The 288,358-nt window shown below is 44.5% G+C and overlaps 3 protein-coding genes and 1 pseudogene across 5 annotated transcripts in view; 2 read left to right on the plus strand and 2 right to left on the minus strand.

Annotated features, from left to right (window-relative positions):
* HRAS (HRas proto-oncogene, GTPase) overlaps nt 1–26,126 on the minus strand; it is a 91,187-nt gene extending 65,061 nt beyond the window's left edge. The window contains exon 1 of one of the 2 annotated variants that reach the window (XM_040328604.1): nt 25,826–26,126. The gene's annotated coding sequence lies outside the window, so the exon portion shown is untranslated. The remainder of the gene's footprint in view (nt 1–25,825) is intronic. The other variant, XM_040328603.1, reaches the window with a different exon arrangement.
* A 16,033-nt stretch (nt 26,127–42,159) lies between these two features.
* On the plus strand, nt 42,160–169,570 carry LRRC56 (leucine rich repeat containing 56). 2 transcript variants are annotated; one of them, XM_040328605.1, is made up of 14 exons: nt 42,160–42,332; nt 96,786–96,826; nt 105,047–105,197; nt 105,293–105,398; nt 134,169–134,229; nt 139,110–139,206; nt 142,483–142,680; nt 148,201–148,378; nt 150,602–150,814; nt 152,719–152,783; nt 155,769–155,893; nt 157,712–157,896; nt 160,228–160,528; nt 168,825–169,570. In XM_040328605.1, exons 3-14 carry the CDS (start codon nt 105,054–105,056, stop codon nt 169,009–169,011), a joined length of 1,860 nt encoding a protein of 619 aa, XP_040184539.1. In that variant the 5' UTR covers nt 42,160–42,332; nt 96,786–96,826; nt 105,047–105,053; the 3' UTR covers nt 169,012–169,570. The 2 variants fall into 2 exon arrangements, with proteins under 2 accessions (XP_040184539.1, XP_040184540.1); XM_040328606.1 differs by having other exon boundaries at nt 42,161–42,332; nt 105,293–105,380.
* Nucleotides 169,571–192,424: 22,854 nt separating this feature from the next.
* Nucleotides 192,425–229,031, minus strand: LMNTD2 (lamin tail domain containing 2). Its single transcript, XM_040327738.1, has 8 exons — nt 228,997–229,031; nt 228,355–228,541; nt 224,464–224,583; nt 214,357–214,505; nt 212,185–212,291; nt 205,915–205,961; nt 205,478–205,632; nt 192,425–194,744 (listed from the first exon to the last, which is right to left on the minus strand). Exons 1-7 carry the CDS (start codon nt 229,029–229,031, stop codon nt 205,513–205,515), a joined length of 765 nt encoding a protein of 254 aa, XP_040183672.1. The 3' UTR covers nt 192,425–194,744; nt 205,478–205,512.
* Nucleotides 229,032–245,680: 16,649 nt separating this feature from the next.
* LOC120918048 lies at nt 245,681–245,816 on the plus strand (annotated as a pseudogene).
* The last annotated feature ends 42,542 nt before the right edge of the window (nt 245,817–288,358 follow it).

Consider the following 288,358-nt stretch of genomic DNA (forward strand, 5'->3'; position numbering starts at 1 on the left):
AATGAATGCTCAAGCACTTGATGTGCCTAGCGCTAATGCGCGTTTAGATGCGTAGGGCATGTCTAGCGGCAAAACGCTTTTCTACTAAATGTGCTGGATCCGTTTATTTATTTATGCCTATAAAAACGCCTATGTGTGTACGAACACATAAGTTATCATGAAGGGGCATTTAGAGGCAGAGTAAAAAAATAAAGGAAACTATGCAGGTGGGATGTCACTTTAATGCTGGCCATATAGGGATCTCTTTCTTTTTATTGATCAGCCCATCTGATCAAAAAAACAAACAAAAAAAAGAGGAACAAATTTCCCCAGTCTCACAAGTAAGACAGCAGGGAGGATTCCTCCATCTACATTATCACATTCTGAGAGCGGAAATTCTTCCACTGTCAGAATACACTGATTAGCACTGCAGCGCTGATCGCGAAAAGATAAACAAGCTGGTTTAAGAGTCAATCATTAGAACATGAATGGCCATAGTAAGATCAGACCAAGAGCAGGGAGCACTCCATCGTATGCATCAAATACCTGCTCCATCACCTGGCCGTTGTGGTTGCTCAAGTCAACAGAAAGAGCAAGAGGGGGTAAAAATGACAACATAGTGTTCTATCATTGTGGTATGGACTAATATAGTTTCATTAAAAGGGGGCAAACTGTAGTCTTAAAAAACAAACAAACAAACAAACACACACACACACACACACACACACACTACGACCTGCAAGGCAAAATAATGTGCTATTATGCTTCGCATACAAGCACATTACGTGAAACTTACCTCAACACTAAGCCCTCCAGTGGCGCGCTGTCACAACTGACAGGGATTCCATCTTCACCCATGCTTCCTTCCAGGTTGGCATATCCAACCCTTTAATTGGACAAGCTGCAATGACATCACTCCTGCACAGGCGCAGGGATCCACTGTTCACGGCCGTGAAGGAGCAGCATGGGTATGTCATTCCTTCAGAGTGCATGCGTCGGTGACACCACCAGAGGATTCACAAGTAAAGATCTCTTAAACTTTGAAAATGTATGATATACAGCGCATCCGGAAAATATTCACAGCACTTCACTTTTTCCACAATTTGTTATCTTACCACCTTATTCCAATATGGATTAAACTCATTATTTTCCTCAAAATTCTAAACAATACCCCATAATGACAATGTGGGGAAAAAAAAAAAAGCACATCACATGTACAGAAGTATTTACAGCCTTTTCCATGACACTCAAATTTGAGCTCAGGTGCACCCAGTTTCTACGCATCATCCTTGAGATGTTTCTACAACTTGGGGTCCACCTGTGGCAAATTCAGTTGATTGGACATGATTTGGAAAGACACAAATGTCTATATAAGGTCCCACAGTTAACAGTGCATGTCAGAGGACAAACCAAGCCTTAAAGGCCAAGGAATTGTCTGTAGACCCCCGAGGCAGGATTGTATTGAGACACATCTGAGAAAGGGTATTGAAAATTTTCTGCAGCATTCAAGGTGCCAATGAGCACAGTGACCTCCATCCTCCGTAAATGGAAGATGTTTGGAACCACCAGGACTTTCTACAGGCGTCACGTATGACGAAACATGTAGGGTGGTGCTACGACCTGCTGATGCCATTACGCTCCATGTGACCCCCAGTTTTTTTTGCTTTTTAAGCTTGCCGGCTACTTTTTAATGTATTATGCGGTTGTTTCCACTTGCAAAATTTTTAAACGCAATAAAGGCTTTTTACCTACTTTATTACACTATTGGGGTGTCTTTTTACACTCACAGCCTTTTGGCCAGAGAGTGACACCCCGAGATTGGAGTTCCAGCTTCTCTTCCACGGAGTAACACTGAGATCTGAACACTACACACAACAAAGCGTTGACCAAAGGCTGTGGAAACTTATGTACCATATTTATCGGGGTATTGCGCGCTCCGGCGTATATCGCGCACCCCTAAAGTGGGCCCGCATTCCTGTGAAAAAAAGATTTTAGTACTTACAGTTTTGGTGTCTTGCGCGGCGTCCATCGGCGGTGTCCTCCTTGTCGGGTCCGGCGTCCTTTTGCGATCTCCGCTTCCCGCGCTGAGTTTGAACTACTGCGCCGGCATCGTCTCCTCTCGCAGTCACGTCCTGTACGTCCAGGACGTGACTGCGAGAGGAGCCGAGCCTGCCCGACTATACACGAGTGTACTGCGCTCGGTATATCCCGGCGCAGTAGTTCAAACTCGGCGTGGGAAGCGGGTATCGGCGTATATCGCGCACCCACGATTTTGCCCTGAATTTCAGGGCAAAAAAGTGCGCGGTATACGCCAATAAATACGGTATTTTTAATAAATTTTCAAAGATTTCAAACACACTTATTTTAGGTTCTCATTATGGGGTATTGTTTGTAGAATTGCGAGGGAATTTTTTTTTTAATCCATTTTGTAATAAGGCTGCAACATAACAAAATGTGGAAAAACTGAAGCGCTGTGAAAACTTTTCGCATGCACTGTATCTATAGGCAAAAAAACAAACAAGGGATTTTACTACAAAATAAAAATAAAGAAATCATGTTATGCTTGCCATCATCTATGGTAGGGCTCGACAAATCCCGGTCGCCAGGGCGACTAGAAATAGCGTCCTGGCGACTTGGCTTGGAAGGACTTCACAAAAAAAAAAAGCTGGCGCCATCTGGTGGTGGCCGTTGGTATTGCAAGTTAAGCATTACAAGTTAAACAGCAATTCTAATGCCATTTTCACTATTTTCACTGCCATCTTCTTCCCTCTAATTAGAACCCCCAAACATTATATATATTTTTTATTTTAACACCCTAGAGAATAAAATGGCGATCGTTGCAATACTTTCTGTCATGCCGTATTTGCGCAGTGGTCTTACAAGCGCACTTTTTTGGGAAAAAATTACACTTTTTTAAATTAAAAAATAAGACAACAGTAAAGTTATCCCAATTTTTTTTAATATTATGAAAGATAATGTTACGGCGAGTAAATTCATACCCAACATGTCACGCTTCAAAATTGCGTCCGCTCGTGGAATGCCGACAAACTTTTACCCTTTAAAATCTTCATAGGCGACTTTTAAAAAAAAATCTACAGGTTGCATGTTTTGAGGTACAGAGGAGGTCTAGGGCTAGAATTATTGCTCTCGCTCTACCAATCGCGGCGATACCTCACATGTGTGGTTTGAACACCGTTTACAAATACAGGAGCTGCTCACGTATGTGTTCGCTTCTGCGCGCAAGCTCGTCGGGACGGGGTGCGTTTTCTGGCTCCTAACTTTTTTAGCTGGCTCCTAGATTCCAAGCAAATTTGTCAAACCCTGATATGGGATTCATTCAACACTAAAGTGAATAACTCCACACCAAACTCTACTCATTTCGAACTAAACATACACCATGTAGTAGGTCTCCTACTAGATTAAAGTAACTGAAAATGACAGATAAGGAATACATAGAACAACCATTTAACACCTGAAGGTAGAACTTCTATATTTAGTCAGTTGGTAAACATGAGGACAGGCCAAGTGGGAGGCTTTAACTTCCTCTACCGGTTTCCTTTCGTTTGATGTCAAAAGTATTTGGACATGAAACAGGAATAGTAAAGAAATACTTAATTGCCCAACATTTCCCCAGGCAGAAGCTGTAACTGGGGTTTATTAAGACACTGAAAGGTGTAAATGGCTGTACACTATAGGGTTAAAGTATCATAATTAATGTATACATTGCTCCACAGCCAACAATCGCATTTAAACCTACACTAGAATATGGCAAGAAATTTATATTTGCACATTGGCTGCAGTGGGATGTATAGACACTTCTTGTAAAAGATATACAGCCCACCTCCAGGAATCAGAGGAAATCTATCCTAACAGTTGCAGACAGACCCCACTTACAGACCCCAGATGTCTCCATAATAAGCACACGTCTGTTGCTGTCACAAGGGATGTTTACATTCCTCAGGACAGCAATAAAGTGATAACAAATAAAAAAGTGACAGTGTAAAAGGAAAAAAAAAAAACACATTTTTAATTTACCCCTCTCCAATTAAAATGTAAACACATGCGTCGATCCTGCACGCACGCAAACTGTGATCTTCCAATACATACAAGGTATCATTGAATACAGATGGGCTTGGGCATGTTCGAAATCCCACGTGCCCGATCCCACCAGGAAGCCGACACGTTTCACTGCCTGCGTTAAGCAGTGTGCAGGGTCTGCTTCCTGGCAGGATCGGGCACGTGGCATTTCGAACACACCCGAGCCCATCTAACTGTGAACATCAGATCATGGGCAGTAATTCTAAAGTGGTAACATGTAAAGGCTTTTAACAGCGTCACCTATGGATAGTAAAATGTATGTTATTTGTTGCAGTGCGCAATTTTAAAGCACGACATGTTTGGTATCCATTTACTTGGCGCAACTTCATCTTTTATATTTGACCAAAAGCGTGCGCGTGTGTATGTGTATGTGTATGTGTATGTGTGTATATATATATATATATATATATATATATATATATATATATATATATATATATATAGAATCCCACCCTTTGCAGCTATAACAGCTTCAATTATTCTGGGAAGGCTGTCCACAAGGTTTAGGAGTGTATCTATGGGAACGTTTGACCATTCTTCCAGAAGTGCATTTGTGAGGTCAGTCACTAATGAGGATGAGAAGGCCTGGCTCCGAGTCTGCATTTTATTTCATCCCAAAGGTGTTCTATGGGGTTGAGGTCAGGACTCAGGCCAGTTAAGTTCCTCCACCCCAAAAGCATTCATTAATGTCTTTATAGACCTTGCTTTGTGCACTGGTCGTGTTGGAACAGGAAGGGGCCATCCCCAAACTGTTCCCACAAAGCATGAAATTGTCCCAAATGTCTTGGTATACTAACACCTTAAGAGTTTCCTTCACTGCAACTAGGGGGGCCAAGCCCAACCCCCTGAAAAACAACCCCACACCATAATCCCCCCTCCACCAAATGATTTGGACCAGTGCACAAAGGAAGGTCCAGCCTGAGGTCTGGTGCGTTTGTGGTCCAAATTTTTGCGTGAATTCACACCTCAATCTGAACCAAAATAACTAACAGGACCCTTTTGGAAACTGCACTATGGCCGCCCCGGACATGTGTGAACCACCTCCACTCAGAGCCGGTCATACTCACATGTCATGGGAATTGGATGCTGTGAAATGCCCATCCAATTCACACGTTAACCTGGCCCAAGTAGGTTTCTATTTCTGCCTCTAAACACTGCTTAAAGCCTTTGTGTGTATGGACACATTGGCTAAAATGCAGGGTGGTTTAGAGGATAAAAATAAAATAAAAAATAAAATAAAATCAAAGCCAAAACATCCCTAAAAGCAGCTGCAAAAACATCAAAAATATAAAAAAGACAAAGTACAGCCCTTGTGCTTGCCTGTGAGGTCTGCTCAGTGAAGGCCAGGCTTAGACTTTTCGTATTAATCTGATTAAATAAAGACTTTTATTCATGTGGCATTAGGTTGGAGCTCATTTGCACTAATAATAAAATATGTGATACATCTCTTTGCATTGAAGCTGGGTGCTATATAAAGCAAAAGGTAAAATAAAGAGGCTCAGGCCTCAATCTTATCCAAGCAGCTGAGTATCAAATGGCAGAATTAGTAATCAGCCACAGTGCTCCTTACAATCCTACCACAATGTCATGTCTAGGGTTACAAGATTATATATAGCCAACAAATATAAGGAATTATATTTCTTTTAACCTTTATCTAATTGGAATGTCAAAGTAGGCTTCATCCCATAAGCTGTTCAATTAACACTTTTAATTAAAAATGAATCATGCCTACCTGGTATAAGTTAGTAAAGGAGGAAATGGTAAGAAAATCTTTTAACCAAGTAAAATTAGGGGAGCCATGTAAAAAAAGAAGAAGAAAAAAAAAAAAAAAGAAGAAGAAGAAAAAAAAAAAAAAAAAAAAAAAAGTACATATAGCCATTCCATATTGGAAATACTTCTGACAAAGTTAATGATTTAGAAGGCTGAAAAAAAAAAAAAAAAAAAAAAAAAAGGAAGAAGTGCGGTGCAACTCAAAATTCAGAAAATTATAAATGACAACATATACGCTTTGATCCCATTGAATCAATATAATAAGCATATATAAAGAGAGTCCGAAATATATATGCATTCAATAATGCAAAATAAAGGGAAAATATCAAAAATCATGATTAAGCACTAGGTTTTGGTGTGAAACGCGTCAGCTGGTATCCTGTTTGCTGTGACATGTATGCTGTGATTTTATTTTTACAATGAGCCCAGGTTCACACTGGACTGCGGGAGTGAAGCCGTGCGAGTTCAGCTGAACGCACATTTCACTCCCGCTGGCAGTTCCGATTTTGGCCGCGATTATAGAGACATCTGTGCAGGTTTCTGCACAGATGTCAATATTAATCGCGGGCCGAAATTGCAAAAAGTAGTACATAAACTACTTTTTGAAATCAGTGCAGCGCCGCAGATGCGGCGTCGCACCTATTAGGACAATGTCATTGCCGGCAATTTGCGGCAAAGACCGCCGTTTTGACATGCCAAATCGCATGTCAAAACACACCAGTGTGAACCAGGCCTAAAAGCAACATTTTTGGAGTGCGGCTGTCCAGATATTACCATATGCATTGCCAGCCAGACTTCAGATCTGGTGAAGAAGAGGTTCATCACTTTGCCTTGAGCGGCAACTTCCCTTTTCTATCTGCCTTTGGACTTTGCATATATGCATTCAGTGCAATAACTCTCTCTTCCTTGTGAAACCTTCAATGACCACCACCTTAAGGTGGCATTCACACCTAGGCGTAGGCGATTTACTGCTTTTTTTACCGCGATTTGCCACGACAAAACGCAGCGTTTTTCCCCGCGGTTTTGTACAGGTCATTGGCATCAATGTAAAACGCCCAAGCCTCCCGATTCCCGCGTCAAAAAAGGGTCCGGGACTTGTTTGAAATTCAGGCGTTTTGCGTTGGAGATGTGAACCATCTCCATAGAGAATAATGTTATTTTTCCCCTCTAGTGTCTTTGAGCGTTGCGGTTCAGGTGACAAAACGCTCAGGTGTGAATGCAGCCTTAGGGAGTGATTCTAACTGTAGAAGGGGGGGGTGGTCTCACTACAACATGACCGGGAGCAGTAGATCCCTGTCATGTTGCTAGGCAGAACAGAGAAATGTCTTGTTTACATAGGCATATCCACGTTCTGCCTCTCCTCACCGCAATCACAGGCCGCCGGCGAACATCGAGTTTGCAGAACCCGGCAAAACTTAAAGGGAAATACAGTTATGCCTACCCCTGCCATTCTGCCAACTTAAATCGTTGTGTGGCAGTCAGCAAGGTGATAATGCATAGAATGCATTACAATAAAAAAAAAAAAAACTTTACAACCACTTCAAGTGTAGAGCTCCCCAGTGAGTAGAATTCATACCAGTTCTGTTATTTGAGGGCTTGTTTACCCACTTTTATTAAACAGTCCATCAAGGATTCTCACGTAGGGGTTTAAACTTTATACAGAAACTAATTTAAAGTGGATGTAAACCCTCCATACACCCAGTGAAGTGGACAGCCTCAGATGATACACAGGGATGAATCTCCCTACATACGTTTTACATGTCTAGCTGCCGTCTTCACATTTATATACGGTTTTGAAAATTCAGATCGTGTTGGGAGATTTTCTCTTCCTGGTTAACACAGACAGAGTGTGATGTCTAGGCATACAGCCAAGATAGCCAACATTGCTGATTGCTGATTGGAGGAAAGGCACACACCCCCTCTCATCATAGGCAGACTCTCAGGAGGTGTTTTGTAACACAGACAGCTCCCTGCTAATCTATTTTAGCAACCTCCCCTGACAGAAATTTCAGGCTGCTTTTATCTGAGGTGTCAGAATTTGTCAGGCTGATAAAATAGGAACGGGTCAGGAGGGAGCTAGGGGACTTAGCTCTTTGAAGAGAGGTAACAAAACACTGCAGATATATGTGCCCATAATCATTTATCTATCATATCCAAGACTGCTTCAAAACACTTGGATGTATACATACAGGAAACTTTCACAGGTAAATAACATGCCAAAAAAGGTTAAATGCACATATGATTTTATGGAAATACTGTTGCTGCTATAAATGGTCTGGTGACAGGGTCCCACTGTAGAAGCTGTATCTACTACTGGCCCTGGTCAAAAGTTTTGGAGAATGACAAATATTTTCACAAAGTCTGCTGCCTCCGTTTTTATGATTGCAATTTGAATATATGCCAGAATGTTAGCAGATGAATTGCAATTAATTGCAAAGTCCCCCTTTGCCATGAAAATGAACTTAATCCCCCAAAAAAACAAGTTTTCACTGTATTTAAGCCTGTCACACTGTTGACGAGGACAAGGCTGGAAATCACACTGTAATGCAGAGTTAGTGCTTGAAATCATTGTTCTCCCTCTGTTAACCATGCTTACCTGCAAGAAAACACCTGCAGTTATCATTGCTTTGCGCACAAAGGGATTCACAGACCAAGGATATTGCTGTTACTAAGATTGCATCTAAATCAACCATTTATTTTATCGGATCACCAAGAACTTAAAGGAGAGGTTCAATTGTTGTGAAGAAGGCTTCAGGGCGCCCAAGAAGGTCCAGCCAGCGCCAGGACCATCAGGTGTACAGCAGACAGGTGAGAGTGCATCGGCACACACAGTGGGGTGAAGACTTTTGGAGGATGGCCCGGTGTCAAGAAGGGCAACAAAGAAGCCACTAATCTCCATACAAAACAGAGACAGACTGATATTCTGATAAAGGTACAGGGATTGATTGGACTGCCGAGGACCAAGGTGAAGTCATGTTCTGTGATGAATCCTCTTTGCAATTGTTCGGGGCATCCGGAAAAAGTCTTGTCCGGAGAGGAAAAAGGTGAGCCCTACCATCAGTTCTGTGTCATGCCAACAGTAAAGCATCCCGAGACCATTCATGTGTGGGGTTGCCTCTCAGCCAAGGGAGTGGGCTTACTCACAATTTTAAGAACACAGCCATGAAGAATGGTACAAAAACATCCTCCAAGAGAAACTTCTCCCAACCACCCAAGAACAGTTTGGTGAGGAACAATGCCGTTTCCAGCGTGACAGAGCACCTTGTCATAAGGCTAAAGTGATAACCAAGTGGCTTGGGGAACAAAACATGGAAAATTTGGGTCCATGGCCAGGAAACTCCCAGACCTTAATCCCATAGAGAACTTGTGGTGAATCCTCAAGAGGCGGGTAAACAACTAAACCCCAAATTCTGACAAACTCCAAGCATTGATTATGCTGCCAGTCAGGATGTGGCCCAGAATTGATTGACAGAATGCCAAGGCGAGTTGCAGACAGAGGTCTTTAAAAAAGAAGGGTCAACACTGGAAATATTGATTCTTTGCATAAACTTAATTTGTCAACAAAAACCTTTCACACGTATGAAATGCTTGTAATTATACTTCAGTATACCATAGTAACATCTGACATAAAAAAAAGAAAAAGAAGAAGATCTAAAAACACTGAAGCAGCATACTTTGTAGAAATAAATATTTGTCATTCTCAAAACTTTCGGCCAGGGCTGTACAGCGATTTTCAGCTTTCACAGGGGGATCCGCAGGTATGGCACATCAAATGTTAGGTCTCATGCTCATGCATAGCGGACAATATAAAAATGCAAGTTTTTTTTTTTTCATTCAATTTTAAGTTTATTTTCAATAAAAGTACATATATTTGTATTATATCAGCAGTATACAAATCAATATTATACAGAAAAAAGTAAAGCAAGTACATTACTCCACATATTAGACATTCCTGTCATAGTAACTGTCCATCACATCTATCCATTTCTCATGTCCTTCACCATACGGTGAGATTAAGACAGTTCATATAAGCAAAGGAGAAAAATTAGGTGTAACTAATAATTTATAATTAAATAAAATAACAATTTAATATGCTATATGATCCCTTAGGGCTATCGTTACCACACAATAAATTATATATAAGAAAAAAAAATCCCCATGTGTGTACTAGACCTAAGTTCACTGAACAAATAAAGGATAGGATTTCTGGAGAACAATAACCTCTCCGACACCCCCAACGGGAACTGCCTGTGTCCAAGAGATCAAGCAACCCCTTCAATCCCCCCTCCCTCCCTCTAATAGTTTTTATTAAAACCCACCGGTTTCTATAATCATATATTCTCTAAACCCTCCTCAAACCTAATATCCCCAAAAGTTTGGTGTAATCCTTTAAAAACCTAAACATAGGTAAATACAAATGTTTATAATATAGATTTTTTTTTTCTTTCCTAAACATAACACCCTGAGAATGAGAAATAGTGAGGATTCTATCCTCATAGATAAGACAACGAGAAATAATCACAGAAAGATCAAAGAAAGGAAGAGAAAAGAGAAAAAGAAAAAGATATGGCAGCCTGCCTGCCAATGAACACCATCATCTTCAGGATATAAATGTCTTCACAGCCTTCACGGGGTAAAAGATATTCCCATAAATTTCATCCAAGGTTCCCATATTTCATGGAAAAGAGTAGACATATCCAACATGGAACAAACCCTCTTTTCTTGTTCCATGATCCATGTAACCTTTTGTTTCATATACCTGATGGAGACAGTAGTTTTTTTCCACGCAGCTGCGATTGTGATCCTGGCACCCGTCAGAATGTATTGGATGAGTTTTCTAGTAACCTTGGAGGTCTGGGGTAACATTCCGTTAAGTAAAGCAATAGTGGGGGATTGATGCAAGTTACATCCTGTGACTCGTCTTATTATGTTAAACACCTTATTCCAGTATCCCCGTATTTTTGGACATTCCCACCATATATGTACCATAGACCCCAGTCCCTGACAACCTCTAAAGCATAGGGGCGAGGTTGACGGATACATGGAAGCCAGTTTAACAGGAACTAAATACCACCTAGTATAAATTTTTACATTAGCCTCTACAAGGGATATATTCACATATCCTTTAATGGATCTAGTATAGTTATTACACCAGTCAGATAAATCCCAAGTGTTATTAAGTTCCTTTTCCCAGGCCAACATATGAGGTAATTTGGTACAATTATTAGCAAGAGATTGATATATGATTGAAATATTTCCCTTCCTGATCAAACCCTGATCACAATTACTTTCATAAGGTGTCAATAATCCAGAGATCGAGTCACTATCCCATAGGCTTTGTGCATAATCATGTAGTTGGGAAAATCTTAGTTTTTCTGAGACAGGAAGATCTAGCTTGGCTATGAAGTGTTGTTCAGGAAGTGGACCTGAGCGTGAAAAAAAAACGACCTATACGATACAACCCTTTATCATGCCACCATTTGAAAGAATCTATATCAATTTTAGTAACAAAGAGTGGGTCTAGAAAAACGCTTGATAAAGGCCTGCCTTTAGAAATTAGAGAGGGATTGTTTTTAAGTGAATCCCATACAACTAAGGTTTGAGAAAGAGTCAGAGATAATATAGAAGGCCTATTCTTGGTAGGACTCCACATCAACTCCTCTATCTTTAGATTCGGGGTCGCCTGCTCTTCTATATCTAACCAGTCAGGGCGTTCATGTTTAAGAAAGGTTTCCGATAATTGTGCCAATCTCGCTGATTGATAATACCATAATAAGTTGGGTACCCCCAGACCACCCTGTTCAGGTAAGTTATAGAGAGTGCGAGATGGAAGGCGTGGACCCTTGTTGTTCCAAATAAACTTGATAATCTTTCCTTGAAAAGATTTTAGATGACTTTTAATTATCGGTATGGGTAATGATCTAAAAAGATACAAAAGCCTAGGGAGAAGAGTCATCTTTACCGAGTTAATTCTACCAATCCAACCTATATTCTGAGTACCCCAATCTTTCAAATCTTTCTCAAGTTTTCTATACATAGGGGGATAATTGGCCAAATACAAATTTTGGATGTTGGGGGTCAAATAGATACCCAGGTATTTGATATAAGAGGTGTCCCATTTGAATCCATAATCTTTCTTCAGTAAAGAAACCGTGGATTCAGAGAGAGAAACATTGAGGGCCCTAGACTTGGCCACATTCACAGTTAGACCTGAAACCATAGAGAATTTGTCTAAAAGAGAATATATTTCTGGTATGGATGTGTCTGGATCAGTTAAAAACAATAAAAGGTCATCTGCAAATAAGGCACATTTATGCTCCTTTTTGGCACATCTAACTCCCCTGATGTTTGTGTTTTCACGAATAGCTATAGCCAGGGATTCCATAACTATTGCAAACACCAGGGGAGACAGAGGACAACCCTGCCTAGTACCCCTATGAATCTCAATAGGTTCCGAAAAAATACCCTGAAAGCGTATATTAGCTTTAGGGTTAGAGTAAAGTGCAGATAAGACTCCAAGAAATTTCGTGCCAAACCCCCAACGTTTCATCACTTCGAACATGAATGGCCATGATACTGAGTCAAATGCTTTCTGAAGATCTATAGAAAGAAGCATTCCCCTTTGATTAGTATCACCAGTCCAACCCGAGTTCAAAATAGAGATCAGATCCACAGCCCTCCTAACCTGATCAGGACCTTGCCTTCCAGCGATGAAGCCTACTTGATCTTTACTAACATACTGGCCAATGAAAGAGGACATTCTATTGGCCATTATCTTAGTGAGTATCTTAAGATCGTTATTAATGAGAGATATAGGTCTATAGTTTTCCACCAGGCTATGGTCTTTTTCTGGCTTAGGGATAACCGAAATATAAGCCAAATTAAGTTGCCTGTCTATGGGAACTCCACCGGTCATGTGGTTGAAAAATCTAACCATGTAGGGTGTCAAAATGCTCGAATATGATTTATAATATGCACTTGAAAACCCATCAGGGCCCGGGGCTTTATCTAATTTTAGATTTTTAATCACTAACGATATTTCTTCAGCGGATATGGGAGACTCCATTACTTCTCTATGAATTTCAGTCAATCGAGGAAGTTTCAGATTGTCCAGAAAATCATCCATTCCCACTGAAGAAAAATCAGCAGCGGATGCATAAAGCTTAGAAAAGAAGTCCTGAAAGGCCTCCATTATCTTCCTAGGATTCAGGGTGAAAGAACCATCACTCATTCTTATTTTAGGGAGAGTCCGTGATTGAAATCTAGGTGACAATTTATGAGCTAGCATTGGGCCTATTTTATCTTTAAATTTATAGAAATTAGCACCAGTCCATTTCAAGTCTTCCCCTGCTTTAGTTGTAAGTACCAAATTTAATGCAGATCTAGCTGCATCAAGTGCCTGAATTGGAAAGTTAAGAGGATCAGATTTATGTTTTTTACGGAGTTCTAAATAGTTGTTTTCCAGTCTCCTTATGTCCAGGTTCCTTTGTTTCTTGAGGTTAGCGGCCACTTGTATTATTTTGCCCCTGATAAAGGCCTTGTGAGCAGCCCACAAAGTTTCAGGGGATACATCATCTGTATCATTATGCTCAAAATATTCTAAAAGAGATCGCTCAATATCCTTCATTAAGATAGGATCCTTCAAAATAGACCTATTAAGTGTCCAATGAGATATTTTAGGAGAAGTGTCCTCTCTCCTCAGTGACAAATGAACCATCGAGTGATCTGACCATGGAACATCAACTATATGAGACTCAATGGCAGCTGGGATGTGATGGTTAGAGATTAATATATGATCTATACGAGAATATGAATGGTGAGGGTTAGAATAGTGAGTATAATCTTTAGTTTTGGGGTTCAACTCCCTCCAAATGTCAGTCAATCTAGACTGATGTATAATGCGTGCTACTTGCAAACTAATTTTAGTTGGTCTGATGATTCCATTAATAGAAGGTTTGGATTTATCCAATCCTGCATCGAAAGCTAGGTTAGAGTCCCCACCCATAAGAACGATCCCCTCCATATATGGACTAAGGGTATCAAGCATCTGTGAAAAAAACTTTTTCTGACCTCTGTTAGGAGCATAATAAGAAATAAATGTGTACAGTCTTCCATCAAGGGTACCCTGTATCAAAAGAAACCTACCTTCCGGATCTCCAAATTCTTTAATCAGGTTAAAATTACAATACCTAGAAAACAGAATGGCCACACCCTTAGTTTTGTTTTCTGCTTTAGCAAGATAAAATAACGGAAAGTGGGCATGCAAAAAGGAGGGGTTATATCGTTTAGGAAAGTGGGTTTCTTGAAGGAAAACCACATCTACACGGAGAGACTTGTATACTTGAAAGGCTGTGCATTTGCGTTTTTTTAAGCAAAACTATACTCTAGGGCCGAAACAACTAATCGATTATTTGACAACTAATCGATTATGAAATTAATCGATTACAATTTTCATAATCGATTAATCGGCCAGTAACATAATGGGGTTAAAAAAACTAAAATTAGCCTTTTATAGTACAAAAAAGCAAATCGCTACTGTAAATATTACTTTCACTGTCCCACAGTAAAAAAATGAACCCCTTACAGTAGCGATTATTTGCTCTTTTTGTACTTATTTTTGTTTTTTTAACCCCGTTATGTTACTAAACATTTCAGCCCTGGGGTCACACCTCTGTTTTTTGGTGCTTTTTGCAGAAACGCACTACAGTTCATATACATGTTTTCCTATGGGACACGTTCACATCCATGATTTCTTTTCAGCTGCTGCGTATCTGGAAAAGGGCAAGGACTTTTTAAACGCAAAACTGTGCTATTTTGTTTTTTTTGGTTCAATATACTTCAATGGAGAATCTGCAGAAAAGCATGTAATGTGTTTTTGCAGCAATTTGTGTTTTGTAATCTGCCCAACAACAAATTGGCCCCAATGTTTTTTTAAATGCTAATTTTTTTATTTATTTTTAAGACTATTATCCGATTAATCGATTAATCGAAACAATAAATCAGCCAACTAATCGATTATGAAAATAATCGTTAGTTGTAGCCCTACTATACTCCCACAAAAGCTTAGGGATCAAAAACACTCATAAACGCAGAACAGCCACGTTTTTCAGGAGGGTGGGGGCAGGGGCCAGAAAACGGACCTGCTAAAAACTGCTGATAAAATAACATGCTGGGAAGTTTACCGTCTCTATAAAAAAAAAAAAAAAAAAAGCACCTGTAAAAACATCCAGTATGCACTAGGCCCAAAAATACTAAAAACAAGAAGAAAAAAAAGTGTTTAAGTAATTTTATATAAAATATATCAACAAGACATTCACTTTGTAAATATTGTGCAGCTAAGTTCACAAACTATGGGGGAGATTTACAGGCAACAGCACCATCCGAGACTTTGCACCACTGCACCGATTTCCAAAAGTTGTTCCTGCACTACTTTTGGGGCGATTTCAATAGAGAACTGTGCATGAACCTACACAGATGCCTTTCAAATTGCCCCCGAACTCGCAATGAAATGTGGGTTTAAAAATCGTACGATTTTAAAACCGCCTCCAATGTGAACGAGGGCTTATTGTCAAAGTTGAACAAGCTAAGCTAAAGTTAGAAGCCGATTAGTTACTTTGCAGAGCTGCACTAGATTCTGTGTGCACCAGTTTTAGTAGATCTCCTCCAATGCGTCCAGGGCTCGACAAAATCCGGGCGCCAGGTCGCAATTGCGACAAGAAATTGTGACCTCTTGTAGAATGCCGACAAACTTTTACCCTTTAAAATCTCCATTGGCGACGTTTAAAAAATTCTACAGGTTGCATGTTTTGAGTTACAGAGGAGGTCTAGAGCTAGAATTATTGCTCTCGCTCTATCGCGTCGATACCTCACATGTGTGGTTTGAATACCGTTTACATATGCAGGCGCTACTCACGTATGTGTTTGCTTCTACGCGCAAGCTCGTCGGGACGGGGCACGTTTTCTGGCTCCTAACTTTTTTAGCTGGCTCATAGATTCCAAGCAAATTTGTCAAACCCTGAATGCGTCCATAATGATCATTCCTAAATCCAAATAAACAAAAGTCCTGAAAATGGTTGTAAAGGCAGAAGTTTTTTTATCCTAATGCATTCTATGCATTAAGATAGAAAAAATTGTGTGCAGCAGCAGCCCCCCCCCCCCCCATTCTTTCCTGAGCCCTATCTTGATGCAGCGATGTTGCACTAGAGTCTCGGCTGTCCAGGGCTCTCCCTCCTGATTGGCTGAGACACAGCAGTGGAAGCAGTGGATGCCATTGGCCCATTGATGTTAAAGTCAGTGAGACAATGAGGAGAGAGATGGGCGGGGCCAAGCCGTGGCTCTGTCTCAATGGACACACAAAGTATCGGCTTGGGTGCCCCATAGAAAGCTGCTTGCTGCGGGGGCATGCGGCAGGAGGGAGGGGCCAGAGAAGAGGAGGATCTGAGCTGCTCTGTGCAAAAACACTGCCCAGAGCAAGCAAGTATGACATGTTTTTTTTTTTCTTTTTGTTTTAAAAATAACAAACAAAGGACCTAAATATCACTTTAATGCCCACAATCAAGTGCAATATGTGCAAAAAATAAATAAAAAATAAAGTGAAATGTGTACAAAAATTCTCATAAAAGTGTGATGTTAAAGCAATCAGTGTCCTTGGATTTAGGAATAACTATTATGGACACATTGTTTGTGAACTGAGCTGCACAATTGAATACTTTGTTGATACATTTTATGTAGAATTATTTAAACACTTTTTCAGGTTTTAGGGAGTTTATCCAGGGCTGTGGAGTCGGAGTCGGAGTCGGGGGAAATTTTGGGTACCTGGAGTCGGAGTCGGCAAACAATGCACCGACTCCTACTAAATTTAGATTGGAATAAAAAAAAAAAAAAGCAAGTTTAAATGTCCCAATTCACAAAAAGTTATAATTAATGACTTCTCTACTGTAAGAATAAAGACCAATGCATGCAGTGCCTCACGTAACCGCAAAACGAACACGTTAAGTGACCGTGAAGAAGCATGCTTTTCATGTGCTTCACTATATGGCACGCAACGCACAATTAGGAGCTGCAATACTTATACTCTCCATAGTGTTGTGTTCTGCTTTTACAGGGAACGCATGTTAGAGAACCAGTAAGTGTCCAAATAAAAAAATTCCAACAGGAGTTTTATAAAGCACTAAAAGAAGTTGAAAAGTATGATCGCTCATCAAAACTTACTGTTGAAGAAGCCATCCTTGTTTATCCAGAGATCGTTAGTGATGTGGCCAGAATAGTTACTGCAATGCCACCCACCCAAGTCAGTGTCGAAAGATTATTTTCAGCCCTAAAAATAATAAAGTCTGACTTAAGAGCCTCTATGAAAGAGGATCTGGCAGAGGCAATTCTCTTCCTTAGAACTCTACATTGAATTGATTTGCATTTGCTAAGCCTAGAACTACATTTCAAGATTAATATAAACCATTTCTAGGTTTTACAGATTTTGTTTTTGGTTCATTATAGATAAGCTTTGTTTTTGTTCTAAAACAACCAAATAATGTGGTTTGTATTTTTGAACTGGTAAAGATCCTGTTCCTGATGTTTATGCCTGCTGCTACTATCCAGCCACTTGATTGTTTTCATTGTGTTTGTCTTTTGCTTAAACTGTGCAATACAGTAGACTGTTGGCTTCCCAGCCAGTAGTCCTGTGGTTGGTTGCGTTTCTTTCCCTCAAGGAATGTATAAAATACATTCGCATATTAATACAGAGGAGTCGGAGTCGGAAGTACATAAAACTGAGGAGTCGGAGTCGGAACATTTATCTACCGACTCCACAGCCCTGAGTTTATCACACACATATTTGTTTCTTTGCACACGCCACAATGAGTTTAGTGATTGCAGCTGGATATTTATTATATCTTTGGCATTCCGGTCAGGTACGCCCGTCAGTACTCCCTGATCAGAAGGTCCATGGAGCCCCATAGACAGGCAGATATAAACAGACTTGTGTCCATTTACATCCACCTACCTCTGGGTCCTTCCAGATCTGAAAAAGTCCCTGTTTTTAAAGTGGTTGTAAACCCTCTCTTACCTACAGGTAAGCCTAGATTAGGGCTCACCTGTAGGCGTTTGCAATATTTCCTTAACCTACATGGTTTAGAAGATATTTGTTGCAAAGAGTGCGCCGTAGACAACGGCGCAGGCGCACTGAGAATGCTGGTTTTATCAATGGATAAAGCCGGCTTTGATGGCTCCCGCACGCATGCGTGGAGTGAAGTCATCGCCGCTCTGGCCAATCAGAGCGTCGATACCCTGCAGCCGGAGGGGGAAGCGAGCATGGCTTCGATCTAACCTGCAAGACAAAGCTCATTATGGCTTTGTCTTGCAGGTTATTTTTATATATATATATATACAGTGAGGAAAATAAGTATTTGAACACCCTGCTATTTTGCAAGTTCTCCCACTTGGAAATCATGGAGGGGTCTGAAATTGTTATCGTAGGTGCATGTCCACTGTTAGAGACATAATCAAAAAAAAATAATCCAGAAATCACAATGTATGATTTTTTTTACTATTTATTTGTATGATACAGCTGCAAATAAGTATTTGAACACCTGAGAAAATCAATGTTAATATTTGGTACAGTAGCCTTTGTTTGCAATTACAGAGGTCAAACGTTTCTTGTAGTTTTTCACCAGGTTTGCACACACTTCAGGAGGGATTTTGGCCCACTCCTCCACACAGATCTTCTCTAGATCAGTCAGGTTTCTGGGCTGTCGCTGAGAAACACGGAGTTTGAGCTCCCTCCAAAGATTCTCTATTGGGTTTAGGTCTGGAGACTGGCTAGGCCACGCCAGAACCTTGATATGCTTCTTACAGAGCCACTCCTTGGTTATCCTGGCTGTGTGCTTCGGGTCATTGTCATGTTGGAAGACCCAGCCTCGACCCATCTTCAAAGCTCTAACTGAGGGAAGGAGGTTGTTGCCCAAAATCTCGCAATACATGGCCCCGGTCATCCTCTCCTTAATACAGTGCAGTCGCCCTGTCCCATGTGCAGAAAAACACCCCCAAAGCATGATGCTACCACCCCCATGCTTCACAGTAGGGATGGTGTTCTTGGGATGGTACTCATCATTCTTCTTCCTCCAAACATGGTTAGTGGAATTTTGACCAAAAAGTTATATTATGGTCTCATCTGACCACATGACTTTCTCCCATGACTCCTCTGGATCATCCAAATGGTCATTGGCAAACTTAAGACGGGCCTTGACATGTGCTGGTTTAAGCAGGGGAACCTTCCGTGCCATGCATGATTTCAAACCATGACGTCTTAGTGTATTACCAACAGTAACCTTGGAAACGGTGGTCCCAGCTCTTTTCAGGTCATTGACCAGCTCCTCCCGTGTAGTCCTGGGCTGATTTCTCACCTTTCTTAGGATCATTGAGACCCCACGAGGTGAGATTTTGCATGGAGCCCCAGTCCGAGGGAGATTGACAGTCATGTTTAGCTTCTTCCATTTTCTAATGATTGCTCCAACAGTGGACCTTTTTTCACCAAGCTGCTTGGCAATTTCCCCGTAGCCCTTTCCAGCCTTGTGGAGGTGTACAATTTTGTCTCTAGTGTCTTTGGACAGCTCTTTGGTCTTGGCCATGTTAGTAGTTGGATTCTTACTGATTGTATGGGGTGGACAGGTGTCTTTATGCAGCTAATGACCTCAAACGGGTGCATCTAATTTAGGATAATAAATGGAGTGGAGGTGGACATTTTAAAGGCAGACTAACAGGTCTTTGAGGGTCAGAATTCTAGCTGATAGACAGGTGTTCAAATACTTATTTGCAGCTGTATTATACAAATAAATAGTTAAAAAATCATAAATTGTGATTTCTGGAATTTTTTTTTTGGATTATGTCTCTCACAGTGGACATGCACCTACAATGACAATTTCAGACCCCTCCATGATTTCCAAGTGGGAGAACTTGCAAAATAGCAGGGTGTTCAAATACTTATTTTCCTCACTGTGTATATATATATATATATATATATATATATATATATATATATATATATATATATATATATTATATTATATATTTTATGGTTTACAACCGCTTTAAAGACCAGATCAGATGTAAATGTACGTGAAGTCCATTTACACACAGTTGCACAAAGAGCTGAAAGGGCTCTGCCCGTGTCCACTGGGCAGAAACTGAATGGGCACAGATGTGATATCTGTCATATTCGGCTCCAATCAGCAAGGGACCTGCTCACAGATACTCAGCTGATCAGAGTGGATTCTGCCCCCTGTGAAAGGAGTTCAATGTAAAAAAAAAAATGCCATACCTACATTTCTCAGGAAGTATGGCTGGCACCCTAAGGCAGTCCATACATTATTAAAAGAACGATTCCGATTCCCTTATCCACGCAGTCGATGTGGATGGTTGAATGCCTCTCACTATGCTATTGTGTTCTAAAGGCCTGCCATCAGAATACAATGGTCAGTGCTACAGGCTATAGTCAATGGCACTGATTGACAGGCAAAACCCAACAGGCTGGTTGTACAGAAGTCGATCAGTAGATGAACTTCTGTACAGTCCTCTTGCCCATGCATGGATCGAAGCTTAGTCATTAGCAAATACCATTGTGCACTTGACCAGTATCAGCATACCTTTTTTCAGATACCTACAGCAACAGACTAGGACAACAAGGAAAGCAGCAAAAGAGCAGACACCTTGTTCCCACAGATGTAAGCTACTCAACCGATTAGGAAACTCCTGCAAGTTGGTGGGCACTCCAACCACTAACCTGACTAAAGGCCATTTATCTTTCATTGGTCAAATTAGGAGAAAAAGTGCAATGTTAAAGATAAAGCCCAGGAATTATTTTTAAAGGGGTTTTTCACACTTGCCGAGTCCTCTGAAGAGTGATTTTCATTCAAACAGCTTTTCAGAGGGCATTTGACAGGCGGTGTTATATTGTCTACTTGCCACCTGATCTAAATAATTGAATGGGGTTGCGGCGCGGCCTCAATGGGCGAGTATGACAGGTAGTGCCACTTGTCAAAACTCTACAGCCCGAGTTAAAAATACTATTCAAATATACCTTAAAACTGCTTTGCAGGCACGAAATGTGAACAGCCCTGTCAGAATGTAGTAATAACCAAGTGGACGGCCGGGAGGCTGTAAAACCGCAGCCACCTATTTTAACAACCCCCCCAGCCACCTGCATGAAAAAGCCCTTAAATATACATTGGTCCAGCATGGTTACATCTAATTATTCATACACCACATCTGGAAGGCTGCTCTGGGTGCAAAAAAATCACCGTAGAAGCCTGTGTGCCATGTACAGTCAGTACTGGTATCTTTTGGGTGCTGTGTGAGAGACTGCCTGTTTCCAAAACACAGGGGGTTGTTTGCTTGGCACCTTCACCATTCAGAAGGTGCATTTTCTGAATGGACAAGGTGGAGATGACATCATCTGCCCCTCCTCTCCATCTCATCCAATCAGAGAATGCCTAGTATTTATTGAAACAAAATACAAGGGGTAGACCAATGGCAGATTTTAACCACTTCCAATCCGGGCCAATTCTTGTATTTCGCTCCATGTACAAATCATCATTATTTTGCGAAACAATTACTTGGAACACCCCAAGTATATAATCAGAGACCCTAGAGAATAAAACGGCAGTCACTGGGGTCACGTGGTATTTGCGCAGCAATTTTTTAGATGCAATTTAAAATTGAAAAAAAAAACACTTTAATGAATTTAAATAAAACACACACACACACACACACACACACACACACCTGCCAGAGCCAGAAGTGAAATCATGATGTCGCTTCTGGCCTCCCAGGATCATAGCGATGAGTGGCCAGCTTTATGGTAATACACCATCTTTGGATCGGGTCTCTGATGGCACTGGAGAGCCACCATTGGGCAGCTGTAGGGGTGGCAATGTCCCCTCTTGTTGCCTGTAAAAGCAATCCATTGGCTAATCAGCCGCTAGGATGGTATTTACAAAAGAGGAAAATCGACTGCTGAAAACAAAGATATCTGGATGATGCCTTTAATCAATTTAAGCCAATATGTACGCTACTACATATTTTTGGTAAAATAAAATCCCAATAAGCGTATATTGATTAGTTTGCGCGAAAGCTATAGCGTCTACAAACTATGGGAGATATTTATTTTTATTTATTTTTCACTAGTAATGGTGGCGATTAGCAGCTTAAAGCGGGGGTTCACCCTTAGAGGGCACTTTTCCCCCTTAGATTCCTGCTCGTTATTACTAGGGGAATCGGCTATTTATTTTAAAATATGTGCAGTACTTACCCGTTTACGAGACGCATCCTCTCCGTCGCTTCCGGGTATGGGCTTCGGGAATGGGCGTTCCTTCTTGATTGACAGGTTTCCGAGAGGCTTCCGACGGTCGCATCCATCGCGTCACGATTTTCCGAAAGAAGCCGAACGTCGGTGCGCAGGCGCAGTATAGAGCCGCACCGACGTTCGGCTTCTTTCGGCTACGAGTGACGCGACGGATGCGACCGTCGGAAGCCTCTCGGAAGGCTGTCACTCAAGAAGGAACGCCCGCTCCCGAAGACCCATACCCGGAAGCGACGGAAGAAGATGCAGCTCGAAAACGGGTAAGTACTGCTTATATTTTAATATAAATAGCCGATTCCCCTAGACCGAACGAGCAGGAAGCTAAGGGGAGATTTTTTTTTTTTTTTTTAAATGGGTGAACTCCCGCTTTAAAGCAGGACTGCGATAATGCAACAGCCAAATTAGACACCTGACACTTTTTTGGGAACCAGTGACAATAATACAGTGATCAGTGCTAAAAATATGCGCTGTCATTGTACTAATGACACAGGCTGGAAAGGGGTTAACATAAAAGGTAATCAAAGGGCTAACTGTGTGCCTAAAATGTGTTGTCTAACTGTGTGGGGAGGTGCTTTTACTAGTGGAAGGCATGGGTGGGCTTTGCAAGAACACAGGCTCCATGCCTTCTGTACTGACAGAACAGCAATCTGCCTTGTTTACATAGGCAGACTGCCATTCTGCCGGTGTACAGAACGATCAGCCGGTGTCGGTGAACATCAAGTCTGTGGAACCTGCTGATCAGCTCCTGCTGTGTAGAATCATAGCGCGAGTGAGCCGCCATCGGCGCTCGCCCCATACCCGGAAGTGTAGAGCCACGTAATTCTGCGCAGCGCGGCCGCCCTGTCGCAGTAAATGTGTTATGGGGAGGTCGGCAAGTGTTTAATAACAGTTTCTTATAAGCTAAACTTAAAAGGAGTTGTAAAGGAAAACATTTTTTTGCTGAAATGACTGTTTACAGGGTATGGAGACATAATAGTTAACTGTTTCCTTTTAAAATTTATTAAAAATAGATAAAAATCAATCATATAATGTACCTCTAGTTTCGTTTTTGCATGTTACCCTGCCTCTGTGCTAGACAGAGCCATAGAGCAGTGATGGTTTGGAAAATGAAACTAGAATCTCCCAGTACTGTGGTCATCAGGAAACAGACAACCAGGAAGTGTCCAGAACAGAGAAGGATTACAGCAACATCAGAGCAAAAACGAACAATGAGGACATGAAACCAGGACTGCAGTAAGGTAAAGGAAGATATTTATATATATATATCACACACACACACACATACAAAATTGTTGCAGCTCTTTGTTTTATTAATTGCCAGCAGGTAAGTATCTGACTTGGTATCGATCTACATTAAGGCTTACCTGTAGGTGCTTGCAATATCTCCTTAACCTACATGGTTAAGGAGATATTTGCAGAAAAGTGGGTGCCGATGTCTACCGCGCATGCGCGCCGTAGACAACGGCGCAGGCACACTGAGCGCGGCGGCTCTTGAATGGGAGCCTGCCAGAAAGTGACTGAAATGTACGTATGCGTGGGGATCGTGCCGATCCGCGCGCATGTGCAGAAGTGACGTCATCGCCACTTCGACCAGTCACAGAGCTGGAGCGGCGATACCCAGAAGTCACTTAGAGTATCATGGCGGCGACGGAGGACGTGTCCGAGGACCTCTGCGGGGGCTACGATCTCAGGTAAGCAATTGATAATGAGCTAGTATGCTAGCTAGTCATACTAGCTCATTATGCCTTTGCCTTGAAGGTTTTTTTTATTATTATTATTTTTAAGGGTATACAACCGCTTTAAGAATTTAACATGTCAATGTCATTTCAAAAGCAATTTTTAATCTACAGTTTTTATATTGGGACAATGCTCTGTCCCCGTTTCCCAAGTACTCTGCTGTGTGGTCACCTTGTCACACTCATTTGGAGTGAAGATTACAAATGGCCATGATATTGCTCATCAGGTTTTGCTCCCATTGGCAATGATGTCAGGTGCTGTGTGCTGGCAGCCCACTGAGTGGAACCCGGACACCGTACACATTAGCGGGTCCGTGCAGCCGCTGCATCCTAAAAGACTTCAATGGGCGGTCTACACGCAACACCTGGAAGTTGACAAAACAGGCTTTTCACTTGTTATGGGCAAGGGCATCACTGTTTTTGTGAACAAGGCACCATCACAGCAAGTCCACTGACGCCATCAGGAAGCCCGGCCTGACCAATGATGTGTGCTCAGAGCTGGAGTCTATGCATGTAAACAGGAAGTGGCTGCAAAAAGGCTGCTGGAGTCAGCAGGAAGAAGATGCAATAAGGATAAAAAGTAAATATTGTGTATGACACGTGCCATTTTAGCACACTAGATATCATTCATTTGTCTATTCTAGAATCCAAAAACATTCCTATACTGGAGAAATGCTCTGTAATTGACGGGTGGATTGAGATATCCCTTAGATTGAAAGCTCTCATGTGCTGGGCCTTCCTAATTCTCTTGTCTTAAATTGTTTAAAATTGTACAGTTTCCCTTTATTTTAAAAAGCACTTCCTAAACTGTTAGTACTATATAAAAAGTGTATAATGAGAATAATAAAAAAATATTAATAATAAATATTATTATTATTATTTAACTACGATAACAAACCAACTGGAATGAGCCAAAGATACTACAGTATATATTATATAAAGCATCAGCGTGAGGGCAGACAGTACAGTTACAATACAAGAATAATCAGAGGGCCATAATATTATATATATATATATATATATATATATATATATATACACACACACACACACACACACACATATTTAATTCAATATATAGGTCAATTATCTAAATTATCATATATAGAAAACAACATTTTCGCTGGACCACCCAACTACAAAGTGCGATTTTTATATACATACGGCTTCGTTGCTTCCACTGTGATCTCAATATAAAGACACTTGTCACCAATCAGACCTGCAAACGCAATCGGTATATTTTCTGTATGATGTCACTACTTTGGACCACCCAGCTACGAACTAAGATGCTTGATCTTGTCATTCGTATTGCTGTGTTGCCTTGGGTGTGATCCTGAAGTGTGATCAGTTGTCATAAATCAGATCTGGACAGAAAAACGATCAGTATATTCTGTGTATGATGTCACTACTCTGAATATCTGTATAAGATGCTCCTATGCCCAGGTCCTATAAAAAAGGAGACATATCATATGGGGGGGGGGGGGGGGGTGACTTCGGGACATCATCCGCCCATGCCTCTTATAGGGGAAATGTATAGGTACAACACATGAAGGGGGGGGGGGTGGATGACCCCCCCAATGAAATCACACACCAGCCAATCCTCTATGATGATGGGAGACAGCTCTTGGGGGGGTCACACCAGGACTGGATGAGCTCATTCATGCAGATCTCCTGTCTAGGGGGGGCACAGGCTAACCATCCCCATACATAGGATGCCTATGGTGCCATTATGGTAAACAATATGACATGTGCTGATGCTGCATAGGAAATAATAAAACATCTGCAACCCCCACACATCCATGATTGCTAATGTGAAATAAATGCATCAATATGAGGACTGGGGGGGGCACCTACAGTCCAATCAACACCCACAGACAGCAAAGCGACTTACCAGAGGCTTGCAGCAAGCGATCACCCACACTACAGACACATTCAGTCCTTGGCATTGAAGATCTGACAAGTGGATGAGTGAAAAGTTTAAACGATGAGAGAGATCTGCCAAATCGGTGCGGTGTGGAGCCCCCCAGGTTGATCCCATACGATGGGGGTCTGCAGTGTTCAGATGAATGGGCGATCAGGGCGTAGCTGTCTATGCAGCTGCTGCATCGCCTGCTCTCTGCTCTGGAACAATGTGTGCAGCCCACGCCCAGAGAGCTGCTGCCCGCCACGCCCACCAGTGGGCGTCAGTCATCAGGTGCATGAGAGCGGCAAATGGGCAGGGGGGCGTGGACTGCAAGGGAAGACCGCCCCCCATTGGCTTCTTACAGTGAGACTGTGCTGCAGCGTGGGGGGAGCTACAGTGTAATAACAGGGCGATGACAGTGTACAGAGATGGGACGAGATCAGGAGGACTAGTGCCCAGAGAAGTCAGCATCTGAGCCTGGATCATGGAATGACAGCATCCTGTTCCTGCTTCATCCTTCCATTCATCTGCAAAGTATCACATCACACATTTATATCACATCTATATCACGTCACATCACATCACATATATATCACATCACATCTATATAACATATATATCACGTCACATCACATTTATATCACATCACATCTATATCACATCACATCTATATAGTCCAGTCCTCCTGTAAATGATAGAACTGCAATCATGTAATTGGTTGCTAGGACACTGGCAGTCCTAACAACCAATAGTAGAAAAAAATACTGCGCTCCTCCAACAAAATTTAAATTATCAGCAGGCAACTATAGATGTTATATTACACTAAAAAAGAGAAATGGATACAAAAAAGCTGCACTATAACAAGTGACTACATGGAGATTCCTCTCCTATATGAAAAAATTTATATACAAAAACAAAAAGGTGAAAAGATAAACAATGGAATTAACCCAGGTGATGGGTGAAAATACTTTTTAAGTCCAGATATTAAAGTGGAGGTTCCCCCTAAATAAAAATTCTAACAATACATTCAGAAGACTGATTACACTGCGGGTATGCTGTTTTTTTTTTTTCGTACATACCTTGATATCGCCGTTTCATCCCTCGGCTTCCGGGTATGATTCTTGCTGGACCTAGTTGATTGACGTTCCTCCGACCGACGCATACTTGACGTCACGACTTTCCGAAAGAAGCCGAACGTCGATGCGCAGGCGCCGTATAGAGCCGACTCTATACCGCGCCTGCGCAATGACGTTCGGCTTCTGTGGGAAAGTCGTGACGCGCAGTATGCGCCGGTCGGAGGAACGTTAATCAACTAGGTCCAGCAAGAATCATACCCGGAAGCCGAGGGATGAAACGGCGATAACGAGGTATGTACGGGAAAAAAAACAGCATACCCGCAGTGTAATCAGTCTTCTCAATGTATTGTTAGAAATTTTTTTTTAGGGGGAACCTCCACTTTAACAATCCAGATCAGTGAAAACCCCATGAGTGGGTTTAAACGTATTAATAAATGCAGAAGAAAAAACATTCCACCACAAAATAAAAAATATAAAAATAAATATGAAAACACAACAACCCAGTGACTTATGTCTTTATAAAGTCCAAAAATTGAACAATCCACCAAATGGCAGTGGCATCTCAGAACTGAGTGGATTCAGTGCAGGAAAAAATCTCCCAACTTCCAGAAGAACGTGAGGAAAGGAAAGCCACCACCTTAGATAATACTGCCTCTTACCAGATGGAATTGATCTCTGATTAGGAGATCACAAACGCATGAGACAGATAACCTCCCAACAGCTCTCCACCAGGGGACTCCTCGTTGTAAACTTTCACATGTGACGATATACCATGGAAAGAGAGACTCACATAGTATAATATCCAAGGTGACTTTTTAACAATAAATAAAAAATGCGCACTTACAATTATTCAATTGTTTAGAGCATGGAATAAAAATCGAGCCGGCCGGCTCCTCGATGTGCCTGCCTGTGTCTTCCGGGTTCAGCTGGTGTCGCAGTGACGTCAGAACGTCGCCTGCCCAACGTTTCATCGCAACCGTCCATTTCAATGTGAAAGGGTCCATTGAGATGCATTGAGAGCGTTTAAATAGCGCTATTTTTAACGCTAAAACGCTATAAAAACGCCCCAGTGTGAAAGGGGCCTGAACAACGGCTGCTGTTTCTCCAGTGTGAAAGCCTGAGGGCTTTCACACTGGAGCGGTGCGCTAGCAGGACCGCTCCAAAAGTTCTGCTAGCCGCATCTTTGGAGCAGTGTGTTTACCGCTCCTTCCCATTGAAAGCAATGGGAAACCGCGGCTATACGGCGCATTACCGCTAGTGGCCAAATACCGCCACCGCACCTCCCGCCCCAGTGTAAAAGGGGCCTAAAATAGAAGTCAATGGAGCTAAAATCACATTGGAGTTGCAAAAGTAGTACAGGAACCTTTTCCAAAGTCGCACTGTGCTGAGTCGCATTGATTAGGACAGGCACCATTGAAAATAATGTGACTTCCCTTGGGGGAAAAAAATGCACTAAAATGCATCAAAAACGCACCAGAACGCATTAAAAACAGTCATGCAGAAACGCATCTGGAACGTTTGTGGACTGCATTTCTGTGGCGTGAACTGGCCCCTGACTAAACTTCAGTTTTAAACTGAAAAAAAAGCTAAAAGGGAACATCGAAACATTATACAATAAAACCTTGGTTTGAGAGCGTTTGCAAGACAAGCAAAATGTTTTAGTAAATTATGCCTTGATATACAAGCGATGTCTTGGTAGTGTCTCTGAGCCGTCCTCTCTCTCTCTCTGAGCCGTCCTCTCACTCTGAGCCGTCCTCTCTCTCTCTCTTTCTGAGCCGTCCTCTCTCTCTCTGAGCCGTCCTCTCTCTCTCTCTCTGAGCCGTCCTCTCTCTCTCTCTGAGCCGTCCTCTCTCTCTCTCTCTGAGCCGTCCTCTCTCTCTCTCTCTGAGCCGTCTCTCTCAGCCCCCTCTCTCAGCCCCTCTCTCTCAGCCCCTCTCTCTGTCCACTACCCTCCATCTGAGCCCCTCTCTCTCAGCCCCACCTCTCTGTCCACTACCCTCTCTCTCAGCCTCACCTCTCTCTCATGCCGCATACACACCATCACTTTATGTGATGAAAAAAAACGACATTTTCTGTGAAGTAAAAAACGACGTTTTTGAAACTTCAATTTTCAAAGACGAAGTTGCCTACACACCATCGTTTTTCTCACAATGTTCTAGCAAAGCGAGGTTACGTTCCACCACGTTTTTCTATTGAAGCTCGCTTCATGAGTAGCTTCTGGGCATGCGCGGATGAAAAAACGTCGTTTTAAACGACGTTTTTGCTACACACGGTCAATTTCTGTGAAGTAAAAAATGACGTTTTGAAAAACGACACATAAAATTGAAGCATGCTTCAATTTTTTTTGGTCGTTTTTTAGAAGACATAAAACGACGTTTTCCCCCACACACGGTCAATTAAAGTGACGTTTTTAAAAACATCTTTTTTTTTCATCACATAAAACGACAGTGTGTACGCGGCATGAGCCTCACCTCTCTCTCAGCCTCACCTCTCTCAGCCCCCTCTGTCTCAGCTTCACCTCTCAGCCTCATCTCTCTCTCAGCCTTATATATCTCTCTCAGCCTCATATCTCTCTCTCTCAGCCTCATATATCTCTCTCTCTCAGCCTCATATCTGTCTCTCTCTCTCTCTCTCTCTCTCAGCCTCATATCTCTCTCTCAGCCTCATATCTCTCTCTCTCTCTCTCTCTCTCTCTCTCTCAGCCTCGTATCTCTCTCTCAGCCTCATATCTCTCTCTCTCAGCCTCATAGCTCTCTCTCTCTCTCTCTCAGCCTCATCTTTCTCTCTCTCTCAGCCTCATCTTTCTCTCTCTCTCAGCCTCATCTTTCTCTCTCTCTCTCTCTCTCTCTCAGCCTCATCTTGTTCTCTCTCTCAGCCTCATCTTTTTCTCTCTCTCTCAGCCTCACCTTTCTCTCTCTCTCTCTCAGCCTCATCTCTCTCTCTCAGCCTCATCTTTCTCTCTCTCTCTCTTTCTCTCTCTCTCTCTCTCTCTCTCAGCCTCATCTTTCTATCTCAGCCTCATCTTTCTCTCTCTCCCTCTCTCTCTTTCTTAGCCTCATCTCTCTCTCTCTCTCTCTCTCTCTCTCTCTCTCTCTCAGCCTCATCTTTCTCTCTCTCTCTCTCTCTCAGCCTCATTTTTCTCTCTCTCAGCCTCATCTTTCTCTCTCTCTCTCTCTCTCTCTCTCAGCCTCATCTTTCTCTCTCTCTCTCTCTCTCAGCCTCATCTTTCTCTCTCTCTGTCTCTCTCTCAGCCTCATCTCTCTCTCTCTCTCTCTCTCTCTCTCTCTCTCTCAGCCTAATCTTTCTCTCTCTCTCTCTCTCTCTCTCTCTCTCTCTCTCTCAGCCTCATATTTCTCTCTCAGCCTCATCTCTCTCTCTCAGCCTCATCTTTCTCTCTCAGGCTCATCTCTCTCTCTCTCTCTCTCTCTCTCTCTCAGCCCCATCTCTCTCTCAGCCTCATCTCTCTCTCAGCCTCATCTCTCTCTCTCTCTCTCTGCCTCGTCGCTCTCTCTCTCAGCCCCACCTCTCTCTTTCTTTCTCACAGCCCCACCTCTCTCTCTCTCTCTCAGCCCCACCTTTCTCTCAGCCTGACCTCTCTCACTCAACCCCCCTTAGGGGATCATCTCTGTGTTTGAATCTTTGCCATAGAAACATTTGTAAACGGGGAGGAGTTAGTAAGGTGACCACGTCCTTGTAGGGGCGCCAGAAATATTTCTGCACCCAGGCGCATGTGACCCTAGGAGCGGCCCTGCATACCGTGCCTTGAAATAGTATTCATACCCCTTGAAGATTTACAACCAAAAACATAAATATATTTTATTGGGATTTTACGTGATATACCAACACAAAGTGGCACATTATTGTGAAGTGGAAGGAAAATGAAAAATGGTTTTCTAAATATTTTACAAATAAATATGTTAAAAATGTGGCGTACTGTATTCTTCCTTTTTTCCCATGTCAAGATTTAGTCCATTTTGGACAATGTTGAATTATGCTTGAATCTTTTTGCCTCAATAAAGGAACATTCTTTCTTGTTAAAAAAAATGCGGCGTGCATTTATATTCAGCCCTCTTTACTCTGATACCCCTAACGAAAATTTAGTGGAAACAATTGCCTTCAGAAGTCACCTAATTCATAAAGAGTCCCCCTGTGTGTAATTTAATTTCAGTATAAATATAGCTGTTCTGTGAAGCCCTCAGGGGTTTGTTAGATAACCTTCGTGAACAAACAGCACCATGAAGGCCTAGGAACACCCCAGACAGGCCACGGATAAAGTTGTGGAGAAGTTTAAAGCAGGGTTAGGTTATAAAAGCTTTAAGCATCCCACAGAGCACAGTTCAATCCATCCCATGAAAATGGAAAGAGTATGGCAAACTGCAAACCTACCAAGACATGGCCGTCCACCTAAACTGACAGGCCGGGCAAGGAGAGCATTAATCAGAGAAGCAGCCAACCCGAGAAGCCATGTGGGGGACACAGCAAACATGTGGAAGAAGGTGCTCAGGTCAGATGAGACCAAAATTGAGCTTTTGGCCTAAAAGCAAAACGCTATGTGTGGCGGAAAACTAACACTGCACATCACATGGTGGTGGCAGCATCATTGTTGTGGGGATGCTTTTCTTCAGCAGGGACAGGGAAGCTAGTCAGAGTTGTTGGGAAGATAGATGGAGCCAAATACAGGGCAATCTTAAAAGAAAACGGTTAGGCCCCGTACACACGAGGGGACATGTCCGATGCAAATGGTCCGCGGAGATTTCGGTCTGATGGCTGTACACACCATCGGATCTGTCCTCTGAAACTGGTCCACGGAGTCTAAAAAAGACTTGAGACTGGGGCGGAGGTTCACCTTCCAGTAGGACAACAACCCTAAACACACAGCCAGAGCTACAATGGAATGGTTTAGATCAAAGCATAGTCATGTGTTAGAATGGCCCAGTCAAAGTCCAGACCTAAATCCAATTGAGAATCTGTGGCAAGACTTGAAAATTGCTGTTCACAGACGCTCTCCATCCGACAGAGCTTGAGTTAAAGAAGAATTGGCAAAACATTTTGCTCTCTAGATGTGCAAAGCTGGTAGAGACATCCCCAAAAAGACGTGCAGCTGTAATTGCAGTGAAAGCTGGTTCTACAAAGTATTGACTTGGGGGGGGGGGGGGATTGGGGCGCTGAATACACCACACCACACTTTTCACATATTTATTTGTAAAAAAAAATTGAAAACCATTTATCATTTTCCTTCCACTTCACAATTATGTGCCACTTTGTGTTGGTCTATCACATAAAATCCCGATAAAATACATTTAGGTTATTGGTTGTAACATGACAAAATGTGGAAAAAATACTTTTTCAAGGCACTGTAGAACTGTTGTATTTTTTCTCATTAAAAAAAATTCTCTTTCATCTTAGTTGTCACGGGAACAAGTGTCCCAATGGAAGATTTCCCTCTAATACTCATCTGAGGGGAACATTTTGGATTTACCCTGACTTTTATTCCCAGTGAAATTGGTGATCAAGACAATCAGGAATGAATCTCGCTAACGGGCACACAGATATCAATAAGTGGACAGCGGTTCTAACTCCTCACTGCTCTGTGCCAATCTAAATCTAATGAATACAAATGCACGTCACATATTTATTTGTATAAAATGTTGAAAACCATTTATCATTTTCTTCCCACTTCACAATTATGTGCCACTTTGTGTTGGTCTATCACATAAAATCCCAATAAAATACACTTACATTTTTGGTTGTGACAAAATATGGAAAATTTCAAGGGGTATGAATTCATTTTCAAGGCACTGCAAATTTGATCAATATACAATACTATTTAACAAGCGCTGCCAAATGATGAAAAACAATCAATAATATTCAATTTTGGTTGATCGAGTCAGTTTGATTGACGGAATCGAAATCGAAATCGCGTCGCGTGACCGTCGCTTACGTCGTTTGCGTAAGCGGAAGGTTACCCCTGCTATATGAGGGGTAACCTTACGCCAGTCCCACGTATGCCATGTTAAGTATGGCGTCGGGTCCGCGTCGTCTTTTCCCGTCGGGTACGTCGTTTTACTAAGTCGTTCTTGAATACGACTTTACGTCAATGACGCACACGTCGGCGTCATTGATGTTTTCCGTTGAGAACTGGAGAATGCGCACTGGGCTATTTTAAGCCCGGCGCATGCGCAGTTCGAACGGCACGGGGGCGCGCTTAATTTAAATACAAGCCGCCCCCTTGGAATTACGCGGGGATATGCCGGGCCAATTACACTTCGCCGCCCCCAAACTACGGAGCAAGTGTTTGGGGAATACAGCACTTGCTCCTGTAAGTTGGGGCGGCGTAGTGTAAATGGCTTACGCTACGCCCGCCTCAAATCTACGAGAATATGGCCCCCTGACTGGAACTGTGTTTAAATCATAGGGCAATTATGGCGATTGGAAAAAAAAATAAATCAATGCATGCATGGCCACCATTAGAGGATATCTTACCCAAGAATACAAATGTAATATATCTCATCCCCTATACATACCTCACAACGTTTTATGATGGGAAATAAAGAGGGACACCTATTGGCAAAAATTTTGTAGACTAAAAACACACCATTGTCACACCCCTTTACATGAATTCCTTTATACTGGCTATTGAAATTACCAAATGCAACAAGAAATTGGATGAAAGGTATAGAACCGTAAAACACTTTTCCGTAGATATCTGATATACAGATAAAAAATACATTATTTTGCAGATTATAACATAAAATCTAGAGGATTATTTCTGACAATCAATATTTTTTTTTAGACTATCATCTTAATGTCCCTCGGATGTTCCCTCCTGAAATTGAGAATTTCTACTCCAGCAAACTATACAGAAATTAAAATGTTATTCTACTGGGTTTCCTTATGTGGATATTGTTTACATGTGCTCCTGATGAAGATGTTTGAAGCAGTTGAAACACGTTGAGCTAACATAAGAAAGTGGAATTGAAATGAGATCTGCGAGCTCTACTTTGAAAATATTTGATATGGTGCTATTTACAATTTTAATATTTTTACAATAATTTTTATGGTTTTATGAATTGATTTTGTGGTACCATTTACTATATACTCAGGAAAAAATTCATTGCAATGAGAATTCTTTTGTTTTTTGAGTACTGGTTTGTATGAATCTGTTCATCGATACCAGTGGTCTTCAAATTGTAGTCCATGGGCCGAATGTCACCTTTGCTTGCCCTTATCCTGCCCTTGGGGGCACTATCTCTCCTCCTGATACGAGGCACTATTCCTCAAACTGACACTAACAATGCAGCACCATTCCTTTCACTGACACCAACAGTGGGGCATAATTCTTCCCCCCTACTTCAATGATGGGTCACTATTCCTTCCAGTGACACCAACAATATGGCTTATGCCTCGTACACACGACCGGGATTCCCAACAGGGAAAAGATCCGTCGGAAATCCTGGGGGGAAAACTTTTCCCCCATACACAAGAGAGGTGATGAGAGCTTTGGTCGGGAATCCTCCATCGCAGTTTTTCCCATAGAAAAACTGCCAAATACTGCGGGGGAAAAAGTCCGCCTGCAATTACGGCGGGGAAAAAAAGAGCAGGTTTTTTTGTTTTTTTTTCAGCGTTTTTTGGGCAGCTTTCCTGTTGGAAAACTGCAAGGAGCATACACACAGCCGTGTGGCTATACAGTAATTCCTCCCACTGATATAAATGGTGAAGCACTATTCCTCCTGACACCGATGATGCGGCACTATCCTCCTACTAACAATTGGGGCACCATTTATCCCACTAATACCAATTATGCTGCACTATTTTTCCTCCTACTGACCACAGGCATAATCTAATTTTTTTATTCCCTCTGACCACCAAACTTAAAGGGGTTGTAAAGGAAAACATTTTTTTTCATAATAAGCATCGTTTCCGTGCAGACATTCCTCTTTTCACTTCCTCATTGTTCGTTTTTGCTCAGAAGTTGCTCTATTTCTTCTGTGTTCTGTTCACTTCCTGCTCGTCTGATTGTTACTGACCACCGTGAAGGGAGGCTTTACTGTGGTGGTCAGTGACGTGCTCACCCCCTCCTGGGAACTACATCTGTGCGGCAGGACGCTCTCTACGTGTTAGAGACTTCAAAGAGGTGTGAATTACTGGGCGTGCCGCAATGCATACTGGGAAATGTAGCAAACCAGGAAGTGAATGAGAGAACAGGAACTAGAACGCCAGAGGTGATATAGATAAAGGAATTTAATAGGTATTTACTTGATTTTTAACAGAATCATTACACTATTCTGCAGTGGCGTCACTAGGGTTGGTGTCACCTGGTGCGGTAAAATATGGTGTCACCCCCCCCCCCCCCCCCCCCCCCAATAAAAATGTTCAAATATTTTTTACCCTACTGTTTGCTCTCTGTTCTCCTTTCTTCCCCTTTTCTCTCTCTCCCTATCCATCTTTCTTGTGCGTTCTATCCCTTCTTCTTTCTCTCCATTTTTCTTTGTCCCCTCCCCCCACCTCTCTTTCTCCAGGACCGGAATTCACATCTCAGGAGCCTATAGGCCAGGGGCGTACCTAGAGCATTTGGCACCCGGGGCGGATCCAATATCTGGCACCCCCCCCCACACGTTAAAATGTAAAAACACCCCACTGTGCCCCCTGCATACCTCTGCATCCTTCAATATCTTTTTGTTACTACTGTGTACCCCTCTCCACAACTGCACCTCTGGACCACTTTACATTGCACAGTACCCTGCACCCCTTTACATTACACAGCCCCCTGCATCACTGGACCCCTTTACATTACACAGCCCCCTGCATCACTGGACCCCTTTACATTACACAGCCCCCTGCATCACTGGACCGCTTTACATTACACAGCCCCCTGCATCACTGGACCCCTTTACATTACACAGCCCCCTGCATCACTGGACCCCTTTACATTACACAGCCCCCTGCAACACTGGACCCCTTTACATTACACAGCCCCCTGCATCACTGGATCCCTTTAAAATTACACAGTACCCTGCATCACTGGACCCCTTTAAAATTACACAGCACCCTGTATCACTGGACCCCTTTACATCTCACAGCCCCCTTCACCTCTGGACCCTTTTACATTACACAGCCCCCTGCACCACTGGACCCCTTTACATTACACAGCCGCCTGCACCTCTGCACCCCTTTACATCACATAGCCCCCTGCACCTCTGGACCCTTTTACACTACACAGCCCTCTGCACCCCTTTACATTACACAGCACCCTGCACCTCTGCACCCCTTTACATTACACAGCACCCTGCATCACTGCACCCCTTTTACATTACACAGCCGCCTGCACCTCTGCACCCCTTTACATCACATAGCCCCCTGCACCTCTGGACCCTTTTACACTACACAGCCCTCTGCACCCCTTTACATTACACAGCACCCTGCACCTCTGGACCCTTTTACATTACAAAGCCACCTGCACCTCTGGACCCCTTTACATTACACAGCACCCTGCATCACTGCACCCCTTTTACATTACACAGCACCCTGCATCACTGGACCCCTTTACATTACACAGCACCCTGCATCACTGCACCCCTTTTACATTACACAGCACCCTGCATCACTGGACCCCTTTACATTACACAGCACCCTGCATCACTGCACCCCTTTTACATTACACAGCCGCCTGCACCTCTGCACCCCTTTACATCACATAGCCCCCTGCACCTCTGGACCCTTTTACACTACACAGCCCTCTGCCTGTCTGTCTACCTTGCAGACATTATTTTTAGGCAAAACATGTTTTTCCTTTACAACTCCTTTAACCACTTGCTTACTGGGCACATATACCCCCCTCCTGCCCAGGTGAAATTTCAGCTTTCGGCACTGCGTTGCTTTAACTGACAATTGCGCGGTCGTGCGACGTGGCTTCCAAAAAAAATTGACGTCCTTTTTTCCCCACAAATAGAGCTTTCTTTTGGTGGTATTTGATCGCCTGTGCGGTTTTTATTTTTTGCGCTATAAACAAAAAAGAGCGACAATTTTGAAAAAAATACAATATTTTTTACTTGTTGCTATAATAAATATCCCAATTTAAAAAAACAAAAACATTTTTTTTTCTCAGTTTAGGCCGATACGTATTCTTCTGCATATTTTTGGTAAAAAAAAAAAATCGCAATAAGCGACTGGTTTGCGCAAAAGTTATAGCGCCTACAAAATAAGGGACAGAATTATTATTTTTTATTATTTTTTTTTTACTAGAAATGGCGGCGATCTGCGATTTTTATTGGGACTGCGACGTTATGGCGGACACATCGGACACTTTTGACACATTTTTGGCGCCATTCACATTTATACTGCGATCAGTGCTATAAATATGCACTAATTACAGTATAAATGTGACTGGCATTGAAGGGGTTAACACTAGGGGGTGAGGAAGGGGTTAAATGTGTACCCTAATTAGTGTTCTAACTGTGGGGGAAGAGGGGTGACTGGGGGGGGTGACCGATCTGTGTCCCTATGTACAAGGGACACAGATCTGTCTCCTCTCTCCCCTGACAGCACTGCTGTCTCTGTGTAAAACGGCAATGAGAGATGATCTCATATGTTTACATATGAGATCATCTCTCATTGGCCGCACAGATCGCATCGCAAACGGCCCCTCTGATTGGCCGTTCGCGGCGATCTGTGATTGGCTGTGTCCAAGGGACACGGCCAGCACAGCAGTTCCCCGCTGCGCGCTCTGGAGCGCGCGCGGGGAACGCGCAAAGGGGCAGACGTCAATTGACGTCCACTTGGATTTTGGGATCCGCGCTGTAGCCGTCATTTGACTATAGCGCGGGTCCCAAGAGGTTAAGGCACTGTTTAGTCCTACTGATGCTGAAGTATTTTCTACTCCGTCACGTCCGTCATGTCCGTCCTCCCTAAAGTCTGAAGAACAGTAAACTGGCCCTTTGTTGAGAAAGTCTGGAGACCCCTGATCGATACCAGACTTTCTTAACCAGTATTTCTTCAGAGTTTGCTGGGGGTCCCTTGAGCAATGAGCAATGTTTTTTCTCTAAAGCCGGCCATAGACGAGTCATGGCTGGTTCAGCAGGAACCTTGTAAGAGCAGGCTGAATGTAAAAACAGCCTGTCAGATTTTACGTGTGATTATTTCTAGCGGCTGTTATAGACGCTAGCAATAATAACTGTGTTCTCCCAACAGGGGCGGCTTCAAGGGAGGGATTACCCCATCTGTAGGAGGGAGTCTTCCCAATGACCACAAATGTATGTAGCATTTTTCTCATTGACCATCATGCAAATGTACTGTAAACAACCATGTTACAAAGGTTGAGAAAGGCTCATCTATATTGTGTATGAAACAAGTCTGGGCTGAAAATTTCCCTGGTGACTGTGAAAACTGTGAAATATGTAACATAACAGATTGGGATAGCTGAGCTGTGATGAGATCAGTGGTTACAGTATAATACAATTAACAGTCACATGCACCCACAATAGCATAAGCATAGTTTATAAGAATGTGACGGATCTAAAGGATATAAATAGATGCTGATATGAGATCACTTACAGGAATTATTGCAGTTGGGAAGTGTTATGTTTTTTAACCTTTTATCTGCTAAGGGTATCTTGGTTGTTCCTCTCTTAGATGGTCAGTGATATGTAAAATACTATACAGAATTTTCAAGGAAACAAAATAAGTTTAAAACTGTAACCTTATTGTAATTTTCATGCTTGGCCGCTCCATGGAATGTAGAAGTGTTATTGGCTATAATGACAAGCGATCGATTGTTTTTTTGCTATGCACGAACCCAGATGTATAAGTACTTGGTGCCAACTACAGCATATAGGCAGAATTCAGGGCATAAAGAGGCAGGGGCGTATCCAGAGTCTAGTCTCAGAAGGGGTCACTACCATAAAACGTTTTGGGCAATTTGTCAGGGCAATGGCTATTGTTGGCGCTTCAATCATCACGGCGCCATGGTTGATACGGCGTCAGGATGATTGAAGCGCGTTATTACTATTATTACATTATAATATAACATTAGTTTCTGCATAACAGCTCACCATAATGCAGAATCAGTGGGAGCCCTGACCGTGTCACTTGCCTGCCACCAGATGTGGATTGTCACTTGCCACATCCCCTGCCACCACATGTGGATTGTCATTTGCCAATGTCGCCTGCCACAAGATGCGGATTGTCACTTGCCACATCCCCTGCCACCAGATGTGGATTGTCACTTGCCACATTCCCTGCCACCAGATGTGGATTGTCATTTGCCAATGTCACCTGCCACCAGATGCGGATTGTCACTTGCCACATCCCCTGCCACCAGATGTGGATTGTCATTTGCCAATGTCGCCTGCCACAAGATGCGGATTGTCACTTGCCACATCCCCTGCCACCAGATGTGGATTGTCATTTGCCAATGTCGCCTGCCACAAGATGCGGATTGTCACTTGCCACATCCCCTGCCACCAGATGTGGATTGTCATTTGCCAATGTCGCCTGCCACAAGATGCGGATTGTCACTTGCCACATCCCCTGCCACCAGATGTGGATTGTCATTTGCCAATGTCGCCTGCCACAAGATGCGGATTGTCACTTGCCTCATCCCCTGCCACCAGATGTGGATTGTCATTTGCCAATGTCGCCTGCCACATCCCCTGCCACCAGATATGGATTGTCATTTGCCAATGTCGCCTGCCACAAGATGCGGATTGTCACTTGCCTCATCCCCTGCCACCACATGTGGATTGTTATTTGCCAATGTCGCCTGCCACAGGATGCGGATTGTCACTTGCCAGTGGCTGTGTCCCAGAGTGAGGGCGGGCAGGGAGAGATGTCAGAAAGCCACTAACCATCAGAATATGCAACCAAAGTGATGTTGCATTGTGGCCATCTTGGTACACCCGCACTTGTCCATAGTAAGCCTAGGATTAGAAGTCTTTATACACCCACCATTTATACACCAGCAATCATGCCAGGCTACTAGTACGGCTGGTGAGCGGGCTGGCGTGTCACTGGGCGAGCAGGCAGGTGATCTGTCAGGATACCCATCTGAATATGCAACTGAAGTGACGTTGCATCGTGGCCATCTGGGTACATCCGCACTTGCGGACAAGCGGACATTTTTTTACCCCCCCTGGAGTCTTGCTTTTCAAAGTTATTTTTAACAGTAAACTCAACTTATATAGTGAAATATAAGTTAATTTTACTGTTAAAAGTACCTGTGAAAAGCAAGACTCCAGTGGGTATATAAAGATGTCCGCTTGCCGACTTCTAACCCTAGGTTTACTGTGGATAAGTGCGGGTGTACCAAGATGGCCATGATACAACGTCACTTCAGTTGCATACTCAGATGGGTATCGGCGGCTCTGCCTGCTCGCTCAGTGACACGCCAGCCCACTCACCAGACTTACTGCTCGGCATGATTGCTCACTCCAGCCTGCCCATTTTCTCACTCACCCGCCGGCACTCACCCGCTCATTATTTTCTCGGGGGGAGCAATTGCCCTGTTGCCCCCCCTGGATCCGCCCCTGTAAATAGGACCTGTTGCCACCTGTGTATACAGTCCAAGACTGTATAGGGTGACAACCCCCCAGAAGGTAACAATCCTCCAGTTCCATGGTACACAAGGTGACAACTCCCCAGAAGGTAAGAATCATCCAGTTCCATGGTACACAAGGTGACAACCCCCAGAAGGTATCAATCCTCCAGTCCCATGGTACACAAGGTGACAACCCCCTACAAGGTATCAATCCTCCAGTTCCATTGTACACAAGGTGACAACCCCAAGGTATCAATCCTCCAGTTCCATTGTACACAAGGTGACAACCCCCCTACAAGGTATCAATCCTCCAGTTCCATGGTACACAAGGTGACAACCTCCTACAAGGTATCAATCCTCCAGTTCCATGGTACACAAGGTGACAACCCCCTACAAGGTAACAATCCTCCAGTTCCATGGTACACAAGGTGACAACCCCCAGAAGGTATCAATCCTCCAGTTCCATGGTAAACAAGGTGACAACCCCCCTACAAGGTAACAATCCTCCAGTTCCATGGTACACAAGGTGACAACCCCCCTACAAGGTAACAATCCTCCAGTTCCATGGTACACAAGGTGACAACCCCCTACAAGGTAACAATCCTCCAGTTCCATGGTACACAAGGTGACAACCCCCTACAAGGTAACAATCCTCCAGTTCCATGGTACACAAGGTGACAACCTCCTACACGGTAACAATCCTCCAGTTCCATGGTACACAAGGTGACAACCCCCTACAAGGTAACAATCCTCCAGTTCCATGGTACACAAGGTGACAACCCCCTACAAGGTATCAATCCTCCAGTTCCATGGTACACAAGGTGACAACCCCCTACAAGGTAACAATCCTCCAGTTCCATTGTACACAAGGTGACAACCTCCTACAAGGTAACAATCCTCCAGTTCCATGGTACACAAGGTGACAATGCCTACAAGGTATCAATCCTCCAGTTCCATTGTACACAAGGTGACAACCCCCTACAAGGTATCAATCCTCCAGTTCCATGGTACACAAGGTGACAACACCTACAAGGTATCAATCCTCCAGTTCCATTGTACACAAGGTGACAACCCCCTACAAGGTATTAATCCTCCAGTTCCATGGTACACAAGGTGACAACCCCCTACAAGGTATTAATCCTCCAGTTCCATGGTACACAAGGTGACAACCCCCTACAAGGTAACAATCCTCCAGTTCCATGGTACACAAGGTGACAACCCCCTACAAGGTAACAATCCTCCAGTTCCATGGTACACAAGGTGACAACCTCCTACAAGGTAACAATCCTCCAGTTCCATGGTACACAAGGTGACAACCCCCCTACAAGGTAACAATTCTCCAGTTCCATGGTACACAAGGTGACAACCCCCAGAAGGTATTAATCCTCCAGTTCCATTGTACACAAGGTGACAACCCCCTACAAGGTATCAATCCTCCAGTTCCATGGTACACAAGGTGACAACCCCCCAGAATATATGTTTTGATTGTATTCTGCTCACCTGTATACTAGCACATGTGAGGAGGATCGATGTGCCTGTGTATTCTCAGCTTTATACCATAATATAGACACCTGGATGTTTTTTATTCTAATCATTTCATAGAGATGATCTCCCTTACTTGTGGATGAAGCAGATCTCCAGCAGAGCACTGTCCTGTGTAGGAATGCCTAGCCCCGCCCACACAGGTAGTCGGACCGTCCTCTATAGCAGGTATTCATCAGGCGACAATGATTATTTAGTTATGTTAATGAGCTCGCTCTCTCTCTCTCTCCCGGTTGCTATGACACAGGGCTCCTTGGTAACAAGGCCCGGGAATGCAGAAAAGCCTCGGCCGAGTGTGACCGTGTCTGTACACAGTGATTGTCGGGATCTGATAACGGAGGGGAAGGTAGGGATCGGAGCGGGCCGGCCGGGTATGGGATGCATTATGGGCTCAGCTGTAACGTCACCCCAGGTAGATGGATGGTGTCCCTGTGTGTGTGTGTTGTGTGTGTGTGTGTTGTGTGTGTGTGTTGGTTGTGTGTGTGTGTGTGTTGTGTGTGTGTTGTGTTTGTGTGTGTTGTATTGTGTGTTGTATTGTGTGTTGTGTTGTGTGTGTGTGTGTGTGTGTGTGTGTGTGTGTGTGTTGTGTGTGTGTGTGTGGGGGGAAGTCTCCGCAGAGAAGTTTGAGTACTACTACTAATGTATCCATCCATTGTAAGTCAGAGACAGGAGTGAGAAATCTTCCTGGTCACCTACCTGGACCATAGCTGTATAGACAGACCAATACCTACCTGGACAAGGGCTGTATAGACAGACCCTGAGCTATCACTTACCTGGACTATGGCTGTATAGACAGACCCAGAGCTGTCCCCTTACCTGGACCATAGCTGTATAGACAGACCCATACCTACCTGGACCATAGCTGTATAGACAGACCCATACCTACCTGGACCATAGCTGTATAGACAGACCCATACCTACCTGGACAAGGGCTGTATAGACAGACCCTGAGCTGTCACTTACCTGGACCATGGCTGTATAGACAGACCCGGAGCTGTCACTTACCTGGACTATGGCTGTATAGACAGACCTGTACCTACCTGGATCAGGGCTGTATAGACAGACCCGAAGCTGTCACTTACCTGGACCATGGCTGTATTGACAGACCCTGAGCTGTCACCTACCTGGACCATGGCTGTATAGACAGACCCAGAGCTGTCACTTACCTGGACCATGGCTGTATAGACAGATATGTACCTACCTGGACCATGGCTGTATAGCCAGACCTGTACCTACCTGGACCATGGCTGTATAGCCAGACCTGTACCTACCTGGACCATGGCTGTATAGATAGACCCGGAGCTGTCACCTACCTGGACCATGGCTGTATCAACAGACCCAGAGCTGTCCCCTACCTGGACCATGGCTGTATAGACAGACCCGGAGCTGTCACCTACCTGGACCATGGCTGTATAGACAGACCCAGAGCTATCACTTACCTGGGCTATGGCTGTATAGACAGACCTGTACCTACCTGGACAAGGGCTGTATAGACAGACCCTGAGCTGTCACTTACCTGGACTATGGCTGTATAAACAGACCCTGAGCTGTCACTTACCTGGACTATGGCTGTATAGACAGACCCTGAGCTGTCACTTACCTGGACTATGGCTGTATAGACAGACCCTGAGCTGTCCCCTACCTGGACCATGGCTGTATAGACAGACCCAGAGCTGTCACTTACCTAGACCATGGCTGTATAGACAGATATGTACCTACCTGGACCATGGCTGTATAGCCAGACCTGTACCTACCTGGACCATGGCTGTATAGATAGACCCGGAGCTGTCACCTACCTGGACCATGGCTGTATCAACAGACCCTGAGCTGTCCCCTACCTGGACCATGCCTGTATAGACAGACCCGGAGCTGTCACCTACCTGGACCATGCCTGTATAGACAGACCCGCAGCTGCCACTTATCTGGAGCATGGCTGTATAGACAGACCCGGGGGTGCCACTTATCTGGAGCATGGCTGTATAGACAGACCCGGGGGTGCCACTTATCTGGAGCATGGCTGTATAGACAGACCCGGGGGTGCCACTTATCTGGAGCATGGCTGTATAGACAGACCCGGGGGTGCCACTTATCTGGAGCATGGCTGTATAGACAGACCCGGGGGTGCCACTTATCTGTAGCATGGCTGTATAGACAGACCCGGAGATGTCACCTACCTGGACCATGGATGTATAGACAGACCCATACCTACCTGGACCATGGCTGTATAGACAGACCCGGAGCTGCCACTTATCTGGACTAGGGATGAGCTTTGATGAGCTTCGAATTCGAGTCAAACTCATGTTCGTCTCGAACATCGTATGTTCGATCGTTCGTCGAATTACGAATGTTTTGGGCCGTTCGCGCCAAATTCGAGTTGCGTTTCACGGCCCATAATTCACTGCGGCATCGCAGTGCATTGCTGGCTGATGATTGGCCAATCACAGCTTTGGCCAATTATGGCTCAGGGGGTTTAGTACACTCCCCACACTATAAAAGGCCTCCTGCAGGTCGGCCTTGTGTAGTGTGTTGCGGTGGAGAGAAGACAGAGAGAGAGAGTGTGTCATTTTTAGTAGGAAGATAGAGCAGGCAGGCAGGCTAGTCAGTTAAAGATACAGTGTGTAGAGGATATATATACATCCCAGGTGTTGTATACAGTATATATTTATACACTGTATACTTTAGCTAGATCCGCACTTCCTAATTTACTGGCAGGCAGGTGATTGTGCTAGCTGCAGTATTCTCATGTGGTGTACTGCCCGTGTCCTCTGCAGTGTGCACCTAAAGCTACGTGATGTGTACTGCCTGTGTCCTCTGCAGTGTGCACCTAAAGCTACGTGGTGTGTACTGCCCGTGTCCTCTGCAGTGTGCACCTAAAGCTATGTGGTGTGTGTACTACCCATGTCCTTTGCAGTGTGCACCTAAAGCTACGTGGTGTGTGTACTGCCATTGTCCTCTGCAGTGTGTACCTAAAGCTACGTGGTGTGTACTGCCTGTGTCCTCTGCAGTGTGCACCTAAAGCTGAGTGGTGTGTGTACTGTCTGTGTCTGCTATTTCTCTTATCGTCCATGGACGGACACAGCTCCTTAAATCTTGACAAGTGGGTTATGTTCCCTGTTTACAGGAGAGGACTAGGCAGAAACATGTTAAATAGTTAAATACATGTTACATTAACAGAGTTGAACAGCCCCGCCCAGGGGGCGGTCCCTCCAGACATAACCCTCCTCACTGCAGCTTGCAGCCTCAGTTTCGTTCTGCCTAGCAAAGGAGAAGGACGTATGGCTCCCTTTGGGCCCAGCGCCCTGAGGAGAAATTTTATTTTATTTTACTTTACTTTTTCTTGAAGAATCTTCTTTCAACTGTTGGCTGAGAGACAGGCTGGATATTATAGATCCTTGTAGTCTACTCAGTCCGACCAGCAAGCGTGGGCACACCTTTGCAAAGAGGCTTGGTCTGCCACGCCATACCCCATGACTCCTGGGGTGGCCGGTGAGCTTTGCTCCGAGGTCCACATATGACTGAGCTGTGGTGTTGCCTCAATCACAGTGGACCGGGCCGACAGCTACCTCCATTGCGGTTGTAGGTCTGTCAGGAATGCGTCAGCGAGTCCTCGCTCGGACGGGTAAGTACAGTCCCTCCTGCTTCGGTGGGTTGGTACGGCTGGGCATTCCTGGGGTTCGGGGGTCCCTTCCCCTTACTTCCCTGCTCCTTTCCCTTGCTGCATTGCTAACATTGCCGCTGTCAGGGGGGAGGGGGCCTTCCTGAGGGGACTGTGTTATCTGGCCTGTGTTTTTTCTTTTTTGTATTGGGCTTTCCTGTGAGGTAAAAAGCCCTGTGATGAGCACAGATGTTTATGATTATACTTCAGCAGACGCTGACTGATTGGTGACACCTGTAACGGTTTTGCTTTTTATGCTGTATCTGTGTCTTATCCTTAAATAAAACAGCCCTATGAGGCTTTTCCTGTTTAAACACAGGTCCCTGCAAAAGTTACCTCACGGTTCTTTTCCTCACAGGCAGCGCTGGGCAGTCTCCTCCTGAGGGAGTCCCCTGGTTACCCCTGGTCAGCGCAGCAAGTGGGTGAGAGGCCCTGAATAGGGCTCTAGGAGCTTTTGTCTATTTGTATGGACAGGTGTGCATATTATAATACACACTATATGTAAATATTGGAGTCAGTATCTGGGTCCTTCCCCACATGCTGGTGGTGGCAGCAGGTGTTGGCACCTGTGATTCCCACAGAGTTTTTATTGTTAGTCCTGGACACAGTTTGTGCCAGGGTGGGGGTGGACTGCGGGCGGGCGGTAAAAGAGTGCCCCCTTCCCCCGTTATCCCCTGGGGAATGCTCTGTTATGGAGCCATGGACTAGGTACCTAGTTGAAAAAAAAAAAAAAAAAAAAAAAAAAAAAAAAAGGCAGAATAAGGCATTTATGGGTGCGCTTTTTACTGCTGCAAGGGACTCTCCTAAGCTGCATAGTGCAGCTGGGTTTCCGCCAAGGGCTCGGTCTTTTTTGGATCACACAAATCAGACCGCTGTGTAGGTTTTTTCCTTCTGTGCCCTTCTTTGATAATTTCTGAGATGCGGAATGAGAGAAGCCACTGAGGGCTTTTGTAGTCCCTCACCGCCGGGCGGGAACCCCTACTTGTATGGATCTGACTGATAGAAGATCCGAAGTACTGACCCGTTCCATGTTTACCATGCTGGGGTCTGGCTTGCGGCCTATTGTGGCCACTACACTGGGGTCTCAGTGGTCGCTGGCGCTATTTTTTTTTTGGGAGTTTTTTCAATTACATTGAAAACTCCCATTGGCGCCCATTTTGTCGTAGCCACGCTATGGCGCAGCTTACATTGTGCTGGCCTTTTTCCTGTGGCCGCGTTCTGAACGCTCGGCGGCCATCTTGGAGTAGTCCTGACCCCTAGTGCTGTATACAACTCACAGAGTGAGCATTTTGCACCAGACAGTGGAGGAGCACCGACTCTCTCCTGAGGTTATTAGCCTAGCGGACCAGCTGGTCCAGGGCCTCATATAGGTCTGTGATGCTTCATTGAATGCTGCGCCCTTGTTATCCAGGGCGTCTGTTTCAGAATGGTTTTATGCACACGGTGGTGTAGTGCTTAACTCCATTACTTGGCAGCAAAAGAGTCATTGGTTCGAATCTCCAATCTGCCTGGAGCTTGCATTGTCGCTCCCTGTGTCTGTGTGGGTTTCCTCCGGGTACTCCGGTTTCCTCCAAAGACATGTGTGCATACACCTACATAATATACATACACACTATGTGTGTGTATTATTTAGGGGCAACCCTCCCAGGCCGTCAAAGGCCCAGCTGGGGGACTAATCTGTCCCTGGGTGCATAAGCCGATCACGCCGGCACCCAAATCCTGCCAATGTATATAGCCTTCCCTCCCTGTCTCTAGGTGGGAGGGGCGGCTTGCAGGTTCACAATTCAGTGAAACCTCCCTGCTCTCCGACTAGTGGGTCTGCGAGGTGGTCTCTTCGGAGTACTAGATAGGGTTTCCTCCTATCCACAGAACAAAGTTCTGTCCTTGTGTCTTCCCCTCCCGGCACGTCGGTCTGCCTTGGGCAGTGTGGGATTTGCTAAGCTGCAAGGTAATTTTACCTTTCCTGCAGGACGAGAGTTTTGGGGTTTTCTATGGGCCTCAGGCCCTAAATACCTTTGTGAACGTCGGGTAGTTCCGCATGGAATCCATTTGTTCGGTGGTAGCTGCGCTTCATCCGGGGGATGTCCTGACGTCCTCGGACATCAGGGACGCATACATGCATGTCCCGTTTTGCACATGTCACAGTGTTTTTTTCTGTGCTTCGTGATGAGAGAAGGGTCTCTGTCAGCCTGTGGCCCTCCCTTTTGATCTGGCGTCAGCACCATGGGTTTTCAGCTAGGAGCTCGCACTTATTTGAATTTTGTTGGGTCAGCGAGGCTTTGCCTCATTGGCTACTTTGACGACTTTCTTCTGAGAGCAGCTTCTGTCTCCGACCTAGTGGATGGGTTATTCCCATTCAGACCCTCCGAAGATTCGGGTGGATGTTAGACGTTTAGGCCAGAAAGTGTAGCTCAGTGGCAGCAAGCCTGCCCTACATGTGTGCGACCCAGGGTTCAAATTATGGGCATGCTAGGTTCCGACTCAGCGTTGGAGTATCTAGTGTTGATCCAGACTCCTCAGTGGCAAAGGTCCTTCTTCCCCTGGAGAAATTGCAGACTCTTCAGTCTGCGGAGAAGGTATTGGCATCACGCAATCGGTCTTCTCTCCGGGCGCCTGCTGGTTCAGGGTCTGTGGGTAGCCTCCTTCAAGGTGGTACTGTATGCCCAGTTCCACACCCTGGTTTTCCAGTGGAACTACTGTCCAGGTGGTAAAAATCTCTTGTCTCTGAAATCATTAGATTCCTGTGCGCCACCTAGTCAGAGTCTCTCTGAGTTGGTGACAGAGATTCCCGACTCTTCGGTCCGGGAAGTTGTTCCTTCCTTCCAGTGGTCGGTGTTTACGACGAATGCCAGCTCACGGGTTGTGAACCTGGAGGTTCACAAAACTGGGGGGTCCAGTCGGCCCTGAGTCGCTGGACTTGCGTGGACCTATGACCACACCTCCTTGAATGTGTCTGGTCTCGGTAGCTACCCAGGGTCGGGCCTGGCTAGTGCCTGGTGGAAGACCGCCTGGGAATACCAGGTGCTGTCTACTGTTCATTGTCCTACTATTTTAGGCGATCAGGCTATGCTTCTCCTTGTGGTCGACCAATCTGGTTTCAGCCGGACAACGCCACGGCCGTGGCTTCAGTCTACCATCAGGTATGCCGGCAGGCAGACTACTGGAGTCGCCAGATGCTGGACCAGGGCGACTGGTCTTTGTGCTTTGGGGTGTTTCGGCTCCCTTGCAGGAGGTGAGCCTCACATGGCATGGATCTCCTGGCAGCTTGTCTCCGCCGCAAGGGTGTCAGTTAGTGGCCAGGTCTAGTGATCTTGTACAGACGCGTCAGTCGCGCTGGTGGCCCTGTGTTGTCTGTATCGGTGATTTTTTGCCATTCCTCCATGGTAGTTGCTTCCTCGGCCGCTCCACAGAGTGGATGCTGAGGAGATCCCGATGATTCTAATCGCTCCAGATTAATCTCGGCGTCCTTGGTACGCTGATATCGGGCGCCTGGTAGCGGAGGCACCCTGGCGATTGCCAGGGCAGGAGGTTCCTGTCTCAAGGTCCCATACTTCCTCCTGTTGTACAGTCACTGACTTGCTTAACATGGTTATTGGAAGCCAGACTTTAGGTGACCAGGGTCTGTCTGACTCGGTCATCTCAACAGGGCACCGTAGTCTTCTTCCGGAGGATCTACCGTCGCACCTCTCTTGGTGCGAAGGGATGGAGTGACGTCCACGGGCGTACTTTCAATGTCCAGGGTCCTGCTGTTTTTAAAGCTTGGATTGGATCTAAAAATTGCTTAAAGCACCGTTTGGGGGCAGATTTCAGCCTTGGCTGTGTTTTTAGTGGCCTTTTTGCGGCCCGTTCCCTGGTGGGTCCCCTTTTTTTGTGTGCAAGGGGTTTGTCATATACTTTCCCCTCTTGGCCCATCTCTTCCCCCATGAGTTTTGACTCTGGTGCTCTCGGTTCTTCAGGAACCTTCCTTTTGGAAACATCAGAGAGATTTTCTCTTGACACTATCTCAGAAGGTGGCCCCTTTAGTGGCCTTTACCTCTGTTAGAGGGGTTTCTGAGTTGGCGGTCTTGTCTTGCAAGCCGCCATGCTTGATCCCCCATAAGGATTAGGTGATGGTGCGCCCGCGACCTTCCCTTCTTCCGAAGGAGGTTTCGGCCTTTCATACTTTAGGCGTGGTACGCGCTTTGCGGGTATACCAGCCTACTACGGCTCCATTTCGGAGCTTCTGACTCTCTTTTGTGTCGGTGTCTGGTCCACAAAAGGGCCTGGCGGTCTCGTCGACCACCATTTCTCGGTGGATCGGGCAGGCCGTCATACAGGCCTATGCTCCTAAGGGCGGGCCCCCCTTTTCCGGTCACGGCACTTTCGACCAGGGCAATTGGTGCTTCCTGGGTTTTTTTTTTTTTTTTTTTTTTTTTTTTTTTTTTTTTTTTTCCCGACATCATGCGTCGGTCTCACAGGTGTGCGAGGCGGCGATTTGCTCGTCCGTTCACGCTTTTTCCAGAATTTACATGGTTGCTGTGAGTGCATCTTATGATGTTTTTTTCAGCCGCTAGTTTTTGCCGGCGGCTGTTTAAAGTTGCACCTCCTCCGTTGAGGAGCTCTGCTTGTTTTGGGGTGAAGTTAAAATTGTTTTTACTGATATATTTCCCACCCCTCGTTTTTTGACACTGCTTGGGGACGTCCCACTTGTCAAGATTTAAGGAGCTGTGTCCGTCCATGGACGATAAGAGAAAATAGGATTTTTTGTACTCACCGTAAAATCCTTTTCTCTGAAGTCCATGGACGGACACAGCTCCCACCCCTCCTTTTTAGGTTTGTACTGCTTGTTACGAACTGAGGCTGCAAGCTGCAGTGAGGAGGGTTATGTCTGGAGGGACCGCCCCCTGGGCGGGGCTGTTCAACTCTGTTAATGTAACATGTATTTAACTATTTAACATGTTTCTGCCTAGTCCTCTCCTGTAAACAGGGAACATAACCCACTTGTCAAGATTTAAGGAGCTGTGTCCGTCCATGGACTTCAGAGAAAAGGATTTTACGGTGAGTACAAAAAATCCTATTTTTTCTCAATGATTTTCATCCATATTGCAGGGACCAGACATTACATTAAAGCCGCAAGCAGTTTTAAATTACTTTTTTCTTATAGTAATCTTATTTTGTGCAGGGACAGTTCTAAACACGTGCCACTTCACAGGCATACTATAGACACCCAGCAGGTACGATATTTAAAGGAATTTTTCATTTTTTTTTTTTTACTTTAAAGTGGAGGTTCCCCTAAAAATAAACTTTTAACATTGCATTTATGAGATTAATGACAATTAGAATCGGCTGTTTTTTAAAAAAAAATACGTCCGTACATACCGTTTCCTATATTTGTTCTCACCGCCGCTTCCGGGTGTGATGGTCGGGGCTGGGCCTTCCTAATTGATTGACAGGCATCCGACCGACGCATACAGCGTGTCACGAAATGCCGAAAGAAGCCGAACGTCGGTGCGCAGGCACCGTATAGAGCCGCACCGACTGACTGCTCCAGAAACAACGACCGCTTTTAAAAAGTTTTTTCCATTGATACATGTTCCCTGGGGCAAGACCCGGGTTCTCAAAGACGTTTTACGACAATAACTTGTATATTGGGCTTTAAAATGAGCACTTTTGAATTCAAACGTTCTACGTCAATGGGGTTCTAAATGTTCGCACGAACGGTCGGTCTGGTGCGAACCGAACGGGGGGGTGTTCGGCTCATCCCTAATCTGGACCATGGCTGTATAGACAGACCCGGAGCTGTCACCTATCTGGACCATAGCTGTATAGACAGACCCGGAGCTGTCACCTACCTGGACCATAGCTGTATAGACAGACCCGGAGCTGTCACCTACATGGACCATAGCTGTATAGACAGACCCGGAGCTGTCACCTACCTGGACCATAGCTGTATAGACAGACCCGGAGCTGTCACCTACCTGGACCATAGCTGTATAGACAGACCCGGAGCTGTCACCTACCTGGACCATAGCTGTATAGACAGACCCGGAGCTGTCACCTACCTGGACCATAGCTGTATAGACAGACCCGGAGCTGTTACCTACCTGGACCATAGCTGTATAGACAGACCCGGAGCTGTCACCTACCTGGACCATGGCTGTATAGACAGACCCGGAGCTGTCACCTACCTGGACCATAGCTGTATAGACAGACCCGGAGCTGTCACCTACCTGGACCATAGCTGTATAGACAGACCTGGAGCTGTCACCTACCTGGACCATGGCTGTATAGACAGACCCGGAGCTGTCACCTACCTGGACCATAGCTGTATACACAGACCCAGAGCTGTCACCTACCTGGACCATGGCTGTATAGACAGACCCGGAGCTGTCACCTACCTGGACCATAGCTGTATAGACAGACCCAGAGCTGTTACCTACCTGGACCATAGCTGTATAGACAGACCCAGAGCTGCACACATATGCAATGCGGGAACCAGCGTGCTTCCAGTGTGGGTTTCCCGCAATGCATCTCCTTTGCAGGCAGTTCACACTGCCCTCTGCGAACCGCTGCGGGTGTCAATACAAAGTTAATGACACCCCCAGATCGGTTCACAGATTGCAGTGCAAACTGTGAATTTGGACAGGAATTGGATTGCATGGGTGTGAACAACTATACAGACATCGCATTTGATTTGCAAAAGAATGCAGTGCGAATCACATGCAATGTCTGTGTCCGGTGTGAACCCGGGCTCAGTGTACTTCAAGGTTAATCTCTGGGGAAAGGACAAATACTCCCTGTAATGGGTAAATGCCTGTGTATATCTATCATTCTGTACCTCCAACTATCCTGGATTTGGCTGGGCAGCACTGAGATTTAAAAAAAATCCACAAATCTGGGCTGAGTCCTGACACTTGGCTCCACTAATTCGCCTGGCATGGGCACACTAGAATGGGCTCGACATCACGTGAGGGGGTGCTCGTGATACCCAGGCCCCACGATTGTTCCATCTATGGCAGACAGCATCTGTCCCCATCTATTACCAGTTACAGTAATTCACTTCAGAGCCAACGTAAGGGACAAGAGGATATGTGATGTGCTGCAGGGCACTTTGGGGGGGAAGAAGGAGAGAAGTAAAGGTGGGTGGATTTGTACTAGAAGGGGAAGAGGGTTTGTGTTTGAGAGGAGGGGACTTGCGGGAAGGAGGATTTGTGCTGGAAAGGTGGGAGGGAGGGTTGAATTGTGCCAAGGTGGGGGAAATATGCTTGGAGGGGGGGGGGGTTAGGAAGGGGGGAGAGGATTTGTGCTGAAGAGGATTGGGAGAGGAGAGGATCTGTGCCAGGATGTGGGGGTTGTGCTGGAAAAGGGATTTGGGGAAGTGTATTTGTGCTAGAAGTGAGGAGAGGATTCATACTGATTGGGGAGATTAGTGCAGGGAGGGGGGATGAAGGGTAAGGAGAATTTAAACTGGGGGGAGGGAGTGGTGTAAGAAGGGTTTGTGCTAGGGTTGTCCAGATACCGATACCAGTATCGGTATCGGGACCGATACCGAGTATTTGCGGGAGTACTCGTACTCGCGCAAATACCCCCGATACCTAAATAGAATACTTTCCCCCCCCCTTCCCCCCCCCCCCCGCCGCTGCCGCCGCATCGAGGGACATGGCTAGAGGGACATTGCTGCATATGTGAGGGACATGGCTAGAGGGACATTGCTGCATATGTGAGGGACATGGCTAGAGGGACATGGCTGCATATGTGAGGGACATGGCTAGAGGGACATGGCTGCATATGTGGGGGACATGGCTGCATATGGGGGGGACATGGCTGCATTTGGGGACACATTTAAAAAAAGTATCGTAGGGGGGGCGTGGCCGGATGTGATCGAGGCTAGACGTGTCTTTCAGAGCTCCGGCTGCCATCCGTTACATTCATCCTGATTATTGCGGCCGGACCGAGTGAACAACACAGCGGTGAGGAAGCCTGGCTGGGGGAAACACGGGAGATCACGGGGATGTCCTCGTCGGCGGCCAAGAAGAAGGAGAAACAGAGATCTCAGCCTCCAAAGGAGCAGCGGCAGCTCCGTTCTCAGGGCAGCATGGCGACTGGCCCCGCCCACGTCTCCTCGGCCTCCAATTCCTATGCCCAGCGCGCCTCTTTTCTCCCAGGCAAAATGGCGCTGCAGCAAGACGCTCTGATATCGGCACTTGAGGGGTCTCCCCCTGTCTCCCAGGAGGTTGAGGTGGATACAGTGGCGATCACGGGTCCCATCCTGGAGGCCATAGCGGCCTCAAAGACTGAACTGCTGAGTCGCATAGATTGCCTGGCGACCGAATGTAATCTTATCCGCCATGATTTAGATAAGATCAGGGGACCGCTGACCGCAGCGGAGGACCGCATCTCGGGGGTGGAAGATGTCTCCCACACACATGCCTCTCAACTGGCGGAGCTGCATGATATGGTGCAATCCCTGCAACACCGCGCAGACGATGCTGAAGACCGTCAAAGACGCAACAATATCCGCGTAGTAGGCCTGCCTGAAGGGGCAGAGGGGATGTCCATGGCCACCTTTGCGGAAGGTTTCTTTAAGACCCTGCTCGGTCTGGGGGATCTTCCTCCCACCTATGTAGTTGAACGGGCCCATAGAGTACCAACTGCGGCTCGGCCATCAGGTGCTCCGCCCAGACCGTTCCTGGTCCGGTTTCTCAACTATAGAGACCGTGATATGCTACTTGCCGAGGCGAGGAAACACAAGGAGCTGCGGTATGACAACGCCAGGATCATGCTGTTCCCCGACTTCTCGGCGGAGACTCAGAAACGCCGGCGATCCTTCACGGATGTGAAAAGACGACTTAGAGAAAGGGAGCTAAAATACAGCATGCTGTATCCCAGCCGTCTCCGAGTGCAATTCAAGGGGTCAGTGAAATTCTTTGACAACCCGCAAGACGCCTGTGAATGGTTGGATCGGTCGCGGTGAGGCCTGCAGCGTGTTCCTGATAAGTTGCCTTGGATGGTTTCATCGGCGCCCCGAGGGGGTTTGTGTTCCTGATCCTGAAGTTATACCTCGCCGCCGGTGAGATCTCTTCATGCTGGGTTGTTGGCTCCCCCCTTCATGTTTTCCATTTTTGATGTTGATTTTTTACTTTTATTTCTTTTTCTAATAAGAGGGGGGGGGGGGATTCTTATTACCAGACCTCCCTGATCTAAACCTCGATGGGTCATTTTCAGTTGCCGCGGCCTGCTGGATCTCCTGGGGGACTTGGCACCAGGCCCTTGCTATACTCAATTTTTTCATGTGGCCACAATTTAACTGAATTTGATCAGCCACTGTGCTCTGGCGATAGGCACGAGTTTTTCTTTTCTTATATGTGCACGTCTACGCCGAACTATAATCACCTACGGTGGAACTCCGACAGATTTGCTTGTTTCAGGGCTAAAGCTGCATACCGGACAGTTTTTGTTTTTGTTTCTGGTATAATGGCAGGGGGGGAAGGGGGGGAGGAGGGAGGGTTTTTGACCATCACCAAGGGACCTTTTTCATATTTTACACCTTTGATATCCACGAACATTATGACCTGTTGCAGGATGCGTTTGCCCATTTTTCAATGCTCAATGGTCATGTCTCTGAGAATGTACTGTTTTAAACTGCATAATGGATAGTCGAATTAAGATACTTTCATGGAATGTAAGGGGGTTGAATAATAAGTTCAAGAGGGCGGCGGTCTTCCAATACCTGAAACAAGTCAAACCGCACATTATCCTCCTTCAGGAGACCCACTTAGAGGGTAGTAAGATTCTGGCACTGCGCAAGAATTGGATACAGAGGGCGGTTCACTCCACCTACTCCACCTATTCCAGGGGGGTTTCAATTCTAATCAGTAAGGCTGTGCAGTGTGTGGTTCACCAGGTATTTACTGACCCGGGGGGGAGATACGTGGCACTCCTCTTGAACTTATCGGTTCATAAGCTTTTATTGGTAAATGTCTATGTGCCTCCTCCATTTCAAGCTAAGATGTTGTACGACCTGTTGGTGACATTGGGCCCGTATCTGCATGTTCCAATGTTGCTCATGGGAGACTTTAATGCCATCCTCGATCCGACACTGGACTCCTCCAACGCTGGCAGGACAGCCTCGGGGGATCTCAGCTCCTGGGTCTCGGTGGCGGGAGTGACGGAATTGTGGAGGTGGAAGCATCCGGGGGTCACCTCCTACTCTCACTTATCAACTGCACACAGGTCATCAGCTAGGATAGACTTGGCATTTGGCAATGCCCGTATACTACAAAATATTGATAGGATGGAGTATTTAGCGGGGGGCCCCTCAGACCATAACCCACTAATGGCCACCTTGGCCTTCCCAGACAGGGGGACGAGGGGAGGTTGGAGACTGTCACCGGGTTGGTTGGTGGAGGATCAGGTTCTAGAACATCTTAAGATTTCCATGGCGAATTATTGGGAGACCAACGTCGGCTCGGCTGAACCCCCGGTGGTGTGGGATGGTTTCAAGGCAGCGACCAGGGGGAGTGTATCTCGGCCATTAAGGCAGCCAGGAGGGACCATAATCAGGAATGTGAACTCCTGACGGCTAAAGAACGGGAGAGTGCTAAAACACATGCTGACTCTCCCTCGGAGGCCAATTATGTGTCTCTACTGGAGGCTAGGCGTGCAGTGGCCTTGCATTTCTCGGACCTAGCACACACTGAGGTGAAAGGGAAGGCGGAGACTATCTTTGCAGAAGGGGACAAAAACGGCAAGCTGCTGGCTAACCTTGCTGCGGATCCGAAAACGACGGTCAGTGTGCCTGTAGTGAGGGGGAGGGGGGGGGCCCTGATCACGGATTCCGCAGAAGTACTAGGAGAATTTGTGAGCTATTACTCGGCTCTTTACTCGCCCATTTCGGCATATGACTCTGCTGGGTTGGACGAGTTATTGAGGGGAATTGCTATGCCCCGCCTGGCGGTCGAAGATGTTGAGTCCCTGGATAAGCCCATTTCGGTCTTGGAGATAGAGGCAGCAATGCAGGCGTTTCCTCCGCAGAAGGCGCCGGGGCCGGATGGCTTCCCGGCGGACTTCTACAGGACCTACAAGTCCCTGTTGGCTCCTAGACTGAACCTGCTATTTAGACACTGCTGGGAGTCGGGGGCCTTACCAGAGTCCATGATGGAGGCGTACATGGTGCTCCTATTAAAACCAGGCAAAGACCCGCTGGAGTGCTCATCCTATAGGCCTATCGCTCTACTCAACATGGACCTCAAGATCCTTACCAAGGTCTTGGCGTCGAGATTGGCTGGGGTCATTTCGACCCTAGTGGATGTTGACCAAACAGGCTTCATGCCGGGTATGTCAACGGACACAAACTTGAGGAGGCTATTCACGCATCTCCAATTGGATAATGCTGAATGCCCGGCTAAGGTGATTGTTTCCATTGACATAGAAAAAGCCTTTGATTCCGTAGATTGGCAGTACATGCACAAAGTACTTGAGGAAATGGGGTTTGGCCCCGGTTACCGTAAATGGATAAGGATGCTATATGCTAAACCCCGAACGGCTATTCGATTGGGTTTTAATATATCTCCATTCTTTCAGATTGGTAGGGGTACGAGGCAGGGTTGCCCACTCTCCCCTTTCCTTTTTGCGTTGATGATGGAGCCTATAGCCAGGGCACTTAGGAAATCGGGGGAGGGGGGGGGGGGTTCGGATTGGAACAATTGTAGAAAGTGTGGCGCTCTATGCAGACGATCTGCTTCTATTCCTTAGGGATCCGGGGGTGTCGCTAAAGGCAGCCTTACAGATCCTTGACACGTTCGCTTCCTTTTCAGGCCTGCGTGTGAATTGGAGCAAGTCTTCTATATTGCCTCTAGGTCCAGAGGCCCAGCTGCAGCGGGACGATTCGCTGCCGCTGCTGTGGGTCTCCTCTATTACGTATCTGGGGGTGAAAATCACTACTGATATTACCGATTATATGAATTTAAATCTTCTCCCGCTCGTGATTACTCTGAAACAAAGGATTCAGGCCTGGAAGAAATTTCCCCTCTCACTACTCGGAAGAGTTAACCTGCTTAAAATGAAATTCTTACCAGTTCTCCTATACAATCTGCGTCACTCCCCGGTGTGGATTCCTAAATCGTTTTTTACCTCACTGAATGGCATAATAGGGGCTTTTATCTGGTCGCCTCAGTCTCCCCGAATTGGTACTAAGGTCCTCCAAGAGCCTTGGGGTCAGGGGGGGCTGGCGCTCCCGGATTGGCAGAAATACTATCTGGCTGGCCAGATGGTGTTCACCAGGCGCTGGTTGTTGGCAGACGAGGGGGACACGGCCACTATTCTGGAGGCGGCACTGTTGGGGTCATATGAAAGCTTACGGTTGGCTCTGTACAGAGGCCCGAAATCTACCCTACCATTGACCTCTACCATGAGAGCTACCATCAGGGCATGGGAGGTTGCAACCACCATGGTCTCGCCTTCGTATCTGGGGGTGTCGCCCTCGGCTCCTCTATGGCTAAATCCGAATCTGCCAGACTTTTGCTCTCTTCCAGACCCAATGATTTGGGCCTGTGGGGGGGTCAAACTGCTGGAACATATTACTAGGGAGGGTGACCTCATTTCGTTTGACCAACTAAAAGACAGGCATAACCTGCCTAACTCCTTTTTCTTTAGATATTTACAGCTACGTCACGCCTTTCAGGCGCAATTCGGGAGTCGACGGGTGGAATCACTTCCCTCGGCGCTTGAGAATTTACTAACCAATGAAGACTTGCCAAAAACCCTATCCACGGTATATAAAGCCATGTTTACCAAAACGCCAATCGGGGTGTCCAGATGTAGAGAAAGGTGGGAGGGTGAGATTTCTGACATTCAAGGGGAGGACTGGGAAGATATGTGGGATCAACCCTTCAAGCATCTGGTATCCGCCAGGGATCGTCTGATCCAATTTAAATTTCTACACCGCATATACTACACTCCAGCCAGGTTGTCACGTATCTACCCTGCTAGTACTAGTCAGTGCTGGCGGTATACTTTCTCCCCGGCGGGCGCAGAACACATATTTTGGACATGTCCTCATATACAGAACTTTTGGGCAGGGGTGGTTGAATGTTTGTCGGGAGTGCTGAGTATTCCGGTTCCCCTGACGGCTAAGGTCTGCCTTATTGGGCTAGTGGAGGAAGTGGTACCCTCCCTAGCACATCGTACTCTTTTAAATATTGGGTTGTTTTATGGTAGGAAGGCTATTCTACTGAAATGGAAGAACTCCAATGCCCCTACATTATCATTCTGGAAAGGGCTGGTCAACTCTGTGATACACATGTACAAGGCCACATACAGATCGAGAGGTTGTGATAAGAAATTTAAGAAGGTTTGGCAGGCATGGTTGGACTCCTCGGACACTGTGGGTTAGAGCTACAGTTTCATTCTCTGAAGGTCCCAACCAACTATTGGAATCTACGCTGCATAGATATGATATATAAGTGACTTATGTTCCTTTGCTATTCATAGAAGGTCTCTGGTTGTTTTACTGTATTTCTTCTCCATTTGAGTGACCGGAGTGTGTAGACATGACATGACCCTGAACTAGTTGAGCTAATATTACATTTGGGCGTTTTGGTATATGGATATCATATGGTGTTTCTCCAGGGGAATGCTGCGGAGGGTGGATGGTCTGGGAGGGGGTTGGTGTGGGGGGGGGGGGGGGTTACAGTGATAGGTTGTATATACTGTTAGTTGGGAGTCGGCCCTGCGTGGCCAGTGTCAAGGAGGGCATGTTGCCTTCCTTGGGTGTGTAACTGTCTTTTTGTGTTTGAAAAATCAATAAAAAGAATTTTCCCAAAAAAAAGTATCGTATTCGGTATCGGCGACTACTTGAAAAAAAGTATCGGTACTTGTACTCGGTCCTAAAAAAGTGGTATCGGGACAACCCTAGTTTGTGCTGTGAGAGGGGATTTAGGGGGTCGGATTTGAGCCAGAAGTGGGGGTTGGATTTGTGCTTGGAGGGGGGATTTGGAAAAGAGGATTTGTGCCGCGAAGGATTTGGAGGGGGGGGGGGTCGGATTTGTGCCAGGATGGGAATTTGAGCTCGGAGGATTTTTTTGGGGGGTGGAAGAAGATTTGTACTGTGAGGGGGGATTCGTGGTGGAAGAAGATTTGTGCTGGGAAGGGGAGAATTTGTGCTGGAAGGGAGATTAAAGCTGAAGGGGGTGATAATGTTTGCTGGAAGGCATTGCTCACCCCTGCATTCTGCCTTACAGACCCCTAAACTACATACACTATATTGTACATTTCATACTTCTACCAAAGTGTTCATTGTCTCAACAGTTGCTGCTTCATAAGTAGTCCATGACTATTTTAATGAAGTTTTTCTTTAACCTGTACGTGATTCCTTCTTCTGGGTCGGGGCGTGCGCATGCGCCACCAGAGACCCAGCAGGAGCCAGTCAGTGGTTCCAGCTGATACAATGTCTGCCGGGAACCCCCGTGATCATTGGTAGAGGGGCAGAACGGCGGTCTGCCTATGTAAACAAGGCAAATCGTCATTCCGCTAGTAAGAAAGACAGAGATACTGGGCCAGATTCAGAAAGAGATACGCCGGCGTATCTCTTGATACGCCGTCGTATCTCTTGATACGCCGTCGTATCTCTGAGTTCCGACGGTCGTATCTATGCGACTGATTCAGAGAATCAGTTACGCATAGATATCCCTAAGATCCGCCAGGTGTAAGTGTTTTACACCATCGTATCTTAGGCTGCAATTCCAGGCTGGCCGCTAGGTGGCGCTTCCGTATTTTTACGCAAGGAATATGCAAATGAGGATTTACGTCGATTCAGAAACGAACGACCGCCCAGCACTTTTTTTTTTACGTTGTTTGCGTTCGGCTTTTTCCGGCCTATAGTTACCCCTGCTATATAAGCGGTAGCTAATGTTAAGTATGGCCGTCGTTCCTGTGCCGAGTTTTGAAATTTTACGTCTTTTGCTCAAGTCGTTCGCGAATACGGCTGGACGTAATTTACGTTCACGTCGAAAGCAATGATGTCCTTGCGACGTCATTTAGAGCAATGCACACTGGGAGATTTTACGGACGGCGCATGCGCCGTTCAAGTAAAACGTAAAAAACGCGGGGTCAAGGGAAATTTAAATAAAACACGCCCCCTACATCCCCATTTGAATTACGCGGCCTTACGCTGCAACATATACACTACGCCGCTCTATCTAAGGGCGCAAGTTCTTTCTGAATAAAGAACTCGCGCCCAAAGTTAGAGCGGCGTAACGTATTTCAGATACGTTACACCGGGCGGACAGATACGCCTATGTATCTGAATCCAGCCCAGATTCTCATAGAATTACGTTGCTCCTGGGCAGCGTAACGTATGTGATTTACGTTACACCGCCGCAGGTTTACAGCGTTAGTGCCTGATTCTCAGAACACTTACCTGTAAACTTGCGGCGGTGTATCGTAAAAGCGCTCGGCGCAAGCACCATTTAAATTAAGGGCGCAAGCACCATTTAAATTAGGCGCGTTCCCACGCCGAGCGTACTGCGCATGCTCCGTGGGGTAAATTACCCGACGTGCATTGCGCTAAATGACGTCGCACCGACGTCATTTGCTTAGACGTTAACGTAAATGGCGTCCAGCGCCATTCACGGACGTCTTACGCAAACGACGTAGATTTTTTAAATTTCGACGCGGGAACGACGGCCATACTTAACATTGGCTGCGCCTCCATAGACCCAGGGGCAACTTTATGCGTCGCAAAAGCTTACGGAAACGACGTAAATTCTCTGCGTCGAGCGCGCGTACGTTCTTGAATCGTCGTAATTTGCTAATTTACTTAAGCGACTGGGAAAACTACGTCGGCGTCACCTAGCGGCGGGAAAAAAATTGCATTTAAGATCTGACAGCGTAAGAGCCTTACGCCTGTCAGATCTAATGGGTATCTATGCGTAACTGATTCTAAGAATCAGTCGCATAGATACCCGGGGCCAGATTAGGACTTACGACGGCGCAAATGGTGTTGCGCCGTCGTAACGCCTTTGAGAATCTGGGCCCGTGTTTCTGCTAAGAAAATGCACTGCCATTTATACAAGGACATTGCATTTTTTATTAGCAATGATCAATGTATTGGTGTCACTGGTCCCCAAAAAGTGTCAGATTTGTCCATCGCAATGTCGCAGGGCCGCTAAAAAAAAAAAAAATTGCTGATTGCTGCTATTACTAGTAAAAACAATAAAAAAAATGCATTAATGTATCCGATGGTTTGTAGATGCTATAACTTTTGCGCAAACCAATCAATATACGATTTATTGGGATTTGTTTTATACCAAAAATATGTAGCAGAATACATATTGGCCTAAATTGATGAAGAAATTAGATTTTTTACATTTTTTATTGGATGTGTTTTATAGCAGAAACTAAAACAAAAATTATTTCAAAATTGTCTCTATTTTTTGTTTATAGGGCAACAAAAAAACACAGCAGAGGTGATCAAATACCACCAAAAGAAAGCTCTATCTGTGGGAAAAAAAGGACGTCAATTTTATTTGGTTACAGTGTCGCACGATTGTCAGCTAACTCAACGCAGTGCCGTATCGCAAAAAATGGCCTGGTCAGGAAGGGGGTAAAACCTTCCGGGCTGAAGTAGTTAAGGTAGGCTCAGGCGAAGTGTTAGCTCTCTGTCCATTTTCAGTGTGTTCAAAACCAAATGTAATAGAAGTATTTTTTTTATTGATTGTGTCGAGGCTTTTATGTGTCTGTAGGACTCTTGACATCAAGGAGGTCTCACTGCAAGGGAGGATTATTTCCTTTCCGAGAGCCCCCCCAGCGGCGGCCGAGGTACTGCATCCTAAGATCCGACAGTGTAAGTCCATTACACCTGTCGGATCTTCTGCCTATCTATGCGTAACTGATTCTATGAATCAGTCGCATAGATAGAAACAGAGATACGACGGCGTATCAGGAGATACGCCGTCGTATCTCTTTTGTGAATCTGGCCCTTAGTCCGTTCCGCCCCCTTGCTGTGAGTGACAGGTTATTTACATATCTCATGCACTAGCCTGGAGACCGTCATTATTTTTTAATTCCCACCCCCACTCTTTTTTGAAATCATGTGGTTATTTTTCTGGATTTTGACTGGATGTTAGTGATCATAGCAGAATTTTGTGTAAGGAATACATAGGAAAAAATGCATGTTGACAAGGGGAGTATAGAGGAGGGCGGGGAGTCTACTGACATCACAACTTAACCCACCGAGCTCCAGAAAACAGATCCACCCACAGAATCTGCAGTTTTTCAGTTCTTATAACAGACAGAGGGGAAACATTAGACAGGTAAGGATACATGCAGGAGACATCTATATCCGTATAGATCAGCACTATGGCAGTAGTTTAGAACGGATGAGAGTGGCTTTACATCCACTTTAGCTTGAAATGCAATGGCAACATCTTTATTGCAGTTAATTACACACAATGCCAACACTACTCAATTGTCTGTTTGATTGTGAGATGATCTTAGAAGCCCAGACTCTCCACAACTACAATGCATTTGAATTATGAAGTGATTTGTGCAGCTGTCCTTTATGCAGCGTAACTTGTCATCTCGCCTCTTTAAAGAAGATCTATTGTTTTAACTTTTATTTTACAGTTCTGTCACCTATGAGACAAAGTACATGTAATACTTTGTCCCATGTTTCTAAGTACTTTGTAAGCCTGGTTATGTGTACCAACCTGCACCCATCCTACAGATCCTGCACCTCTCTGTGCAGAATAAACATGTCACACTTGCATGCTCTGTGCAGCGGTTTTCCACAGAGCATCTCCGATCCCCCTCTTATCGATTAATGAGAAGGTTTGTGGAAGAGGGTAGACAGGAGTCCAAAGACCCTTGACCAAAATCCCACGAGGGGGTATAACCACCATATGTGTGTTTCATCTAACCACACCCCCCAAAAGTATCTATCACTGTAGGATGGGTTTGACTTGGCAATGCAGGCTGGGATCCAGTACCAGCGTAGGAGGACCTTATAGGCTGCCTCCAATGTGCCTGTGTTAAAGGAGTACTCCAGTCTGCAAGGTCAATGGGGGGCAGGTCTCATTCCCATTTAAGCACGTAAGAAAGGGATTTAGAGGTGCTATTGGCACCCGGACAGTGCAGGCAGGTGTGTTTGAAGGAGCTCGTTTGACACAGGAAGGTGTCATGCCGTCGGACAGAGGTTATCCAGTGTCGCAGCTGAAAATAATGGAAGGATTCGGCTGGAGGAGCTTTGTGGGTCTATTCAATCGGGTACCATGTGGGGAAAGTGCGAGAACCCAGAAAATGTCGAACCTGTGAGAACCCATGGGCATGCCACCACGAGAATACATGTAGTTGATCTAAGCCAGGTGGAAAAATGGGGTTATTCAAGAGAGGGAGTAGCGGTAGAAAGGGAGACATGAGCTAGCCATAGTACTGTACTGAGTCCCATAATTTCAGACTATGTGTCATGAGGGGGCTGACAGAAGGGGGTCGCAGTTTATGGGGTAGCCACAGTAAGGTTAAGATAGGGATCGTTTCGCAGTTAGACACCTCCTGGAGAACCCAGCGGGGATGTCAGACGTCGCATGGAGCACCAACATGGACTGTTCTAAACAATGAGGAAACAAAGGGGTTGTAAAGCTTCATGTTTTTTCACCTTAAAGCGGTGTTTCACCCTAAAAAACAACTTTCTAGCATGTCATTCAGCATAGTAGCGCGAGCTACAGTATGCCTTTATATATTTTTTTGGCGCCGTACTCACTGTTTAATCGCGTAGTAAAGTTTCAGACTCCCCGCGGGGAATGGGCGTTCCTATGCTGAGGGCTCGTGATTGACGGCCGGCTATGGCGCGTCACGCTTCACGAAATTAGCCGGAGTAGGTCTCGGCTCTTCACGGCGCTATACGGCGCTTATGCACAGACATCGGAGCTGACTGCGCAGGCGCCGTGAAGAGCAAACTCCTATTTCGGCTATTTCCGTCAAGCGTGACGCGCCATAGCCGGCCGTCAATCACGAGCCCTCTGCATAGGAACGCCCATTCCCCTGAAACTTTACTACGCGATTAAACAGTGGGTACAGCGACAAAAAAAAATATAAAGGCATACTGTAGCTCACACTACTATGCTGAATGACATGCTAGAAGAAATTTTTTTTTTTTTTTAGGGAGAACCCCCGCTTTAATGCATCCTATACATTAAGGTGAAAAAACACCTTGCACTCTCAGGCCCCCCAGCCCCCATTTTACTTAGCTGAGTCACAAAACTCTGTGGGTGAGATCCTACGATGCTTTCCCCCAGCTTGAGGCGGCTCTTCATTTTGAGATTGATAACAGCGCAGCCATTGCCTCCCGCTGCTGACAATCAAATCAATGACGTGGCGCGCCGGGGGGCAAGGCCGAGTGATACACTTGGCGGCTACGGCTACGCAAGCTAACCACCTTGGGAGAGCGCTTCCTAAAGGGGGGTTAGCCCTTGCGGGGAGGACCTGAGACAGCCACCAAGGGACCCCAGAAGACAAGGATCGGGCCCACTCTGTGCAAAACGAACTGCACATTGGAGGTAAGTATGGTATGTTTGTTATTTAATAAACCTTTACAACCCCTTTAAGCAAACTCCCTGGAGCCCCTCAACCTGCCTGGTTGAGATTCCTGTGTCATCAGCCTGGCGGGGTACAGCACTGCCACAATTCTTAAAGATACAACCGGCCCTTTGAGGGCAACCATAATGCTAATGCGGCCCGCAATGAAAGTGAGTTTGACACCCCTGATCTGTTAGGGGTGGGGGTGGGTAGGAGGAATGGTGGCACTTTCACTTTTGAGGTCCACTTTAACTGAAGACATAACAATGGATTCCAATTCAATTTGTCAGTTTGGGTGCGATTTAGTGTTTCATACTAATTCATAGTAAAGCTCCTATTGGGGTATATACATTAGAGATGTACAGTATTCTGCAAATATGAACAGAATTAATGACTGTAAAGAGTTAACTCCTTAAACAATTGCTTCATGAACAATTAAGTACTTTCTCTAATGAGTTTTTCATCCCACACTTGAAATTTACATTTGTGTTTTAATCCCGGGTAACATAGAGAACTAGACAAGAATAACACATTACCATTTGAAAGCACATATGCAGGATTTATTGTAAGCACTGAAATGAGGGGGACGTAATGTAACTACCAGAGATGTGAAAAACATCTGCGCACATCAGCCCAGCTAGCTAGTGAATTTGCAGGTTTTATAGAGCGCTGGATAGACGTTTCCTGTTCATGTTTCATCTACAAAGTATACTGAGCGTATTCTGGAATCAGTGCATAGTACGGTGTTGGTTGTTGGCAGGATATGGCGCATGTCTAGTGAGGATTTCAGGCTGTCATTTTTACTAGGAAATCGTGTCAAAAATAGAACTTCGTTCTACCGTAAAGCAAGGTATTGTTTTAAAACGAGGATCCATTAAAATCATTAACTGAAATCATTTAATGTTTTTGTATCCTTTCCTTGCAATATGGGAGAAGCAGTACATAGAAAGTGTCTTTAGACCAGCTTTTCTCTACCTTTTACTCCAGAAGAACCCTTGAAATAACCTTTATGTCTCAAGGAAGTCTTTTGAGGGTTATTGGGAAAATGCCCCCTACACTGGTGGTATGTGGGAAGAATGCCCCCCCATTACAGGGGTGGTCGTAATGACACCCTTGCAGTCTTGTCGCGGGCTCTGCCAAGTAATGTTGGACCTGGAACTGTGCAGGCACCATCAAATGGGAGGTCAGTTGGTCACAGCTCAAGGGAACCCCTGGCTATTCTTGGAGGGACCCTTAAGCTTCCATGAAACCTTGGTTGAAAATGGCTACTTTTGAACATTTAGCTTATATTGATATATAGCCCTGAAGAAGGGGGAGTCCCACTCTCCGGTTCTTCTGCCGGGATGCTCCGCTATCTTCTGCCAGCTCTTTTACTAGCGGTATTCTCCGTCGTCTTCTTCCCTCTTCTCTTCTTCCGATGTTGACACAACGCTCTCTCCTGCTGTAATGCCGTGTGCATGGTGTGCAACGACTTATAAAGGCATGGGGCGGAGTCACCGGGTGATGTCATCTGGTGAACCCGCTACCTATGACATCACAGTCCCGGGGCAGTGCCCCCCCTGCCCCAAAGCACCAACCTCCCCCCATGTCGAGGGCATGTGGCTTGGTCGTGTGACAACTTGGCCTAAAAGAAAAAAGTAACATTTTACAGCACTTTTGTAGCACTTTTGCAGCGCTTTTCAGGTGCTTTTAAAGCGCCTTCCCATTCATGGAGAGGGGCATCCAAACATGCTCCAAAGATGCTGCTTGCAGGACTTTTTTTCACCACCCAGCCAATATAGTCACTTGGGAATTCGGCACCAGTCACTTTGGAGAGTCACGTTTATGGACATTGATTGCAGAAGTCACTTTGGACTATTATAGGATATTACATATATATTTTGTGTTGCTTTTTATACACATATATTTCCTTTACTAGCACTTTATTATTCTGTTTATGGATGAAGATTTTGGTACATAGCAATAATTGCATAGTTTTACAAGGTAGTATCTGGATGTGATATAGTGGGTGGACATGTCTGGAAGTTCCCCACTTTGATCACTGGGGGCATGTTCATTCATTTAGGCCCCTTTCACACTGGGGCAGGAGGCGCAGTGGCGGTATAGCAACGCTATACCGTCGGAATTGCCGCGGGATTCAGCCACTAGCGGTGCGGTATTAACCCCCGCTAGCGGCCGATAAAGGGTTAATACCGCCCGCAATGCGCCTCTGCAGAGGCGCATTAATATGACTGATCATGCCAAAAAACTGTCTTTTATTTAGGGATAGCAATCGCACAAAGCCATTTATTATCACATCGTTTTTTGTATCCTTTTTAAATCGTAATGATAACAGAAATTACCCAAATGGCCCTGATAAAAAATTTACTTACCCTGGGATGTTTGGCCTTGGTATAGACACAGAAGGTGGCACACACAGGTTAAACTAGCAATTAAAGGTTAATTTTCCACATTTCTGGCTTTTTAAATCACAATTAGTGTCTGTGTATGAATAGTCAATGGCCCAGATTCAGGTAGAATCGCGCAATATTTGCGTGGGCAAAGAGCAAAAAATTTTCTCTGCACGCAAATATTGCGCTTTGCCCGCGATTCACGGAGCAGTTGCTCCGTAAATTGCGCGGGCGATATGCTAAATAGCCCTGCGTAAGGGCGCCTAATGTAAATGATCCCGCCGGGGGCGGGAATCATTTAAATTAGGCGCGCTCCCGCGCCGAGCTAACAGCGCATGCTCCGTCGGGAAACTTTCCCGACGTGCATTGCGGCAAATGACGTTGCAAGGACGTCATTTGCTTCTAAGTGAACGTGAATGGCGTCCAGCGCCATTCACGGTTCACTTACGTAAACGACGTAAAATTTGAACGTCGCGAGCGGGAAGCGCAGCTATACTTTAGCATTGGTTGCGCCTGCTATTAGCAGGAGCAGCCTTATGCTAAAGTGGCCGTACGGAAACTCCGTACCTTGCGTGCGCAGGGCCCGCGCAACTTTTGTGAATCGGTGGTAGTATGCAATTTGCATACTATACGCCGATCACAAAGGCCGCGCCCCCTAGCGGCCAACGCAAGAATGCAGCCTGGGATGTGAAGGCATAAGGAGGCTTATGTCTGTCACATCCTAGGCTGCAGTCGGTGTAACGAGGTTCCTGAATCAGGAGCACTCGTTACACCGGAGCAAGTAAGCCCTTGCGCCGCGCAACCTATGGTTGCGCGGGCGCAAGTGCTTCTTGAATCTGGCCCAATGAGTTTGTTAGCTCTCACATGGATGCACTAAGCAGGCTAAACACTGAGCCATGAAGAAGTAGAAAAGAACAGTCAAAAGACCTGCATAACAAGGTAATGAAACTTTACAAAGATAGGAAAGGATATAAAAAGATATCCAAATCCTTGAATATGCCAGTCAGTACTGTTTAATCACTTAAGAATGGGAAATTATGGGCTCTTTTGATACCAAGCCAAGGTCAGCTAGACCAAGAAAGATTGCAGCCACAACTGGCGGAAGAATTGCTCACCATCTTTTTCCATAGCAGCCTGTGTTTCTCCTGAGGTTACCTGTGGGTTTTTCTTTGTATCCCGAACAGTTTCTGTGGCAGCTGTGGCTAAAAACTTTCTTGATCTACATGACCTTGGCTTGGTATCAAGAGATCCCCAAATTTTCCACTTCTTATTAACTGATTGAACAGTACTGACTGGCATATTCAAGGCTTTGGATATCTTTTTATATCCTTCTTCATCTTTGTAAAGTTTCATTACCTTGTTACACAGGTCTTGTGACTGTTCTTTTCTACCTCCTCATGGCTCAGTGGCTAGCCTGCTTAGTGCATCCATCTGAGAGCTAACAAACTCTATTTATACAGACACTAATTGTGATTTAAAAAGCCACAAATGTGGGAAATTAACCTTTAATTGCCATTTTAATTGCCATTTTAACCTGTGTGTGCCACCTTCTGTGTCTGTATCAAGGCCAAACATTCCAGGGTATGTAAACTTTTTATCAGGCCCATTTGGGTGATTTCTGTTATCGTTATGATTTTTTTTTTTTTTTTTTACATAACAAACGTGTCATACTTATCTCCACTGTGCTGTTCGTTTTGCACAGAGTGGCCCTGATCCTGGACTTCTGGGGTCCCTCGGCAGCTCTCATGGCTCCTCCTTGCATCGTATAACCCCCTAGGGGAAGCACTCTCTCCCGGGGGGATTACCTTGCGGGCACGCTCCCAAATCCATCATTCGGCATCCATAGGCGCCGAATCTAGGACTTGGCCCCGCCCTCCAGCGCCCGCATCATTTGATTTGGCTGCACTGCTATCAATCTATCCAATCAAGAGCCGAGAACCCTGGGAAGAGGCACAGCGCGTCTCCGCTGTTGGAAATTCCAGGGCTCAGGAAAATAAAGCGGGGGTGCTGGGGGGCCGGTCACTGGCAGGTGTTTTTTCACCTTAATGCAAAGGATTCATTAAGGTGAAAAAACACGAGGGTTTACAACCCCTGCAATCCCTCCCCGCAGGAATGTTGTCCCAAGGGAGGGGAGGGCCACGCTGACTAACCCCCAGCCACAAAGGGGTTGTAAAGGTTTGTTTTTTATTTTCTAAATAGGTTCCTTTAAGCTAGTGCATTGTTGGTTCACTTACCTTTTCCTTCGATTTCCCTTCTAAATGTTTTTTTTCTTTGTCTGAATTTCTCACTTCCTGTTTCTCCTCAGTAAGCTTGCCCTCATCATCCGAACTGTTCTGGCCGGGGGATTAGTCAGCGTGCTCGCCCCCTCCCCACAGGGATGTGGTCTCAAGGGAGGGGGCTAGCACGCTGACTAACTCCCAGCCACAACGGCTCGGATGATGGGGGCAAGCTTACTGAGGAGAAACAGGAAGTGAGAAATTCAGAAAAGAAAAAAAAAACATTTAAAAGGAAAAGGTAAGTGAACCAACAATGCACTGGCTTACCCACTTAACCCCCGGACCATATTGCTGGTCAAAGACCAGAGCAGTTTTTGCGATTCGGCACTGCGTCAATTTAACTGAAAATTGCGCGGTCGTGCGACGTGGCTCCCAAACAAAATTGGTGTTCTTTTTTTCCCACATTGGTGGAGGAAACCTTAACCACTTAAGGACCGGACCAATATGCTGCCTAAAGACCCAAGGTGTTTTTACAGTTCGGGACTGCGTCGCTTTAACAGACAATCGCGCGGTCGTGCGACGTGGCTCCCAAACAAAATTGGTGTCCTTTTTTTCCCCACAAATAGAGCTTTCTTTTGGTGGTATTTGAGCACCTCTACGGTTTTTAGTTTTTGCGCTATAAACAAAAATAGAGTGACAATTTTGAAAAAAATTTTTTTTTACTTTTTGCTATAATAAATATCCCCCAAAAATATATAAAAAAAATTTTTTCCTCAGTTTAGGCCGATACGTATTCTTCTACCTAATTTTGGTAAAAAAAAATCACAATAAGCGTTTATTGATTGGTTTGCGCAAAAGTTATAGCGTTTACAAAATAAGGGGTAGTTTTATGGCTTTTTTATTAATAAAAAACAAACCTTTACAACCCCTTTAAATTGTGGATGTGCATGGATTATTTTTGGAAAATAAGAATATTGTGTAGTGTCACTTTATTTATTGAGCATTCTTTCTTTATTGCTACACCCTGCAGAAACATCTAAGAAATAATTATTTTACTTCGTCATAAGCAGTTCTGCTAATTGGCTGGTAAAAATGGTAATTTACCCCAAGGCCCTTTGCAAAACTATTTTCCTTTATGAATTATATTGGGACACATTTATGGATGTGGGTTCAGGTCATCCAGAATTTAAAATGTGTTTGGTAAATCAATAAGGAGATTTTTGTGTTTGTTAAAAAACACATTTTAATGGAACAAAAAATCTGAAATGGCAACATTTATGTTCAGATGAAACAGATTGTGGTGATGAATTGAGAATTTGTTTGCTGGAGTGGATTAAAAAGTTCCCTTTTAGATGACTTTCTTGGAGAGTTACCCATTATATTTTAGAAGAATATATTTTTTAATATAATAAACAGTTAGTGCTTGCCTTCCTGCTAGAGCATTCTCATTAAACATAATAAGTAGTATCTCTCAATGGGTCCGTGTTTAGATATATTGCATTGATTTCAGCATTGTTTTACTTTAATGTAAGACTTCTATAATGCACTAGTAAATGTCCTGTGGGATTTTTAAGTGTTTTAGATGTGATTTGTGGTTAAGGGTCCTGCAGAGACAACACTTAATGCACAGCCATTTTTGAGGCCATGTCAAGAATCTGTAAGCCATAATTGCATCAGTTGTATCCTCATGAACCAAGCTACGTCATTTGTATTAAGGTGAACCCTTAGGAATTATTTGTTTTTTTTTACATGGATTGCCATATTGTCATTAACCATATGGTTTTATAATATAAACAAGACCAGGGAAAAATCCAAGCTTTACTCACCGGCCAGACCACTGGCAACCGAATCAACCTATCTAACAGTATGCGTTAAAACAGGGGTTTAGTCTACACACATTTGTAAATACAGTGCCTTGCGAAAGTATTCGCCCCCCTTGAACTTTGCGACCTTTTGCCACATTTCAGGCTTCAAACATAAAGATATAACTGTCATTTTTTTTTGAAGAATCAACAACAAGTGGGACACAATCATGAAGTGGAACAAAATTTATTGGATATTTCAAACTTTTTTAACAAATAAAAAACTGAAAAATTGGGCGTGCAAAATTATTCAGCCCCCTTAAGTTAATACTTTGTAGCGCCACCTTTTTCTGCGATTACAGCTGTAAGTCGCTTGGGGTATGTCTCTATCAGTTTTGCACATCGAGAGACTGACATTTTTGCCCATTCCTCCTTGCAAAACAGCTCGAGCTCAGTGAGGTTGGATGGAGAGCGTTTGTGAACAGCAGTTTTCAGTTCTTTCCACAGATTCTCGATTGGATTCAGGTCTGGACTTTGACTTGGCCATTCTAACACCTGGATATGTTTATTTGTGAACCATTCCATTGTAGATTTTGCTTTATGTTTTGGATCATTGTCTTGTTGGAAGACAAATCTCCGTCCCAGTCTCAGGTCTTTTGCAGACTCCATCAGGTTTTCTTCCAGAATGGTCCTGTATTTGGCTCCATCCATCTTCCCATCAATTTTGTGACAGGCTTGCAGGTGAGCATCCCTGAATGCACACTGTCTGCATTCATTACACATGGGTGATGATGTCCGTATAGCATTAACGGTGACATTTGCAGTGTCTCAACTTCTAGATGGTGTGCACAGGCAGCCCATTGATGTCCATTAGGACGCAAAGCCTCCACGGACACAGCCGCTTGTCCTGATGTGATAGACGTGTGGTTGAGCGGCCCCAAAACGCAGACAGTGTGCATTTAGGGATGCTCATCTGTACCTACAAGCCTGTCACCATAGGACCAGTAGCTGTATCTGTGTAGCCGCTACATCCTAATAGACTTTAATGGACCATCTGCACGCAGCACCGGGAAGTTAGAGATGCTGCAAAAACTTAAAAACTTTGGCATCATAGCCCTAGTGAACAAGGCCTTTAGTACAGTAGCAGAGTTTGCTAAATTACTGGTTCACTTATTGTTTTCCCTCACTATTTTGAATTGCTTTATAAGCACCAAGGTCATTGATGTAAAACCAATAGAATGTCCTTAAAGGGGGTGTAATGTTTTTTTTTTTTTTCTAAATAGGTTCCTTTAAGCTGGTGCATTGTTGGTTCACTGGTTCACTTACCCTTTCCTTCGATTTCCCTTCTAAATGCTTTTTTCTTTGTCTGAATTTCTCACTTCCTGTTCCTCTTCAGTAAGCTTGCCCCCATCATCCAAGCCATTCTGGCTGGGAGTTAGTCAGCGTGCTCGCCCCCTCCCTTGGGACTACATTCCTGCGGGGGGGCGAGCACGCTGACTAACCCCCAGGCAGAACAGCTCGGATGATGGGGGCAAGCTTACCAAGGAGGAACAGGAAGTGAGAAATTCAGACAAAGAAAGGGAAATCGAAGGGAAAGGTAACACTAGCTTAAAGGAACCTATTTAGAAAATAAAAAAACTAACCTTTACAACCCCTTTATTATGACCTCAAGCAAACCTTTCCTGTAACTGCTAATCAAACCTGTGAATGCATTTTAGATGGCTGTTAGAATCACCAATTTCTATCCTTCGCTAGTTACTGTAGGACAGACAGATCTTTTTTTTTTTTTTTTTTCAAGTCGATTTCGCCTAAACAGTGGCAAATGGCAAAGTTAGTGGCTAATGTTGACAGAATCCCTAGTTGAAAGCTACAGTCATGACCAAAAATATTGACACCTCTGCATTTCTGTCAAATAATGCTACCACTTCACCCAGAAAATTGTTGCAATTACAAATGTTTAGGCAAGTGGGGATTTGAGAACAAAAATTGTGGAAAAGCATGGACAATCTTAAGGTTACCATCTCCGGAGATCTAAGGGTGCTTTCACACTGGGGAGGGTGAGCGTTGAAAAACTGCGCTAGTTTTAGCTGGGCTTTAGCTTCATTTTAGCGATGCTATTAGAATGCTAGTGGGGCGCTTTTAACCCCCGCTAGCAGCTGAATAAAGTGTTAAAAGTGCCCGTGGAGTGCTGCTGCCAATTTGCTTTGCAGGCGCTTCGGCAGCGGTGCCCATTTATTTCAATGGGCAGGAGCGGTGGAGGAGTGGTCTATACACCGCTCCTCCAACGCCCCAAAGATGTTGCTTGCAGGAATTTTCTTAACGTCCTGCCAGCTCATCGCCCCAGTGTGTAAGCACTCTGGCTTTCACACTGGGACGGCAGAGGAGGCGTTTTTTAGGCGCTTTACAGATGCTATTTTTAGCCCAAAAGCGACCGGAAAGGGGTCTTAATGTTTCTGTTTCCACTGTGTGCAACATTGTCAAGAATTTTACAGCTCATGGCACTGTAACTAATCTACCTGGACGTGGACGAAAGAGAAAAGTTGATCAAAGATTGCAATGTATAATTGTTTGAATGGTGGATAAAGAACCTCTATAAACCTCTAGACAAATTCAAGCGGACCTTCAGGCACTCTGTACAACTGTGTCAGCTTGCGCTATACGTCACCATCTAAATGAAAAGGGGCACTATGGTAGGAGACCCAGGAGGACCCCACTACTGACACAGAAACATAAAAAAGCCAGATTGGACTTTGCCAAACTTACCTGAGGAAGCCAAAATCCTTTGGGAGAATGTGCTGTTAACAGACAAAACCAAATTACAGCTTTTTGGTAACGCCCAACATTCTACTGTTTTCAGAAAAAGAAACGAGGCCTTGGCAGAATAGAATACAGTCCCTACAGTCAAACATGATGGAGGTTCACTGATATTTTGGGGTTGCTTTGCTGATTCAGGCGCTGGATGTCTTGACCATGTGCATGGCAATATTTAATCTGAAGACTACCAAAGAATTCTGGGGCACAGTGTCAGAAAGTTGGGTCTCTGCCACGGGTCATGGGTCTTACAGCAGGACAATGACCCAAAGCACATGTCAAAAAGCACCCAGAAATGATTTCAGACAAAGCGCTGGAGAGTACGGAACTGACCAGCAATGAGTCCAGATCTAAATCCCATAGAGCACCTGTGGAAAGATCTTCGTACAGCAGTTGAGAAAAGAATCCCTTCCAATCTGAGAGACCTGGAGCAGTTGGTGAAAGAAGAGTGGCCCAAAATTCCAGAGAGAGAGAGAGAGAGAGATGTAGGAAAATCATTGATGGTTACAAGAAGCAATTGATTTTAGTTATTTTTTTTCCAAGCAGTGTGCTACTAAATATTAATTTGAGGGTGCCAATAATTTTGTCCAGTCCATTTTTTTCAGTTTTGCATGGAATGTGTAAGATTTGACTTTTTGTTTCTCCTTTTTTTTTTTTTTTTTTTTTGTCATACTAATACAAACATAATAAATAAACATTTGTATGGCAACAATTTTCTGGGCGAAGTGGTGCATTATCTAACAAAAATGCAGGGGTGCCAATATTTTTGCCCATTACTCTATGCATGTGCTGCTTGGGTCTCTTGACCCAGTGAGTTATTTAGGAAGACGGCTTGCTTTATGTGGCCATATTATTCAATCTTTGTATTGGTTTGTTTTATTGCTTTGCATGCATTCGTCTTTTTTTGAGGATTGTTATTTTCAATATAGATTAGTTATAGAGCGAGCACTGCTAAATAATAATGTCCGAATGCATCTGTATCCCTAAATGAGATTATGATTAGACAAGATGCCCGAATCGGATAGGGTATGGGACTTTAAAGATGCAAAAGGGTGTATTTAAAGTATTATACTTATAGATAGCAGTTACTTTTACCAAACCCACAAGACAAAATGGAATGGTCAAATATGTTTTTTAATTTTTTTTTAACATTTATTCATACAAAAATTGTTTAAATTACAGTACAATAGTGTCCAAATCCTAAAAGTAACAAGAAGAATGCTGCTTTTCCAATCGTAAGAAAAATTGCTTGCTCGTGAGACCAGTGTTCTTAGTTTTACATGTTTCGCCGGCTTCTTCAGGAACACACAGGCCACTATGATCTGCATAAACTGCATAAGATAAAAAAAATTATGATAATCAATGTCCAGACAGCCAGACAGCAATAATAGTCAATCAATTATGTCTCATACGTTGATTATTGATACAAACAAAGTTAACTGAGTCTAAAATGGCAGCATCCACTAAGCAGTCCTATTGAGAGAGGCATATAACGGTAAGCTAGACCCCGAATTCATTGTGTAAGGGCATAGCGTGAAATGCTAATAGTGATCAAACATTGTATTGGATTTGTAGATTCGAAACAAGAATATATATATATACAAAAACACATGCATGTAGCGTCCTGCGACCATAATGCATGCCAGAAGTTCCCATATTGTTTGAACCGACCCAGACCAAAGTCAGGACTGTCCAACGGGAATCCCTGAAAGATTGGTCTAATGCAAAAATAAATAATCAATAAATATATGAATAATTTATATTTAGATCCAAAATATATCCCTTACACTCGTGTGGGGTATTGTTTATATATTAAAACCCCAGGGGAAGTTCAATATATGTGCATAAATGGATATAAATATGAGCGCGGCGCACAGATACAAAAGAGCAAGACACTAATAGTTAATGTACTTAATAATAATAGGACAGAAGTCATAGTATTAATATTAAAGATCTATGACATGATTTAAAGTTGAATTATAAATATGTGGAGCCCATAAAATAGGGTAAATGTCGGCTGACAAATACTTAGGCCTCGTCTACGTCACCGCGTTCTCTGTCCGCGGGGATTTCGGTTTGATGGTGTGTACAGTCATCAGACCGAAATCTCCGAGCGGACATGTCCGATGAAAACGGTCCGCGGACCGGTTTCATCGGACATGTCCTGTGGTGTGTACGAGGCCTTAGAGTCCCACTCATTAATCATAATTACCTTAAAGCGGAGGTTCACCCATATAAAATTTTTCTCAGAACAACTTCTTTAGACTTCTAACATGTACAGTCCGCACATTTTTTTTTTTTTACGCTGTACATACCTTATAATCTATCTTTTCATTCTGGCTTCCGGGTACTTCTCCCCGCGGGAGTAGGCATTTCCAAGCTGAGGAGGCATGTCATCTGGGAGGTCACCCAGATGATTGATGTATTTTCAGCAAAAGCTCCCTCTGGCGGATAAGGCCCCGCCCCTCGTATTGCATAGGCGCGTCCGAGTCACGTTGTTTCCGAAAGAAGCCGAACATGCAGATCTGCTAGTCGGCTCTATACGGCCATTAACCATGACTAAGCACTGATCGCAGTGCGAAACGCGTAGGCTGTATTCCACCCTTTGCTGTTATTTGTAGTGCATTTTCCATCCAATTATTAAAAATAAAGACAACCTAAGTTTTTTTTTTTGGAGGTGCGGCTGTCCATCCTTTCAATTTCTACATTTTGCCTCATGCATTGCCGGCACTCCTGGCCTCCTGAGCAGCTACTGATTGTCCAGCAGACCCACCTGGAGCGGTAATTTCTCTTCCCCTCTACTCCTGGCACTTGATAAGTCCAACCCTCCTCCTCAGGGTTACTTTCGTCCCATAGGGACATCAGGTCCTGTAAGGCTTGCATCTCCTGTAGGGAGACGTTGTCAAGGATGGAGTTGCCAGGAGAAACTGTGACATTAGATTGATTATCATGAAGTACTTTATACGTTAAGCGCCTGGCAAATAAATGTAAATCTTTGACCAGTTCAAATTTGTCTGCCTCTCCATCTGGGCAGAACGACAAACCCAGTTGTAACACAGTTTCCTGTTTAGACATTAGGGAATGCGAAGATAGATTTAGAATATTGTTAGTGTCCCGACCTACACATGCGTGGGGGCCGGGACTGGGTCTTTTAATTCTTGTTGTGTGGTGCGTGGGGCTAAAGTAGTCTTTTTATCCATTACAAAGATAGGTGCAGTCCGTAAGTCTGCTGTATTGCTTGAGCCCGAAGGGCCTGGATCATATAGAGGTTGATGTGTCATTGGGGTGCGGGAGTTGATATTATTTCCACTCCCATTGTTGGTGTTGACGGTGTAACCAAGGTATTACTCAGTATGCTTGTCCTGTTTGTGTTCACGGATTGACTTTTCCGTGTTCTCTGTGATCGTGAGCGTTTGTCTTTTAATGGAAATTGGGCCCTAGAGCCCTCTTGTAGACTACTGTCTAGGTCATTCTTGCTTTTTTTATTATCAATATTGCTTCGGCGTCCTACAGGAATATAGGAAGCCGAGGATAGAGAAGATGTGTCCGATTCTCGTCTGGCTGTATTCGTCGTTGGGAGGTCCTTATTCTCAAACGTTTTTTTCGTAGATTGTTATTTTCAGGTTAAACTATTTGGGCCAGATTCTCGTATCCTGGCGTAAAACTATGCGGGCGTAACGTATCTCGTTTACGCTACGCGGCCGCAAGTTTTACGGGCAAGTGCTTGATTCACAAAGCACTTGCCTGTAAAGTTGCGGCGGCGTAGCGTAAATCCTCCGGCGCAAGCCCGCTTAATTCAAATGATCCAGGTAGGGGGCGTGGATCATTTAAATTAGGCGCGTTCCCGCCGATCGTACTGCGCATGCGCCGTCTCTAAAATTTCCCGACGTGCATTGCGCTAAATGACGTCGCAAGGACGTCATTGGTTTCGACGTTAACGTAAATGGTGTCCAGCGCCATTCACGGACGACTTACGCAAACGACGTACATTTTTAAATTTCGACGCGGGAACGACGGCCATACTCAACATTGGTTGCCCCTCATATAGCAGGGGCAACTTTACACGTCGCAAATGCTACGGAAACAGCGTAAATTCACTGCGTCGACCGCGCGTACGTTCGGGAATCTCGCGTAAATAGCTAATTTGCATAGACGACGGGGAAAACGTCGTCGGCGACACCTAGCGGCGGGGAAAAAAAAATTACATCTAAGATCTGACAGCGTAAGAGCCTTACGCCTGTCAGATCTAATGGATATCTATGCGTAACTGATTCTAAGAATCAGTCGCATAGATACGCCGGGCCAGATTAGGACTTACGACGGCGCAAATGGCGTTGCGCCGTCGTAAGCCCTTTGAGAATCTGGCCCTTATTGTTTATATATGGATGTACAAGGCCCCTGCATGTGTGCTTCTTGCATTGTATTTATTTTGATTCTCAATAAAAATGATTGGACCAGAAAGCTATGCATGCGATTATGGTGACTGGAGACAAGGATGAAATACCAATAAGTGTTTCCTACAGTAATGGAACAGTTAGTTGGTTGGATTTCTGTTTCTACAGCCTTGGGCCACGTATAGCCAGCCACATTCCACGTCGTGGCTTTGGCTTCCATCAGGTTTTGTTGATCTTGTCTGATGCATTGTAGATACATTGTCCAATCCCGAGCCATGCTTGTCAGTAATTGAAACTCTACAGACAAGGTTTGGTCTTCCTATTATGCACATTATGTATAGTAAATAAAATGAAGCAAGAAGGTGAATCAGTGTCTCCCTGACTTTCCAGCAGTTCTGAATTCTTCAGCCTGAACTTTTCTTTTTACAACTCCAGACTTGCCTTATTGGCGGAGAAGACGCGTTCCTGCTTTGCTTTGTCTACACTGCCGTATAAAACTTTCCAGATCAAAGACATATTATACCCCATGTTGGTTTCCTAAAGCAAGACATTCCTGACAGTTTTATGCCAGCAAAAAAAAGATCCATGCAGTTCAGTGATTTTTAAGGACATACAGTAAGCTTAACCACCTCAATACATGGCACTTTTAGCCCCCCCCCCCCCCTTCCGCTCAGGCCATTCTTCAGCTTTCAGTGCTGTCGCACTTTGAATGACAATTGCACGGTCATGCAACACTGTACCCAAAATAATTTGTTATCATTTTATTCACACAAACATAGCTTTCTTTTGGTGGTATTTAATCACTGCTGGGTTTTTAACTTTTTAAAAAAAAAAACATTTTTGAAAAAAAATGGAAAAATAAAAAGTTTTTCTTAGGCCCCGTACACACGAAAGGATCGATCCGCTGGAATTGATCCGCGGACCGGCTCCAGCGGATAGATCCCCTGGTGTGTACGATCCAGCGGATCTGTTTCCGCTGATTTTTGTCCCTGGGGATGGATTTCCAGCGGATCAAAATTTCTTGACATGCTAAGAAATCGATCCGCTGGAATCCAGTCCAACGGATTGATCCGCTGGTCTGTACAGACTCACCGGATCAATCCGTCCGAATCCATCCCCCGCATGCGTCGTAATGATTTGACGCATGCGCGGAATTCCTTATATGACAGCGTCGCGCACGTCGCCGCGTCATCATCGCTGCGACGGCGCGACACGTCACCGCAGAAGGAATTCCGCGGGGATTTTGATCTCATGGTTAGTACAACCATGAGATCAAATTCCGCCAGAGGATTTATCCGCGGAAACGGTCCCCCGGACCGTTTCCGCGGATAAATCCTCTCGTGTTTACCCGGCCTTAGTTTCTCTCATTAAATTTTGTAAAAAAGTAATTTTTCTCCTTCACTGATGGGTGCTAAGGTGGCAGCACTGATGGGCACTGATTGGCTGCACTGATAGGCACTGATGAGGTGGCACCTATGGGCACTGATGAGGTGGCACTGATGAGGAGGCACTATTATGCTGCACTGATAGGTGGCACTGATAGGCAGCACTGATAGGCGGCACTGGTAGGCATCACTGATTGGCGGCACTGATGGGCACTAATGGGCGGCACTGATGGGCACTAAAAGTCAGCACTGACTGGCATCGGTAATGGGCACTGGTTTGTATCACTGATGGGCACTGATTGGTGGCAGTCTTGGGCATTGATTGGTAGCACTTATGGGCATTGATTGGTGGCACTTCTGGGGCTTTACTGTAATCAGGGCACTGATGATCACATGCCCTGTTTTCCCCCCTGAGGAGGTTTCCCGCAGATCGGCTCTCTTTGCACACACACTCTGTCAGTGTGAGGCGATGAGAGCCGATTATGGCACTTCCTGTATTTAGATGTGAGCGGATGTGATTGGACACAGCCGATCACATTGTTAGAGAGCTGCGAGAGATCGGGGTCGCTCATTGTCCTAGCAACACATCGTGTGCGCAGGAGCGGCTATTCGGGTGTGACGTCCACCCAGAGCGAGAGCCGCAAGTCCCTCTGTCATTTTGGCGGTGGGCGGGCAGCAAGAGGTTATAGTGGCACTAAAACCACATCATAAAAAAACTATCAATAAATGCTGTATTACATGCTGTTCATATTCACTCAGTCACTATGAGGTTTGTTTTTTGTATTCTGCAAAAAAAAAATATTCTGCTGCTTTTTATCTCCTCCTTCTGTTCATGTCCCCAATTCAGCTTGGGATTTTGCAGTTGCAGTGGCAACTCTGCACATGCTCAGTTTTCAGTGAGCCAAGCATTTCCTCCCTATGACATTTTAACAGCCCATGTGGCTGTCTTATTCTAAAGACACAGGCTGGAAAGGCGTGACACAGTTACAGTCTGTGACTGGCAGAAATCCGCCCACACCATGTTACTGCCAAAAAATAATAAACATTTAATTTCAAATATATATTTCTATGACAATTTAAAACAGTTTATTTATAGTAATTATGTATTTTTACTCTCTATTCCAAAGGCTGTTTTTTATTTTTCATTTTTTTTTATCATGTGACCAGCAGCAGAGGTCTGCCTGCTCCTCCGTCTGACATTCCTTAATTAGCTAAGGGGCGGAGTCACCCGATGATGCCATCTGGTGACCCCACCCCTTGTGACGTCACTGACCCAGCATGGCATGTTTTTCTCCTGAATTTTCTATTGCCAGCATTCTGTTGTTTACATTTCAGCTGATGCGTCATCGATTGTTAAGGACGCATCAGCCAGCTTCCCGGCCCGCTCTTTAACAACCAGCTATTCTTCACAAAGTGAAAGTTCAGTCAAATACTAACTTAAAGCGGGGGTTCACCCTAAAAACGATCTTCTAACATGACATCCAGCTCACTCTCTACATTGACAGTATGTCGTTATTTTTTTGCTGTACATACCTTTGTACAGCTATTTTCTTCCCCGGCTTCCGGGTAGGGCCTCCCGCGGAAGTGGGCGTTCCTATCCAGCAGTTGATTGACATGATGACAAAAACGACCTCCACCCGTCGCGTAAGGAGCATCACGGGTTGCCGAAAGAACCCGAATGGCGAGTCGGCGCTATACGGCGCCTGCGCACCGACGTTCGGCCCTACCCGGAAGCCGGGGAAGAAAATAGCTGTACAAAGGTATGTACAGCAAAAAATAAATAAAATAACGGCATACTGTCAATGTAGAGAGTGAGCTGGATGTCATGTTAGAAAATCGTTTTTAGGGTGAACCCCCGCTTTAAATCTACTCCCACCCCTATTCTAAGCATATTCTATCTACTCTGTGAAAGGAAAGATCTGTATAATTATCTTTTCTGAGGGCACTCTGGTTCAGTCACGTTATCTGCCATAGTAAGCCTATGGGTGACGACATCGCCCAGGATCTACAGCTGTAGTCTACGACTTCTCCTCTTCACTGAAGCCAGCGCTGGGACCTGATCATGTGACTGGACCAGAGATTAGGTAAGTATATAGATCTTTCCTTTCACAGGATAGATAGAATAGACATAGAAGGGGGACGGGAGTAGATTTAAGTATAGTTAGCGTTTGACTTAACTTCCACTTTAAATAACTGTTTTCTTTTTTTTTTTAATGGGTCTGCAACTCATTGGTTGACAAAATATGCCTGTGGTTTTCATAGAAGGGAGACAGTGCTCACGCAGTGTTGGGGGCTGGAAGATAAGTATTGTCACAATAAAAGCACAGTGAAACAGGATCATCAATTATTCAGTACTACAAATCACTTTCAAACCCTTTGGCCAGCCATAGACAGTTCGAATCTCGGCCGGGTTCAGCAGGAACCAGCTGAGACTCGAACCGTGTGGGCAGGCTGAATGTACCTTGGGTCAACTTGGGTACAACCAGCCTGACGGATTTTCTTTCTTGCAGCTGCTATAGCCGCTAGTGATAATCACTGTCTTCTGCTGGAGGGGACAGCTTGTCCCGTTTACCATTATCATTGAAAGCTAAAGTAAAAGAAAATCACAAATTTTGGGTTGTCTCCACAAAAGTAATTGAGGGGAAATGTTCCAATGGGGACACTAGTTCTGGTGGCCTGGGGGTCCCCAAGGAATTCCCATAATTTACAGGGATTTCCTCTCACTTCCTGTTTCTTGTGGGACAGGAAGTGAAGGGAAATCTCTGCAATTGGACACAGATGGCAAAAATAATACTGACAGGAGATCTAACCCTACTCTGTCCAAAAAAAACTAAAAAAACAATATGCCTATAGTTTTACTTAAAAAAAAATTATACCCCCTTGTAAAAGCCAACCTTTATAAATACCGTATTTATCGGGCTATAACGCGCCCCAGCGTATAGAGCGCACCCCCGAACTTGAAGTAAAATTCCTGCAAAAAAAAAAAAATACTCAGGCCTCGTACACACATCCGAGGAACTCGACGGGCAAAACTCATCGTTTTGCTCGTCGAGTTCTGTGTGAAGCCGCCAAGGATCTCGGCGAGCCAACTTTCCTCATTGAACAACGAGGAAATAGAGAACATGTTCTCTATTTGGCTCGACGAGGAACTCGTCGGCTTCCTCGGCCGAAAGTGTACACACGGCCGGGTTTCTCGGCAGAATTCAGCTCCGATCGAGTTTCTGGCTGAATTCTGCCGAGAAACTCGGTCGTGTGTACGGGGCCTCACAGTTTGGATGCCCCTCATCAGTGTCTTACCTGTCGTCCATCGCGTCCTGCCCGTCGTCCATCGGCGGCCTCGTCCGGTCCGGCGTCCTTCTGCGGCCATTGTGGTGTCCTCCCCGCTCGATCCCTGCTTCCCGCGCTGTGTTCGAACCACTGCGCCGACATATACCGAGCGGAGTACACTCGGGTATAGTCGGCGGGCTCGGCTCCTCTCGCGTAAAGGACGTACAGGACGCACAGGACGTGACCGCGAGAGGAGCCGAGCCTGCCCGACTATACCCGAGTGTACTGCGCTCGGTATATGTCGGCGCAGTGGTTTGAACACAGCGCGGGAAACGGGTATCGGCGTATATCGCGCACCGACGCGGTATACGCCTATAAATACGGTAACCCCTCTATTTGTAGCATAAATATATTTAATTCTCAAGACCCCCTAATTTTGTTTTCCAAACTCTTTTTACAATGACTAAGATCTATTTTACTATATCATTTATTATTTACTAGATTTCTAAACTGGGATGAGTTTAAAAGCTGAAGTACCCCATTAACCTTCCAGAAGTATTTATTTTAGGAAACGTTTGTGCTAAAGGGTCCAAACCAAATGAAATGTAATCTTAATTAAAATCGCCTTTATTATGACTAGCGCTAGCGTAATGCATCCAATTGCTTCAAGCGTTTCCATCAAACTAAATGGTACTGTGTAAATAACCTGGACATATATCAATAATGTACCAAATAAAATGTAAGGTGCCTTAGCCAGAATGTCGTCAGAGGCCAACAGAATTAAGTAAGTGCTTAAATTTAGGCATGAGGTCACAAATTGAAAGCAAATATATTAATGAAAGAGTCTGGCACTCTTTTCACATTCTTAGTGTTGACTAAGGACTGCGCCGCTGCATCTCTACCTTTTACCGCTGCATCAATAAATGAAGTCATTACTGGCACTACAGACAGAGGTGCAGTGAATAGCAAGGTGTGGTTAGGAATGGGGAGTACTGAAACATTGCTCTTGTATTTACATAAATTATTGATACATCATTACCAGTATGACCTTGTCATTGTATAATGCTCTTTATTCCAGAGAGCAGATTTCTCTATCGCTAGCCATGGATAACAGGAAGGCCTATACAGATCACTCTATTTGAGTCACTTATATATTAGAGCAACCAGTGGCAAAACAAAATACTAAATATTTAATTGGCCTCTTTTACATTCAGTCCACATGGCTCGATTCTGTGCATAAGAACTACAAGTAGTATTGATTAACCATATTGCTCCATTATGTCCATATAGCCTCTTTAATTATCTACTGTGCCCAGGGGAAATGTTCAAATTTTGCTTGTTGGCATAGAAGTCTTTGAACAGGTGTCTACGGTATATCTCTTTACTTGTTTGCATTAGAGCAGTGGTCTCCAAACTGTGGCCCGGGGGCCAGATGCGGCCCTTTGCTTGCTTTTATTCAGCCCTTGGGGCACTATTTTCATCCAAGATGCCAACAATGGGACATATTTTCACCACTGACACCAATAAAGGGGCAAAATACCTTCCAATGACACCAATGATGGGGCATCGTTTCTCCCAGTGACACCAAAGATAGGCCGGAATTCCTCCCAATGACTCCAACGATGGGGCACAAATCCTCCCACCGACACCAATGATGGGGTGCTATTTCTCCCACCGGCACCAACGCTGGGGTGCTATTCCTCTCACTATTACTATCCGTGGATGATTGTTTTTCCCACTGCCATCGGGATGTTTTCTACTCCTAGTGACCACAGTCTGGCCCCCCTTAAAGCGGTTGTAAACCGCATAAACTTTTTTTTTTTTCCCCAAACCTGCAATACAAAAGGCATAATAGGCTAGTATGCACCGCATACTAGCCTATTATGAAATACTTACCTCGGAACGAGGTGTGTACCACTTACCTGGTCCACGCCGAGCAGGATGTCATCTTGCTCCGGCGTGTCTTCCGGGTATCGCCGCTCCAGCGCTGTGATTGGCTGGAGCGGCGATGACTTCACTCCCGCGCGTGCGCGCGGGAGATTTAAAATCGGCAGGGTCCGGCGGATGCCGGTCCTTCAGCCGTGGATTCCCCCCTGCGCATGCGCCGCCCGCATTGCGGGGGGAATATCTCCTAAACCGTGCAGGTTTAGGAGATATTCTCCTTACCTACAGGTAAGCCTTGTTATAGGCTTACCTGTAGGTAAAAGTCCAAATAGTGGGTTTACAACCACTTTAAGTCCGAAGGACAGTAAACTGGCCCTTTGTTTAGAAGGTTTGGAGACCCTTGCATTAGGCTGTATTCACATTGTAACGCCACGTACGCGGGGTATTTTGCCGCGATTTTTTTACTTTTTTTTACAGATAATTTTCATTGATGTCTATGCCCGAACGCCAATGCCGCCTGAAAAAAAGGGCCCGGGACTTGTTTTCAGGCGGCAGGCGTACGGCGTTCGGCGTGAGATGTGAACCATCTCATAGACATCAATGGAAATTCGCCCCTCCAGTGGCACGAGCGTCGCGCTTCAGGCGTATATACGCCGAGGTGTGAATGCAGCCTTAGAGGCTTGTCTTGGGGCCTCTGCACATTACTGCAGTGTTTGAAGAGGCTTTCAATGATCCCTCTTGTGACAGACACCTTAGTTAATGTTCCTATGTGCAGGAAGGAGATCTTGAGGCACTTTATATGTATAAAAGCTATTTACACCATCTACACACTAAAAATTTTCTAACACCTCAAAGGTACTGGGCTGGTCAGAACCATGGGTTGATCCCAGTGTAATCTTAATTAATTAAGAAGACATAAATTGCTTAAAATTTGCCTTTTTACGGAGCGAAACAAGCTTTAAGGTAGAATTAAAGGCAAAACTTTTTAAAATGTTGGATAGAGTAAGGCAGGGTTATAACCCCTGTCGTGTTTAATTTTTTTTGCCAGAGGGGAGATTTCTCTTTACTTTCTGTCCCTGACAAAATAGGCAGTTGGAAACCCCTGTTTGTCACCAGGGTCACCAGAGTTCCCATTTGAAGACCCACGGTAATACCTTGAATCTTTCTCTCAGGGGCATGGTCACCAAAAAACAACAACTGACAGGTGTTCTAATCCCTCTCCACCCTATCCAAAACTTAGGCCCCATACACACGATAGAATCCATCCGCAGATAAATCCCAGCAAATGGGTTTCTGCGGATAGATCCTATGGTGTGTACACGCCAGCGGATCTGTTTCCGCGGAGAAATCGCATATTTGCTGACATGCACAACAAATCCATCTGCTGGAATCCATTCCAACGGATGGATCCGCTCGTCTGTACAGACTTACCGGATCCATCCGTCCAAAGGGATTCCCCGCACGCGTCGTAATGATTTGACGCATGCGTGGAATTCCTTATATGACAGCGTCGCGCCGTCGCCGCGTCATAATAGCGGCGACGGCGCGACACGTCATCGCCAGAGGATTTCAGCGCGGATTTCAATGCGATGGTGTGTACACGCCATCGCATAGAAATCTTCTGAAATCCTCGAGAGGATTTATCCGCGGATACGGTCCGCTGGACCGTATCTGCGGATAAATCCTCTCGTGTGTATGGGGCCTAACAGTTATACTTTAACCACTTGGGATCCGCCTGCCGTCAATTGACGGCTACAGTGCGGATCCCAATATCCAAACCGCCGTCAATTGACGTCCGCCCCTTAGGGCGGTCCCCGCGCGCGCTCCAGAGCGCGCTGCGGGGAAAATCTGTGTTGGCCGTGTCCCTCGGACACAGCCAATTACAGATCGCCGCGAACGGCCAATCAGAGTGGCCGTTCGCGAGGCGATCTGTGCGGCCAATGAGAGAGGATCTCATATGTAAACATATGAGATCATCTCTCATTGCCGTTTTACACAGAGACAGCGGTGCTGTCTCTGGAGAGGAGACCGATCTGTGTCTCTTGTACATAGAGACACAGATCGGTCACCCCCCCAGTCACCCCCCCTCCACCTACAGTTAGAACACTAAGCAGGGATACATTTAACCCCTTCCTCACCCCCTAGTGTTAACCCCTTCAATGCCAGTCACATTTATACTGTAATTAGTGCATATTTATAGCACTGATCGCAGTATAAATGTGAATGGCGCCAAAAATGTGTCCGATGTGTCCGCCATAACGTCGCAGTCCATTAAAAATCGCAGATCGCCGCCATTTCTAGTAAAAAAAATAATAAAAAAAAAATATTTCTGTCCCCTATTTTGTAAGCGCTATAACTTTTGCGCAAACCAGTCGCTTATTGCGATTTTTTTTTTTTTTTTACCAAAAATATGTAGAAGAATACGTATCGGCCTAATCTGAGGAAAAAAAATGTTTTTTTTTTAAATTGGGATATTTATTATAGCAAGAAGTAAAAAATATTGTATTTTTTTCAAAATTGTCTCACTTTTTTGTTTATAGCGCAAAAAATAAAAACCGCACAGGCGATCAAATACCACCAAAAGAAAGCTCTACTTGTGGGGAAAAAAGGACGTCAATTTTGTTTGGGAGCCACGTCGCACGACCGCGCAATTGTTAGTTAAAGCGATGCAGTGCCGAAAGCTGAAATTTCACCTGGGCAGGAGGGGGGTATATGTGCCCAGTAAGCAAGTGGTTAAATATTAGATATAAAAGCAGATTGTAGTTACCAGGACCTAACCAACACACCATTTCAGGTAGATTCCATAAGCAAACTGAATGGGGTTGATTTACTAAAACTGCAAGAGTGCAAATTCTGGTGCAGCTTTGCATGGTAGCCAATCAGCTTCTAACTTCAGCTTGTTTAATTAAGCTTTGACAAAAAAAAAAAAACTTTGGAAGCTGATTGGTTTCTATGGCATAAACGCTACATTTGGAGAGGAGTCAACAAGGCCTATGATGAAAGGCACAGAGGTGGGTCGCTGATGTTTTGGGAATGTGTGAGCTACAAAGACACAGGAAATTTGGTCAAAATTGCTGGCAAGATGAATGCAGTATGTTATCAAAAAATACTGAAGGAACATTTGCATTCATCAGCCAGGAAGCTGCGCATGGGATGTACTTGGACATTCCAGCATGACAATGATCCAAAACACAAGACCAAGTTGACCTGTCATTGGCTACAGCAGAATAAAGTGAAGGTTATGGAGCTGCCATCTCAGTCTCCTGACCTCAATATCATTGAGCCACTCTGAGGAGATCTCAAATGTGCAGTTCATGCAAGACAGCCGAAGAATTTACAGGAACTGGAGGCTTTTTGCCAAGAAGAATGGGCAGCTTTACCATCTGAGAAGATAAAGAGCCTCATCCACAAATACTTCAAAATACTTCAAACTGTCATTAATGTTAAATGTGGCAATACACGGTATTAAAGGGGTTGTAAAGGTCCGTTTTTTATTTTCTAAATAGGTTCCTTTAAGCTAGTGCATTATTGGTTCACTAACCTTTTCCTTCGATTTCCCTTCTAAATTTTTTTTCTTTGTCTAAATTTCTCAATTCTTGTTTCTCCTCTGTAAGCTTGCCCCCATCATTCAAACCATTCTGGCTGGGGGTTAGTCAGCGTGCTCGCCCCCTCCCTTGGGACTACATACCTGCGGGGAGACGCTGTGTTCACATTCAGAAGGGAAATCGAAGGAAAATGTAAGTGAACCAACAATGCACTAGCTTAAAGGAACCTATTTAGAAAATAAAAAACAAACCTTTACAACCCCTTTAACTACTTGTTGACCAGCCGCCGTCATTCTACGGCGGCAGGTCGGCTCTCCTGGGCGAGAGCCCGTAGCTATACGTCGGCTCTTTGAGCAGCCACTAGGGGCGCGCGCCCCCCGCTCGTCCGTGACTCCCGTGCGGGTGCCCGGCGGGCGCGATTGCCGCCGGGCACTCGCGATTGCTCGTTACAGAGCGGGGACCGGGAGCTGTGTGTGTAAACACACAGCTCTCGGTCCTGTCAGGGGGGGAAATGCTGATCTTCTGTTCATACAATGTATGAACAGAGGATCAGTGTTTCCCCTAGTGAGGCCACCCCCCCCCCCACAGTAAGAACACACCCAGGGACATACTTAACCCCTTCCCCGCCCCCTAGTGTTAACCCCTTCACTGCCAGTGGCATTTTTATAGTAATCCAATGCATTTTTATAGCACTGATCGCTATAAAAATGCCAATGGTCCCAAAAATGTGTCCGAAGTGTCCGCCATAATGTCGCAGTACCGAAAAAAAATCGCTAATCGCCATTACTAGTAAAAAAAAATATTAATAAAAATGCCATAAAAATACCCCCTATTTTGTAAACGCTATAACTTTTGCGCAAACCAATCAATAAACGCTTATTGTGATTTTTTTTACGAAAAATATGTAGAAGAATACGTATCGTCCTAAACTGAAGAAAAAATGTTTTTTTATATATTTTTGGGGGATATTTATTATAGCAAAAAATATTCATTTTTTTCAAAATTGTCGCTCTATTTTTGTTTATAGCGCAAAAAATAAAAACCGCAGAGGTGATCAAATACCACCAAAAGAAAGCTCTATTTGTGGGAAAAAAAGGACGCCAATTTTGTTTGGGAGCCACGTCGCACGACCACGCAATTGTCAGTTAAAGCGGCACAGTCCCGAATCGCAAAAAGTTCTCTGGTCTTTGGGCAGCAATATGGTCCGGGGGTTAAGTGGTTAAGCTTCTATCTCTTTCAGTTGCCTCAGAAAGCCAAATGCTAAGAGGGTACCCATGTGTGGGTGCTCTAAAGCTGGGCTGTCTGGGTCCCTGGACACATACGGCATGGGTGAACCGTGCTCTCGCTCCTTCCTCACGGAAGTTTGACTGACAGCAGCAAGAGCTATGGCTCCATTGCTGTCAGGGTCTCCTGTTAGACCAGGAAGTGAACAGGGCAGGAGCTGGGACAGTGCTGGATAGAGCCAGATAACGGAAAATTGTTATTCTTACCTTCGGTAATTTTCCTTTCCTGGCCTGTCCTCACGTCAGCACATCATGGGTTAATCCCCTCCTCCGGTCCACCAGTACCACCTTCTTTTAGCTAATAAGTAGGGGGCCCCTCCTCCCAGTCCTTGTTCCACTAATTTGGCGGTCGACAGACTATAGGGAGGGAAATGCTGTGCTGACGTGAGGACAGGCCAGGAAAGGAAAATTACCGAAGGTAAGAATAACAATTTTCCGTTTTCCAGTCCTCCCGTCAGCACATCATGGGATTTAATTTAACACCCTAGGGCGGGAAAATGTATATAAGACTCGGACGACAACAATAAATGTTGCTTAAGTGAATCTTTCTTTATTTTGCCTGAAAAGGTGCCGATACCACGGCATTTCCGAAACTAGACGCCTTAGATGACGTCACGTCTAGATTTCCAATGCTTTGCGAAGGTCTTGCAGGAACTCCAACTGGCCGTCTTGCATATTTCTTCAACTGGTATTTTGGCAAATGCTGCCCAGGAGGCTGCCACCCCTCTGGTAGAGTGAGCTCTAGTTGCCTGAGGAGGCGTCAGCCCTTGTTTCTCGTACGTGAGCTTTCTTACTTTGGTGATCCAGGTCGAGATTATTCTTGTTGAAACGGCTTGTCCCTTTTTTTGGCCCAGATGGTAAGATGAAAAGGCAATCAGTTTTGCGCACTTGTTGAGAACGGTGCAGGTAAATTGAGAAAAGGTTGACCATGTCCAGAGGTCCAGTTTTTTTTTTTTTTTTTTCCTGCCTAGGAGGTAATGTAAAGCTAGGTAGCACTGCCTCCCAGTTAAGGTGACATTTTTGAAACTACCTTGGGCGTTGCTATTGGTGAAGGCCTCAGAATTACTTTGTCTGGAAGGATGATACAGTACGGTTCCTTACTGGACAGGGCCGCTAGCTCGGATACCCTTCTTGCCGATGTTACGGCGGTGAGAAAAAAAACAGTTTAAGTGTTAGGAACCAGAATGGACAAGATTCTGCCGGTACAAAAGGATGCAGAAGTAGTGCTCTTAGCACTGTGCCCAAGTCCCAGGCCGGAAATAGAGACTTCCTTGGAGGATTAATTTTCATGGTCGCTTTTAAGAATTGTTTTACCAGTGGTTCGTCTGCCCACCTGTATCCTGTAAAACACAACAAAGCTGAAATTTGTACCTTCAATGTACTATAGGCTAAGCCTTTGTTTAGAGCAGATTGCAAAAAGTCCAGTACTTGTGCCACATTCGGATCCACCGAAGCGAAATTTTTCTGTAACGCAAAAGTTGTAAACTTTGCCCAAATCCTGTTGTAGGTGACATTGATCGAGGCCTTTCTAGACTTTAACAGTGTTGAGATTACTTCCTTTGAAATGCCTTGTGCCTGGAGTCTGGTTGATTCAGCAGCCAGGCCGTCAGTTTTCAACCTGTTCAGGTTGGGGTGAACCCATTGGCACTGCCATAGGAGATCTCTCTTTAGCGGCAGACGTCTTGGGGGAGCCAACGCCATGTGTAGGAGTAGAGGGAACCATGGCCTCTGCGGCCAAAAGGGTAGAATTATTATTGTATGAACCTTTTCCCTCGCAATCTTTAACAAAGTCCTCATTACTAGCGGCACCGGCGGAAAGATGTAAACTAGGGGAAAATACCATGGAATGGAGAAGGCATCTTGGGTCAAGGCTTTGTTGCAACGGAACCTGGACACAAATTGGGGTGTCTTTGTATTGACTCGGGTCGCCATTAGATCCACTGAGGGTGTCCCCCACTCGGAAAAGATTGGTTCTAGGAACTTCTGGTTCAAGGCCCATTCGTTCTTGTCGTGGAACTCCCGACTCAGATGATCCACGATGGAATTCTGGCTGCCCGGAATGTAGGCTCATGTTAGGGCTTCCAGATGTGCTTCGCCCACACAAATATTTTGGTTGCCACCTGCAGAAGTGGCAAGCTCTTGGTTCCGCCCTGTCTGGCTATATATGCTACTGCTGTCTTGTTGTCTAACATTAGTTTAACTCAAGCTCCCTGTACCAGTTTCTCGAAGGCCTGCAGGGCCATGTATGCTGCTTGCAGCTCCAAAAGGTTGGAGTGTCGGGATTCCGTCTTGCTCCAAACTCCATGCACCTGCCTGCTGAGGCAGTGAGCAGCCCAGCCCTGAAGACCGGCACCCGAAGTTATCGGAACCCAGTGCCTGGGGCTGAGGGGCATGCCCCGCGACAGGTTCTCTGATGACTTCCACCAAGCTAGGTTCTGTCGAATCTGGCTTGGTATGAGAATCCTCTGGTGAAGAGAGGTACCGTCCTATTGGTTCAGGAAGGTTGCCTGGAAGGCTCTTGTGTGGAATCTTGCCCAAGGAATGGTTGGGCTTGCTGCAGTAAACATCCCGAGTAGGGTCATACAATCTCTTGCCGTTAGCGATGTTGACTTCATCACGCTGCTGACGCAGGCTACCAGTTCTGCCTTCTTTCGTTCGGGTAGGAGGACAAGGCCTCTGTTTGTATTGAAAAACAGTCCCAGATAATCCATCTGTTGTGAGGGAATCAATTGGCTCTTTTGCCTGTTGATGATCCGGTCAAATTTTGATAGGATTTCTAGAACCATCTCGCGTTGAGACGCCAGTTCTCCGCTCGAATGTGCTACTACCAGGATGTCGTCTAGGTAGTGAAATATTTTTATGCCTTTCAGGCGAATGACGGCAATAACGGCTAGTAAGATTTTGGAAAACACTCGCGGAGCTGTGCTGATGCCGAACGGCAGACACCTGAACTGGAAGTGATCTTCCCCTACCAAGAATCTTAGATATCTTTGGTGGCTCTCGTTGATTGGGACGTGCAAATATGCATCCGTTAGATCGACTGATATCAACCAGTCTCCTGGTTGCAACACAGAGATGATTGTAAATACAGACTCCATCTTGAACGTCTTGGGTTCTATGAAGTGGTTTAGAATTCTCAGGTCCAGAACTGGTCTGAGATCCCCCGATGCTTTGGGAACTAGAAAGATTGGAGAGTATACCCCTTTTCCTTGTTGGGATAGGGGCACTGGCGAAATTGCATTCTTTTGCTGTAAGCCGTCTAAATATTCTTGTAAGCAGTTCCGTTTCCTCTGATCTGTCGGTTATTTTGTGTGGACCACCGTATTGGGTGGTTTCTTCTGAAAGGATATTTTGGAACCGTATCTGACCGTCTTGCGGACCCACTGGTCCTTGACCTCTTCCGCCCATACTTCCCCGAAGGACATTAACCTGGCGCCCACCTGGGGGGGGATGGGCGGTTAACCCGTCAAAAAGATTTTTCGGGTTTTTTCACGGTCTGTGCCGCTCTAGACTTTACCTTCCCCCGAAAAGAATCTTGTGGATTTTTCTAGTAGGGCCTTGTATATTCCCGTCCTGGCCTGTATGACCTGGCGTCATACGCCCTTTTGTAGTCTGGTTGGGCTGGCCGGGTGGCCTGCTGTGTCTTCGTAGGTCTCTGCGGCATTAGACCCGACTTTCCCCCTGTAGCTCGACTAATAGCTTCTTCTAGGGTCTTTCCGAACAGCACCTTGCCATTAAACGGAATATTGCAGAGACTTAGTTTTGAGGTGCTGTCTGCTCCCCAATGTCGCAACCAGAGGGCCCTCTTTGCCATCACTGCAAAAGCCATGATTTTTGCGAGTAACTTTGTCAGGTCCATAGAGGCTTCCGCTATGAAATCGGCGGCAAGATTGAATTCCTCCATTGTCTGTATGACTGATTCTGACCCTGTATCTGCTTTTAGGGCTGCTTGGGTGAGTGCTCTGGAGACTGAGGTTAGGGCAATAGCCGGGCGGCACGCTGCACCTGCAGCTGAGTAGACCTTTTTAAGGTCTGTGTCTGCACGTCTGTCCATTGGGTCTTACAATGGCAATGCGACCTGTCGGGCCAGGCGCTGTAAGGCCACATCTATGCCCAATGGGGAGTCCCAAAGGTCTGCTTCTGGGCTTCTGGGTTTTTATAAGGGTACAACCTTGAGAAACGATTCTGTACGTTTGCCCTCTCTTCCGGCTTTTCCCGTTCCTCCTCGAATCGGATTTCCGGCAAGAGGGAGAAAGTAACCCCTTGCCTTTTCCGGCTAGGAAAAAAAACTTAAATTTTTTTTTTTTTTTCCCCCCTTCAGCTTGGCTGAACATCTTGATCCCAGTCAATGGTGTCCCTCACGGCTGTTACAAATGATTCAACATATTGAAAATCAAATCAATATTCTGAGGGCTCTTCAGAGTCCGATGAGCCTAGTGATAGCGTCTCCCAGGCAGGTGATTCATCGCCCACTGATTGATTGGCACTACTAACTTTAGATCTTCTAGGTGTTTTGGTGGCTGCGGCTGACTGAATACCCTCTGCCACCTGTAGCCACGTCCTTAATGCAGCCGGTGCATAGAAGTTTGCCAGGTTCGGATGGTGCCGAACATGCCCAACAAAGACCATCGTCTGGGCGGGGTCTTGATGCATTTGGCTCTGCTACAGTCGCAGAGTGACTGGATTTGCGTGCTGGACTAGAATGGGACTTATGCGTTGCCCGAGAGCCAGACGCTTGCGGAGATTTTGAACGGTGGCGGGACTTTTTTCTCCGTTCCTGTCTTATCTTAGGGCTTCTGCTCCTAAAAAGACAACCAAGAAACACTACCTTTAGCTCTTGGTATTGCACTCTTTTACGTTGTGGCCCCCGTTGACCCCTCCTACCTGTCCGGTGACTTTGGTGCATCCTGAGGCTGTGGTGAGCTCATGCTGTGTAAAAAAGCAGGATACGCACATCAGGCGGTGTAGCAATTGATACCTAATTTTATTTTTTTTTATTTTTTTATTTATTTATTTATTTATTTATTCTAAAATGACTGTTTACAGGGTATAGAGACATAAAAGTTAACTGATTCCTTTTAAAAATGATTAAGAATAGATTAAATTCAATCATATAATGTACATCTAGTTTCACTTTCGGTTTCAAAGGTACATACATGAAGTTCCGGGTGAGAGGTGAGTCGGGAAGACACACAGAACAAAAACAAACAAATCCAGGGCAGTTTTGTTTCCAAAATGAATCTGATTGGTTCTGAGGAGTTTTAGACACACAGTAATGACAGCTTAGACCATCGTGAAAAGCTACTTCAAAGCAAAAACAAACAATGAGGACCTGAAAGCATAGTGCAGCGCTGACACAATCTCACACAATCTCACACAATCCTCCTCAGCTGGAGGCTTACCTAGTGCTTCCTCTCCCAGACAGTGGCAGACCGCTCTGAGCCTCCTGTCCTGGAGAGTCTTTTAAAGCCGATTTGGGCACGCCCACGGCCCCGCCCCCCCTGTGAGGTCACCGCCGACTAACATAAAGTGAAGGAAGGAGGGGCAGCGCGCTCCAACGGAGCTCAGATCTGAGTAAGGAGAAGGAGCCAGCATGTCCTAGCAGAGGACAGGAGACACACCACAGCCTCTATGATCACAGTAAGCTTCCTATAAGCTAAAAACGCCCGCAGCTCATGCACCTGAGCGTCCAGTGTCATAAAGGGGCATACCTTTATTACTTCTGGACCTTCCAACCCGAGGAGAGGCTGAACCTGGGTGGGGATGGTTCGGTAGGGGGGTTTTTCTTTCTTCCTCTTCATTCATAGCTTGATTGTCTGGAAGAGTCTTAGGTGGTCTGATCGTCCGACCAAAAAAAAGGAACAAGGACTGGGAGGAGGGGCCCCCTACTTATTAGCTAAAAGAAGGTGGTACTGGTGGACCGGAGGAGGGGATTAACCCATGATGTGCTGACGGGAGGACTGGCCAGGAAAAGTGTTTTCAGATGGGGGGGGGGGGGGGGGGGGGGCTGGGGTAGGACAGGTAGGGGGTGTTTTTTTTAAGCTAATGCAGAGAATGAATTAAGGTAAAAACATGAGTGTGAGTGTATGTGTGTGTGTAAGACAATGACTGACAATGCTGCTGTCCAAAAGTGTCTCCATTGCACCCCACATTTAGGCTGCATTCACACCTGAGCGACAAAACGCCCAACGCCGGAAGCTTCTGCCGCTAGAGGGGAGAATTCCCATTGCTGTCTATGGAGATGGTTCACATCTCATAGACGCCGAACGCCTGTCGCCTGAAAAAAGTCCCGGACCCTTTTTTTCAGGCGACATTGGCGTTTGCCCATTGACAGCAATGGGAAGACTTTGAAAAAAATAAAATAAAATTGAAAGTTTCACACTCGCGGCAAAATACGCCGCTACCGCCGAACGCGGCTGTCGCTCAGGTGTGAATGGAGTCTAAAAGTCGAAACACCATAAGACAGGAAGTGTGAAAATAAAGAGACAAAAGCCAAAAAAAGAAAACAAATACAGCCACTATTATTAAGGATTGGTAAACTGCAATGTATTCATTTTTTTTTACATTTTGGATTTAATACGGCTTTAAAATATATGTCCCTTCTTCTGTTACCTAGGCCTGGACACGTTTCCTAGAAATGTAACTGTTGTTCAAGAGGTGAGTATTTTACACTTATTTAAGAACACTTATGCCAAGTACACACGATCAGACCTTTGTCCGACCAAATTCACATCGGAATTCGGGGCATACACACAATCGGAAATTCCTGACACTCTATCACGTGTAACATTCTTCTATTTTACATTATTCCAATTGTATTGTGTATTATATATCAGCATTTTCTATAGTCTAGGAATAGCAACTTAATGTTAACTTTTAAAGGGTATTAAACCCAAAAGCAGATACTGTTTTCATTATATTGCATCTTACCCACTCTAAAGGCCCGTACACACGATCTGACTTTATGACAACAAACCTCCCACGAACCTGTTTTTGCAGACAATCCGACCGTATGTACTCTCTATCGGACAAACTTTTTCGCTTTTTTACCGGACGAATGTTCGCTGTGAGAACAGACAAACTTACTGGCAACAAATGTCCAATGGAGCAAATCCGATCATGTGTACACAAGTCCATCGGACTAAAGTCCAAAGTACAAACACGCATGCTCAGAACCAATGCTAAAGATCAGACAACAATAGCAGAAGTTGCCCAAAGGGCGGTGGTAAAGAGCAGAAAACCCATGTAGTACGTCTAATACGTCACTACGTTCGTGTTTGTTGGCTGAAAAAGTCCTGCCGTGCGTATGCATACCAAGTTTACGGACAACGCCATTCAGAGCAAAATCTACGGAAAAGTCCAATGGAAGTCCGATCGCGTGTATGAGGCTTTAGATGTGATGGCTGCATTTTTTGTTTTTTAAGCTTTCTTTATTTTTACCTGATGATCTGGCCTGTTAGTCTGTTTGTAAAACCTTTATCCCAAAAGGAAAAAAAAAACAGTTTGCTGTAACTGTTTATAAAGTATTAGCTGTGGAGTTCAGCTCCAATTTTTTAGTGTATTTCAATCTGCTAGTCCATGTAAAACTCCCCTCCCCCTGCAGGGGCGAGCTGGGCCGGGATGCAAGGTGGCAATTTCCCCCCAGGCCGTCCCAACTTAAATGCATAACGGCCGCTGCACCTGACCGCATGCTGTGGCTTCTGGGAATTGAAGTCTACTCAAGTGCCCTGTGATTGGCTGACCAGGTTACATTTTCGGCCACACGCTGTGGCATTTTGGGATTTGGAGTTCACATGCGCGGTGCGCCCTGTGATTGGCCGACCAGGGTCATGTTCGGCCACACGCTGTGACATTCTGGGATTTGGAGTTCACGCGAGCGGCGCGCCCTGCGATTGGCTCCGCCGAGCTGGTCATGTGTGGAGAAATGTGGACACAGAAGGTAAGGGACAGTCTAAATCAGTTGTGGGGACCCCTAACGGAAAAATAATTTTCCTATAGTGGTGTGTCGGCATCCAAGGTAAGATAAGTAATTTGCACCCCTAACCCACAGACATTTAGCGCTCCCTGAGTCCATTCCACTCGTACAATATTAAAACCCCTTATAGTACATTTTAGGATGTACCACTCTTTCTCTTTATTTTCCTTTCTTTCCCTTTTTTCTCTCTCTATCCTAATTTCTTGTTTGTTATCCCCATCCCTCTCTATACGTCTTTCTTGTTCTTTCTCTTATTCTTTCTCTCCCTTTTTCTATGTTCCTCCCCCTCTTTTCCTCTCCCTTCCATGTATTCTCTATTTTTATTTCTTCTCTTACTCCCTGGTGGGAAGTATGGAATCAGTGGCAGTGCTGGCGGGGAGTTGGGATCAGTGGCAGTGCTGGCGGGTAGTTGGGATCAGTGGCAGTGCTGGTGGGGAGTTGGGATCAGTGGCAATGCTGGTGGGGAGTTGGGAGCAGCCAACTTAGGTGCTCTTGATCATGGTCATCTGCTGATCTGAGAACTGTAGTGGGGACTTTTAAAGGCAACTCTAATCACAGGTAGTGTTACTCACTATGTCTCCAACTTTGTGGTTTCTCGTAGCAGTGACACCTGCTGAAATCAGCAGATAGGGTCTCCTCCAGCCCCTCCCACTTCACATTCCTCATCAGTCAGCTGACCTCTAGTTCCTGCCTCCCAGCTATGCCGTGAACTCAATGGGCGGCTGTGAAGAGGCTGAGTGGGCAGCCGCAGGCTTCAGGAACAGCCCAGGTTTTGGGGACCCCTGGCAAATCCTCATTTGACCCCCAAGGGGGTCCCGACCCCCAGGTTGAGAACCACTGGTCTAAATGGAGAAGAGATAGACATGGGAGGATACAGAAAATCTGAAAGGAGAAGGAAATTACATAGGAGGTGATGGGCAATCTGAACAGAGAGAAGATAGACACAAGAGATGATGGAAAATATGAAAGGAGAATGGATGGATACATGCCTGTCCCTCTGTCCATCCATCCATCCCTCTCTGTCCGCCTGTCCCTCTGTCCTCCCATCCCTCTCTGTCCCTCTGTCCACCCATCCCTCTCTGTCCGCCTGTCCCTCTGTCAGCCAATCCCTCTCTGTCCGCCTGTCCCTCTGTCAGCCCATCCCTCTCTGTCCCCCTGTCCCTCTGTCAGCCCATCCCTCTCTGTCCACCCGTCCCTCTGTCAGCCCATCCCTCTCTGTCTGCCTGTCCCTCTGTCAGCCAATCCCTCTGTTAGCCAATCCCTCTCTGTCCGCCTGTCCCTCTGTCAGCCCATCCCTCTCTGTCCCCCTGTCCCTCTGTCAGCCCATCCCTCTCTGTCCACCCGTCCCTTTGTCAGCCCATCCCTCTCTGTCCGCCTGTCCCTCTGTCAGCCCATCCCTCTCTGTCTGCCTGTCCCTCTGTCGGCCCATCCCTCTCTTTCCACCCGTCCCTGTCAGCCTGTCCCTCTCTGTCCGCCTGTCCCTCTATCAGCCCATCCCTCTCTATCTGCCTGTCCCACTGTCAGCCCATCCCTCTCTGCTCACCCATCCCTCTCTGTCCGCCTGTCCCTCTATCCATCCATCCCTCGCTATCCACCCATCCCTCGCTATCCACCCATCCCTCGCTGTCCACCCATCCCTCGCTGTCCACCCATCCCCCTGTCAGCCCATCTCTCTCTGTCCACCCATCCCTCTGTCAGCCCATCCCTCTGTGTCCGCCTGTCCCTCTGTCAGCCCATCCCTCTCTGTCCACCCATCCCTCTCTATCCACCCATCCCTCTCTGTCCACCCATCCCTCTCTGTCAGCCCATCCCTGCACCGTGAGCTGGGGCAGTGGGAGGGCGCCCAGGGCCGGCCCTACAATGGGTCCCGATGTGCCCATTGGGCTGCCTCAGAGGGGAAGTGCCGCCAGTTTACACAGAGCCAGGATCTCTCACTTACCTGGCAGCCACTGTCATACAAAGTTCTGCCTCCTGGACTGGCTCCTATGATAGACAGCACACTGATGACGTCCATCATAGGAGCTGGTCCAAGAGGCGGGACTTCATATCACATCGGCCACGCTGGGTAAGCGGGAGATCTCTGCTCTGTGTAATGCGGCTGCTCTCCTCTCTAATCCCCATGCACTGGTGAGGCTGCGCTGATGGGCACTGGTGAGGTTGCGCTTATTCGGTGGTTCAGTGGGCCACTTGACTGGACTTGCCCCCCAGGCCTAAGGCTGCCAGCCCTCCCTGCGCCCCAGACTGACAGTGCTGCTGTCCAAAGGTGTCCCCATGCCTGTTCAATCAGAGTGGGGGCTCTCTTATACCAGAGGTGTGTTACTGGCCAGATCCCCAAGTGAAAACAGAGGGGAAAAAACTAAAAAAATTTAATTTATGCAGCGATCTAATGATTGGTAAGCTGCAATGTATTACATTTTTGGTTTTGGGTTTAAAACTGCATTATGGCTTCATACAGACAGGGAGTTTACTTTTCTTATACACTACTCCGAATGGCAGAGATCCTGGCGGGAGGAAAGCTGATTAAAAAATACACCTAAAGCCACATATCGCACATACACTTAGACACGTTTAGACCCATCAAGCATTTTGGCTTAATTGGATTCCATTGGCTAGAATATTAATTTATTTTGGCCATTGAAGTGCCCTAATGCTCAAAATGCTAGCATTTAGACTTGTCAAGCATATAGTCATGGTTTTATTTTTTCAGCCTGTAAACACTTTTCTACCAATACGCCTTGAACACATAGTCCAGTATAGAGGTGCTTTTACTGGATACCAAAAGCCTATAAAAGCCGTATTCTTTAATCCCAGTGCACACCAGGCCTAAAATAGATGTAAGTAATAAAAAAAAAAATTGTAAATACATTTGTAATAAATAAAATGTGTAATTTTTTTTTTTTACTTTTTATTTAATTTATAACTATATTCATTCATTCATTCATTGACATTCTTATGTACTCATTACAATTACAGACTCTTAGCTAGATTCAGATACACTGGCTTAATTTTGAGGCGGCGTAGCGTATCGCATATACGCTACGCCGCCGTAAGTCAGAGAGGCAAGTGCTGTATTCACAAAGCACTTGCCTCCTAAGTTACGGCGGCGTAGCGTAAATGGGCCGGCCTAAGCGCGCCTAATTCAAATGAGGAACAGGGGGAAATGTTTTATGTAAATGACTCGTGACCCGACGTGATTGACGTTTTTAACGAACATCGCATGCGCCGTTCGTGGACATGTCCCAGTGTGCATTGCTCCGAAGTACGCCGCAAGGACGTATTGGTTTCGACGTGAACGTAAATTACGTCCAGCCCCATTCACGGACGACTTACGCAAACGACGTAATTTTTTTAAATTTCGACGCGGGAACGACGGCCATACTTAACATATTTGTTCGACTAACTTTACGCCGGAAAAAGCCTTACGTAAACGACGTAAAAAAATGCGCCAGGGCGCACGTACGTTTCTGAATCGGCGTATCTAGCTCATTTGCATATTCTACACCGAACTCAACGGAAGCGCCACCTAGCGGCCAGCGTAAATATGCACCCTAAGATACGACGGCGTAGGAAACTTACGCCGATCGTATCTTAGCCTAATTTAAGCGTATCTGGTTTCCAGAATACGCTTAAATTTACGCCGGCGTAGATTCAGAGTTACGACGGCGTATCTACTGATACGCCGGCGTAAACGTCTCTGAATCCAGCTATCTGTTTCCAGCTTTATACAATGGTTGGGCTTAAGGGCCGGTTCACGCTGGTGTGCTGAGCGAGATCGCATGTAATTTGCACCACACTGCAGTGCAAATCACAAGCGATGTCCGTGGAGTGCGATTTCAGCCATACAGATAGTATGGCTGAGATCGCACTGCATTCGGACCAAACACGCACAGGACCCTTTTTTTGGTCCGCACCAGAATTGGATCGCATGGGTGTTCACAGTCAGTTCGCTGTGTGATATGCAAGCTGAAATGGGGGTGTCGTTAGCATTCTATGACACTCCCTAGCAGTTCACATATGGCAGTGTGAACTGCCGTGCGAGTGGGGTGCGATGCGGGAACCTGCAGTGGAATCGCAGGGTTCCCGCATCGCACCAGCATGAACCCAGCCTTACTACTCCTTCATATAATGCCAATCTATAGCCAGCCACGTCTTTCAATACAATGCAGTATGTGACTAATAAACTGTCATCAAAAATACAAGGTCTGCTTATTATTATTATTACTATTATTATAATACAGTATTTATATAGTGCCAACAGTTTCCATAGCGCTTTACAATGTAAAGGGAGACAGTCTATACACCAGGGGTCTCAAACTCAAATTACCTGAGGGCCACAAGACAAGTTTTCATATGCCATGGGGGGCCGCATGCAAACTTTCAAACTTCAAAAACAACAGTACTGGTGTCAGCGAACGCATTATTAAGCCCCAGCACTGGTGTCAGCGAGCGCATTATTACCACCAGCACTGGTGTCAGCGAGCGCATTATTACCACCAGCACTGGTGTAAGGCAGGGTTTGACAAATTTGCTTGGAATCTAGGAGCCAGCAAACGCACCCCGTCCCGACGGGCTTGCGCGCAGAAGCGAACACATACGCGAGCAGCACCCGCATATGTAAACAGTGTTCAAACCACACATGTGAGGTTTCGCTGCGATTGGTAGAGCGAGAGCAATAATTCTAGCACTAGACCTCCTCTGTAACTCAAAACGTGCAACCTGTAGATTTTTTTAAACGTCACCTATGAAGATTTTAAAGGGTAAAAAAGTTTGTCGGCATTCCACAAGCGGACGCAATTTTGAAGCGTGACATGTTGGGTATGAATTTACTCGGCGTAACATTATCTTTCATAATATAAAAAAAAAATGGGGATAACTGTACTGTTGTCTTATTTTTTAATTAAAAAAAGTGTAATTTTTTCCCAAAAAAGTGCGCTTGTAAGACCGCTGCGCAAATACGGCGTAACAGAAAGTATTGCAACGATCGCCATTTTATTCTCTAGGGTGTTAGGATAAAAAATATATATAATGTTTGGGGGTTCTAATTAGAGGGAAGAATATGGCAGTGAAAATAGTGAAAAATTACATTAGAATTGCTGTTTAACTTGTAATGCTTAACTTGTAATACCAACAGCTCACCACCAGATAGCACCAGCTCAAAAAAAAAAAAAAAAAGTTTTTTTTTTTTTTTTTTTTTACTCTTTGCTCCCCCCACTTCCACCCTGCCTGCGGGCCATTTATAACTGGTCCGCGGGCCGCAAATGGCCCGCGGGCCGGTACTTTGAGACCACTGCTATACACCAACAGTACAATTCAAAACAAGAGGGTTAGATCCTAGAGTTGCCTTCATGCCCTGTACACACGATCGGTTTGTCTGATGAAAACAAACCGATGGATTTTTTCATCAGATATCCGATGAAGCTGACTTTCATCAGTCTTGCCTACACACCATCGGTTAAAAATCCGATCGTCTCCAACGCGGTGACGTAAAACACAACGGTGTGCAGAGAAAAATGAAGTTCAATGCTTCCGAGCATGCGTCGACTTGATTCTGAGCATGCGTGGATTTCTGACCTTCCTGTCCCCTAGGCGTAATAGTCCAGTTAAAGGGACACCAGAGCTGGGCAGTAGGGAAATGTGACCAGCACTTTAGCACAAAAATAAATAAATGCGGACAGGCACCTAGAGGGGAACATCGGTTTTCAGTTCCCCAAGATTGTATGCTCTGCATTACACATTCCATTATGTTCAGCACTGCTTTTTATCTATTCTTTTTAAAAAGGTTATGAGGTTAAATTGCTATTTATGTGGCCAACATCTCTAAAATAGTATTGTCCCCCCCCCCCCCCCCCCCAGCGATTGGACTTTAAAGGCACAAGAGCGTAACTCATATGTAAAATTCCAAAGTTTAATTTCATTTAAAAAAGCAAGTAGAAAAAATATGGAAAAAGTGTACAATATAGAGATAAAAGCATGGGGTACAAATTACTGCATCGTTTTTATTTTAAAAAAAAACACCCGAATAGTGTATATAGAGGGATTACACCAAACATTGCATAAACTTTACCGACGCGTTTCGGAGTAATCTTGGCTCCTTCCTCAGGGAAAGTTTTTTTGCAATCAGTATAGATATAGTCTATTAGCTGGATTCATAAAGAGTGCCGCATCTTTAAGGCGGCGTAGCGCATCGTATTTACGCTACGCCGCCGTAAGTTAGATAGGCAAGTACTGTATTCACAAAGTACTTGCCTCCTAACTTACGGCGGCGGTGATTGACGTTTTTTACGAAGGGCGCATGCGCCGTCCGTGTACATATCCCAGTGTGCATTGCTCCAAAGTACGCCGCAATTACGTCCAGCCCTATTCACGGACGACTTACGCAAACAACGTAAAATTTTCAAATTTCGACGCGGGAATGCCGGCCATACTTAACATTGACTACGCTTCCTAGGGGGCAGCTTTATCTTTACGCGGCATATCTCTTACGGAAACAGCGTATCTTTACAGCCAAACTCAACGGAAGCGCCACCTAGCGGCCAGCCTAAAAATTACACTTTAAGATACGACGGCGTGGGAGACTTACTAATTTAAGCGTATCTGGTTTCCAGAATACGCTTAAATTAACACTGGCGTAGATTCAGAGTTACGTCGGCGTATCTACTGATACGCCTGCGTACATCTTTCTGAATCCAGCTATATGAAAATGAGAGGACATGTTAAAAGACATTCATCACATTGTACATACAATGGCTGCTGCAATAGCAGTAACTGGGGCATGTATCTATTGTTTTTTTTCTGTCTTTTAGTCAATATACAGTACTGTGTATATATACAGTGATATCGTTAAGATACCTATTAAATATTTTATATAATTAATTTTAGCCCCCACTTTGGCTTTTTGTCAGGTGTACTATGGATAAGACACTAGAGATGCGCCCTAGTACTCCAAGCGTCAGGGTAATAGATTTGGGCTGGCAAGGATCACTAAACCCAAGCCCTTTGGACGACAATGAAGACGAAGGCCTGGTAGATGAGTACCTGTCCCCGGCCAGACTGGTAAGACTTATCATAAGTATACATACAAAAGAAGTGTGTTTGATTGAACATTTTTCACTAAACATGAACCTGTCAATTCATTTTCTTCTTTACAGAAAACACTTACCGGAGCTGATGACCTGAAGGACGTTACAAGCCTCCAGATGTGTGTGGACACTAGGGATCACACCTTGGGGAATTTTGGTGAGGGATGCTTTCTAGGTGAGGGGTTAAGGAGAGGGCCTTATCAGGAAACGATATGCAGTATGCCACACTTTCCAAATGATCACCATAGAAAATTACTACCTGAACCTCACATGAGTCTCGGCCTGATAGCTGCAGATCCATCACTGTTCCTTGTGTCATAACACATTGGAACTTCTGTATAAATAAGCACATTAATCATCCGGTATTGTGGCTTGTACACCGTATTCATCTACCTTGCAGATACAAATGCTTTTGAAATTTGTTTACCAAATTGGCGCTGCAAACTGAATCCTGATGAGGGAATGCTGGCAAAACAAACCCATATTACTGTTTCCTTTAGAGCCGGTTCACACTACCTGGGGGCGACTTGTATCGCCCAAAGTCGCGCGACATGACAAATTACATGCAAGTGAATGAGAGCCGTCTTAATGCACACTACTGAAGTCGCTCCGACTTCAGAAAAGGTTCTTGTACTACTTCTAGGCAAGTTGTACCCATTGATTTCAATGGAAGTCGCCTCCAAGTTGGATAAAAATAGTTTTCTCAGGCAAACCCCTCCCTCCCACAGAGCTGATTACTGTTTGATTGGCCACTGGGCGTCGCCTGTCCTAGAGGCGATTTGAAGTCGCCTTGTAAGTGGCCCCAAGTCGCGCTGAAGTCGCCTCACAAAATCGCGCCCAGAGTCGTGTTACCCCTGTGTGAACCAGCTCTAATGCCGCATACACACGATCATTTTTCGGCATGAAAAAAGCATAGTTTTTCAAAAACATCATATAAAATGATCGTGTGTGGGCTACACATCATTTTTCAGGTTCAGAAAAACGACAAAAAAAATTCAAACATGCTGCATTTTTTAACGTCGTTTTAAACAATGTCTTTTTTTCGGGTTGTAAAAAATGATCGTGTGTGGGCTAAAACGATGTGAAAAAACCCGCGCATGCTCAGAAGCAAGTTATGAGACGGGAGCGCTCGTTCTGGTAAAACTACCGTTTATAATGGAGTGAGCACATTCATCACGCTGTAACAGACGGAAAAGCGCAAATCGTCTTTTACTAACACGGAATCAGCTAAAGCAGCACAAAGGCGAATGGAACTTCCCCTTTATAGTGCCGTCGTACGTGTTGTACGTCACCGCGCTTTGCTAGATAATTTTTATAAAACGATGGTGTGTGGGCAACATCGTTTTAATGATGAAGTTGGGAAAACTTCGTTTTTTGGGCATACTGAAAAATTAAGTTTTTTTTCATGCTGAAAAATGATCGTGTGTACGCGGCATTAGTGTTGAATATGTTTTACTGGTTCAGCCTCCTAATGCTTCTTGCATACTGGTGTCTAAAAACCCAATGGGCCAGATTCAGGTACATTTGCGTAGGCGTAGCGTATCGCATTTACGTTACACCGCCGCAAGTTTTACGGGCAAGTGCTTGATTCACAAAGCACTTGCCTGTAAAGTTGCGGCGGTGTAGCGTAAATCCCTCCAGGGCAAGCCCGCCTAATTCAAATGATACGGGTAGGGGGTGTGGATCATTTAAATTAGGCGCGTTCCCGCGCCGAACGTGCTGCGCTTTAAAAATTTCCCGCCGTGCTTTGCGCGAAATGACGTCGCACCAACGTAATTTTTTGAACTTCGACGTGCGTTACGTCCTTTCCTATTCACGGACGACTTACGGAAAAAAAAAAATTTAAATTCGACGCGGGAACGACGGCCATACTTTAACATGGCACGTCTATCTATACGCCACAGAATAGCAGCTTTAACTATACGCCGGGAAAAGCCGACTAGCGGCGACGTAAGAGAATGCGACGGCCGCGCGTACCTTCGTGGATTGACGGAAAATGCTAATTAGCATACCAGACGCGGAAAACGACGCAAACTCCACCCAGCGGGCGCCGAAGTATTGCACCTACGATCCGAAGGTGTACGAAGCCGTACGCCTGTCGGATCGAAGCCAGAAGCCGTCGTATCTTGGTTTGAGGATTCGAACTAAAGATACGACGCGGCAAATTTGAAAGTACGCCGGAGTATCAGTAGATACTCCGGCGTACTTCTGTGAATCTGGCCCCATGTTTTTAGGTATACAGGTGGTGTTGTTTTATTTCTGATATAAATGCAGACCATTGTTTATAACTACTTGACCTCCAAAAGATTTTACCACTTCATGATTCATGATCGCTACTTTAGCCAGTAATTGCTGTCCTGTAATGCTGTACTCCAATGGATTTTTTATTTTTTTATTATAAAAACCAAAGGAAACGTCAATTATGAAAAAAAACAATATTTTTTTACTTTCTGCTATGAAACATAAAAAAATCGAATTTCTTCATTAATTTAGGCAAAAGAATTCAGCTTAAAATGTTTTGGTAAAAAATTTCAATAAGCCTATATTGGTTTGTGTGAAAGTTATAGCAGCTACAAACTATGGAATATATATTGGAATTTGTATTTCTTTATACAAGTAATGGCAGTGATCAAGCATTTGATAGTACAAAGAGCAATCTGACACTAACTGACACTTTGTGGGAACTAACTGCCACTGACACTAAGCCGAGGTTCACACAGGGCTGCGGGAGTGAAGCCGTGCGAGTTCAGCTGAACTCACACGATTTTACTCCCGCTTGTCAGTCCCGATTTCGGCCGCGATTACAGAAAAATCTGTGCTGAAATCGCAAAAAGTAGTACAGAAACTATTTTTGAAATCAGTGCAGTGCTGCACATGCGGGGTTGCATCAATTAGGATGGTGCCATTGCCGGGAAATGCCCCGGATTTGACATGCGATTTTGCCTGTACACATAAACATGAGCTGCTTAGAAATGAGTAGATACAAAATACAGAAATCTGCATTTACACATGTAGGCACTTTGGAAGGGTAAGGGAAAATAGCTGTAAAAGTTATATACAGTGTTTTTAACCACTTAACCCCCGGACCATATTGCTGGTCAAAGACCAGAGCACTTTTTGCGATTCGGCACTGCGTCGCTTTAATTGACATTTGCGTGGTACTGCGACATTATGGCGGACACTTCGGCCACTTTTGACACATTTTTGGGACCATTGGCATTTTTATAGCGATCAGTGCTATAAAAATGCATTGTATTACTATAAAAATGCCACTGGCAGTGAAGGAGTTAACACTAGGGGGCAGGGAAGGGGTTAAGTATGTTCCAGGGGCGGACTGACCATTGAGTCACTCGGGCCCGAGGGCCCCATGCCACTAGGGGGTCCCATCAGGGTTGCCAGGCTCAGTAAAACCAGGGACAGTATGTAAAAATCTTTGTTTTTTTTACATCTGTCCCTGATATGTCCGAAACCCACATGCTTTTGATGTGGGGGTGTGTTCTAACTGTAGGGGGGGGTGCCCTCACTAGGGGAAATTACTGATCTTCTGTTCATACAATGTATGAACAGAAGATCAGCATTTCTCCCCCTGACAGGACGACGTAGAGCTACGAGCTCTTGCGCAGGGGAGCCGACCTGCCGCCGTAAAACGACGGCGGCTGGTCGGCAAGTAGTTAAAACGTATTTATGGAATGTTCCACATTTTGTCATGTTACAACGAAAAATGTAAATGTATTTTATTGGGATTTTATGTGATAGACCAACACAAAGTGGCACATAATTGTGAAGTGGAAGGAAAATGATAAAACAATTTTTTTTTTTTTACAAATATCTGAAGTGTGGCATGCATTTGTATTCAGCCCCCTTTTCTCTGATACCCCCAACTAAAATCTAGTGGAACCAATTGCATTAGGAAGTCATCCAATTAGTAAATAGTGTCCACCTGTGTGTAATTTAATTTCAGTATAAATACAGCTGTTCTGTGATGCCCTCAGAGGTTTGTTAGAGAACCTTAGTGAACAAACAGCATCATGAAGGCCAATAAACACACCAGACAGGTCAGGGATAAAGTTGTGGAGAAGTTTAAAGCAGGGTTAGGTAGTAAAAAAATATCACATGGAAAACTGTTCAATCCATCATCTGAAAATAGAAAGAGTATGGCACAACTTGCAAACCTACCAAGACAGGTGGGAGAATCTGTCCACAGGACAACTCGATCGGAAATTCCGACAAGAAAACTGTGGATTTTTTTTGACGGAATGTTGGCTCAAACTTGTGTTGCATACACACGGTCACACAAATCTTGTCGGAAATTCCAACCGTCAAGAACACGGTGACGTACAAGATGTACGACGAGCCGAGATCAATGAAGTTCAATAGGCAGTTTGGCTCTTCTGCTTGATTCTGAACATGCGTGGTATTTTGCGCGCCGGAATTGCATACAGACGAGCAGATTTTCTGATAGGAACTTTTTCTGTCGGAAAAATAGAGAACCTGCTCTCAATCTTTTGTTGTCGAAAATTCCGACAGCAAAAGTCCGATGGAGCTTACACACGGTCGGAATTTCCGACCAAAAGCTCACATCGGACTTTTCTTATTGGAATTTCTGATCGTTTGTACGAGGCATAAGTCGTGCACTCCCTAGATCTGGCCTTTATGGAAGAGTGGCAAGAAGGAATTGTTGTTGAAAGAAAGCCATAAGAAATTCTGTTTGCAGTTTGCGAGAAGACGTGGGAGACACAGCAAACATGTGGAAGAAGGTGCTTTGGTCAGATGAGACCAACATTGAACTTTTTGGCCTAAAAGCAAAACGCTATGTGTGGTGGAAAACGAACACTGCACATTACTCTGAACACACCATCCCCATCTTGAAACATAGTGGTGTCAGCATCATGTTGTGGGGATGCTTCTCTTTAACAGGGACAGTGAAGCTGGTCAGAGTTGGTGGGAAGATGGATGGAGCCAAATACAGGGCAATGTTAGAAGAAAACCTGTTGAGACTATTTCAGAGGTTCACCTTCCTACAGGATAACAACCCTAAACATACAGCCAGAGCTACAATGGAATGGTTTGGATCAAAGCATATTCATGTGTTAGAATGGCCAAGTCAAAGTCCAGACCTAAATCCAATTGAGAATCTGTGGAAAGACTTGAAAATTGCTCTCCATCCAATCTGACAGAACCTGAGTTATTTTGCAAAGAAGAATGGGCAAAAATGTCACTATCTAGATGTGCACAGCTGGTAAAGACATCCCCAAAAGACTTGCAGCTGTAATTGCAGCAAAAGGTGGTTCTACAAAGTATTGACTCCGGGTGGCTAAATACAAATGCACGCCACACTTTTCACATATTTATTTGTAAAACATTTTAAAAACCATTTGTCACAGGAACAAGTGTCCCATTGGAAGATTTCCCTCTAATACTCGTCTTAGGGTAACATTTTGGATTTACCCTGACCTTATAGTCAAACCAATCATGTTAGTCTATTGCATTTGAACTCATATAAAATATTATAGAATATTGTGATATAAATGGAACTGGATATAATTATGATATGAACTATAGCTATGGAGCAATTGTAATTTTAGCAATGAATCGGTTCAAAAACTGGCCGAAATAGGGGGGAGAAGGATCTTATTCATGTTAAATATTAAAACAATAGGAGCAAAATTAGATATCGTATTTACATATTTACATTTACCATTTTATATAATGAGATAGCTTGAGCTATATTTTTGAAGAAGTGAGAGATAAAAGAAAGAAAAAGGACAGAATGTGGAGTATGAAAAGTGGAAAGTGATGAAAACAATAGGATAGGAAAGGCAGTACAGGATAGAGGAAAGGCTCCGGGATCGTTACATAATAGAGATAGTAATAATATAGAGGGACTGTATCCAGAATGTTACTGGCTTACAATATCCTACCAAGGTCTCAATAGAGAATCATCTGGGTTAGATGAGATAGTATAGGTCACCCATGGGTTCCATATTGTTTCATATATGTCTATGGAATCATTGGTTATGGCTTCTGATTTTGAGTGGAGCATGGCTTGATGTACTCTATTTCTGGTTTCAGAAACTAGAAGCGTAGCTGTTTTCCAAGCTTTGGAGATGGTTTGCTTTGCGGCTGTGGTGATTTGTAGGAACAGTTTAAATTGAGCATAGGAAATACAATCCGGTTTTAAATTTAGGAGTGCGGTAGTCGGATCAGGAGTAATGGATTTCTTGAAAACTGCTGAAATCATGAGGAATATTTCTTTCCAGTAATTTTTTGTAACAGGGCACTCCCAGAAAATATGTAAACGTGTTCCCGGATCACCACAGCCGCGAAAACAAAGCGGGGAATAATGGGGAGCAAATGTTGCTATTCTAACAGGAACCAAATACCAGTACATGAGAACTTTATAATTTCTTTCCATAGCAAGTATATTTTGGGAGGACGTTTTAGTATTTGACCATACTTTATTCCAGGTAGATATATCTATATTGAAACCAAGGTCGTTCATCCATTTTTCAGCATATGAAGGTAATTTTGCGCTAAGCTTAGTACTTAGTTGGCTATATAGTATTGAAATGAGTCCTCTTGAATGAGGATCTCGTTTACATATTCGTTCAAACTGCGTCATGTCACTCAATTTATTTATACCTTGTAAAAACGGTTCAAAAAATTTTTTAAATAGCGAAAAATTTCTGATGCCGGAAGTTTATGACTTTCACGTATTTCTGGAAATGTTTTAAATGAGGCAGGTTTTAAAAAGTCACAACATTGTGTTAGACCCGCTGAAATCCATCTTGTGAAGGTTCTAGGAAATGTGAGGGCTGGGTAAAACTTTGAGTTTCTCATAAAACATATAAGGGGTACATGTGGGGATTGTAAACCCTGGGTCATTTTAAATCTTTCCCAAATAGTGATTGTATGTTTTGTAATCTTATTGTCGATTATTTTGTGGTTAGAGGAGGTGGACCATATGAGATTTGGTATAGAGATTGGGTCGCTATCAATGGTTTCAATTACTACCCATAGTGGAATTTCGTGGCTTACATGGTATTTGGGAATGTTTGCTATTTGCGCAGCATGAAAATAAGTGGCAAAGTTTGGGAAACCTAAACCTCCTTTAAGTTTAGGGAGGTATAGGGTGTGTGGAGAGATTCGAGATTTTAAAGTGCTCCATATAAATGATTGTGTTTTTCGTTGTAGGTTTCTGAGGAAGTAGGCTGGAATAGGAATGGGTAAAACTCTAAAGAGATATAACATTTTGGGTAATATAGTCATTTTTATAACATTTATTTTCCCTAACCAAGATAAGGGGAGAGTGGACCATTGCTTTAAATAATTTGAAATTTTCCGTAACAGTGGGGGGTAGTTGGCGGAGAAAATATCTTTTAGATCAGGGGTAAGTACAATACCTAGATATGAGAGATGTGTCACGGACCATGTAAAAGGGAGGGATATCTTCGCTTGTTGAAGTATATCTGGGGGCAAAGAAACGTTTAAAGCTATAGATTTTTGCATGTTTATTTTTAATCCAGATATATGGGCAAAATGGTCAAGTTTGTTTATAACGTTGGGAGCTGTAATATGGGGGGAGGACATGAAAATTAAAATATCATCAGCAAATAAGCAGAGTTTATGATGGTGGCCAGCCAGTTCTATACCTTTAATTGATGGATTTTTTCTAATAGCTTGAGCTAGGGGTTCGATGAGTAAGGCAAATAACAGTGGGGAGAGGGGGCACCCCTGGTGAGTGCCTCTGTTAATATTGAACATAGCTGATTTATACCCTGCATACTTGATGTATGCCTTTGGGTTATTATATAAAGATGTGACCCAACTAAGGAAATGTGGGCCAAAGCCCCATCTTTGTAAAGTGAAATGTAGGTAGGGCCACGTTACAGTGTCAAAGGCTTTTTTGATGTCTAGTGACAGTAGACACATAGGGATTCTTCTTTTTTTGGCTGCTTGGATCAGCAACAAGGCCCTACGAACATTATCAGTTGCTTGGCGCATTGGGATAAAACCAACCTGGTCGTTACTTATTAAGGTACCTATTATGCTTTTCAATCGGGTTGCAATCACTTTTGCTAATAATTTTATATCTAGATTTAAGAGCGATATAGGTCTAAAATTAGCACAGGAAGAGTCATCAGATTGTGGCTTAGGAATCATAGATATAATTGCTGTTAGAGTTTCAGATCTGAATGATTGGTTATTAATGATGGAGTTGAATGCTTCTAACATCATGGGAGTTAATATATGTGAGAATTTTTTATAGTAAAGGGCTGAAAACCCATCTGGTCCCGGACGCTTATTAGGTTTGAGGCATTTGATTGCTTGTTCAATTTCAATGGGAGTGATGGGGCTTTCAAGGCTTTCATAATGGCTTTGGGATAGAGTAGGGAGTTTTATTTGAGAAAAAAAAGTTTCTGCTGAGGATTGTTAGAAAGAGCCTTCTTTTTTATACAAGGAGGTGAGATGTTTGTGGAAGGTATGAAGGATATTGACTGGATTACTTGTATATTTATCATGGGAGATTTTCAGTCGGATTGGTTTGGATGGGTTGTTTAGTTTTTTAAGTGCACGTGCAAGGAGAGTGCCAGGTTTATTGGCTTGGAAGTAGTATTTTTGTTTGGATTTACGAAGAGTTTTATCTACAGATTCGGATAAAAATAGGTCTAGATTTAAGCTAGCTTTCTCGAGTTGTGTTTTATTCTGCGGTGTAGGGCTAGATTGGAATTTATTATGACAATTGTTAAATTCAGTTTCAAGTTTTTGTTGCAGTTTTTTCTTTTCTTTCTTTTGATGTGATGCTTGACGTAAGCAATACCCTCTAAGGACAGGCTTATGCGCTTCCCATAGTGTTAGTGGGGATATATCTGAGGATTTATTATTTTTTAAGTATTCTTTTAGGGCATTTTCTAGGTCTTGAGAGAGTGAAGGGTGTGATAAGAGAGAGTTGTTTATTTGCCACGTTGAGTCTTGTGCTTTTGGAAGTAATGAGTTAAAGGTGGAAATTATAGCGCAATGATCGGTCCATGTATAGGGTTTGATATATGAGGTGAGCAATTCAGGGGACATACAAATAGAAATTAAAATGTGATCAATACGGGAAAAGGATTTGTGAGGGTGAGAATAGAAGGAGTATTGACGTTTGGATGGGTTAATTTCACGCCAAGAATCTGTTAATGAATGTTGTTGAAGGAGTATCTGAAACGATCTAGATTGAGAATTAGATGTAGGGGGTAATGGTGATTTATCTAAATAGGGATAAATTGTTTGATTGGAATCTCCACAAATCAGGAGTGTGCCTACTTTATGTGTATCAATAACTTGAAGAAGGTGGGATAAAAATGATGTTGGTCTTTTGTTGGGTGCGTAATATGAGACTACTGTTATTGGGATATCGCATAGGTTGCCTATAAGTATGAGGTAGCGACCTTCTGGATCCTTGATTTCGGATTCTAGGGAAAAGGGTGTAGTTCGGTGAAATGCTATTAACACTCCTCTGTGTTTGGACTTGGCTGAGGCTGTATAAACCTGGGGGTAGCTTGCACCAAAATATTTAGGGGTGGAGGATTCAGTGAAATGAGTCTCCTGGAGGCAGACTATGTGTGCTTTTGATGCTGAAAGTGACCTGAAAACTTTAGTACGTTTATGAGGTATGTTTAGACCTTGTGTATTTAGGGTAAGTACATTCAATGGAGCCATATAAGAGTTTTTAGAAAAATATAACAGTACATATCAAATGTAAATTGTGGTATTAGACAAAACCCGGAGTAAGGGAGGAAAATGGAGAAAGAATAAGAAAAATAGGATAGAAGAAAAAAAAAGGAGATGATAGACAGTAATCTAATTAGATTGAGATGGTTGAAATCCATAGCAAGAAATAAAAAGTAGGCTTTCTGAGCTCAAAAATGACAGGAGCTCAGAGGCACAAAGTCTGTCTGAGGAGGCCCCCTACACTGTAACTACAGTGAGGGAGAGTCCTAGGACAGAAAAATGAGAGGAGCAGTGACCTCTTCTCGGCTTCTCAACGGTTAAAATGTATTCAAGAATAAGGAAAAAAAAACATATTAAACTAAGACAACCAAACTTGGCAAGGTAACCAGCTACAAACATGTATTTAACTAGTGACTAGTTATTCCACAATTAAGAACATAAGATAAACAATTAACCTTATACATTTTAAAACTAGAAAAGGCATATTTCAATTCTATTATGATCATAGGATTGATACACCTCAGGGCTGCTGTGGAAAATAATTAAGCATTCACTCTGTAGGAAAGAAATAGGGTTAATAACAAGAATATTAGTATAAATACACAAAGCCTTGGAGATACAACTTCTGTCTCTGCATAGTGTATGAAGGGGAGGAAAGGAAAGGGGGAAGGAAGGGGGTGGGGGAGGGGGTAGAGGTAGTTATAGGAGAAGGGGGAGAGACAGGATGTTACAATGAAGAGAGACTTATGAGGGTATAACAAGGCGATTTGGCAGAATGATTTTAAGTGTACTGATACTTATCTTCTTATGGGTAGGAAAAATGTGAATGAATTAAGGCATGGCTAAATTAACCATGGAGTTTGGAGGAGACACAAAGTGAGTTACTCAGTCAAGTCAGTCCATTGTGTCCTGCTGGTCAGAAACTGGAGGATTGAAACGGCCTCTCTTTGGGGTAGCCTGTCTGTTTCCATCAGGTTCAGGGATTGATGAATGTGGAGGAGAGTCAGAAAGGGCACGGCGTCGCGTATTTGCAGATGACTTATTATAAAGCTGAAGTTTTTGCAGCGTGTTCTTTAGTTCTGTAGTGGTTTTGCTGGAGTATTTGGCTCCTTGATAAGTGAACCTAATTGAAAATGAAAACCCCCATTGATATGGGATGTGGTGGAGTTGGAGATTTAGGAGCAAAGGTTTCATCTCACAACGTTTAGCTACTGTTATGGGAGATAAATCAGCATAAATTTGGTAAGTATGTCCTTGGAAAGTAAGAGATTCTTTCAGTCTAGCTGCAGCCATAATTTGATCTTTGGTGCGGAAAAAGTGGAACTTAGCAATTATATCGCGAGGGGGGCCATCAGCTTTGCGTGGCCCTAAAGCTCTGTGGATTCTATCCATTTCCAATCTTTCTATAGGAATTGATGGTGTTAGTTCTTGAAAGAGGGCTGTCAGATGATTGGAGGTCAATGATTGACTCCGGTATACCTCTTATACGAAGATTTGAGCGGCGAGCTCGGTTCTCAAAATCCTCCAAACGGGCTTGCATTGCTGCATTTTCTTCTTTTAGCATTTCAAATTCATTGTCATGGGTTGCTATGCTTGTTTCAATATCATCCATCCTGTATTCAACGTCAGCAGTGCGCTGACCTATGTCTCTGATTTCTTTAGTCAGAGTCTCAGTAATTTGTTCAGAGGACACTTTCAAAGCTTTTTGAAACATTTTCTCTATTTGTTTCAATATTTTGGGTTGTAATGTATCAGTTTGTTTTGACTGGCTTGTGGCACTGTGTTCATCATCAGTATCAAAGGAATCCTGTGATAAGTGCTGTTGTTTCTTGTCAGAGCAGGGTTTGACTGCCTGAGGAGAATTTGACAGTGCCATTTTCATATTCCCTTTGAGTGGCTTTTCTTTGAGGGTTTTAACTGCGGTTTTTCCACGGGTTACTCCAAAAACCATATTGTTTTGATCCCTGGGCTCTAGGGAGTGATATGGTGTATATTATTTTGTAGTTACCCTGCCATTCTAGCGTCTGTGAGAGCCGTTAAGAGCCGAGAAGGACAGAGCTTCAGCAGGACACATCCATCACTGGCCACTCCCCTCAGCTGACTACCCTGACTTTTATTCCCAGTGAAATTGGTGATCAGGACAATTAGAATGAATCTCGCTAACGGGCACACAGACAGTGGGGGCTGGTGCTCCAAATCTTTGGGGGGGGGGGCGCAAACGAAAAAAAAAAAAAAGAAAAAAATTGCAGCCTCACTGTGCCCATCAAATGCAGCCACTGTGCCATCAATTGTCACCACTGTGCCATGCCATCAAATGCAGTCACTGTGCCATGCCATCAAACGCAGCCACTGTGCCATCAATTCGCACCACTGTGCCATGCCATCAAACGCAGCCACTGTGACATGCCATCAAACGCAGCCACTGTGCCATACCATCAAACGCAGCCACTGTGCCATGCCATCAAACGCAGCCACTGTGACATCAATTGTCACCACTGTTCCATGTCATCAAATGCAGTCACTATGCCATGCCATCAAATGCAGCCACTGTGCCATCAATTCGCACCACTGTGCCATGCCAACAAACGCAGTCACTGTGCCATGCAATCAAACACAGCCACTGTGCCATGCCATCAAACGCAGCCACTGTGCCATCAATTGTCACCACTGTGCCATGCCAGCAAACGCAGTCACTGTGCCATGCCATCAAACACAGCCACTGTGCCATCAATTGTCACCACTGTGCCGTTCCATCAAACGCAGCCACTGTGCCCATCAATTGTCGCCACTGTGCCAATTGTCACCACTGTGCCCTTTAATTGTCGCCACTGTGCCCATTGATGTCACTGTGCCCTTTAATTGTTGCCACTGTGCCCATTGATGCCACTATGCCAATTGTCCCCACTGTGCCCTTTAATTGTCACCACTGTACCCATTGTCGCCACTGTGCCCATTGATGTCACTGTGCCCTTTAATTGTTGCCACTGTGCCCATTGATGCCACTATGCCAATTGTCCCCACTGTGCCCTTTAATTGTCACCACTGTGCCCATTGTCGCCACTGTGCCCATTGATGTCACTGTGCCCTTTAATTGTCGCCACTGTGTCAATTGTCGCCACTGCGCCCATTGTCGCCGCTGTGCCCTGTAAAATTCCCCTCCCCCCCCCCCCCCCGCCCGGCACTTACCTTTCTGGGAGTCAGCCATCCTCCTTCCACGTCCCTCGATGTCTTCTCCCGCCCTCGATGACGCTTCAGCCAATCAGGTTACCGGTAACCGGAATCGGTGAACCTGATTGGCTGAGGCGCCTGTCAGTCTTATCCAAGGAATGCACTCCCTGTACGTCCCCTGGAAAAGCATCCGGAAGGCTGAGGGCTGTACTCGGAAAGCCTATCAGAGCCGCTGGCTCTGATAGGCACTTCCGCACAGCCAACCAGCTGCCGTTATTCAGGTGGCCGGCGCTCAAGGTCCGGCCATCTGAATACACCAGCGGCCGGCAACAATAACATAGATTCATGCAATGCATGAATCTATGTTAGTGTAATCAGTGGCGGTGCGAGAGCCAGAGGGGGAGGCGCTCCAGCGCCCTCTATAGACGCACTGCCACTGCACACAGATATCAATAAAAATCTGACAGTGGTTCTAACTCCTCTCTGCTCTGTGCCAATCTAAATCTAAATCCAATCTGTGCCTTTAGTTATATATAATATTTCATCTAGTTCACAATGAATTTGATCAGGGGTCAAGTCCTGGGGAAAAAAGTGTGGGAACTCACCCAAGATTCCCCACCCACCTCAAAAATAAAAAAATAAAAAAAGTGTGTGTATATATATATATATATATATATATATATATATATATATATATATATATATAAAATACGTCCTCCATGTGCGGACATGATACAGGAGATGGTCAGAGAGTGTGCAGACATGATAGAGGAGATCGTCAGAAAGTGTGCAGACATGATAGAGATGGTCAGAGAGTGTGCACACATAATACAGGAGACTGCAGACCTACTACAAGAGATGGGGTCAGAGAGTAAGGACACAGCTGATAGCACAGAGTAATGAGTGGTTCAGTGCTCTATGGGGTGGGGGCAGGGTGCAAAATGAGGGGTGCAGCAACACGCGATTGCGGGACCTGAGGACCAGGACACACAAGGGGGGATCCAGGGACACAGACACAGCCAGCTGCGCACTGCACTTGCGCCCCCCCCCATTCACTCTATGTCAGTCACCGAGAGCCAAGCAGCAGGTAGAACTGGGGGAGCCAGGCAGGAGCAGTGAAAATTGTCCCTCTATCACCCACTCCCGTCTCCCGGCCAGTACTCAGCTGCTAATGGGAACGGCGTTCCTGCTGTGGGAAAAGTACAGGAACGCCGTTCCCATGCATTCCTGCAGGACTCAAGCCCTGAATTTGATGCGTTGTGCAGTTTGGGCTCATCAATGAGTGAGTGGAGTTCAAATAAAATAAGCCATAGGCTAAAGAAGAACGTCTTGTGTACTGACACCTTTAGGTAACATATATTAAAGGGATTATCATGCTTGTTTAGACAAGCTTTAAGGAAGTTGCAAAATCTTGTGCTACGTTAAGGCCTCATGCACACTGGCCATTTTTACAGCTGCTGTTTTTGGCTTTAGACTTTTTAGGCTCCATGTACACAGGACGTTTTTACAACTGCTCCTAAGTGACTTAACTTGACAGATAGTAACCCACGTTTAAAACATCAGTTTTGCCACGTTTAGCAGCGTTTTGCATTTAGAAGCGTTTAAAAAAAAAGTTTGGCATCTGAAACGTGGAAATTTTCTGCGTCTGAACCCATTTTTTTGTTTTCAAAGAAACGCTGTTAAATGCAACTGCCTAAAAAGGGCAATAAACGAGACTGTGTACATGGTCACATAGGATAACATTGAAAAAAGCGTCCAACTGCCTCTGAACGTACGTTTAGCAGCATCCCGTGTGCATGGGGCCTTATTCTTCAGGAAATAAACTCCCCAGCATGTTATCATATAAAGGCCTCATAACTAGGGCTGCGCATCTTCACTCGTCTCACGATTCGATGCGATTACGATTATCAAGTCCACGATTCGATTCGATCCGATTCGGCGATGCATCACGATGCATCAAGATTATTACCCAAGTCCCCTTGTTTTTCAATTTTACATCAAAAAATTAATTCAATCAGTCAGAAATTGCACAAAAATATTTATTTGTATCTGCTATTTAAACAAATCATACCAAGTTCCCTGCATATCATATAGCAAAGTCTGAATGAACAAAACAGTGCAGCAGACAACAGTATTTATTTAAAACAGTACTGTCAGTGTCTCTGAAACATTAAACTGTTGTGCTGGCCTGGCTGGTGCAGTTAGTTTATAAGTTTTGCAATAGTTTTACCATATAATATATATTATATATTATATAATATTAAACAGTACCTACAAAAAAAGGAGCACTTCAGTTCCTGACTGTAAAACATCACAGTGAGTCAGTGAACCTATAACACAGTCAGTGACTGTGTTATAGGTTCACTCACTGTGATGTTTGCCAGTCAGGAACTGTCTGTCACACAGTGTGTTCAAGTTGTCTGTGTTGCAGAACTTCCTGGTTCACCGTGATTGTTTTGGCAGCAGCACCACCACCAGCACCACCACCACCAGCACCAGCACCACCACCAGCACCACCACCACCACCAGCACCACCACCACCACCAGCACCACCAGCACCACCACCAGCACCAGATGGGTAGTACGTCTAGATCAGTGCTATAAGCTCTCAGAGTTGTCACTTTACAGAAAACGTTACCTGCACTGAGCACTCAGCGAGCAAAGCACTCTACCACGATACATCAACTGAAGCCAAGCCATGCCACCATTAGAGGAAGCTGGAAAATCCTTGACAGAATAAATTTTCAACTGAATCTGAAAACCTTGGACAAATCTTTATGGGATCACAAACACACACCACAGAATACCAGAAAAAAAATAAACACACATCCTCCTCACTGAATCATAATGGTAAAGGGCAGGCCACAGGACGGGCAATGTGGCACAGCCACCATAGTCAGACATGATGTCAGAAGGTCGGTGTGTGTTTTTTTGGTTTGTGTGAATGTGTATTTGTGTGATCCAATAAAGATTTACTCCAGGTTTTAAGTTTCAATTTATTCTTTCAATGATTTGCCTTCCTCTGGTGGCTTGGCGGGCGTCAGTTGTCTTTAATCAAATAAATACACTTTTAGAATATTTGGCTGAGGTTTTAAGTTGAGCCCCCCTAAAAATTGACATTCAAAAGATAGACAGTACATCAAGTTAGAAAATTCAATGGAATGGACACATTTTTGAAGATTGTGTCCGACACAATCTTAAAAAATAATACCATTCTCCCCAGTGCTAGAAATTGAAAAGCTTGTCGTCACACAGTGACTTAACAGAAAATTTTACCTGCACTCTACCACGCATAGTCGCATACACCAACTGAAGCCAAGCCACGCCACCATTAGAGGAAGCTGGAAAATCCTTGACCGAAAAAATTGGCAACTGAATATGAAAACCTTGGACAAATCTTTATGGGATCACAAACAGTCACCACAGAATACCAAAAATAAAAAGAAAACACACACATGACACTGAATAATGATTGGTAAAGGGCAGGCCACAGCAGGTCAGACAGACAAGCGGGCAATGTGGCACAGCCACAGACAACATGAGGTCAGGTAGGTGTGTTTTTTTTTTGGTTCGTGTGATCCAATAAAGATTTACTCCAGGTTTTAAGTTTCAATTTATTCTTTCAAGGATTTGCCTTCCTCTGGTGGCTTGGCGGGCGTCAGTTGTCTGGAATTAAATACAGAATTCTTTTGGTTGAAGGTTAAACCCCTAAACAGAGTCAGAAATTCACAGAGCATGACAGACACATTGGGAAAACACCAAAAAACACGTCAGTGTAAAAATACAAAATGGATCGGACTGACAGTCGCATAATAGAAAACCATTCTCCATCTCCTCTCCACTCCAGTGCTGCTAAAAGCTAGAATAATATCATATATTCTGATTAATCATCACAGTGAACTTAGAATATATGATATTATACAATTACAAATATACATATTATAACAAAATGTTACATTCATTGATCGTTTGCAATTGCCACGACCTGTCGACCACTGCCAGTCACCTGCAGGCGGTCACTGCCAGTCTGACTGCCAGTGCCACGACGGCACCCCACCAGTCAGTCAGTCACAGTGACTGAGTGCGTTCCGTTGAGGACGAGAGTGGCATAACTGGCGTTAACCGTTAAGTAACTGGTCTTGTTGACAATGACAGGGATGGAGTTGGAGTAACTCGTCGTGAGGGAGGGGTGGGGAGGAAAAAGGGAAAGGGGAGGAGAAAGGGAAAGGGGGGGAGGGAAAGGGGAAAGGGGGGGAGGGAAAGGGGAAGGGGGGGGAGGGGGAGGGGAAGGGGGGGGGGGGGGAAGGGAAAGGGGAAGGGGGGGAGGAAAGAGGGAAAGGGGGAGGGAAAGGGGAAGGGAAAGGGGGGGAGAAAGAAAGACACAGAGACAGACAGACACAGAGACAGACACTCACAGACACAGAGACAGACACAGAGACAGACACTCACAGACACAGAGACAGACACTCACAGACACAGAGACAGACACAGAGACAGACACAGAGACAGACACAGAGACAGACACAGAGACAGAGACAGACACTCACAGACAGACACAGAGACAGACAGTCAGACACAGACAGTCAGACACAGACAGAGACACAGACAGACAGACACAGACAGAGACACAGACAGACAGACACAGAGACACAGACAGACAGACACAGAGACACAGACAGACAGACACAGAGACACAGACAGACAGACACAGAGACACAGACAGACAGACAGACACAGACAGAGACACAGACATACACACAGACACAGAGACAGACACAGAGAGCGGTAAACGTAAAAAGAGAGAGAGAGACTGAGAGGGAGACAGAACGAGAGATAGGGAGACGGAAAGAGAGATAGAGAAAGACAGAAAAAAGGAGAGAAAGAAAGAAAAGAAAGAGAAAGGAGAGAAAGAATGAGGTAAAATTGAGGAAAGGACTAGTAGGACTAGGAGCCGGAGGAGAGGAAAAGTTCTCCTCCTTTCCTCCTTTAGTCTCTCCCCTTTCCTTCTCTCTCTCTCTCCCCTTCTTTCCTTCTCTTGGAGAAGGAAAGAGGGAGAGGGAGGAAGGAAAGAATGAGGGAGAGGGAGAGGGAGGAAGGAAAGAATGAGGAGAGAGGGAGGAAGGAAAGAAAGAAAGAATGAGGAGAGAGGGAGGAAGGAAAGAAAGAAAGAATGAGGAGAGAGGGAGGAAGGAAAGAAAGAAAGAAAGAAAGAAAGAAAGAAAGAAAGAAAGAAAGAATGAATGAGGAGAGAGGGAGGAAGGAAAGAATGAGGAGAGAGGGAGGAAAGAAGGAGGAGAGAGGGAAAAAAAGGAAAGGAGGAGAGAGAGGGAAAAAGGGGAGGGAGAGGGAAAGGGAAAAGGGGAGGGAAAGGGGAAAGGGAAAAGGGGAGGGAAAGGGAAAAGGGGAGGGAAAGGGGAGGGAAAGGGAAGGGAAAGGGAAGGGGAAGGGAAAAGGGAAGGGGAAGGGGGAAAAGGGGAGGGGAAGGGAAAAGGGGAGGGGAAGGGAAAAGGGGAGTCTGGCAGGGGAGACAGAGAAATAAAAAATTTCAGTGGCAGAGACAATGCTATAAACAAAATCTATAAAATTAAAAACACTGCTCAGCATTTGGGAACATGTAGATTTTTCTGTAAGAACACCAATTGATCTACATGGTCTGGTTTGAGGGCGCTTCTTTTTGCAGTTACCACATCTCCTGCAGTGGAGAAAACCCGCTCTGCAGACACGCTTGTACCTGGGATACACAAGTATTGCTTTGACAGCCGAGAAAGGAGGGGAAATATGACCTCATGCTCACGCCACCAGTTCAAAGGGTCCTCAGTGAGAGGCAGAGGTGGGGCTTTACAATAGTTTTCCATTTCCTCTTCAGCCTTGGCATAGGGGGTCTTTTTGGGTTCTATTGTACCTTCAGTGTCAGTGAAAGACTGTCCCAGCAAACTCACGAGCAGCGATCTGGCCTTTTTGGGAGGAGATGGTGGAGATGGAGAATGGTTGTCTTCGATGGGTGAACTGTCCTCTTCTTCCAGAGTTCGTTTTCTTCTAGGCACTTGATGATCCTCTTGTGTCCTCTCACTCTCATCTGATGTAATCTGTGTTTGAACAAAAAAGAAACGGAAAAAAAACAATAAGTAAAAACACAAATGTCAATGCCTTTGATTCTGATGGGGTGATGAAAAAGCACAGGAAACGGACAGTACAGTTCCCGCACCGCATCAGATTCAGAAGCGTGGTAGTGCTACTGTCGTTTCAAGAAGAAACATGATGGAATTCTTCAAATTAATTTAATTACCTCCAAGGATGCAGCTTCCTCAGTGACTCCTTTAAATATCTCCAATCTTTCTTCATCTGTGAGGATGAAAGGCAGTCCCTTAAAGCGAGGATCCAGTGCAGAGGCTGTATGAAGGATCTTCTTCTCGGCCTCACTGCTGTACCTCTTCTGGAGATCTGTTCTAATAGAATTCTTGATCTCATGGATCATGGGTGTGTCTCCCATCGTGTGTCATGCTCTGGAGAAGTTGTGCATTTATAGGGGCAATGAGAGAAACTGTTGGATTGCGCTCTTCTGACATCAGCATGGTTGCATCCTTCATTGGCTTTAATGCACTCACGGCGTCCTCTGCATTTGACACATCTGTTTCGTTTAGAGTGCAGAGATCGGACTCTCCTCTTCTGACTTCTGGAGACAGCAAGGTGGCACAGACTGCAGGTTGTTGTTCCAAGAACCTCTCGACCATGTCGTATGCACTGTTCCATCTTGTTGCCACATCAGTTATCAGCTTATGATTCTTCAAGCCAAGACATTTCTGTTTCTCTTTTAGACAGTGGCTTGCTCTAGTGCTGCGGTGAAAGAATGTGGATATCCGACGTACTCTGCCAAGAAGCCTAGAGAGAGTGGCCACTTTCAACGCTCGCTGGGATGCAAGATTCAGTGTATGGGCGAAGCATTTCACATGGGGGAATTTTCCAACTTGAGCTGCAACTATCATGTTTGACGCGTTGTCGGTCACAAGCACTACAGATTTATCGGACAGCTGCCATTCTTCCACAACATGAGAAAGTAGCTCTGCCAGATGAGCACCCGTGTGAGACTCATAAATGGCTCTCGTTTGCAGTACATGCGACAAAATCTGCCAGTCCTTACTAACGTAATGTGCTGTTATTGTAACATAAGACTCTGTCGTGACTGAAGTCCAGGAATCACACGTTATTGCGACTCGACTTGCTTGGCTCATTGATGCAATTATCTTAGCTTTGGTTTCGTGGTAGAGTGCAGGTATGACGTTTTCTGTAAAGTGACTTCGTGACGGGATCTTGTAACGCGGCTCTATCGTCTTCAAAAGGTAGCGAAACCCACTGTTTTCCACAACAGAGTAAGGGCGCAGGTCCTTCGCTATGAAAGCTGCCACAGCTTTTGTTATTCTCTTTACCTTTTCAGAGTTGGGCGGCAAAGTTGACTGTAACATTGCATCAATTCTTGGCTGATCTGGGTTCATTTCCTTGGTGGTGGTGGTAGGTTTTAGCATTTCTGGGTGAAAACGGCTGACGTGGTTTCTCAGATTAGTAGTATTCCCTAGATATTTAATTTTTGTGTGACAGATTTTACACACAGCGTATGACTTGTCCAATTCGTGCTTCCCACTTTTTTCATAAAAGCCAAAATGTTCCCAGATGTTTGCTTTTAAAAAGCTAGGTGCATTTTTTATCTCTCGTTCCTTTTGTTCTACTTCTGCCATTTTTATTTACTAGCAAATGCAATGCATGCCAGGCATCTATGTGAATTTGTGAGTAGGGATGACACAAGTCTTGACGTGACGATGATGTTGTCAAACTCTGTCAGTTTAAAAAAAAAAAAAAAAAATTTGAGTGACTAAGCCTAAAGCCTGCCACGAGATCAACAGAAAAAGTAACACGTTTCTTTCTAGTATGTATGTAATTGTATGATATGTAAAATCCTCATTTATTATTCTACCCCCCCCCCCACACACACGCAGTTAGTCGCAGTCGCTGTCAACTTGTCAAGTGTCAACTATCATTATTCATCATGTGTAAAAGAAAAAATGCGCCCTGGCCCCTCATCTCGTCTGCCGCCGGTGGTTGGTCAACTCAACTGGTGGTGGTCATGGTCATTGGTCAATGCATTGGCATTGCAATGGTCACAGTCTCAGAGAGTCAGCGACAGCCGGTCACGTTATATCGCACTCTCTCTCCTTCTCCAATCTGGTACACTGGCATTATTTGAGATCACAAACTGGCTGCTATAACACAACAACAACATGTCCCGCCAACATCCCCCCCCCCCCCAATGACATAATGCCAGTGCCACCCATTTCATTAATTCTGGTTTTATGCATCATTTGAATGTCTTGTCTTGGTGATTGATTCACAATTCACAAGTTCATACTTACCTTGTTTGTATTGTAATATGATGCTTTTTGGTTTTGCTCATCATTACTGCCCCACACACAATGCACTTGCCTTGCAGTGCAGCTGCAGCATGTGTGGGGCTGGGGCAGTGATGAGCAAAACCATAAATGCTCTCAAAAAGTATCAATAAAGTTGTGATCAAACAATCATCATTCATCACTAAGACAAGACAGTCACACTGGACAAGTGGACAAATGGTCAGGACAGAACATTCAATGGATTAGAGATAGAGATATATAGACCTAGACCAGCACCAGCACTGCAGACCTACAGTCATAAACGTAACCATAATTAATTAAATGGCAATGGTATGGTCTGGTGATTGTCACTTAAACTCATTAAACCTTTCATGACATAGTTATTTAATATAATGTGAAAGATGATGTTTATTAGTTTTCCTACCTGATTAATGATGATACGATGATAACGACGACGGTGGTGGTGGTGGTGGTGGTGGTGGTGGCACTGCTGGCTGCTGGTGGTGGAGCGATTCTCCTCCTGCCTGTGGTGGACTGGACTGAGCCTGAGGAGTGAGGAAAAATGGACAGGTGAGGTGACACAAGTGACAATTTTTTTTTTTAGGTACGGTAACAGGCAGTGAGCAGCTGCAGTCTCTGTGAGTGGTGTATCTGTGTGATGGTCACCACACCTAGTCACCTACCTGTCACAACAAGGTGGCAGAGTCTGGCTGGCACGTGGCACCTGCGGGTCTCCTCTCCTGCTGCCTGTGATGATGAAGGGACTCGGAGTGTGTGGCACTGGCAGCTGCGGCCTAGCTCCCTGTCCTGCGAGCCGGGTAACGGATGGGCTGGTCTCCCTCTCCTAAAAAAAAAGATAGCAATTGATTGATTGATTGCATCACGAAACTGGAAAGTGAAAAGGGGGGTAAAATTAAAAATTGTAAAATACCCAGTTCAAGATGTATGGGACAGAACAGTCAAAATGTTTTATTTTTTAAGTAACCAAACAGGCAGGCAGGCATGTTATATTGTTAAATAGTTGTGCTTTAAACCACATGACAATCCCAAGAACAGCAGTATTGAACAGTTGCAAACAGTGTTGTCTGGCATATCTTTGTAAATGATGTGATCAGTGATCACTCACTAAGACCTCTAACTTTACAGCATTGCAAAAGGCTGCCACTGACTGTAGTGTATTCAATACACATAGTGTATTTGACTTGCAGCTTTTTGCAATGCTGTAAACTAAGTTAGAGGTCTTAGTGAGTGATCACTGATCACATGCATCACAGTAATACAAAGATATGCCAGACAGTCAGACAGTGTGCAATTGTGCAGAAGCAGATCATCATCTCCCCCCCAAAAATAATAAAAATCCCCCAAAAAAATGCAGAAGGGTAACTTACTAACCAGTTTGTGCTCCCATGTGGCATGTGCTGCCTGCCACTGCTGCTCACGGTGTCTGAGTGTGCGGCACTGTGTCAGGCGGTGGCTGCGGCCTAGCTCGGGTCTCACTCGTCTCCTTCACTCCAGTCCTGCGGTCTCCTCCTCCTCTGTCCCCCTGCAAGACACTGTCAGCCTGTTTTTTTTCTTTTGTACACTCTGAGCGCTCTTGGGGGTACGAGGACGGGTCCGCTGTGCTCAGTGCTGCTCCTCTCCGTCCGTCTCCTCTCCAGTCCTCCTCACGAGTCGACTCACACGTGCGACACAGGGGGAGGGGGGTGTCACTGTCGTCACGTCAGCGGGAGGCGGGAGGCGGGAAAGAAGGCGCCAAAAAACTTTTTTTTCCGACTCGGCTCTGCAAGGCGGACGCGACGCTGACGTCATCAACATGCATCGATTATTTAAAGCAACCGCATCGATGCAGAATCGCCGGGGGTCGAATCGCGATGCATCGCTGCATCGATTATATTCGACAGCCCTACTCATAACGTTATAAAAACACCAGTAACTTTGCAGTGAGTTTTTCAAAGTTTTTTATCGTTAGCGCTTTTAAGCTTTTTTTTTTCTTTATATCAATGGGATAAAAAAAAATTTAAACGCCAGTGAGCCGCGCTTTTAAGGTTCTATCTGCGTTTTTAGAGCTGAAAAACTCCTCTCAGAACCCAGTAGTTTGGGGTTTTTTTTACAGCCAAAAATGCCCCAGCCAAAAACAGTTGATAACAGCCTATGTGTGCATGGACACATAGAATAACATGTTGGAGAGTTTATTGACTGTAGAAAAAAACACCTAATGCCGTGTACACACCATTTTTCGGGTTCTAAAAAATGACGTTTTTAAGGGTCTAGAAAAAACAAAGTTTTTTTCTACCCGATCATTAAAACGGCCTTGCCTACACACGATCGTGAAAAAAAAAATGCTCTAGCAAAGCGCGGTGACATACAACACGTACGACGGCACTATAAAGGGGAAGTTCCATTCAGATGGCGCCACCCTTGGGGCTGCTTTTGCTGATTTCGTGTTAGTAAAAGACGATTCGCGTTTTCAGTCTGTTACAGTGTGATGAATATGCTTAGGTAGTTTTACCAGAACGAGCGCTCCCATCTCATAACTTGCTTCTGAGCATGCGTGTTTTTCACATCGTTAAAGCCCACACACGACCATTTTTTACAACCTTAAAAAGTTAAAATCGTAGTGAAAAAATAGAGCATGTTCGAAATTTTTAATGCCCATTTTTTAGATCGTGAAAAATGCTCTGGAGCCCACACACGATCGTTTTTAATGACATAAAAAAAAAAAAAATTTAGAACCCGAAAAACGGTCGTGTGTACGCGGCATGAGACCAAAAAGAGCAGCTGTAAAAATATCCAAAAAACATCCAGTGTGCATGAGGCCTATGTGTCCATGCACACATAGGCTGTTATCAGCAGTTTGTGGCAGGGGTGTTTTCTAGCTGGAACCCCCCCCCCCCCCAGAACTAGTGGGTTTTGAGAAGAGTTTTTCAGCTAAAAAAAACGCTCTAACATTGGAAAAAGCAGAAAACAGTTTAAGCGCTAGCCGACCACCCCCCGCAGTTATACATGTCCTGTCAGGGTAGTAGAGACAGTATATAGGAACACTATGTGAAAAATAAAGGGGGTGCTAGTAAGTGATTGAATAACAACAAGGGTTAATAAGTTCAAACTACTTGAACAACTACTCCTTAATAGGTAAACCAATATATACAATCAAAAATGAAAAACATACATTATTAACCAATAAAAGTGAAAAAACAAAATTCAAATAAGTTATCAGTCCCAATATCAAAAATGATAAACATCCATTTCATGTTGCTGTGATTAACTTCTATAGACGCGATCCTTCACCAGACTGTGATAAGACCCCCAAAGTGACTGGATATGTAGTCTGCTTACCAGAAAGCATTGACTTCTTTACCCAAAAAGAAAGTCAATATAGGCTTGTGCAGGATAGTGCCTGCTCACATAAACTGTGTTTAGAGATAATGCACACCTTCCTCATCATAGGTATCGGCCGGATATAGAATAATAATGAAAAACATCCATAGCATAATTCTGTTTATTTAAAAGAGCAATAAAAAAGATAGCCAAATGGCTACTTACATTTAAAAGTGCCTATCCCGGCACTGGGGATGCATAAACTAGTGCTGCAGGGATCCGCCGTGTTCCCACCGCCTCCGTAGATGGCGTGCGTTCCACCTACAGGTTTACACTATTTACCACTATATAGGAACACTAATCGGTCTCCTCCCCTAGTCAGTGCCATCCCCCTCACAGTTAGAACACACCTAGGGAACACAGTTAACCCCTTGATCGCGACCTAGTGTTAACCCATTCTTTGCCAGTGACATTTATACAGTAATCAGTGGCTATCATTATGTCAGTGGTCCCAAAAAGTGTCAAAAGTGTCCAATCGCAGATCGCCTCCATTACTAGTAAAAAAATAATAATAATAAAAATCCCATAAATCTATCCCCTATTTTGCACTATAACTTTTGGGCAAACCAATCAATATACGCTTATTGCATGTTCTTTTTTTTTTTTTTTACAAAAAATTTGTAGAAGAATACATATCGGCCTAAACTGAATTTTTTTTTTTTTTTGGGGGATATTTATTATAGCAAAAAGTACAAAATATTGGGGGTTACTTACTAAAGGCTGTAGATCGGAGGGGGACATGCAAGGAAAATAAAAAACAGCATTTTAGCTTAGCTGGATGCCGCGTACACACGGTCGTTTTTTTGGGATGAAATAAAACAACGTTTTTCTAACTTCATCATAAAAAATAAAGTTGCCCACACACCATCTGAAAATGCTCTAGCAAAGCGCGGTTACGTACAACACGTACGACGGCACTCTGTTCCATTCAAGCTCCCATCTCATAACTTGCTTCTGAGCATGCGCGGGTTTAAAACACAAAAAACGACATTTAGAAAACCGACATAAAAAATTGAAGCATGTTCGAATTTTTTTTGGTCGTTTTTTTAAGACAAAAAACGATGTGAAGCCCACACACGATCATTTTAAATGACGTTTTTAAAAACATTGTTTTATTTCATCACAAAAAACGACCGTGTGTACGCGGCATTAGATTGGATGATAAAATCAGCAGAGCTTCCCCTCATTTTTCAGAGAGACTGCACTTCCTGTGCCAAGTGGATTTGCCTTTCGTAGATAACCCCTACTGTGTTTTTTTCTAAATTGTCGCTCTTTTTTAGTTTATAGCACAAAAAATAAAAACTGCAAAGGTGATCAAATACCACCAAAAGAAAGCTCTATTTGTGGGAAAAAAAAGGACGTAAATTTTGTTTGGGTACAAAGTAGCACGAGCGCGCAATTGTCAGTTAAATCGACGCAGTGCCGTATCGGAAAAAATGGCCTGGTCAGGAAGGGGGGAAATGCTTCCGGGCTGAAGTGGTTAAAAATGCCCAAAAACACTAAAAAACGTGGTTATTCTGCGTTTGTAAGTATACCCATATGTACTGCTGGCTGCAATCAAGACAAACGTTGTTGCCACTGTATATTTAGTTACAAATATCAAAACAAAGCATTATGGCCTGTATTTAATCATGGCGCAGCAGGTGATGATACGTAATAAAACAGCAACTGATGATGTTTTAGCTTTCAGTTGTAGTTTTATTACAGTTTCAGTGTACCAGTGAAAGAATACATCTGGCCGAGGCTCAGCATCCTGTGTGACTAGTGATGATTTCATATTACATGAGTAACATGCACACTCAGCACCAACATAAGTCACCAGTCCTAAGTCATTAATTAGGCACACACCTCATAAATCATCAGGGGTCAGCATTACTAAATCACGCCTTTTTTTAATAAAGACATACCTCAGGGGTCTCCAACCCATGCGACGGCTGTGAATGCGGCCCAACACAAAATCGTAAACTCACTTAAAAATGTTGTTTTTTTTTGGATTTTTTTGTAAAAGGCAGAGAACATGTGCGACCGGAAAAATTTTTTAAAAGTGTCTCTTTAATCTTCTTTTATCTTCCCAAATAAAAATATCTTACTCTTCACAATTACGCCTTATTTATGTCATCAGTTTTCGGCAGCACCTATATTTGTGAGCAACTAGTTTCAAGGATGAAAGTGATATTAACCACTTAAGGACCGGACCAATATGCTGCTAAATGACCCAAGGGGTTTTTTACAATTCGGCACTGCGTCGCTTTAACAGACAATTGCGCGGTCGTGCGACATGGCTCCCAAACAAAATTGGCGTCCTTTTTTTCCCCCACAAATAGAGCTTTCTTTTGGTGGTATTTGATCACCTCTACGGTTTTTATTTTTTGCGCTATAAACAAAAATAGAGCGACAATTTTGAAAAAAATGCAATATTTTTTACTTTTTGCTATAATAAATATCCCCCAAAAACATATATAAAAAAAATGTTCCTCAGTTTAGGCCGATACGTATTCTTCTACCTATTTTTGGTAAAAAAAAATCGCAATAAGCGTTTATCGATTGGTTTGCGCAAAATTTATAGCGTTTACAAAATAGGGGATAGTTTTTTTTTTTTTTTTACTACTAATGGCGGCGATCAGCGTTTTTTTTCGTGACTGCGACATTATGGCGGACACTTCGGACAATTTTGACACATTTTTTGGGACCATTGTCATTTTCACAGCAAAAAATGCATTTAAATTGCATTCTTTATTGTGAAAATGACAGTTGCCATTTGGGAGTTAACCACAGGGGGCGCTGTAGGAGTTAGGGTTCACCTAGTGTGTGTTTACAACTGTAGGGGGGTGTGGCTGTAGGTCTGACATCATCGATCAAGTCTCCCTATAAAAGGGATGACAGGATCGATGCACCCGCCACAGTGAAGCACAGGGAAGCCATGTTTACATACGGCTCTCCCCGTTCTTCAGCTCCGGGAGCGATCGGGGGGGGGGGTCCCGATCGGACCCCCGACCCACGTCTAGGCAGGGACGTACAGGTACGCCAATGTGCCTGTACGTGCCATTCTGCCGACGTACATATACATGCGGCGGTCCGGAAGTGGTTAAAGCAAATATGTCATACTTAGGTGCTCCCTGCAGTGGTTTTTCACAGAGCAGTCCTGATTCTCCTCTTCTCAGGTCCCACGCTGGCGCTCTTGGCTCCTCCCTCCTGCCCCCAGCGCAAGCAGCTTGCATTGGGGGCACCCGAGCTGCAGCTCTGCATGTCCATTCACACACAGAGCTATGGCTTAGGCCTGCCCCCTACCTCTGCTGTGATTGACATTGATTTCAGCCAATGAGGAGGGATAGTCCCCAGAAACTAGGCTCTCGTGCACATCGCTGGATCGAAATGGGGCTCAGGTAAATATTAAGGGGGGGGGGGGGGCTGGAGGACAACTACACAAAGAAGGATTTTAACCTTCATGCATAGAGTGCACAAAGGTAAAAAAACCTTGAGCCTTTACAATCATTTAAATCACAAAAAGGTTAAACTAAAATATCTGATGAGCACCTATAGAATTAATTTAGAATTGCTGCTACATCCATTGAACCAGATATTGATGCGTTAGGCTACTTTCACACTGGGGCGTCACGAGCGTTTGCGGTAAAGCGCCAATATTTTTAGCTGCGCTTTACCACAGTTTTTGCGGTGCTTTTCAGCCGCTAGCAGCCTAAAAAAACTCCTGCAAGCAGCATCTTTGGAGGGGTGAAGGAGCGGCATATACACAGCTCCTCCACCGCTCCTAAAGCTCCTTGACACTAGCAGTGGTTAAAAGCGCCCCACTAGCGGGCGAAAACCTCCACAAAAATTACGGTAAAGCTCTCCCAAAAATAAAAATAGCAGCGCTTTACCGCTTAGGTGTGAACGCACCCTCACTAACTCCTGAGCACTATAGACCAGGGCAGCATCAGATTCAAGTCAAATGTAACCCTCCCTTCTCTCCTACACATCTGACCTTCATACTCAGTTTTTATGCCATGTGCTGGCATTTTTATTTTAAGTTTAACGGAAATTGCTTTTTTTTTTTGTCAAAAAAACTCTAAAAAACAAAGTGGTTATTAAATACTGTACCACCAAGAGAAAGCGAAGTATAACTAAAAACAAAACTAGAATTTTGAAAATGAGAAATCAGCAGCCTCCATATTTCTGTTAGGAATGGTTTTCCTTATTGTACTTTCCACAACTGATTGTGTATTGGCTTTTATTTTCATGGTGTTACATATTTAGCCAAAAAGTAAATTGCTTTTTTTTTTTTTTTTTAGGTACATACATGCCAAACCTTAGACAACTAAAACTGAATAATAGTGTCATATTGTCAATAAGGTAAGGGGAATGTTGTTTGTTGTATAATCTTTGCATAAAAACCTCTTGCCCACCATGTAACACAGGGGTAGGCAACCCGTGGCAATCAAAGCCTCTTTTGCTGGCACTCAACTCCCTCCCCATCTGCAGAGCAGCGCAGGAAAGTGTCAGTGACACACTAATAATGGGGAAGAGATTGGGTGCAGTTCTGCTGGGGCGGTCCCTGTTTCCAGGAGGAGGACTGTGATTGGCTTTAGTAGTGGCCCCGTCCACCATCTGGAGGAAGATGACTCGCTTGATTGTGACTACCAATCTCAGGAAGGAAGGATTTTACTGTGATTGAGAAAAAACACAATCAGGTGACAGTTTGTGGAATTACTGTTGAGCTTCTAGGAACTTTGTTGAAATTATTCCTGAACGTTTGCGTCACTTACTACTGAACCCCTCTGTGTCCCTTTAAGCCAGAGCCACTCTTCAGCGCAATGAAAATCACACCCAAATTTTGCGGGAGCCCAACTTATGATCCTGCATACATGCCCACTGCTTCCAGAAAATGCCCCTGACCTGAGCTCATCATTGCGCATCCATTCCATATGCTGGTATGTGACATCACATACAAGCACATGGGCTGGCTGCTAAAGGGGGATCAGCAGGATAAGTGTGCCAGGACAGGTAGATGTGTCTCATCTCAGCTTCTTTTCACCACTCTGCATATCATGCATATCATAGATGCAAAGAGGGTACAGCGATGGGGCAGATGAGCAGGAGGGTACAGAGGTGGGGCAGATGTGCAGGGGGGGTTGCTGGGGTGGAAGAGATGAGAACAGAGTTCAGCAGTGAGACAGAAGAGACGGGGTGTACAGCAATGGGGCAGATGAGAAGGGGGTTACAGTGGTGGGACAGATGAGCAGGGGGGGCAAAGCAGTGGGGCAGATGTGAAAGGAGGTGTATTGGTGGGACAGATGAGCAGGGGGTACAGTGGTAGGACAGAAGAGCAGGGTGGTACAGTGGTGGGGCAGATGTAAATGGAGTTAAAGTGGTGGGACAGATGTGCAGGAGGTACAGTGGTGGGAGGGATGAGAAGGGGGTTCAGCGGTGAGACAGAAAAGCAGGGAGGTATAGTGGTGGGGCAGATCAGAAAGGGGGTTACAGGGGTGGGGCAGATGAGCAGATAAGTTCAGTGTTAGGACAGATGAGAAGATGGTTGAGTGGTGAGACAGAAGAGCACGGGGGTCGCTGCACATACGTGTCCATTACGGCCAAGGTTTCTGTGCTCACTGGGCGCTCCCAGCACACTTACTGAGCTGCCACTGACTGCTGTCGGTCTTTGTTTATGGTCAGGAGCCGATGGGACAGGCTCCCAATCGTGTGACAGTGGATCACAGTGATCATGTATCAGGACACGTACTTACCGAGACCGAGATGCTGCGGACGGCTCACCTTTGCGGACTGGCGCTAACCTTCCTCTGAGGGTGGAAACAGAGAGAGGGAAGCACCAGAAGGCACCGGAGGGTAGCTGGGTAGTAGCCGAGGTGAAGATCACAAGTGTGGGATCCGGAATCCACAGGATACGTTAGAAGCCGGAAGCCAATGCGAAGTCAATCAGGAGCAGGAATAAGGAAGTCCAAGAAGCAAGCCAGGTTCAGGGAATGGAGACAGCAGCAAGTCTGAGATTCAAGCCGGGATCAAGGTTCACAGAGAGAAGCGAGTCCAAAGTCCAGAGCCGGGGTCAGGGGTAAGAGAAGGCAGCAATCCGATAAACAAGCCGAGGTCAGGTATGTAGTCAAGCAATCAGGTAATCCAGGTCAAGAGGTTAGTTCAAGGGATAAAGCACATACAGGAACTGATGACAAACCAGCAACCAGCAAAGGGGAAGGGGCTGGCTTAAATAGGCCGCACTGGCCACTGATTGGTCCACAGGAGTACAGCCACTGATTGGTCCACAGGAGTACAGGTTCAGGACCAGGTTCCAACGGACAGCACACAGAATAGTACTGAGCAGTGGCTCAGAGACAAAAGAGCTGGACCTTCAATGGAGAGATCCTGGGTTCGATTCCACCCAGGACCAACTGGGGAAAGAGACCGTGGAAGGTCTGCGCCCTGACATCATGTTGGAAAGTCTTCTCCACCTCCTGCCATTAAAGCAGAACTAAATAGATTCCTTTCTAACAGTCCCGCCAGCACCCGCATCTTCTCTTGCGTGACGATTTCGGGTTTCTTCATTAGGGTGACATCGCTCCTGCGCACATGCAAGAGCTAGTCATCCTGGCACACATGATCAGGCTGGCCGCTGTAAGCTGGGCTGCGCATGCACAGCTCAGCTTACATTCCAGGGATCACTGTGAGCAGGTAGGTAGGTGTAGTTTATTGCAGAAGATACATTGCATGTCACTTCAGCAATAAAAAGCTTTCCTGCTCACAGTGGGATTTTAGTTCCGCTTTAAGACTCAGTTAAAGATAGGTAGATATTATCGTATTGGAATATTGATTGAAAGGCAAAAATCAACTCCTACAGGACTTCGAGACATGTTTTAAGGTTTTCCTTTACTTTGCACAGCGGCTTTAAATCAATGATATGGTACTGGGCGCTAGTTGTGCTAAATAATCAAGTGAAAATATTCTTCATGAAAATATTATTCATAAATAATGAAAAGGTGAAATCAACAATACCAATTGCCAATAACATAAAGTGATCATCAAAAAAGGAAGTCCATGCATAAATCCAACATAGGATGAAAAATGCAAATGTGCAAATAAATGTTTCCAGTGATCTTCCTGATGACGTAATCTACGAAACGTACGTCGAGGTGCATACTGGTCACGCATAGTCACGTTTCTTCTGGGTCAGCTGGTCGTTGGTGGTGGAACGCATGCCAGACTTCACAGCGACGGAGACCATTTCTCTTACTGAACCTCAGTGCCGGGACTTGGGCACCATACTTAGTAAGGAGCCATTTGGCAGCTTTTTGTTTTAATCGTTTTTAATAAATCAGTATTGCACTATTGCGGTCCTTTCTTTTATATCCCGTAGTTTCACTGTTGGAACATGATTGTTTGATTGGCAATCTCTGGTCCTGCAAGGAGCATTACACTTTGTGTAAAACAAGCGTTATTGATTTCTTTTTAATTAAAGGGTCAACTACTGTTGGTAAGGTGCCATACTTTACTTGATCACGTCGGGTGAAATGCTAGCTTTATGGTGAAGGTGGATTCTTTACTTTGATGACCTGCTCTCATCACGCAATTTTATTCAATTATTTATTACTCAACACTGAGGACTTTTTATTGAACAAATCACTGGAAAAATGTATTTGCACATTTGCATTTTTCATCTTATGTTGGATTTATACATGGACTTCCTTTTTTGATGATCACTTTATGTTATTGGTATTGTTGATTTCACCTTTTCATTATTTATGATTTTCACTTGATTATTTAGCACAAGTAGCGCCCCCTACCCTCCAATTCCAATATACTCTTCAGGCTACTGAATTTAGGGGAGCTGCTCTGATTTATTTATTCACATTTATACATACACTGTGATTATTTATTATTTTTTCTGTGGCGCGAGATATACACCCTTCCAATGATATGGTATTGATAAGCACCATTTTATCTGAGGGAAGTTCCCAAAACATGGCCCGTCGGGGGTACTTGAGGACTGAGGTTGCAAATCACTGCTTTAAAGTAAAGGTGACATAAAGCTGAAGTAAACCCATCTATTTGATAGTTTAAACAGTTAACATTCCCGGCATGCCGGAAATGCTAGATGTCACATTTGCTTGTGCTCTCAACCAAACTGTCAAACCATCCAATGGCTGGTTTCATAACTGATCAAATGTGCAGCATTGTGGCAGTTACATATTAAACAGAGGCCAAGATGGCAGCTTCCTTGGCTGAAAACAATAGGAGGGTTTACTTCCACTTTAAGTGAAATTTTAGGATTCCAGTACTGACCTCTCTTAGAAAGTCGCTTAGCTTCTGTGCTGAGCAACTGTCTTTAATGCAATTGAAGTCACTAACCCAGGAAAAGTATGTGGATCAGGAAGGTTGAATAAAAGTTTGAAGTTCTTTTGTCTTTGGACAGCTCAAATCACAGGCGTAATGTACAATTAGTACAGCCAATTCGAGTGGCCCTGTACCTTGTGATCACTGTGATCACTAAACTGTACTGTTTACGTTTGAGAGCCCACCCCTTCAGAGGAAGAAGAGGAAGGAGAAAATCATGAAGACTAGCAGACTAGAAGCATAAACTGATTCAAGTTAAAGAATTTTATGGGATCTCTTTTAAACCCTTTATCCACAACCTTTCTCTTCTGTAAAGTGTGATTTGTACATCTGATCCCCATCCTGTCTCTGTATATTAGTCTCTGTATGAGGGGCAGCCCCCCTCTCCCCATCCATGCATTCGGTCACTTTCAGCATGCTGGATGCATGAATTTCAATGCGGGGGCGGGGGGTCAGAGGCTCTAATAGGCTTCAAAATAGGGTGGGCTTCCGGCACAGAGAATGGGCTCAGAGCCCACCCAGGTGAACATTGAATGAATATTTTCTATTGTAACATTGACTCCCCTCCCGGCTAATCAGGAAGCGGGATTTGAGACCCATCACCCGATTAACTAAAAGGACAGGCGATCCTATCCTACTGCACGCTGCCTGCCACCCGCTACCCGCCTAGATAGGGTAAGTGCCAGACTGACCGGCAAACAGCGGGGGGGGTTGTTTCCCCCCCAAAATAAAAAACGACCAGCCGCCACTGTATATTAAAGCCTTAACCACTCTTATTCTGTACATCTGCACATTGAAAATTGATTAAATAAAGACCTGCTATGTAAAGACCCCAGCAATAAACATGCCTGTATACAAGTTATGTTATGAACTGTTCATTTTTCATTTCATAGAGATCTCGGCACCTCTCTGTCAAATCTGCAAGTGCTTTGGTTGGCACGCTGCTGTCTCACAGACCTTGATGGCATAGCCTCCTTCTTTTCCCTTAAGGTAAATCTATTACTGTTGGTTTTTCCAATGATCACCCATATGTTTCAAAGGAAAATCTTGCACGCGGCTTGAATTGTCTCAACAATTGAATGACAAATATCCAAACAGCTCCACAAAAGCAAAGCAGTTTATCTAATGCATTTCAACAATAAAGGCCTCTTTTAGTTCACACTAGTGCGATTTCAGATGTGAGTCACACTGCTCAATTTTGGAAAAGGTTCCTGTACTATTGAGGTGCAATGCCAACACAATTGTGATCCCATGTATTAGAACATACAAACCACATCCATGGAACAATATCAGATCGGTCTCATTCCTAACTAACTGATTAGTGAACGTACATTATTATTGTACCCCCCGAATACAAGAAGTTGGGGTAACAACCATTAAAGTGTTACTTAACCCACAACAGTAAAATCATACTGTATATGCAATAAAGCATGATTTTTATGCTGTTATACTCACTGTATAACCTAATGCCGCGTACACACGGTCGTTTCTCGGCATGTAAAAAAACTTTGTTTTTCCAACTTCATCATTAAAAACGATGTTGCCCACACACCATTGTTTTTGAAAAATGATGAACAAAGCACGGTGACGTACAACACATACGACGGCACTCTGAAGCGGAAGTTCTATTCACCTTTGGGCTGCTTTGATTCCTTGTTAGTAAAAGACGATTTGCGCTTTTTTGTCTGTTACAGCGTGATGAATGTGCTTACTCTATTATGAATGGTAGTTTTACCAGAACGAGCGCTCCCGTCTCATAACTCGCTTCTGGGCATGCGCGGGTTTAAAACGTCGTTTTAGCCCACACACGATCATTTTTTACAACCCGAAAAACTACATTTTAAAACACGACGTTAAAAAATGTTCGAATTTTTTTTTTGTCGTTTTTCAGAAGCCGAAAAACGATGTGAAGCCCACACATGATGATTTTAAATTACGTTTTTAAAAACGTTGTTTTTTTTCATGCTGAAAAACGACCGTGTGTACGCGGCATAAGGTGTTAATCCTGTAGATCCTGTCTTCTCTGATCTTCCCCTTCTTCCACTGTCCCTAATCTATCTCCCAATAAGACAGGTTTTTAGTCACTCTGCACATGCTCAGTTTGGTGTGTATTGCTAGGTTGTTGTTTTGTCTTGGGAGGGTGCATGTGTTCAGTACAGGGCCAATCAGCACTGTCCTGACAGAGGGTCCGGGGTCCTGCAGCCTCATAGGACAGTAAGAGTAAAATGAAAACTCCTCCTACAAGCTTTAACCAGAGACTGATAGAAGTCACAAGACTGTTTTTTACTGCTGATGAGAAAAGTTTTTTAGCAGTTTATATTTTCTAAAATAATTGCATTTCCATATTCTGTGTACTGTGGGAGACCCGATATAGTGAATGCAGGGTGCTGAGTTCAGTAACACTTTAATTGACATGTGAGCGTTTAAAAATGCATATCTCAACAATAAAAACAATATACAGCAACAACAGAAGAGCATATGGACAAGTATGTCAAATACTCAGTAGTCTTTTAAAATCTTAGTAATATTGAAGTGTCCCTGTCCTCCATTTCACCATCCAGAGTGAGGCTTAAAGGTGGTCATCACAAGTGGCTTTCTATTATCTGTCTTGCCTATAGACGCTTCCCCTCTGCTCCATCTGGGATTTATATTTCTTTGATTTGGAGGCCTCAAAATTTTAACTTCGTGTATCAGCCCCACCTACCAGCAATGAGAATACCCTATTGGCAAGTCACTCTCATTAGACCAGAAGGTAGTGAGTTTGAGGTGAGAAGGCCTTCAAAGCAAAGTGAACATTCTGCTAGGTGGACCACAATGGAGGCTATTGGTGTCATAGCCGGAAGTTTGTGGTCATTGCTCTAATGCCGCGTACACACGATCGGAATTTCCGACACAAAGAGTTTGATGTGAGCTTTCGGTCGGAAATTCTGACCGTGTGTAGGCCCCATCGGACGTTTTCTGTCTGGTTCTCAAATTTTCATACGGGAAAAGTTCTTGTCAGAAATTCTGATCGTCTGTATGCAATTCCGATGCGCAAAAAAAACATGCATGCTCGGAATTAAAATTGACGCATGCGCGGAAGCATTGAACTTAATTTTTCTCAGCTCGTTGTAGTATTGTACGTCACCGCGTTCTTGACGATTGGAATTTTGTGTGACCGTGTGTATGCAACTCAAGTTTGAGCCGAAATTACGTCGGAAAAAAAATCCACGGTTTTCTTGTCGGAATTTCCAGTCTTGTGTACACAGCATTAGACAGCAGTTTAGAGTTTACTGGCCAGCACTGGTAGCAGTAGTCTTTACACTAACATGATCTGCCACACAGCAGAATGTAGGGTATAGCAGGTTGTCTGTTCAGGGCCATCTAGTAAAGAGGTAAACACAACATTCTCACCCTCTATACAAACTTTATGGTAGTATTTCTAAGCAGTTATGCAGATAAGGGCTTGTGAGCTGGTCTTGGTAGTCCAATCAGATGCCCAGTGTTTTTGCCATGAAGGCCATGTTTTTGATCCAAAAGTTTCAGGTACCGTATTTATCGGCGTATACCGCGCACTTTTTTTCCCTTAAAATCAGGGAAAAATCGTGGGTGTGCGATATATGCCGATACTGTTGCAGCGGTGTTTTTTTTTTTAATTAGGCGCGGAGCGCCGCAGCCTAGAGCCTAGCCGAGCCGAGTGTATTGCACACTCGGGTAGGCTAGGCTACGCCCGCAGCGACGCGAGAGGGCCCGAGAGGAGCCGAACAAACAGGAAATCCGGCTCCTCTCGGCTCGGGACCTAATTCAAAAACGAACCCTGCCGCAACCCCGGGCCCGGGCAACATGCGGATGGAGGACTGGACGGATCCCGCAGACGGACACCTGGACAAACCCTGCGAGGAAGCCACAGATGGATACCTGGATGGACGCCGCGAGGGAGACGCAGACGGACACTTGGACGGACCCAGTGCACGGCCGCAAACGGACCGAACAAGGCCGATAAATACGGTATATTGCCACTGCATTACTTGTAGTGCCTATGCCAATTCCACAGCTGCCCAGATCTATGAGATAAGTTTCCCACACTCTTGCTTGTTTTGAGGCACACCTAACGTATGGGATTCCTCCAGATTTTCTTTTGCAGAACAATATTTTATCATAAAGGTAAACCAAAGTCAATCAGGTTGCCTAAAATGCTTTATTGCTTGGGATATCTTTGGTGTTGTGGGGGGTGACGATTTCTTTTTGACCAGTGATTAATGTCTGACCGTGTATTGTTCAATGCAGGAACTTTATCTGGCTTACAATGATCTCAGAGACCTCAGTCAAGTGAGCATGCTGGAAAATCTGGAGGTCCTTGACCTTGAAGGTAACAACATCGACCAGATAAGTGAATTGCAGTACCTAGCACTGTGCAGCAATCTAACAACCCTCACCATAGAAGGCAATCCTGTGTGTGGGCGACCTAGTCCTGAAGGCACCACGGTAAGTGGACCCGACACAAAACATTGATACCTCTTCAATGCCTACTGAAAATTGAGAAATCGCTGACATGTGGTCTTCAATTATTGTTAAACATTTCAATAAAGTGACTCTCTCATGGGTAAGGGGGTTGCTATCAGCATTAGAGCCAAGTGACAAACATTTTTAAAGGAAGAGGGCAGCAATGGCAGCCTTTATGATTTTCTCATGATATAGGCCCATAGTCAATTGGTCAGAATCAGGTAGGGCAGCGTAACTTTGTGCGGGCATAGCGTATGGTATTTGTGCTACGCCGCCGCAAGTTAGAGAGGCAAGTGCTGTATTCACAAAGCACTTGCGTCCTAAGTTACGGCGGCGTAGCGTAAATGGGCCGGCGTAAGCGCGCCTAATTCAAATGAGGAAGAGGTGGGCGTGTTTTAGGGAAATTAAGCATGACCCCACGTAAATGACGTTATCAACGAACGGCGCATGCGCCGTCCGTGGACGTATCCCAGTGCGCATGCGTCGGATAGAATGCCTGAGATACGTCGAACACTGCCTACGACGTGAACGTAACTTACGCACAGCCCTATTCGCATACGACTTACGCAAACGACGTAAAAAGATAGGCTTGTTCCGACGTCCATACCTTGCATGGGCTGCGCCACCTAAGAAGCAGCTTTATCTTTACGCCGGCGTATCTCTTACGTGAACGGCGTAACTAATTGCGACAGGCGCACGTACGTTTGTGAACAACGGAAGCGCCACCTAGCGGCCAGCGTAAATATGCACCCTAAGATACGACGGCGTAGGAGACTTACGCCGCTCGTATCTTAGCCTAATTTAAGCGTTTCTGGTTTCCAGAATACGCTTAAATTTACGACGGCGTAGATTCAGAGTTACGACGGCGTATCTACTGATACGCCGCCGTAACTCTCTCTGAATCTAGCTATATGTCTAGAAACACATGCATATTTTCACATAATTTGCCTTTTTAAAGCGGAGGTTCCGCCGATTTTTTTTTTTTTTAAATCAGCAGCTACAAATACGGCAGCTGTTGACTTTTAAAAAATGGACACTTACCTGTCTAGCGCTCCCACGATGTCAGCAGCTGAGGCTGAGCAATCTCTCGGTCCTCAGCTGCTTCCGCCGCCATCCTCGGTGAGGGAATCAGGAAGTGAAGCCTAACGGCTTCACTGCTCGATTCCCTACTGCGCATGCGCGAGTATCGCGGCACGCCGTCACTGGTTCCCGCTCTCTCCTGGGAACAGTGTTTTCCAGAAGACAGAGGGGGGAGTGACGTCACAGGCTGGATTCCCTGCGGGGATCAGACCCGGTAGTGGTGCAAATACCTGTCTCAGCCAAGTATCTGCACCCCCCTCCCCCCTGAAAGGTGCCAAATGTGTCACCGGAGGGGAGGAGGGATCCAAAAAACGGAGGTTCACTTTTTGTGTGAACCTCCGCTTTAAAAACACTGAAAATACAGAAAAATACCCGTTCATACTGCCAGAAATTCAGTGAGCTCCTAAAGCCTCATACACATCATCGGACAAATCCGTGGATTTTTGTCCGAAGGGCGTTGTCCGTGAACTTGTTCTGCATACAGATGGCAGAACATTTTCAGCCAACATGCACCAAACTACGTGTTTTTTCTGCTCTTTAGCGCCACCCTTTGGGCAACTTCTGCTAATGTTGTCTTATGGTTAGCATTTGTTCAGAGCATGCGTGTTTGTACTTCGGATTTTAGTCTGTACACACGATCGGATAATCCAACGGAACACATTTGTTGTCGGACAATTTGAGAGCATGCACAGCCAACAGTTGTCCGATGGAGCATACAGATGGTCGGATTATCCAACAAAACACGTCTATCGGACAATTGAAATTATCTGAAGTCTTCCCTTTTGGACTACAGAACACTTCCCCCCTTTTCATCTTCATAACCTAACTCTTGCAGCATTTTCAAAAAATTAAGACATCAGGAAATGTGTACATATTGCAGATATATACTGCATATATTTACTTTATAATTTTTCCCAGACATATATTTTTAGTCCCAGAAAAGCTGATCTGCAAGATTTTTCATAGCCAGTGACTTGCTAAATAGGTAAGCATGGATAAAGATGACAGCCACGGAGCGTGCACTTATATATCAGCAATGGCATCTTTCATATATATAGGCAGACAGGTTCCCTTTAAGTTTCAAGATTACAACTGTATAATAGTAATAAGGATTTTTGCTTAGCATGGCGTCTATTCTTCTTGTGTTAAGTTCCATCTGTCCCCAGACAGAGCCTCTAACAAGGTTATAAAGCCATGTCTGCATCTGGTGCAAGAGCCTGATCTGATTTCACCTGGGGTGAAATCATCTCCTCTGGTGATCTCATGTCTGACATGCAGGGAGCCCGAGCTACTGGTTACATCAAGTAGGGCCTCAGCTCAGATGTGCGGACTAAGCTGGAAAAATATAGCAGGAAATAAATATCATTTAACCATCTTTATATCTGATATATGTTACTGTAGAAAAAATATACTTACAATGAATATGTTACTTATTGTTAAAGGAAATATATATCGTTTAATTGTTGTTTCTGTGCTGCCTATGTGACTGTGATTAGCTTAACCACTTAAGCTCCGGACCATTTTGCAGCTAAAAGACCAGGCCCCTTTTTACGATTCGGCACTGCGTCGCTTTAACTGACAATTGCGCGGTCGTGCGACGTGTCTCCCAAACAAAATTGGCGTCCTTTTTTTCCCACAAATAGAGCTTTCTTTTGGTGGTATTTGATCACCTCTGCCGTTTTTATTTTGTGCACTATAAACAAAAATTTAGCGACAATTTTGAAAAAAAAACAATATTTTTTTACTTTTTGCTATAATAAAATATCCCCCAAAAATATATATAAAAAAATGTTTTCCTCAGTTTAGGCCGATACGTATTCTTCTACATATTTTTGGCGGCACGCACGCGAGCTGGGCTCTTAACCACTTAAGGACCCCTTCACGCCGATATACGTCGGCAGAATGGCACAGCTGGGCACAATCCACGTACCTGTACATGGCCCTTTAAGCCCAGCCGTGGGGTCGCGTGCACGCGACCCGGTCCGAAGCTCCGTGACCGCGCCCGCGGGTCCCGCGGACCCGATCTCCGCTGGTGTCCGGCGGTCGGTCCTCTGAAAACACACCTTCCCTGTTCTTCGTTGTGGCAGTGTCATTGATCGTGTGTTCCCTGATATCGTGTGTTTTTACCAAAAATAGGTAGAAGAATACGTATCGGTCTAAACTGAGAAAAAAAATGTTTTTTTTATATTTTTTGGGGGAATATTTATTATAGCAAAAAGTAAAAAATATAGATTTTTTTTCAAAATTGTCGCTCTATTTTTGTTTATAGCGCAAAAAATAAAAACCGCAGAAAGAAAGCTCTATTTGTGGGAAAAAAGGGACGCCAATTTTGTTTGGGAGCCACATCGCACGACCGCGCAATTGTCAGTTAAAGTGACGCAGTGACGAATCGCAAAAACTGGCCAGGTCCTTTACCTGCATAAAGGTCCGGGTCTTAAGTGGTTAAAGGGCAATGTACCTGTACGCGCTTATGCCCAGCCGTGCCGCTCTGCCAATGTATATCGGTGTGAGCAGAGCGATCCTTAAGCAGTGAGGCAGTCCTTAAGCGGTTAAGTGAACCCCCAGTTTGCCCATGCTGGACAAAGTAATACATTCACTTTAATGTCAGCTGACTAGCTGCACACACACACTTCTCATCCCGTAAAAGAGAATTATGGGAATTGTTTTCATACTTACCTAGGTGGATGCTGCATCTGTCCCCCGCCGCCTCTTCAGGGAGCGGACTTCAGATGTGAAAACGGTCACCGGAGTGCAGAACGAATTGCACCCTTAGGAGAAGCCCAGCCGAATGAGCTCAGGCTGGACTTCTCCTTTAACTCCCCCTCTGCTCCAATTATCTGGTGAGAGAGGAGAGTTAAGCCTAGTACACATGGGACGAATGTCGGGCGACATCAACCGGTTCAATAAAAACTGTCTGACATTCGGCCTGTGTGTATGGCAGCTTCTGTCGGACAAGCATTCTGGAAAACCAGCAGATTGGATCCCGATCAGCACTGGGAGCCAATGCCTGAGAGTGTTCTGGCGGGGGGGGGGGGGGCACACCCTGTCAGTACACAATAGCGCAGCAGGGGAGATTGCTGTACTAACATTGGATGATTAGTACAGCGGCTTCGGACCGGAGCTGTCCATTTTTTTCCCTTCAACCCACTGGTGTGTACTAGGCTGTGGGCTACATTCACACAACAGTTTAGCAGCAGATAGTTTTCTGTGTTCAGAGACTGCTAAACGCCATCTTCTGATACAGCAACTCATTCCTGATACAGCAACATAGCATTGTATGTGCTATGGCCGCATACAAACTGGATGATTAGCTGTGGCCAGTTGGTGTGCGGCCAAAATCCTGCAGAAATGCCGACCTAGGCCGCTTACTTGGAAAATTAGTGGTTACATGTGAACAGCAGCAGCGCCGGCCATTGATTTGTAAGAGAATAAATCTGACAGCTGCCGCTATTCGTACACAGTGTGTGAGAGCAATACAGTATTTACAACCGCCAGGAAGGACGTACAGATTCTGCTTGGCAGCCACCCCTCACGGCTGCTAAACTACTGTGTAAATGTAGCCTTAAAGGGCTTGTAAAGTCTTAAGGTCTTTCACCTTAAAGCGGATGTGCCACGGGAAAAATATATTAAAAGCCAGCAGCTACAAATACTGCAGCTGCTGACTTTTAATATAAGGACACTTACCTGTCCTGGAGTCCAGCGGTGATCGCAGCAGATGACGAGCCGATCGCTCGTCACCCTGCTGCTCCCCCCTCCATCCTCGGTGAGGGAACCAGGAAGTGAAGCGCTCCGGCTTCACTGCCCGGTTCCCTACGGCGCATGCGCGAGTCGCGCTGCGCCCGCCGATTGGCTCCCGCTGTGTGCTGGGAGCCGAGTGTTCCCAGCATACAACGGGGGGACGGACGGGAAGGAAGGAAAAAACCCGTCCTTTGCCCGTATCGTAGGGCCGGAAGTGGGTGCAGATACCTGTCTGTAGACAGGTATCTGCACCCCCCTCCCCCCTGAAAGGTGTCAAATGTGACACCGGAGGGGGGGAGGGTTCCGATCAGCGGGACTCCACTTTAGAGTGGAGATCCGCTTTAAAGCATTCTATGCATTAAGGTGAAAAACCTTCTGTGCTGCAGCTGCCCCCAGCCACCCCCCTTTTTCGTACCTAGCCAACGACGAGCACAAGCCCAGCAGCTCCAGCCGCTGTCTCCATCCTCATTGGATAGATTGATAGCAGCGGGAGCCAATGACTGTCCATCAAATCCAGTGATTTGGTGTCAGTGGACGCCACTGACGTAACCACAGCAACAGATAAAAAGTGAACACTGCAATAATGATTAAAAATCTCACTATAGATTGACTTTAAAGTATTAGAATTAAAACTCGTGCATTGAGATCAAGTGTTTTAAAATGTGTTTTTGTTCTGAATTTTAGCCTGCAGACTACAATTATCGGGTCGTGATAAAAAAGATAATCCCTCAAATACAATATTTAGATGATGCGCCAGCAGACCAAATAAACCCAACTACACCTCACACTCCATCAGAAGACTGGTTGATGGTAAAGGACCTAATCAAGGAAAGTGTCGGGAGCCAGGCGGATACATCTTTGGGTAAGGAGAGTGGAAAAAGAAATACAAATAGGGGGCACACACTGCACAATTCTACTACAAATGTGCATTGTTTTTAAAAGATAGATACAGTGGAGCCTCGGATTGCGAGTAACGCGATTAACGAGCGTTTCACAATACGAGCAATATTTTTTTTAAATCCTGACTCTGTTTGCAAGTGTTGTCTCGCAAAGCCAGCAGGATTCAAGCCTCTGCAGTGTGCAGTACAGCATTATGCAGTATGGGTGACACTCGGAGCCGTTCAGAGCCACTCAGAAATACTCCAAAATACTCTGTTTCAGAGTGTTTCCGAGCCTTTCTGGGGGTTTCTGAATGTATCCAAGTGGTCTCTGAGTATTTCCGAGTCTCTCTGGCACCCCCCCACATATGGCCACATGCAGTATTGCATGCAATAGAAATCAATGTGGAACTAATTATCTTTGTTTCCATTGACTTCTATGGGGAAACTCGCTTTGATATGCGAGTGCTTTGGGTTACAAGCATTCTCCTGAAATGGATTATGCTCGTAATCCAAGGTTCCACTGTAAAATTAGACAATATCCTTAACAAAGTAGCATCTATCGGTATGGCAATCATTTTATTTCCTATAATCATTCCGAGACACATGTATAGTTTTGGTCCAAAATAATATCTTAATTTTAATTCTAATTTGACCACCATAACTTGTTTTGTAAATTGTCAAAATTTTAATATTTGGAACCGTATGAGCCCTATCATTATGAAACTCTACATTATTTGATATAAAGCCCCACTCCAGGAAAGGCTATTTTATCCCAGAACTCTCTAAACCAATATTGACTATTTTTAATAATTAGTAAATAGATAGGAAAATATATCACATTTCCTTGTCTTAAACTCTTTTATATTTCTTCAGTTAAACTTTCTGGTTTTGAGGCCTAGGAAATTGATGTCATACATCACATTCGGGAGGAGAGGAGGGGTTTTCTCAGCTAAGCACACTCCCCCCGCATGCATGCCTGAGCTAAGGGCAGATGGATTCCAGGAAGTGCTACATAAATCATCTGCCCTTACTCAAGATGGCCTTGGACTGAAATGTTGGGGGGATGTTTTGTAAAGTGATTTCTCCACAAAATAAAGAATGGAAACATGGATGGATGGGTGACTTTAAATATTAGAAATTAATTAAATAGCGTTTTTGGTTTGTGGTTCTCAGATACAGTGTTGTTCCACTTTAAGTAGTATTGCTTATAATTTGTTGACCTTTCATTAGTCTAAAGAAGTGCAAGTCCCCTAGCACCTAGACTTCAGGGCCCAGATTCACAAAGGACTTACGACGGTGTATTTCCACGTATGCCGTCGTAAGTCCGAATGTGCGCTGTCGTATCTACGCACCTGATTCTTAGAATCATTTGCGCTTGAATTCGGCCAAGATACAAGCGGCGTAAGTCTCCTACGCCGTCGTATCTTGGGGTGCATATTTACGCTGGCCGCTAGGGTCGCTTCCGTATATTTTCGCATCGAATATGCAAATGAGCTAGATACGCCGATTCACGAACGTACTTGCGCCCGGCATATTTAAATACGCTGTTTTCGTAAGGCGTAGGACCGGTGTAACTTTACCCCTCATAAAGCAGGGGTAAGACATGTTAAGGTCAGCATCGTATTTCACGTAGTTTGCGTAAGTCGTACGTGAATGGGGATGGGCGTAGGTTACGTTCACGTCGACTAAGCATTGAGCCGGCGTAACTTAGGGAGAAAATTTGACGTGATACTGAGCATGCGCTCGCATGCGCCGATCGTTAGGCGCGTCATTTACGTGGGGTCACGATTCATTTCCATACAACACGCCCCCTACCAGCTTACTTTGAATTACGCGGGCTTACGCCGGCCCATTTACGCTACGCCGCCGTAACTTAGGGCGCAAGTTCTTTGTGAATACGGTACTCGCCTCTCTAAGTTACGGCGGCGTAGCGTATATGAGATACGCTACGCCCGCCTAAACTCAAGTCATTCTTTCTGAATCTGGCCCCAGGTTACTATAGTCAGATTATTGAAAAATGGTTTCCGATTGGTTGCTGCGTTCGCTCCATGATGAAGATGTACATTGCTCATCAGCATTCCTTTTTTTTTCACTGCCTTACTGAATAAAAATATTATAATGAATACTTACGGAATAAGTCTTTGTATACTGTATACATTGTATAGTAACATTACTTAATAATTACCAGCATGTATTTTTTATAGATGGTTCACTTCAAGACTTGGGAAGGGCCCTACGAAAGGAAAACATTAGACCCAGTACTGCCCAGCCAGGGGTCACCAGAAGACCACAATCTGCACTGAGGCCTTCAAGTGCAGGGAGGGCGATTTCCAGCTCACATGGCAGAAGAGCAAGTCTTCTATCTGAATCCCCGGCGAATGACCCAGCAGATGATGAAGCCAGTGACCTCACTCATGGTGACCTAAGCATAAGACTCTTGTCATAAACACGACATCTTTCTGCCTCTTAAACCTCTTTAGTCATTTCCCTTTCACTTTAAAGCGGAAGTAAACCCTTCTATTTTATAGTTTAAAAAAACAGTTAACATTCCCGGCATGCCGGAAATGCTAGCTGTCACATTGGTTGTGCTCTCAACCAAACTGTCAAACCATCCAATGACCGGTGTTATAATGGATCACATGTGCAGCAATATGGCAGTTGCAGATTAAACAGAGACCAAGGTGGCAGCTTCCTTGGCTGAAAACAATAGAAGGGTTTACTTACACTTTAAGTAGCATGGGGAGTTATGGCTTCACTTTTACAATCTTTATTCCAAGCTAAATTCAAATTTTGCGGCTTCTTCTGGCCTTCAAGGCTTTTTTCAAACACGCGGTACTGCTTACCGCCCTCTGTATCTGTGGTGGATCGCTTTTTCAGCATAACAGTGACTGATAAGCGACCAGGAGATGTCACTACACCTCCTGAACACCTGTTTTTTTGTTTAGTTTTTTTACTTTTATTTTTAAATTGATCTACGTCAATTTTCCATTGTGGGACTGCGTCGCAACTTTAATGTTGCAGTGTGGCCCCCATTAAACTCAAGGTGCGAGTTTGTCAAGCAGTGCTGCCTGTCAAATTCTGCCCCTGGAGTTAAAAATACTGCAGCTGCCAAGCACAGTATCTCGGTTGTGGCATGTGTACAGTCATGTCCAGCTGTAGTGCTACAATTCAGGTGGGCAGCCAGGGGATGGTAAAACAATGGCTCAGTCTCCTAACTTTACTGCTGCCCAGCCGCTCTTCTGAAAGAGCCCTAAGGCCTAGTACACACGAGAGGATTTATCGTTTCCGCGGATAAATCCTCTGGCGGATTTTGATCTCATGGTTGTACTAACCATGAGATCAAAATCCCCGCGGAATTCCGTCCGCGGTGACGTGTCGCGCCGTCGCCGCGATGATGACGCGGCGACGTGCGCGACGCTGTGATATAAGGACCTCTACGCATGCGTTGAATCATTACGACGCATGCAGGGGAAGGATTCGGACGGATTGATCCGGTGAGTCTGTACAGACCAGCGGATCAATCCGTTGGACTGGATTCCAGCGGATCGATTTCTTAGCATGTCAAGAAATTTTGATCCGCTGGAAATCCATCCCCGGGGACAAAAATCCGCTGGATCGTACACACCAGGGGATCTATCCGCTGGAACCGGTCCGCGGATCAATTCCAGCGGATCAAACCTCTCGTGTGTAAGGGGCCTTAGGCTTAATTCACACCTCTGCAGGTTGCAGTTTGCAGACTGCAGGTACGTTTTGCGTTTTTCAATACACGCTTTTTTTTATCTATTGAAGTCTATTGAACCAAAAATCGGAAAAAAGACCCTGGCCCTTTCCATAAAATGCACAGATGTATAGGAAACCATGTTAAAGTGGTTGTATAGTGAATGTTTAACTTTTACTTACAGGTAAGCTTATAATAAGGCTTACCTGTAGGTAAAAAAAAATCTCCTAAACCTTTACGGTTTAGGTGATATTCCCCTCGCAATGAGCCGCTGACTGCAGCGGTGCATGCGCACAGGGGATTCTCGGCTGAAGGCCCGGCGGACGCCGGACCTTGCTGTAAGAAGTCTCCCACGTGCTTGCGCGGGAGTGACGAAATCGCGGCTCCAGCCACGAATGCGGAATTAGATCTTTCTTTTGTGCTTTCCAGGAAATATTTCTTTCTTGTATAGATCTAAACCTACAATATGTTATTTTTTGTACATTTCATTCCTTCACTGATGCTGTTTTTGTCCATATTCTACTATATGCTGTACACAACCGTTGTATTAAATATACCTTAGCATGTTGGTGAATTTCTCTTTCTTGATTTGTCATCCTGCAGGCATTGGTAAAGTCATCTGTGGGAATCCAATAAAGGCTCTTCGGACAAGAAAGGAAAAAATGGGGGTAAATGTCAGTAAAGGAAATAGACATTTGGTTAGGTAGATATTGTACAGTATATAACATATTTAAACAAAGTTAAAAATTTACCAATAATATTATTATTATTATACGTTTTCACCGTTTCCCCCACTAAGTTTCCAGCACCTAATATAAAATTAAAATGAACAAACAAATGGAATAGTGTCCCACACCACAACAATACAAAATAAATGCTAGCTGTATGAACCAACTCTATGCAATAATGGTATAGGCTAATGGCAGAGATAGTGACAATATAATACATAACATATATAGTAAATAAAAAATCTTCTAAAGCTCATGCAAACTTTTTTTTTTAAGTACTGTACTGTAATCCAGAGCTTATAAAAGCTACTTTATGTACATCACACAATTGTGTAAATAAAGTCTCTCTTCACAGCGCAAAAAAAATTTGCACTGCGCCAAAGTGTGCCAAAATATAATATAAAAACTGCGCTTTAGTGCTTTGAGGAATGTGTCACCAGATTGCATTTAGTACTCCATCATCATCTTGGCATCTCAAAAACAAATACAAAAGGCCATACTGCTTTCCATTTAAAAAACATTTAACACACGCAAGGAAAAATCACTTAGAAAATCGGTGCTCTATGACCGTGTACCAAGTCAAAATCGCTCAGCATATGTTAGCAGCAATGTGAGCAACACTGTGCCTCACCCAGCCAGGGACTCGAAGTGAAGAGGAAAACTACTCTTCTAGAAGAAGTGCTTTAAAGCATTCAGGGCAAAGCAATATGTTTGTTTCAATCCTTCCCTCCAGTAGCATATACTTTTATACCTTTCTTCACTTCGCTAAGATCCAATCATCACTGTTAACCGAGGGAAATACCCAGTATTCCTTGATGTAGGAGTACATAGCTCACTGTGGGTAAAAGCACTGGGCTAAGCCGCACAGATATATGGAAAGTCCATAGCCCTGTGTAAGCCAGGACACCAGAAACTCAAAGCTGACATGGAACTTTCTGTCACTCCTGGTGGCTGAAAGGAGTACTGGGGGAGAGAAAGTAAGGTAAGTAATTATGCCCAGGGAGGGCTATGCATGTGGGCAAATTGCAGGTTCACTTTAAGGCACCAATAGACAGGCAGGCAGGCACAATCTTCCTGTCTATTGGCCTGGGCAGGGCTGGTGTTACCACTAGGGTAGGCACTGCTGCCTAGGGTGCCCGGCGACTGGTGTTCCTGCTCTCTTCTCTCTGCAGTAAGCAACTAAGTCTCAGCATCAGCAGGCAGCCGCCGCTCTGTTCGCACATAGTGATAGAGGCGCAGCGGCGGCAGAGGACTGTGTCTGTGTCCTGACTCCCGAATTAATGAAAGCAAGCAAACATTCATTGATGGGCGCTGGTGAGGCTTCATTTAATGGTCAGTGCTGAATCTGCATTCATGGGCGCTGGTAGGCTGCATTCATGGGCGCTGGTGTGCTGCATTTGATGGGTGATTCATTAAAAAGGTGGGGTATACATGGGCACGGCTAACGGGGTTGAGTCAGGGGTGGAGCCAGGTGGTGGCTTAGGTTTTCGCCTAGGGCAGGGGTGTCAAACCCAATTTCATCGTGAGCCTCATCAGCATTATGATTGTTCTCAAAAGGGCCAGTTGTATCTGTAAGATTTAATGTCCAGCGCATCCCCCTCCCCTTACATTAGATGTCAAGAGCCACCCCACAATCAGAAGTTGAGTCCCCCACCCTCCCTTACATCACAGTGCATCCCCTTTCCTTATGCTGCTGCTGAGAAGAAGCTGAATGCATTGCTTGAAAGCAGAAAGTAGGGGTCTGGAGGAGGAACAGAGGAGGGCTGGTTCTCTCCTGCAGCTGCAGGAGAGGTGTGAGGGCCACATGAACACCTGTTACCTTCAAGTGTCAAACATCCTTGCACCAGCCCTGGGCCTGGGTTACCATTGGTGCTTTATGTAAAGTGTCCGGAACCAAGGCTTGGACCTTAACGCAGCCATCCATAGGGTGTCCTTCAGGGGGGAGGCATTGTAAGTAAGTGTGTGCAGTATTGAAACCAGTGGAAAGCAAGGAAAACTCAACTGACATGGAAATATACAGTGTGTTATTCAGAAAAATACACACTGTCACCCTTGTTGGTTGGAGGGTACTTGGTAGAGGCTTTAAAGACTTTCCCAGTTTCTAAATAGTGACTGTATTTAAAGGCATGACTGAAAATGGTCAAGTCTGTTTGTTTATCTGGTCTTCCTGTAGGCAGCCCTGTATTTGCCTTTGGTCGAAGCAAGTTATGAGACGGGAGCGCTCGTTCTGGTAAAACTACCGTTTGTAATGGAGTAAGCACATTCATCACGCTGTAACAGACAGAAAAGCGCGAATTGTCTTTTACAAACCTGAAATCAGCTAAAGCAGCCCAAAGGGTGGCGTCATCCAAATGGAACTTCCCCTTTATAGTGCCGTCGTACGTGTTGTATGTCACCACGCTTTGCTAGAGCATTTTTTTTAAACGATCGTGTGTAGTCAAGGCCGTTTTAATGATGAAGTTGAAAAAAACGTTGTTTTTTCTAGAGCCTGAAAAACGTTGTTTTTTACAACCCGAAAAATGCTTGTGTGTATGCGGCAGGAGTCTCATGCATAGGTCATGGAAGAGATCATTCTGTAACTTTTCCAAAATGATAGCGGAAACCTGATTGGCTGCAAGGCCTATGGACACTTTCATATTTTCTCAGCTAGGATTCGGGCATAGCAAGTTCTCCAATAGGTTTGCCACACACATGTATGGCTAAATTTTATAGATCTAATTGTTGCAGAAAGGAATTCTGCTCCATGACTATATAAACAAGCAGGAATGGTTATTATATGTCTGATACTATTCAACATATGCGTAGATACTGATCTCCGGCAGAGAACATTTGCAGTCTTCCCATGTCATGTGACATATCATTCATGTTGGTATGGCCGCCTTAAAAGTTTTCATTTTGTCAGTCTGATCAACCTTTCCCTTTCAGTTAATGCCTCTGGACAATCTCCAGTCACAGGGACACAAACCTGAGCCGGATGCAGTGGTGTCTACCCACAAAGATCGTGATGATTTGTTTGCAGAGTTGAAAGCCTGGAGAGCAAATCACAATGAGTAAGAACTTTTCAGAGACATTCAGCTATCTATAACGTTCTAGAATCTAGAATTGTTGTTGAGAATAGCATATAGTCAGATAGCTTTTCATTAACACACACACAGCCAACACACATGGCTTGATAAGTATAAAAATGAAGCCCTTGCAAGACAAGTATATCAATTAAAATTTTCAACCATTTTCCATATTTATAGTTGTGAGACTACTAGTACCTCATACCAAGGGTTGTCTCTGGTAAGGAGGGATCTCTTTCTAGATTTCTCAAGAAACTAAGAAACGAATGGTTGATTCAACCCCACTATATTCACTGAATTCTGTCCCTGTGGGGGAAGATCCCTTTACTGAACTGCACGACAGACGTAATGATTCTGGGGCCAATTCACCTCAAAATGTTCATCCATACCGTGTTTCCCCAAAAGTAAAACCTAACCTGAAAATAAGACCTACTGTGATATTCGAGGAGGGCTGCCATATAGGCCCTCCCCCGAAAATAAGCCCTAGATTAAAGTGGTTGTAAAATGCTAAAATCCTCTCTATTACAGTAGTATATAATGTAAAAGGTGTGTGTTTCTGTAATCGAATTGAGTCAAATACCTTCGGTACAGCACCGCTCAGCTGATCTCCTGCTGCTCTCCTCTTCTCCCAGCTGTCAGTGGGGGATCTCGGGCCCCCTACCTCTGCAGTGCTAGGAGCGGGCGATGGAAGTGCAGAGCGGTGCTCAACTGATCTCCCGCTGCTCTCCTCTTCTCCACTTCTCCCAGCTGTCAGCAGGGGATCTCGGGCCCCCCTCCCTCTGTAGTGCTCGGAGTGGGTAAGACAGTTCAGGCTGGTCACGCTATAAGAAGGTAGTTGACACAATTAGATTACAGAAATACACAACGTTTACATTATATTACTGTAATAGAGAGAATTCTAGCATTTTACAACCACTTTTACTATGTTCACACTGGGGATTCCTGACAGGCAGGAAGGGAGAGGGGGGGAGAAAACAGCACATTAAATGTGGTTGCCAAAATTAATATAAGACTCTGCCTTATTTTCGTGGGAAACACGGTAGCTGTCTCTAGGGGGGAGACGCTCTGTATTAAACTTTTTAAAGAGGAAGTAAACCCTGATGGGTTTTACTTCCTCTTTATTTCCCTGCAAAGGTAAAGCATAATGGGCTACTATGCATCGCATAGTAGCCCATTATGTGTCACTTACCTGAAACCGAAGCCTGCAATGTCACCGCTGTCCCCCTTGCAGGAAGCGTCCATTCTTCACCCATCATCCTTCCGGGGCCACAAACTCCGGCTCTGTGACTGTCCGGAGTCGTGTGACGTCACTCCCGCGCATGCACGCGGAAGCCGACAGTCATGGCATGACCTCCTTTAGAAACGGCACAATTGCCGTTTCCAAAGTGTGCCTGTGCCGTTGTCTACAGCGCATGTCTCTATTGTAAATATCTCCTAAACCGTTGAGGTTTAGGAGATATTTCCAGCACCTACAGGTAACCCGTAATCTAGGCTTACATGTAGGTAAAAGTGGTTGTACAGGGTGTACAACCACTTTAACAGACCTAAGAAATCAGTAGTAGATTTAAACCAATAATATTTGACCAATGTTGCCTCAGGTAAAGAGATCTACTTGCTCTAGTATTCAACACACAGTGTATTTTGAAAAAAATTACACATTATATTAGCCATTTGAGTATAGATCAGCACATCTTTGCTGTTAGCCTCTTTAGAACTCAGCCAGGTTGTCATCTCAGGTTTTATTTAATCTGCTTTGTTGCATGAACCAAGGCCAAACCAACATTGTGAACTGATGTCTTTCAGGCAATTGAAGCGGATTCAGGATCAACGTGCTCCTCAGGTTCTCGTTATAACACATAGTGATGAAGAGGAAGAGGACAGCTTGTCTTCTAGCAGTGAAGATGTAGACCTAGAAGACTCCTGGGATTCACAGTGTCCTGTAAGAGTCACTCCAGATACTTCAAGCCCATCACCTCGGTCACCTGCAAGTAAGAAATATTGCCAACTTTTTTTTCATTGACAAATGCAAATAAAAATTGTTTATATATATTTTTTTTTTTTTTTACTGTCTATAGTCATTGTGATTAGATGTAGGTAGTCTGGTCATATTGTTCTTTATAGGTAAAATAAATATGAGACCTGCATCTTTTCCTTGCAGACATAACAGACACCAGCAACTGAACTGCTCCAAAATCTGACAAAACTGCCCCAGTTCTGAGCTGCACATGTTTTTGCCCAATTCCTAAAGAAAGGGGTCTTTAAAACACCTGAAACCATTCTACTTTACAATAACACAAATTTCTTTATACTCATTCATCCTTTGGCTCGCTACATCCTCTTCAGTCACAGATTGTTCCCAAGTGGTTTAGTACCTATGACTTGAACATAGTCTTTCTGCTTGTTAGGAACCACAAAAAAGAAAGAAAGGGGCGCACCAACCTAATGCATTATCCTAAAACCATAGCTTTATTGTTATAATAAGTGGTGAGTATTATACTCACAAAGTGACAATTGCATCAAAGCTCATCACATAGCACAGCATCGTCCAGTCCAGTCCACAGTACATCATACCATGTGGCAGGAGGTGAAGATCCAATAGGCTAATGGTTTCGAGGACTAGCCTCTTCCTTCCTAGCCTCTTCCCCTGATGGCTCTGCACAGAGGAATTCAAATCTCTGGACTGCTGAACCGACCAAGTGGGCATCCCCAGAGGTAAGTACAGTAGGGACTTGGGGGGTTGGGAGGGTGTACAGTGTTAGTTCACTGTTACATGTTTTCTGTAAAGGTCAACTAACACATTAAAGAGGAGGTCCAGCCTGGGTGAAAATACTGTAGATGTTGACTTTTAATATTAGAGCACTTACCTGTCAAAGAAAGCCCACGATTTCGGCACCCCAGCCGATCTCCGGATGCAGCCACCGCCATTCCTGGTAAGGAAACCAGGCAGTGAAGCCTTTTGGCTTCACTGCTGGTTCCCTACTGAGCTAGCACGAAGCGTGCTGCACTTTCTAATTGGCCCAATGGCGTGGGAAGGAGGAGGGGGCGGAACTTCCAGGAAAACGGGCCGCGGCCCGTCTCCAGAAGTGGGGAAGGGGACCTGGCAAAAACAGGTTTCCACTCCCCCTTCCCTCCTGAAAGGTGGCAAATGTGGCACCAGAGGGGGGGGGGGGGGAACTCTGCTTTAAGGATGTATTAATGAATGTAGAGCTGCATTAATTTGTGTCTTGTATGTCTGCCTGATGTTCAGCCTTTGCGTCAGGATGACTGCACTCCTGTGCATGCAGAAGTGGCGTCATCCCACATCGGCCAATTAAAAATGGCCAAAGACTGGCTTCCAAAAGAAACCAGGGAGAACATTCCAGCGCCAAGGACTTCAAGGGTGTTGGACTGTTGGAACTAAGGTAAGTATTTTTACCTTTAGTTCCGCTATAACGCAAAACGAAATCAATCATTTTAAGGGGTTTCCCAAACATTTACTTTCAAAGCATGCAGTGAATGATAACTGTCAGGCCCCGTACACACGACCGGGTTTCTCGGCAGAATTCAGCAAGAAACTCGATGGGAGACGTATTCTGCCGAGAAAACCGGTCGTGTGTACACTTTTCGCCGAGAAACCCGTTGAGGAACTCGTCGAGCCAAATAGAGAGCATGTTCTCTATTTCCTCGTTGGGCAATGGGAAAATTTGGCTCGCCGAGATCCTCGGCGGCTTCACAAGGAACGCAACGAGCAAAACGATGTGTTTTGCCCGTCGAGTTTCTCGGACGTGTGTACGGGGCCTCACAGATGCTTGTTCTTTCTACAGAACTATGAAGTCATCAAATTGCTGATGTCATAACTAATCACATGTTTGTGTAGTACCATGGCAACCGCAGAACAAACAGAGACTAAGATGGCAGCTTCCTTAACTGTAAAGGATAGGACAGTCTAGTTCTGTTTTAAAAAAAGAAAACATAATTTGAAACTGATCAAAAGCTGCACACCCACTGTTAGTTTTCCTGCATTAGATCAGAATGCTGAAACAATACTATTGTGTAATTAAATGAAAAAGTGTGCAGCAACACTAGACCCATTCTGAGGACTCATTTCCATTTTCACATTAAGTCCTACATTACCCGATAATTGTTAGAGGTGCTTGGATCATCTTTTTGGAACAATGCAAAAAAAAAAAAAACTGACAGTCCCGTCCAAAGCCTTTAAACATATTTTTGCTGTAATTTTCTCTTGCAGATTAGCAAATACAATCTGATTGTGTTGTAGTGGCAGTAAATGTCACATTGCAAAAGAAGGGGCTAACGCTGTTTGTTTCTTGTCTGATCAGGCCAGCTTGGAGAGATGAATTTGCAGGATGTTCCACTTCAGCCATCCCCTCCTATTACGCCATGTCCACCTTCTTCCGCCACTGGAAATTCGCGCCTAAACAAAGGAGCAGATATACGAGCCAGACGTTTACTCCAAAGTAACAGTCAGATTAAAAGCCTTACCCCAAGGGCAGTGGAAGCAAATACATACTTGGCAGATGAAGCATTCTTGCTTACTGATGACAGAAGCATTAGGACTCTGGTCATGGAAGGTGGAAGGCCAGGTTCTGGATACTCATCAGCAGCTTATATATCCTCCAGGTTAGTGTTCAAATGCTTGAGTGACCATTTGTTTTTTAAAGTATAGAATATATAGCCAAAATATTTTTTTTAGTGTTTAATAGAGTACTGAAGGGATAAAATCTTCAGTGCTCTATCCAAATACTTCCTGTCCTGGAGACACAACAAAAATACATCAGGAGCTACAGAGTATAAAAGAGAAGAGAGGTGTAGCAATATGGTTACATTTAATGAAGGTACAACATTTAGCAACTCACATGGTTGATGATTAAGAGGCACATCTAAGTATGCAGGCATCCAGGGTAAAGCTGTCCACATAGACCATCCTCCTCACCGCCGGCTTTCACCGATGACTGGGAAGACTACCCTGCAATAGAGCGATATGAAAGCGAGGCTTAAACTGCTCATGGAGCGCAGCGTGGAAGGGATGGCGTTGATGGTGGCGAAGAGGATGGTCTATGTGGACATCTTTTCTCTGGATGCCTGCATACTTAGATGTGCCTGTATTAATCATCAAGCATGTGAGTTGTTAAATGTTGTACATTCATTCAATATAACGTAATTTTTTAGCAAAAAAAGTAGATTTTTACATGTAGGAGCGAAGTGTTAACCACTTGCTTACTGGGCACATATACCCCCTTCCTGCCCAGACGAATTTTCAGTTTTTAGCACTGTCGCGCTTTGATTGACAATTGCACGGTCTTGCGACGTGGCTCCCAAACAAAATTGATGTCCTTTTTTCCCCACAAATAGAGCTTTCTTTTAGTGGTATTTGATCACCTCTGCGGTTTTTTGGGCTATAAACAAAAATAGAGCGACAATTGTGAAAAAAAAATAATTTATTTACTTTTTGCTATAATAAATATCCAATTAACTGCTTGCCGACCAGCCGCCGCAGTTATACGGCAGCAGATTGGCTCTGCTGGGCAAGATCACGTAGCTATACGTCATCTCGCCGAGCAGCCAATAGGGACGCGCCCCCCGGCTCGCCCCTGACGCGCGTGCCCGGCGGGCACCCGCGATCGCTCATTACAGAGCGAAAACCCGGGAGCTGTGTGTGTAAACTTTTGCGAAAACCAATCAATAAACACTTATTGCAATTTTTTTTACGAAAAATATGTAGAAGAATACGTATCGGCCTAAACTGAGGAAAACATTTTTTTTTTTTAAGATATTTTTGGGGGATAGCAAAATGTAAAAAATATAATTTTTTTTCAAAATTGCCGCTCTATTTTTGTTTATAGCGCAAAAATTAAAAACCGCAGAGGTGATCAAATACCACCAATAGAAAGCTCGATTTGTGGGAAAAAAAGGATGGCAATTTTGTTTGGGAGCCACGTCGTACGACCGCGCAATTGTCAGTTAAAGCGACGCAGTGCCGAATAGCAAAAAGTGGCCAGTAATATGGTCTGGGGCTGAAGTGGTTAAAAAAAATAATAATTTTTTTCTCAGTTTAGGCCGATTTTTGGCAAAAAAAAAATAAAAAATCACAATAAGCGTATAGTGATTGGTTTGCGCAAAAGTTATAGTGCCTAAGAAATAGGGGATAGAATTATGACTTTTTTTTTTTTTTACTAGTAATAGTAGCGATCTGCGATTTTTGTCACGACTGTAATATTACGGAGGACACATCGGACACTTTTGCCACATTTTTGGGACCATTCACATTTATATGGCGACCAGTGCTATAAATATGCACTGATTACTGTATAAATGTGACTGGCAGGGAGGGGGGGGGGGGGGAGTGACTAGGGAAGGTGACCGATGGTTATCCCTATATACAAGGGACACACCATCGGTCTCCTCTCCCTGACAGGACATGGATCTCTGTGTTTACACACAGAGGTCCATGTCTCTGTGACTGCCGATCGCGGGTGCCTGGCGGACATCGCGCGCGCCCCCCAGTGGCCGGAGGCCGTATATAGACAGCCTCCCAGCAATTAAGCTCCACATTGCGGCCGCATATAGTCATCTGGCCGGTGGGAAGTGGCCAGACTGCACCCTGCACGCTCTCAGCACAGTTACCAGCGGGTAACAAAGCTTTTCAATCATGTGACTGCTGTGACAGCCAATCAAGGTGGTCACATGACATTAATGCCCGTCTCCTAGTGCCTAAAACCTCCAAAAGGGCCGTGTTCTGTTTCAAGCATCGGTTGTACCTGTGACAAGCTTCTTGTAGACCCAGTCTGTAAGGATGTATGCAGCAGGTTGAATGATAACTTTAACAGACAGCTTACTCAATGAATAAAGACTCCAGAGGTGTTTTCCAATGCTTCTTTATGCTTCAAGGTAACAAGGATATAAACATAGAGGCTTTTCCATAGGTAAATTTCCAATGAAGATACACAGCTCCCACACTCTGCACTTTTCAAGCAACTAAGCAAAGATGGGGTTTAGAGCAGGAAATGGTGGGTGGGAGCAACCAAACTAGTCAGAACAGCAGGGGGGTAAGGATCATACCAAATAACATAATAACATAACATGTAATAACTGCTAGACAGTAAAAGCTGCGTTACAGCACACTCCCCGCCTGGTATCGTGAGATACCACTATACTCTGTTTTCTTTTACATATTATTAACATTGCATACAGTAACATGCTATCTAGCCTTCTCAAGTCTATAAGCTAGCTTTATTAAATGTCTTAAGTGGCTCCTTCACATAACACTGAATCAGAATTTTTGGAAGCAGGCATTATTAGGACTGTCTCTGTGACTGGTCTCAGGAAGGTTTTTGAAGCCCCATCCTTAACGATCCTGACTTCCACACTGCGGACTCTTCCATCATCACTGGTGATGGCCTTTGTAATAAGTCCAACTGGCCACTGGATCCGGTGAGCTCGCTGGTCATTTAGCAGGTTTGACTTATTTAGTCGTCCACCGACTCGAAGCATGCCTTCATCGTCGATTATTGGGTTCAGTTTGAGTAGTAGGCTACTCTTTGAGACTGGTCTATTGCCTCTCAAGCATTTAATCTCTTCTGCAAAGACTTCTTTTTGCACAAGACGTATGATTAATAATTCTGCGTTCTCATACTCTAATGCATTGGGTGACTCCTTGCAAGTGTGCCATCCATGACAAGACGATGTCTGATTTGGCTTGCGGAAAGTCTGGGCAATATGACTCAATCTTGCTATAGTCTTCACCAATCTTTTCCAAGAAGAGAAACGTTCAAAGCGTCTTGCTTCCAAGTTTCTTCTTGAGCAGATGTTGGAACTCAATGTTATCACTTCAGGGCGGATTTCTGGATCGGTATCTGGATCCACCAGGTGGAAATCGATATCTTCTTTTGAGTTTGTAGAAGACTGGTCCGATAAAAACTTGGGTCCTGAAAACCAAATGGTTTGCGTGAGGACAACTGCTGACACTGACCTCGTTGCAATGTCTGCGGGATTCAAACCAGTTGGGACATAGTTCCATTGTTCAGGTCTACTGACTTTTCTTATTCGTTCTACCCTGTTAGCCACGTACACATAGAACCTCCTTACTCTGTTGCATATGTAGCCAAGTACGACCTTGCTGTCGGTGTAGTACTTAACCTGATCAATTTCAGCGTCCATTTGATTTTGCAGGAACTCTGCGACTTCGACGGCAAGAGATGCGCCACACGATTCTAATCTTGGAATAGTGTGAGCAGGTTTTGGAGCTAACTTGGCTCTTCCTAGTAGAAAACCGACATAGGATCTCCCGGAGGGATCTATGATCTTGAGATAAGCCACAGCCGCTATAGCCTCGGTAGATGCATCGCAAAAGACGTGAATCTCTTTTCTCAGACTTCTTGAAGTTGAAGTGGGTGAATAGCAGCGCGGGATATTAAGTTCTTTCAGTACTTTCATGGAGCTTCTCCATTTCTCCCATTTAGGCAATAGGTCTGGTGCTGGTTCAGCGTGAAGGTTATCTAAAATCTTCTGCACAAAGGCTAGAAAATGCTCTTGCATCTCAGGTTTGTTACAGAGAGTTTTCTTAAGTGCAGCAAATCTGGTTAAAGCTTGTCCTCGATTGTTAGGGAGAGTAAGCCTTGGTACTCGGAAGGGTAATGGAGCTACCCAACTGTTGGAATTGTCCTTGAAGAACTCTTCATCCATAATCTTGATGAACTCCTTGTCTTCGACTGAAGGGGCAATCTTGTTGTCATCCCAAGTAGTCTGGTACACTGAATCACCAAGGTCCTTCTGAGAAGTGAGCTTGCAGTTTATAACTTGGAGTGCTTGATTTGGAACTTCATTTTTAAAATCAAGTCTTTCCTTCACATAATGATGCAATGGACATTTCATCGACCGATAGGCAACATTGGTTTTGTAGGAAGCTACATCCAAGAGCTTGTGAGGTTGATCTAAACAGACTTCTCCTATTATCACCCATCCAAGATCAAGTTTCTGGGCCTGAGGAGCATCGTCTGGACCGTTACATAACTCTCTTATTTTATGGACTCTAGGAACGTCTCTCCCTAGTAGAATCAAGATCTTAACATCCTTGTTAAGTGGTGGAATGTAGTCAGCAATGTGGCTTAAATGGGGGTGATGATGTGCAGCCTCTGGTGTGGGGATTTCTTCTCTGTTGTTCGGTAGCTGATCACATTCAATTCATGTCCTCATATTCTGATGCCACTATGAAGCCATGGGCTCTTCTTCCAGAAGTATTGATCTTTCCTGCACATGTCTGCAAGGTATAGGACCAGGCCTCTCCATGAATGTTGAATAGGTTAAAGAATTCTGGACTGGCCAATGAGCGATTGCTCTGATCGTCGAGTATGGCATACATTTTTATGGAATTTTGTGGGCATCCTTCAGGAAAAACCCTTACAAGACATATCTTGCTACAAGACTTGCTATGAAGCCCTTCTCCACATACCTCTGTACACCTTGTGGTTACGGGGTTGGCGTGTTGCTCAGTTCTCTCCCCGCCATCATCTGATGTAGGCTTGGGGTTGCTGCCGGGTGAAGGTTTCCTTTTGAACAGGTCTGAATGAAGAGCGTCCACATGTTTGGCGCTGTTGCAAAGAGAACATCTAATGGTGATCTTACAGTCTCTTGCTAAATGATCGGAGGATGCACAACACTTGAAACAGATATTATGCTCTTTGAAAAATGACTTGCGTTCTTCAATAGGCTTGTCCTTAAATGCACAGCATTTGGAGAGAGAATGTGGCGCATTATGGATAGGACACTGTTGATTGAGATTGCTTGCCTTAATGCCTGTAGCCAAGACGTTGGATGCTACCTCTGTCTTCCTCACGGCAATAGGATACTTTAAATCCTTGAACTTACTGTTGGTGGCAATACCCCTTGAGGTGGTTAAAGGAGTGGTGGTTGTATCTGGATAGAAGAAGCTTGGGTCATTCTTGGATTTTGCAACCTTCCGCACGAACTCTGCAAAATAAGAAAAGGGAGGGAAGGAAACATGATGTTCATACTTATATTTTGATCCTACACTAGTCCACTTTCCCTGAAGATAACTAGGCAACCTTGCTACAATAGGATTCACGCCCTGAGCAGTGTCTAAATAGCTAAGACCTGGTAAACTAGGATCTAGCTTAGCAATTTCAAGTTCATGAAGGAGGTCACCTAACTCTCTAAGCTTATGATTGTCCTTAACAGAGATCTTAGGAAAGTCGTTTAGTCTCTGGAATAAGGCAGATTCAATGACTTCGGGACTCCCATAGTCTTGATCTAGACGTTCCCAGGCAGCATCAAGGCCTGCCTTAAAGTTATAGATGTAAACAGATTTAAGTCTCTTTACTTGTTCTGAAGATTGTCGCCCCGAATACCTTATTAGTAAATCGAGTTCTGCTTGAGGTTCAACGAGCAAGCTCTTGATTACCGCCTTAAATGTAGATCTCCAACTCCTGTAGTTCTCTGGGCGGTCATCAAATTTATACAGTCCAGTTGTGATCAATTCTTGTAAAGCCATACTCTTGCTGAGCTCCGTAGCGTTGATGCTTTCAGTTTTTATAGCCACCGGGGATACTGATGGTGCGCCGACTTGAGCCATGGTTGGTATCTGAAGTTGGCTGGTTGGTGGAGCGAAAGGTGTTGCAGATGGGTTCAATCTAGGTAAGGGTCTGACGTCTGAAGGTCTCTGAGCATTTGAAGTTGAAGAGAACTGTATCACAGGGGTCATAGAGTTCATCCTGTAGTCTTTAGCTGTACCCTTGTAATCTCTATTCGCATAGCGTTGCGGTGGCACGTGAGCCGAGTAGGTTGACTCACTTGATTTTGTGACATGCGGTAGTTGCGGAGTGTCTCTGTTAGCAGGTGTGTCTAGTTGACCAGCTTGATTTTGTGACACGTTGCCTTCTGGTCCACATGCTGGATGATTATGAGAAAAATCTCCAACTGTAGGTGGGACTGTGATGTCATGGTTCTGGCTTAAGACAAACTGTAGGGTCCTTTCAATGGGGTCTTGACAAGCAGCCAAGCTGGGACAAGCTGCTCCTTCTTCTTCCAATAGGGCTTGTTCCAAGACAGATAATTCCGCCAATGCTACTTCCTTTTCTTTACTCTTCTGAAGGATTTTTAGCTGAGCCTCTGTTTCTGCTTGAATGCGTTTAGCTTCTGCTTTGATGGCTGCTTCTCTTTCAGAGCAGGCGGCTTGAACCTGGGCTGCTGCGACCTTCTGGCGAGCTTTGACTATTTGTTCGCTCAGCGTTGACCTTACAGAGCAGGACCGCAGTGACTTAGAAGAGGATTTATGATAGGAGCGGGCAGATCTAGAAGATTTTCCTGAGTGTCTGGAAGAAGCAGATTTACAGGATGTAGTTTCATGTAGCTGTGCTAATCTACCTTCTATCTGTGCCTTTGCTTCAAGATATGTGTTATGCCTCTGCTGGTCAGTAGAAGTAAAGTCCTTTAATTCCACTGTGGCTTCCTCTATGCTGTAATGTGACAATAGGGAATAGAACTTTTCAGAAAGTCTTTTATAATTCTCAAATGCCTTCTTAACCCTTGAGAGAGCAGTGTTCAATTGCTCAGGATTGTTGCTAGTTTCATTAGCGGTTTTTATACAACTTAAAGTCTTATGCCATAATGCAGTCAGGTTACTAGATGTTTCTTCCTTACTTGCTTCATAAACCTCTCTTGCCTTCAAGGATGGATGAGGGCCTCTAGCGGGACGAGCAGAATAAAGTAAGGAGTCTGCTTTATCTTGATTAAATGCAGGTGACTGTGGGATCTCTGTCAGACATAATGACAAGTGCTGTAGTTTTGGTGTCTTGTAACAAATCTGCCAGAGCTGAGCTCTGTAGTGACTTCTGATATTAGGCAGATTGAACTGAGGAGCTGGATATTTGTGACATCTGCTGCAACTGGTTCAGACTGGATGGCTCAGCTCACTATCACTTTATACAGGCAGGAATACACAGTTATTTCAGTAGATTCAGGTATTGGATTCACAACCAAAACAGCTTGACAATGATAAATCCTTGGGACTTGATGAAGCTATGATACAGTCTTTGAGCAGTTCAAAAGTTACTTATTGCTCCCCAATAAAGGCAAAAGTCCCTGGCAGTGAACAGTTATGGAGCATTCAGTAGAAGGCTGCAGCAGTCACACTCAGGCCTAACTCTCAGTGCACAGCCTGCAGATGGTATCCTGTGTTAGGATGTTTGTTCTTCACACACACATGTGGTTACTCACGTTTCTGAAGCTGCAGAGATAGCTGTGTGATGGATTCTTCTGGAAATTTACTGTTCTGTTTCAAGCATCGGTTGTACCTGTGACAAGCTTCTTGTAGACCCAGTCTGTAAGGATGTATGCAGCAGGTTGAATGATGACTTTAACAGACAGCTTACTCAATGAATAAAGACTCCAGAGGTGTTTTCCAATGCTTCTTTATGCTTCAAGGTAACAAGGATATAAACATAGAGGCTTTTCCATAGGTAAATTTCCAATGAAGATACACAGCTCCCACACTCTGCACTTTTCAAGCAACTAAGCAAAGATGGGGTTTAGAGCAGGAAATGGTGGGTGGGAGCAACCAAACTAGTCAGAACAGCAGGGGGGTAAGGATCATACCAAATAACATAATAACATAACATGTAATAACTGCTAGACAGTAAAAGCTGCGTTACAGCACAGGCCGGGAGACACTTGCACTAAGGGGTTAAATTTTTTTAGCCATAAATACATTTTAACTGAGGTCACCTAATCATATTTGGCTCATACTTTGGGAGAAGTATAAAAGGTGCATTATCGAAGGGATCTGAAAACTGTGGAGTTCAGGATTCCATAGTCTCATGTCTTAATCACTTCAGTATATACATAAGTCTTCTTTTGTATCGTATAATTGTTGTGTTTTTTTTAATATGTTCTTGTTGTTTAGGTCTATGTTAGAAAGAAATAGTCCTACATTCAATACCTCCCATCAACCAGTCATCCGTTCCATTAGTAAAATGCCAGAGAGACCTTCGCCACCACATACTATTCGACCTGTTACATCAAAGGGCATCCTGCAAAGATTGCCGAATAGACCAACCCTTCTAACAGCCAGCAAGACTTCAAACACATAGGATAGCATATGAGGATGGGGAAAGGTGGTAACTTCCCTTTGCTGGCCACAGAATCTCGCTGTTGTATTGGCATATTTATCATGATATGGGAATGTGTATAAAAACAAGAAGAGGAAGAATCCACAATAGAGGAACTTTGTTTCTTCCAAATGAATGCAATAACAATATTAAGTGATGATTAGTAATGATCTTCCAAGAAAAATGCTCTTAGGTTGGCTTATTTGTTTCACCTGTTGCACTAAAAGACATTATTAGCCTTCGTATGGGAAACTGCAATACCACAATAAGAAATATTAATGCTTTATGGAATGTTAACTATGTGGAATTTTGTACATATTGAATTGTTGATCATGCACGGGCACCGCCTCCCCTATCCATGCATCCGTCCCCCTGATCTACATATCAGGACACCGGACCATGGATTCCAATGCGGGGTGGGTGTTTTTTGAAAGCACCTGAGTAAAGCCAGAGGCTCTTATAAGCTTAAAAAAAAGGGTGGGCTCAAACCACAGAGCATTGCGCTCCAAGCCCACCCAGTTGTGTGACGATAGCGATTGAATTTTCGCTATTTTCACACTAAAGTTCCTCCCCGCCAATCAAAGTTCCTCCACGCCAATCAGGAGGCAGGTCGTGACACCTGTTTCCCGATTGGCCAAATCGTCAAGCCATCCTATTGGATACAGAACGAAGAGGAGACACGCGGTGGAGTAAGCCGCCGGAGCAGTGGACACTGGAGCCGCTTCCCGCACCACGCCACCCAAAAGGACTGTGCTGGAGGACACCACAGCCCACCACATAGATCGGGTAAGTGCTGGATTTGGGGGGGTAGTAGTGCCGCCCCGCCAGCCGTCCGCGGGGTGGTTGTTTGCTGCCCCCCCAAAAGCAAAACCCACCAGCTGCCACTGATCATGCAGTTAATCTATTATTGTCACATATTCTTTCTTATGTGTGACTAACAGATATTCAGACAGCAAGTGACAAAGTGGTAGTGAGGAGATTACTATATTGTTATCAGTGGATGACTTAATCTTCTTCCCAGAGACTGCTAACTGAAATATATTTATTTCACTGATTTGTATATAGTTGAAACTTTTCCCGTAGCCCTTTTTTAGGGGGGGCGGCCGTTCCCCTTTACAGGTGTAATGCTTGTACCCCCCTGATGGCGGCTCTGGTCATACGCAAACTGTAGACTCACTTTAGCCCATCAGTAGGAAAGAAAAACCTGCAAGCCTGCAAAGAAAATACAGACTCCACAAAATGACAGCATCCTTGGTGGGATACAAACCTGGAACCCTGACTCAATCAAAAGGGTATTATTAACAATAATATAGTCTTATCATGTCATTGAGTTTTACAGTATGAGCGATTAGCATATTTAGGAAAATTTATATATTTCAGAAGGGCTTTACCATCCGAAATTTTGGGTCTTCCAACTCTATAAGAGGCTGAACATGGATGGGGTGGGGGTGCGGTAGGGGGGATATCCTTACAGCAACCAAGTACTTACCACTGCAATCCACAGGTGGCCTAGAGCATGACCAAAAAAAATAACGCTTCAGTTGGGGGAGGGGCTGTCTTTTATTTAGCTGGGAACAGGTAGTCCTGTGAGCTCCAGAGGAAGTGTTAACCCATTGTGTGCTCATGTGAGGTAAGGCCAGGAAAGAAAATAATTACCCCCTATAAAATAATCAGATTTTGTCTCTTTGCAGCCTGAAATGAAGACAGACACGTTTTTTGTTTTATCCACCTGTATTTACTAAGTCCAACTTATAACATCCAAGTGAAAGATATAACAACAACATGCCAGAATAAAAAAAAATATATAAATCAAAAACAGAATCAACTGAGTTGGGAAATGGATCACCCAGGTGTAGCTAATTACCTTCTTAATGGCACAAAAAGCCATTTTACTTCAGTAGTGATCAGCTGTGGTCAGTTTAATTAGCACAACATGAAAAGAGCTTTCCTGGAGCATTTCAGTCCCTGGTAGTGCAAATGAAGCAAGCGATCAACAATGGGTGGCAAGGCACTGTCAAAAGTTGTGGACAGGCACATGTCAGGAGATGGGTACAAAAACCATCACCCTCAAAACTCCCTCTGTCCTAATTTCAGGCTGCAAAGCAACAAAATGTGATTATTTTAAAGGGGGGTGATTCTTTCCTATACCCACTGTATATCTAAATACCAGTTCAAGTGGATTGAAACTTTAAACCTAAAATAAATGCCTCTAGATTGTTTTCTTATTTGCGTAAACCTATTTTCATATCTGTATATTGAGATTAGAAATGTCATTTTGCTAAGTTTGGATGTACATTGATGAAATAACATTCAGACGTGATGTGAAAAAAAAAGACAATCATATTTTTCTACTCTTTTTGTTTGTATGAATAAATGTACAAAATTGTTTGTATGAATAAAGCTATTTTTTAAATAATTTGTAAGAATCTCATGAAATTCTATTTGTTAAAATGTCTGACAGCTTAGCACAACATCAGCGTAAATACAGATTTTCATTTGATTAAAACAAAGTAGTAGGTGTGGGGTATACGTGCAACAATGGGTCCTCTGGGTCCACTCCAAGTTCAGAGCCCAGTGACCTACAATAGTGCTACTACATTATCCCTCTATTTCAGCTCACCCATGCCTGAAAATATTTTCCCATGTTGCTTAGATCTGTACCATCATAACTCTGCATACCCTCTGCAGAACAGTTTGAGACCATGCCCAAGAAAGGAATAAAGTGTTATTAAACCCAAGCATTATATTGCAGCTTACCAATTCTTAGATGTGGTGGCTGCATTTGTTTTCTTTCTTTTCTATTGATTTACGCGTCGAATATGTAAATGATCGAGATACGCCGTACATCCGGCGTAAAGATAAACCACCAAATAGCTGGTCTAAGTCGTGTAGGGTATGGACGTCGGAACTGCCGTTGGATTTTACGTCGTTTGCGTAAGTCGTACGTGAATGGGGCTGGGCGTAGGTTACGTTCACGTCGTTGCCATTGAGCCGTCGTATCTTAGGGCGTAAATTCGTAAATTCGCCGTTCGTTCGGGAATTCATTTACATGGGGTCACGGTTAATTTTAATACAACACGCCCACTACCTTCCAAATTTGAATTAGGCGTGCTTACGCCGGCACATTTATGCTACGCCGCCGTAACTCAGAGTTACGTCGGCGTAGCGCATATGAGATGCGCTACGCCCACTCAACAATACGCCGAGCTAAATGTGTCAAATAAAATACTTGCGCTGTAAAATATGAGAGACAGATAATGAAATAGGGTGGTATACTACAAAATAACTAGTGAAGATGATATTATCTAACATATAAAATAACAATAAATCACAAAACGACGGTCCTCAATAAAGTCCGGCACTCTGAAAAAAGTCCAGATCTGGCACAATTCTGCCGTGTATGGGTGTGTTTCATCAAAAATCAATCCAATCTCCAACAGTGCAAGTGTTGTATAAATAATAATACACAAAATACACACACTTTTAAGGAAAAACGCACGGAAGGTAGTTCTAGAGAAAGTACATATAAGACCCTTGAATCCGGAGTGTGAGTGGGATAGAGTAGTTGAGCCAACACCAAGATTACATGTATACACCTCTGGTGGACCCAGCTGCTCACCTCAAATTGATCGCAATATGTCCAGATCAACCTGGTCTGGATGTTTATGGTCCAAAAATAGAGAGATCTCCGTCCAATGTGTCATATGAGAAAACAAAGTAAAAAGACAACAAAAAGCTGATGGTGAAATAACGTCACAAAGGGGGCTGTTAATTGGGGTCTTGACGAGTGGGAGTGCACTCACATGTAGGTGAGAGATCTCAGGCTCGTATCCACGAGCACCGAACTCGTAGGTCCCTCTATATTTCCTCTATTTTTTCCCCGCTAGGTCTTGGAAATCGTGGGCTAACTGTTTGGTCTCCCCGAGGGTTCAGCGTGTGTGGAGATGTCTCAGCTGGTATGGGCTAATGGTGACTCCTATTCCTCTTTCAGTGCCTTAGATGGAGCGCTCACATGGCATGATGGTGGGGAAGAGGTGAAAAGAAATATCCATAGTGTAACCCAGTCAGCGGTACAAACAGTTTTATTAAAAACGGATTAAAAACTCACATAAAAAGCTCAGGAACTCAGCAACAATCCTACGAGTGGCGAACTCGTATGCCTGTTCGTCGGATGCTGGGGTGTGTCCTGCCTGCCAATCCCGACGCGTATCGTCACGGTCACGTGACTTCATCAGGGGATACGCCGAGCTACCTGAATCTGGCCCATAGAATTCAAAGGCTGATAAAGTGATAATCAAGCAGCCAGGGCTGAATTTGATTCCAAAGATTTAGATTGATTCCACAAGAAAGCAAACGGCTGCAAATGCATTTTGGAGATGTCAGAATTATTATGAAGAAATAGACATATTTCATAAATATTATATGGAGGTTTATGGTTGGATAAGCCTGAAAACAGAGGTAAAGCTTGGAGTCGGGACATTCACATTAGTCTTCAAACAGAACATCCTGCGTTGTTTATCACCCTGTTAGAGATCTGCAAACAGGTTGTTTGATAAACTGGGTATATAAAGCCAAGGATAAATATATTTTATGGTCTAAACAGAATTTATTTGAGAAGCCTTGGATTAGTAATAAAACTTTGGAAACACAGCAAACTCAATTGTTTTTCCCCAGGTGAGATATGCCATTTTCAAACAGTCTTACAAGAAAACCATGGGGGGGAATGTTTACCAAGCTGGATACTTCCAAAGCCTCGTACACACGATCGGATTACCATCGCACAAAGCGAACTTGTTCTGCATACAAACGGCAAAACGTCCGCCAACAAATGCGAAACTCCGTGGTTTTTCATCTATTTAGTGCCACCCTTTGGGCAACTTCTGCTAATGTTGTGCTATGGTTAGCATTGCTTCTGAGAATGCTTGTTTGTAATTTGGATTTTTTTCTGACTGAATTTGTTGTCGGAAAATTTTAAAGCATGCTATCCGACATTTGTTGTTGGAAAATCCAACAATTGTCCGATGGAGCATACAAACGGTCAGATTTTACCCTGCCATCACACAATTCCCATTAGAAAATCCGATCTCGTGTACAGGCCTTAACCTCCCTGGCGGTATGATTCTTTCAGAAAAAACATGCTGAAAGCGGTACCATTATTTGCAAGGAAATTTGGCGTTTTATACTGTAGGCCTGTAATTTTTAGAAATAACTCACTTAAATCTGACCAAACAAGATTCTAATAGGCATCCCGGGTATGACATTTTTTTTAAAAACAAAATGATAAATTATAATATAATAAATAATTATAACAATAATATAATTATAATAAAAATTATTCAATAATGTAATCAAATCAAAATCACTGAAATTTGCTCAGTTGCAGAATTGTCGCTGTCATTACTTTTATTTTTTTATGACGAATTTCCCCACAAATCGCTATCGCACAATTCTGCAAGTGATTATAATTTATTATCGCTGTTTTTTAGCTGATCTAAAACTATTTTTGACATAAAGGGACACTTTTGGTTGCTATGGACAATCTACAGTTTGCAGGGAGAAAGAAACGTTTTTATTATATAAAATAACATGCAGGACACTGGGCAGACCACTAGGGACAAGGGGGGGTGTGTTTTTTTTACATACAGTACTGTAATCTATAAGATTACAGTATACTGTATGTAATGTGTTTGTTTACTTTTTTGAATTTGGCGCCGTTCTACGTCCCCGTGCGTCGTAACGTCGCAGGGAACGGAGATCGGCGGCACAGGAGGACGCTGTGTGAATCGAGCGAGGTCCCGCTCGCTCACACAGCGCGGTGGCATCGCTGGATCCAGGGACAAGGTAAGTAAACAGTGCCTGTGGATCTAGCGAGGCAAGCCCGAGTCTGACTCGGGGTTACCGCTCGCAGCATGAAAATCTAACCCCAAGTCAGACTCGGGAATACCGCCAGGCAGGTTAAAAGGCGTTGGTAAACAGACAGGCTATGGTTGATGGAGACAAGGGCCTCTTCCCGACAACCCTGGGCTGTGCTTGTTGGGGTCTGCGGGCGGGGGGCTTATTGGAATCTGAAAGCCCCCTTTAACAAGGGGGCCTCCAGATCCTGCACCTCCATGTCAATGAGTATGGGGTACATTGTACCCCTACCCATTCACCCCAAAAAAATGCAGTGTAGTGTAAATAAAAACAAGAGAAAGTTTTGAGTCCATGCCCAAATCAATGGTCTAAAAGTGTGGCTTAACGCTGAATGTTTCACACATGTTTCCAAGCAGTTCCAAGCATTTGGTGTTTGAAATGCTGGTAAACTACAGTCCTGAATGTGATTTATCTGCTTTCAAAAAAATTCTTTAAACTCAACCGCCTCTAAACCACTATAAACGACTCTGTGTACATGTACACATAAGATAACATAGAGGAGAGTTCAGGGGCTGCTGAAAAAAATTCCCAACTGCTCCTAAACGTGAGATCTATGTCCATTCCAGATTGATAGAAGTCGATCTAACAATCAACTTTTGTGGAATGTTGGAAAAAAATTGTCGATCAACAACTGCTACTGATCTGTATAATAAAACAGTGGAGGTGTTCTGCTGTAGGAATACAATGGCACAACAAGGATGATTCCTCCGTCCACCTCGCTTTTGTGGATGGGGGAATAATCAATTTGTTTTTTTCATTCTGCTTGCTGGCCGATTTAAAAAAAAATAAGTCATTTATGGCCAGCCTTATTACAGAACTGAATTTTTGGCATCTAATGCCACGTACACGTTTTTCATGACGAGAAAAATGCCATTTTTTTAATTGGTCATTAAAAACGATCGTGTGTGGGCTCCAGAGCATTTTTCACGACGTGAAAAATGGGCATTAAAAATTTAGAACATGCTCTATTTTTTATCAACGTTTTTCACGTTGTGAAAAATGGTCGTGTGTAGGCTTTAACGATGGGGGAAAAAACGTGCATGCTCAGAAGCAAGTTATGAGAAGGAAAATTTGCATAATCAAGCCCAAAAAGTGGTGCCATTCGAATGGAACTTCTCCTTTAACCACTTCCCGAAAGTCGTATGGCCACAGGGTGGCTCTAAATCTCCGGGTTGCCGTCTTTTTACGGCCTCCGCTCCTCCTGGCCACTGGGGGGCGCGCGCGCGTGCCGGCCGCATCACTGAGATGCCGATGCGCGTGCCTGGCGGCCACGATGTCCGCCAGGCACCCGCGATCAGCGGTTACAGAGACAAGGACGTGGATCCAGGGCCGGCGCTACCACTAGGCAGATTAGGCAGTTGCCTAGAGCGCACTGCCGCCTAGAGCGCAGCCACGGCCGCTGGCTTAACTCCACTGCACTGGGAGGAGAGGGTGCCTGGAGCATGTCAATGTGCCTCGTCCTCTACCCAGCTGTCAAGCACCATGTGTGTGGCTGCGCGGCAATCAGTAGCACCCTTGGGGAGGCGTGGGCGGCTGGGCATCCATCGCTATAATGGCAGTGAACAGCGAGGGGCCAGCCGACTCAAACGCAGATAAACTCGGGATTCGGGAGAAGAGCTCCACCGTGACACCGCCTCCTCCTTGACCTCGTCCTCTGACCCCGCCTCCCCAGGAGACAAGCGGGCACAGCGTACCCCATGCTGCCTTCCAGAGCATGGACTGCTCCAAGTTCCTCCGCATGCTCTGATGTGAGGACTGGAGCTGACAGGCTCGCTGCTCACTGGGGGCACAGAGGACGGGCAGGACTCAGGCTGCTGAGCCTGCGGGAGCCACTGGAATTGGACGGATTGTGCAGGAGACTGACATCATTGCATGGAAGGTACTGTCTGTCGTCAAACACACCTGCAGACAGAGACTGGGACAGAGGTGGGACTGCAGGGACAAGGCTAGGAGTCTCTTATCTCCCCACAACTCCCCCTCCCCTCTTTCTAAGCCCCCCTCTCAGTCCTTCTCTCTCGATCAGCCCCCTCCCTATACCCTCAGCCATCTCTATACCCTCAGCCATCTCTATACTCTCAGCCATCCCTATACCCTCAGCCGCCCTATACCCTCAGCCCTCCCTATACCCTCAGCCCTCCCTATACCCTCAGCCATCCCTATACCCTCAGCCATCCCTATACCCTCAGCCATCCCTATACCCTCAGCCATCCCTATACCCTCAGCCCTCCCTATACCCTCAGCCCTCCCTATACCCTCAGCCATCCCTATAAACTCAGCCACCCCTATAAACTCAGCCATCCCTATACTCTCAGCCATCCCTATACTCTCAGCCACCCCCCTCCTTTCTCTCTCAGCCCCCTGTCTTTCAGCCATCCCCCCCTCTCTCAGCCCTCCCTATTTTCTCAACCCCCGTCTCTCTCTAAGCCCCTCCCTTTTCTCCTAGCCCTCCCTATTCTCTCAGCCCCCCCTTAGCCCACCTGTCTATCAACCCACCCATCTCTATCAGCCCCCCTCTCTTAGCCCTCCCTCCATTCTTAGCACTCCCTCTCTCAGCCCCCACTCTCCTAACACCCCCCTCTCTCTCAGCCCCCCTTCTCCCTCTCTCTCAGCCCCCCTTCTCCCTCTCTCTCAGCCCCCCTTCTCCCTCTCTCTCAGCCCCCCTCTCCCTCTCTCTCAGCCCCCCTCTTCCTCTCTCTCAGCCCCCCTCTCCCTCTCTCTCAGCCCCCCTCTTCCTCTCTCTCAGCCCCCTCTCCCTCAGCTCCCCTCTCCCTCACTCTCAGCCCCCCTCTCCCTCCTACCTCTCTCTCAGCCCTCCCTCCTACCTACCTCTCTCTCAGCCCTCCCTCCTACCTACCTCTCTCTCTCTCTCTCAGCCCTCCCTCCTACCTACCTCTCTCTCAGCCCTCCCTCCCTCCTACCTACCCACCTCTCTCTCTCAGCCCTCCCTCCCTCCTACCTACCTCCCTCCTACCTACCTCTCTCTCTCTCAGCCTTCCCTCCCTCCTACCTACCTCTCTCTCTCTCAGCCCTCCCTCCTACCTACCTCTCTCTCAGCCCTCCCTCCTACCTACCTCTCTCATGCCCCATCTCTCTCAGCCCCCTCTCTTAGCTCTCCCTCCTCTCTTAGCCTTCCCTTCATTCCTAGCCAGCCCTCCCTCTCTAAGCCCCCACTCTCTCAACCCCTCTTCTCTTAAAGCCTCCCTCTCTTACAGCCGCCCTCTCAGTCCCCCTCTCTCTTAGCCCCCCTCTTCCCTCCTCCCCAATTAGCTGGTCGTGCCTAGGGCACAAAATTGGCTAGCACTGGCCCTTTTCAGGTAGGTCAGTGTATGTGTCAAGTCACATGTGTTACAAGGGCAAAGGGGGTGGAGTCAGGGGCAGAGCCAAAGTGGGGGGCGGCAAAATGAGGTTTCGCCTAGGGTGTCAAAAATCCTTGCACCAGCCCTGCGTGGATCTGTGTGTGTAAACACAGAGCTCCACGTCCTGTCAGGGAGAGAGGAGACCGATCTGTGTCCCTTGTACATAGGGACACAGATCGGTCACCTCCCCCAGTCAGTCCCCTTCCCCCACAGTTAGAAACACAATGCAGGGTACACATTTAACCCCTCCCTAACCCCCTAGTGTTAACCCCTTCCCTGCCAGTCACATTTATTCATATATATTTATACATTTATAGCACTGATCGCAGTATAAATGTGAATGGTGCCAAAAATGTGTCAAAAGTGTCCGATGTGTCCGCCATAATGTCGCAGTCCAAATAAAAATCGCAGATAGCCGCTATTACTAGTAAAAATAAAAATAATAAAAAAAATAATAATTCTGTCCCCTATTTTGTAGGCGCTCTTTTGTGCAAACCAGTCGCTTATTACGATTTTTTTTTTTACCAAAAATATGTAGAATACGTATCGGCCTAGACTGAGAAAAAAAAAAAAAAAAAAAAAATTGGGCTATTTATTATAGCAACAAGTAAAAAATATATTTTTTTTCAAAATTGTCGCTCTTTTTTTGTTTATAGCGCAAAAAATAAAAACCGCAGAGGTGATCAAATACCACCAAAAGAAAGCTCTATTTGTGGGAAAAAAAGGACGCCAATTTTGTTTGTGAGCCACATCGCACGACCGTGCAATTGTCAGTTAAATCGACGCAGTGCATGAAGCTGAAATTTCACCTGGGCAGGAAGGGGGTATATGTGCCCAGTAAGCAAGTGGTTAAACAAAATGCATCCAAAACAATACAAAATATGTGCAATGACCAATGTGAGTTCTTAGCAATAACAAAAGTAGTAAATTATAATATTAAATAATTCATCTTCATGTAACATAAAAAAGAAAGCCAAATGGCAAAAAATGTTTGCTATAGCACAGTATCTCTGAAAGTCACTAGATGGCAGCAGCACTGCTGCAAAAAAGTAATAACATACTCTATAGTACAGCCCAGACAATCATATTTTATCAATATTTTCAGAAAATTATATCCATGCCAATATCCATGATGAAAGGGCAAAAGTTTTTAAACATAGTTAATCATTTCTTAATCCAGTCCTAAACTGACCGGGGAAAGTCCAAATAGGCTAGATAAGAAAGAAGAAAAAGGCGCGTGATCTAATGCATGAATCAAAATAGTAGAGTTTATTCTAGACAAATAAATGAGTAAAAAGGAAGATACTACGTCTTCATAAAAAGTTAGGTTACAATATTCTCATTTAAAAATTGTTTGCCCATGCAAGTGTAAAGGCTGTATAATTGGCTAACGTGTTTTGATGGTTTTCCTCTTCATCAGAGCCTTGGAAGACGAAAAATAGTCTGTATATTGTGGTAGGTATGTATAGAGAGGAGTGACTGAATGGGAGATGTATCACATGATAGATGATGTATTTCTAAGAGTGGATTCTCCTTTGCTCTAGTGATACTCCTATCCACATTGCAGCGCACTAAGCACCATAAAGTATATATAGAGAGAGGTTGTGGTTAATTTATTGTTGCTCATCTGGACCTGTGTTCTGTCTGGTTAGAGAGCTACAGCCCATAGCCAGTGGCTGCAACATTGAGTCGATCGTTTGGTGGGCTCATAATCCTGCTGCAAAAGTGTTATGCTGCACCGCTTGGAATCCTGCAGCAGACTTTATGCTTTATTATATGCTTTTTTTTTTTATAATATGCATGATTTATCTAGAGTGAGTTACAAAAGGGATAAACCCTGATGAAGCGGATTCCCATACCAAGAAACATGTTGGAAATCTTGATGTAACACCATACTATACGTTGGGAAGGTTTTGTGTTTTGTATAAACCCCCTCATGTCTTTTAATGCACATATGTGAATAATATTTTTTTCCTATATATTCAACTAATAAAATTGTTTTGATACTATATCTTATAAAAAAAGTCTGAGATGTACCATTTGACACCCATTTCAATTACTCCTACACTTTTTTCATTTTTATACACAGGGTTGGTACACCCAGCTATTTAGTCCTCACTATAGGATGGGAATATATATATATGTATATACCAGATAGTATTGAATACATCACCATTTTCCTAGGTATAGATTTTTATAAAGGTGCCATTGACATGAAATTGTCACCACATGTCGGTAACAACCCATGCAATCTATACATACAAAAAAACCAAAACAATTTCAGAAATGAAGTTATATGTAATAAAATGGAATTACACAAGAAAAACGTATTGAACACGCTAACTGAAATGTATTTAATACTTCATACAAAATCCGTTGTTGGTAATTAGAGCTTCAAGGCGCCTCCGGTATGAAGAAACTAGTTGCATGCTTTGCTCAGGTGTGATTTTGGCCCATTCTTCCACGCAAACAGTCTTCAAATCTTGAAGGTTCATTGGGCCAGTACTATGAACTCTGATCTTTAGTTCTTTCCATAGATTTTCTATTAGATGAAGTCAGGTGATTGGCTGGATCATTCTAGCAGCTTTATTTTCTGTCTTTAAAACCAATTAAGAGTTTCCTTGGCTATGTGTTTGGGATCATTGTCTTGCTGAAATGACCACCCTTGTTTCATCTTCATCATCCTGGTAGATGGCAGCAGATTTTTCATCAAGAATGTCTTGGTACATTTTTCCTTTCATCCTTCCTTCAAAGATATGAAGTTTGCCAGTACTGTATGCTGAAAAACAGCCCCACACCATGATGTTCCCATCTCCAAACTTTACTGTTGTTATGGTGTTTTTGGGGTGATCTCCAAACATGGTATGTATTATGGCAACCAAAACTTTCAACTTTGGTCTCATCTGACCAGACAATATTCTCCCAGTATTTCACAGGCTTGTCTAAATGTTGCACAGCAAACTTTAAACAAGCTTCAACATGCTTCTCCTTCAGCAATGGAGTCTTGCGTAGTGAGTGTGCATCTTTGAAACAATTCTACCTGCTAATTACAGGTCTTTCTGAAGCTCTCCACAAGTGGTCATTGGCTCTTGGGCGACTCTTCTGATAATTCTTTTCTCTCCTCTGTCAGAAATTTTGTGAGGAGCACCTGATCGTGGACCATGTATGGTGAAATTATGTTCTTTCCACTTCTGGCTTATGGCCCCAACAGTGCTCACTGGAACCTTCAGAAGTTTAGAAATCCTTTACTGATTACTGATAGATTTCAGCTGGAGTCTTGCCTGTCCATGCCTTTTTGCGCCTCTTTTTCTTCAGGTGCTCAATACTTTTTCCCTGTGTCATTCCATTTTATTACAGATAACTTAATTTCTGAACTTATTTGTTTTGGCTCATTTGTATGTATGGATTACCGACATGTGGTGAAAATGTCAATTCAAAAGTAGCTTTAGAAATATTTTTAACCTAGAAAAATTGTGACATGTTCAATACTTATTTTACCCACTGTATATATATATGTAAAGTGAGAGTTATTAACAGTGAAACAAAAGCTAATCACACACCAGCATGCAAAAAACATGAGCATCAAAACTAAATATCAAGTCAGGTATGTCCTTGCACTGCATAGTAGATGGTAGATCTAAAGGAGATTGTACAATCAAATTGTATAGTGTATAGCAGGGGTGCCCAACTCTTTTGAAGAGCGAGGGGCACTTAAGCGACTTGATAACCAGTCATGGGCCACAATGAGTGAAGCGGGCAGGTGACAGGTCCATGTCCAGTCTGCATATTTAGAGCAGACATGAACACGGACCCAGCACACTCTACTCTACGGGCCCTTCTATCCAATCCACCCTGATGGAACAGGACATACCCCCTTATGTTTTTTAAGTGGATTGGAGGTAGGTGGGTGGGTGTAAACAGACACAAGTCTGTTTATATCTGCAGCTCTATAGAGGTGAACCTTCCAATTGGGTCGGACCGATCGTGTGAAAGAGGCCTTTTACACTGATGCGCTATGGTTTACCCAAAACTTGAGTGCAGCGCAGTGCACCTGTGGCTTTCCTGTGGGTTAGCTGTACTTTGCCATAGATTTATATTATATCCTGCTGGTGTGGTGCACTTTCTGAAAGTGCACCAAACCCACAGGTAATAACAGAAGTCTTTGGCTCAGTGCCGGTAAATGTGCTGCACTGGCGGATCCATTTGGAAGCAACCCAGTAACCACTGCAGAACAGATATGCCCATTTATACACTGTGGGCCGGATTTAGATACGAGATACGACGGTGTATCTCCATATACGCCGTCGTATCTCTGAGTGCGGGCCGTCGTATCTATGCGCCTGATTCAGAGAATCAGTTACGCATAGATTTCCCTAAGATCCGACCGGCGTAAGTGTCTTGTATCTTAGGCTGCATATTTACGCTGGCCGCTAGGTGGCGCTTCCGTATAGTTACGCAAGGAATATGCTAATTAGGTATTTACGCCAATTCAGAAATGTACGTCCGGCCGGTGCATTTTTTTACGTCTTTTACGTTAGACTTTTTCCGGCGTAAAGTTACCCCTGCTATATGAGGCGTAGCTAATGTTAAGTATGGACGACGTTCCTGCGCCGAGTTTTGAAAATTTTACGTCGTTTGCGTAAATCGTACGTGAATAGGGCTTTGCATAAGTTACGTTCACGTCGAAACCAATGAGGCTTTGCGGCGTAATTTCGAGCATGCGCACTGGGATTCTTTCACGAACGGCGCCTGTGCCGTTCACAAAAAACGTAGAATACGTGGGGTCATCTTAAATTTGAATAAAACACGCCCACAACATCCCCATTTGAATTAGGCGGGCTTACGCCACCACACATGCGTTACGCCGCCATAACTAAGGGCGCAAGTTCTTTCTGCATACGGAACTTGCGCCCAAAGTTACGGCGGCGTACCGTATCGCAGATACGTTACGCCAGCAGATAGATAGAGAAATCTATTTGAATCCGGCCCTGTGATTTTAATAATAAGCTTACCTTTAACAACAGTCTTCCATTCAAGTATCGCCAGCTGTTGCTGTCCCAGACAGAGTGCATTTGGTATCAGCAGATGACAGAAGATGGCACTATACAAGAAACATTGGCTTATGTGGCTCCGCTCCACAGCTGCTTGCTTCTTCTACCATCAACTTCATTCACAACACTGATGCTCTAGAATGACGGGTCAGCAACCCGTGATCTTGACTTGCCAACCTGCCATTCCAGAGCACAAGGTCACGGGCCACATCAGACCTAAGGGCAGTCCTGGAAGTAATGGAGACGTTTTTTATACAACAAACTGGAGGTAATTACTGATCTATGACATATAGAAAGCTTTTTCTTTTCTCCAAAAGAGGTGCATTAATGCTATATTGGTACATAGGGAAGCTGGAATTTAGAATAAAAAAAGTGAACTTAGCCTTTAAGATTTGGATAGGCAGTTGTATAAAGATTAAGGTGTATGTATAGCCGCCAAACACAGTCCGCATCTGGTGTGAACAGGCCCTAAGGAAGGATTCGAACCTCTGCCAGGTTATTGTTGTAGTGTTCCTGCAAGGTAGAATTACTTTCTTTAATTGTCGTGGTGCCCATTGTGACTGGGACAAAAAGTAATAGGATATCTAATATTTTACAGTTGGCACCAGAACAAGAGATGATGGGACTGGGACATCTTCTAATCGGACACTATCGAAAAGATTTCATAAACCGGAGGCAGTGAATGTGATATTTACTAAATATTCAGTGCAGACCATATTTCGTGGTACATGTGTTTTCAGTTGTTTTACTGCTTTATAAATCTGCTCCTAAGTCTTAGGGCTTGATAAATCTGCTTTTTTGGGCTTGATAAATTATATTTTTGGGTGATAAATGTGAACATAAATATCACTTGAGGTTAAAGTGACAGATCTAAATCATTCCTGCAGGAGTAAAAAAAAAAAACTCTTCAGCATTTTCTTAGTACAGAAATTAATTTTGAAAAATATTGAGAGTAACCAAAAAGAACCATGCCGGTTTTCACAAGCTCCAAAACAATGAACCACTCCTAAACTATAAAACATCACGGTTTTAATTAAAATGCCTGGAACATTATATACCTAGGAGTAAAAACACTTGTAAACTCTTTTTATGAGTGCAATTACACTTCTCTGACTGAGCAACTGATAACAGACTTATCTGTTAAGTGACATTCACCATTACTTGATCTCATAGTATACATTCTTTAGATGTTTATCAAGTCTGTATCTTTTATTTTTAACCACTTACCATCCTGCGTATATTAATATGATGGCCGCAAGGTGGCTCTGCCATCCTGGGCAGCCGTCATATGCCATTCTCGGGCCTCCCGGCCGCTAGGGGGCGCGCGCGTGCCTGGCGGCCACGATGTAGACACACAGATCCACGACCTGTCAGGGAGAGGAGACCGATGATGTCTTCCTTGTACATAGGGACACCGATCGGTCACCTCCCCCAGTCAGTCCCCTCCCCCCACAGTTAGAAGCACTCCCTAGGATACACATTTAACCCCTTGATCGCCCCCTAGTGTTAACCACTTCCCTGTCAGTCACATTTACACAGTAATCAGTGCATTTTTTTTACCAAAAATATGTAGAAGAATACATATTGGCCTAAACTGAGGAAATTTTTTTTTATTTTTTTCCAAAAAATTGTGAGGCCCCGTACACACGACCGAGTTTCTCGGCAGAATTCAGCCAGAAACTCGATCGGAGCCGTATTCTGCTGAGAAACCCGGTCGTGTGTACACTTTTTGCCGAGGAAACCGACGAGGAACTCGTCGAGCCAAATAGAGAACATGTTCTCTATTTCCTCGTTAGTCAATGGGGAAACTTGGCTCGCCGAGATCCTCGGCGGCTTCACAAGGAACTCGACGAGCAAAAGGATATGTTTTGCCCGTCGAGTTTCTCGGACGTGTGTACGGGCCCTCATATTTATTATAGTAAAAAGTAATAAATATTGTGTTTTTTTCAAAATTTCCGCTCTTCATTTGTTTATAGCGTAAAAAATAAAAACCGCAGAGATGATCAAATACCACCAAACAAAAGCTCTATTTGTGGGGAAAAAAACATAAAAATGTATTTGGGTTCAGTTTTGCATGACAGCGCAATTGTCATTCAAAGTGTGACAGCGCTGAAAACTAAAATTGGTCTGGGCAGGAAGGGGGTGAAAATGCCCCGTATTGAAGTGGTTAAAGTCCCTCAGCGGGCGGAAGTATATAGACTGGAAAGTTTCCAGATATGGAGACTGGCTGGTATTTGTAATATTTTCCAATTATATAACCAAAATGTATTAAAATCCTTCATAGACCTGCAAACAGAATTTAACCAATTGAGACATGCTCTCCAGGCCCAGGGCCGTATATCCTCACTCTCACTTACAAGTTATTCCCTGATAAGGGACATTTTTTATGGACAGGAGAAAAAGGGCCTGATATCTATACAAGCTTACTATCACCCATACAAGACCCTACTGAGTAGGAGGGACTGGACAACGGACCTAGGGGAGATAAATGATGAAACCTGGGAATTATGCTTGCAATCTGGGCCAATCACATCAGTTTCACAGTCGCACAAGTTATCTAATTTATTCCTATTACTCAGGGCTTACCGCACACCCATCCAATTACATCGTTGGGAAAGGAGAGATTCCTCTCTATGCCCCAAATGTAGTAGGGAGGAGGGTTCGCTAATTCATTAAATCTGGCGCTGTCCCAAATTACACCGTTATTGGGGTGAAATAACCAAAGCTATTTCCACAGTCTATCGGGTTGGGGTCCCGTTGGATCTCCTAATCTGTGTATTAGGTGCTGTTGATGAAAAAAGATATCCCCCCCCCCCCACCAATATAGCAGTGACCAGGCTATTATACCTAGCTAGAAAGTTAGTGGCCAGGTTCTGGCTCTCCCCACGTATTTCCAACAAAAGAAAATGGGTAGAACAGGTTAATTACATTCTTGTCAGGGAGCACTTAACAAATCAGCATAGAAATACAACTCGTAAATTTTATTCCATATAGCAGGCCTGGTTGGAAACCCCAGGGCTGGCACCCCGGAAACTGGTTATACATCGGTTGCTACAAGCATAAAAGGTTAATTGGAAGGCTGGTTATGACTTCTAGGATGGGAGTAAGGACATGCTCTACTATTGTTGTACTTGACCAGGTAAATTCAACCTCTGCGCACACCCTCTGACCATAGAGGGGGAGTTTCCCCAAGAGCAGGTAGAATATGGGTGACTTTGTTTACTCTTTGGCCCATTGGCCCTCTGTTCTGCTGTGTTGGGTCAACGGGTTAGACCCTGCCCACTCGACACAGATCCCATTTATTTTAAAGACATGGCATTGTACTTCATATTGTGCCATGGTTTTATTTTCTCTAGTTGCATTTTGCATAACCTTTGGATGTAAAAACTGCTTTCTATTTCTTTTTCTTTTTGTTATGTAACCTGTGATTTATTACAAATGGCACAATAAAACTTCCTCCCAACCTCCTTAACCTTAGGATCTTGGTTTGATCACTCTCCACTCTCTCGACTGCATATCTAAGACTCCAACTGCAAGGAATTGCACTTTCCTCTAAAACGATTCTATCTTTTTAAGACAAAGATGAAGCAATTCATGCTTCCCTCTTTGCCTACTTCAATGAAAATGCTGACTCTGCTTCACCTCACTATTTTCCCACTTAACACAATTAGAAACACAATTTAAAGCCACATAATCTGCATCCTTACAGAACAATAAAATCTGACATGAACTAAATGTAATCTTCTCCTTAATGACAGAGCTGAAAAACAACTGCGATGGTCCAGGAGGAAATTCTATGCCTGTGCTAACAAACCAGGGCCCATTTTAGCAAATTTACTCAATGCCTGTATATGAGAAACTAGACCCAATAAATGATGCTTACCAAACAATGTAATTACAGCTAACCCATCCACAGTTTTGGACAAATTCACATCTACCCTATGTATGGTATACAAGCCCTCAAACTTTTTCTGTCAAGTTTTGTCAGAAACCCCTTTAAAAATGTTACTCTCCCCACTTTTTTTTATCATTATTAACATTGCTATTATTATCATTATTCGGGATTTATATAGCACCAACAGTTTTCGCAGTGCTTTACAATATAAATGGAGACAATAAAGCAACGATACAATTCAATACAAGAGGTTTAGGAGGGCCCTGCTTCTGGGAGTTTACATTCTAATAGGGTGGGGCTGGTGGAACAAAAGGGAATAACTGTAAGGCCCCGTACACACGTCCGAGGAACTCGACGGGCAAAACACATCGTTTTGCCCGTCAAGTTCCTTGTGAAGCCGCCGAGGATCTCGGCGAGCCGAAATTTCCCATTGAACGAGGAAATAGAGAACATGTTCTCTATTTCCTCGCCGAAAGTGTACACACGGCCGGGTTTCTCGTCAGAATTCAGCTCTGACCGAGTTTCTGGCTGAATTCTGCCGAGAAACTCGGTCGTGTGTACGGGGCCTGAGGGATGAACTGATGGGAAGAATAGAAGATTCAGTTATTAGCTGAAGGCATGATAGGCTATCTACGATGGAGGCTGAAATCACTACCGTAGAGGTCCTCAAGGCAATCAAACACAATTAATGCCAGGCCATTATGGCTTCTTGGCCTCATATTCTAAAACGTTTTTTGATCTCCTCATCCCTCATCTGACCAATCTGTTAAACAACTTGCGTACACATTTGGACCCTTCTTCATTGTCAGCACATACAGCGATGCTCCCAAAATCAGACAAAGACTTCTTTGATCCTGACAACTTCACTATTGAACATGGTCATCAACAACTTTTTATGTATTTTAACCACTTCCCTACCGGCCCATAGTAAAATGACGTCCACAAAGAACCTCTGCCGTTCAGAGTGGACGTCATATGACGTTCTGGGCTTTGTGGGGGGATATCTGAATGATGCCTGCAGCTAGAGGCATCATTCAGATATCCTTCTAAACTGCCGGCGATTCTGCACAACGTAAGAATGATCATAGCGGCGGTTCCACCGCTAGATCGTTCTTACAGGCGGCGGGAGGGGACATCCCCCCCTCCCGCCGCCATCCGGTGCTTCTCCGGGCTCTCCCGTGCCATCGGGGCCCGGAGAACGAATCGTCCGGCGCGCGCAGGAAGCATAGAGATGACTGGTGACCAGATGGTCACCAGTCATCTCTATGACCGTCGGAGGACCCGGGCGCGATGTGATGACGTCACCCCCGGGTCCCCGTAAGTAAACAAAGCCGCGATTGCGGCTGCTAAGCAACAGCAAGCATGAGATCGGTGAATTTTTTTCACCGATTTCATGCTTTCCAGCCTGGAGGAGAGATGTGGGGTCTTATTGACCCCGCATCTCTCCATAAAGAGTACCTGTCACACACATTCCTATTACAAGGGATGTTTACATTCCTTGTAATAGGAATAAAAGTGATCAAAAAAAAAAAAAATTAAAAAAAAAAGTGTAAAAAAAGAAATAAATATATATATAAAAAAAAAAGAAATAAAATTTATTTTTTTAACGCCCCTGTCCCCGGTAGCTTGCGCGCAGAAGCGAACGCACACGCAAGTCCCGCCGACATATGTAAACGCCGTTTAAACCACACATGTGAGGTATCGCCGCGTGCGTTAGAGTGCCAGCAACAATTCTAGCACTAGATCTCCTCTGTAAATCTAAACGGGTAACCTGTAAAAATTTTCAAATCGTTGCCTATGGAGATTTTTAAGTACCGAAGTTTGGCGCCATTCCATGAGTGTGCGCAATTTTAAAGCGTGACATGTTAGGTATCTATTTACTCGGTGTAACATCATCTTTCCTATTTTACAAAAAAATTGGGCTAACTTTACTGTTTTTAAATTTTTTTAATTCATGAAACAATTTTTTTCCAAAAAAAAGGCGTTTGAAAAATTATTGCGCAAATACCGTGCAAGATAAAAGGTTTCAATGACCGTCGTTTTATTCCCTAGGGTGTCTGCTAAAAAAACATATATAATGTTTGGGGGTTCTGCGTAATTTTCTACCAAAAAAATTATGATTTGTACATGTAGGAGAGAAGTGCCAGAATAGGCCTGGTATGGATGGGTGTATAACTGCCCTGTATGGAAGAGGTTAATTCACAAATATTTGCTGGGTTTTGTCTCATTTAGGCCAACACCCTCAAAGTTATCCATTTAATTCACCTGATTCCTTGTATGGTGCTTGGTCTTGATATTGATGGAATTATACAGTATGCACTATTTATTGGGTAAATTGGGCTTCCAAGCTAAGTTTTTTATCCTGGTTGAAAGCATTGCATCACCAACCCTCAGCCTCAGTATTCTATCTCTCTCACCAATCTGCATCTTTTTTAAATCCATAAAGGCACACGTCACGGGTGCCCTATATCCCCTATTCTATTTATCTTAGCTCTGGAACCTTTGGTGTGTCTCATTAGCTCTAACATGGACATTTTAGTGATTGACCTTGGCCCTAACTCATTCAAAATAAGCTTGTTTGCTGGTGGCTTACTCTTCACTTTAACTCAACCTCATAAAACTCTACCTAACTATTCTCCATACTGAAACAATTCTTGAAAAATGTTATCAATGAAAATAAATCTTAGGCCTCAACATCTCACTCCCTGATGCTACCATGTCCTCTTTGAAACAAGAGTTCTGTTTAACTTGGTCCACTTTTAACCTTGATTACTTAGGTATTCACCTTTCTCCACCTGTACCATACTCTTTATGCAGCCAACTACACTCCAACCTTTCAAAAATTGAAAACACTTATCTTTACCTAGTCCCACCACCCATGTATCATCATGGATAGGGAAAATCAATGCCATCAAAATGACAGTCTTACCAAAACATCTTTGTCTATTTGGCACTATTACTGTTCCAATTCCATCTTACATCCTAAAATCTTTTCAGAGCGGAGTCTTGCACCACACACAATGTTCTCTCACAAAATGCAGGATGGTCTTGGAGTTCCCAACTCTTTCAAGTATTTCATGGCCCATATCACCATAAAAACAGCCCCAAATGTTTTGTCCGGCCTTGCACCAATTGGTGATGGACAGAATTCTGCAGGGTTAGTCCCTGCACAGATCGGTCTCTACCCCTTGTGAGTCCCCTCCCCCTACAGTTAGAATCACTCCCTAGGGAACATATTTAACCTCTTCAGTGCCTCTTCAGTGCCCCATAGTATTAACCCCTTTGCTGGCAGTCACATTTACACAGTAATCAGTGCAGTTTTATAGCACTAATCGCTGTATAGATGTGAATGGTCCCAAAAATTTGTCAAAAGTGTCCGATATGTTCGTTGCAATGTCACGACCACAATAAAAAATCGCAGATTGCTGCCATTACTAGTACAAAAAAAATGCCATAAATCTATCCCCTATTTTGTAGACGCTATAACTTTTGTGCAAACCAATCAATATACGCTTATTGCGTTTTTTTTTACCAAAAATATGTAGAAGAATACATATCGGCCTAAACTGAGGAGACATTTTTTTTTTTTGTGATATTTATTAAATCAAAAAGTAAAAAATATTGGCCCAGATTCAGGAAGCAATTGCGCCCGTGTAACCATAAGTTACACGGCGCAATTGCTTACTTGCTCCGGTGTAACGAGTGCTCCTCATTCAGGAACCTCGTTACACCGACTGCAGCCTAAAATCTGCGCGGCATAAGGCACTTATGCCTCGCAGATTTTAGGCTGCATTCTTGTGCTTGCCGCTAGGGGGCGCTCCCATTGTGATCAGCGTGTAGTATGCAAATTGCATACTACCACTGATTCACAAGCTTGCGCGGGCCCCGCGCAAGCCAGGTACGGAGTTTCCGTACGGCAACTTTAGCGCAAGGTTGCCCCTTCTAATAGTAGGGGCAGCCAATGCTAAAGTATAGCAGGCCTTCCCGCGCCGTGAAATTTGAATTTCACGGCGTTTGCGTAAGTGATTCGTGAATGGCGCTGGACGCTATTCACGTTCACTTTGAAGCAAATGACGTCCTTGCGACGTCATTTGCCGCAATGCACGTCGGGAAAGTTTCCCGACGGAGCATGCGCTGTACGCTCAGCGCGGGAGCGCGCCTAATTTAAATGTTTCCCGCCCTCGGCGGGATCATTTAACTTGCGCGCGCTTACGCCGGGCAAATTTGCCGGCGCGCCCGCGCAGTTCACGGAGCTACTGCTCTGTGAATCGAGGGCAGCGCAAAATATTTGCGGGGGCGCAGGGCAAAATCGTTGCCCTGCTCCCCCGCAAATATAGCGCAAGCTATGCTGAATCTGGGCCATTTTTTGTGTTTTTTTCAAAATTGTCGCTCTTCTTTTGATTATAGCGCAAAAAAGAAAAAACGCAGAGGTAATCAAATACCACCAAACGAAAGCTCTATTTGTGGGAAAATGTCAACCAATCAGTTGACAAAAATATTGTGTGTTGTTAGTCCATAAGAGAATAGCATTTCTGGCAGGTGAACAGGTATTGTTCAGACTCCTTTCACACTGAGCCATGGCTATGTTAGCACTAAAGCGCCGCTCATTTTAGCAGCGTTTTAACGTTGTTTAAGCTTTTCGGCAGCTAGTGGCCGATTTTAATCCCCGCTAGTGGCTGAAGAAGGGGTTAAAAATGCCTGTGTTGCAGCACTGCCCATTAATTTCAATGGGCAGGGCGTTTTCGATCCCAAACTGCCCCAAAGATGCTGCTTGCAGGACTTTTCCTAACATCCCGCGAGTGCAATGAAATGAATGGAAGGTGGTTTTCAGTTGTTATTTAGAGGCTATTTCTAGTGCTAAAACACCTGAAAACCACCTCAGTGTGAAGGGGCTCTTATACTTGCAGGGTCTTTAAAGGCATAAACAATGGGGAAATGTGGATGTATTGAATATGTGTGTTTTATTTTGCCCTATATGCACTTTATAGAACAGCAGTGAGTTAAAATCTTGCAAACAGATGCAAATATGCCAAATGAATACAGTGCTAGTGCTAAAATACAATGAATTATATGCATTTTAAGAAAAGTGTAACATGAAGATCAGACTTAATGGCAGTCAAGATTCATTGGGTGCACAGTAAGAAATATAATTAAAAATGTGTACAAATGAGACACCAAACTGTGTTGTAACATATTTATTTTAAACTCATTTGATACTGTTCAATAAATACTGTTGATAACCATGTCCTCCGTTCCTATTCATCTTAACCATATAACTGTCCTTTGCCCGCGGTTTAGGGTTTGAAATACCAGTAGAACTACATTTCCTATTGTTGGAGTTGTCCCTTAAATTAGAACTAAAAGGTAAAACTTTTTTTCCATAAAATAAGCGATGGTTATAAGCCTTGCCGATTGGTTTTTTGATTATTTTTTTTCCCATTGGGGAGATTTCCCTTCACTTCCTGTCCCCTAGCCAAAACAGGAAGTGATGGCAAATATCTTAAACCCCTTGGCACTGGCGCCTCCCGGCCCTTTAAGGGGTTTCAGATGGCAGGAGGCAGGGCAGCGTTTAGGACCATGTGACCACCGTGATTGCCTGTCACAGCGGTCACTTGATCGGAAAGCTCACGATCACAAGTAGCTTTTCGTTAGTAAGTGTGCCAGGAGAGCGCAGGGTGCATACTCTCGGCACAGTTGTATTTACGTTCTGGTGCGCAAATATGTGGCCACTCTACGTTAAGGCCCACCTGCCGAGAGGCCACATATTTGTGTACTGTCTGCGCCAAGAGGTTAAAGTGAGGGAATCCCTGGATGTCACCAGAATGAGTGCCCTCCTTGAAAGTTTTGTCCTCTTTTACTTTTCTGGGAACAAGACAAAATGTAGGATTTTCTCTGATTTTCACCTGCAATGATAACGGTACATGGGACAAATAGAGAAGGTGAATTTCCCTAACGGGAGTACAGATGGCAATAAAAACGCATAGGTGCTCTAATCATTCTCCATTCTATCCAAAACAAAAAAAGCCTTTAGTTATACTTCAATTTCACAATTTAAAATATTTTCTGATATGTTCTCATTGTTTTGCCCAGTCCTTTAGGTTTATTCCTACCTTATATTATATTATATTGTTTTTAATATCTACAGACTTCTACCTCATACCCTGCTCCTGAAGAGTGGCATTAGCCACGAAACGCGTTGATCCAATAGATGCCCCCTTCATACTTGTTGCTACTTTACTATCTACCAGTCTATACATCGATCCTATATTTCTTCATCATTTTATCATGGCTATAACTACTACGGGGGAGCTACTCGATGCCCCCTGTATATTTGCTGCTACTGTATTATTTATTATTGTATATATATATTAATTATATCTATGTATCATGTAATCATGATTTACAATTATTATGGAGATATTTCTATCAATTGATTTTGCACAATGTCTATACCCTTGACCAATTATACATTACTACGAGCCATTAGATGACCTATTGGTCAAAATATATGACAAGGTATTATCAATGTTTTCCCTTCCATACCAGTGGACTGTACCTACGTACACAATTTTATTTTTATACCATGGAGATACGCTTTAATGAATTGGCCTCCTGTACTATTTTCAGTATGAACCAATTAGAATTATCTTGATCATTGTTACCATGAACTGTTGGAATCTATGCAATGTCCTTTGATTATTGTACCAGGTTTATTATGTTACTATTGTATCTGTTTTATTTCTATTTTTACGCTATTAAATAACTGACTGCCTATTGTTGTTATGCAATGCTTTCATGTTATGCGTTTGGTTCTACTGATTCTTTTACTTGCCCTTTTTCAACTGTCATTGCCAATCTCCTGGGGTGCATGCCTCAAATAAAGTCCCACCCTCTTCTCTCGCCCTTTAGGTTTATTACCCAGCAATAATTAATAATAATGATTAGAATTGAATCTAGGGATTTGGCCAGGTTTGTATTTCACTTCTAGCCACTCTAGGTGTACCTACGATGTATCATTTCTTTAAAAAGTTTTGTAGATGAATATATAGTTAAAATATTTCACATTCTGTAGAGCCGTGATATCTGTTTGCTAGACTTGACACTCCCTATTTAGCTCTGAGGGGAATTGAGAGGTATTTACTAAGTGTTCTGCTACCGAAACCTCCAAAAAGCTTTTGAAACAAATTTTGTGAAAAGAGCAACATTCAACAAGACAACCATTTGGCGTATCCTCCCATTAGTTAAAATGCTGAAAGATGATCTCTCTTACTTCTTTTTATACTATATGAGCATTGTTTGGGTCTTAAAAAAGGCATTTCTATTGTTGCCACTAGAAACCACATCCTCCCTTTTATTCTCCCATTAGAATGTACCATGAGAATGTACAAGAATAGAACCAAGGATTTCACTGATTGATGTGGGAAATGGACATTTCGATAAATTGGTATTGTTGTGTACACAATTATCTTCTCATACTGTATAGCTTGTTCTTGATTCTACCTGTAAAAGATGATTAACATATTATTAAAATGACTGAATTTTAGGTCACAGAATATCATTGTTATTGAGATAAACAGAGGTACATAATGTGCTATAAAGCTGTCACAGACATTAAAATAGTTCTAGATTGCAGTGTGCAAATACTTACATAATAATTTTCCCTACAGATCAGGCCATATACATCTGCATAGCATGATTGTGCATGTCTATTGTTAGGGGGGCATTCAATCTATCTTCCAATGGTATTTGCATTGGTAAACTTTGCACAAGCAGGGACACCCAGAAACAGTCCATGAAGGTTTATCCTACACTGCATAAAATTAACAAAATATCTGCTCATCTGGGCTACTAACTAATCCTGGTCAGTTCACAACTAACAGAATGCCTCCTAATGGGTTCTCCAAAACCAGCGGCAGCATTTGTACCTTTTTTAGAGTTCTGTCTGCATTCTGCCTTTTCACTCAGCAGCAGGATCCTGCATCAGAGGGAGCAATAGAGAGTCCTGAATATCATTCATATTGCACACTGTATATAAAGGCTTGTGCACAGCTCAGACTAACAATGAGGTCTGGCTGCTAAGTAAGATGCAGACCTAGAAATTGAGGCTAAATTTCACCCAAAGCTCTACAAAGTCTTTGTGCTCCAGGACCTAGAAAAGAACTTCTTAAGACTCTAAGAAAACAAAACATTTGTTTTCTCCACATTAGCCGCAAACCCTGGAACACCTTGCAATATGTTTGTGCGAAACCTAAGTGACACACACATACCATCTACATTCCTGCCAGCCAGTGCTTCACATGATACACTCAGCAGTGACCTCCTAGTACCGTCGAAACTCTTAGGCCCCGTACACACGACCGAGTTTCTCGGCAGAATTCAGCCAGAAACTCGGTTCAGAGCTGAATTCTGCCGAGAAACCCGGCCGTGTGTACACTTTCGGCCGAGGAAGCCGACGAGGACCTCGGCGAGGAAATAGAGAACATGTTCTCTATTTCCTCGTTGTTCAATGGGAAATTTCAGCTCGCCGAGGTCCTCGGCGGCTTCACAAGGAACTCGACGGACAAAACGATGTGTTTTGCCCGTCGAGTTCCTCGGTCGTGTGTACGCGGCCTTAGCATAATAGGAGCCTATGTTCATCTGAAGATGAACTGGCAAAAGGTGCCTGATAAACAAAAAAACACAGGATTTCTCAAATCTCAAAAAAATTTAAATCCTGTTTGCATTCATCAGTAGGATGGGCCGAAAATAAACTCATGCCACTCTATAATACTAAGAGACATTAGAAGAACTTGAGCCCTGATGAACAAGGAAGGAGAAAGGGCCCTTCCACCAGGTAAAGGATGCCACTGTGAAACATTAGTGGGGGCTCTTAATCTACTATGCATCCAAAGACAGAAGCCACATCCTCTGTCAGAGAACAGTTCTCAGAAGAAATGGCAAATCTGCTAATGCCCAACGGAATCGTAGATTGGCACATAGGAATTTACCAATGCAAATTAGCATGCACGTATGGGCGTTGTAACGGAATGACCCGGGACATCCAGAGACTTTGTGAGGATGGGGGATACTCCTGTGTCAGTGTCACTGATAACTCTTGGGTCTGAGTCCACCCTGTGCCTTTTGGGCATGGGGTGGCAAGTGAATCATAATTCATGTATAACATGAAATAGGACATCACGGATAGTTCGTATTGCAGGATTTTGAGATACTGCAAGATGTTGGATTGTTTTGGCGTGGATAGTGATTTACAGTATATTCCTTAATGCCTGCAAAGAATATTCTATGACTCATTTCTAGTGACATGCTAATTGAATCAGGGCTTGGAAGACATTCCATTGTCCTTGTGTAAAGGTGTTGTAACGGACAGGTGTTAATCCCAGGTCTGCTCCCAGAACTCTAATCATGCATGCTAAGTACTGTTTATGTGTGATAACACTGTCTAAAACCTATTGATGCTCAGAGGTGTGAATAGGTGTCAAGCTGTATGCGGAGACGAAACGTCTGCCTAGGGAACTGAGTGGGTGAAGGTGTTTTGTTGTTATGCTGTTGATTAAGGAATGTTAGGCACGCGGGCCTGGGGGAGAATATGTTAAGATGGATTGGGAGTGTTTATACAGACCCGCGTGCCTCGGTCCGAGTTAACAGGAGGAACTCCAAGACTTTCCATGTCACGAACGGAACATGCCAGGGATGCCCCCTGTCACCATTGTTATTTGTGCTATACCTGGAGCCTCTATTAAATAAAATACGTCAAAATCCAGATGTGCAGGGTATACAGATAGGGGGATGCAGGCACAAAGTAACCGCATTTGCAGACGATCTGCTATTTACTATATCAAACCCGCATGTATCCCTTCCCAATCTTGTTAAGGAAATCGCTAAATTTGGAGAGCTTTCCAACTTAAAAATAAACCAGGCAAAATCCGAAGCAATGTGTGTGTCACTGCCATCCCAGAAACAGGCGAATATACAACAAAATTTTCGATTTAAGTGGAAGACTGCGCTAAAGTTCTTGGGTGCCCTGATTCCAGCAAACATAAAAGAAACTTTCAAAATAAATTTCCCGCCACTTCTTACCTCAATAAGAAGGTTGGATGAAGAACTATTAATTGGGCTTTAAGGGCACACAGTACAATTTGGTATAGAAAACTAGAAATTTATTAAATATGAAATATCATAAAATCAAACAGACGTAAAAACAAATTTAGGTCAGTGATTAATACTACAAGGGTAGTGACAACGATATACAATCTTATTATATACAAGCTTATCTGACAAGCACAGTTACAAGTATAATGTAGAGTTGTGTATCCCATGTGGTATTTCCGGAGGTTTAATGGAGGCCTTGCTCTACATGTTACGCGCGTTAGCGCTTCCTCAGGAGCATAAGATATTGCATCTATTAAGACATATATACAGGAAAACAATTAAGTTCACAAGTATGCATACATTGTTGTAAAAAACATAGAAAATAACAAGCATAACAAATTATATGAAGAAAAACAATATATAGACACACAAAAAATGTAAAATATTTGCATTTGTCAGTGCCGGTGCGGTAGAGCAGAGGGGTAGCGTATCACCAAGACCCATCGAGATAGATAGACGGAAAAAGCATCACAGGAATTGGACGCCAAGAGAGAAGAGAATAAAGTGAAAAGAAAGGAAAAAGGAAAAAGAGAGAAAAAAAAAAAAATGGGGGGGGGGACATGAAGGGAATGGAGAAAAAAGGGGGCGAAAGAGAGGAAACAGGGGGGGGGGGGAAAGAGAGTGTGAGGGGGTGAAAATGAGGGAAGGGGGAAGAGGGGGGGAAAAAGGAGGGAGTGCAGAAATAAGGGATAGAGGAATAAAGGGGAAGGGAACTGGGAAGAAAGGGGGAAAGGGAAGGGAAGGGGACGGGGTACAGAGGTGAAAAGGAGAGGGGAAAGGGAAATAATTGAGGTTGGTATATAAAAGACATGAATAACTTACAAAGTAAGTCGCATTGGGGGTAGACAAGCGGGGGTAGACAAGCGACAGTGGTGTCCTAACCCCACAGTGGCTGAGCGGACAGAGTCTGTCAAACCAGCCTAACGTGGGGATAATATCTGTAGACAATATGGAGTTAAATTTTTTTGAGTTAGACAGGTATTAGTATGGTACTTTCATATGACAAAAATGAGAGGGGGGGGGGGGAGAAAAAGGGGGGGAGAGAGGGGGATTTTTTTGAGGGGGGGGTTTTATTATTGGATCTAATGTATCTGTATATCTACTCACCAAAAAACACATAAAGAAATGTAAAAGAGGGTGATCAAACAGTCAGGTGCTGGTAAGCACTTAAAATCGGATATGGGGATCTGCACGTGCGGTATTTGAGTGCTCAATGTGCTAGGCTAAATAGGGTAGATGAAAACATCCAATAAGGCAGTCTTTGGATCCTAGGTATAAGTGCCAGAGGATATTATATGATGCTGCCAGAACAGAATCCTAAAATTAAAACAAATATATGAAAGAGTGAGTCTACAATATAAATGACAGAAAGTCATTAATGGCATTAAGGCCCTATATTTAGACCTATATAATAGAGTGATAATCTATGTACCTGTAGCCTAGACCGCACCTAAATCCACGCGTGTCCCCCGTAATTATTTTTTTTTTTTTTTTTTCTCTCTTTTTCCTTTTTCCTTTCTTTTCACTTTATTCTCTTCTCTCTTGGCGTCCAATTCCTGTGATGCTTTTTCCGTCTATCTATCTCGATGGGTCTTGGTGATACGCTACCCCTCTGCTCTACCGCACCGGCACTGACAAATGCAAATATTTTACATTTTTTGTGTGTCTATATATTGTTTTTCTTCATATAATTTGTTATGCTTGTTATTTTCTATGTTTTTTACAACAATGTATGCATACTTGTGAACTTAATTGTTTTCCTGTATATATGTCTTAATAGATGCAATATCTTATGCTCCTGAGGAAGCGCTAACGCGCGTAACATGTAGAGCAAGGCCTCCATTAAACCTCCGGAAATACCACATGGGATACACAACTCTACATTATACTTGTAACTGTGCTTGTCAGATAAGCTTGTATATAATAAGATTGTATATCGTTGTCACTACCCTTGTAGTATTAATCACTGACCTAAATTTGTTTTTACGTCTGTTTGATTTTATGATATTTCATATTTAATAAATTTCTAGTTTTCTATACCAAATTGTACTGTGTGCCCTTAAAGCCCAATTAATAGTTCTTCATCCAAATTCTCGATATATCGGGGCGTTGGCACATTTTATACAAGTGCATTCGCGCTATCACCACGCGACATATGCACACTAAAATAGGCTTTTTCCTTTTTGCTCAATAAGAAGGTTACTTGAGAAATGGCAACATGGATTACATTCATGGTTTGGAAGAAACAATATAGTTAAGATGAGCATTTTGCCAAAAATTACGTATTTATTTCAAACACTTCCAATAATGATACCATCGGTATTTATTCGGCAAATGAATACTCTCCTGATGGAATTCATTTGGGCAGGGAAGAAGGCGAGGATTAAAAAAGAAGTGTTGAGGTTACCCAAGTGCTTTGGGGGGATGGCAGTCCCGGACATTGCCAAATATCACCAAGCGGCACACTTAACGAGGTTGATTGATTGGTGTAGGAACGGGCAATATAAAAAATGGGTGGTGGTAGAACAGCAGTTCTGCTCAGTAGCACTAAGGAGGGCACCTTGGTGTTATAAGTTACTGCCAATCGAGATGAAGAAACATCCCATAATTGGCACAACGCTGTTAACCACTTAAGCCCCGGACCAATATGCAGCCTAAAGACCCAAGGTGTTTTTACAGTTCGGGACTGCGTCGCTTTAACAGACAATTGCGCGGTCGTGCGACGTGGCTCCCAAACAAAATTGGCGTCCTTTTTTCCCCACAAATAGAGCTTTCTTTTGGTGGTATTTGATCACATCTGCGGTTTTTAGTTTTTGCGCTATAAACAAAAATAGAGCGACAATTTTGAAAAAAAAGCAATATTTTTTACTTTTTGCTGTAATAAATATCCCCCAAAAACATATATAAAAACATTTTTTTTCCTCAGTTTAGGCCGATACGTATTCTTCTACCTATTTTTAGTAAAAAAAATCGCAATAAGCGTTTATCGATTGGTTTGCGCAAAATTTATAGTGTTTACAAAATAGGGGATAGTTTTATTGCATTTTTATTTTTTATTTTTTTTTTACTACTAATGGCGGCGATCAGCAATTTTTTTCGTGACTGCGACATTATGGCGGACACTTCGGACAATTTTGACACATTTTTGGGACCATTGTCATTTTCACAGCAAAAAATGCATTTAAATTGCATTCTTTATTGTGAAAATGACAGTTGCAGTTTGGGAGTTAACCACAGGTGGCGCTGTAGGAGTTAGGGTGCACCTAGTATGTGTTTACAACTGTTTGGGGGTGTGGCTGTAGGAATGACGTCATCGATCGTGTCTTCCCTATAAAGGGAATGACGCGATCGATGCGCCGCCATAGTGAAGGACGGGGAAGCCGTGTTTACACACGGCTCTCCTCGTTCTTCAGCTCCGGGGAGCGATCGCGACGGAGCGGCTATAAACAAATAGCCGCGCCGTGGTCCCGGATCGCTCCCCGAGCGGACCCGACCTCCGCATGTAGCGGGGGGGGTCCCGATCGGACCCCCCACCCGCTAATAGGCGAGGACGTACGTGTACGCCCATGTGCCTGTACGTGCCATATTGTGGACGTATATGTACATGCGGGGGTCGGGAAGTGGTTAATTGCGGCTAAAATCTGTAAAAATCCAAAATTTTCATCAGAACAATCCCCTTTATTTACTATATTAGGGAACCCAGGTTTTATTCCAGGTTTAGAAGGAGCAATTTTTAATAAACTGAAAGAAAGGGGTAAGTTACAGGTATCCCACTTCCTGCAAAAGGATGGGTGGCCACCAATTGAGGCTTTAACAAAGAGAAGAGGGAACTTTGAGCTATCCCCTTGGCAAGCACTACAAATAAGTCACTTCTTAAGATCCCTGGGACAAGCATCTAACTTTAGGCGACAATTAACAAAATTCGAACAATACTGTGATGAGGAGGAACCGATACAAAGAGTGAGCTCAAAAATGTATAGTTTATTGAATGCCCCTCAAGAGGATTTCGAGTTGCCGGGATTGAGGAAATGGGAGAGTGATTTGGGGAGAAAATTCTCACAGTCTCAACGTAAACATATAATTTACTTGGCATTAAATTCCTCAATATCCACGCGAATACAGGAATCCAATTATAAATTACTGTCCCAATGGTATTATACACCGGAAAAATTACAAAAATTTTCTAAAGGTTACTCAGAGTACTGTTGGAGATGTGGCTTGGAGCAGGGAACTTTTCTGCATATATTTTGGTCATGTGTAAAAGTAAGAGAATACTGGAAGGAGGTCCAGAGGATTGCGGAAAAATTTACGAAATTTCAGATTCCGGAGGACCCAGCACTGTTTCTGCTCCATAGCTCACAAATCCCAGTACAAGAGTATAAAAAGTCGGTGATATGTCATATGATAAATACAGCTAGACAGGGAATAACACTACAATGGAGAGTCAGTAGACCACCATCCATTGCGAGGTGGCTTAATAGGGTGAGAGAGACTGGAGCAATTGAGGACTTGATCCTCTCAGCCCGGAATAAAAGGGAACAATATGTAGAAACATGGACTGGTTGGAACCAATTTGTAAATACTGAAGAAGGGAAGAGTTTACTGGAGGAGGAGAGTGAGTAGTACTGAACCCAATCGGGTAGAAGGTGGGATAAGACAAGGGGTTTAAGCAGGGGGGGTCCTCTGTCTCAGGCTCGGAAGGGGGGGGGTAGGGGAGGGGGTTCTTCTGTTTTTTTTTTGGGTTGGGTGGGATTAAGTAACACATGTATGACAGAGTAAGGGAATTGTGGGGAGGTGGGAGTGGGGAGGCTGATACAGTGGTATTAAGAAAGGGAAAAGAAGCTAATGGTAAAAAGTGGAAGCGGTTTGAGAATAGGGTTAGGGGACGAAGGAGGTAATTAGCCTTAGTGTGTGATTAGGGGGGTGGAGATCTCATTGTTGCTTTAATGCCTTGTACTGTATAAAAAGCTGAGAAGAAACCATTAAAGTATCATTACATTTGGAACAAGCACAGAGCTGTGTCTCGTCTTGATTCTGGGCAAATGAAATGGGATCGGGTCCTGTTGGTTGGAGTGTCGATAAGCTGTATTGGATGGGATGGAAGGTCGTGGTGACCGTTACAGGCGTGAACTGCTGCGAAGATCAATGTGCAACTGCACACCTTCGTGCACCAAGGCACACGAAATGCGTGACAGATTCTGGTGCCCAGTGGCCTATTTAAAGCCAGCAGCATGAGCCACTAGTTGCTGGATGATCTTCAGCTGCCTGTGTGTTCATAAGTTCATGTTCCTGCTATTATTGGATTTCATGTTACCAACCCTGCTTCCCTTTGACCTGTCTTGTCTCCATTCCTGGCTTTGACCCTTGGCTTGTTTTATTGACTCCGCTCCTGTCTGCTGACCTGTGTATGACCTCTGGCTGGCTCTGCTGGACTCCACTGCTGCCTGATTGCCAGTGTATGACTCCGGCTTACTCCTGACCTTGCTTGCTGCCTTACCCCTGGCTGATATTCCATGTATGACTGTTGGCCAGACTCCTGACCCTGCTCCTGGCTCTCCCTTTTGCCAAGTTTCATCCTATCTCCTGAGGGACTCCTGCCCAGCAGTGCATCCTGCTTGTCCAGCCGCCATCCAGCAGACATCTCAAAACTCAGCATGACGCAGTTGGCAATCCTTGCTTCTTTGGGTATAGCACTCCCTGCCACCACCTTCATGAGTGCCCTGCACTCAGCCGAAAGGGAAGCGCTTTTTAAAGGAATAGTAGCTAAAGTAAAGTACTTAACCATTTTTAACAGGCAATAAAGGGGCTTTAAAACAAGCCAACACTGATCTATCTAGCTGCATTAACTGTGAGGTAAATCATTCTCAAAGATCCTCAAAGTTTAAAACAAAGAGTTGATCTCTGCGAAGTTCACACAGGTGTTGAATTTTAACCGCTTCCTACCTGGCCACTGTACATAAACGGTCGGGTGGGACAAGCGCCGTTCTGACTGGACGTACCTGTACATCCTGTCAAAACATGTGCTTGTGCATGGCCTTGTGGCCATGCAGTAGCATGATCCCATGATGGCTGTGTCCCTCGGTCATAGCACATCACAAATCGGGATTTGGGCTCTCTGATTGGCCCTCCCGATCATGTGATGGCTCTGTCCAATCTGTGTTTTAATGTATTATGCGGGTTGGAATACAGGAGCTTTTGTGCCCTTTCAGAAAGCATACTAAACCCTCAGGATATAATAGAATTCTGTGGCAAATCGCAGGTAACCCCAAGGAAAGCCACAGGTGCACTGCGCTGCACCCATGGCGTGGGTAAACCACAGTGCATCAGCCTTAAAGGGGGCTCAGGAAAGTAATAGCTTGTTTACATTTGCAGTTTGGGGGCGGTAAAACCCCATAGTCAAGCTGTGTTTCACCACACCCTCTTTAGCTGCAGTGGCCGGGGGGGGGGGGGGTGGGGGTACACATGTTGCGTCTGCAGCAGGAGTAATATATCCTGTCACGCTTAGTGGGTGTAACATTCACCAAGCATGACCCATGGTGAATGAGGCTGCTCTGCAAGCACCCTGCATCCTTGTGTAGTACAGCGACCATGGGGTTAAAGCAGGAGATGAGGAGGCATTATATTGCCTCCTTACCACCTTCTTTAACCCCTTGGACCCCGCAGAAGCACACAGTTGCAAAGTGGCCCCATTTACATGAATGACTCGGGATTGGTGGATGGAAGCAGTGATCTTTGCTTTCTCTTATGTTATTCAGGTAGATCTCCACCTCTCTAAGGTTGCCTACCCTTGGTGTAGAGGGATTGTTTTAAAGTGCTTTTATAGCTTGCTCAGAATATGTAAATACTTTATTGCAGCGGCGGTCCGTCCATAGAGGGCGCTGGAGCGCTGCCCCCTCTGGCTCCGCACCGCCACTGAAAATAACATACATTCATGCATTGCATGAATGTATGTTATTATTGCCAGCTGCCGCTGGTCTGTTCAAGGTGGCCGGACATTGAGCGCCGACCACCTGAATAACGGCAGCTGGCTGGCTGTGTGGAACTGATAGGCTTTCCGTGTACAACCCTAGTCTCCCGGATGTCTTATCCAGGGAACGTACGGTGTGCGTTCCTTGGATAAGACTGACGGCCGTCTCAGTAAATCAGGTTCGCCGATTCTGGTTATCGGTAACCTGATTGGCTGAAGCGTCACTAAGGCGGGAGAAGAAGACATCGAGGGACGTCTGAGGATTAAGGTAAGTGCATTTTACAGGGCACAGCGGCAACAATGGGCACAGAGGTGACAAAGGGCACAGTGGCATCAATGGGCACAGTAGTGACAATGGGCACAGTGGCATAATTAAAGGGCACAGTGACATGCACAGTGGCAACAATTGGCACAGTGGCATCAATGGGCACAGTGGCATCAATGGGCACAGTAGTGACAATGGGCACAGTGGTGACAATTAAAGGGCACAGTGGTGACAATTGGCACAGTGGCGACAATTGAGGGGCATAGTGGTGACAATTGGCACAGTGGCAACAATTGAGGGGCACAGTGGCTGCGTTTGATGGCATGGCACAGTGGTGACAATTGATGGCACAGCGGCTGCGTTTGATGGCATGGCACAGTGACTGCGTTTGATGGCATGGCACAGTGGCTGCGTTTGATGGCATGGCACAGTGACTGCGTTTGATGGCATGGCACAGTGACTGCGTTTGATGGCATGGCACAGTGGTGCGAATTGATGGCATAGTGACTGCATTTGATGGCATGGCACAGTGGTGATAATTGATGGAACAGTGGCTGCGTTTGATGGCATGGCACAGTGACTGCATTTGATGGAATGGCACAGTGGTGCGAATTGATGGCATAGTGACTGCATTTGATGGCATGGCACAGTGGTGATAATTGATGGCACAGTGGCTGCGTTTGATGGCATGGCACAGTGGTGACAATTGATGGCACAGTGGCTGCATTTGATGGCATGGCACAGTGGTGACAATTGATGCCACAGTGGCTGCATTTGATGGGCACAGTGAGGCTGCAATTTTTTTTTTACGTTTGCGCCCCCCAAAAATTTTGAGCACCAACTTTGACTTACCCTCTGCAAACTATGACAAGACATACAGTATTCTTCTACACTCGCATAACATCAAAGGTAAAGGGAATGTGACTGAGGAATTTAAATCCACGTCTGGAACGGGCAGTCTTCTGGGCCACAAGCCTCACGAGAGGGCTATCCGTATTCAACCTGCTCTGTAAACAGGAAAGATTAGATTACTGAATTTGTGCACTTGTTTTTGATCTGTGAAAATTTGTGAAATTATACACAACTATAAATGTGTTAGTAAGTAGTTAATTAGTAAAATACTGAGTAAATAAATGTGTCTATCCTAATAATCATTTGTATTAGCTCTCAAAAGCCGGTGTGATTCAACAGTGGAAACTGAATGTGGTTTCTGTATAGACATGTAGACGATTGTTATGTAAGCCATTTGATAAGTTGGGTGGAATGTTGGTAATTAATTTATTACTTACTGGATGCCAAGTAACGTACATAGATGCAGGCCTAGAATTGGTTAATGCTGTAAAAAGAAAAAGGAATCAGTAATATAGGGCACACAGTAAATCAAGACACAAGGAGAGGGCTGGAAAAATGACTGCACAGAGGATATATTTGGAGAATATAAGAAAGCTTTCCTTAAACTTTTTATTTCACATTTTCTAAGTATTAGTGGGTTGCATTTGGCTCTAGACAATAGATAATCAGACTTGCAAGCACGGTCTTACCACTTTCAGGCATCTGTAGATGGGGTCCTAAACACAAACAGTCAGGCCTCGTACACACGACCGTTTTCCTCTGCAGAATCCATCAAGAATCTTGCTGGGAGATATTTTTTTGCAGAGGAAACCGGTCGTGTGTACATTTTCGTCAAGGAAACTGTTGAGAAACTCGACGAGCCAAAAAGAGAGCAAGTTCTCTATTTCCTCGACGGGAATGGAGAAACTTGCCTTGTCGAGTTCCTCGACAGCTTAACAAGGAACTCGACGAGGAAAACTATGTGTTTCGCCCGTCGAGTTCCTCGGTCGTGTGTACGAGGCTTCACAAATGGGAAGCAGGCTGAAGCACCTTCTGTACAGCACACAGCAGATACCTCCATTACTTACCATGTCTTACAATCACAATAACTGAGTTGTTTTTTACCACTCTTGTAGCTATTTGCCTCAGCTAGCATATTTGGGCAAAGATCATAGACATTAGGAAGCCAAATCAAAATGGTTGTCATCTAATACACAGTGCATGGGCCCTTTACCGGAAAGGCTTTTTAAAAACACATTATCTATAGTTTTTATCTGTCAAAGATCTGGTGAAGAGGGCATAACATGGATGGAACTCTGTCCCTTGATAAATTGTTCATTATGGGAAATCCTTTGGGGTGTATAATAGAAAAAATTGGAAATGGGAATTGTGATGGGATTATGTCTTTACTGCAATCCATAAGAGATAAAAGATTAGAGCACGTGATTCAGTTTGCAAGCCACGGCACAAATGTTTTGGATGAAATTGCCCACTAAGGTGCTTCTGGTCAGTCATTACAGTAATGAGGAGGTTGGATAGGATGGGCATATCAAATGTTTAGTTTCTGTACATAATGCCTGCATTGCTGTGCAATTAAAATTCTACTACATTTACTACATAGATTTTACTACATTTACTACATTTGTTTAGGGGGCTAAACACCCATAGTAATACCTAACCTACAGATGAATAGAGCTACTGAGCTGTTGTAGCCATTTATATCTTTACCCTTTTCTATAACAGGATATAATGATGCCAATGGCCATGAAAAGCCTGATGCTAAGTTCAGAAATGTTCACCGGGATCGCAGATCACTTATATTAAAGCAATTTTTTACCTCCTTGGGAATAATAATAAGCAGGATACATGATCTCTTTATCAGACACAGAGAATGATGAAAGTCCTTCGCTCACACATTAGGGAAGACCTGTTGGGGGTCTGGGCGGTTTTGTGGGCAGATATTGCTTTCACTGTCATTTTAAGAGTGGTATCAAGTATCTATGGCCAACTGAGCTGTAGACATGTATGTCGGTCTGTTTTAGTTCTGATTTTCCTCTTGAGTAAGAATAACTAGCTATGCTGCTGTTAGGTAAGAAAAAAATCTGAGAGTCTCTTTAAATTAAAGTGTTAATAGTAATAAGAAAAGTTTTAAAGTTACTAATACAGTGTCATGGATATGCAATAAAGTCTGGCAGCTTACTTGTCTCCATGTGTTCATTAGAGGCCTGACTCTGTTCTGGCTTCCTTTTTATCATCTCTCCTTCCTGTATGGCCCCACCCCAGGCCATCCCAGGAAGTCTATATTAACTATTGCACTGCAGGTCTGCAGTGCTGTTCAACTTTGTTTGTAGCTTGAGTTCCTGTCTGCCATGTGCTAAGTTAACCTTTATGTGTACCGATTTTGGCTTGTCTCTGACGACACCTCTCCGCTTGTTTCCCTGAATTTTGGCCTGTCCCTTTGTTACCCTTGTCTGCCTGTTGCCCTGACCTCTGCTTACCCATCACTATCGCTTGTGTCCTGTGTGCTACTTCCCCTCTCTCCCTACGGAGCGTGACCTAGGGGACCCCAGGGGCCGCGACCTGGATCCAGCTGCAGCGAAGGCCATCCTCACCACCAGAGGCTCTGGTGAACACAAAGCTGGGTCTTAGACTCCGCGCCCTGGGGAATCTTGGGCTCACCCTTCCTCTCTGTTCGCAGCAGTCGGCTATAGGGTTCACTACCCCCAAGGGGTTGCAGTTGTCACCTGGCCACAGGTGACCTGACATACAGTGCCTTGAAAAAGTGTTTATACCCCTTGAAATTTTGCAAATTTTGTCATGTTACAACCAAAAATACCAATGTATTTTATCGGTATTTTAGGTGATAGACCAACACAAAGTGACACAAAATTGTCAAGAGAAAGGGAAATGATAAATGGTTTTCATTTTTTTTTTATAAATTAATATCTGAAAAGTGTGGCGTGCATTTGTATTCAGCCCCCTTTTCTGATACCCCTAACTAAAATCTAGTTGAACCAATTGCCTTCAGAAGTCACCTAATTAGTAAATAGAGTCCACGTGTGTGTGATTTAATCTCAGTATAAATACCGCTGTTCTGTGAAGCCCTCAGAATTTTGTAAATAACCTTAGTGAAGAAACAGCACCGTGAAGGCCAAGGAACACACCAGACAGGTTATGGATAAAGTTGTGGAGAAGCTTATAACAGGGTTAGGTTATGAAAATATATCCTAAGCTTTGAACATCTCACAGAGCACTGTTCAAACATTCATCCAACAATGGAAAGAGTATGGCACACCTGCAAACCTACCAAGACATGGCCATCCACCTAAACTGACAGGCCAGGCAAGGAGAGCATTAATGAGAGAAGCAGCCAAGAGGTCCATGGCAACTCTGGAGGAGCTGCAGAGATCCACAGCTCAGGTGGGAGAATCTGTCCACAGGACAACTATTAGCGGTGCACTCCACAAATCTGGTCCTTATGGAAGAATGGCAAGAAAAAAAAAAGCCGATGTTGAAAGAAAGCCATAAGAAGTCCCGTTTACAGTTTGTGAGAAGCCATGTGGGAACACAGCAAACATGTGGAAGAAGGTGCTCTGGTCAGATGAGACCAAAACTTTTTGAACTTTTGAACTTTTTGGCCTAAAAGCAAAAAGCTGTGTGTGGCAGAAAACTAACACTGCACATCACCCTGAACACACCGTCCCCACCTTGAAACATGGTGGTGGCAGCTTCATGTTGTGGGGATGCTTTTCTTCAACAGGGACTGAGAAGCTGCTCAGAGTTGATGGAAGATGGACGGAGCCAAATACAGAGCAATCTTAGAAGAAAACCTGTTAGAGTCTGCAAAAGACTTGAGACTGGGGTGGAGGTTCACCTTCCAGCAGGACAACGACCCTAAGCATAAAGTCAAAGCTACAATGGAATGGTTTAGATCAAAGCATATTCATGTGTTAGATTGATCCAGTCAAAGTCCAGACCTAAAGCTGATTGAGAATCTGTGGGAAGACTTTAACATTGCTGTTTACAGACGCTCTCCATCCACTCTGACAGAGCTTGAGCTAGTTTGCAAAGAAGAATGGGAAAAAATGACACTCTCTAAATGTGCAAAGCTGGTAGAGACATCCCCAAAAAGACTTGCAGCAGTAATTGCAGAGAAAGGTGGTTCTACAAAGTATTGACTCGGGGGGCGGTATGTCCAAATACAAATGCACGCTGCACTTTTGACATATTTATTTGTAAAAAAAAAATGAAAACTATTTATCATTTTCCTTCCACTTCACAATTATGTGCCACTTTGTGTTGGCCTTTCACATAAAATCCCAATAAAATACATTCACGTTTTTGATTGTAACATGACAAAATGTGGAAAATTTCATGTAAATGTAAACATTTATTAGGAACTTTCCTCTAAAAAGTCTTCAAAGTGGCATTAGGTAATTTTATTTATGGAACAAAGAAGTAGTCAGCTGGGTGTATAGAAATGTATTTGCCAACTTCTTTGCCTATATCTTAACCTCTGTGCTGAGAAACTCCCTACATGTTACATATTTATATACGGACATAAGTAAATGCTTTATTTGTAACTGATTTGTAAAAGTGAGATTTGTTAAAGTGACACAAAACTCTGGTTTAAAGAAATCTATTACTCTTAAAGCGGTGGTTCACCCTCAATAACAACATTCTAGCATTAAATTAAGCATAGTAGCGCGAGCTACAGTATGCCTTTATTTATTTTTTTTGCCCTGTACTCACTGTTTAATCCTATAGTGAAGATTCAGACTCCCCGCGTGGAATGGGCGTTGCTATCCAGAGGGAAGATGATTGATGGCTGGCTATGGCACGTCACGCTCCCCGAAGATAGCCGGAGTAGGTCTCGGCTCTTCACGACGCTATACGGTGCCTGCGCACAGACTAGGCGCAGGCACCATAAAGAGCCAAGTCCTATTTCGGCTATTTCCGGAGAAGCGTGACGCGCCAGAGCCGACCGTCAATCATCTTCCCTCTGGATAGGAACGCCCATTCCCCACGGGGAGTCTGAATCTTCACTATAGGATTAAACAGTGAGTACGGGGCAAAAAAATAAAAATAAAGGCATACTGTAGCTCGCGCTACTATGCTTAATTTAATGCTAGAAAATTTTATAGGGTGAACCCCCTCTTTGACTCAGAAGAGTCCCTTCTATTGCTCTTAACTTTTTTTTTTTTTTTGCTGCTGTGATCTGACTTCCAATAAAGCGTGGCTACGTTCATTCTCCATGGTTCCATTGTATGTAGGAACATAGCCACCCTCTCTTGTTCACTTCCAAGATGGACCAGGGCCTATAGAATGTGTAGCGTGCATAGAGCAGTGTACATTATCACAACTAATATGCACTGCTCATTCCAAACAAACAGAAGTGAGAGGTTCAGGAGCTCATGGAGGACAGTATGAGACAGAAAAACACAGTGAGAAAATACCGGTAGATTATAAGTGCAATATGTTGTGGATGTGGATGAATTATTTTGGGAAAATAAGGATACTGTTAAGTGCTACTTTAAATTTACTATGCAATTAAACAGTAAAGAACAAAGACATTGGTATTCGTTCTTGGATGAATCCTATGTTATTCAGTCTTGCATAACTTTACACACATCCCTACAGACAGCAAATAACTTGTTTTATGGCATAGTTGCTGTATGGTATTGTATTATACTTTTTAACCCATTTGAGCTAATTTATAGTCAATTTATATGGCTGACAAGTTTGCAAGCACATCTAAATACTGCAAGTAATGCCCCTGATCCCACACACACTGTTCACATATTCTCTACCTCTTAAACTTGATGGTAAAGTTTGACATTGAAAGATCTAAGACCACCTCTTACCTTTCAACACTCCAGCCCCATATATTCTATTGGCCAGTGAGTTTCTGGCATTACATTTTTGAATAGTAAAAGTTGAAGATCTGGTAGGAAAGGGGCTTAGTACTGAGTTAAAAAAAAGTCAAGATAGATTGGCCGGTTTGACCTCCGGTCCTTGCCCCCCCCCCCCCTTCAGCGAGTACCCATTTTTTCAACTGATGAGAGGCTTGAGATGTGTTGCCCCCACGCTTTAATTTCCAGTTTTATGTGTTTTATGCGTTGGGGAGGTCTCCAATTTTGTCTCGCTGCCCGGCCCTTGGACCTCTGTGATACTATTTAGAGTACTGGGTCCCGATGTGTTTATATGCATCTTTTTTTTTTTTTTTCAATGTCTCTTGCTTTTATGTTATGTTGAAAAATTAATGGCTTATTGTTTGCTGCAATATGCTTCTGACAACATGTGTTGTGATGTACTATTATGCCGTTAAAATAAAGATTAACAAATAAAGATTTTACAAACAAAAAAAAAAAGTCAAGAAATACATAAAACTGGAATCAAGGAATCAAGGGAGTTAAAGGACCTTTGGTGTAAATTGTTAGTTTGTATACCTAATGCAGGTGACAATTAACTTTAATAAGAAGTATAGTGATATTCAAAATAAATCAACTCATGGCTACTAAACAAATTTAATTTCATCATAATCAAATCAAGGAAATAATATTTTTGAGGGTTAGGCCAATTTCTGAATGACCCTGTTTGTATCTTATACTTGGTAATAATCTCATATTTGATGCCCTAAACAGGTGTCTTGTTTTTAACCAGTCTGTAAAATTAGTATGTCTATCTGAACCAGTACATATTACACCTTCATTCTGCTGGTCCCATACCTGGATTTCTGAAGGTGGGAGAAAGCTGCTGTACAGCATTAGCTGGGTTAGACATATTCTGAGGTGCCCTACTGTCCCGGTACAGCATAGCCGAGACACTGTGTCTTCTATAAAAAAAGAAAAAAAAAAAAAGAAATGAGATTGACCACCAATAAAAAATAGAACACGTTAAAAAATGTCAATAAAAACAACCCTTATTTTAGCATTGTTTAACCGCTTAAGGACCGCCTCCTGCACATACATATCGGCAGAATGGCACGGCTGGGCACAAGCATGTACAGGTACGTCCTCTTTAAGTGCCCAGCCGTGGGCGTGCACCCGCGACCTGGTCCGAAGCTCCGTGACCGAGGGACCCGCGGACCCAATCGCCGCTGGAGTCCCGCGATCGGTCCCCGGAGCTGAAGAACGGGGAGAGCTGTGTGTAAACACAGCTTCCCCGTTCTTCACTGTGGCGCCGTCATCCATCGTGTGTTCCCTTTTATAGGGTAACACCAGGGGTCAAGTCCTGGGGAAAAAAGTGTGGGAACTCCCAACCAAGATTCACTCCCCCACCAAAAAAAAAAAAAATGATACGGTCATATGCATAATTACTAAACCGCATGTTTTTTTTTTTCGATCCACTGTACCTTAGTAATACTTTATGTAACTGGCCGCTTCCTGTAGAAAGCATGTTCTTTCTAAATCCCGCAATAACTCGCGGCAGACCTCCGCAATTTCTCCTGGGAACAATGACAAAAGCTCCCAGGAGACATTGCGGCATCGAGGAAGTGACGGAATACCCGCACACTACCCGATGAATCCATATACAGGAAGCGACCAGTAACATAAAGGATTACTAAGGTTCGCCTGCCCCTGACAGTGACTCGAGCTGGTCATCGCCGCTTAGTGAAGTATTGGCTCGGGCGGCTCGGCTGCTCTAGTCCTGCAAAGGGAACTGAGTTCCTGCTGTGAAAAAAGTGCAGGAACTCCGTTCCCACACGTTCCCGCAGGACTTGAGCCCTGGGTAACACAATCAATGACGTCACACCTACAGCCACACCCCCCTACAGTTATAAACACAAATGAGGTCGCACTTAACCCCTTCAGCGCCCCTTGTGGTTAACTCCCAAACTGCAATTGTCATTTTCACAGTAAACAATGCATTTTTAATGCATTTTTTGCTGTGAAAATGACAATGGTCCCAAAAATGTGTCAAAATTGGCCGAAGTGTCCGCCATAATGTCGCCGCCATTAGTAGTAAAACATATTTTTTTTATAAAAATGCAATACAACTAAGTGGTTTAAGTGGTTAAAGTGTATCTCTAGTGAAAAACTTTTTTTGTTTTTGTTTTTAATTTTGTAAAGAGTGGCGAAGGGTTGGACCCTCTGTCATGTTTGCATTGCTGTCTGTGTACCCATTGGGGAGATTAACCATGTACTAGTGATCAGGGATGAGCTCAGGAGTGTTTGGATCCTAGTCCGAACCCACCTGAGATTTCCTGCCAGGAAACTGTTACTGCACACCACCAATCATAAGCAGCCAAGGCATTCCCTGATCCTTAGCCACAGTCATACATGCCTCTTGTATATGTGTAGGGACTTTTACTGGTGATCACTATCACCTTGCCACCAGACAAAAAGTGAGGGGAAAATCCAAAATACTTGAGTTATCAGAAGAACAAGAGGTAAGGGGAAATCTTCCAATGGGGACATCTGTTTCGGAGACAGCTGTCTAAGAGGCAATTCCCCTCACTTTAGGAGATTTTCTCTGACATCCTGTTTTGTCACTGGGACAAGAACTGAAAGAAAATGTTCCCAATGTTTCAAATGCAGGAAAAATAATCTGCATGGGGTTTTAACCACCCGCTACTCTATCTAAAACAAAAGCGTTTTGACTATAAATTCAACTTTGCCCTGGTTCACACTGGGTACGATTTGGAACGATTTGAGATGCGATTTGACATGTCAAATCGCATCTCAAATCGGTGGCAATTGTCGGCAATGGCACTGTCCTAATCACTGCGATTTCAAAAAGTAGTTCCTGTACTACTTTTTGCGATTTCGGGCCGCGATTTACATTAAATTGCGGCCGAAATCGCGGCAAAATCACAGCCGCGAAATCGCGGTAAAATCGCGCATTTTACCGCGATTTTGAATTCGCAGCAGTGTGAACCTAGGCTCAATCAAATTTACCTGGGGAGATTAGCAGGTGATGGTAGGTTGCAGCTATGTTGGTGCTGGTCTAAAACAGGCCACCTTCTGATTTTCTGATCCTGTGATGCACTCTTTCTTACGCTGGTATACATAGAAGGCGACTCTTCAGTCTGATGGGATGCTACAGGCTGCAGACAGAGACAATATGTACAGTACATAAAATGAACATGTTTTGGAAATAAGCAGTAAAGCTAAGCAAAAGATTGTGTATCAAACTTTACAGCAAACGCGGATTGAATGTAGATTTATAATAGTAAACATATTAAAGTTAACAAATACATTATAAATATATTTGTCTTAAAAGGGGAGAGCGAGAAATGGGACTTTAAATGAAGCACACAGCAGTACAATGGGAAGTCAAGCGACTGGGAAAAATATGTTAAATTAGTATTATACATTCATATATGACATATATTAGGCATAGGGGCTATAAATAATAAACATTGAATATATTTGTTTGACACAAAGTGCATGGTAGTCCACAATCTGATGTGCATTTGCATATTGAATACAGAAATAAAAAACAATGAAAAAGAAAAAAAGGTAACATGGTTAAACTGGTAAACAGTTAAAAACATGAATTTTGATCATACAGATGTTCGATCGTATAAAGTATAATGGGGTGGCTCGACGCATTTCGCAGCCTTATTGCCGCTCATCAGGAGCATAAACCATGGAGTTTTAATCTAAAATAAAAAAATATGCGTATTTAAATAATGTTGGGTAATTATAGTTATAAAAAAGAAAAAGGGGGAGTAGGGGAAAAGAAAAATTGTAAAATGATAATAATTAAGTACAAGTACGCATTTCGCAGCCTTATTGCCGCTCATCAGGAGCATAAACCATGGAGTTTTAATCTAAAATAAAAAAATATGCGTATTTAAATAATGTTGGGTAATTATAGTTATAAAAAAGAAAAAGGGGGAGTAGGGGAAAAGAAAAATTGTAAAATGATAATAATTAAGTACAAACTAAATTTGGGGGAGAAAATCTGTTTTTTGTTATAGAAAAACTTACGTTTGCAAACAGCGCAGCCGTGGCGTGCCACCGAATGCCAGTGCATATCAGAGCCCCATCTCTGGGCGCTGTGGAGGTCTGAAGGGGCAGCAGCAACCAATAGAGACAGATCTCAGGCAGGTAAGTGTTAGTGGATACCCTCACGTTTTTTGTTTTATATAACATTTCCATATAAACTAATTATATTACACCATTTATTCTCACTTCATATAGGTCCCCCATAGGAGCTACCTTTTTCACCCTTGTTTAGGGTATCCACTAACACTTACCTGCCTGGGATCTGTCTCTGTTGGTTGCTGCTGCCCCTTCAAACCTCCACAGTGCCCGGAGATGGGGCTCTGATATGCACTGGCATTCAATGGCGCACCACGGCTGCGCTGTTTGCAAACGTAAGTTTTTTCTATAACAAAAACCCCCTTTTTTCCCCCAAATTTAGTTTGTACTCTATTATTATTTAAAAAATATATATTTTCCCCTACTCCCCCTTTTTCTTTTTTATAACTCCCAGTTTAAATACGCATGTTTTTTAATTTCAGATTATAACTCTATGGTTTATGCTCCTGATGAGCGGCTACAAGGCCGCGAAACGTGTCGAGCCACCCATTATCACCATCATTTTTTACCATGGACCCCATTATACTTTATACGATTGAAAATCTGTATGATCGAAATTCATGTTTTTAACTGTTTACCGGTTTAACCATGTTATCCTTTTTTCTTTTTCATTATTTTTTTATTTCTGTATTCAATATGCAAATGTACATCAGATTGTGGACTACCATGCACTTTGTGTCAAACAAATATATTCAATGTTTATTATTTATAGCCCTTTTGCCTAATATATGTCATATATAAAAGTATAATACTAATTAAACATAATTTTCCCAGTCACTTCCCAATGTACTGCTGTGTGCTTCATTTAAAGTCCTATTTCTCCTTCTTTTTAAACAAATTATGATAGGGATGGAGGCAGTTACCCCTTTGGTTCCTGCCTCATCTAAAGTCCCAAAAAACTATTTTCTTATTTCTTATTTTCCTATTATAAATATATCTGCGCATACGCACTATGGAAAGGGCATGATCGTGCCGTTTCTATAGGGCCCATGCCGCGAACGTCGGCTCCCACATGCATGTGCGGGAGTGACGTCACATGACTCCAGACAGTCACAGAGCCATATAGTTCGGGCTGTGTGTAACAAGATGTCCGCTGCTTCTTACTGCGGCCTAGTGCAATGTGTACCAAGATGGGCATCACAGCATATAGCATTGCAAAATCCGACCTTTCCTCCCATCATCCATTACATTTATTATGCCAGGCCAGCAATTGCCAATCAGTGCTGCATTTCAGTGCCCATCAGTGCTCATAAGTGCCGCCTATCAGTGCCCATAAGTGCCACCTATCAGTGCCCATAAGTGCCACCTATCAGTGCCCATAAGTGCCACCTATCAGTGCCCCTCAGTGCCACCCATCAGTGCTCATCAGTACTGCATAATCAGTGCCACCGATCAGTGCTCATCGGTGCTGAATATCAGTTCCCATCAGTGCCACTTAATCCTATCAGTTCTCATCAGTGCTGCATAATTAGTGCCACCTATCAGTTCTCATCAGTGCCACCTAATCAGTGCTGCATATTAGGGCCTCCTCATCAGTGCTACCCCATCAGTGTCCTTCAGTGCTGTCTCATCAGTGCCACCTAATCCTATCAGTGCTTATCAGTGCTGCATATTAGTGCTTTCTCATAAGTACCCCCCACCAGTGCCCATCAGTGCCCCCTTAGTGCAGCCTATCAGTGCCCCATCAGTGAAGCCTCGTAAGCGCACATCAGTGAAGGCGAAAAAGTACCATTTTACAACATTTTATGACAGAAACTAAGAAAGACATTAAAAAAGTATCGGTATTCGGTATCGGCGAGTACTTGAAAAAAGAATTGGTACTACGTCTTAAAAAAGTGGTAGAGGTGCAGCCCTACTTTTTACCACTACTATTCCTTTATATTGACTTTTGGTATTTACAAATGCAGCCATTTAGAAATTGAATGAAAGGTTTAGCACCGGGAAACACTTTTTGAAAGATAAATAGTGCATTTTATACACAACTATATAGATCAGACCAAAATGAGGGACAAATGAGGAGGAATGAGGGACATTTTTTCATAGCAAGGACAGTTGGGAGCTATGGGCTCTAGCCCTAGATCTTTTGTAGACCTAGCAACGCCCCTGCATCCCAATACTTTTGGAAATATAGTGGGTTATTTACAAATGGCAAATCCACTTGCACTACAAGTGCAAACTACTGAAAGTACACTTGGAAGTGCAGTCGCTGTAAATCTGAGGGGTAGATCTGAAATGAAGGAAAGCTCTGCTGATTTTATTATCCAATCATGTGCAAGCTAAAATGCTGTTTTTGGCAGAATTTATTTTCCTTGCATTTCCCCCTCGGAACTACACCGACTGCTCTTTCAAGTGCAATTTCAAGTGAAATTTGCACTTGTAGTTTGCACTTGTAGTGCAAAGTGGATTTGCCTTTCATAAATAACCTCCATAGTGTAGAAACAATACTATGTATGAATGCAATGTTCTGTTTTGTCCACATGGTGGCAGAGCACACCAATTCTGCCAAATGGGATTATGATCACAGCAGCCTTTCTCATCCAGAATTCTAGATTGTGCAGCTAGGGGATGCTTATGTGTAACCAGTGACATCAATTATCTTTTTATCCATGTGTAAAAAGTTATATTTCTCACTGACCTTCCATGTAATCAGCATTCTTCCCATTAACCACCAATGTAAGGGGATGCTTCTCCCACTGACCACTAATCTAAGGGGACCCTTCACCACTGACCACCAGTATAAGGTAGCATTTTTCTGACCACGAATGTACAGTAAGGCCTTGTACACACGAGCAGACATGTCCGATGAAAACGGTCCGCGGACCGTTTTCATCGGACATGTCTGCTTGGATCTTTTGGTCTGATGTGTGTACACACCATCAGACCAAAATCCCTGCGGACAGAGAACGCGGTGACGTAGAAGACACCGACGTTCTCTGACACAGGAGTTCAATGCTTCCACGCATGCGTCGAAGCAATTCGACGCATGCGCGGGATTTCGGACCAGCGGACATGTCCGATGAGTCGTACTAACCATCGGACATGTCCGACGGACAGGCTTCCAGCGGACAAGTTTCTTAGCATGCTAAGAAACTTTTGTCCGCTGGAAACCTGTCCGCTAGGCCGGAAAACTGTCCGGTAGGCCCTACACACGGTCGGACAGTTTCAGCGGACATGTTCGGTCGTGTGTACAAGGCCTCAGAAGGACACTATACTAGTCATTAGTGTGAGGAGGAGGAGGTACTACATTGACTGCCAATATAGGTGAGCACTTTTTCACCATCAATATAAATTAATGTTTCTCCACCACTGACCACCAGTGTGAGGGAACACTACCGATTTTAATGCCTGGATTTCATTACTATTTTTTTGAATAATTTAGTAGTATAGAGCAGCCTTAGGTCTCAAATTTGCTAAGTACGCCACATTTTAGACAAGTTTCCAGTACTGACATATAGTAAATGTGTTCAAATTTTTTATCTAATTCTGTAATATGTTACTTTTAATGGTTTTGGTTTTTGGAACATTATGAATTCACAAACATTTACATAGGTGATCAATTTATTATTATTATTATTATACAGGATTTATATAGCACCAACAGTTTTCACAGTGCGTTACAATGTAGAGGGGGGGGGGGGGCAGTTCAATTACAATACAGTTCATTACAAAAGGGACAGGAGGCTCTACTTGTTCAGCTTACAATCTAAAGGGAGGGGGAGGTGGTACAATAGGTAATATATGCATGGGATGATCTGATGGAGGTAGCCCGGGTGCAGTCCTTAGATGGAGGTGGGTAGGCTTCCCTGAGCAGGTGGGATTTCAGGGATCGCCTAAAAGTGGACAGGGTAGAGGCTGACTGGACATACTGAGGGCTTTCACACTGGAGCGGTGCGCTAGCAGGACAGTAAAAAAAGCCCTGCTAGCAGCAACTTTGAAGCGGTGAAGGAGTGGTGTGTTTACCGCTTCTCCACCGCCCCTGGCCATTGAAATCAATGGGCACCGCAAGCTATACCGCTGGCAAAGCGCCACTGCAGCGGTGCTTTGCGATGGTTTTAACCCTTTCTCGGCCGCAAGCGGGGGGTAAATGTGCCCCGCTATCGGTCAAGTAGTGCAGCGAAATTGATGGTAAAGCGCCGCTAAAAATAGCGGCGCTTTACTGCCGACGCACCCACCACCCCAGTGTGAAAGGGGCCTAAGTGGTGTGACATCCATACTGATATGTCACTCAGTAAGTTTGTGATACATGAGAAGATTGAGGGGGTGAGTTGAAGAGTGGAGAGATAGATCTGGTTGTCGTCAGCATTGAGGTGGTATGGGAAGCAATGGGAGGTTATCAACTCGCCCAGGGAAGAGGTATAGAGAGAGAACAGAAGGGGTTCAAGGACAGAGCCTTGGGTACTCCAACAAAAAGAGGAAGAGGAGCAGAGAAGATGGTGTTTGTGACGGTATCGGTATGATATCCCCGTCAAAGATTCCCTTCTTCCATAAGAACATCACCCAATATTCCACTATGAGAAATATTCCTGAGATCGCCCATTAAGCCACACATTAGTCCAGGCTTACTGCTAGAACAAGACAGAGTTTAATGTTATAACACACACAGCTTATATGTCATTTCCAAAACTGTTACAATGACAAATCTCCGCCCCCCCCTTACACAGTGGGGGGTCTGCAATACAGCTCCCTTGAAATAAAGATATTTCTTTGAACTAATCAGTATCTAGCCGGTTCGGCTCCGCATATAGAGAGATAATTACCACAATGAAGCAATCAGCATAATTAACATGAGCCACTTATCTAATCACAGTAACCAGTAAACACAGGGCTAGAACAATTAACATTTGAAACAGGGCTGGCTGCAGAAGGGTAAATACAATTAACAGCCTTAAACAAGCAGGGAGGATTAACCTGAAGCATATAGGTAAAAAGTCCTTCACAATGGCCCCCCTTCTTCTCCCTGCTCCGGAAAACCCGGTTGGACCTTTCCTGGTCCAGTAGGGTTGACGGGTTCAGAGCTTTTAGTCCGAGGTTAACTCCGTTTGGCGTGACTGACCTCCCTGCTTCAGACTCAGGTATGCCACCGGGTCGTCAGATCACACGCCGGTCAGTCCCCAAGTCTTTGTGCGATCTGCAAAGTCACCAGAAGTCAGTGTGAAGACGGCGAATGGGTCTGTGCGCCGCCATCTAGGTGTCCCGCTATGGGAGGGGCAGGTTATGGCTCTGAAGTGACAGTCACAGGAGATTCATAAAAAGAAAAAGTTATATTTGTTGAAATGCTGTAGCACTGGTGCTCAGAGTCTGGGGGGGGGGAGGGGACTCAGAGCCCCATAAGGTCAGCCACCCCCTGCTCCTTCCGCAGCCCCCGGTTCTCCTCTTTGAGCTTCTCCAGCTCCATCTCCAGTTCATGGAGCCTGGGGGGGTCAGCCCGCTGTGACCTCAGGTGGTTGTTCTCCTCCTCCATGCGGCTTATGCACTCCTCCAGCTCTATGTACTCACGGATCAGATCCTGCTTGTTCATGTCCTGCAGGCTTTCCACGTGGTCCTTCATCATCAGGAACTGGGTGGTGGTGTAAGGGGCCACCGGTGGGCCCTTGGCGAACATCTCGGCCCGCATCTGGGGCGCCCGCTGCGATTCCATCTCCTCCAGTCGCTTCTTCTCCTCCCAGGTCCGCTGGTTATATGACTTCCAGGACCTCTTCTTCTTGGAGGGTAGCTGGCGGTGCCTCTTTCTGCCCAGCTCCCTCCAAGGCCCCTCCGGCTCATGGCTGACGCCCATGACCAGCTGACAATGGTGTTCCCTGTTGTCCGTAATAACAGATTGTACCATGAGGGCTTCGTAAGGGGTGCCCAATGGTTCTTCCTGACCCAGCTCCTGGGGATCCCAAGCCGAGTCTACACAATGGGCTGCTGCTGGTGGGCGGTACCCAGGTTGAGACCAATTTGACCTGGTGTTGTCATTCATGGGGCAATTCTGCTTGAAGTGACCCAACTGTTTGCACCGGAAGCAGCGTTGTTCGTTGTCCACCTGGCGTGGGTAGCGAGGGCTAGATGTCATCGGTCTGTTAGGCGGTTGGTATCTAGTGGCTGGTGGGTGTGAGGGCGCCGTTGGTTGTGGAGGTTGTACCCGTGGTGTGACCTGGTTTGTCTTGCGAGTATCCGCATATTCATCCGCCAACTTCGGGGCCTCTGGTAGAGTCATGGGCCTGCGATCTCTCACCCAATCCTTGACGTCCGTCTGGATGTGATTGTAAAATTGCTCCAGGAGCATTAGTTGCAAAATGTCCTCTGCGGTGGTGGCCTGGCTGCTGTTAACCCAGTTAGAGGCCGACAGGGACAACTGGCATGCCCATTCCGCGTAAGAGTCTTTCGTGGTTTTGCGTGAGTCCCTGAACTTCTGTCGGTGGGACTCTGGGGTTACTGCATAACGAGCCAGGAGCACTTCTTTAACCCTGGCGTAGCTATGGATATCCTGATCTGGCACGGTCCGGAAAGCATCAGAAGCTTTGCCTGACAGTTTGCCCGACAATATTGCAACCCACTCTCTTCTAGCTATTCGGTGCAGGTTACATTGTCGCTCAAAATCCGCCAGGTAGTTATCAATTTCACTGTCCTTTTCATCAAAAGCTTTAAAAGCGCTAAACGGAATCTTCCTTGTGTCTGCTGTGCTGTACTCACTGTTTGGAGGATGTGCGGCTGCTTGTTGGACTGCTGCCAGTTTTAACTGTAGCTCTGCGTCTCTTATTTATTTATCCTTCTGTAGTTCTGCGTCTCTTATTTGTTTAGCCTTCTGTAGTTCTGTGTCTCTTATTTGTTTATTTTCCTCCGCTAACAGGTCCATCACTTTCAGCACCACATCCGGCGTTGGGTTCGGGCCGAACCACGCTAGTTTCTCTCTCATTAGCTTGTTGGCTGGCGATTCCTCCTCCTGAATCACTGGTGTCTCCATCTCTTGTACTGCTGGCGTTGCTGCAATCCCGTCCTCCTGGTCTATCTCCATTGATTCTGCTATGATGACCCGCTTGGTTTTGTTGCTAGCAATCCTTCCACGAACTTCCAGTAGTTCTTCCAGTGTCTGCTTGGAATCCGGGTGTGAAGGGGAATAGAAGGGAAAATCCCACTGCTACCAACCAATTGTGACGGTATCGGTATGATATCCCCGTCAAAGATTCCCTTCTTCCATGAGAACATCACCCAATATTCCACTATGAGAAATATTCCTGAGATCGCCCATTAAGCCACACATTAGTCCAGGCTTACTGCTAGAACAAGACAGAGTTTAATGTTATAACACACACAGCTTATATGTCATTTCCAAAACTGTTACAATGACAAATCTCCGCCCCCCTTACACAGTGGGGGGTCTGCAATACAGCTCCCTTGAAATAAAGATATTTCTTTGAACTAATCAGTATCTAGCCGGTTCGGCTCAGCATATAGAGAGATAATTACCACAATGAAGCAATCAGCATAATTAACATGAGCCACTTATCTAATCACAGTAACCAGTAAACACAGGGCTAGAACAATTAACATTTGAAACAGGGCTGGCTGCAGAAGGGTAAATACAATTAACAGCCTTAAACAAGCAGGGAGGATTAACCTGAAGCATATAGGTAAAAAGTCCTTCACAGTGTTGTATCTGAGAGTGCGCTGAGATAGGTAGGAGGAGACTCAAAGAGCAGAATCACGGAGGCCAAGGGTGTCAAATTCAGTATAGTAGGACATGGTTTATTTGTGTCAACAGCAGGCAAACTAAAATGTCTACGCTGCGCCCAGTAGGTACGAGAGGATCACAGCATGGAAAAGATTGGTAGAAACCAAAGCATACACTGCTCAGTCAGGAGAAGGACCACTAAGCAGATCACTGTGATCTGGGGAGCCCAGTGCCTCATGTAGTTGCGTGACGCCGAACACCAGTGGCCAGGAGTGACGTCAGCATCTGAGGCAAAGCCTTTGTAAAAACACTACGGGAGGCACCAGGCTCCCCGGAACACAATAATCTGTCTAGCTGTCCTTCCCCTAATTTGGGCAGAGCCATAGAGAATTTGTCTAGACACAGTCACTGGATGAATGCTCAAAGCCTGCTTTGATTGATAAGAGGTAACTTTTTAATACCATTGTTCCTTTGTGTTGTGACCAGTGGCGTCCCGTCCATTAGAGGCGCAGGGGCGCTGCCCCCCCCCCCCAATCCATCCCTTCGGCCCCTAATCTCTTTTGAAGCACGTAATTAGAGCCAGAGGCTCTAATTGGCTTGAAAAGGGGTGGGCTTGAGGCGCAGAGCACTACGACCCGAGTCCACCCACTTGTAAGACATTAGTGAATTCAAATTTACTAATGTTTTCCTGCTTCTCCTCCTGGCTAATCAGACCCGATTGGCCGGGAGTCTTAGGACGTGCTTCAGGACCCGCCTCCTGTTTGGCCTGGGAGGAGAAGCATCGGCCCCAGAAGCAGCAGTCTCCTATAGGAGCCCCACCCCGGCGTCAGCAGTGCACCACCACCTCGTCCTCCTCCCCACCATTACGGCAGCATGAGGTTAGGCCATGGATCGTGCGGCGGGGTGTGTGTAGAGCAAGTACCGCTGTGATCGAATGAAAGCCGCACGGGGGGGGTGTGGTGGTGTGCTGGTGCGAGTGAGGTCTGTTTGCCACCTCACTCATGTCAGGAATATACAATAAACAATATACTGTATATCTAGTGAAGTTATTAATAATTCTGTGTTCCATTTATAGTTCTGATAACTTAGCTCAAAAATTCTGAACAACACCTTGCAGTGCAATATACATTATTATATTTATGCCCTTTTTATAATTATTATATTCATAAATGTAAAAGTCACACCTGTTTTATAGGTTTCTGTGTGCAAGTATGAATTTATTAATTAATCTATACAACCTTTTTAATAAAAATATAACAATAATAAAATGTCAGTTTCCTGAAATGTTCTTTTTATAATACCTGACCATTTGGCCGTGACAGGACAGTGATGCATTGTGGGTTGCTTCTGAAGTACACACGTCCTTTCCATAATAGATCTGTAGGTGGGTTATGAGAAACTTTTGGTGCAGATGCCCAAACCTAAAGTACATAAAAAGGTTATAAAGTGCAAAATAATAGGAAAAAAGCTAAACACTTAGTTTAAAAAAATATGTTTGAACTGTTTTGCATGCTAAGTCTTTTTAATAAGTCCAAAGATTCACTTACCTTGCTAGATAACATAGCCAGATGCTTGTGATTGAATAGTGGAAGAGCAAAAGCTCAATGATGAGCTCTTCACTGTGTGCTTTCCTTCTATCAGCATGTTCTGTACTAGATTGACAGCACTGTGCAATGCAGCAGAGCCTAGTAGGCTTAAGCCCTGTACACGCGATCGGTTTGTCCGATGAAAACAGAGCGATGGACTGCTTTCATCGGACAAACCGATCCTGTGTGGGCCCCATCGGTTTGATTTCCATCAGTGAAAAAAAATAGGACATGTTTTAAATTTTTTTTATGGATAAAAAAACGATAGAAAAATACAATCGTCTGTATGGAACTCCATCGGTCAAAAATCCATGCATGCTCAGAATCAAGTCGACGCATACTCGGAAGCATTGAACTTCATTTTTTTCAGCTCGTCGTAATGTTGTACGTCACCGCGTTTGGACACGATCGGAATTTGTGTAGGCAAGACTTGCCCATCCGCACAAGTGAGGTAGATAGAGGAATCTTCCCTGCTGCACTATTGTATTGACAGTGGGGACTCCTATGTTGTCAGAATACACTGATCAGTGCTGCATCCAATTGGCAATCAACCGAAAATTTACCTGGATGAATTTTGGTCCATCTATGGCCAGCTTCACTCTTTCAGTCCTTCTGTGTAAAGGTTTACCAGAGGCTGACATATCAAGCCAGACTGAAGTACCACAAAAAATACATTTATTATTTTGAAAAATTCAAAATTTAGATGAGTGATGGCTCATGGCCATGGAGAGCCAGCTCCTGCTTCCAGAAGATAATGAAAGAGTAGTAGAACCTGTAGCAGAGAACATTTCGTTTATATCATATTTATTTTGTATTAGATATGGATATTAGATATGGAGATTTGTGGATTAGCACCCAGGAGCTCAGTGCAGTGAAAAATTAAAACATGCTACAGTTATAATATTCATTAGAAGCCACATGCATCAAATACCTCGATATAAGATATCATACTTAAACCTGAAAAATTGCTGCGCTATACCTTTACAACCACCTGTGCAAATACTACTACACAGCTCAAACATGTGCATACATATCATACAGAATTCATAAACTTATACAGATTCACAAAATCATCATACAGTGATGTATTGCAATGACTCTATACAAAATGTCACAAAAACCTTGGATTGCGAGCATAATTCGTTCCAGAAACATGCTTGTAATCCAAAGCACTTGTATATCAAAGCATTTTTTTTACAGGGTATAAAAGAGAAAAGAGGCACCTCTAAGTGTAGCAATAAGTTGCTAAATGTTGTACCGTCATTAAATGTAATAACCATATTGCTACACTGATGCCGCGTACACACGATTTGTTCGTCTGATGAACCGATCGTGTGGGGGCCCCATAGTTTTTTTCCCATCGGTGAAAAAACTTAGAACCTGTTTTAAAATCATCTGATGGTTGAAAAACCGATAGAAAAAAAATGATCATCTGTGGGGAAATCCATCGGTTAAAAATCCACGCATGCTCAGAATCAAGTCGACGCATGCTCGGAAGCATTTAACTTCATTTTTCTCAGTACGTCGTTGTGTTTTACGTCACCGCGTTCTGAAACAAACGTTATTTTAACTGATGGTGTGTAGGCAAGACTGATGAAAATCAGCTTCATCAGATATCTGATGAAAAAATCCATCGGTCCGTTTTCATCGGATGAACCGATCGTGTGTACAGGGCTTTAGAGGCTCCTCTCTTCTTTTTTATACTCGGTTGTGACATGACGCTACTCTTAAATCAAGACATCGCTTGAATATCAAGGCAAAATTTATTAAAACATTTTGCTTGTCTTGCAAAACACTCTCAAACCAAGGTACTCTCAAACCAATGTTTTACTGTATAAGGCAGGCGTCTCAAACTGGTGGCCCTCCAGCTGTTGCAAAACTACAAGTCCAATGAGGCATTGCAAGAATGACAGTTACCAGCATGACTCCCACAGGCAGAGGCATGATGGGACTTGTAGTTTTACAACAGCTGGAGGGCCACCAGTTTGAGACCCTTGGTATAAGGGAACAACTTATTTCATAATAAAAATCTCATCCAGTGACCTTTTCCATTAAACCACCAGGAAACAAACACTCTTACCAGAAAGAGTAGACCCCAAAGATTTTTTTTTTAATCGGATAAGTCATCACAAGGATAGTAGAGGGCATCAGCCTACTACACAAAGCATGTATTGCCATCATAGGTGTGCGCAGCCTATTGCATTAGGGTGTGCACCCCAAAGGAATAGGGCAATGAACAGTGTTGGTAGAGCAGTGGACGGTGTCAAAAGGGCAGAGACTGGTGTCAGTTTTTTTTTATTATGACCTTTTTACAATTTTATTATTTTTTACAATATATTCAATTTTTTTACAATATTATTTTATTTAAAAAAAAAAAAAAAATTCGGGACCCCCATGGGGGCCTAGGTGAAATGTAAGGGGTCTAAACCGACCCCTGATGTATCACTTTTGAGACAGAGAAAGGGACTGAGGACAGAGATTCCATAGTTACTTTCTCTGCAGCCAAGTAGCAGAGGGAATTTTCCCAGCACAGGGTCATTAGGGTGTGCCCAGGCACACCTGGCACACCCTGTGCGCACACCTATGATTGCCATATAACATGTAAAGAGAAAACCGATCCACATAGTACAGGTAAATCAAGCAAATATTTCTTAAAAACCGAGTACCAAACCCACCAGAGTAATGGATAACAATGAAAAGACTAGCAATTACCTTGTAGAAAACCATAATATAATAAATGACAGTGTAGCTTGTTTTACTGCTCCCCCCCCCCCCCCACACAATAGTGTGATCCACTGACTAGCTATCAGACAAGTGTGTTGGACGATCAATCTGTGTAGAATGCTGAGGGCGGCATTGTAACCTAATAAACATTGTGCAATAGTGCCAAATGAGAAGTACTGTAGACCTGTAGACATGCAACGTGTAGACCACAGAAACGTGGCTCATTAAAAGGTTCTGTACTGCTTTTGTTTTATTATGGCCAACCTCAAAGTTCTCATGCTACGTCTTTCAAAAGATATGGATTAGGATCCTTCATTAGATTGAAGCGTGAGCGTAACTTGCGTCCATCGGTTTTGTGAATCGACGTACGCAAACGACGTAAAAAAAAAAAATTGACGCGGGAACGACGCCCATACTTAACATTGGCTTCGCCTCATAGAAGCAGGGGTAACTATGCGCCGGGAAAACCCTTAGGTAAACATCATAAAAACACTGCGTCGGGCCTGCGTATGTTCGTGAATTGGCGTATCTCGCTGATTTACATATTCTCACCGTAAATCAGCGAGAACGCCCCCAGCGGCCATTTTTAAATTGCAGTTAAGATCCGACGGTGTAACACAGTTACACCTGTCGGATCTTAGGCATATCTATGCGTAACTGATTCTATGAATCAGTCGCATAGATACGACCGGCCTAACTCAGAGATATGACGGAGTATCAGGAGATACACCGTCGTATCTCTATGTGAATCTGGCCCCAAGTACCTTTATTCAACATTTAAATCAAATTTATCAGGAATTCTCCGATAAAATTCATTCAAATAAACCAAATTTTAGATTTCACTGATAACTCTATGGGACTGAATTGGGGTCTTCTCCTTACCGTAACATGCTGGTGAGCCGGAAGGATCAAGTTCTGTGGAAAGCGATACATAGACACAGCATGTCCTCCTTCCAACTGCCACAGGATGTAGCCACTTATATCAACAGCTTGGTGTGGAGAAGAGTTCACTATCCGTACAAAGTGGCCCAAGGAATTGACTTCAGAAATCTTCAAAGGACAAGGAAAGCTAAAAGTGAAGACATTTATGTAATTAATGTAAAGGCAAATTTGGCCTTAGACACACAGGGGGAGATTTACTAAAACTGGAGCCCTCATAATCTGGCACAGCTGTGCATGGTACCCAATCAGCTTCTAACTTCAGCTTGTCCATTTAAACTTTGGCAATACAATCTGGAAGCTGATTGGTTTCTGTGTAGAGCTGTACCAAACTTCCCATGCTCCAGTTTTAGTAAATCCCCCCTCAAAAAAGAAAATCTCTGAATAAGGCTTATTTTAAAATAGGAAAAATCTCTCCAAGGGTGGCACAGACAATGATAAACTATTTATTTAAAGTGAAGTGGTCAAGGACAGGGCTGGTACAAGGCAGGGGCGGAAGGGACGGATGCCCCGGGTGATACAATTTGCGGGTGGGAGGGGGCACAGGTGAAGTGCCGGGCTGGCAGTGTGCTTCACAGTACATACTAGCCGGCTCCGCGCTCCTCCTCCTGCGGCTGCATCGCTCCCCTCTCCCCCTCTCTCTCTCCCCGCTCGGCGCTGGCTGTGTTTGTTTTTGGCGAGCGCCCTCCTAGACCGGCTCACGTAATAGCAGTGTTCCACCTATCACACGAGCCAGTCTACAGGAGCGGTACGTTGTTACAGCGCGCCTGCCGAAGTCTGAACACAGACCCAGCCAACTCCGTGATACACAGCGGGAGATGGCCGCTGTGTATGCATTACTAACCAGACGACAGTGACAGTGAGTGTGAATTCGTCGGTACAGTGAGACTAATGGGCAAGTCGAGGCTGCATTTGATGGGCACTTGATGGGCACAGTGTGAGACTGTAATGGGCACAGTGTGAGACTGTAATGGTGGGCACAGTGATGTTGCATTCATGGGCACAGTGATACTGCATTTAAGGGCACAGTAAGGCTGTAATGGCGGGCACAGTGAGACTAATGATTGGGAAAGTTGAGGCCGCATTTGATGGGCACAGTGAGACTGTAATGGTGGGCACAGTGTCAGACTGTAATGGTGGGCACAGTGATGTTGCATTCATGGGCACAATGAGGCTGTAATGGTGGGCACAGTACGGCTGAAATGACGAGCACAGTGAGGCTGTAATGGCGGGCACAGTGAGGCTGTAATGGTGGGCACAGTGAGGCTGCATTCACGGGCACAGTGAGGCTGTAATGGCGGACACGGTGAGGCTGCATTCATGGGCACAGTGAGGATGTAATGGCGGCCACAGTGAGACTATAATGGCGGGCACAGTGAGGCTGCTTTCACGGGCACAGTGAGGCTGTAATGATGGGCACAGTGAGGCTGTAATGGCGGGCACACTGAGACTATAATGGTGGGCACACTGAGGCTGTAGTGGCGGGCACACTGAGGCTGCATTCAAGGGCAAGAATACCTGTGGAAATCCCCAGACAGGCACAAATAGTCACAACGGTGACAATGAACAGTGACAATAATTGGGGGGGGGGGCGCAGTTTGCCATCTTCGCCCTGGGCACCAAATGACCTTATCCCAGCACTGGTCAAGGATGAGGACTTCTATAAGGGTTTTAATGCTGCCTGTGGCCCCATTGGGAATATGTCTTCCTTTGTTTGATCTCCTCTATGGAGAACATTAAGATTATATCCCTGCCCCATGGTAACTAAAAGCAAAACATATGCACTGGCTAAAGTTTAAGGATTGTCATTTGCTGTACTGTTCTTTGTTTTCAGAACTGAATGTTGAAAATGCGAACAGTCACGAAAAATAACACATGGCTTGTAATAACGAATTGCGCCCAATGTCTATTTTGTGGTCGGTGCATGGCTATTGGCTAGTACGTAATTACAGAGGATGGTGAAGGAGCAGTTACTCCTGGCTCTAAAATCTTTGGGGTCCAAGCTTTGACTGGTGCTTCTCTATTTACAAGCAATATGTTTCCTTTAGGCTATACAAAAAAAATGGAATTTAATGTCTTTTGCCTTTATATGTTGAGCTGTCCACTGCGTAAACCTTCAGTAGACTTTTAGAAAAAGTTAAATAGCCTGAAAAAGGTAAAATACTATATTTTAACAAAGAGCAGCACACTTATTGGAAACCAGGCTGTCACAGGGCAGTGCATTTCAAACTGAACACATTATTAAATATGCAATATTAGGGGTTACTTCATATTTAAATGATGTGTTAAAATGATGGAGCCCCATAAAGTAAAAGCAACATCTGAAACTCTCTAGGCTTTTCCTGTCATAGTTCAATCTCATACTGATCAGTAAAGTTGGCCATCACAATAAATAATCAATAGAAACAATCTAGGGACAAGCTTTACTTTTGTAGAAAACTTATGAGCTCTGGTGTGTTTGCACACTCCACGTGCAGGCAGAGTCCGCCCGGAAGTCGGCACGGCGCTAATCACAGGCAGTGAGACATTTCCCGATCTCAGCAGCTGCGTATTGGGACAATGTCTCCCTGCCTGTAATTAGCGCCGTGCCGACTTCCTGGCGGGCTCTGCACGTGGAGTGTGCGAACACGCCGGAGCTCATCCCTACCCATGAGATTTGATTATATCTTTGGATCTTCTGATGCTTTTGACATTTGGTTTTCACTGAAGATAATTCTCACCACTTCCACTCTCCAAGTTTGTCACCGATTTACATATTCCTGATTGGTAACGTTTTGCGATCCTTTTCAAAATGTTTAGAAACAAGAAGACTTTTCTGTCTGTCTGGAATAATTCTGCCCCTTAAATTCTATCTCGGGTAGCCTTCTAAAAAAGAACATGCACACTGTTTAAATATATAACTAAACTATTCTTGTTTTTCTTTTAAAAATTCAATAAAAATCTTAAAAAAAAAGAAAATCCTAAACTTCCCCTACTAAACACATTTGCGTTTAGACTGTTTGCTTGGCAAGTGAGGTTGTACTTTCCCCCAGAGCTTACTGAATGATGTAAAGCTGACTTCCATCTTGCATGTCATTGGGTATTCTTTGCAAGATGAAACTTCATCACATTCACTAAGCTCTGCCACAAATTTCCCATGCAAAGTACAACTTCCCTTGAAAAGTGAACAGCCCATTTGCCTTTAGTAAATCAACCCCATTGAGTCTGTACTTTTATTTTCATGCCAATACTGTTTTCCAGGAATTGCCTAATCAGAACTAACCATTAAAGAATTAGATACAAAGAAAAAAAATTCTTTTAAAAATAGAAGCCATTAGATTACATATAACAAACAGTCCACTCTGTTCCACATGCAGGTGCTGGAAATGTAATCATTGGTGAATTGGTGTCAGTAGTGGCCCAGATTCAAGAAGCACTTGCGCCCGCGCAACCATAGGTTGCGCGGCGCAAGTGCTTACTTGCTCCGGTGTAACGAGTGCTCCTGATTCAGGAACCTCGTTACACCGAATGCAGCCTAGGATCTGACAGACATAAGCCTCCTTATGCCTTCACATCCCAGGCTGCATTCTTGCGTTGGCCGCTAGGGGGCGCGGCCATTGTGATCGGCGTATAGTATGCAAATTGCATACTACCACCGATTCACAAAAGTTGCGCGGGCCCTGCGCACGCAAGGTACGGAGTTTCCGTACAGCGACTTTAGCGCAAGGTTACTCCTGCTATAGCAGGGGCAACCTATGCTAAAGTATAGCTGCTTCCCCGCCCGTGAAATTTAAATTTCACGTCGTTTACGTAAGTGATTCGTGAATGGCGCTGGACGCCATTCACGTTCACTTAGAAGCAAATGACGTCCTTGCGACGTCATTTGCCGCAATGCACGTCGGGAAAGTTTCCCGACGGAGCATGCGCTGTTCGCTCGGCGCGGGAGCACGCCTAATTTAAATGATTCCCGCCCCCGGCGGGATCATTTACATTAGGCAGCCTTACGCCCGGCTGTTTAGCATATCGCCCGCGCAATTTACGGAGCTTCTGCTCCGTGAATCGCTGGGCAAATCGAAATATTTGCGTGGGCGCAGAGAAAAATCTTTGCTCTTTGCCCACGCAAATATTGCTCCATTCTACCTGAATCTGGGTCAGTGTGTTTTCAGTTGGTTTGAATTGGCCTGCATTATGGTCTTTTTGGAATCTTGAGACCTCCATTTCTTTCATAATGAATTAAACTTTATTTCTATAATCAAGAATTTATGTTCTGCTAGCTTCGATGGATAATTTTTATGAGAGATGAAAATTAAAGTGGTTGTAAACCCTAACATATACACAGTGAAGTGAATAGCCTGATGTCGCGTACACACAGTCGTTTTTTGTGATGAAATAAAATGACGTTTTTCATCATGAAAAAAAACTAAGTTTTTCTAACTTCATCATAAAAAACAACATTGCCCACACACCATTGTTTTCTGAAAATGCTCTAGCAAAGCGCAGTTACGTACAACACGTACGATGGCACTCTGTTCCATTCAAGCCCCCGTCTCATAACATTTTTTATGACACAAAAAAACGACATTTTGAAAAACGACATAAAAAATTGAAGCATGTTCGAATATATTAAAAAACGATGTGAAGCACACACACAATCATTTTAAATTACGTTTTTAAAAACGTCCTTTTATTTCATCACAAAAAACGACCGTGCGTTAGATGATACACAGAGATGAAACAAATCCTCCTACATAAGTTTTATTTGTATATCTGCAGTCTTCCATTTTCTACACTTTGAAAAATGTTTTCTTCCCCATACAGCAGGATGGGGAGTCTGGGCTTACATTGTGTGGGAGCTGATTCAAGGAAAGGCACCCCCCCCCCTCCACATAGGCAGAGGAAATAAGGAACATACAGAGCTGTAGTCTGAATAGACCAGCTCCCTGCTAATCTCCCTCTAGGCTCCCTCACGACACAAAATTTCAGCTGCTGTTCTCATGTGTCTGAAAACTTGTCAGGAGTTATTCATGCTGATAACAGAAGAACAGAGCACCAGAGACAAACATCACACAGAGCTTTGGAGAGAGATAAGTAAACACTACAGATTCACTGCAGTTCCTCTTTATCTACTTTGATTTATGCTGACAGTTTTTCACTCCACCCAAGGGGTACAAGAATAAAATCATTGAGATTAAAGCAGTTCATGTCTCTGCCCTCCTAGGCTAGTACTGGGAAGCCTACAATAGTAACACACTGGGGTTGTAGGAGTTTATAAAACCTGTCTCTTTGTGTCTCTGAGCAGTGGGAAGTGGGAAGCATACAGTAGTAACTCTACTAGGTCTGCAGTGGTTCATTTGGGTGTTGTCTTTGAAATCCCATATACCCAATCGTATACCCACAGTTGATCCAGCAGAAGGCGAAAAACCCCAGCAAAGCATGATCCAATTATCTACAGCCCCAAGAGGCATAGGATATTGCCTGGATCAACTTTACCTATAAATGTTAGTACCCAGCTATATTATCTACACCTAGGAAAGAATTCAGGCCTTTTTTAAAGCAATCTACTGAGCTGGACAGAGCCAGCTCTTGAGGGAGTCTATCGCAAATTTTCACAGCTCTTACTGTGGAGAAGCCTTTCTGTATTTGGAGATTAAATCTATTTTCCTATAGACGTAAAGGGTGACCCCTTGTTCTCCGTGTTGACCTCACACTGGGGCATTTTTTGAGCGTTTTTCGAGCGTTATTCAACCAATTTTCGAGCGTTATTCGAGCGAAGCCTTATATGCAATCCCAATGTGCTGGTAAAGCACCGCTAAGACCCTAAAGTTTTAGGGCATTTTTGCAGTGCCTCAGTGTGAAAGGGTAAGGCGTTTTTACAGCACTTTCAATTCATTTTAACCCCTTCCCGACCGCCGCATGTACATATACGTCGGCAGAATGGCACGTACAGGCACATTGGCGTACCTGTACGTCCCTGCCTAGACGTGGGTCGGGGGTCCGATCGGGACCCCCCCCCGCGACTTGCGGCGGTCGGGTCCCCTCGGGGAGCTATCCGGGACGACGGCGCGGCTATTTGTTTCTAGCCGCTCCGTCGCGATCGCTCCCCGGAGCTGAAGAACGGGGAGAGCCGTGTGTAAACACGGCTTCCCCGTGCTTCACTATGGCGCTGCATCGATCGAGTGCTCCCTTATATAGGGAGACTCGATCGATGACGTCATTCCTACAGCCACACCCCCCTACAGTTGTAAACACACACACAGTGTACACCAAATCCTACAGCGCCCCCTGTGGTTAACTCCCAAACTGCAACTGTCATTTTCACAATAAAGAATGCAATTTAAATGCATTTTTTGCTGTGAAAATGACCAAAATCCCAAAAATGTGTCAAAATTGTCCGAAGTGTCCGCCATAATGTCGCAGTCACAAAAAAAAATCGCTGATCGCCGCCATTAGTAGTAAAAAAAAAAATAATATATATAAAAATGCAATAAAACTATCCCCTATTTTGTAAAAGCTATAAATTTTGCGCAAACCAATCGATAAACGCTTATTGCGATTTTTTTTACCAAAAATAGGTACAAGAATACGTATCGGCCTAAACTGAGGGGAAAAAAAATTTATATATGTTTTTGGGGGAAATTTATTATAGCAAAAAGTAAAAAATATTGCATTTTTTTCAAAATTGTCGCTCTATTTTTGTTTATAGCGCAAAAAATTAAAACCGCCGAGGTGATCAAATACCACCAAAATAAAACTCTATTTGTGGGGAAAAAAGGACGCCAATTTTGTTTGGGAGCCACGTCGCACGACCGCGCAATTGTCTGTTAAAGCGACGCAGTCCCAAACTGTAAAAACACCTTGGGTCTTTAGGCAGCAATATGGTCCGGGGCTTAAGTGGTTAATGGAGAGGGGCATTTTTTGGAGCGTTTTTTTCATCGCCCAAAAGCTGCTCCAAAGATGCTGCTTGCAGGACTTTTCTCAACGCCCTGCCAGTGCAACGCCTCAGTGTAAAAGGGTAAGGCATTTTTACAGTGCTTTCAATTAATTTCAATGGAGAGGGGCGTTTTTGGAGCGTTTTTTTCAGCGCCCTAAAGCTGCTCCAAAGATGCTGCTTGCAGGACTCAGTGTGAAAGGGTCCATTGAGATGCATGGAGAGCGTTTTATAAGTGGTTTAATAGCGCTATTTTAATGCTAAAACGCTGTAAAAACGCTTCAGTATGAAAGGGGTCTAAAGTGAATAACTCAAGTAGTAAAGGCGGTCAGCAGAGCTTCACCACATTCTCTTTCTTGCAATGTTAATAGTCTATTTGCCTTTAGTAAATCAACCACAATGGAAGCAAGATCCCTAGCTCACTGTACCACTTATTCACCCAGATACATCAGATCATCCCCTCCCCTGAGGAGTTTACAAGCAATTATGCCTAACACAGCCACTTAATGAGCTCAGTTTAGTTTGATACGCAAACACCTGTGCACAATGACTCAGAAAATACAACTATGCATTACAGTTTGCTGATATTGTCTTTAAAAAGCAATTCAATCCAGAGAGAAAAAAGATACTTGTGCATTGGCATCTGATTTTTAACTGCTACTTCCAAAGTGTTAAAAGGTAAAAAAATAGGATCATGCTGAAGATACAATGGAGGACACATTACAATTTCAAAGGTCAGGTTTTATTTTAATGTTGAAACCAGTTGTGGCATTCCAGCAATGCTGCCAACAGAAACCAAGATAAGCGACAGTGTTAGCTAATATTTCATTATTGTTTATGCCACATGAGTTTTCCCACATGTAGCAGGATGTGTGACTATGCTGCTGTTTGTAATCCCACCAGGTTTTGTTAATTTGTTTTTGATGAGGTTTGCAATTTTTGATTCCCAGTTTGAAGACTCTTTCGACCAATTCAGCTGAAATTAATAATCAAAAACTAAAATAAAATAATCAAAAAATCTATTGTCCATCCAGACCAGGCAGGCTTTATGCCTTGTAAATCCACTGCTACTAACCTTTCGAAGGCTCTTTCTAAATATGCAGACACCAGCCGATAACATTGGACATAGAGCCCTGCTATCCCTTGACCCCAATAGGGCATTATCTAAATTTGGATTTGGCACCAGCTTTATCGCTTGGACACACTTATTATACAGCTCCCTGCAAGCGGCCATATGAGTGTCTGATAGGATGTCTTCTGTCTTTGCACTGGGCAGCAGGGCTAGACAGGGATGCCCCCTCCCCCCCTGCTCTTTACTCTTGCCATTGATCCCCTTACTGCCCCGGTGCGTAGTTGCCTGCATGTAACCAGATTTAGATATGGCAAATTGCATAAGAAGATCATGCTTTATGCTGATGATGTGCTACTTTTCCTGGGTTAAATAACTATTTCTCTAACTCTAACTAAGGTTATGTCCATTATCTCAGATTTTGGCCACTACTCAGGCCTTACTTTTATTGGACCATCTGCTTTGATGCTCCTGGACGATACACCTGGGTGATCGGCCATGCTCCCTTGCCCTATTCCAATAGCCTCCTCCTTGAGATACTTGGGCATCCAAAACCTCCCTCGCTTACTGATTACTATAGCTTAAATGTCTACCCATTACTGACCCGATTCGGAGATAAGTTACATATATGGAAATAAATTAAAAAGTCCATGACAGGAAAAACTAACCTCATCAAGTTGATTCTCATTCCTATATGTGCTTCATAACACACCAGTAGTGAACACTCTTTTCAGATTGCTACTATATAATAAACTGGTGCAGCTGCAGTATCCTAAAGATGGGGGTGGCCTGGCGCTCCCCAACCCCTGGCTTATATTACCTGGCTGCACAATTGCAACAATTGATTGGAGCCATGTCCTTCAATCCTTATGGTCCCCTGGCCCGGCTCACAGGTAAAAAGCAGAATCTATTCCAGAGCGCTTGGAGGCTCAGCTGTTCCAGAAACCTAATAAACAAATGCCCACTTATGCGCTCCTTCAGAAGTTGTGGAATAAGTCTAAACAATTGCAGAATGTAAAGGAGTTCAGCCCTATCTGGGAAAATAAAACGTATGATGAACTGGCTAAACTCCAACAGGGGCCTAGATGGCACTCTTAAGGGGTAACTCACCTGTCACATATATTTCACAATGGGAAATTACTTTCCTTCGCAGACTTACAAAGTAAATTTGCAGTGCCCTCCAATATGTTATTCTATTACCTGCAATTACAGCATGCTGTTAGGGCACAGGGTGAGGCAGTAGAGTGGGTACAATCCCCTTCCCCTATTTTCCATCTGCTTCAAACCGCTACAGAGACCAAAGGCTTTATCTCACAATGCTATCTTATGCTCTTAATGGACTTTCTAGGTGACCACCCGATAAAAGCATTGTCTCAGTGGGAGGGTAACTTGGGCCCCATATCAGGCGATCAATGGGAGGAAGCCCTTCAGTCTGTCACTACCTGCTCCCTAACTTTCACAAAAAGTATCCCAATTATATATACTGCTCAGAGCGCATTATACTCCTGTAAAACTTCAGCCCTCAAATTTTCCACCCGCCTACTAGCATTTTGCGAGTAAAAAATGAGGGCTTGCGAGCTTGGGCTGCCTGGGAGAGGGTGCCAGCACCGCTGGCAGGGAGCCGTTCTCCCAGCGATCACCCCGGGCAAAGCTGTTACAGCGGGCTATATCCTACAGCGGGCTATATCCGCGCTCTGTTATTTGCCAGCTCTTCTCTTCCTCCACGCTCTCTTCCTCTGTGATGATCCAGCCGCCCTCCAGCTTCCTCTGCACAGGTCACATTGCAATGTTGGGCACAAGTGAGGCTGCAATGATGGGCAAAGGTCACGCTGCAATGATGGGCACTGGTCACATTGCAATGGATGTCAAAGGTCACGCTGCAATGATGGGCCCAGGTGAGGCTGCAATGGTGGGCACAGGTGAGGCTGCAATGGTGGGCACGGGTCACACTGTAATGATGGGCACAGGTCATGCTGCAATGGTTGTCACAGGTCACACTGCAATGATGGGCATAGGTCACGCTGCAATGGTTCTTCAAACTATGGCCCTTTAGTTGTTTAGAAACTACAATTCCCATCATGCCTAGTCAGGTATGTGAATGTCAGCGTTTTACAATGCCTCGTGGGATATTTAGTTCCACAACAGCTATAGGGCTGTAGTTTGAAGATCCCTGAAATACACATTCTGGGTTAGACACCATTTATCTACTAAAGCCCATCAGTGGTTCCTATTTAAAAATACCAGGTGTAATAAAAATACAGTCATAAAAAGTGGTTATAACAATCACTTAGACATTAATCTCAGCCATGTTACAAGGTGCAGAAGGCAACACATTACATCTTTTTAGGAAAATATGCATAAGATCCATATCATATTTGGGGTCTATGAAATTGTAATTTCATTCTGTCTAATAATATGTCGGTTGTCAGACTGTAAAACATGGTCAGATGGAAACAAAGATATAGTTAGCATAACTGACATTAGGAAAGTATCTGCAGGAGCATCATAAACACTTCAACACCCCTTGGACACTTTGGTTATGTTAATTCTGTAAATACCCCCTTCAGGGACCTGAAAATATCTCTGAAATTTGAAGCTCGGAGTTCTTGACAACAAAAGGAACTATGAAGGAATGTTAAGAGTCATTTATGAGAGCTGAAGACTTTATAATTCTCAACAAGGGTAAAGGTAAGAGTGTTAAATATGCAAAAAAAATCAGTAATAAATTGCACATATCACAAGCAGGACTGTAGGCTTGTTGCTGTTCGAGGTACACCGCTGCAGATTTAAGTGGAGCAGCACTGAGACTGGTATGTAGCAGGAGCAGGTCAGAGCAGGCCAAGTGAGTCTGCACAGAAGGGTCAAGCAGAAGTGTAGTCTAGACAAACCAGGTCACACATGAGTAGATCAGAGTCCAAATGGTACAGAATCACAGCAAGAAAAGAGCAGAGTCAGAGCAAGCTGGAGTAATACACAGAGCAGATACAACCTGGGTCAATCAAGAACACACAAAGTAGCATCTACTTGCATGAGCAGTGGAGAAGTATGAAACAGATGTTTTAAACATAAAAAGCTGGCCAATCACCGTCATTTCTAGGTAAAAGCTGTCTCAAGTGAGTTTTACTATTTTTACTCTTATAACAGAGATGATGGTATTACTAGGAGTGGACAGAGCTGACAGGCAGAGAGGGGAGGGGGAAGGAGGACACAGGAGAGGACAGAGCATGGCTGCGAATGACAGGCACGTAAACTGACCACAGTGTCAGGGCTCAGCAACCTTGATAAACCCTGGTCAGTTTACAGGGGGGAGGGTATAGCCAGGCAGGATAATCCAGGTATTTTAGGTGTTACAGGAGGCCAAATTACACAGCACAAGTACTGTGCTGTATAACATGCTTTAAGAGAAAAGGATTCTTTATTTTTGATTTTTAGGTTAACAAACACTTTAAGTGTTTTACCACTTTAAGGGCTTGTTCACACCATATGTGCATGAAATCTGATGGGAACTGATCGGAAAACTGCACAGAATTCACTTACAGAGACATCAGTTTCACATCATTTTTCATGCACGCTGACATCAGATTTTATGCACGTCAGTTATGTGTCCTATTCACACCAAGATTGATGTCAGATCTGTTTTATTCTGTGCAGAAAACTGCATACATGTTGCAGATTCCTGTGCAGAAAAAATCTACACATGATACCAGTGTTGTGGAGTAACCAGGGCACATAGAGAACAATTGTTTTGCGTTCCGAAAAACTGACATCACTGCACCATGGTGCGAATGAGGTCTTAATCCCATTTAGCTTTGTTGTTATTATGGGTTTCGTAAAAACTAATAAGACTAGGTTGGATTTATATAGATAATTTGCTTTTCCTTTGTAAAATTCCTCTTGTGGATAAAGCATTTACTATCCTTTAAGCAGACCCCCATAAGGATTCCTAGTGCCCTTTGTACACCCCAAGCTATGGGGGCTACCGGTGATGTATGGACACATTTTATTGGTTGGCTTATTAGTGTTGATGTTATATCAGCTTTTATGTGCCTGTGCTATAGACGTTACATACTATATGTACTGTATATGTTATGATTTTACTATGTTTTTTGATGTGTACATTCATATTTCAGATTAAACCCTGATGACGATTTCCCCTGATGAAGATTTGCTGAAATTGAAACATGTTGGGGTCTATATTATTATTATATTTTTTAATCTGATGCTTAAGAAAAATGCTTTTGTCATTTTATTAAAAAATTGTTTGTTTTTAATTGGTGACTTAAAACGTTTCATTCTCTTTAAACGTTGTTAGGGATGTGTCACCCTGGCAATGATCAGACCATCTTTTGGAATTAAAAAAAATATGTTAAACAATTTTCTAGAAAAATATGCAGATTTTTATCATGTGTGCCAAAAATAAAAAAATTGCCCTGGTAAAAAAGCAAACTCTCTAGCATTGTGCTAAGGTAAGGTGGTAAGATCTCTGCTCTTCAATTTTTGACTTTGTAAACCTGTTGTGTTCATTTTAAGATTCCCACTCCCTGTTGAATTTCCTATTAGAGGAGAATGTAACAAAGGGAGCTGGGAACAACAAGTCAAAAGAAAGAGTCAGGCATAATGGCAGGGAGCTCTTGCTGTTTGAGTATTCAGGTATGTAGAAGAAGCCAGGGGTAGAGACATGGGTCCATTTATAGCTGTGGTCTCTGATACACTGGATGCTATTAGATTGATACTAAAGAAAACTTTCCTATCAAAAATATATATATATATCTTACTTGCAATGTTCTGGTATTGTTGCTCTCGCCATGGATCCTCTGTCTACCCAATCATCTTTGGTTACCTATAGCAATATATAAATGTCAAACATAACTATACATTTGTGAGCATCTTCCACATATACAGAAAGTGTATACAGATGGTCCCCGGGTTACAAACAAGATGGGCTCTGTAGGTTTGTTCTTAAGTTGAATTTGTATGTATGTAGGAACAGGTACATTTTTAGTTCCAATAATTGTTATTGAAAAAGTTTTTCGAAACATACATGCATCCAAAAAATAAGCAATAAGCAAGGCAATTTTTATCTGAAGAATATCTCCAGTTGATTCATATACTAACAATAGTACAAGGTGCCGTTGTGAGGCCTGGGACATGAACAGTGCAACCTGTCCCCCCCTCGCGATCCCACTCATTGGTCACTTCAGGGAGCACAGGCAGTAGACGTATTGCCTCTTGTTTGGAGATAAGCTCCTGTTTGTGGTGAAAATACTTATAACATTGATACCCCAATCCGTAAAAAGTATATTCAGTAAACAGATGCTAGTTGAACAAAGAAAACTAAAATAAATGAATACCTATGTAAGGAATAAAACCAACAAAACAAAACAAAATTCTCCTGCAATCAGATCTATGGGTAGTGAGTGCTGAGTGTTAATAGCAGTATTTAATTTAACATCAATATTCTCACCCGTCCTATATATATATATATTCTCACCCGAAGGAGAATCTTGTCTCCTGGTTCTGCTGGACCTAAGCGCAGCCTTTGACACGGTAGACCACAAACTGTTACTGATGCGACTAGCCAAGGTAGCAGAAGTCGCAGAAGGTGATTTACCATGGTTTTCTTCCTTTCTTGAAAACCGATCACAAACAGTTAAATTGGGTTCTTTCACGTCGGAAAAGCGCACGGTGTCATGTGGAGTCCCCCAAGGATCCCCCCTGTCACCGGTGCTTTTCAACATCTATCTTCGCCCTCTCTTTGATATTATCAGTAGCCAAGAACTACTCTATCACTCTTATGCAGACGATACGCAACTGTATTTTCGCATCTGCAACAAAAAGGATCATCATCCCAGTTTAGAGAAATGTCTCTCTTTGATAGAAAACTGGATGACTAAGGCCGGGTACTCACGACCAAACATGTATGGTGAAAGCGGTCCGTCGGACCGTTTTCACCATACATGTCTGCCAGAGGGCTTCTGTACGATGGTTGTACACACCATCGTACAGAAGTCCGCGCGTAAACAATACGCGGGGCGTGTCCGCGGTGTCGCCGCGTCGATGACGCGGTGTCGCCGCGACAATGACGCGGCGACGTGGGCGGCCCGCCTTTAAAATGCTTCCACGCATGCGTCGAAGTCATTCGACGCATGCGAGGGACGGCGGGCGCCTGGACATGTACGGTAGGTCTGTACTGACGACCGTACATGTCCGAGCGGGCAGAATTCCAGCGGACTGTTTTAAAACAAGTCCAGGAATATTTGTCTGCTGGGAAAAGGCCCGGCGGGCAAATGTTTGCTGGAATTCGGCCCGCTCGCGCCCACACACGACCAAACATGTCTGCTGAAACTGGCCTGCGGGCCAGTTTCAGCAGACATGTTTGCTCGTGAGTATGGGGCCTAAGAGTTATCTTAAACTCAACAGTTCAAAAACAGAACTCCTTATGTTTCACGCCAGCCGAAAGAGTCAACTGGCAACAACCTGGACACCCCCGCCCATTCTGGGCCAAATCATCACCCCTAGCTCCAAAGTCAAAAGTCTCGGGGTCATCTTCGACACCTTCATGACAATGGACGCACAAATAGGGTCAGTAGTCAGCGGAGCGCACCATCTGTTGCGCCTACTACGCAGACTTATTCCATTTATCCCCAAAGAAGACATAGCAGTCGTGGTGGGAACAATCGTGAATTCCAGACTGGACTATGCTAACGCCCTGTACCTCGGACTCCCAAAGTACCAAATCTCCCGTCTGCAAGTCGTTCAGAATACGGCCGCCAGACTGGTGACTGGGAAAAAAAATGGGAATCAATCTCACCTTCGTTGAGAACCCTTCACTGGCTGCCAGTAAAAGACAGAATTGCATTTAAAGCACTCTGCCTGACACATAAGTGCATCCATGGGAAGGCTCCGCAATATCTTTGCGACAAGATAGAACCTCACAATTCGAATCGCGTTCTGCGATCCACCGACCAAAATCTGGTCAGGGTACCAAAAACCAAATACAAGTCCAAAGGAGAAAGAAGGTTTGCTTTTCAGGGTCCTAGACTGTGGAATGCTTTACCAACCAGCATTCGGCTGAAGGAAAACCACCTGACTTTCAGAAGACGGATCAAAACTCTGCTCTTTTGATGTCATGAGACACGAACAACTAGCGCCCAGAAGCGATTCAGTTCGCATGCGCCGCGCTTTATAAGTTTTTCATTCATTCATTCATTCATATCCACAACAGTGTTCAGTTATCCATTACATTCTTGCCCCTCCCTTATACCATTCCATCCAAGTACTCCAGTCTTGAGAGGTCTTATCATAATTCCCCATGGCTGAGGAATGAAGCACTTTATACGTGCCATGTGTGTGTATGATGTGTATGATCTCTGTAATCGTGGGTATTTCTACGGATTTCCAGTGTCTCAAAATAGCCAGACGGGCAGCCATAATAATATGCGATACAATGGTCCTATATGATGCTGGAATACTATGGAGATCCAATGAGAGTATCGCCATCCCCGGTGATAACACGTGGTGAGCACTCGTCACCACAGCCATCAACCTTTCAATCTGCTTCCAAAGTTGGTGCAATTTAGGGCATGACCATAGGATGTGGCACAGTGAACCCTTTTCACCGCAGACTCTCCAGCAGAGTGGGGAAGTCCCCGGGAAAATCCTCGATAATCTATATGGGGTGAGGTACCATCTTAGTGTGATTTTTTGTTGCATCTCCCGTAAATTGGTACTCTTCATAGAGGCATATGTGAGTCTAAACGATCTTTCCCATTCCCAGGCCGAATACTCTACCCCCACAGGTACATTTTTTAAGTGTAGTTCCAGTTCTTGGATAGCATAGGGAAGGGTAACCCCCCCTGTAACATTTGTTTTGCTGTCTATGTCCCTGTTCAGAAAATGTCACCTCACTTTCTGTCCCTATGACAATTGGACTTGTTGTGGAAACAATGATTGGTGATAAAGCTTCAGTGGAGACACCTTTTTCCCATGATAAGTCTGAGGCCTCATACACACGACCGAGAATCTCGTCGTTCAAGAAACATTGTTTTCCTTGACGAGTTTCTTGTCAGGCTTGTCGGGAATCTTGTCAAGCATTCTTTGCATACACACTGTCAAGACAAAATCTCGTCGTTCTCAAACGCGGCGACGTACAACACATGAGCTACTTTTACCGAAGGTGCGCTCCCGTCTCATACTTTATTCTGAGCATGCGAGCGTTTCTAAGCATACACACAAACGTGTTTCTCGTCATAAACCAGCCCGACGAGAAACACGACGAGGAAATTGAGACTCCCGACGAGAAAAAAGAGAACATGTTCTCTTTTTTTCTCGTCGAGATCCACAACAGTTTTCTCGACGAAAAGCATACATACGACCGTTTTCCTTGGCAAAAAAGCTCTGCCAGCATTTTTCTTGATGGATTTTGTCGAGGAAAACGATTGTGTGTACGAGGCCTGACAGGAGTGAATTTTCCTTCCTATAGGTAGATTTCCTCTCACTTCCTGTTGTCTCCCTCTGTTTCTAAGTAGGAGTCGTTTGTAAGTCGGATTTTTGTAACCTGGGGACCACCTGTAATCTAATAAAGTTATCCTTTAGGAATAAAATATTGTAAATTGTTACTGAGATCATCCACAACTTCCTGTTTTCGCACTGACTTGTGGTCCTTACCAGGGGTCAAGTCCTGGGGAAAAAAGTGTAGGAACTCCCACCCAAGATCCACTCCCCCACCAAAAAAAAATTCCTCGATGCCGCAATGTCTCCTGGGAGCTTTGTCATTGTTCCCAGGAGACATTGCGGAGGTCTGCCGCGAGTTAATCGCGGGATTTAGAAAGAAGCAATGTCTCCTGGGAACAATGACAAAAACTCCCAGGAGACATTGCGGCATCGAGGAAGTGACGGAATACCCGCACACTACCCGATGAATCCATATACAGGAAGCGGACAGTAACATAAAGGATTACTAAGGTTCGCCTGCCCCTGACAGTGACTTGAGCTGGACATCGCCGCTTAGTGAAGGATTGGCTTGGGTGGCTCGACTGCTCTAGTCCTACAAAGGGAACTGAGTTCCTGCTGTGAAAAAAAGTGCAGGAACTCCGTTCCCACGCGTTCCCGCAGGACTTGAGCCCTGGTCCTTACATAGATTATCTATGGCTAAGAAAAAGCAACTTCTTAGGGACAGATATGATAGCGCTGTCCCTTATTTCTACCTGGTTCACTACAGATGCTGCAGCTATCAGAGGTAAGAACCTCAGTCTGACCAGCCTATACACACATACCGTATATTTTTCTATTTATTTCTTTACTTCTTTTTTTTAGCTCTGACATGCTAAAGAAAGGAAATATAATCTTTCGCCTTTTACTAAAGATTTCCATGGAGAGGAACAACCATGAGTTTCGGTGAATTTTTTGATGCCTGGCTAATGCTGGGCTTAAAAAAAAAAAAAAAGAAAGGAAATATGTGCAAAATCATTAGTGCTGACCTAAATCTTCAGTCTGGAAGTTGTGCACCCAGTATCAGAAAGCCTCTTTGCTTCCCTTTACTGGAAATGCTTGGACAGTCCAGAATCAGAATGTATATTCCAACATAGGGCATTGTTGAGTGCATAGTTGAGTGCAGTGCTCCCTAAACAAAGGTGCATACTTTGAGAACAAGGAGGAAACCATTCCTGTGAGGAGAGCAACCCATGTGCTTTACAATGGGGACAATAAGATTGATTTTCCAAAGGAGTAGAGTATGTTCACTTTGCAAGAGAATATGCACTTAGCTTATTGGAGGTGAAGCTCTGTTGCAATCAATCATTCAATCACGTGCTTACCAAAATAACATTCTACGAAGGTCCTGCTTTACACTCCCAACCATAATTATATACCAGGGGTCTCCAAACTTTCTAAACAAAAGGGCCAGTTTACTGCCCTTCAGACTTAAGGGGGACCGGACTGTGGGAATTGGGAGTAGAAAAGGTCCCAACATCAGTGGGCATAAACAAAGCCCCAATCGTTGGTGTCAGTGGAAAGAATAGCACCCCATAATTGGTGTCATTGGAAGGAATTGTGCCCCATTGTTGGGTGTCATTGGGAGGAATTGTGCCCCATCTACGGTGTCACTGGGAGGAATTCTGCCCCTTCATTGGTGTCAGTGGAGGGGGGGGGATTATGCCCCATTGTTGGAATCAGTGGATGAAAATAGTTCCCCAAGGGCCAGATAAAAGCAAGCAGAGAGCCACATCTGGCCCCCGGGCTGCAGTTTGGAGACCACTGTTATATATTATTAGGTCTTGCCTTACATGCCTAACCAATAATATATGCTACAAGGTCCTGCCTTACGCGTCTATCCATAATTGCATAATAGAAGGTCCTGCCTTACACATTAAGCTATAATGATATACTACCAGATCCTGCCATACACCTCTATCCCTAATACCATACTAACAGGTTCTGTTTTATGTGCTTAACCAAAATGACATTCTATCACATTCTGACTTTGATGCATAACTATAATTATATACTACCAGATCCTGCATTACTCACCTAAACCATAATTACTGTATATACTTTCTGGTAGTATCTTACATGCCTAAACTACAATTAAATACTTTCAGGTCCATCCTTGCACATCTAAGCCATAATTTTATACCACCATGTCCTGCCTTACATGCCGTAACCATAATTATATATCAGACAGGAGGCTTCATATCTTGCATTAATCTTTCTTTTTAATGCCCATAGCAGAAAAACATAACATTTGTTTCTTTAAAATTAGAAAAAAACTTCATAGAACTACAATACCCAGCTGCCCCATGGACCCCTCCCCCATGTCCTAGTCTCTATATAAGGGGCTGTCTGGGTCTCCTCCTCCTCTTTCTTTCTGCTCATGGCAAGAAGATAAGTATATGCTGTTATGATATTTTATGAATTTTGACTTATATTTAATAATTGTAATAATACTGTACTTAATTGTAATAATACTGTACTGTATGTTTATTTTGTTATGTAAATCGGTTTGCAGGTACCGGAATGATGCGGTAATACCGCTATTCCGATCGGTGTACTAACCTGACTGTCCCACAGGCTTAGTCAGGCTCCATTGGTACACAGCTCCCTTCCCCCTCGCTTCTCCCTCACTCACACCGCGCTTCGCGGGCTTTCTCCTGCACGGGGGCGTGGCCGAGCGACGCGCGTCGTAGCGGCACGCCTCTGCACCGTCAGGCGTCCTATCAGAATACTCCCGGCCGTAATCTCGCGAGATTACGGCCGAGGAGCTGCTATCAGCGCGCCGTCAGTCCTGACTCTCACTGTACGGTCGGAGAGCACAGGAGCGCGCTGGTGGACAGGACAGACTGCAGTTTTCTCCCCAAATCCCTCGGTCAGGTACCTTAGTGATAACTTAGGGGGAATACAACTCGCTCACTGCTCCCTGGCTAGACCTAACCAGGACTAGAGTGAACTCACCCCCTCCCTGCCTATTTACCAATTAGCCTAGAGAAGGGTCAGTGATTTATCCCTGACAATTCCATATACAAATAAAATATATACATATAATACACAGGCTAATTCAGAATGGCACATACTGAGGGATTGCTTAATGAGGTGGTGGATGTGGATGCTTCGCATCTGCTATCCACAGCCCAAATACAGGAATTGATTTCAAAATCAATTCAAGCAGCGCTGACTGCTAATGCAAATCTCCAAATACCGGTGCCATCTACCTCGGGCTGCCCCCCTATAAAGGGTAAGGCGTCCCAAAAACTAAAGCACTTGTCAGTGCACCTCGACTCCCCGGCAGGGGAAGTTTATAATGTGCCCCAAGCAGGATCCGACCAGACCTGCCAGGCCTCACACAGGCCAGACCATATACGACCCTTGGGCCCCAAGGAGATTTTAAAAGGGCAAAGATCCGCCAGACGCATCAAACCTAATTCATTTGACACGTCTGAGGACGAATCTGACATGTCTGGCAACGCCGAATCCTCTGATTCTGACATGAGTAATGATGATGAGGAGGCGGGGTTTACAGTGGAAACCAACACTGAGATGACGCAAAATGCCGTCTTAGATGCCCAGGGTCAATCCCTGTTTAACCCGGACGAGATCTCACACCCTCGTTCGGGGGACTGGACCCCACTACCTCATGTGGCCCAGTATCTAGAATTATGGACCAGACGGTCTTTGGATAGGGTAAACCGCAATAAATTGCGGGCAGAATGCCCCAGGCCTCATGTGGCAAGCAAGGTGGCTATCACCCCAGAGATTGACCCGGTATTGCTCAAGTATCTCACGAGATCCGGGAAGTACGCTAAAAAAGGCATCGAGCGGTCATTTAAAGTTATCCAAGACCGCATATTGGACCTCCTTGGTCCACTCACAAAAATTCTAAACTTATCAGAACAGGCAGCGGCAGCTGCCCAACCTGTTGACCTGACACAGCTTAGAGGCTGGGCTCAGCGTGCTATATGCCTACTGGGCACCGCCAACACGACGTGCTCAGTGGAGCGCCGCCGCTCCATACTGATGAAGTTGGATCCCCAACTCAGCCATCTCGCTGAGAACGAACCGGGACCATCCGCCGATGGCCTTCTGTTCGGAGATGACCTAATAAAGAACATAAATAAATTTGTCAGCTTATTCTCAAGCCTAGACAAGGCACAGACCTCGCTACGGAAATCACAACCTGGCAAGGTTTTTGGCAAGGCCGGTAGAGGCAGAGGGCGATCTACCGGCCGCACTGCTCCGTACAGGCCCTACTCAAGACCAAACCAGCAGTATGCTCCTGCTCCACAACCGTACGCCATGCCTATGGCTCAACCACCACCCTTCTTCCCTCCCCGCGGACGCCCCTGGAGGGGGCGCGGAGGCCGTGGATTCCCCAGATCAAGACCACCGACCGGTGAGTTTATTTCTACATACGATTCCACACACTCAGGTGGGGGGAAGGCTAATGTATTTTTCCCACGTCTGGTCCACGATCTCGGCGGACGCATGGATACTCTCGACGGTAACGGGTTACCGAATAGAGTTTGTGTCTCTCCCGACCATGAATGTCATACCCCCCCCTATTCATTTTTCTACTCAAAACGTAGGACTAATAGACGAGGAACTCAGGGACCTTCTGTCCAAAGGGGCGGTTCAGGAGGTAGATCCCCTCTCACCTGGCTTTGTCAGCAACATCTTTCTAGTAAAAAAGAAAGACGGCGGCTATCGCCCCGTCATAAACCTGAGAGAACTCAACCAACATGTGACCTACCGCCATTTCAAGATGGAAGGTATTCACCTGTTACGAGACCTCCTGTGGCCAGGAGACTGGCTAATAAAAATTGATCTAAAAGACGCATACCTTACGGTCCCTATGCACAAGGAATCTCAGTCTTTCCTAAGATTTCTGTGGCGGGACCGAATGTGGCAGTTCACCTGCCTTCCATTCGGATTGTCATCAGCCCCCTGGTGCTTCACCAAACTACTCAAGCCAGTAGTAGCCGCTCTGAGGAGCAGGGGTGTACGCCTTATCATCTACCTGGACGACATGCTGATCATGGCACGTTCCAGAACACAAGCGGCCCTACACAGCCAATGGGCGGTGTCCTTGTTGAGGGAACTCGGGTTCCTTATCAACTACAAGAAGTCTGTCCTAGAACCATCTCAGGAGATGGAATTCTTGGGGTTTCTGGTAGACACCAAACAGGCTTTGCTTCTGTTACCGAAGGCGAAACTGGCTCTGATCCGCAAGGAAATCAGAGCCACGTTGCGCAAAGGGCAGGTATCCCTGCAGTTGATTGCTCGCATAGTAGGCCTTCTATCGGCCTCTATCCAGGCAATCTTCCCAGCACCCTTACACTATCGCGCTCTACAGCGACTAAAAGCACTCCATCTGCGCCAGGGGCTGCGATACGCAGACGAAGTCTCGTTAGACTCGGACGCAGTGGAGGAATTGCTGTGGTGGCTCCGCCACGCAGTGGAGTGGAACGACAGAACAATTTTCAATTCCTACCCAGATGTGATCATAGAATCCGATGCGAGTCGCCAAGGTTGGGGCGCTCGATGCGGACAAATTACCACCGGGGGGAAATGGTCAGTGGAGGAAACTCGTCTCCACATAAATGCCTTGGAACTTTTACAGCTGGAGGCCGGATCCGGAAGCATTGGCAGTCGATGCATTCCGGCAAATCTGGACGCGAGGGACGCAGTATGCGTTCCCTCCGTTCAATATGATCACCAGAACCCTTCTACAAGTAGTGACCCAAGGGGCGACGGTGGTGTTGGTCACCCCCTGGTGGCCAACGCAACCGTGGTTTCCCCTTCTGCTGGGGATGTCAATCGATTACCCCCGATTGCTCCCCTTCTCACCTCATCTCCTATCAAACGCGTCCATGGGTTGCCACCCATTACTGCTGGAGGGCAACCTCCCACTGTTAGCATGGTTGGTATCGGGTTCGGAACCACTGACATCAACTTTTCACAATCGGCTAGAGATCTCCTCGCCCTGGCCTGGGCCCCCGGGACTAGGTCGGCGTACAGATCTGCCTGGACCCTATGGGTTCGTTGGTGTGATCAACGGCAAAGTGATGCCGTTCATGCACCTGTATCAGCGGTCGTGAACTACTTAGCAGACGCGTATGAGACGGGTAGATCCTACAGCTCTCTGAATGTCTACAGGTCCGCCATATCGGCCTATCACTGTCATTTAGACGCGGCACCGGTGGGTAAACACCCTCTGGTCTGTAGACTTCTACGGGGGGTGAGATTCAAACGACCTCCCCGACCGAGATATCAATCCACATGGGATGTCTCTCGGGTTCTACAGCTCTTCACTTCGTGGGGGGACAATGACGTCCTCTCTCTGAAGAAACTCTCTGTCAAACTTTCTACCCTTTTATGCCTTATTTCCATTAAGAGAGTCTCAGATGTTAGAGCTCTGGACATATCCCGGCGCCAATTCTCGTCAGAAGGAGTTAGATTCTCTGTGGTTCGTCGGACGAAAACAGGAATCCAGACAGTGTTCTACCCCTTTTTCACTGATCATCCACACATCTGCGTGGTTCGCTGTTTACAGCAATATGAACATTGGACCGCAACCCTGAGATCGCCCACTCTTACCCAATTACTGGTTTCTTATGTGAAACCCCACCTTCCAGTGTCTTCAGCATCATTGGCCAGATGGGTGAGAACGGCCATGGAAATGGCCGGGATCGACATCTCGCTCTTCGGAGCTCATTCCACCAGAGGGGCCATGGCTGCTAAGGTGGTCACATCGGGCGGTTCTCTCTCAGACCTCCTACTAGCAGCGGACTGGTCTTCAGAAACGACTTTTCGACGGTATTATTTCCGACCTCAAAGTCATGTCTCCTCTTCAGTACTTTAACATTGTTGCATGTATCATACTACGTCTGTTAGCTTTAAACATGCAAGATATGAAGCCTCCTGTCTGATATATAATTCGGGATTTTCCTAGCTATCATGACGGAAAATCTGAGTTATATGATGACAGGAGGCGAATATCTTCCCACCCTACCCACCCTATCACGATATCGTTTCTCGTTTCAGGTTATTGATGGGTGGAGTCTACGTCTATTCGGACGATAAGAAAATGTTCTGGAGTTCCAGTATGACGGTTATTCTGCTTTTGTTCCAGTTGAACACAATTCTGACCGTAGGAACATCCTCCAGGTGTTACTGTCGACAGGGCCCGGTTGGCCTACTTCCAGCGTCGGAGGAAAATCCCCCGATCTCAGTGGAACGCGTTGTCTACTACGGCAAGGTTACGTGAAGTTTCGGATTTGCCAGCATCGCACGAAGAAAGAGGAGGAGGAGACCCAGACAGCCCCTTATATAGAGACTAGGACATGGGGGAGGGGTCCATGGGGCAGCTGGGTATTGTAGTTCTATGAAGTTTTTTTCTAATTTTAAAGAAACAAATGTTATGTTTTTCTGCTATGGGCATTAAAAAGAAAGATTAATGCAAGATATTCGCCTCCTGTCATCATATAACTCAGATTTTCCGTCATGATAGCTAGGAAAATCCCGAATTATATGCAGTCATGACCTCCAGTCTTTAGATGTGGTTGCTGCTTTAGTTTCCCTTTTTCTGGCTATTTTTAATTTTCACCAGGTAATCTGTCTAATAACACACTTCCTGTCCTAGGGTGGCTGAACTCACTCCACCGTTTCCATAGTTGTCACCCTAGGCTCTTATGCTGCTCCTATGATTTGGACTTGAAGTAGAAATAATGAAGCATTGGACCAGAGTACAAAGGTGTTTTACTCTGTTCCTCTCTCTTTAATTTTAAGGGGGGGGGGGGGCGGATTTGTAGTTCACAGAAGAATAGCTTTGTTTGTGATTTGTTTCTGTATTGCAAAATTGTTTTTAGCCTAAAGAATGCATTTTAACCCCTCTCCACCTGCGGTTTAGCCAAAAGACGGGCACTTACCACGTTATCAGCTGTAAGCCAATGACAGCTGATCACATGATGTAAACCGAGCGAGGAATTGGCTTTTTTCCCACTCACACTGACAGTGTGAGGAGAAAAAAAATAAACCTGATTACCTTCTGGAGTAAACGGGAAATCGGTCTGCACACTCCAGTCCCACTGTTGCTAAGCAATGCTCACCAGTACCACATCCCAGTGGCCACCAGTGCCATCCAATTATTAATGCCCACCAGTGCCATCTATCATTGCCCATCAGTTCTGCCAGTCAGTGCCTCATCATCAGTGCCACCTATCAGTGCCCATCAGAGAACCATGACCAGAAAATTAGACTCCCGACGAGAAAAAAGAGAGCATGTTCTCTTTTTTTCTCGTCGAGGTCCACGACAGTTTTCTCGACGAAAAACATACACACAACCGTTTTTCTCGGCAAAAAAGCTCTGGCAGCAGGTTTCTTGATGTTTTTTGCAGAGGAAAACGGTCGTGTGTATGAGGCATTAGGCAGCTCAGTTCTGCCTGATCTGGTTTATCACGTGACTCAATCAAAAATGGGCTTTATAGGAATACCCCTGGAGCAAACGTGATTGATTCTGATGTGGAAAGTGCTTGATATTACTTAGGAGCTCCAGACTCCCTCAGAAAAAATTGAAAAGTCAGCAGCTACAAATATTTTAGCTGCTGACCTTTAATATAAGGACACTTACCTGTTCAGGGATCCCACAATGTCCTCTCTCTCGAGCCTGTTCTTCAATCGGCTTTGGATGCAAGCACCAGCATCTCCAGTAAGGCCTCGTACGTTTCTCGGCAAAAACCAGCAAGAAACTTGTTGTGATTTTTTTTTTGCAGAGGAAACCGGTCGTGTGTACATTTTTCGACGAGGAAACTGTTGAGGATCCCGTCGAGCCAAAAAGAGAGCATGTCTTCTTTTTCCTCGACGGGAATGGAGAAACTTGCCTTGTGGAGTTCCTCGACAGCCTAACAAGGAAAACGATGTGTTTCGCCCGTCGAGTTCATCGGTCGTGTGTACGAGGCTTAAAGCAGAGTTCCGGCCACAATTTCACTTTTTAAATATAAATACCCCTGTAATACACAAGCTTAATGTATTCTAGTAAAGTTAGTCTGTAAACTAAGGTCCGTTTTGTTAGGTTGTTGCAGCATTTAGACACTTTATAAAATAGAAATTGACTGGGGCCATCTTAAGCGTGGGCATCATGAAGCCAGACTGTATGACTTCCTGGATTTCAGCCTTGCAGATCTAGCACATGCTCAGTGCTGCACAAGCAGTGTAATAGGTTTCAGCACCTGTACTGTCCAAGTCACATGATTCTTCGAGACTGGGGAAAAAAAAAAATGTTTTTCTTAAAGGACTAATGACATTTTTTTAAAACTACTGATGTAATGTTATATTTATGGGTGGAACTCCACTTTAAGGGAAACAGCCAGTGAAGCCTTGCGAGTTTCCTACTGCGCATGTGAATGGTCCCGTAGTCTTCTGGGGCCTGTGATGTGACTGCGGTGGAAGGAGGGGGGGGGCAAACTTCCGGCTCCGTTCGCTGTGGTGATCTGAGCTGGACGTGGGAGCGGGCACTTGTCCAAACCAGGTACCCACTCCCCCCAAAAAAAGTGACAAATGTGGCAGTGGAGGGTGCAAAGAAGCAGAGCTTCCCTCTTTGGGTGGAGCTTTGCCTTATAGAGGTCTAAAGTGTTGGAATGTTCCAGTGTTACCTGGTAAATCAGGAAGGTATTATTTTTGCATGCACTACTTTATTTCATTGCATGTTGCACGATGGTCAGCAGCGGGTCCCGCATTAAAAATGACAGGTAGATGTCTTCCCACTCATCATCTGGCAATCTATGCCTTAGGATAATTTAAATCTCAGTACATGTTTAAATAATATCAATACCTACATCCAACATACACAATACTTCAGGCTAATTGACATTTTTAATGCCACCCCTTAGACTTCTAGGAGCCATGCAGCCTCCACTCCTGTGCCAGCAAACAGTAGAAGTTACACAAGAGGAATTCCTTGTACTGCAGGTGTGTTCTGTGCATTGCCGAGGGCTGGGAAACCCAGAACATCTTACACATCAGATATGCAATGTGCCCTGGGGTCTTCTCATTATGATACAATCTAGGCCACAAACCAAGCAATCATTTCTATGTACAGTAAATAATGTAAAATAATATTACAACTTGTGTTATAAGAGGTTTGTTTAGTTACGGCGGTAACATGGCTAAAAACAACATTCAGAATCATAAACCCCCTTTTTCTGTGTTAGTGAAGACCGTCATCAAGTATGTAGGATATATAGGTATAAAGTTTGATTTATGTCCTTCAGCTGTACAGGTTAGCATCCATAATTCTTCCAAATAAACAAAAAATACCCCTCTGACAAGGCTTTGGGGTCAATTCACAAAACGATTTGGCATTCAATAAGCAGGTCTCGTGACTCACTTTTGGGAATGTTCGCACATGAAGGTAAAAAAATCTTCTGTGTGCAGCAGCCCCCCCCCCCATAATACTTACCTGAGCCTGATCTTGATCCAATGATGTGCATGAGAGCAGCGGTTCTACCGGGTCTCTCCCTCCTGATGGGCTGAGACACAGCAGCGGGAGCCTTGACCCCCACTGCTGTCAATCACAGCCAGTGACGAGGGAGTGGGGGGCCGGGGTCATGTCATGCTCTGTGTGTCTTATGGACAGAAGCACACAGAGGCGGCTCGGCGCAAGCACACACGAGTGCCACTATGGGGGCACTCTGCAAGTGGGGGGGAGGGGCCAGGAGCCTTGACCCCCACTGCTGTCAATCACAGCCAGTGACGAGGGAGTGGGGGTGGGGTCATGTCATGCTCTGTGTGTCTTAAGGACAGAGGCACACAGAGGCGGCTCGGCGCAAGCACACACGAGTGCCACTATGGGGGCACTCGGCAAGTGGGGGGGAGGGGCCAGGAACATCGGCGGAGGACCCAAGAAGAGGAGGATCGCGGCTGTTCTGTGCAAAACAATTACACAGAGCAGGTAAGCAAAACATATTTATTACTTTTAAAATCAAAAACATGAGCCTTAAATATCCCTTTTAAAACAGTGGTCAGCGCGATTTCAAAGCTCCACACGAGTGTGATTTGAAGTGACAATATTAATGGCAGCTTGCCACTTCATTTAACAGAAGTCTTTGTAAGTCGCAATAAAATTGGTAAAAAGTAGTGCAGGAACCTTTTTTCATAACCGCTGCGACATGAGTCTCGCCAATATAAACAGTTCCAATACCACCAATGGGGTGCAACTTGTCATGCGATTTGGAGCTGTCAAATTGCATGACTAGTCGCAACGATGTGAACAGGGGCTAAAGCTGCTGTATTTACACAGCAACTCCCAGCTGTCATTTTGACTGCTGGAAACTGCCAACAAATGCAAAGGGGAGAGCAGCAGTGGGGCAGAAGGGAAGGGTATGCTATATACGCCCTGTGTACTTCACTGTTTTTTTTTCTGAGGGTGAAAGGGATTTAAATCCTATTCCTGTGTGCTGATCCCATAAAAATTTGGGCCCAGATTCTCGTATATGGGCGTAAAACTATGCGGGCGTAATGTATCTGATTTACGTTACACCGCCGCAAGTTTTACAGGCAAGTGCTTTATTCACAAATAACTTGCAAGTAAAGTTGCGGCGGCGTAGCGTAAATCACCCGGCGCAAGCCCACCTAATTCCAATTAGCCGGGTAGGGGGCGTGGAGCATTTAAATTAAGCGCGTTCCCACGCCGAACGTACTGCGCATGCGCCGTCCGTAAAATATCCCAGGGTGCATTGCTCCAAATGACGTCGCAAGGACGTCATTGGTTTTGACGTGAACGTAAATTGCGTCCAGCCCCATTCACGGATGACTTACGCAAACAACGTAAATTTTAAAATTTCTATGCGGAAACGACGGCCATACTTAACATTGGTTGCCCCTCATTTAGCAGGGTCAACTTTACACTGCGCAAAACTAACGTAAACGTCGTAACTTCACTGCGTCGACCGCGCGTACGTTTGGGAATTCGCGTATTTAGCTCATTTGCATACTCGACGGGGAAAATGACAGAGGCGACACCTAGCGGCAAAAAAAAAAAAAAATGCATTTAAGATCCGGATCCGGATCTAATGGATATCTATGCGTAACTGATTGTAAGGATCAGTCGCATAGATACGACGGCCCAGATTAGGACTTACGACGGCGTACATTGTGTTGCGCCGTCGTAAGCCCTTTGAGAATCTGGGCCTTGGATTCCTATTATTTTTTGTCCCAAAGTCAATGATCACCAGGACAAATGGTGAAATGAATCTTCCCGGGACCAGCCACACAGCAATAAAAACTTGGTAGGGGTCATAACACTCCCCTCTCTATCAAAAACAAAAACTTTAGTTATGGTTTTGTTATAATTGAAACTTATAATACAATTGGAATAATAGTCAGTACTTTTAATGTCAAATATGTTTTAGGCTTTTAGATTGATATTTTTGACGTGTTTTTAAAAGCAATGTATCATTTTATCAGCCTTGTAATGCATTATTAATCTGTTACTTTACAATACAAATAAGTAATGTGTAAGTCATAGCTGTTGAGTCACACTGTTTTGCAGTTGTTACATACTGTATGCCTATTGTAGATAAATTAATGTGGGATGAGTTATACCTGTAAAACTCACAGCTCAGTGAATTAGAATTTTTCATTGGGCAGAAACTAAACCGTGTGTGTGGTTGGGGTGGGGGGTACTGAAAAAAAACACTGACAGCTTCGGTCAGAGCAGCTGTACTAACAATCTGATGATAGTACAGCGATCTCCAGGGCCGATCCTTGGCAGGGTGCACAGGGTGCATTGCACCCAGGCGCCTGCAGAGGTGGGGGCGCCGAACATCTAACAGACTCTCTATCAGAAGCCCTCTCTGTGTCAATAAAGCCAGAAGCCCCCTCCAGGTCCCAATAAAGTACTCTGCTTCTCTTCCTGTATTTTGTTCATTGTTAAGAGATCATGTAAGGATCCCAGGTTAATGAAGACTTCGTGGGGGAACATCTCTGTGGTTGAGTCATTGCCATAGAAACATTTGTAAAGGGGAGGAGTTAGTAAAATGACGACTCCCATGTGGGGGCGCCAGAAATATTTCTGCACCCAGGCGCCTGTGACCCTAGGATCGGCCCTGGCGATCTCCCCTGCTGTTCTATTGTTTTCTGGTAGGGGGCGGCCCCCCTGCCAGAACACTCAAGTCGGCGCTCTCCGCGATTGGCGGAGATCGCTGATCGGGAGCCAGTCAGCTGCTGGTTTTCCAGCATGCTTGTCCGACAGAAACCAACCAAATGGACAGCTTCTTTCGGACAGGCTGTCATACACACGGGCCAAAATGGCAGTTGCTTTTTATTGAATTGGCCAATGTCGCCGACATTTGGCCCATGTGTACTAGGCTTTACTCTTGCATGTGCGTACATTTTACCTTCAACCTACCTTCCCTGGCCCCTTTACTGTGCACACAAAACTAGTAGAAAGGGGTAGGTGTTGTTGGCAGAAGAGACATACCACGCAAGGATTCTTTTGCACATAGGTATTTTCTACCACAACTTCATGTTGCTGTTACTAAACTCAAGATAATATTTGTGGGCTTGCAAAAAAATATAAGCACCACCGAAGAAAAAGTGCTGCCAAAGGGAAATTTGCACAGATATGTCAGTTTAGGACAAGTTCATTATATGTGTAATGCACATTTATTATTAGGGATGAGCCGAACATACCCGGGTTCGGTTCGCATCAGAACGTTCGAACAGACCGCGGGTTCGCGCGAACATTTAGAACCCCATTGAAGTCTATGGGACTCGAACGTTCGAATTCAAAAACGATCATTTTAAAGACCAATATTCAATTTAATGTTGGTAAACGTCTTTCAGAACCCGGGTCTTGCCCCAGGGAACATGTATCAATCGAAAAAAATATTTTAAAAACGGACGTTTTTGCGGAGCAGCGATTTTAATGATGTTTAAAGTGAAAAAAAAAAAATGAAAAATTCCTTCAAATATCACACCTGCTGTGTGTCTCTAGTAGTGGCACATGTTTAGAAATGTCCCTGCACAACATTAAATTATTATAAGAACAAAGTAATTTAATACTGGTTGCGCACGTGCTGTGTGGGAACAATATCTCGATTATTTTAGGGGTGGTGGGGGGGTGGCATTATCTTTTTGGGAAAGCAAAATTGTAGAAAAAAGGGCACCCCTCAAACATACTGTAATTGTAGCGCAACAAGGAGCCACGTGCAAAGTATTGCATCAAAAATTGTTATTAGGTGCCCCTGTTACACAGGGGCATAAAAATGTGTCCGTAGGCGCAACATAACACTGCAACCCCTCCCAATATCTGTAATTGGAGCGCAACAAGGAGCCACGTGCAAAGTATTGCATCAAAAATTGTTATTAGGCGCCCTTGTTACACAGGGGCATAAAAATGTGTCCATAGGCGCAACATAACACTGCAACCCCTCCCAATATCTGTAATTGGAGCGCAACAAGGAGCCACGTGCAAAGTATTGCATCAAAAATTGTTATTAGGCGCCCTTGTTACACAGGGGCATAAAAATGTGTCCATAGGCGCAACATAACACTGCAACCCCTCCCAATATCTGTAATTGGAGCGCAACAAGGAGCCACGTGCAAAGTATTGCATCAAAAATTGTTATTAGGTGCCCCTGTTACACAGGGGCATAAAAATGTGTCCGTAGGCGCAACATAACACTGCAACCCCTCCCAATATCTGTAATTGGAGCGCAACAAGGAGCCACGTGCAAAGTATTGCATCAAAAATTGTTATTAGGTGCCCCTGTTACACAGGGGCATAAAAATGTGTCCGTAGGCGCAACATAACACTGCAACCCCTCCCAATATCTGTAATTGGAGCGCAACAAGGAGCCACGTGCAAAGTATTGCATCAAAAATTGTTATTAGGTGCCCCTGTTACACAGGGGCATAAAAATGTGTCCGTAGGCGCAACATAACACTGCAACCCCTCCCAATATCTGTAATTGGAGCGCAACAAGGAGCCACGTGCAAAGTATTGCATCAAAAATTGTTATTAGGTGCCCTTGTTACACAGGGGCATAAAAATGTGTCCGTAGGCGCAACATAACACTGCAACCCCTCCCAATATCTGTAATTGGAGCGCAACAAGGAGCCACGTGCAAAGTATTGCATCAAAAATTGTTATTAGGCGCCCTTGTTACACAGGGGCACAAAAATTAGGCCTTAGGCCACGTGCAAAGTATTGCATAAAAAATTGTTATTAGGCGCCCCTGTTAAACAGGGGCAGAAAAATTAGGCCTTAGGCACTGGTGGCGGAGCACAGAAAAACAAAATTTCTTACTAGCTAACAGCATGAAAAGTGAGGAGGAGAAGGATATTCCATCAGCAGCACAACAGGACAGTCACTCAGCATCAGCAGTCTCAAAGGGATCTGATATTTCAACACAAAATTCTTATTCAGTAACATCAGCATCAGGTGCTTGGTAGCCGGTGTTGATCCAAGCCTGATTCATTTTGATGAAGGTCAGTCGATCAACAGAGTCGGTGGAGAGGCGTACCCTGTGATCGGTCACAAAGCCTCCAGCAGCACTGAATGTGCGTTCTGAAAGAACACTGGATGCAGGGCAAGCCAGTAGCTCAATTGCGTACTGTGCAAGCTCTGGCCAGTGATCCATCCTCAAGACCCAGTAAGCCAGAGGATTTTTCGTGGGGAAGGTGTCCAAGTCGGATCTTGCCGCTAGGTATTCCCGGACCATGTAAACCAGACGCTGGCGATGGTTGCTGGAACCGGTCAGACCTTGGGGCTGCGGACTAAAAAATTGTCTGAACGCATCGGTCAGACGGCCACCTTCTCCACCGCTCCTTCTCTGACTCACCGAAGCCTCAGCAAGACGTTGTCCAGGGCCAGGTTTTGGTAATCCCCCCGGTTCTGGGAACGCATTGCACAGACCCTTCTGCAAGGCCTCCCGCAGTAGTTTCATCTTCTGCTCCCTCTGCGATGGCAACATAAGATCCGTTACCTTACTCTTGTAACGTGGATCAAGGAGAGTTGCCAGCCAGTAATGATCCCTCTCCTTGATAGCACGTACACGAGGATCCTTACGCAGGCTTTGCAGGATCAGGGAGGCCATGCAGCGTAGGTTTGCAGAGGCATTCGGGGCACAGTCCTCTGGGTCACTGAGGACGACAGGATCCTCAGCCACCTCATCCCAGCCACGTAAAAGTCCACGTGTTCCTTGGGACTGTAAATGATCCCTTGAAGACTGCTGCTGTTGATGCTGAGTGCTAGGCTCCACCTCCATGCTGCTGATACAATCCTCCTCCTCCTCCTCTTCCTCATCCTCCTCCTCCTCTTCCTGTGTTCCAGGTGGGCAAGCAGGAACAGTGTCTGGATAAAGGGGGCCTTGAGAGGTAAGGAAGTCCTCCTCTTTCTCCCTCTGTTCTGCCTCAAGGGCCCTGTCCATTATTCCACGTAGGGTGTGCTCCAACATGTGAATAAGCGGGACAGTCTCACTGATGCATGCACTGTCACTGCTCACCATCCTCGTGGCCTCCTCAAATGGTGACAGGACAGTGCATGCATCCCTGATCAAGGCCCACTGGCGTGGTGAAAAAAACCCAAGCTCCCCTGAGCCAGTTCTGCTGCCATATTGGCACAGGTACTCATTGATGGCCCTCTGCTGCGTGTGCAGCCGCTGCAGCATGGCCAACGTAGAGTTCCATCTGGTGGGCATGTCACAGATTAGGCGGTTCTTGGGCAGGTTGTATTCCCTCTGGAGGTCTGTCAGCCGAGCAGTGGCATTATATGACCTCCGGAAATGCACACAGACTTTCCTGGCCTGCCTCAGGACATCCTGTAAACCAGGGTACCTGCCCAAGAACCGCTGCACCACCAAATTGAGAACATGCGCAAAACAGGGCACATGGGTGAGTTTTCCACGTCGCAGGGCAGAGAGGAGGTTGGTGCCATTATCGCTGACCACCATTCCAGGCTTCAGCTGGCGTGGCGTCAACCACCTCTGAGCCTGCCCCTGCAGAGCTGAAAGAACCTCTTCCCCAGTGTGGCTCCTGTCTCCCAAGCACACCAGCTCTAGGACCGCATGGCATCTCTTGGCCTGCATTCCTGCGTAGCCCGTCGTACGCCTACGGAGCACGGCTGGTTCTGAGCCAACATCACCACAGGAAGAGGCCACAGAGGAAGAAGAAGAGGAGGGGGTGGAGGAGAGAGGTGTGTCACAAGCAGTTGTAGTGTTTTGGAGGCGTGGTGGTGGAACTACCTCCAAAACTACTGTACCTTGACCTGCGTCCTTCCCAGCTGCCAGCAGAGTCACCCAAATGGGCCGTAAAAGACAGGTAACGTCCCTGTCCATGCCTGCTGGACCATGAGTCAGCGGTAAGATGCACCTTACCACTGACCGCCCTGTCCAGCGAGGTATGGACATTGCCTTCCACATGCCGGTAGAGAGCCGGAATCGCCTTCCGTGAAAAAAAGTGGCGTTTGGGTACTTGCCACTGAGGTACTGCACATTCCACAAACTCACGGAAGGGGGCAGAATCTACCAACTGAAAAGGTAGCAGTTGAAGTGCTAGCAATTTTGCTAAGCTAGCATTCAACCGCTGGGCATGTGGATGGCTGGGAGCGTACTTCTTTCGGCGCTGCAGCAGCTGGGGCAGGGAAATTTGTCTGGTAATATCAGTAGATTGGCCGGATGTACTACCACTACTACGTTGTGACACACCTATTTCTACACCTTCGGTGCAGGCTGCAGAGAGGACTGGGGGTCTAGTGGGGTTTGAGGTCACAGAAGGGCAAGGGGAGGACCGCTTTGGTCTTTGGTGTGGGTCTTTCTGGTATGCCTGCCAACGAGCTGCATGGCAGGTCGACATATGTCTGGACAAGCATGTGGTGCCCAAGCGGGTGATGTTTTGGCCACGCGAGATACGCTTGAGACATATGTTGCAAACAGCAAAGGTAGGATCTGATGAACAGGTTTCAAAAAAGGCCCACACCAAAGAACTTTTGCTGTACCGTTGAGACACAGCAGCGCCACGTAATGCAGTTGGTGTACTGCCCTTAAGCTGACCCCTGGAGGGCTTCCTGCCTCTTTGAAGATGTGCCTGTGCCTCGTCCTCTTCCTCCTCCTCCTCTCTCCTACCAGGCACCCAGGTAGAGTCAATGACCTCATCATCCCCTCCCTCCTCATCATCACTGGCGACAACCTGGCAGTATGCTCCAGCTGGGGGAACATTACTCCCAGATTGTTGTCCCTCTCGGCCACCCCCTCTCCCTGGGCTCACATCAATGCCTTCCTCTATCAGTGTTCCGTCATCGGAGTCTTCAAAACGCTGCGCATCTTCAGCTAGCATGTACCCAACACTGTGTTGAAACAGTTCGGGGGACTCCTCAGGAGGACACGGTGGGACTAGGGAAGGATTGTGTGATCCCATTGTGCAGAGGGTAGAGGACGCCTTGGCAGCTGCTTTGCCAGACAAACTATAATCAGTCTGTGTGAGAGAGGATGAGGAGGATGAGGACGGCTTGGTCATCCACTCAACTAATTTCTCAGCATGTTGAGGCTCAACACGGCCAGCTCCCGAAAAGAAGGACGAGCGGCCACGGCCACGTGCTGAAGAGGATGCACCACATCCATCACCAGCGTTACCTCTAGATGCAGAGCCTGCTTGCCCTCGTGACTCTCTGCCTCTCTTTGTCCTTCCAGCCATAGTTATGCGTTCAGGTGTTATGTAACAAAATAGTCGCTGTCACACCAACTGCTTTCAGATGGTATTAAACAGCAACCACACAGTAAGAGCGACTTGGCTCAAGTGTAAAGTAACAAAATAGTCGCTGTCACACCAACTGCGTTCAGATGGTATTAAACAGCAACCACACAGTAAGAGCGACTTGGCTCAAGTGTAAAGTAACAAAATAGTCGCTGTCACACCGACTGCGTTCAGATGGTATTAAACAGCAACCACACAGTAAGAGCGACTTGGTTCAAGTGTAAAGTAACAAAATAGTCGCTGTCACACCAACTGCGTTCAGATGGTATTAAACAGCAACCACACAGTAAGAGCGACTTGGCTCAAGTGTAAAGTAACAAAATAGTCACTGTCACACCGACTGCAGTCAGATGGTATTAAACAGCAATCACACAGTAAGAGCGACTTGGTTCAAGTGTAAAGTAACAAAATAGTCGCTGTCACACCAACTGCATTCAGATGGTATTAAACAGCAACCACACAGTAAGAGCGACTTGGCTCAAGTGTAAAGTAACAAAATAGTCGCTGTCACACCAACTGCGTTCAGATGGTATTAAACAGCAACCACACAGTAAGAGCGACTTGGCTCAAGTGTAAAGTAACAAAATAGTCGCTGTCACACCAACTGCGTTCAGATGGTATTAAACAGCAACCACACAGTAAGAGCGACTTGGCTCAAGTGTAAAGTAACAAAATAGTCGCTGTCACACCAACTGCGTTCAGATGGTATTAAACAGCAACCACACAGTAAGAGCGACTTGGCTCAAGTGTAAAGTAACAAAATAGTCGCTGTCACACCAACTGCGTTCAGATGGTATTAAACAGCAACCACACAGTAAGAGCGACTTGGCTCAAGTGTAAAGTAACAAAATAGTCGCTGTCACACCGACTGCGTTCAGATGGTATTAAACAGCAACCACACAGTAAGAGCGACTTGGCTCAAGTGTAAAGTAACAAAATAGTCGCTGTCACACCAACTGCGTTCAGATGGTATTAAACAGCAACCACACAGTAAGAGCGACTTGGCTCAAGTGTAAAGTAACAAAATAGTCGCTGTCACACCAACTGCGTTCAGATGGTATTAAACAGCAACCACACAGTAAGAGCGACTTGGCTCAAGTGTAAAGTAACAAAATAGTCGCTGTCACACCGACTGCGTTCAGATGGTATTAAACAGCAACCACACAGTAAGAGCGACTTGGTTCAAGTGTAAAGTAACAAAATAGTCGCTGTCACACCAACTGCGTTCAGATGGTATTAAACAGCAACCACACAGTAAGAGCGACTTGGCTCAAGTGTAAAGTAACAAAATAGTCGCTGTCACACCAACTGCTTTCAGATGGTATTAAACAGCAACCACACAGTAAGAGCGACTTGGCTCAAGTGTGAAGTAACAAAATAGTCGCTGTCACACCAACTGCGTTCAGATGGTATTAAACAGCAACCACACAGTAAGAGCGACTTGGCTCAAGTGTAAAGTAACAAAATAGTCGCTGTCACACCAACTGCTTTCAGATGGTATTAAACAGCAACCACACAGTAAGAGCGACTTGGCTCAAGTGTAAAGTAACAAAATCGCCGCAGTGACACCAACTGCCTTTAGTTGCTATTAAACAGCACGCACGCAGTAATAGCGACTGCGGTCAAATGCGATTTAACAGCACGCACGCAGTGACACCAACTGCCTTTAGTTGCTATTAAACAGCACGCACGCAGTAATAGCGACTGCGGTCAAATGCGATTTAACAGCACGCACGCAGTGACACCAACTGCCTTTAGTTGCTATTAAACAGCACGCATGCCGTAATAGCGACTGCGGTCAAATGCGATTTAACAGCACGCACGCAGTGACACCAACTGCCTTTAGTTGCTATTAAACAGCACGCACGCAGTAATAGCGACTGCGGTCAAATGCGATTTAACAGCATGCACGCAGTGACACCAACTGCCTTTAGTTGCTATTAAACAGCACGCACGCAGTAATAGCGACTGCGGTCAAATGCGATTTAACAGCACGCACGCAGTGACACCAACTGCCTTTAGTTGCTATTAAACAGCACGCACGCAGTAATAGCGACTGCGGTCAAATGCGATTTAACAGCACGCACGCAGTGACACCAACTGCCTTTAGTTGCTATTAAACAGCACGCACGCAGTAATAGCGACTGCGGTCAAATGCGATTTAACAGCACGCACGCAGTGACACCAACTGCCTTTAGTTGCTATTAAACAGCACGCACGCAGTAATAGCGACTGCGGTCAAATGCGATTTAACAGCACGCACGCAGTGACACCAACTGCCTTTAGTTGCTATTAAACAGCACGCACGCAGTAATAGCGACTGCGTTTCTGTGCAATTCAATAGCCCAGTTGCATTAACAGCGACTGCGCTTCTGTGCAAATAAATTGCACACGTGCAGTAACAGGTAATGCGTCTGTGTGTGCAATTAACTAGCACACGTTAAATAACACAGAATAATTATATTTAAAGTAAATCCCTAATGCAGGCAATACAACACGTTAGAGCGCTGCATGTAGAACAATCTCCTGCCTGATAGATAAACTAGCTGAGCTGTACAGTTTATAAATATATTGACAACGCCTAAGGATGTGAATATATTCTCTACAAACTGTACTTTTAACTATACTGACTACACTTCCTACTCTATCTATCTTTCTATCTATCTATCTATCTATCTATCTATCTATCTATCTATCTAGTTAAGACACTGTGGGCCAGATCCACAAAAACCTGGCGTAACTTAAAAAATCCCATTTAAGTTACACTGCCTTAAAGTTTCTACCTAAGTGCCTGATCCACAAAGCACTTATCTAGAAATTTCAGGCTGTGTAACTAAAATTCCGCCGGCGCAAGGCGTTCCTATTCAAATGGGGCGAGTCCCATTTAAATGAGGCGCGCTCCCGCGCCGGCCGTACTGCGCATGCGCGAAGTTACGTTACGCCGAGTTTTGAGGATCGCGACGGCTTAAAAAAGTTGCGTCGGAAAAAAAAAAAAATGACAGCGGCATGCATTCCTGAGGGAGAACTCCATGCCAATTTTCAAAGAAAAAAACGGCATGGGTTCCCCCCCCAGGAGCATACCAGGCCCTTAGGTCTGGCATGGGTTGTAAGGAGACCCCCCCACGCCGAAAAATTGACGTAGGGGGTCCCCCTACAATCCATACCAGACCCGTATCCAAAGCACGCTACCCGGCCGGCCAGGAAAGGAGTGGGGACGAGCGAGTGCCCCCCCCCTCCTGAGCCGTGCCAGGCCGCGTGCCCTCAACATGGGGGGGTTGGGTGCTCTGGGGCAGGGGGGCGCACTGCGGGCCCCCCCACCCCAGAGCACCCTGTCCCCATGTTGATGAGGACAGGACCTCTTCCCGACAACCCTTGCCATTGGTTGTCGGGGTCTGCGGGCGGAGGCTTATCGGAATCTGGGAGTCCCCTCAAATAAGGGGGCCCCCAGATACCGGCCCCCCACCCTAAGTGAATGGATATGGGGTACATCGTACCCCTATCCATTCACCTGTAGGCAAAAAGTTAGTTAGTAAACACACAACACAAGGCTTTTTAAAATATTTTATTATTCTGCTCCGGATGCCCCCCCTGTCTTCGTTATTAGCTCAATTAGCAGGGGGGGCTTCTTCTTCCGCTCTCCGGGGGTCTTCCACTCTCCGGGGGTCTTCCGCTCTCCGGGGGTCTTCTCCGCTTTCCGGGGGGGGCTTCTCCGGACTCCGGGGGGCTTCTTCCATCTTCTCCCCTCTTCCGCTGTTGACTCGGCGAACCCCGGTTCTTCTGCAGCTCTCCGGTGCCTTCTTCTTCAGCGCTGGCTGCCTGCTATGTTTGTGTGTTAGCTCGATTTCAAACAGGCAGCCAGCGCGGTCTTCTGTGACGTCAGGGTCTTGTCTTCTGTTCTTCCGATGTTGCCTCGTCGCCTGTTGTCGCTGTAATGATGGAAGCGCGCCTTGCATCCCATTTATATAGGCATCACCGTCCCATCATGCTCCGGTAGGTACCCACGTGGTGGGTGCACGTGGGTAGGCACCCACCACGTGGGTACCTGCCGGAGCATGATGGGACGGTGATGCCTATATAAATGGGATGCAAGGCGCGCTTCCATCATTACAGCGACAACAGGCGATGAGGCAACATCGGAAGAAAGGAAGAGAAGACCCTGACGCCACAGAAGACCGCCCTGGCTGCCTGTTTGAAATCGAGCTAACACACAAACATAGCAGGCAGCCAGCGCTGAAGAAGAAGGCACCGGAGAGCTGCAGAAGAACCGGGGTTCGCCGAGTCAAGAGCGGAAGAGGGGAGAAGATGGAAGAAGCCCCCCGGAGTCCGGAGAAGCCCCCCCCGGAGAGCGGAGAAGACCCCCGGAGAGCGGAAGACCCCCGGAGAGTGGAAGACCCCCGGAGAGCGGAAGAAGAAGCCCCCCCTGCTAATTGAGCTAATAACGAAGACAGGGGGGGCATCCGGAGCAGAATAATAAAATATTTTAAAAAGCCTTGTGTTGTGTGTTTACTAACTAACTTTTTGCCTACAGGTGAATGGATAGGGGTACGATGTACCCCATATCCATTCACTTAGGGTGGGGGGGCCGGTATCTGGGGGCCCCCTTATTTGAGGGGACTCCCAGATTCCGATAAGCCTCCGCCCGCAGACCCCGACAACCAATGGCAAGGGTTGTCGGGAAGAGGTCCTGTCCTCATCGACATGGGGACAGGGTGCTCTGGGGTGGGGGGGCCCGCAGTGCGCCCCCCTGCCCCAGAGCACCCAACCCCCCCATGTTGAGGGCATGCGGCCTGGCACGGCTCAGGAGGGGGGGGGCGCTCGCTCGTCCCCACTCCTTTCCTGGCCGGCCGGGTAGCGTGCTTTGGATACGGGTCTGGTATGGATTGTAGGGGGACCCCCTACGTCGATTTTTCGGCGTAGGGGGGGTCCCCTTACAACCCATACCAGACCTAAGGGCCTGGTATGCTCCTGGGGGGGAACCCATGCCGGTTTTGTTTTTACAAATTGCCGTGGAGTTCTCCCTCGGGAAAGCATACCAAATGCCGTCGCTGGAATGGGCTTTTACATGGTGTGACTAGTTTACACTTTGTAGAACCAGCCCTAATTTTACACTTGCAAAATAACACTTACGGCGCAAAAAGGAAGCTGGAAAGCTTTGTGGATCGCCTTAAGTGCTAATTTGCATACTAGAAACGGCATTTCGACTCGAAATGCCCCCAGCGGCGGATGCGGTACTGCATCCTAAGATTCGGCAGTGTAATTCAATTACACATGCCGGATCTTCTGCCTAACTTTGGAAAAAGCCTTTTGAGGATCGTTTCCAAAGTTACACACAGACTGAACAGCAGTTAAGTCGGAGTATCTCTTTTGTGGATCTGGCCCTGTGTCTCTATCTCTCTATCTCTCTCTGTCTGACTGACGGATCTTCTCTAGAACCGCCAACACACTACACTAGGCAGCCGTGCAGGCTGCCTTTTATAGTGTGGGGCGTGTACTAATCCCCCTGAGCCATAGTTGGCCAAAGCCACCCTGGCTTTGGCCAATTATGGCTCTTCGTTTTTTGAGCGCTGTGATTGGGCAAGCATGCGGGACATACAGCATGCTTGGCCAATCATCAGCGCTCAACGCCCCAGTGAATTATGGGACGTTTAGTGTCATTCGAATTTGGCGCGAACGACCCGTTTTGTTCGATTTTCGACGAACGATCGAACGACCGATGTTCGATTCGAACATACGTTCGAATCGAACACGGAGCTCATCCCTATTTATTATGTCTCTATTATGAGATTTATTATACGTAGCAAAGGAATAGTGCACTTTTAATTATTGTTTGGTTGGTTCATGTTGCTGTTACCTCTGCCATTTTTTAGTCTGGGTCAGGTTCACTTTAACTCTTCACAGCACCCAATTCCAAGGTATTCTAAAGGCCCGTACATTTTCCGATAACAAATGTGTGATGGCAGGGTTTTGTCGGATAATCCGATCGTTTGTACGCTCCATCGGACAATTGTTATCGGATTTTCCGACAACAAATGTTTTATAGCATGCTTTCAAATTTTCCAACAACAAATGTGTGCCGTCGGATTATCCGATCACCTGTACAAAAGTCCGTCACACAAAAATCCAAAGTACAAACACGCATGCTCAGAAGCAATGCTAACCATAGTGCCGCATACACATGGTCGAACATATCCGCTGAAACTGGTCCGCGGACCAGTTTCCGCGGACATGTCCGACCATGTGTACGGCCTAGCAGGCAGGTTTCCAGCGGACAAAAGTTTCTTAGCAAGCTAAAAAACTTGTCCACTGGAAACATGTCCGTTGGACATGTCCGATGGTTAGTACACCTAATTGGACATGTCCGCTGGTTATGACGTGTAACCAGCGTCCCGAAATCCCGCGCATGCGTCGAATTGATTCGACGCATGCGTGGAAGCATTGCACTTCCGTGTTTGAGAACGTTGGTGTCTTCTACGTCACTGCGTTCTCTGTCCGCTGGGATTTTGGTCTGATGTGTGTACACACCATCAGACCAAAATCCCAGCGGACAGAGACATGTCCGATGAAAACGGTCCACGGACCGTTTTCATCGGACATGTCTCCTCGTGTGTACGGGGCCTCAGACAACATTAGAAGAAGTTGACCAAAGGATGGCGCCAAAGAGCTGAAAAACCATGTAGTACGTCTAGTACGTCACTACGTTCGTGTTTGTTGGCTGAAAAAGTTCTGCCTTCTGTATGCATACCAAATTCACGGCCAATTCCCTTTGCACAAAATTCCATGGATTTGTCCGTTGGAAATCCGATCGTGTGTACAAGGCTTTAGGCTAGTGTTAGGAGGAAATTCCACTGGTGTGACTGTCTCCACTTGGGTTGCCTGGATTTCCTCTGAGGCCGCGTACACACGGTCAGTCCAAACCGATGAAAATGGACTGAAGTTCAGTTTCATCGGTCCAAACCGATCGTGTGTACGGCCTATCGGTCAGTTATCCTTCGGACAAAAGTTAGAGAACTTGCTTTAAAATCGAACCGATGGACCGCTGACCGATAGGTCCAAACCGATGGTTAGTACACAAAAGCATTGGTTCAAAACCCGCGCATGCTCAGAATCAAGTCGACGCATGCTTGGAAGCATTGAACTTCGGTTTTTTCAGCACGTCGTGTGTTTTACGTCACCGCGTTCTGACCCGATCGGTTTTTGGAACGATGGTGTGTACGCACATCAGACCATCAGGCCGCTTCAGCGGTGAACCGATGAAAACGGTCCGTCGGACCATTCTCATCGGATGGATCGATCGTGTGTACGCGGCCTAAGAGGCCCATCCAGGAAGCTCCAATTAAAGAAGCCCAAATGACCCCAGACTCATTCTCTAATGCCTTGCACACACGATCGGAATTTCCGTCGGGATAAACTCCCATTGATTTTTCTGACGGAATTTTGTTCAAGCTGTCAAAACGCAGTGCCGTACAACACTATGACGAGCTGAGAAAAAATGAAGTTCAATGCTTCCGAGCATGCGTCGGCTTGATTCTGAGCATGCGTGTTTTTTTCTCCGTCGGAGTTCCATACAGTCAAACAGAATTTCCGCTAGAATTTTTTTTTTATCGGAAAAAAAGAGAACATGTTCTCTTTCTAAGTCCGTTGGAAAAACTCAGATGGGGCATACACACGGTTGGAATATCCGATGAAAAAATTCTGTCTGACTTTTTACATCAGAAATTCCGATCGTGTGTACAAGGCATTACAGAACTACATTTCCCAGTATGAATTGCGGCACACGCAGTAATTCACACCTCCTTGAAGTCTCTAACATGTAGAGAGCGTCCTGCCACACAGATGTAGGGCCAGATTCACAAAAGGGATACGACGGCGTTTCTCCTGATACGCCGTCGTATCTCTGTTTCTATCTATGCGACTGATTCATAGAATCGGTTACGCATAGATATCCCTAAGATCCGACAGGTGTAATTGTTTTACACTGTCGGATGTTAGGATGCAGTACCGCGGCCGCCGCTGGGGGGAGTTCGCGTCGTAAACCAGCGTCGGGTATGCAAATTAGGAGTTACGGCGGATCCCCGACGGATTTTCGCGTTCGCTACGTCGCCGCTAGTCTAGTTTCCCGTCGCAAAGTTAGTCGTCGTTTTAGGTGCCCTAAGTTTAGTCAGCAAACGTATTGCTGTCTAAAGTATGGCCGTCGTTCCCGCGTCGAAATTTAAGTACGCTACGCGCGTCGCCGTTCGAAAAAATTACGTCACAGCGCGCAAAGCATGGCGGGAGTTAGGCGGGAGTTAGGAAACGGAGCATGCGCAGTAGGTCCGGCGCGGGAGCGCGCCTAATTTAAATGGCACACGCCCATTTGAATTGGCCCGCCTTGCGCCAGAGGCCGCGGGCGTAGTTTTCATCGCAAGTGCTTTTTGAATCAGGCACTTGCGATGAAAACTTGCGGCGGTGTAACGTATCTACGATACGTTACGCCGCCGTGATTCTACGTGAATCTGGCCCGTAGTTCCCAGGAGGGGGTAAGCAAGTCACTGACCACCGCAGTAAAGCCTCCCATCACGGTGGTGAGTAACAATCAGACAAGCAGGAAGTGAACAGAACAGAGAAGAAATAGAGCAACTTCTGAGCAAAAACGAACAATGAGGAAGTGAAAAGAGGAATGTCTGCAGGTAAAGGATGCTTATTATGAAAAAACATTTTTTTTTCCTTTACAACCCCTTTAATTGTCTCCAAAATAATCGCTGACAATTTAAAGTCACCTTCAGTTTATTTCCCAGTCTTAATCCCTACAGAAATGTTTCTTTCAAATGAATTGATCTCTATAGTATATATGGATTTTAGGCATATGTCTTTTATTTTGTCAGTTACAGGCAGACAAATGACTCTATAGGACCAGACTTGCAAAGTACTAGCATTGTAAATATTTTCCACATTCCCAACATTATTATACAGGGGGCCCCAAGTCTTTCTGTCATTCTGTCAAAGCAAAGAAAAATTCATGTGTGTGCCTGCCATCGGAAAGTATGATGTACAGCTCATGCAAAGTGTTGGGTATATCGTATGTCATAAATTCTATAAGATCCATGTTTTCAATCGGTAATATCATATGCTCCCTTTTTCCGGGATGCCCTCACTTATACAGGCATATTTAAAAAAAATAATGAATATTCTGCAAAGTGCATCAACAGCAGCAATACAAATGAACTTTTTTTTTTTAATGTTTTTTTTTTATCTTAGATAACTCATAACAAGTATGAAATACAGTACTTATTCAAAATCTAAATATATTATGTCACCAACATCACCATCATTAGATTTGAATTTACTTGATAAGATTAAACCTATCTTTCATGAACCTGCGCTGATTCTCTGTTATTAGATTATTCTTTACTATATATTTTATGTCATCACTTCAAATACTGACTAATAATTTTCTCTCTACAGAAGTCAGGCTTATTGGGTTATAGTTTGCAGCTCTGTTGTTTTGCCTTTTTTTAATGATAATTTACCATCCGATGTTCACCAAATAAAGTCATTACCTAAATTTAAAGTAATTGTAACGTGTTGTTTAAAAAAACAAAACAAGCATGTTACACTTACCTGCTCTGTGCAGTTGGTTTTGCACAGGGCAGCCCAGAACCTCCTCTTCTCGGGTCTCTATTCACTGCTCCTGGTTCCTCCCTCCTGTCAAGTGCCCCTATAGCAAGCAGTTTGCTATGGGGGCACCCGAGCCGAGCTGTGTGTCCATTCAGACATGGAGCTGCTGGTCCGGCCTGCCCCCTCTCTCTCCTGATTGGCTAACTGACTTTGATTGACAGGTGTGGGAGCCAATGGCATTGCTGCTGTGTCTCAGCCAATCAGGAGGAGAGTCACAGACGGCCGAGGGACTCGTGGACATCATTGGAGTGAGAGGGACCTCAGGCATGGGCGTCCGCTCCATAGGGCAAGGGAGGGCTCTCGCCCCCCCTAGAAACCAGTGCCAATGTCATGATTCTCAGCAGGAAACAAGGCGGCATTACGGCAAATGAAATTAGAGCTAGCTCCACTGACAGAGATAGGGAGATCGGGGGAGATATACAGTGCAGACAGCTCACGGCTCTCCTCTCCCTGTCACAGCGCCGCTGCCGAGTTCTCTGGTAAATGGAGCCGTGGCGCTGTGACAGGGAGAGGAGAGCCGTGAGCTGTCTGCACTGTATATCTCCCCCGGTCGCCCCCCCCCTCCCCCTCTCTGTCAGCGGGACGGCCCCCCCTGAAATCCAACAGCGGATGGCCTGTGAGTGCCGTGGATGGGTGAGAGCTAGCAGGCCAGGCTGTGGGCAGCTGGATGGGCTGGTGAGGGAGCGAGTGACATAGTGTGCGGGCGAGTGACAGCTAAAAGTGCGGGCGGCTCCGCTGAGGGGTGTCAGGTGAGAGAGCTTGTGGGCTGGACGGCTTGGCTTAGTGAGTGTCTGAGCCTGAGCGAGTGCTGGCCAATCAGCGAGCTGGTAAGCGGGAGGGAGCAGAGAGATTACATCATCTCTCACTGCCCGCCCAGCAGCTCCCTTCCTCTCTGTGTAGGCAGCGCGGGAATCAGAGAGTTTAAATAATTTCTCTGCTGCCTGACATTGCTGACAACCCTGGTCCTGACACAGCAAGGGACAATTGGAGCAGGCAAGTGACAATCCGGACCGCAAAATGTGACAGGCGCTGTGGCAAGTGACAATCCGGACCGCAAAATGTGACAGGCGCTGTGGCAAGTGACAATCCACAACATGTGACAGCAGGCAACCTGGCAAGTGACAATCCACAACATGTGACAGCAGGCAACGTGGCAAGTGACAATCCACAACATGTGACAGCAGGCAACGTGGCAAGTGACAATCCGGACCGCAAAATGTGACAGGCGCTGTGGCAAGTGACAATCCACAACATGTGACAGCAGGCAACGTGGCAAGTGACAATCCACAACATGTGACAGCAGGCAACGTGGCAAGTGACAATCCACAACATGTGACAGCAGGCAACGTGGCAAGTGACAATCCGGACCGCAACATGTGACAGGCGATGTGGCAAGTGACAATCCACAACATGTGACAGCAGGCAACGTGGCAAGTGACAATCCACAACATGTGACAGCAGGCAACGTGGCAAGTGACAATCCACAACATGTGACAGCAGGCAACGTGGCAAGTGACAATCCACAACATGTGACAGCAGGCAACGTGGCAAGTGACAATCCGGACCGCAAAATGTGACAGGCGCTGTGGCAAGTGACAATCCACAACATGTGACAGCAGGCAACGTGGCAAGTGACAATCCACAACATGTGACAGCAGGCAACGTGGCAAGTGACAATCCACAACATGTGACAGCAGGCAACGTGGCAAGTGACAATCCGGACCGCAACATGTGACAGGCGATGTGGCAAGTGACAATCCACAACATGTGACAGCAGGCAACGTGGCAAGTGACAATCCACAACATGTGACAGCAGGCAACGTGGCAAGTGACAATCCACAACATGTGACAGGCAACGTGGCAAGTGATAAACATGTGACAGGCGATGTGGCAAGTGACAATCCACAATGTGTGACAGGCGCTGTGGCAAGTGACAATCCACAAGGTGTGACAGGCGCTGTGGCAAGTGACAATCCACAATGTGTGACAGGCGCTGTGGCAAGTGACAATCCAGAATGTGTGACAGGCGCTGTGGCAAGTGACAATCCACAACATGTGACAGCAGGCAACGTGGCAAGTGACAATCCACAACATGTGACAGGCAACGTGGCAAGTGACAATCCACAACATGTGACAGCAGGCAACGTGGCAAGTGACAATCCACAACATGTGACAGCAGGCAACGTGACAAGTGACAATCCACAACATGTGACAGCAGGCAACGTGGCAAGTGACAATCCACAACATGTGACAGCAGGCAACGTGGCAAGTGACAATCCACAACATGTGACAGCAGGCAACGTGGCAAGTGACAATCCACAACATGTGACAGCAGGCAACGTGGCAAGTGACAATCCACAACATGTGACAGCAGGCAACGTGGCAAGTGACAATCCACAACATGTGACAGCAGGCAACGTGACAAGTGACAATCCACAACATGTGACAGGCGACGTGGCAAGTGACAATCCACAACATGTGACAGCAGGCAACGTGGCAAGTGACAATCCACAACATGTGACAGGCGACGTGGCAAGTGAAAATCCACAACATGTGACAGCAGGCAACGTGGCAAGTGATAAGCATGTGGCAGGCGATGTGGCAAGTGATAATCCGCAACGCGTGGCAGGCGATGGTGGCAAGTGACACACTCGGGGCTCCAACTGTTTCTGCATTATGGTGAGTTGAACCATTTAATTTTGTATAACTATGTAATAATAGAAATAGGTCCAGTGGTGCAGGATGCTGTGCAATGTAAAGGGGTCCAGTGGTGCAGGATGCTGTGCAATGTAAAGGGGTCCAGTGGTGCAGGATGCTGTGCAATGTAAAGGGGTCCAGTGATCCAGGGTGCTGTGTAATGTAGAGGGGTCCAGTGGTGAAGGGTGTTGTGTAATGTAAAGGGGTGCAGGGTGCAGTTGTGGAGAGGGGGTACACAGTAGGACAAAGAGATATTGAAAGATGCAGAGGGCACAGTGGGGTGTTTTTAAATTTTAACGCGGGGGGGGGGTAGCTTTTAACCACTGCTAGCGGTCGATGAAAGGGTAAAATGCGACTGTGTATCGCCGCTGCTGAAGCGCCCCCCCCCCTGAAAAAATTTCAGCGTACGCCCATGCAACTATTTGGTAGTGCTGAGGAGGCTGCTACACACAGAAGGCTTTTTATCTTAATGCATAGAATGCATTAAGATAAAAAGCCTTCTGCTTTTACAACTCCTTTAATATTTTTAGCATAATGGATTGATTGTTTTTTAGTTACGTGTAATCCTAAAGGCCCGTACACACAATACGAAAATTGGATTGGAGAAATTTGTAGGACGAGCTGTCTGGACTTCTTGAAGCTTGTTGTTAGCCCTATGCAGTGGCGGTTGGTGCTAAATATTTGGGGGGGGGGGGCAGCAAACTAATGCTACGGAAGCCAGCGATGGTCGCAAGCATCCCCCCCCCCCCCCCCCGGGAAGGCGGTGATCTATGCGAGCACCCAACCCCCCCTTCCCCCTGTGGGAGACCGACGGAAGGTGGCGAACGCCGCAAGCACCCCCCCTGGCTTTATATGTACTGTATAAGAACATGCCAGCAATCCACCGAGACTGACCTTAACTTAGGAGGCCGGGGAAGGAAGAGCTGGGCCGTTGCTTCTCCTCCTGGCTGAACAGGAAGTGTGCTCTGAGACCCGATTGGCCAATCGGGTCTCAGGACCTGCATCCTGATTGGCCAGGAGGCGAATCAGGAAGACAATAGCGAATATTCATTTGCTATTGTCACTGAACTGGGTGGGCTCAGGGTGCAGTGCTCTGTGTCCCAAGCCCACCCTTTTTTGAAGCCAATTAGAGCTGCAGGTTCTAATCATGTGCCTCAAAAAAACAAAAAAACAAATCCTGTAGGAATCCATGTGTCCGGCGTCCTGCATGTAGATTAGGGGGAACCGCCCCTGTGCCCTATATGGATGGGTCACCACTGGTCCATTGAAGCCTGCATTAAATGCACCAGATCAGTTTGAACGGTCGCTAGGGACATATTTAAGAAACAAATGCAGGCCTTTTAAATTACAGAGAATGATTCACCACCTGTAAAAGTTTGGTAATTGAAAAAAAAAAATGAAGGAAAATTGTAAAAGCTTACTTATACCTTACACTTAATTCCTTAATTAAACGTAATAACTTCTTCTAAGCATCAGTATTGTCCCTGGGCCTCACTCCAGGATCCTGTGACCCTTCACTGGGAATGGAGACTTCCAGATAAGAGAATTTGGTATTTTCTAACAAGGCCCACTTTAAATAAGCAATGTAAAGCCTCATACACACGATCAGATTTTCCGAATTGTGTGATGGCAGGCTGTCGTCGGAAAATCCGACCATTTGTATGCTCCATCAGACAATTGTTGTCAGATTTTCCGTCAACAAATGTTGGATAGCATGCTTTAACATTTTCCAAAAACACATGTGTGTTGTCGGATTTTCCTATCGTGTGTACACAAGTTCTTCGGACGAAACTCCAGAGTACAAACACGCATGCTCGGAAGCAATGCTAACCATAACACAAAATTAGCAGAAGTTGCCCACAGGGTGGCGCTAAAGAGCTGTTGTTGTTGTTATTATTATTACTGTTGTTGCTCACCATTATTATTATTATCACTGACAGGCTGTAGATTATTCACGCCTGTTAGAAATTAATATCTGAACAGATAAAATGAGTTTGGAGAATATATGACTGAACACCTGTTATTTTACAGCGTTTTCTCATGACTCATGTCATGCGCTATGTGCGCAGGTTGTATTGGAAATCTTATCTGGACATGTAGTGAATTCCACGCATTATTCTGAAATAACAAGTACAATGTCTACATAAAAAGTTCTTTATTGACGGCGCTGGGAGTCACTCATTCACCTGATCATAATGAATTCAGCACATTTCACTCCCTCCAGCACTTATTTTCCTGTATGATTTAAACTCATTTACATTGGCCTGCCTGTTGAAAATATTTTCCCAGACTAGAGATGTATGCCTGAGATTTATTAGAACATTTTCTGCCTAAAGCCAATGTACAGGTGGCCACATAGAGACGCTATACATTGCTTAATATTGGCAGACAACAACGGCATCTCCATCAGATGTCACTAAAGGCCCATACACACGATACAAAAATCGGAAGTCAAATTTTGTCCGACGAACGATCTGCCGATTTTTCGGATCGTTAGTATTGTGCTTTGGAGAACCAATTCCGATTTTTAGTACGACAAAAGCTGGATGTGCAGACTATAACAGTTTTGTCAGTTGTGAACACAACGTCCGATTTTTCATTTAACCACTTAAAACCCAGACCTTTAGGCAGCTAAAGGACCTGGCCAGTTTTTGCGATTCAGCACTGCGTCGTTTTAACTGACAATTGCGCGGTCGTGCGAAGTGGCTCCCAAACAAAATTGGCGTTGTTTTTTTCCCACAAATAGAGCTTTCTTTTGGTGGTATTTGATCACCTCTGCGGTTTTTATTTTTTTGCGCTATTAACCACTTCCATACCAGGTACTTACGCAGCTTCCCGCCCAAGCCAATTTTCAGCTTTCAGCACTGTCGCACTTTGAATGGCAATTGCGTGGTCATGCTACACTGTACCCAAACAAAATTGGCGTCCTTTTTTCCCCACAAATAGAGCTTTCTTTTGGTGGTATTTGATCACCTCTGCGATTTTTTTTTTTGCGCAACAACTAAAAAAAGGCTGAAAATTTGGAAAAAAAATTACATTTTTATTTTTTTCTGTTAATTTTTTTGTAAATAAGTTTTCTCTTTCAATTACGGGCACTGATATGGCGGCACTAATGGGCACCGATGAGATGGCACTGATGGACATCGATGAGGTAGTACTGACGGGCACAGATGAGGTGGCACTGATTGGCGGCGCTGGTATGCGACACTGATGGGCACACATAGGCGGCACTGATGGGCACACATAGGCGGCACTGATGGGCACACATAGGCGGCACTGATGGGCACACATAGGCGGCACTGATGGGCACACATAGGCGGCACTGATGGGCACTCATGGGCGGCACTGGGCACTCATAGGCGGCACAGATGGGCACTCATGGGCGGCACTGATGGATACTTATGGGTGGCACAGATGGGCACTGATAGGTGGGCACTGGGCATGGATGGGCACTGTGGGGTGGCACTGATGGACACTGGGGTGGCACTGATGGACACTGGGGTGGCGCTGATGGACACTGGGGTGGCAGCACTGATTTTTGCCAGGTTGCCAGTCAGTGCCCATTTGTGGGCACTGACTGGCATCTTTTTTCTTTTTTTTAATGCTTTTTTTTAATATTTTTTTTAGACTTTTTTTTTTTTTTTTTTTTTTTGGCTTTTTTTTTTTTTTTGCCCACCCTGGTGCTCCAGGGTGGGCATCCCTGGTGGTCCAGTGTGGCGATCCGAGGGGGGGCTGTGCTGATAAACAATCAGCGCGAACCCTCCCTGTCAGGAGAGCCGCCGATCGGCTCTCCTCTACTCGCGTCTGTCAGACGCGAGTGAGGAAGAGCCATTGACGGCTCTTCCTGTTTACATTGTGATCAGCCGTGGTTGGACACGGCTGATCACGTGGTAAAGAGTCTCCGCCGGAGGCTCTTTACCGAGATCGGAGATGCAGGGTGTCAGACTGACACCCCGCATCACCGATTGCCGCGATGCGCGCCCCCACGGGCGCGCGCGGCATGAAATCCTGCAGGACGTTCTAGAACGTCCTGTCAGGATTTCATAACCACTTCCCGGACGTAAATCGGCTATAGGCTATAGGAAGTGGTTAAACAAAAATAGAGCGACAATTTTGAAAAAAATGCAATATTTTTTACTTTTTGCTATAATAAATATCCCCCAAAAATATATATATAAAAAACATTTTTTTTCCTCAGTTTAGGCCAATACGTATTTTTCTACCTATTTTTGTTAAAAAAAATTGCAATAAGCGTTTATGGATTGGTTTGCGCAAAATGTATAGCGTTTACAAAATAGGGGATAGTTTTATTGCATTTTTATTATTATTATTTTTTACTACTAATGGCGGCGATCAGCGATTTTTTTCATGACTGCGACATTATGGCGGACACTTCGGACAATTTTGACACATTTTTGAGACCATTGTCATTGTCAATTGTGAAAATTACAATTGCAGTTTGTAATTTTTTTTTTTTTTCACTGTAAAATTATTATTATTTTCATGCCCACCTGCGCATGCTATTGATTTTATTTTCCAGGAATTTTGTCTACTATATATTATTTTGTGGGACATTCTTTCACCATTAATTCACAGATTATTGCACTATGCACTTTTAAATGGATGAAGCACTTTATGGATTATCACTTATTTTTATTGCATTTTACATTATTTGCTATTTTTATATTATAATATACTTTTTATGGTGATTATATGGTTTATTTTTAACATTGTGCTGAGTTTGGCACATTTGTTTACCTGAATTAGGTATTTATTATTCACCACTCTCAGTACCCTCCACATTAATCCTTAATGTTGGGTGGTATTCTTGGACGTATTTAGATTGGAACATATTTAGACCCACAGCAGGTGGCGGATTGACCCATTAGTCATTTGGATTCATTCCTTTGTTCTGTGGAGAAATATTTCATCAACAGGAATTGTTATTTAAATTTTTTAATTATTGTAGTTTTTTGCAAGCGCCATTACACCCACCCCTGTTTTATTCAACCCCATCGTTTACACTATTGCCACGTACACACGGTCGGAATTTCCGACAAGAAAAGTTTGATGTGAGCTTTTGGTCGGAGATTCCAACTGTGTGTAGGGTCCATCGAACTTTTTCTGTCAGAATTTCCGACAGCAAAAATTTGAGTGCTGGTTCTCAATTTTTCTGACGAGAAAAGTTCTTGTCGGAAATTCCGATCATCTGTATGCAATTCCGATGCACAAAAAAACCTGTATGCTCGGAATCAAGTCGACGCATGCTCGGAAGCATTGAACTTAATTTTTCCTCGGCTTGTATGCTCGGAATCAAGTCAACGCATGCTCAGAAGCATTGAACTTAATTTTTCCTTGGCTTGTCTTAGTGTTGTACGCCACTGCGTTCTTGGCGGTCTGAATTTTGTGTGACCGTGTGTATGCAACACAAGTTTGAGCCAACATTCCATCGGAAAAAAATCCACGGTTTTAAGAGGTCAATAATGTTCACCACAAAAAAGTGAAGAGCTTGAGCCAATGGGTATATTTCAGCACATTCAACATCAAAGAAAAACTCTTTCTATGGCTATCACAGCTGAAAAAAAATATAATAATTGTATGCGAACCCCTGCAAAAGTCTAAGATTATACTAGCGTAGGAAAGATGCTGGTAAACACGTACATATATACAACATTATGAAATAACTTTATTGGGCAATTATAACACAATTAACAAAGCCCAAACCACAATACACATTATGGGTAATTGTCAAGGCACCGCCTATGTGGTCCCTCACCTACAAACCGCAGTTCATGGATTGCACTTTTTTTTCTCAAAGAATAATTGGAAAAATTGAAAAACTGTATACATAATAATGTGGCGCTCATATATATATATATATATATATATATATATATATATATATATATATATATATATATATAAACCTAGATTTCCCAAGGTATGTGAAACAAATAAATGAACAATAAACCGTAAATAGGTAAAAATAAAAAATGATATGACAATATATGTAAAAAATCTGTGTGCAAAAAGAAATGGGGATTGCTCAAAGTTCATAAATGAAACTCAAATCATAGTCCTTCATAAGTAATAAGTCCCATATATGAAGTAAGTATGACCCGTGCTTGTTTAAGGTGAATATAGATTTGATATTTCTTGTATCGAATTGGATGCACAGTGTACATGTCGCCTTACTCTCAATTATCCCTATTATCCAGAATCCTAGGAAATGTTCTTGACCATTATGATTGAAAAAGGTATCTTGCTTAAAGGGGTTGTAAAGGTAATTTATTTTTTCCTAAATAGCTTCCTTTACCTTAGTGCAGTCCTCCTTTACTTACCTCATCCTGTGATTTTGCTTTTAAATGTCCTTATTTCTTCTGAGAAATCATCACTTCCTGTTCTTCTGTCTGTAACTCCACACAGTAATGCAAGGTTTCTCCCTGGTGTGGAGTGTCGTGCTCCCTTGGACCACAGGAGAGTCAGGATGCTCTCTAAGTTGCAGATAGAGAAAGGAGCTGTGTATTAGTGGGCGTCCTGACTTTCCTGTAGTCCAAGGGAGGGGGCGAGCACAACACTCCACACCAGGTAGAAAGCCTTGCATTACTGTGTGGAGTTACAGACAGAAGAACAGGAAGTGAGGATTTCTCAGAAGAAATAAGGACATTTAAAAGCAAAATCACAGGATGAGGTAAGTGAATGAGGACTGCACTAAGGTAAAGGAAGCTATTTAGGGGAATTTTTTTTTACCTTTACAACCCCTTTAAGGTGAACACATATTGAAAGTTCTTATATCATAAACATGGTCACATTATTGTCATCAATCAGGCTGTGCCTCAGGCTCTAATCATGTGCTTTAAAAAAAAGGAATAGAAAGGCATTAGTCTGGCACCCCACACATGCAAACTAGGGGGGCGGCGCTGCAAATTAGGGGGGCGGCGCCCCTGTGTCCCTCATGGACCAGCCGCCACTGGCCTTCAGTCTCCAACCACCAGTCTGTAACTGTTGCATGTCTGCATACACTGATCTTCTCCTTTAATTAATATGTCTGAAATCTCTGATTGTCTTCTGTCACATACTGAATGTTATGTGAAGCCCTTTGGAGCCTTCAGGGTCCCCCACAAGCACTGGTCCTTAACACATTTCTGTTTTAAAAAACTCTCAGTTCAGTTACTGCTGTATCCTATTCTTGATGCATCCGATTAATACTGGACTACAGAATACAGAAGCTCCTTGATAGAACCATGTAGGGGCCATATAATGAATTATCTCATGGGGTTGATTTACCAAAATGGAGAGTGGAAAATTTAGTGCAGCTGTGCATTGTAGCCAATCAGCTTCTACATTTAGCTAAATGAGGCTGGGTTCACACTTGTCCGACAAACGCTCTGACATTGGGAGCTCATGTCGCATGACGTGTGAAAATCAATGTTTCCCTATGAGAGCCGTCTTAACTGGTCCGACACAAGTCGGTCCGACTTTGAAAATGCTCCCTGTACTACTTTGGTCCAACTTTGATCCTACTTCAGCCCATTGAATATCATTGAAGTCGGATCAAAGTACGATCCTTGTCCTAACCATCCGACTTTTGACATCCGACATTGTGATTATAGCAGCAGTAAAAGGAATTTATCTCACATTGGGATTGTTTTGATTGGTCAAAGGACAAGTCAGACTATCACAAAGTTGGATCAAAGTAGTATCCTGTTAATGAAAATCGGATGGATGTCGGACCAATGTAGGACTGATGTCGCAGAGCAAAGTAGGATGAAAGTCGTATGACTGTCGTGTCGTATCAGTGTGCACCCAGCCTTAGGCCAGGTTCACACTGGTACGACAAACGCTCCGACATTAGGAACTCATGTCGCATGACGTATGAAAATCAATGTTTCCCTATGAGAGCCGTCTTAACTGATTCGACATGAGTCGCTCTGACTTTGAAAAAAGTTCCTGCACTACTTTGGTCCAACTTTGATCCTACTTCAGCCCATTGAATATCATTGAAGTCGGATCAAAGTAGGATCCTTGTCCTAACCATCCGACTTGTGACATCCGACATGTGATTACAGCAGCAGCAAAGGGAATTTATCTCACATTGGGATTGTTTTGATTGGTCAAAGGACAAGTCAGGCTATCACAAAGTCGGATCAAAGTAGTATCCTGTTCATTCAAGTCGGATGGATGTAGGACCAATGTAGGACTGATGTCGCAGAGCAAAGTAGGATGAAAGTTGTTTGACTGTCGTGTAGTATCAAGCCTCGTACACACGACCGAGGAACTCGACGGGCGAAACACATCGTTTTCCTCGTCGAGTTCCTTGTTAGGCTGTCGAGGAACTCGACAAGCCAATTTTCTCCATTCCCGTCAAGGAAATAGAGAACATGCTCTCTTTTTGGCTCGTCGAGTTTCTCGACAGTTTCCTCTACGAAAATGTACACACAACCTTTTTCCTCGGCCAAAAAATATCTCCCAGCAAGTTTCTTGCTGGTTTTTGCCGAGAAACTTGGTCGTGTGTACAAGGCCTCAGTGTGAACCCAGCCTAAGGGTTCTTGGGTCGGGCTTTCGGTTCATGTGACCGCTGTGATTGGCTAGTATGCATCGGGAGATTTCCAGTAATCGCCAGCTACCATGCTGGGAGCATGCAGGGAGCACGCTCTCAGCACAGTAAGTCATTTACACATGTATGCGGCTGCTCTGTGTAAAGGCCCACACGCCAAAAGGCCGCATATGTGCATTTGGACAGCATGAAGAGGTTAAATAGAGAGAAGATTAGACAGGTCCTCTTTGCTGATGGATAGAGTGAGAACGGGGAATATTAACTGTATCTTGGAACATGTCCCTCACTCATTTTAGTTTAATTTTTATTATGCATCTGCTATTTGCATATTACAAGTTATGTAATAGTACAAGTAGTAATTAAGGGCCAGAGAGGAATTAATTGGCCATTGATTTAGTAGTGGGTGAGTATTACATTCCAGAGTATATGTTTGCTGTTAAATAATGATGAATTTATGCAAATTAATGTAAGTGAGTTGTGAGTATGTAATGAGTTGTAACATTCCAAGTTAATGAATCTAATAAAATATCACAGCCACAACTGTAAGAAAAGTTTTGGAAATGAGAAAAGCAGTTTTTGGTATAATATATTGATACATTACACATCAGATATATTTGTAAGCACATGCAATTCCTGTATTGCATCAAATACAGTACTGTCCATTGTAAAAGTTTGGGGGAAGTGAAGCCGTGCATATGCAAAAGAAGAACACCAAAGATTTTAGGAAGTTTATTGCAAGACTGGGGTGGTAAAAATGTTGGCATGTAATTTAACACGGCTGCCAACTGTCACTGACTGGAACAGATTGGCCTAAATGTTCATAATGTGTGTCTGGAAATGTTTGCCCAGATAGAGACAAGCAAAGTAATTGAGTGCCTTCTATCATTTGCTAAAATTATGTACAAGTTAATTTTACAGAAAAAACAAACTCCTGCACACGGGTGGATTGTCCAACAATTGTTTAAAATTTTGCAAGGAAAATTCCACAAATGTAAAAAAATAGTAACAGTGGCCTTGCTGCCCTTCATGGATGGGGAATATCCTAGCAGAGAACAAAAAGAAGAAAGGCGCACCAGCCTAGTGTGTTACCGTTGACAATTTATTAAATAAAATAATAGTGAAAAACGACTCACAAAAGAAATGACATAGTAGGTTTGTCAACAACGATGTGATAGATACCCCTCGAGCCACACTCCAGAATAGGGGGATAGAGGTGTGTCACTGCCGGCTTATGCCCCCTCTATTCCCCCTATTCTGGAGTGTGGCTCGAGGGGTATCTATCACATCGTAGTTGACAAGCCTACTATGTCATTTCTTTTGTGAGTAGTTCTTCACTATTATTTTATTTAATAAATTGTCAACGGTAACACACTAGGCTGGTGCGCCTTTCTTTTTCTTCTTTTTGTTCACAAGTCAATTTTATATGAAACATTTTGTAGTAATCTTTAGAAACTGCATCTTAAAGAATTCTGAGGCTAAAGAGAGTATACAACGTTCTTTAGAATTCTGTCTGTCACACCTCCGCATGACAAATGGTTGTGACTGCGACAAATTCATGTACCTGTCGGAAGACTTGGTGGGGGGGCGACACTTAAAGGGTCACTAAAGGAATTTTTTTTTTTTCTGAAATGACTGTTTACAGGGTATAGAGACATAATAGTTAACTGATTCCTTTTAAAAATGATTAAATATAGATAAAAAGCAATCATACAATGTACCTGCAGTTTAGTTTCGTTTTTGCTGTTGTTTACTGGTTCTCTGATGTACAGAGACAAAGAGCCAATAGAGGGCAGTGATGCTTTGTAAAACGAAACTGGATTGGTGCTGACACACAGTAAGCACACCTCCTTGATTAGTGACCACAGTGAGAAATCTCCTAGTACTGTGGTGATCAGGAAACAGACAACCAGGAAGTGTCCAGAACAGAGAGGAATTACATCAAAGCAAAAACGAACAAGGAGGACATGAAACCAGGACTGCAGTAATGTAAAAGAAGGTATTTAGCTAAAAAAAAAATCCTTTAGTGACCCTTTAAGACAGAGTGTCTAAGTGGTGGACTGTCCCGTGCTCAGTGCCTGTTGAGCCCCAGTAGCACAGCATAACTGGTTGCTAAGAAGCCAGTGACTATGCAGCCGACAGCATCAGAGCAACGAAAGATACATCTCTGGCCCCATGCAGCTGGTGGCCTAATTCCTGTCATTACCTAAATATGGGCATTGTCATATTTGTGTAATGTCAGAAAGCATTGCCATACCCATTGTTTACATTCAGCTCTGGTTTACAGAATCTCTCAGCCAGCAGCTGCAATGGGCTGAGAATGAGTCATCGGTTGTTAGGAAGCCAGTGGTCACCGACACCCTAGCAACCACTAGTCCTTTGCAGGAAGCTGACACATTCATGACAGCTTCCCAACACATACATGCCTCACTCTGAGGACTGGCACCAAATCAGAAATGGCTATAATTACATTAACCGCTTGCCGACCGGCTCACGCCGATATATATGTCGGCAGAATGGCAACGTATGGGTAAGTTGTTCCCTTTGAGAACACGGGGGGGACCCGATGCACATGGCCAGCGGGCACGATCGACGTTGGCCACACGCGTTTGCAGGCACGAGAGTCAGCATGGGGATTTGTGTGTGTAAACACACATAAATCCCTGTTCTGTCAGGGGAGAGGAGACATAATTGTTTGTTCCTAATATGTACAAACAATGATATGTCTCCTCCCCCAGTCAGTCCAATCCCCATACAGTTTGGGGATTGCCATTGCATAGCGCACCCCAGACTCACCTGATTGTCAGGTGTCTTGGGTGGACCCATTTCAGGATCCACCATATTCACCTACTATTCTCTCCTTGGCGCCAACCAGTCCAAATCATGATTGGCTGTCTGGCAGTCACTTGACTCCTTATTAACCTGGACATGCTAAGCTCATTTGCTGCATTGCCAGGAACCGTTCAGGACTGATTTGTACTCAACCCTCACTCATACAGGTAATGGAAACTACTCTATATCAGAGATTTAATGATATCTCTTCCCATCCCCTATATACCTATTGTTAAGATCTTGTTTCTTTCTTTTGAGTACTTAGCTCCGCATCATAAACAGTCATTTATATATATATATATATATATATATATATATATATATTTTTTTTTCCATTCCATCTCATACTAGATATTGGCGTTTCCATTATTTGGCAATCCCTGTGAGCATTGATGTCATGCTTGGCTCTGTTTATTTGATTTGCACGACCCCTTGACGCTATAGTGTTGGAGTTGTAGGCTCCGCATATGCGCATAAATCCTTACCTACTCCTATTTGGAGTTCATCCATCTTTGTGGTGTTGGGCTCCAATCCAGTGGACCTTGTGATCCGGGGCTTCATCTTTTTGGCATGCATGTTCTTGTGTAAACAATTTTGAGCTGTGAGTATTTTTTCAATATTTTTTTCTTTTTTCTTTTTTATTCTATTTATTAGCATTGTACCCATCATTCAGATCTATAGCCAAGCCAGTATCATGCAACCATGTCTTTCTGTAACTGTTACAAAGTTTTATGATATTGATACAATACTTTTCTCTTTTGATAGAAATGTAACAGTGTGCCCATATATATATAACCCCTGAAGAAGAAGGAATTTTATTTGTTTTTTCAAAAACTTGTTCCCCCTCCCGAAACATGTTGGGAGATTTGGTCAACACATTCCATTTCAAATTACTTGATGTCCGCAAGCTGGATGTGTCCAAACAATATTGGCAGCTGTTTATTGTTAGCACATTATTACAATTGGTGTTTTTTTGAGTTTTGTATATGAGTGT

The sequence above is a fragment of the Rana temporaria genome, chromosome 11, assembly GCF_905171775.1.
Source record: "Rana temporaria chromosome 11, aRanTem1.1, whole genome shotgun sequence".
NCBI classification, from domain to species: Eukaryota; Metazoa; Chordata; class Amphibia; order Anura; family Ranidae; genus Rana; species Rana temporaria.

Excerpts from the sequence above, each read along its gene's own strand:
- LRRC56 (XM_040328605.1), top strand. The coding sequence starts at position 105,054 with ATGGATAAGACACTAGAGATGCGCCCTAGTACTCCAAGCGTCAGGGTA. Across the intron at positions 148,379-150,601 it reads CCAGGCGGATACATCTTTGG|ATGGTTCACTTCAAGACTTG; the intron begins GTAAGGAGAGTG and ends TATTTTTTATAG. Across the intron at positions 152,784-155,768 it reads CAAGAAAGGAAAAAATGGGG|TTAATGCCTCTGGACAATCT; the intron begins GTAAATGTCAGT and ends TTTCCCTTTCAG.
- LMNTD2 (XM_040327738.1), bottom strand. The coding sequence starts at position 229,031 with ATGCAGCCGCAGGAGGAGGAGCGCGGAGCCGGCTA. Across the intron at positions 228,542-228,996 it reads GAGGAGCGCGGAGCCGGCTA|CTTTCCTTGTCCTTTGAAGA; the intron begins GTATGTACTGTG and ends CTTCACTTTTAG. Across the intron at positions 224,584-228,354 it reads CGGCTCACCAGCATGTTACG|GTTTGGGCATCTGCACCAAA; the intron begins GTAAGGAGAAGA and ends TATGTACTTTAG.